The sequence below is a fragment of the Oryzias latipes genome, chromosome 6, assembly GCF_053564925.1.
Source record: "Oryzias latipes strain Hd-rR chromosome 6, Olatipes_Hd-rR_3.1".
NCBI classification, from domain to species: Eukaryota; Metazoa; Chordata; class Actinopteri; order Beloniformes; family Adrianichthyidae; genus Oryzias; species Oryzias latipes.
The window spans coordinates 7,204,141-7,485,828 of NC_136242.1; the positions used below are offsets into that span (position 1 = coordinate 7,204,141).

General features: G+C 44.4%; 16 protein-coding genes and 4 long non-coding RNA genes across 27 annotated transcripts; 8 read left to right on the plus strand and 12 right to left on the minus strand.

Annotated features, from left to right (window-relative positions):
- The first annotated feature begins 16,089 nt into the window (after positions 1-16,089).
- Positions 16,090-42,615, plus strand: zfc3h1 (zinc finger C3H1-type containing). The gene is made up of 36 exons (XM_023955537.2): positions 16,090-16,734; positions 19,991-20,395; positions 20,482-20,589; positions 20,771-20,901; positions 21,605-22,010; positions 24,344-24,555; positions 24,631-24,754; positions 24,830-24,924; positions 25,031-25,204; positions 25,324-25,482; positions 25,562-25,699; positions 25,798-25,913; positions 25,992-26,111; positions 26,193-26,367; positions 26,460-26,588; positions 30,030-30,650; positions 30,725-30,840; positions 30,961-31,092; positions 32,188-32,309; positions 32,600-32,701; positions 32,776-32,901; positions 32,995-33,172; positions 33,247-33,433; positions 33,673-33,861; positions 33,937-34,174; positions 34,245-34,350; positions 34,433-34,631; positions 34,774-34,868; positions 34,949-35,056; positions 35,201-35,305; positions 35,387-35,540; positions 35,626-35,720; positions 35,810-35,911; positions 36,197-36,236; positions 36,760-36,822; positions 41,926-42,615. Exons 1-36 carry the CDS (start codon positions 16,227-16,229, stop codon positions 42,052-42,054), a joined length of 6,207 nt encoding a protein of 2,068 aa, XP_023811305.1. The 5' UTR covers positions 16,090-16,226; the 3' UTR covers positions 42,055-42,615.
- A 6,318-nt stretch (positions 42,616-48,933) lies between these two features.
- tbc1d15 (TBC1 domain family, member 15) lies at positions 48,934-67,957 on the plus strand. 2 transcript variants are annotated; one of them, XM_004069356.4, is made up of 17 exons: positions 48,934-49,045; positions 51,499-51,594; positions 51,916-51,990; positions 55,301-55,439; positions 56,175-56,382; positions 57,387-57,486; positions 57,646-57,840; positions 58,665-58,793; positions 60,058-60,161; positions 60,250-60,344; positions 61,349-61,465; positions 62,951-63,051; positions 63,124-63,223; positions 63,299-63,396; positions 64,265-64,381; positions 64,791-64,877; positions 67,341-67,957. In XM_004069356.4, exons 1-17 carry the CDS (start codon positions 49,022-49,024, stop codon positions 67,488-67,490), a joined length of 1,935 nt encoding a protein of 644 aa, XP_004069404.1. In that variant the 5' UTR covers positions 48,934-49,021; the 3' UTR covers positions 67,491-67,957. The 2 variants fall into 2 exon arrangements, with proteins under 2 accessions (XP_004069404.1, XP_078804459.1); XM_078948333.1 differs by having other exon boundaries at positions 49,008-49,281.
- LOC144992406 (uncharacterized) lies at positions 49,000-49,415 on the minus strand. The gene is made up of 2 exons (XR_013656315.1): positions 49,303-49,415; positions 49,000-49,203 (listed from the first exon to the last, which is right to left on the minus strand). It is a non-coding gene; the product is annotated as an uncharacterized LOC144992406 (long non-coding RNA).
- Positions 67,958-69,597: 1,640 nt separating the features above from the next.
- Positions 69,598-97,633, plus strand: tph2 (tryptophan hydroxylase 2 (tryptophan 5-monooxygenase)). Of its 2 annotated transcripts, none has more exons than XM_020703662.3 (11): positions 69,598-69,864; positions 78,016-78,150; positions 78,235-78,418; positions 78,531-78,694; positions 87,168-87,235; positions 87,308-87,504; positions 87,615-87,750; positions 87,869-87,995; positions 88,830-88,925; positions 90,718-90,851; positions 96,726-97,632. In XM_020703662.3, exons 1-11 carry the CDS (start codon positions 69,685-69,687, stop codon positions 96,898-96,900), a joined length of 1,596 nt encoding a protein of 531 aa, XP_020559321.1. In that variant the 5' UTR covers positions 69,598-69,684; the 3' UTR covers positions 96,901-97,632.
- LOC105354165 (uncharacterized) lies at positions 73,994-80,201 on the minus strand. Its single transcript, XR_013656314.1, has 4 exons — positions 79,780-80,201; positions 77,980-78,692; positions 75,273-75,412; positions 73,994-75,179 (listed from the first exon to the last, which is right to left on the minus strand). It is a non-coding gene; the product is annotated as an uncharacterized LOC105354165 (long non-coding RNA).
- Positions 97,634-98,582: 949 nt separating the features above from the next.
- snx20 (sorting nexin 20) lies at positions 98,583-102,586 on the plus strand. The gene is made up of 3 exons (XM_004069415.5): positions 98,583-98,832; positions 100,967-101,100; positions 101,366-102,586. The coding sequence occupies exons 1-3, from the start codon at positions 98,775-98,777 to the stop codon at positions 102,035-102,037; spliced, it is 864 nt and encodes a 287-aa protein (XP_004069463.1). The 5' UTR covers positions 98,583-98,774; the 3' UTR covers positions 102,038-102,586.
- Positions 102,587-105,299: 2,713 nt separating this feature from the next.
- On the plus strand, positions 105,300-109,384 carry mphosph6 (M-phase phosphoprotein 6). Of its 3 annotated transcripts, none has more exons than XM_004069357.5 (5): positions 105,300-105,730; positions 106,173-106,285; positions 106,373-106,463; positions 106,559-106,656; positions 108,941-109,384. In XM_004069357.5, the coding sequence occupies exons 1-5, from the start codon at positions 105,683-105,685 to the stop codon at positions 109,071-109,073; spliced, it is 483 nt and encodes a 160-aa protein (XP_004069405.1). In that variant the 5' UTR covers positions 105,300-105,682; the 3' UTR covers positions 109,074-109,384. The 3 variants fall into 3 exon arrangements, with proteins under 3 accessions (XP_004069405.1, XP_020559404.1, XP_020559405.1); XM_020703745.3 differs by having other exon boundaries at positions 105,503-105,639; XM_020703746.3 differs by lacking the exon at positions 105,300-105,730 and adding an exon at positions 105,869-106,013 and having other exon boundaries at positions 106,122-106,285.
- A 168-nt stretch (positions 109,385-109,552) lies between these two features.
- Positions 109,553-118,768, minus strand: gpia (glucose-6-phosphate isomerase a). The gene is made up of 18 exons (XM_004069358.5): positions 118,430-118,768; positions 117,682-117,772; positions 117,401-117,469; positions 117,209-117,328; positions 117,051-117,134; positions 116,800-116,946; positions 116,512-116,583; positions 115,715-115,759; positions 113,641-113,694; positions 111,812-111,872; positions 111,690-111,733; positions 111,312-111,464; positions 110,863-110,992; positions 110,514-110,590; positions 110,261-110,389; positions 110,116-110,191; positions 109,889-109,955; positions 109,553-109,820 (listed from the first exon to the last, which is right to left on the minus strand). The coding sequence occupies exons 1-18, from the start codon at positions 118,546-118,548 to the stop codon at positions 109,697-109,699; spliced, it is 1,662 nt and encodes a 553-aa protein (XP_004069406.1). The 5' UTR covers positions 118,549-118,768; the 3' UTR covers positions 109,553-109,696.
- Positions 118,769-122,566: 3,798 nt separating this feature from the next.
- LOC101167450 (transcription initiation factor TFIID subunit 4) lies at positions 122,567-143,099 on the plus strand. 2 transcript variants are annotated; one of them, XM_011475724.4, is made up of 15 exons: positions 122,567-123,586; positions 127,738-127,898; positions 134,143-134,226; positions 134,413-134,583; positions 134,664-134,786; positions 134,860-134,949; positions 135,027-135,221; positions 137,020-137,095; positions 137,329-137,434; positions 140,359-140,528; positions 140,671-140,801; positions 140,880-141,005; positions 141,167-141,223; positions 141,844-141,966; positions 142,134-143,099. In XM_011475724.4, the coding sequence occupies exons 1-15, from the start codon at positions 122,638-122,640 to the stop codon at positions 142,287-142,289; spliced, it is 2,718 nt and encodes a 905-aa protein (XP_011474026.1). In that variant the 5' UTR covers positions 122,567-122,637; the 3' UTR covers positions 142,290-143,099. The 2 variants fall into 2 exon arrangements, with proteins under 2 accessions (XP_011474026.1, XP_011474025.1); XM_011475723.4 differs by having other exon boundaries at positions 122,598-123,586; positions 134,134-134,226.
- Positions 143,100-145,758: 2,659 nt separating this feature from the next.
- LOC105353738 (gamma-crystallin M2-like) lies at positions 145,759-146,869 on the minus strand. The gene is made up of 3 exons (XM_023955538.2): positions 146,681-146,869; positions 146,199-146,441; positions 145,759-146,073 (listed from the first exon to the last, which is right to left on the minus strand). Exons 1-3 carry the CDS (start codon positions 146,852-146,854, stop codon positions 145,795-145,797), a joined length of 696 nt encoding a protein of 231 aa, XP_023811306.2. The 5' UTR covers positions 146,855-146,869; the 3' UTR covers positions 145,759-145,794.
- Positions 146,870-153,093: 6,224 nt separating this feature from the next.
- On the minus strand, positions 153,094-154,655 carry LOC101167703 (gamma-crystallin M2-like). Its single transcript, XM_011475725.3, has 3 exons — positions 154,521-154,655; positions 153,534-153,776; positions 153,094-153,408 (listed from the first exon to the last, which is right to left on the minus strand). The coding sequence occupies exons 1-3, from the start codon at positions 154,551-154,553 to the stop codon at positions 153,130-153,132; spliced, it is 555 nt and encodes a 184-aa protein (XP_011474027.1). The 5' UTR covers positions 154,554-154,655; the 3' UTR covers positions 153,094-153,129.
- Positions 154,656-156,543: 1,888 nt separating this feature from the next.
- Positions 156,544-158,279, plus strand: LOC144992407 (uncharacterized). The gene is made up of 3 exons (XR_013656316.1): positions 156,544-156,677; positions 156,748-156,873; positions 158,141-158,279. It is a non-coding gene; the product is annotated as an uncharacterized LOC144992407 (long non-coding RNA).
- Positions 156,906-203,014, minus strand: lamb1a (laminin, beta 1a). Its single transcript, XM_023955540.2, has 33 exons — positions 202,657-203,014; positions 201,486-201,700; positions 199,270-199,408; positions 197,389-197,462; positions 190,778-190,966; positions 190,627-190,690; positions 189,183-189,385; positions 188,309-188,429; positions 187,823-188,011; positions 186,020-186,196; positions 185,546-185,658; positions 184,686-184,765; positions 184,153-184,288; positions 182,490-182,648; positions 182,022-182,149; positions 181,734-181,854; positions 181,431-181,623; positions 178,831-178,974; positions 178,513-178,744; positions 177,050-177,213; positions 174,085-174,309; positions 173,682-173,899; positions 173,486-173,582; positions 168,608-168,977; positions 168,353-168,537; positions 166,401-166,642; positions 163,107-163,304; positions 162,866-163,010; positions 158,511-158,718; positions 158,213-158,354; positions 157,958-158,134; positions 157,733-157,892; positions 156,906-157,282 (listed from the first exon to the last, which is right to left on the minus strand). Exons 1-33 carry the CDS (start codon positions 202,733-202,735, stop codon positions 157,143-157,145), a joined length of 5,427 nt encoding a protein of 1,808 aa, XP_023811308.1. The 5' UTR covers positions 202,736-203,014; the 3' UTR covers positions 156,906-157,142.
- A 10,344-nt stretch (positions 203,015-213,358) lies between these two features.
- On the plus strand, positions 213,359-215,464 carry LOC144992408 (uncharacterized). The gene is made up of 2 exons (XM_078948335.1): positions 213,359-214,613; positions 215,259-215,464. The coding sequence occupies exons 1-2, from the start codon at positions 213,677-213,679 to the stop codon at positions 215,462-215,464; spliced, it is 1,143 nt and encodes a 380-aa protein (XP_078804461.1). The 5' UTR covers positions 213,359-213,676.
- A 5,149-nt stretch (positions 215,465-220,613) lies between these two features.
- cetp (cholesteryl ester transfer protein, plasma) lies at positions 220,614-243,151 on the minus strand. Its single transcript, XM_023955541.2, has 17 exons — positions 242,819-243,151; positions 237,445-237,559; positions 237,243-237,374; positions 235,559-235,629; positions 235,194-235,281; positions 235,051-235,120; positions 234,919-234,979; positions 233,309-233,400; positions 232,989-233,088; positions 229,117-229,196; positions 228,993-229,043; positions 228,775-228,924; positions 228,298-228,365; positions 221,540-221,582; positions 221,319-221,391; positions 221,002-221,087; positions 220,614-220,927 (listed from the first exon to the last, which is right to left on the minus strand). Exons 1-17 carry the CDS (start codon positions 242,970-242,972, stop codon positions 220,850-220,852), a joined length of 1,512 nt encoding a protein of 503 aa, XP_023811309.1. The 5' UTR covers positions 242,973-243,151; the 3' UTR covers positions 220,614-220,849.
- Positions 243,152-244,976: 1,825 nt separating this feature from the next.
- Positions 244,977-251,331, minus strand: herpud1 (homocysteine-inducible, endoplasmic reticulum stress-inducible, ubiquitin-like domain member 1). Its single transcript, XM_004069359.5, has 8 exons — positions 250,981-251,331; positions 249,461-249,538; positions 248,729-248,788; positions 248,168-248,337; positions 247,733-247,843; positions 247,312-247,662; positions 245,856-245,934; positions 244,977-245,759 (listed from the first exon to the last, which is right to left on the minus strand). Exons 1-8 carry the CDS (start codon positions 251,131-251,133, stop codon positions 245,577-245,579), a joined length of 1,185 nt encoding a protein of 394 aa, XP_004069407.1. The 5' UTR covers positions 251,134-251,331; the 3' UTR covers positions 244,977-245,576.
- Positions 251,332-251,989: 658 nt separating this feature from the next.
- slc12a3 (solute carrier family 12 member 3) lies at positions 251,990-268,096 on the minus strand. 3 transcript variants are annotated; one of them, XM_011475726.4, is made up of 26 exons: positions 267,639-268,096; positions 267,303-267,440; positions 264,937-265,012; positions 264,763-264,858; positions 264,550-264,689; positions 264,359-264,469; positions 264,110-264,221; positions 263,583-263,713; positions 263,394-263,478; positions 262,341-262,501; positions 261,236-261,343; positions 261,029-261,152; positions 259,791-259,892; positions 258,998-259,153; positions 258,827-258,926; positions 258,414-258,525; positions 258,210-258,338; positions 256,758-256,864; positions 256,599-256,681; positions 256,449-256,526; positions 256,276-256,374; positions 256,090-256,201; positions 254,233-254,319; positions 253,255-253,393; positions 253,115-253,182; positions 251,990-253,026 (listed from the first exon to the last, which is right to left on the minus strand). In XM_011475726.4, the coding sequence occupies exons 1-26, from the start codon at positions 267,921-267,923 to the stop codon at positions 252,885-252,887; spliced, it is 3,081 nt and encodes a 1,026-aa protein (XP_011474028.1). In that variant the 5' UTR covers positions 267,924-268,096; the 3' UTR covers positions 251,990-252,884.
- A 4,240-nt stretch (positions 268,097-272,336) lies between these two features.
- On the minus strand, positions 272,337-275,899 carry LOC101168455 (uncharacterized). The gene is made up of 3 exons (XR_013656317.1): positions 275,574-275,899; positions 275,421-275,476; positions 272,337-274,864 (listed from the first exon to the last, which is right to left on the minus strand). It is a non-coding gene; the product is annotated as an uncharacterized LOC101168455 (long non-coding RNA).
- A 1,460-nt stretch (positions 275,900-277,359) lies between these two features.
- Positions 277,360-279,167, minus strand: LOC101174908 (uncharacterized). Its single transcript, XM_004069361.3, has 4 exons — positions 279,062-279,167; positions 278,746-278,989; positions 278,580-278,635; positions 277,360-278,484 (listed from the first exon to the last, which is right to left on the minus strand). The coding sequence occupies exons 2-4, from the start codon at positions 278,769-278,771 to the stop codon at positions 277,454-277,456; spliced, it is 1,113 nt and encodes a 370-aa protein (XP_004069409.1). The 5' UTR covers positions 278,772-278,989; positions 279,062-279,167; the 3' UTR covers positions 277,360-277,453.
- Positions 279,168-280,336: 1,169 nt separating this feature from the next.
- LOC100049343 (uncharacterized) lies at positions 280,337-281,328 on the minus strand. The gene is given in 3 exon segments (NM_001104757.1): positions 280,337-281,036; positions 281,118-281,173; positions 281,248-281,328. Coding segments are annotated over 3 exon segments (645 nt in total). The 5' UTR covers positions 281,274-281,328; the 3' UTR covers positions 280,337-280,473.
- Between the last annotated feature and the right edge of the window lie 360 nt (positions 281,329-281,688).

Below are 281,688 nucleotides of genomic sequence, written 5' to 3' on the forward strand. Positions count from 1 at the left end.
AGGACAGGTGGATCTGCATCCCTACAGATGTTTCCCTTCAGCACTTCCATGCACTTATCTGATAATTCATGCCAGTTCCACTTGTTCAGTTTGCAGCAAGCGAGCACATGCACACAATGTTCCTGTATATAAAGAACCAAGTAGATGCATAATCAAAACGTGTAAAAGTAAAATAAAATATGTAATCATTTCAAAAACTCTCCCTTTCACCTGGCTGTGGATCCTGTCTCCGGCTCGACTCGCGCCCCTGGCCGTCCCCCCAACTCCATCTGGATCAGTGATTCTCAAATAGTGGGGCGCACCGATGCGATGCCAGGGGGGGCGCGCAGTAGTGGCAGTTTTAAGCACAGGTAATACGGGCAATTGTACGAGGCGCAAATTTTACGTGGGGGCGGTGACAGCGGCATAGTGCTTTGAAAAAAATCTGGTCCACTATTAGTTTCCTATTATCTGTTCTATCACAAAGTTTGCAACAGCCTGAAATTGTGAATTCCCGTCTCCTGTCACGAGCGGCGGCATGTGTGAGGAAGAGAGGGGAGGGGAGGTGGGCTAAGGCTGATAGGTGGAACGGGGCATGCGGAGCGCTGCAAGCGCTGCCTGGATTATGCAACACCAGGATCATCACGTGCCTTTAGATTAATCAGCTCATGCTAATAATGTCATTCTTAACTATTGTAGACATTTTGATGACGTGTCTTTATTTTCCATACATGTATCTTTGTCTGCCTGTGGTTTAGTTGGTGTCAGTATTTGACATACAGACAGCAGGTAATGCAGGAAAACTGCTGCACTTTATGAGATCATACATAAACAATCCATAATTTAGAGAAAAAAAATCAGCACAAGGTTTTTTGTATTTCTTCTGACTAAAAACATTGAATATATTGGTGCTGCTGTGTTAATGTTTCAGACCAATTTACATTTAATATTATTTATTGATTGAATTATTTTTCTCAGCATCAAATGGTTCAGTTGGTCAAAATGTTTCTAGTTTGAATAAGGAATGTTTTATTTTTTTTATTTCAGGCACTTTAAGCTTCTTTTCTGTTTTAAACTATAACTGGGTTTCTGTGGTAAAATAAAGTTAATATTTGTTGAAAGTGGATTTATGTTGTTGTGTTCTTTTGTTATTGTCAGAAGATACAGTTTTAGGTATACTTACACAATTTTTATAGATACTAACCTAATATATTGTCACCGTGCGAGTGTGTGTGTGGGGTTATGGGGGGTTGGGGGGGCGCAAATCATTTTCTTTTTCTTAGGGGGGCCTGGCAAAAAATAATTAAGAAGCACTGATCTGGATGAAGCACGTCTGCTGGACTTTAAATATCTAGTTGTAGCGTTAGATAAGTTAATTCTTCTCTAGGAGTTCTGGTAATCGCCTGTCCGTCCTGGGGGAGGATCCCTCCTTCATGTGGGCACCCCTGAGGTTTCTTTGTTTTTTCCGGAATCCGTTTTTTTTAGGAGTTTTTCCTTACCGCAAAAGGGAGGTCTAAGGGCAGGGATGCCAGTTTAGTTTAGTCAGTTTGTTAGTTCAATTTAGTATTTTCCTGTTGAATTCTATGTATTCATGATCCTTTTCATTTTATGTTTAACTTTTTCAATTACCGATACGAACCCCATCAAGACGACTGTTGTTGTGAATTTGGGATATACAAATAAAACTGAATTGAGATTGGATGTTGATGTTGGGAAAACCTAGGCACGCTGCCGATGCTGGCTCTAGGTTCACGCCATGAAATGGGTGGCAACCACAGGAAGCGAAGGCCAGTGCATCTGAGATAGAGTCCTCTTACTTCTGGGTTGGAAAAGAGTTCATGAAAATAATGTGTATTTCATAAATACATTTTTCTTTAGTGTGCTAAAGGTAATACAGATCTTATTTATGGGTATGGTTTACTCTGAAAGGCTTAAGAAAAGCATGATAAAATATCAAGATTTTTTAAAAAGGTCTTATATGCATTTACCGATCCATCCATCCATCCATCTTCCTCCGCTTATTCTGGTCTGGGTCTCGGGGGCAGCAGTCTAAGCAAAGATGCCCAGACTTCCCTCGCCCCAGCCACTTCCTCCAGCTCCTCTGGGGGGACCCCGAGGCATTTCCAGGTCAGCCGACAGACAAAGTCTCTCCAGCATGTCCTGGGTCTTCTCCGGGCCTCCGCCCAGGGGGAAATGCCCAGAACACCTCCCCAGGGAGGCGTCCAGGAGGCATCCGGACTAGATGCCCGAGCCACCTCAACTGGCTCCTTTTGATGTGGAGGAGAAGAGGCTGTACTCCGAGCTCTCCGCAGGTGACCGAGCTCCTCCCCCTACCTATAAGGGAGCGCCCAGCCACCCCACGGAGGAAGCTCATTTCAGCCGCTTGTATTCAGGACCTCGTTCTTTCGGTCATGACCCAGAGCTCATGACCATAGGTAAGGATTTGTTGAGTATTACCGGTAAATTGAGAGCTTTGCTTCCTGGATCAGTTCTCTCTTTACTACAACGGACCGAAACAGCGACTGCATAACTACAGACGCTGCTCCGATCCACCTGTCGATCTCACGCTCTGGTCTTCCCTCACTCATGAACAAGACCCCCAGATATTTAAACTCCTCCACCTGGGGTAGGGACACTCCACCCACCGAGAGATGGCAAACTACCTTTCTCCAGTGGAGAACCATGGCCTCAGATTTAGCGGTGCTGACCCTCATTCCAGCCGCTTCACACTTGGCCGCAAACCACCCCAATGCACGATGGAGGTCCTGGCTCAATGAAGCCAACAGGACAACATCATCTGCAAAGAGCAGAGAGGAAATTCTGTGGTCCCCAAACCAGCCCCTCCTGCGCCTAGAAATTCTGTCCATAAAAACTATGAACAGAACCGATTATAAAGGAAACAGGTTGGACTTACTGCCGGCTATGTGAACCAAGCTCTTACTCCGGTCATACAGAGACCGAACAGCCCTCAGTAAGGCTCCCCGGGCCCCATACTCCCAGAGCACCCTCCAATTCAATTCAATTCAATTCAATTCAATTCAATTCAATTCAATTCAATTTTATTTGTATAGCCCAAAATCACAACAACAGTGGGCTTCGAAGTAAAACATGAAATCAAAAGGATCACGAATACAAAGAGTTAAATAGAAAAATACTAAAATGAACTAACAAACTGACTAAGCTATACTGGCATCCCTGCCCTTAGACCCCCCTTCGCGGTAAGGAAAAACTCCCAAAAAAAACGGATTCCAGAAAAAACGAAGAAACCTCAGGGGTGCCCACATGAAGGAGGGATCCTCCCCCAGGACGGACAGGCGATTTACCAGAACTCTTAGAGAAGAATTAACTTATCTAAATCTACAACTACATATATAAAAGACCAGCAGACGAGCTTCATCCAGCCGTGGTTGTGGGGACAGTCAAAGAGGCGAGTCGAGCCGGAGACAGGAACCACAGCCAGGTGTAGGAGCAGGAGCAGAGACGAGGTACACGGCCAGGTACAGAGCAGAGACGAGCCAGAGATGAGCCAGAGGCAGGATCCACAGCCAGGTGTAGGAGCAGGAGCAGAGACGAGGTACTCGGTCAGGTACAGAGCAGAGACGAGCCAGAGATGAGCCAGAGGCAGGATCCACAGCCAGGTGTAGGAGCAGGAGCAAAGGCGAGGTAAACGGTCAGGTACTGGAGCACGGATGAGCCAACTGGAATCTGGAAGCACTCCCACTCCCCAGGAGGGGAGAGGAAAAGAGGGACAATACATGAATCGCACTGTACCAGACAGAGGCATGGAGAACTAAATGATAAATTATGATCAAGAATAGAGGAGTGGAAGGGTAGAAGTAAAAAAGGAAAGAGGACAGAACCCCAGTGCACCATAGTTACCCCAGCTTCAACTTCTAGCAGCCTTTTAAAAGAAATAGTTATTAAGTTTAATTTAAACAAATTAACATTAAGTTAAATAATCTCTGAATACTAACTAGTCTGACAATAAGCCTGTCCAAAGAGGAATGTTTTAAGTCTAACTTTGAATGTAGAAACTGAGTCGGCCTCTCTTACATGAGCTGGGAGTTTATTCCATAAAACAGGGGCTTGGTGGCTAAACGCTCTACCTCCAACCATACTTTTACTAATTCTAGGAACCTCAAGCAGTCCTGCATTTTGCGAGCGAAGTGTTCTCATTGGATGGTAAGGGACTATGAGGTCCTTAATATAGGACGGGGCCATTCCATGTAAGGCCTTATAGGTTAACAGGAGATTCTTGAACTTGATTCTGGAATCAACTGGGAGCCAATGGAGCGAAACTAACACAGGAGTGATGTGATCTCTTCTGCTGGTTCCAGCTAACAATCTAGCTGCTGCGTTCTGAACAAGCTGGAGACTTCTTAAGGAACTCTTAGGACACGCTGCTAACAAGGAGTTACAGTAATCCAGCCTCGACGTAACAAATGCATGGATGAGTTTTTCAGCATCACTCTTAGAAAGTATATTTCTGATCTTAGCAATATTCCGCAGGTGAAAAAAGGCAGTTCTGCACGCCTGAGATATGTGAGCCTTAAATGATAAATCCTGGTCAAGTAAAACCCCAAGGTCTCTAACTGTGGAATTGGGGGCTATACTTATGCCATCCGGGGAGACTATCTGAGCAGACAGAGCATCTCTGAGGTTTTTAGGACCAAGTATAATGACCTCAGTTTTTTCTGGGTTCAAGAGGAGGTAATTAATTGTCATCCAGGTCTTGATGTCATTGATGCAGGCGTTCAGTTTCTCTATCTGGTCATTCTGGTCAGGCTTCATGGATAAATACAACTGCGTATCGTCGGCATAACAATGAAAATTACTGCTGTGTTTCCTGATTATGTTTCCTAGGGGTAGCATATAAAGCGTAAACAGGATCGGTCCCAAGACTGAGCCCTGTGGGACCCCATAGTTGACTCGAGTGCACTGAGAGGACTGTCCATTTACATTAACAAACTGATACCTATCGGACAGATAGGATTTAAACCACTGGAGAGCAGATCCTCTGATCCCTATGTCCTGCTCTAATCTATGGAGTAAAATACCGCGGTCGATAGTGTCAAAGGCTGCACTGAGGTCCAACAGGACCAGAATAGAAAGTATCCCTTTTCTGAGGCCAATAACAAGTCATTAGAGACTCTAACTAGTGCAGTTTCCGTACTGTGGTGAGGTCTAAACCCCGACTGAAAGTCTTCAAAGTGGCTGTTGTCCTGTAGGTGGCAGTAAAGCTGCTTAACTACAACTCTTTCTAGGATTTTTGAAATAAAGGGCAGGTTTGATATCGGTCTATAGCTGGCCAAGATGCTAGGATCCAAACTGGGCTTTTTCAGAAGAGGTTTAACAACTGCATATTTAAAAGACTGTGGCACGTAACCCGTTTCCAGAGAGGCATTTATCATTGTTAATATGGGATCATTAATTAGGGGAAAAGTTTCTTTAAAAAGTCTGGTGGGAATTGGATCTAACAGACACGTTGAGGATTTGGAGGACGTAATAATTGATGTTATTTCCGCTTGATCCACAGCAGTGAAGCAGTCCAATGTTACAGAGGTGTCATGATTTCACAAGGATGAGGAACCCAGATGCTGCAACCCAGAAGGAAGACCGGTAAGTGGAGGATGAGAATGGATTTATTGTTTGCTCCAGATGTGAAGATGGCTGGTTTGAGGAGTGTCCAGGTTAGACGTGGCTGTGGCGTGGCTGGAGGGTCTTGAAGCGGTTAGCGGCTGCCGAGAGTTTCCGTGCTCCTGAGGCGTAGAATGGAAGGTCCGTGCTGCCGTCACTCGTGAGCGGTAGGATCCTGAGACAGGGAGCAAAGAATTAGTTAGAGCCAGAGACTTGGAACAAAGCTGTAACGAGGCTAGAACCAGAGCAGTCACCATAAGGGGTAACAAACTGGCGTCGAGTAGTGGCGTTGATCTCCTTTTGAATCCACAGAAGATGATGAGGAGAGTGATGGCAGCTGGTGGCAATCAGGAACATTAGGGCAGAGCTGGAGGGGGGAGGAGACCGCCAGGCACCGTGACAGTACCCCCCCCTCAACGACCGCCTCCAGGCGGTCCGGGACGCCGATCCGGGTGGGCACGGAAAAAGTCAGCAAGGTGGGCACGGTCCAGGATCAGGGAACGGGAGACCCAAGAGCGTTCCTCCGGACCGTAACCCTCCCAATCCACGAGGAACTGGTGGCCGCGACCCCGGCGGCGGACATCCAAAATCCGACTGACCGTATAAGCCGGGGCACCATCGATGAGCCGGGCGGGTGGAGGGGAGGCGGATGGCGGGCAAAGCGCGCTGTCAACGACAGGCTTGACCTGAGAGACATGAAAGGTGGGATGGACTTTGAGAGCCGCTGGGAGGCGGAGGCGGACACAGGTGGGATTGATGACCTTTTCCACAGTATAGGGACCGATGAAGCGGGGGGCGAGCTTGCGGGAGGTGGCCTGAAGAGGAATATTACGGGATGACAACCAGACTTTCTGACCAGGGTGATATGTAGGACCCACCACACGATGACGGTTGGCCGTACGGCGATTGGTCTCCTTAGTCTGGAGCAGAGCAGCCTTGGTCTGATGCCAGATGCTCTGGCATCGGCGGAGATGGTCCTGAACAGAGGGGACAGCGAGGTCTAACTCGTGGGAAGGAAACAGCGGAGGCGGGAACCCCAGAGCAGCCTCGAACGGGGACAGGCCTGTGGCAGAAGAGGGGTGAGTGTTGTGCGCATATTCGGCCCAAACCAGATACCTGGACCAGTCAGAGGAGTTCCGGTCGGCGAGACAACGCAGTGATGTTTCGAGCTCCTGGTTAGCTCTTTCAGCTTGGCCGTTAGATTGGGGATGATAGCCTGAGGACAGGCTGACTGTGGCCCCCAAGGCCCCACAGAAAGCCTTCCAAACCTGGGAGACAAACTGGGGGCCCCGATCCGAGACAATGTCCACAGGAATACCATGGTGACGGAATACATGCTGGACCAGGATCTCCGTGGTTTCGGTGGCCGTGGGCAACTGTGGGAGCGGGATGAAAAGGACAAATTTAGAGAAGCGGTCTATGACGGTGAGGACGACCGTGTTTCCCTGAGAAGGAGGGAGACCGGTTACAAAGTCCAGGGCAATGTGGGACCAAGGACGCCCGGGAGTGGACAGCGGATGGAGGAGACCAGACGGTGGTGAGTTGGAGGTCTTGGAGCGGGCGCAGGTGGTACAGGCAGCCACATACTCCTTAACGTCCTTAGTCATGGAGGGCCAGAAAAAACGCCGACGGAGGAGGCAGAGATTCCTGGTGACCCCGCCGTGACAGGCAAGACGTGAGGCGTGGGCCCACGTGATGACGTCGGACCTGAGAGATCGGGGTACATAAAGTGTTCCGTCAGGAGGTTCTGGGTGATTGGGTTCCTCACCTTGAGCTTGCATCACTTTATTCTCAATGTCCCAGGTAACGTTTCCAACGATGCAGGTGGAGGGAATGATGGGGTTCGTGGTGCCGTCCTGGTCATCAGAGGAGCAGTACTTCCGTGAGAGGGCGCCGGGCTTAATATTGCGGCTTCCTGGTCTGTAGGTTATGGTGAAATTGAAACGGTCAAAGAACAGGCACCAGCGGGCTTGATGGGAATTCAGTCTCTTGGCGGAGCGAAGATATGAAAGGTTCCTGTGATCAGTCCAGACAATAAATGGATGAACCGCACCCTCCAGCCAGTGTCGCCATTCTTCCAATGCTAATTTAATAGCGAGAAGTTCACGGTTGCCCACATCATAGTTGCGCTCAGCAGGGGTCAGTTTCTTAGAAAAGAAAGCGCAGGGCTTCAATTTGTTGGAGGACTCTTCCCGCTGAGATAATACTGCCCCGACGCCTGAGTCGGAGGCGTCAACCTCGACCACGAATTGTCTAGCTGGGTCGGGTTGTATTAGTATGGGGGCTGTAACGAAGAGGTTCTTGAGAGTGTCAAAAGCTTCTTGGGCATCCGAGTTCCATTGGTAGGCCCGAACAGTGGAAGTGAGTCGCGTGAGGGGAGCCGCGATGGAGCTGTAATTTCTAATAAACCGCCTATAGAAATTAGCGAACCCTAAAAATTGCTGAAGTTTCTTACGCGTGGTAGGGGGTTCCCACTTGGAGACAGCCTCGATTTTAGCGGGGTCGGGTCGAATGCTACCTGCCTCGAAGATGTACCCTAAGAAGGGGACGACGGTGGAATGAAACAGACATTTTTCGGCTTTGACAAAAAGCTGATTTTCAGACAATCGTTGGAGTACCTGACGAACGTGGTTTCTGTGCTGATCAGGATGTTTAGAGTAGATCAGTATGTCGTCAAGGTAGACAAAAACGAAGCGGTCGATAAAGTCCCGTAGAACGTCGTTTATGAGGCGCTGGAACACGGCAGGAGCGTTTGTTAACCCGAATGGCATGACGAGATACTCATAATGACCGAGAGGAGTTTTGAAAGCGGTTTTCCATTCATCACCCTCCTTGACCCGTACGAGATGATAAGCATTTCGTAGGTCAAGCTTGGAAAAGATACGGGCCTCCTGAATCGAGTCAAAGACAGAGCTGATGAGCGGAAGGGAATACTTGTCTTTTACCGTGATCTGATTTAGTTCTCGATAATCTACGCACGGTCGGAGGGTTTTGTCCTTCTTCTCGACAAAAAAAAACCCTGCACCGACAGGGGAGGAAGAAGGACGAATGTGCCCCGAGGAAAGTGCCTCTTGAATGTAAACCTCCATAGCGGCTTTCTCGGGGCCAGAGAGATTGAACAGCCTACTTTTAGGGAGAGGAGCGCCGTCCAATAAAGTGATTGAACAGTCGTAAGGCCGGTGGGGAGGTAAGGCACCAGCCTTAACTTTGCTGAAAACGGTGTGAAGATCGTGGTAGCAACTAGGCACGTTAGACAGATCGATCTCCTCAGGAGATTTAACGGAGGCAGAATTAGCGGGTGGAACAGCGGATTGCAAACAGTTAGCGAGGCAGAACTCGCTCCAACCAATAATACGACGATGGACCCAATCAAATTGTGGGTTTTGGTGACGAAGCCAAGAGTACCCCAGAATAATGGGGTTCTGGGGGGTTTGAGTTACGAAGAACCGGGCGAGTTCTCTATGATTACCAGAAGTAATTAATAACACCGGTTCCGTACAGTGAGTAATCACCGAAAGGTGTTGACCCCCCAACCCAGCGGCTCTAATAAGGGAAGGAAGGGACTCTGTAGGCAGGGACAGGCGAGTAACTAGGCTGTGATCTATAAGATTCTGTTCAGCGCCGGAGTCAATCAAAGCGTGGAGATCCAGAGTTTCAGAAACATGACTTAACTTGACAGGAATGCGGAGAAAATCTTTAGAAGATGACAAGACTTGACCCGCCCGCGGCCTGTCCTCTAGCGGGGGGTTTTGGAGTTTAAACGCAGGCTACATTGGTGTACCTGGTGTCCTGGTTTTCCGCAGTAAAAGCATGCCCCTTCGATCCGGCGTCGCTGCCTCTCCTCTGCGGAAAGCTTGGAGTGTCCAATCTGCATGGGCTCGTCGGTCTGACTGCGAGAGGTTTCAGACTGGGTTATAGGAGAAATGTGTGCCGCCGTACCTTGTGGTGGATTAGCAGGACTTCTGCGTGGAGGCTGAGGTCTTTCATGCTGTCGTTCACGTAAGCGGGTGTCCGAACGGAGAGCCGCCGTGACGAGCTCCTCAAAAGAGTGGGTTTCTGGTTGCGAACACAGGTGGTCCTTAATGACTTCATTTAAAGACTGATAGAAGACCCCTCTCAATGCTGGATCCGTCCAGCCGGCTTCCACCGCCAGGATTCTGAAGTCTATGACGTGGTCGCTCACTGAGCGACTTCGCTGCTTAAGAGCCAGAAGCTTTCGTGAGGCTTCCTCCCGCTTACGGGGTTGGTCAAAAACCAGCCTGAATTCATTAATGAAGTGCTCGTACGATAGGTGGGTAACAGGATTGGCGGCCAGGAAAGCCTGAGCCCACTGCAGCGCTTTATTGCGGAGTGAGTTTATGATCAGGGTAATCTTGCTGAGGTCGGAGTCATAATACCTCGGGGCTTGCTGGAGCAGGAGACTACATTGCAGCAGGAACCCTCCACAAGCTTCGACGTCGCCGAAGAATGGTTCCGGCTGCAGTCGGTAGTTTTCAGGTGACGGACCGGAAGCGGAAACTGTGGCGATGCTGGAAGCGGGAGGTGATGGTGCGGGGGTAGCCCCCTGGACAGTTAAATTCATCAAAGTTTGCGTTAGACCATCCAGGCGCCGAAAAAGTTCCTGTTGGGCAGAGGATACTTGCGACAGAGCGTCGGCTTGGCGGCCCAGGGCGATGCCTTGCTGGCTGACGGCAAAACGAAGTCCCTCTGGATCAGCTGGGTCCGGAAGTTGGCCAGTTTGTTCTGTCATGATTTCACAAGGATGAGGAACCCAGATGCTGCAACCCAGAAGGAAGACCGGTAAGTGGAGGATGAGAATGGATTTATTGTTTGCTCCAGATGTGAAGATGGCTGGTTTGAGGAGTGTCCAGGTTAGACGTGGCTGTGGCGTGGCTGGAGGGTCTTGAAGCGGTTAGCGGCTGCCGAGAGTTTCCGTGCTCCTGAGGCGTAGAATGGAAGGTCCGTGCTGCCGTCACTCGTGAGCGGTAGGATCCTGAGACAGGGAGCAAAGAATTAGTTAGAGCCAGAGACTTGGAACAAAGCTGTAACGAGGCTAGAACCAGAGCAGTCACCATAAGGGGTAACAAACTGGCGTCGAGTAGTGGCGTTGATCTCCTTTTGAATCCACAGAAGATGATGAGGAGAGTGATGGCAGCTGGTGGCAATCAGGAACATTAGGGCAGAGCTGGAGGGGGGAGGAGACCGCCAGGCACCGTGACAAGAGGTTTCTATGGATGCCTCCATTTCTACCGCTTCAGCCTGTTCTGGGCTGATAGTAGGAATAACTTGATTTAACTTATGTCTCATATTTGAGATTTTACTATCGAAAAATGTAAGAAAATCATCAGAGCTGAGAGAAACAGAAATATGTGGTTCTACTGAGCTCTGACTGCGAGTTAATTTAGCAATAGTGCTAAAAAGAAATCTTGGATTATTTCCATTTTCTGATATTAAGGTTGAATAGTACTGGCTTCTAGCTCTACGCAGAGCTTTTTTATAATTTAATAGGCTATGTTTCCAGATATCCAGAGACTGCTCTTTCCAACTTACGGGTTTCTTGTTTAAGAGAACGAGTTTCAGCGTTAAACCACGGTGCTACTAGGTTTTGTCTGACGAACTTAGGTTTCAAGGGGGCAACAACATCGAGTGTACTCCTGAGGGCTTGTAAGGCATCATTAACAAAGTGGTCATTTATACTAGGACTGATACTATGGGAGCTGGTCTCAGAGTATTTTCTCAGAATATCACTAAGTACTGGCTGAACTGTGTGTTTAAACTCAGACACAGAACGGTCAGTTAAGGTTCTTCTAAGCTGTTTCTTATTCACTGGGGCAGAAGGATGTTCCAGTGTAAACTGGAAGGTAATCATAAAGTGATCGGAAATGATGGGGTTAAGAGGAAGGACACTCAGCTGGCTGATCTCTATCCCATGGGTTAGAACAAGATCCAGGGTGTGCTTATGACAGTGAGTGGGTTCATTCACACTTTGGGTGAAACCAACATCATCTAATAAAGCTGCAAAAGCCTTTCCTAGGCAGTCACTGGGGTCATCAACATGAATATTAAAATCCCCTAATATTATAATTTGATCAGATTCTAAGACAATAGTCGATAGGAAGTCTAACACAAGACTACACTTAACACACCTACCGCTATCTTCACTAAAGGAGGCAGGGTCATCACTAAACATATGGCACATGGGGCAGCAGAGAGGAGGAGAGGCGGAAGGAGTAGTGGCCATGCTAGGTTCTAAGCTAAGGCTAGCGGTGTTTAGGTAAAGAGAAGTGGTCTATTTAGCAAAATGAGAAAGTGAACAGCAAGCGGTTTAACAGTGGTGAATTCGCTAATAAAAGGTACTAGATGTGAATATTAACCCAGATAACCCTTAGAGTAAGCAATAATAGTAAGGCTAATGCCAAACAAGAGGACAGCAGTCACACACGACTAGCACTGGGAATCCTCCACAGGATACCACGGGGGACGCGGTTGCATGCCTTCTCCAAATCTACAAAACACATATGGACTGGATGAGTAAACTCCCACAATCCCTCCAGCATCCTGAAGAGCGTATATAGCTGCTACACTGTTCCACGACCAGGACAAAAAACCGCACTGTTGTTCCTGAATCTGAGGTTCAACTATCGGACGGACTCTCCTCTCCAGTACCCTGACATAGACTTTCCCAGGGAGGCTCAAGAGTGTAATTCCCCGGTAGTTAGAACACACCCTCTGGTCCTCCTTCTTATAGAGGGGAACCACCATCCCTGTCTGCCAGTCCAGTGGTACAGTTCCTGACTGCCACGTAATGCTGTAGAGACGTGTCAGCCAAGACACTCCCACAGCATCTAGAGACTTAAGGTACAGTGTTGACAGAATGTAATGCAGAAATCCCGCAAAGAATTGTCAGTCTTACGTTATATCCTGAGCTGTGCACTTTTGGTTAATGTCTGTCACCTGTGTTGTCTTGTGTTGTACTTCCTGTGTTGTCTTGAAACACTAACTCTCCTCTCTTTTCAGGCCTGTTTACTTCCTACCCTTGTCTGTTTCCCTACAGGTGGGACTGTCTAATCTTCCATGCCTGGGTTTGGCATGGAACCTTTTTAAAGCTTATGGTCGGGTCATGTGGACCCCAAAGACAGGGCGTGGAAATTGTTTTGGGGATTTTTGTATTTTGGTGGGGTCATATGGACCCCGCAAGGACAGGTCATGGAATTTTGTTTTTTAGTTTATGGTGGAGTCATTTAGACCCAAGAAGACACGGCAGTAAACTATTTTCTTTTTTTGTTTTTAGTGAGGTCATACAAGATGGCGACAAACTTATTTACTTCTAGGTATTATGGTTGGGTCATATGGATTTCAAAGAGGGGGCGTGTAACTTTATTTTTTTTTTAAGTTCACGGTGGGGTCAAATGGGCCTCAAGGACAGGGTGTGGAACATTTTTGTTTTCTTTTACAAATAAGAAAATGTACTTTTGAGTGTGTTTTGTGCTCAAAAATCATTTTCTCAGTCAAAAATGTCAAAAGTGTGAAAAAAGCAGTTTTGCTCAAATTCTTACTGACTTTTCAACTTACAATGTCACAATGGAAAACACTGGCAGGGTTATGACCTTCCCTTAACAAAAAAAAGAATCACACAGGAAATGAGAATTTTTGTTAGACTTCTGCAGCAGGAGAATTGGTCTGTCACGGCACAAGGCTGTCACAGAGGAGATCTGCCTTCCCAGTACATGGAGCCTCTTTTTATTGAAAACTGAAGGTTGGAGACATGAACGTGGGTCATTTAATGAGGAAGAACAGGAACATCACATCTTGTATAATCAGGACTTTTCAGGTCATTGTTTTCTTATTGAAAGATAGAACTGAGACAATGATATTATGGTAATTATAACGTGTAAGCAAATGATAATTACGTAACCCAACATCCCTCCTTTTTATCATTTCAAACACGTCATGAGTAAACACAGATACCTGGTAGGTACAAACGTGAAACATGGTTATATAATCATAAGAACAAGGCATCAAAACATCATCATCTCACCACCTGCTTTTGGCGTAGGCTTGCAGCTCCGTGAAATCGTGCAGTGCGGTCAGTGGCGGTTCTGGCACAACTGGCGCCCTGGGCGAGCCACACCAGCACCCCTCGGTACCCCCCCAATTACGACCCAGAAAAGTACAATTGCTTAATATGGTTTACAGTCTTACAAGGATAACATCACACATCTTTGCTTGTGATTTTAAATAACCTCCACTATAAGATTAAAAAAATATATATATATACAACTAGTACAATTTAAAGCTAGAAGCCCATTGAGACGACTTTTGCTGTAATATTGGGCTATATAAATAAAACTGAATTAAATTGAAAATTCTCATAGCTTACACTATGAACTGGGTCTGCTTCTCTTAAACTAAAAATGTGCCCATCTTGCCTTAATACGGGCAAAGTCATCAATCAAATCCTGATATGTTAGTTTCTCAGCAATTGAGTGGTTTATGATATGACTACCAAACCAGATAGCTGATCCTGAGCCATGGATGACCTGAGGAATGTTTTGATAAGCTTAAGCTTTTTTATCCTTACAGTAAATTCTTTCTACATTTTCATGCAGTGGATATGATCTGTTGTGAGTTATTGTTTCGCGTTGTGAGGTATTGTGTTGTGAGTTTTTGTTTTGTGAGCTATTGTGTTGTGATTTATTGTATTGTGTTATTGTGTTGAGTTAATGTGTTGTGAGTTACTGTTTCGTGTTATGAGTTAATGTGCTGTGAGTTTTCGTTTCGTGTTGTGAGTTACAGTTTCATGTTGTGAGTTATTATGTTGTGAGTTACTGTTTCGTGTTGCGAATTAATGTGTTGTGGGTTTTTGTTTTGTGAGATATTGTGTTGTGAGTTATTGTGTTGTGAGTTATTGTATTGTGAGTTATTGTGTTGTGTTATTGTGTTGTGAGTTATTGTTTTGTGAGTTAATTTTTTTCAGTGTTGTGATGAATTGTAGGGTGTTATTTTGTGTTGTGTTGTGAAATCTAAAGTGTTGTGACCCTTCTGGGCCACCGGACAAACCACTTGTTATATAACTGTTTCTAAAGAATTTATGGCAGCTGCATGGCTTAGTTGGCTGCATGCTGGACTGTTGCATGTGACAAGGGGGCCCAAGTCTGGGTCTCGGTGCAGCAGTCTAAGCAAAGATGCCCAGACTTCCCTCAACCCGGCCACTTCCTCCAGCTCCACTGGGGCACCTCGAGGAATTCCCAGGCCAGCCGAGAGACATAGTTTGTCCAGCATGTCCTGGGTCTTCCCTGGAGCTTCCACCCAGGACATGCCTGGAACACCTCCCCAGGAGGCATCCGGACTAGAGACCTGAGCCACCTCAACTGGCTCCTTTTAATGTGGAGGAACAGCGGCTGTACTCGGAGCTCTCTCCGCGAGTGACTGAGCTCCTCCCCTATCTCTAAGGCCACCGTACGGAGGAAGCTCATTTCAGCCGCTTGTATTCAGGACCTCGTTCTTACGGTCATGACCCAGAGCTCATGACCATAGGTGAGTATTGGAAGGAAGATCGACCGGTAAATTGAGAGCTTTGCTTTCTGGCTCAGTTCTTTCTTTACTACAACAGACCGATACAGCGACTGCATAACGACAGACGCTGCTCCGATCCAATCTCACGCTCTAGTCGTACGTCACTCGTGAACAAGACCCCAAGATATTCAAACTCCTCCACCAGGGGCAGCGACACTCCAACCACCGAGAGATGGCAAACTACCTTTCTCCGGTGGAGAACCATGGGCTCGGATTTAGCTGGGCTGACCCTCATCCCACACTCAGCCGCAAACCGCCTCAATGCATGCTACAGGTCCTGGCTTGATGAAGCCAACAGGACAACATCATCTGCAAAGAGCAGAGAGGAAATCCTTTGGTCCCCAAACCAGCCCCTCTCCGGTTGACCCCACTTTGAATAATAATGACTTTCCTTTTTATTACTTGGTGACTTATTTTTCTTTTTCTGCAGTTTTGTGTTCTCTCTGCTTTTTAAATTTACTATCAGAATTTTAGTAGGAACACACTGCAAATAATTCTTAGGTATATTCTAAAAATCAAGTTTACATTTTTCCTGATTTTTTGATAACATGTTTATCCTTTTCTATTATATCTCTTTTTGTTCTTGCTTTTTCAGTTAGAACCTTTTTTCTTAATAATTTCTTAAAGGTACCATCAAAAGTTCATCTTAATGACTTTCCTTATTTTGTGACTTCTTTCACTCACAGGTTTGTGTTCTCCTCTTTGCTTTTTGATATCAAACTTTTAAAAGAAACCTTCTACAAATAGTTTTTCAGGAATAATCTAAATTAAATGTTAGTATTTTTAGACAACGCTTATTTATTTCATGCTACCTAGATCAGGATTATCAGAATTGATCAATTTACGCTCCTTGTACGAGCTGCTTCTGCTCTGCGAAACTCTCGTTGGACTTTGTGTTATCGCGATAGTTGGTCGTTAGCCACAGAACAGCTAGCAAGGAGCTAACCGAAACTGAACCGGAGAAGAGCCTCTCCGAGGTCGCCAGCTGAGACCGAGGCCGGAAGAGTAACAGCGTGACCGGCGGTCAGCACAGCATGAACGCGAACAGACCCAATCAATCCCCAGCGGAGGACGGGGAGCTGGAGGACGGGGAGATCTGCGACGATGAAATCGAGGAGAATGTGCCGATGCGGCGGGGGGAAGGGAGCAGGCTCCGTGGCGGTGCTGGTCAGAGGACTCGGAAGCCGCACCCGCAAAATATAGGGCCGCTCCTGGGTCACCAGCCGCCGGGCTTCCTGCGTGTGTTGCCTTACAACCACGGACCCTTCCCCCCCAACCACAGGCAGCAGTGTGGGCCCAGCGGGCCCGATCGGCCTCCCTTTCCGCCCGCTGCACATGGACTGCCGCTTCCCCCGCCGCCGGGACTCGGTTTGCTTGGCGAACCGAGTCCACGATCCAACTTCTGGGAGCGTAGCCACGACGCGCTGGGCAGGTTTCGCCACCGGGTCGTGCCGAACAGAGGACGGGGAGGCAGGGGGAACTTCCGAGCCCCGCCGAGTCGTTATGGGCCCCCAGACATTCACGGATCCCCGCTGAGAAAACGTATCCTTCGGTGCTGGTGTTCGGTATGGAGTCACATTCCTTTAGTCTGTCGCTGTTGTGAAATGATGTCAACCTGTTTCTGTTCAACGCTGACAGCCTGTGTCCCCTTTAAATAGATCATTTGGACACGTTTAAAACCGAGAAGTAGCTCCTTTGAACTTTTGTAAACATGGATCCTGTTTTTAGAAGAATTTTGGTTTTCGTAACAGCGCGTAAACAAGTAAAGGTGTGTTTTTTTCCTACACAAACTGTAATTAGTACAACCTCAGACTTTTGACACCTTCTGAACTCATTGACCATTTAGAACCTTTCTCCTGTCAGCAGCCAATCAGAGGTGCCTCTCTCTGTCCAATCAGAACACAACATGTACTGCTGAAGGATTCACTCAAAAGGATCCTTCCCAAACACTTTGGTTGTGTCCAAATTCCTTCACTACTCACTACTTAGTGCACTATATAGCACGTTCGCCATGTTCAAGTGCTGTCTGAATCTACAATCCCAAAATCGAGCGCCCTAGAAATTTACCAGAAGTCTCTGGGAAAAACCAGTGTGCATCGATGCTCATTTAGATCAGGGAATATAGACCATAATGCATAGCGCCGGAAGAGAAATTGCAATAAAATGAATTTAAATGTTTATCTTTAGAAGACAGTGGGACTCTTAAATAATCGGAAAATGCTTATATTAATTTGATTTTAACTTAGTGAAATCGATGACGTCATATCCGCCATAAAAAAAAGTGAGCATGGTGTCTGAATTTCTTTTAAAATCCAGGGCACTACATAGTGCTGCACTATATAGCGTGGGAATTCGTTCATAGCCTTTTACTGTCACTACGTCACATCTTCATGACAAACACGCCGTCTTAACTACAGAGAATAGAACTGTAAGAGAAGATATTTAAGGTTCCTCACTGTTATTCTGATATTTTTTAGAGCTTATAATGGTAAAAGCACTAAACCCAGAAGTCCTTCAAATTGTGTTTGTTTGGCTTTTTATTTGACACCACCGTGTCGCCCCAAATCTCCTCATTTGTTCAGAGATGTTCTCAAAAACAGAGACATTCAAGTGGATGGTTTTGGACATTTTCACAATCAGATCCAATGTGACCACACAGAGCCTTAGGCTGTAATTCATTTGAAATCAACCCTCCAGTTTTTTTTATGATAACCAATTTTCCATTTAAACAAGCTGAGATCACTGTGTTTTTTCCTTAAACTGTGTCATTGTTAGCCAAGTATGTGAGAGTTAAAGTATTTTGATCACTTTTTTTTATTTTTCTAACTTGTCCTGTCCAACAGCTGGGCAGGCAGATGAGGACTGAGGGCCTCTTGTGTTGGACATATTTTACTTTAATGAGAGGGGTTGTTAATCTTCACACAAAAAAAATATACCCCACAGCAAAGTACAGCAATCTTCGTGTATATACATATACTCATATATACACATTTATATACATATACACACACACACACACATATATATATATATATATATATATATATATATATACATACATATATATATATATATGTATATATATATGTATGTTTGTGTGTGTTCATGTATATACACATACACACATATATATGTGTGTGTATGGGTATATACATGTGTATATATTTATATATATATATAAATGTGTGTGTGTGTGTGTAAGTATGTACATATATGTATGTATATATGTACATATATAAATATATAAAAGTGTGTGTGTGTGTGTATGTATATATATATATATATATATATATATATATATATACACACACAGTGATCCCTTGCTATAACACGGTTTACTTTTCACGGTTTCGCTACTTCACGGATTTGCATCGTGTATTGTGTTCTGCATTCTGATTGGCTAAAAAGTCACTCCGCTTCTTCTCTATCTGCGCGTCAATAACGCTGCAGTTTAATATGCACACGTACGTAAAAAAGCTCGCCAAATTTACAACACGTACGTGCAAATCATCTTGCAATTTCGAGTTTCTCTAAAACCCATAGAGAAAGAGCGACAACAACTGTCAATCATCATGTTCTTCTCCCGATCAAACACAGCTGCACCGCGGGCTTCAGAAGGAGAAAACACTGCAGAGCGAAGTCAGGATGCAGAGCATCAGTCTGAAGAGCAGTTAAATACACCTGAGTCACTATTTGTTCCACTGTACTTTGTATTTTTTTCATAATCATTTTAAATTTTCTCCCGTTTAATCCAATTACCCGGGTCGCGGTGGGCGGGGCTAATCTCCGCGATTTGAAGCCTTCTGTTCACATCGATGATTAAAATTATTATTTGACAGTACAGTACAGAAGTTATTTTTTTCTAAAGTACTTTTATTTGTTAAACAAATGCTTAAGCTTGTAAAATGGTTTGTTCTTTCTTTTCAATGTATAATAGAGTATTTAATTGTATAATAATTGTAAGAAAAAACAAAGGTTTCTACTTCCCGGATTTTGCCTATCACGGGTTCTTTTTGGAACGTAACCCGCGCGAAAAACAAGGGTTTACTGTATATATATAATTAGGCCTGCACAGTATACCGCAAATGTATCGTTATCGCAATATCCAGCTCTGCAATAGGCACTAAATCAGAAAAATTAGTAACATCTGCAAACCTAATTATCTGTAGAACAAAGTAGTAATAACAACAAATAACTGTAATGAGTAGTTTTTCGTGAAGACGTGATGGTAGAAAGTCATCCTGACTAAAATAAATTTGAAGGAACGAAGATCCACTTTATATAGAAAAGGTGCTGATTGGTTAAGTTCAGAAAAAAAAGTTTGAGGTTGTAACTTCAGCCAGTAGATGTGTTTGTGTCCACTGTAGAAAAACACTTTTGCATGTTTATGTGCTGTTATGAGTACCTGAAATGTTTTTATTATTATTTGTTCTTTAAATGTTCAAAAAATTTTACAGCCGTAAATATTTTTTACAGATGAGCAAATTTGGGTTTTCGAGAGCACAAAATTATACCACACCTGTTATTTTTATAAGAATGCATACATTTTGTGTGCTAATGCGAATGATATTGACTATTTTACACCTGCATGGTACCTTTGTAAACCAATGCCTCCTACTGTGGTGACTGAATTACAGAAACTGCCGGGGGGATTCAGTCAAATCTTCACGTTTATCTCGATGAGGAAAATAGAAACATGTGCTTTCACTCTGAGTTTGTGGGTCTCTGGTTGCTTGCTAGTTTGTGGTTTTCTGCCTGCGTTCCACTGAGCAAAGTTTTCTGTAACTGTGGGGTTCAGAGAAGCCGCCGGTCCGGAATCGGGCCAGGAAAGATGGTTCTGGGATTCCTGGTTCCAGAGTGGATGCTGGCACCAACGAAAGCTTTGAGGACCTTCTGTCCAAGTACAAACAGATCCAGCTGGAGCTGGAATGCATCCGAAAGGAGGAGACCATGGTCCTGGGCCCCGCAGCTTCTCCTCTCAGAGAGGGTGCTGCAGAGAGTGTTGCCGGGCCTCCAGAGGCCGCACCAGCACCAGGACTGGGTCCAGGACCCACAGGAGCCGAGGAGCTGGTAGACCACGAAAGGAAAGAGAAAAAAGTGTTTCATGCATTCAACATCAAGCCTCTCCGTCAGAAACTTCCTGTACCGGCCACCCTGGACCAGAGCCAGACAGAGTGTGTGGATCCAGGTGCAGCAGGTGGAGGTGAGTCTGGATCTTGGATTTGTGCATAAGCCCCACATGTCTGCAGGAGGCCTTCAAGGCTGTGATTTTTATTTTGGCTGTCCCAGCTGCTGCAGGAAGTTTAGAGCAAACCGCAGAAGGAGGGGCTGCTGTGGTGGGGGAGCTGTGTGTTATCTGCAGCAAAGTCTCTCTACTGCCACCAGGGGGGGCAAGTGGTGAGTAACTGTTACCTCAGATACTTCAGTATTTTCTTTGGGTTAAAGCAAATGCCATGTATTCGTTTCAAGTGAATGTGAATTGGAGTTGTAAAGTATGAAGTAAAGGAGCCTTATGGAGAGCACTTTCCACCTTTCGCAGCCCGTCTGTGATGTCACTTCCTGTATTGTGTGTCATCAGGAGAAAGGGGTGCCAGTGAAGCTGGCGTGAAGGGATGGTGCGGGTGCTGCAGTGAGGACGCTCAGCCGGTCAGCTCGTGTCCAAGCCAATCACCGGCCTCGAGCGAGGAGTCCGCCATTTTACCCGACAAGGTGAGCTCCTGCCTCCCGTCCGTCTGCATTGCTTCTGAATCAGAACGAGCATGTGGACGGTGGGGTCACATCCACCTTTATGAATGAAGGGCCTCAATCCGTCGTGCTCTGCCCTGGATATCCACCTGTCCGTCTGAGGTGCGTCTCAGTTGCGTTGGCTCGGGAGTCTCTCTCATGACCGTCAGTAAGTTTCTCTGGTCCGGTCCCCTCCCCCGTCTCTCAGGGCGGTGTTTTGTCCTGCTACCCCGTGTCGAGTATTTCGTCCCGCTCTCTTTGCTCATCCAAAACTTGAGTAATCAGACCCTGACAAGCTATGACAGACGTGTGCTCTGTCACAGACCCCCCCCCCCCCATGTTTTGTGTCGTAAATGATATGTTTTTGTACTTCCACAATTAAACTTTTGTCGTCCGTGGCAAAAATAGACACCAGTGTAAATGTGGGTATGTCGCCTTAAATATAAAATAGCATTCATAAAATTTTATTTTGAAAGTACAACAAAAGATTTTATTTTGAAACCCAGGCCTGTTTCCCATTTTTCCGGGTGTTCTTCCGACATTGACTTGTCCGCAGACAGGGAACTCTTGCATAAAGAGTACAATCCCATTGATTAATAAACGTTTGATTTTTACGTGTCAACGCAACGGAGACGCACTGCAAACGGACCAGGGAACATCAGCCTTTACCCTACATATCCCCCCCCAGGTGGAAAAGGTGGAGGAGGAGGAGCTGTCGGAACTGCAGCTGCGTCTCCTCGCTTTGCAGTCCGCCAGTAAGAAGTGGCAGCAGAAAGAGCAGCAGGTGATGAAAAAGAGCAAGGACCGGATTTCCAAAGCTGCCCAGGACAAGAACTCTGGCTCTGGACTGACTTCACCTACCAAGCAAAGGGTCACCACCAGGTCCGCCTCCGCAGCTGCAGCTGCTGCAGCCGCCACGGACAGGAACAGCAGGAGCCGGTCAAAGCTTGCAGACAAGGAGCGGACAAAGACCAGGCCCAGACCTGCAGACAGAGAGAGACCAAAACAGAGTCCAAAATTGGGATCCAAAGCTGCACCAGCGAGGAGCAGAACTCCAGCTAGACCTCATAGCTCCAAGAAGATAACTGGTCCAGGTGAGAAGCCGCGCCCTGCAATTTCAGCTGGTGTTTGTGGCAGCAAAACCTGCTATAAGTGAACCTGAACCTGATCCAGGGCTGCTAGGGTGACACTGAACCTTCAGCCCCATCTTGACCTTACATTCATTTTAATGATTTGCAACAGAGTTTACAAAGTCCAGATCAGAGCGTTTACAAGGTCCAGAACTGAGTGTTTCTATGGTCCAGATCTGAGTTTGTCCATGGTCTAGATCTGAGTGTTTCCATGGTCCAGATCTGAGTGTTTCCATGGTCCAGATCTGAGTGTTTCCATGGTCCAGATCTGAGTGTTTCCATGGTCCAGATCTGAGTGTTTCCATGGTCCAGATCTGAGTTTGTCCATGGTCCAGATCTGAGTGTTTCCATGGTCCAGATCTGAGTGTTTCCATGGTCCAGATCTGAGTGTTTCCACGGTCCAGATCTGAGTGTTTTCACGGTCCAGATCTTAGTTTGTCCATGGTCCAGATCTTAGTTTGTCAGTGATCCAGATCTTAGTTTGTCCATGGTCCAGATCTTAGTTTGTCCATGGTCCAGGTTAGAGTGTTTCCATGGTCCAGATCTGAGTTTGTCCATGGTCCAGATCTGAGTGTTTCCATGGTCCAGATCTGAGTGTTTCCATGGTCCAGATCTGAGTGTGTCCATAGTCCAGATCTGAGTGTTTCCATGGTCCAGATCTGAGTTTGTCCATGGTCCAGATCTGAGTGTTTCCATGGTCCAGATCTGAGTGTGTCCATAGTCCAGATCTGAGTGTTTCCATGGGCAAGATCAGAGTGTTTCCATGGTCCAGATCAGAGTGTGTCCGTGGTCCAGATCAGAGTGTGTCCGTGGTCCAGATTAGAGTGTGTCCATGGTCCAGATCAAAGTATGTCCATGGTCCAGATCTGAGTGTGTCCATGGTCCAGATCTGAGTGTTTCCATGGTCCAGATCTGAGTGTGTCCATAGTCCAGATCTGAGTGTGTCCATGGTCCAGATCTGAGTGTTTCCATGGTCCAGATCTGAGTGTTTCCATGGTCCAGATCTGAGTGTGTCCATGGTTAGGCCTACACAATATATCGCAAATCTATCGTTATCGCGACATCAACCTGTGCAATATGCATATCGCAAAAGACGACGAAAATTGCACTGAATGGTTACCTTAAATGTGCTAAAAAAGTATTATGGCAGTTTGAAGTATTTAATGAATCAAATAAATCCATTTATGCATTTGACCAATCAGATGGACGTCTTTACGTTGTTGACCAATCAGATGGAGCCCTTTTATCTTAGATGTTCGTCTCCTATGTCGATGAGGGTCAATAAGAGTATAATTTTTAAACTGTTGCAATGAAAGGGGAATGGTGTTATTGGTAGTTTTGCTATTTTTTTCACATGCCGCAAGTTTTATCGTTGTTGCAATAATGATTATTAATATCGCATATCGCAAGTTTTCCTCGTCGTGCAGCTCTATCCATGGTCCAGATCAGAGGGTTTCTATGGTCCAGATCAGAGTGTTTCTATGGTCCAGATCAGAGTGTTTCTATGGTCCAGATTAGAGTGTGTCCAGATCAGAGTATGTCCATGGTCCAGATCTGAGTATGTCCAGGGTCCAGATCTGAGTTTGTCCATGGTCCAGATCAGAGTGTGTCCATGGTCCAGATCAGAGTGTGACCATGGTGCAGATCAGAGTGTGTCCAGATCTGAGTATGTCCATGGTCCAGATCTGAGTTTGTCCATGGTCCAGATCTGAGTTTGTCCATGGTCCAGATCTGAGTTTGTCTATGGTCCAGATCTGAGTGTGTCCATGGTCCAGATCTGAGTTTGTCCATGGTCCAGATCTGAGTTTGTCTATGGTCCAGATCAGAGTGTTTCTATGGTCCAGATCAGAGTGTTTCTATGGTCCAGATCAGAGTGTTTCTATGGTCCAGATCAGAGTGTTTCTATGGTCCAGATCAGAGTGTTTCTATGGTCCAGATCTGAGTGTTTCTATGGTCCAGATCAGAGTGTTTCTATGGTCCAGATCAGAGTGTGTCCAGATCAGAGTATGTCCATGGTCCAGATCTGAGTATGTCCAGGGTCCAGATCAGAGTGTCTTCTTGTTTACGTCAGTCTGATCAGGCTGGATAAAGGTCTGCAAAGGAATACAAAGAAACAGATGATAGATTACAAAACATGATCATCTACAGCTGACAGGGAGGAGGTTTCTAAGGACCAAACTATAGAATATCAGTAGGACCTTCATCATTCATCAAGTTCAGTCAGCAGGTTTGATCCAAGCATCAAAGACTTTGTGTCAGAACTTCCTCTGGTATGACTGCCTCTGTCTGTCCACCAGGCTCAGCAGTGAAGCAGACGTTCAGGAAGCAGCAGCTGGACACCTGGAAGCAGCAGCAGCAGCAGAAGAAGCTGGAGGAGAAACGCCGACAGGAGGAGGAGGATCGACGAAAAAGGGAGGAAGAAATCCGCAGAATCCGGGATCTGTCCAACCAGGATGAGCAGTACAACCGTTTTATGAGGCTGGTGGGAGGCAGGAGGACTCGCAGCGGGGTAGGAGCTGGGGTCACGTGTTCCCAGGTGAGCTTGGTTCTTCTCTGAGGCATCTTCACCGTTGCCTTTTTCCAGTCCAGGGACCAGGACCAAAGGAAATCTGCTGGCAAGCTAGGCCTGGATACCTTGGGTAACCTTTACCAGTATGACAACTATGATGAGGTTGCCATGGACACAGACAGCGAGACGGGTTCCCCAGGTGAGCAGGACGGCCTCAGCTGCACCTGAGTTCCAGTTTCCCCTCGATGTCACTCAAATTTCCTTTTCCTGTCAGCATCATCGCCCCAACACGACCTGCTGTCAGCACACGAGGCCGGACGCTTCCCCCCATCAGGCCTTTACCGGGCCGAATCCATTGATTTTGAAATGGTACGCCCCCCGCCCCACACAGAAACAGTGGAACACACTGTCTACCCTTGAAAACATGAACATACTCTGCTTTCTTATCCTTTATTTTAAATACCCCCCACCCCAGCCCTTTCTCTCCTCTACGTTGCAAAGTGTTCCTCCCCCACCACCACCCCTCCCTCCCCCAGATGAGCTGGAGCCACCCCCCAAGCCGCCGTTTGCTGACGAAGAGGAGGAGGAGGAGATGCTGCTGAGGGAGACTTGTCTGATGTCTATGGCAAACAAGCGTGTGGCAGCTGAGGTGGGTGCCCCCCTTACACACACACACACACACACCACACCCCCTACCAGAACCAGACTGGAAGTGGGCCTGTGTGGACAGAGAATGATGATGATGATGGTGTCTCAAACCTGTTACAGAAAAGCTCCAGTGCCCCTACGTCGCCAAGCTGCCCACTTCTTGCGGACGTTCAGCCCCCCGCCAGAGGAAACCTGAGCGTGGTCAGTCTGAACACTGTGCCCGCAGGAAGAGGTGGACGCTTCACCAGAACACACCACGCCTCCAGAGCTCCACTGGTGGTGAGCACCCCCCCCACACACACACAAAACACGACCGGCCCCACCTGGGATGCGCCCCTCACCTGTCTTGTTGTTGCAGCTGCCCAGACACAAGTCAGTGGTGGTTTCCCTCAATGACTCGGATGACAGTGACTCTGACGTGGACGCCTGCAGCTCCTCGCAGGTGGAGTTTGGAGGTCTGGAGTTCATGATCAAGGAGGCCCGCAGGACGGTGGAGGTGGGTCACAAACCTTATTGAACACCAGGAGAGGCTGGGAGACTTTTTTTTTTCTTTCCCTTGATAAAAAACAACAACTCCATTTTGATGTTTCACAGGCGGCCAAACCCAAAGCTGCCTCAGTATGTGAGAAGGAGAACAACCCTGTGAGAAGTGCAGAGGCTCCTGAAGCCCAGAAGGCCAACTTTCTCCTGCAGAGCGAGCAGCTCTCCCGGTAACATGACTTCCAGAAACACTGCGTCTTCAGGGAAGCCTGAGTCCGATGGTGACATTTGACACTGTGCGGTAACAGGGACAGGCCGAGGAAGGACCCGTCTGGATCACCTGCTCCTGAACCCGGCCTGGATCCATTTCTGTGGCCGGCTGCAGAGCTACGGCTGAGCAAGGTGGAGCACAGACTCAGCAAGCACAGGTGAGCAAAACTTCAACCAGCCGAGCTTTGCTGGAAGCACAGCCGACCAAACATGACAGGGTTTCTGTCCGTCTGCCACAGAGAGCTCCTGCAGAGGGACGAGGTCATCCTCAGACACCTACTGCAGCAGGAGCTGAAGAAAACAGAGTCTCTGAAGACGGCCGAGGCCAAAGTGGCCAAACTCAGAGAGCAGCTGCATGCCTCCGAAAGGGTTGTGGTGGCCAATCGAACACTGCTGAAGAAGCTACAGGAACAGGTGAGCCGCCTGTGCATGTGTGCTGACAGGGATCTGCCACAGGTCTTGTCAGGAGCGCTCTCATGCCTCGTGGATGTCCTCGCCCCTCGCAGGTGCAGCGCGTCGAGCAGCGAGTGTCGGTGAAAAAGACTCAGGCCGTCCACCTGGAGAAGGAGCTGATCCAGGCTCAACTGGCAGCGGGACAGGGGGCCAAACGTCCCGCAGATTCCACCCCATCTGTGGTGAGATGCAGAGCCTTCACTGCTGTGAAGTGGCTTAAAGTCAAAGATGAGCGATCGTCAGCCTTTTTTTTGTCATTTCAGCAATTCTTTCACTTTATTAAGCTAATTAAGAGTTTAGCTTTAAAAAGACCCATTTTTTGCTTTGAACTTTTAAAACAGTTAACTGCCATGCTCTTTGACAGCGTAGAATTTCAGCACACATTTAGCTAACACCACTATGAGATCACGCACCACGCTGAGACGTCCTCAGACAAACAAACTGATGAGCTTAGACTGAGAATGTCATCCGGAGAGCAGTTTCTGGTCACAGATTCTGCAAGTTGTTCCCCTAAAAAAAAGGGGGAGTTTGGTCTGTGATGTTCATCATAGAAACTACGGTCCAGGAAATCACACTATTTGATTTTTAAAAAAAATTTATTTGTACAATAAAGCAGAAAATCAGTATCTCCTCCAAACTAACAAGAATCATTTCCATTTCTGTTTCTTCCTCTTTAACAAAGTCTTTTGTCCACTTCAGAAACGAGTTATGTTCTTTTCATTCAAGAAGCAGACTTGTTGCTGCAACATTTCTTTCTGCCGTTGATTATGGGGATGTTTCATACACACATGCCCCTGTTTAGGCTCCGCCCACACATCGGACTCTTTTTTTTTTTTTCATGCCTCTTTGCGTTTCATAACAAATTGTGGAGCAACTAGTTCAGGGGTCGGGAACCTATGGCTCTTTTGATGGTCACATGTGGCTCGCAGACAAATCTTTAATTATAGTTTTTTTTTTTTTCATTAGACCAGCCCTTCTCGGGCGCGATGCGATGCCAGAGGCGCGCAGTAGTAGCGGTGCTTGGAGAGAAAACTATCAGTTTACTATTATCTATTATTTCACAGAGTTTGTACCAGGAGGAAACCTGTGAATTGCCCTAAAACTGCGCGCTCCCGTCTCTGAGGAAGAGCGCGCAGTTTCGGGGACGGGATGTGTGAGGAAGAAAGCCGAGGGGGGGGCAGGTGAATCGCGCAGAGATGGTAAAAACGTAAACCCGCTGCCCATCACTCACTGCAGCGTGTGAGTGTGTGTTTGGTTCCATGTCTGTCTCACATCTACAGAACATTCAGACCTAAGATCCCATTTAAAGTGTCAACACCTGCATGAAGCAGGAACTCACCACGTATCAACCAGACTAGACAATCAGCAAAACTACCACGAGAAATACTCATCATTTATTAGCAATAGCATAACAATGTTATTAAAAAGAATCCACAGACTTATTGTACTTTAAAAATGTTGAAATTACATCAAATGCACACATTCACTTGTATATTTAGTTTTAAACAAATTGTCGCGGTCTGAGTTGGACTGGGTGGCTGTTGGGCCGCGTTAAAAGTTCTGGAGTTCATTGAACGCATCGATCAGGCAGAGATCTGATTGGCCCTCAGTTCTGTCGCTCAGCCTGTTGTTGGGGAGTTTGGACCAATGGGGTTCAGCTATGGGCCAAATAAGGGAAATGGGAGGGCTGGAGCGGGAGGGGGGGAATATAAAGCTGGGAGAAGCGCTCTCTTCTCGGCGGGAGAGAATAAGGAGTTGCTGAATTAATTGTACGGCGTTTGTTAGGGGTCTGCAGTAACCAGAATAAAGAACCCTAAAAGAGGTTAAGTCTCCGTGCCTCAGTGTGGGAAAGGGACGCTACATTATTGTATGGCTCTTTCGAAATTACATTTAAAAATATGTGGCGTTTAAGGCTCTCTTGGCCAAAAAGGTTCCCGACCCCTGCCCTAGTTGGTTGAGTTGGTTGAGTTGGCGAGTTGGTTGGCCTGCCTTATACATTGGCACAAAGGGACTCATCGGACTGCTCCCTTCATATTTGAACGTGGCTCTGCAGCGCAGATCTGATGCACCTTATGCTCCCCGATCTCAGGGAATCTACTCGCTGTCAGTCCAGAGTGCTCCAACAGAAACAGGAAAGATGGCTTTTCAAGATGAAGGATCTGAAAATGCAAGCACTGACCTGTAACTGCCTTGAATTAGTTGGTTTCATTTTTATTTATTTATACTTTTTTAAATGTATGTTAATTCTATGAAATGTCTTGGGTGTATGTAACTTTTGCTTGTTGACCCGGACTTCCTTGAAAAAGAGATCTGTGGATCTGAATGGGATTTATTTCCTGGTTAAATAAATAAATACAATAATTGTCACCTATCTGAACTGGTTGTCTCTATAAAGACACCCGTCCACACCCTTAAACAGTCAGACTGCAACCTCCACCAAGACCAAAGAGCTGTCAAAGGACACCAGGGATTGTAGACCTGACCAAGACTGGAATGAACCAATCTAGAACCAACAAGCAGCTCAATGAGAAGAGATCAACTGTTGGAAAGAAAATGGAAGAAGATCTCCCTCCACCTCGAGCTCCATGTAGGATCTCACCTGGTGGAATCCAAGGAATCTAGAGAACTGTGAGGAAACAGCCCTGAACTGTACAGATGAATTGGTCAATGACCTGAAGAGAGCTGGGACCACATCAACAAAGGTTAACAGAGCGCTGAGTAACACCACACCCACTATGAAGCATGGTGGGGGAAACATCATGGTTTGGAGCTTCTTTTCTTGACTGATCCACTCTGAGGAAAGGATGAATGGATCCACCAATGTTGAGAGAAACCTCCTTCCATCAGTGAGAGCATTAAAAATGAAACGCGTCTGGATCTACCAGCACGACGATGAACCCAAGCACATCGCCTAGGCAACCAAGAAGTGTCCATGTAAGAAAAAACAATAATAAAAACGTTTTGTGTACTAGCCAGTTTCTGGATCTCAATCCAATAAAGAATGGATTGAGGGAATTGAAAGTTTGTTGTCCAGCAACAGCCCAAAAAACCACAGCTCTGGAGAAGATCTGCATGGAGGAATGGACCAAAACAGCAGCTACAGTGTGTTTGAACCTGCTGAAGACCTACAGGGAACCTTTGACCTCTTCCATTGAAAACCAGGGTTACAGGTGAACTTTGTTATTGACCAAGAAATAAATTCTTTAAAAATCAAACAATGTGAGTTCCTGGATTATTTTCTACTTTCTTTCTCTCCCAGTTGATGAACATTACAGACCAGACTCAGCTTTTCTAGCGGGACAACTTGCAGAATCTGTGGCTGAAAAATCCTTTTGCTGCAACACATTTATTGGCAGTTAAACAGATTCAGATTCCAAAGACTTTAGAATATATATTTAGTCTACTTAATGACATTCAGCACATCACCATCAGTCTGGACCACTTCAGTTTCAGCTGCTCTCCATCGGTCTTTAATGCTGATGATGGTTTGATGATGGTCAGTTAGCCTCTGTCCGTTTGTTTCCCCCTCATTAAATAAAATGTCCCCCATTGTCTGGTTGACACTGATGTGAGCAGAGCTGGAAGGGGAGGGGGTGTGCTCTGACCCTTTCCTGTCTCCACAGCCCAGTAAGATGCAACGTTTGGACACCTCCCGCCACTTCTCCGAACAGCAGTTTGCTGAGCTGATCGCACAGAAGAGGCGGCTGCAGCAGCTGGAGGCGGAGTACGCCCTGAAGATTCAAAAGCTGAAGGAGGCTCAGGCGCTCCGGAATAAAACAGGCCCAGCGGAGCCCCAGGCACCAGCCTCAATCCCCCCACCAGACCCGCCGGTGGAACCGCTGCCCGCGCCCGCCACCTTTCTCCCACCTCAGCCCTCCTTGCATGACCTGTCCCAGGATAAGCTGGCCCTGGACAGTGAGGACGTCCCGGATGCTGATGATCAAGAGCCAGAACCTCCTGCTGCCCCCATCTCTAAAGATGGCCGCCGCTCCTCCCTTAGACAGTCTAACAGTTCCTTCACCAAACCCCATCTGGATGCTGTGAACTCCTCCAACTCAAAGGATGGGAGTTGCACCAAGCTGGCCAAGACAGGAGGTGGAGGCGAGCTCCCAGCAGAAATGTTTTCTGGTCTGAACATGGAGAGTCTGAAGCAGAGGTTCCAGCAGCAGACCCAGCTGGGAGAGCTGCTGCACAGGGAGGTGCACAAGCTTGGGGGGGACGTGAGTGACCCCCCAGCCCAGCAGGTAAACAGCACGTCTTATTGCTTAGCTGCCACACTGTCTGCCCTGAGACCACCCTCATCCGGCCTATTGTTCAGTTTCCTGTGCAGGTGCTGCCACTAGAGGGGGAGACGAGCCAATCAGCAGGCTCGGAGCTGAAGCCTGTTCCCTTTAAGGCATACCACAGCCCACTTTTGACGTTCCGGTCCTACAGGTGAGCTCAAGACACCTAAGGATCAGCTGACCCGATTTTCTGTCAACATCCCAGGATATTGGAACATGCATGACGACACTTGTAACCCCCCCCCCCCCCCCCCCCCCCCCCCCCGCACAGGTTCAGCCCGTACTACAGGACCAAGGAAAAGCTGTCGCTGAGCTCCGTCACCTTCAGTAATGCCATCCAAGCAAACAAATGTTTCTGTCGCTTTGACCTAATGGGTACCTGCAACCACGACGGCTGCAGATGGTGAGTGTGCTTTCAGGATCTACTTCGCTTCAGGATCTGCTTTGGTTCAGTATCTGCTTTGATACAGGGTCTGCTTTGGTTTAGGATCTGATTTAGTTCAGGATCTGCTTTGGTTCAGGATCTGCTTTGGTTCAGGATCTGCTTTGGTTCAGGATCTGCTTTGGTTCAGGATCTGATTTAGTTCAGGATCTGCTTTGGTTTAGGATCTGCTTTAGTTCAGGATCTGCTTTAGTTCAGGATCTGCTTTGGTTCAGGATCTGCTTTGGTTCAGGATCTGCTTTGGTTCAGGATCTGATTTAATTCAGGATCTGCTTTAGTTCAGGATCTGCTTTAGTTCAGGATCTGCTTTGGTTTAGGATCTGATTTAGTTCAGGATCTGCTTTAGTTCAGGATCTGCTTTAGTTCAGGATCTGCTTTGGTTCAGGATCTGCTTTGGTTTAGGGTCTGCTTTAGTTCAGGATCTGCTTTAGTTCAGAAACTGCTTTAGTTCAGGATCTGCTTTAGTTCAGGATCTGCTTTGGTTAAGGATCTACTTTGGTTTAGGATCTGCTTTAGTTCAGGATCTGCTTTGGTTAAGGATCTACTTTGGTTTAGGATCTGCTTTAGTTCAGGACATCTTTTGGTTTAGGATTTGCTTAGGTTCAGGTTCTGATTTAGTACAGGATCTGGTTTAGTTTAGCATCTGATTTAGCACAGGATCTGCTTTGGTTCAGGATCGACTTCAGTTCAGGATCTGCTTTAGTTTAGGATCTGATTTAGTTCAGGATCTGATTTTATTCAGGATCTGCTTTGGTCAGGATCTGCTTTAGTTCAGGGCCTCTTTTGGTTCAGGATCTGCTTTGGTTAGGATCTGCTTCTTCTTCTGTGTTGACCTACAGTGCCCTCTAGTGGATGTTAGCAGGGAACTGCCAAAGGGCATCCAGGTGTTAGTGGAAAAATAAGAAATAAATGAGCCTATTTATGTTCTTTTTTTGTTAATCAGATATAACTCTCTTCTGAAGCTACAAAAAGAAATGCATCTTATAGTACTCTGAAAAACCTGGTAGTCGGGTGACAGATTCAGGATCTGTTTTTGCCGTTGTCCCTCATCTCCAGGCAGCATATGAGGAATTGCACTCTGAGCAGGGACCAACTCTACCAGGATATCTTGTCCTACAACCTGTCTCTGATTGGCTGCTCAGAGACCAGCTCGGACCAGGAGATCAGTGATGCCACAGGTTAGTGTAGCACAGACACGTCCAGTCACCTCATTTCCTGTTCACCAAATAGTTTCATTCATTTCAGCTTTTACCTTCAAAGGTCTGGTACTGTTTCATGAAATCAAAGGATCCATTTTACTTTTTATTTTTGTCTTTTACATAAAGTCGTGTTGCAAATATTTTCAGGTGAAAAGTGTTTTTCTGTTCATTGAATGTGCATGTATAGATACATTGATTGTACTGCAGCTGATCACGGTCAGCGGTCCGCTTGGTTTGTGGGCCTGGTTCTGAAGGTTCTTGTCCTCTAGAGAGCTACCTGAAGAAGCTGTTTGGGCCGAATAAAGATCGCATGTCTGTGGACCAGATGGCCCTTCTTCTTCTCAGCAAAGTCAACGAAAGCAAGAAGCATGGTCAGTATCTTCTTCTGTTGTCAATTGTCCATCAGACTCCGCCTCCTGACCTCTGGCCCCTCTTTGATTTTCAGTCCCCCCGTTTACCACGTGCAAAGATGCCCGCAAATGGAAGCCAAAGCCCTCTGTGCATGTGGGGGCAGACGGTGAGGAGGACAGCGAAGACGAAGCCCCGGAGGCTCTGCCGACCTCTGCAGGAGGTGAGGCACGCAACAGCGCCTCCTCATGGCCGTCATGTTCCACTGGTAGCCAGCTGCTCTTTTACCACTAAATCCTGATGTGTCCTCATCCAGACGGCGTCTGCAGGAGTGGCGCGCCCCCTGTCGACACCTGTGTCACTTCAGAGGACCGCCGCTACTTCATCAGTGAGACTGATGACATTGCCAATCTAGAAGCCAGCGTCCTGGAGAGTCCCCGGGACACGCAGCTCTGGATCAAACTGGCCTTCAAATACCTCAACCAAACCGACACGTAGGTGTCTAGTCCATCTTCTGCTCCGGTTCGGGTTCTGATCCCAGCCTGATCGGTTTCCCTCTTCCCTTCAGCTCCACCGCAGAGAGCCTGGAAGCTGCTCTCAACACATTGTCTCGCGCTCTGGAGAGCAACTGCGAGGACCCGGAGGTTTGGAGCCATTACCTGCTGCTGTTCTCCAGACGTGGCAGTCAAGAGGAGGTGCAGGAGATGTGCGAAATGGCTGTGGAGCACGCCCCCGACTACCGAGTGTGGTGGAATGTAAGTGGCCCCCACAGGCGTGCCTGCAGATGTGTTCCTCACTCAACCTAGAGAGGTGTGACACCATCCTCCTACCTTTGGAGGTGTGGTTCCCACTAACGCATCTGTGTCACCTGTCCGACCTTCTTCCCAGCCCACCTGTCTGCATGATGTCCAGCTGCTGCCAGTGTCCCCACCAGCTGTGCTCTGAGTGGGTGTGTTTCTGGTGTGGGTAGTTATCATTTGCCTTTGCCCCTCAGTACCTGAACCTGGAGAGCTCCTTTGAGGGGCGGGACTACGTGTGCGAGCGTTTGCTACAGTATCTTGTGGTTGAGGCCTCCTGCGACGGAACAGAGCGGCGGTCCTTTCAGCTGATGGAGGCCCTGCTCTACAGGGTGCAGCTCAGCCTGTTCACAGGTCGCATGGAGAGCGCCCTGGCCATTTTGCAGGTGGGGGCCCCGTCCGTCCTGAGTCTCTACGACCCTGCCCACCAGCAGGTGTGGAATGACCTGTGTCTCTTCCAGAATGCTTTGAAGTCATCCCAGGAGCGGAGCGTTGCTGACCACATGACCCCCGCTGACCGCGCCCTCCTCTGGCTGTCCTATATCCACCTGACTGAGTTTGACCAGCTGCCAGCAAGCCTGTTTGACCCGACCGAGTCCGGGCCGGGCCGAATCGTCAGCAAAGAGCCTTTCCTGCTTCCCTGGAGAACGTCGCAAGATGTCAGCACGCCGCCTGACATCCTTATCGCCCTGTTTGAAGGTACGATTTTTTTTTTACCCTGAGAACATCAGCCCATATCTTCCCAACCACCGTCCTCTGGTCCCTTCAGACGCTGTTCAGCGCTGCAGTGAGGAATCGGCGTCAGACGGCGAGCGCACACTGGCGTGCCTGCCCCTGCACTCCAACCTCATTCTTCTCTACAAGCTACTGCAAAAGTGAGTGACACCACAGGGAGAGCGGCGTGGTGAGGGATCGTTCCAGTGACCCCGCCTCCAGCTTCAGCTTTTGTCCCTGCAGGTTCGAGCAGGGTGTGTCCCTGTGTGAAACTCTCCTGGAGGCGTGTCCCGACTCGTGCACGCTGCGAAGCGCCCTCGCCGACCTCCACCTCAGTCAGGGCGATGCAGAGAGTGCAGCTAGTACGTGGCTGCGCGCCCTGGCAGAGTGTCCCCATGACGCACAGGTTTTCTACCACTGCTGCTGCTTCCTTATGAATCAGGTACGCTGACCGTCTCAGGTCATAACATCTAAAGTCAGAACCTGCAACTCCTGTTCTTGAGCTGGACCGGATGAGAACCTGCTCTTTGCAGGACCTGCCTCAGTCCACAGTCCTCCCCCTGATTTCTGTTTCTGCTTTCCAGCAAAAGTCCAGTGGCGTTCCTCCTCTGCTGCGAGCCTTCATGCTGTCGCTCTGTGAGGACAACAGTAGCCGGATGTCCCCTGTGGACATCCTACGGTAGGTGACGCCCTGCCCCCTCCCACTCAGGCGTTTGGATCTTTATTCTGATTCTCTGATGGGGTTCTCTATGCCTTCAGTCACCTTCTGGGTTTCCCCACCAAAGAGCTGCCTACCAGCGCCGTCATTAAGAAGGAGCTTCAGGGTCCGCTCCGTCAGCAGATCCCAATGCTGCACCTTCTGCATTGGTGCGCGCACCCCCACACGCATGATGATGGGTTTTTATACCAACCCTGTTTCTATGCGGTTCCCCTAAGGCTGTGGGTGGGGTCAAATGCTGGTGAGCCAGCCTCTCCTGATTAGTTGCAGGTTCTGTGTTTCCTGTTTTGCAGTCGGTGGCAGTGGCTCCAAGGCGGCTTGGAGGAGGTGGTGGAAGCCTTTGAGCGCGCTCTGGGCTCACCGCTGCAGCTGAACGAGCTGCACCAGCTGTGGATGGAGTGAGTGTGCCAATGCTCGCCTGCCCCAGGTACCAACCACGCTGTCCAACTCTCACGCCGCTGTGTCCGCTTCCCCCTCAGCTACCTGCTCTTCAGCTGCAGTCCGCAGGCCGGTGCTGATGCGGCACAGCTTTTCCCAGATCTTGTTCATCGCTGCCTCAGTACCATCCCGTCCCGGCTGGAGCTGCCCTTCAACCCTGCTATGTTTTGGAGCAGCTACCGCTTTCACAACAAGGTAGGAGCTGTATCTGCCCAAAGTCACATCCCGGTTAATGTTCTGGGCTCTTCCTGTGGTTCTGACCGGTCCCATCTGCCTGCAGGTGGTGACTCTTTACCTGAGACATATTCCACAGCGAGCACTGGTTCTGGAGAGACTGAGGGACGCCATGCCCAACAACATTGAGCTGGGCCTCAGGTGCTCGCGCAGAAACACAGAAGGATTCTGCTGGCTGTGCTCCTGCTGTGTGCTCAGTCCTGCATCTGTTGTCTGTCATCTGTCTGCAGGTTTCTGCTTCAAGAGTGGCAGAATGGGAACCTGGAACAGGTGAAGTTCCAGGCCCGCATGCTGAGCAACTGCGCCCCCCGGTGTTTGTCCAGCTGGAGAATGTAAGTGTGTAACGCTCAGGATCAGAATGGTGAGACTCAAAACATCCCAGAAAAAGTCCAAAACCAGAAACTGGCAAACGCGAAAACCCACCAACATGTTCTTCTGTGCGTCGGACAAGCCCCTCCCACCTGGGGTTCAAAGCATTTAAAGTCATTGGATGTCAGCTTGAGCCAGACGGGGACAGGTGTTTTGGTCAGGATGGTTGTGGTTCTGGTTTGTTTGTGGGTTTTGTTCGCAGGCGGTGAGCAGGAGCCGTCTCACGCTTTCTCTGGTTTTCTGTGCAGAGCCATTGCCGTGGAGAAGGAGCTGAGGGAGCGAGCTGAGGTGAGCTCTGGACTTCTATGGGTCTTTTTCTGTTGACAGCACTGTGACTTTAACACCGCCACCAACCTCCAGCATAGAGGCAGACCACGTCTGTCACTGGGTTCATGGCTGAACAAGCAGCTCTGACAGTCACCACTAGGGGTCACTATGTGACCATATCTCCTCCCAGAAAAAACAAAACCCTTAAAAAGGAAGGTAGTTTGCATAGGGACATACGATCTGTGTCCTAGCATTTCCTGGTGGACTGGCATCCCATCTCCTGTCAGTTGCATCCATCAATCCCATTGACATCCTGTTTTTTGTCAGGGTTTGTGTCTGTTCAGTCCTGAAACTTTTTTAAAGACTTGCTGGCTATACTGCTTCATGGTCATGGATGTGACTAATACTTTAAAATAAAGCCCTGCCTCTTTGTTTAAAAAAAAACGTAGTAAAGCCTCCTGTTGGTGTGGAGGATCTCTGAAGACAAAATGAGCCCTGGTGCCTCTGATACTTCTTCCTTCATGTCGTCTGTGTTGTTTTTCAGGTGAGACTTCTGTTTGACCAAGCTCTGCAGCACCTGCCGCTGTGCGCCGCCCTGTGGAAACATGTAATTCTCCCTACAACACAGCACAACACACAACACTCACAGATGTTTACACTGCAACACAAAGGGTTTGATCTGATTCCAGTTTGTGTACTGCTGGTCAGGTGTGTGCTGACTTATGACTGCAGGTTAGCTATAGGTTGAGTTGTGACTGCAGAGTTGGTGACTATGGAGTTGTTACCTCATCAGTAGTCAGAACTCCACCTTTACCTCATTTAAACTCACAACTCCACCTATACTTGATGAGTTATAGGTGGAGTTGAGACTATAGAGTATTCAAAGGTGGAGTTAAAACTGTAGAGTATTCATAGGTGGAGTTGTGACTGTAGTGTGTTCATAGGTGGAGTTGTGACTATAGAGTATTCACAGGTGGAGTTGTAAATGTAGAGTATTCATAGGTGGAGTTGTGACTATAGAGTATTCATAGGTGGAGTTGTGACTGTAGAGTATTCATAGGTGGAGTTGTGACTATAGAGTATTCATAGGTGGAGTTGTGATTACAGTATTCATAGGTGGAGTTGTGACTGTATAGTATTCATAGATGGAGTTGTGACTTTAGAGTATTCATAGGTGGAGTTGTGACTTTAGAGTATTCATAGATGGAGTTGTGACTGTAGTGTTGTATTCATAGGTGGATTTGTGATTACAGTATTCATAGGTGGAGTTGTGATTACAGTATTCATAGGTGGAGTTGTGATTACAGTATTCATAGGTGGAGTTGTGATTACAGTATTCATAGGTGGAGTTGTGACTGTAGAGTATTCATAGGTGGAGTTGTGATTACAGTATTCATAGGTGGAGTTGTGATTACAGTATTCATAGGTGGAGTTGTGACTATAGAGTATTCATAGGTGGAGTTGTGATTACAGTATTCATAGGTGGAGTTGTGACTGTATAGTATTCATAGATGGAGTTGTGACTGTAGTGTATTTATAGGTGGAGTATTACTATAGAGTATTCATAGGTGGAGTTGTGACTATAGAGTATTCATAGGTGGAGTTGTGACTATAGAGTATTCATAGGTGGAGTTGCGACTATATGGTATTCATAGGTGGAGTTTTGATTACAGTATTCATAGGTGGAGTTGTGACTGTATAGTATTCATAGATGGAGTTGTGACTGTAGTGTATTTATAGGTGGAGTTGTGACTATAGAGTATTCATAGGTGGAGTTGTGACTATAGAGTATTCTTAGGTGGAGTTGTGACTATAGAGTATTCATAGGTGGAGTTGTGACTGTAGAGTATTCATAGATGGAGTTGTGACTGTAGAGTATTCATAGGTTGAGTTGTGACTGTAGAGTATTCATTGTTGGAGTTGTGATTACAGTATTCATAGGTGGAGTTGTGACTGTATAGTATTCATAGATGGAGTTGTGACTGTAGTGTATTTATAGGTGGAGTTGTGACTATAGAGTATTCATAGGTGGAGTTGTGACTGTAGTGTATTTATAGGTGGAGTTGTGACTATAGAGTATTCATAGGTGGAGTTGCGACTATATGGTATTCATAGGTGGAGTTTTGATTACAGTATTCATAGGTGGAGTTGTGACTGTATAGTATTCATAGATGGAGTTGTGACTGTAGTGTATTTATAGGTGGAGTTGTGACTATAGAGTATTCAAAGGTGGAGTTAAAACTGTAGAGTATTCATAGGTGGAGTTGTGACTGTAGTGTGTTCATAGGTGGAGTTGTGACTATAGAGTATTCACAGGTGGAGTTGTAAATGTAGAGTATTCATAGGTGGAGTTGTGACTATAGAGTATTCATAGGTGGAGTTGTGACTGTAGAGTATTCATAGGTGGAGTTGTGACTATAGAGTATTCATAGGTGGAGTTGTGATTACAGTATTCATAGGTGGAGTTGTGACTGTATAGTATTCATAGATGGAGTTGTGACTTTAGAGTATTCATAGGTGGAGTTGTGACTTTAGAGTATTCATAGATGGAGTTGTGACTGTAGTGTTGTATTCATAGGTGGATTTGTGATTACAGTATTCATAGGTGGAGTTGTGATTACAGTATTCATAGGTGGAGTTGTGATTACAGTATTCATAGGTGGAGTTGTGATTACAGTATTCATAGGTGGAGTTGTGACTGTAGAGTATTCATAGGTGGAGTTGTGATTACAGTATTCATAGGTGGAGTTGTGATTACAGTATTCATAGGTGGAGTTGTGACTATAGAGTATTCATAGGTGGAGTTGTGACTATATGGTATTCATAGGTGGAGTTGTGATTACAGTATTCATAGGTGGAGTTGTGACTGTATAGTATTCATAGATGGAGTTGTGACTGTAGTGTATTTATAGGTGGAGTATTACTATAGAGTATTCATAGGTGGAGTTGTGACTATAGAGTATTCATAGGTGGAGTTGTGACTATAGAGTATTCATAGGTGGAGTTGCGACTATATGGTATTCATAGGTGGAGTTTTGATTACAGTATTCATAGGTGGAGTTGTGACTGTATAGTATTCATAGATGGAGTTGTGACTGTAGTGTATTTATAGGTGGAGTTGTGACTATAGAGTATTCATAGGTGGAGTTGTGACTATAGAGTATTCTTAGGTGGAGTTGTGACTATAGAGTATTCATAGGTGGAGTTGTGACTGTAGAGTATTCATAGATGGAGTTGTGACTGTAGAGTATTCATAGGTTGAGTTGTGACTGTAGAGTATTCATTGTTGGAGTTGTGATTACAGTATTCATAGGTGGAGTTGTGACTGTATAGTATTCATAGATGGAGTTGTGACTGTAGTGTATTTATAGGTGGAGTTGTGACTATAGAGTATTCATAGGTGGAGTTGTGACTGTAGTGTATTTATAGGTGGAGTTGTGACTATAGAGTATTCATAGGTGGAGTTGCGACTATATGGTATTCATAGGTGGAGTTTTGATTACAGTATTCATAGGTGGAGTTGTGACTGTATAGTATTCATAGATGGAGTTGTGACTGTAGTGTATTTATAGGTGGAGTTGTGACTATAGAGTATTCATAGGTGGAGTTGTGACTATAGAGTATTCATAGGTGGAGTTGTGACTGTATAGTATTCATAGGTGGAGTTGTGACTGTAGAGTATTCATAGATGGAGTTGTGACTGTAGAATATTCATAGGTGGAGTTGTGATTTCAGTATTCATAGGTGGAGTTGTGACTGTATAGTATTCATAGATGGAGTTGTGACTGTAGTGTATTTATAGGTGGAGTTGTGACTATAGAGTATTCATAGGTGGAGTTGTGACTGTAGTGTATTTATAGGTGGAGTTGTGACTATAGAGTATTCATAGGTGGAGTTGCGACTATATGGTATTCATAGGTGGAGTTTTGATTACAGTATTCATAGGTGGAGTTGTGACTATAGAGTATTCATAGGTGGAGTTGTGACTATAGAGTATTCATAGGTGGAGTTGTGACTGTAGAGTATTCATAGGTGGAGTTGTGATTACAGTTTTCATAGGTGGAGTTGTGACTGTATAGTATTCATAGATGGAGTTCTGACTGTAGTGTATTTATAGGTGGAGTTGTGACTATAGAGTATTCATAGGTGGAGTTGTGACTGTAGTGTATTTATAGTTGGAGGTGTGACTATAGAGTATTCATAGGTGGAGTTGCGACTATATGGTATTCATAGGTGGAGTTGCGACTATATGGTATTCATAGGTGGAGTTTTGATTACAGTATTCATAGGTGGAGTTGTGACTGTATAGTATTCATAGATGGAGTTGTGACTGTAGTGTATTTATAGGTGGAGTTGTGACTATAGAGTATTCATAGGTGGAGTTGTGACTATAGAGTATTCATAGGTGGAGTTGTGACTATAGAGTATTCATAGGTGGAGTTGTGATTACAGTATTCATAGGTGGAGTTGTGACTGTATAGTATTCATAAATGGAGTTGTGACTGTAGAGTATTCATAGGTGGAGTTGTGACTGTAGAGTATTCATAGGTGGAGTTGTGACTGTAGAGTATTCATAGGTGGAGTTGTGACTGTAGAGCAGGGGTGTTAAACTCATTTTTGTTCGGGGGCCACATTTAACCCGTCTGATCTCAAGTGGGCCGGACCAGTAACATAAAAGCAAACTAACAGCTTTGTTTTAGTTTTTTACTCAGTTGGAAAAAATGCCTCAACCAACATAGTAGCCTAATCACTTAGGGCCCATGGATCCCAAATAAAAGTAATTTCAATTAAAGAAAAGTTGGTCTATTCAAATTAATACAGACTGAATATTTTACATCTGTCACTGAAGCAATCCAGAAACATTTCTTTATGGTAAGTCTCTTAGTGGTGCTGAATGTTATATTCTTTGAACACTGCGATGTTGATGACATACAAAGCATTTGGGTTTTGCATTCATCTTCATGAAAGAAAAAAAACTGTCCATTTTTCCTGGAAGGCTCTTCACTCCACTTCACGTTTGAAAACATTTTGGTCATTAGGGTGTTGCTACTGATCATCCTTATAGCAAGATAACAGCGGTAAGGCTCATATGGAACCAAAGTGCATCCTACCCAGACGCAGAGCTGTTATGTTTCGCTTTTGGCACGTGCAGAGATGCTGTTTCAACTGTTTTTCCTTTCCTTTGCTCCCCCTAGTGGCGGAATTGCACATTTCGGTTATTTCTTTAAAAAAGCATAACTCGCCACAGGAATGGACTAGAAACTCGCTTTCTTTTTTAAACATCCTTATGATTTTTACTCTTCATGTGTGGGCCGTAGTAAATCACCTGGCGGGCCGGATAAGGCCACCAGGCCGTATGTTTGACACCCCTGCTGTAGAGTATTCATAGGTGGAGTTGTGACTGAAACGCAGCATTTGGTTTTTGTAAATAAACGATTTTATTTGCTCACATTAATGAGGATGCTTCATAAGTATTGTCCTACATTTTCACCTAAACTTTCTTTTTTCACAAATGTTGGGCCCCCCTTACAATGTAGGAGCAGCCCCCCCCCTTCTGTGTAATTACTGAGTAACCACAGGTGTGAGTGTGAGCACCCCCATATTTTTCACTACGTGCTCCCTTTTCATCAAACCTCCCCTTCTTCACCTACCCCACCTCGTTTTTCCTCTGTATTCCCTTCTGACCACCTCCGTCTCTGTCTCCTCCCAGCGGTTGCTGTACGAGGCAGCAGAGGGTGGAGCTTCGCAGCGCCTGCAGCGGCTGGTGGACCGCTGCCGGCTAACGGGGGTCAGCGTGAGTCTGGGGGGAGTCGGCCCATTGCTGGCTGATGATGTGTGATGGAACTGAACTGATCAGCTGTCAGTGAGGGATGAGGTAAGGCCGACACCCCCGCCTCCTCTTTCCCACCCCCTCCAGCGGTGGGCGGAGCTGCAGAGTCTGTAAGTATCGACTGCTGAGTGACGCCTTTGCTCTTCATCACCTTCTTTTAGTTGCTCTCCCCTTTCAGTTGGATTCATTTCTCCCCTTTTATCTCACTCACCTGAGGGGGGTGGGGCAGGGGAGGGTTAACCTGACATGTCTGATTGAAGGGATGAACCCCACCTTTTGTTTTTTTTGAGTTGGAAAACCTGGACTTTTGTTTAAACTGATCAAAGAGGCAATCAGGTCCCTGATCTGCTGAAAAGGGGGCGTGGCCGCCCACCTGTGCAGTGTTTTCTGATTGGATGAATGAGTGTAAGAGACTAATGATGCTACGGACGCCGCCAAGCGCCGCTGGACTCAGCCAGACTACGGTACCCTTGCTACCTGCTGGGGTTGTCACAGAGCAAAGGACACATCTGTGCGTCTGTTTTGTACTTGTTGTTTTCAGATGTCATTAAATTATTTTCTACAAACTTGGACACGCCTCTGATCGTTTTTAATCTTTTCTAGGTCACATCAGATAGGAAGTAGGGTCAGCCGAATGGACGTTTCTCACTGCAAAGGTCTTGAAGTTGAGTTGTGGCATCTGGACTTGGTCGTCTTTTTTAAAATGTTTCATCGCTCATCCAAGAAGCTTCAAAGAAAGAAAGAAGAGTTGAAGTCCAGATGTCATGACTCAATGTCAAGACACCACTGCCTGGATAAGTAAGATCCTTCAACATCTGGTCTGAAGACTTGAAGGAATAATGGGAGATCCAGAGGAATGTGACCAGAGGACTCTATTGTGACCACAGACTGACCTTTGACCTCTGCGACGCGGACTACAGAAAGCGGGTGATGAGAATTTGCCTGCTGTCACAACACCATACAGTATGATGGTGGTGGATAAAAGTCAGCTTTGCCAAGCTTGGGACCTCATGTGCACCCCCAAGACCTCTTTTGCCCCCCGCAGGGCCTCAATGACTACATGACAATTCTTGCTGGTAAAAGGAAAACAACTCATCACCTCCAACACACAAGTTTCAAATCTGCGAACAATCGGATCACAATTCAAACAGGGAAAAATTTTTTAGAGTATATTAAAAAAAATATAAATAAAATAGGAATGCTTTTATGCAGTATATACATAAATACATACTATAGTTCATTCAAACCGTAGATCACTACAAAAAAATATTTAATAACTTAAACAAGTATTTATTATCGCTTTTTATTTTTTTACACTTTTGTGATTTGCATATCAAAGTCCTCCAATGGATCAGGTGACCTTCTAGTTCTTTATGTCCCCTTAAAGTCCCGTCCTCTGTTGTCCATCTGTCAGCAGAGGACAGGAATACCTCACATCCACTGATGTGAAATCAGGTGATGCAACAGCAAAATCCTGTTTGTGGACACTAAATAGCTGGATGAACATTAACATGATGCTTTGTTATCTTTGCATTTCCCAGTAGTACAGAAAAGCGGTCCTGCCCGTACTTCTATTACTGATATCCATTTAGGTTCATTGCCATCGTTTCTGAAAAAAACTTCCTGTTCCAAAGAGGAGTTGTTTGGTTTGTAGTTTCCTTTTGTATCTTGCCACTCTGTTTTTAAACTAGGGGTAAATGAAATCCAGTGCCCATCTCAACATCTTACCTATAATCTTATTTATCAGACAGCATGTCTAGTTATAACTAAAGGACTCTTTTTAACTTGTTCTTGGAGCATCAACTGTGCTCATTTTTAAAAGTTCTTCAATCTTTGTGTAGTTTTCTCCGCTAAAGCATTAGATGAGAGGTGATATGAAGCTGAGCACACGGATTATAGAATACAGAGTTCTGGCTGACACCACTATCTGGAAATCTACGAGTGCTAAAATTGCATCTCAGTCTCATCTCATCTTAAAGATATACAATGATTGTGATCATTTTCCTCCTTAAATTGCCAGAAATTGCTTCAACTGGTCCCAGACGTGGTCTATGGGGTTCAGGTCTGGGGTCATTGCAGGGGGAACCATTTGAGGCCCTCCCACTTCCTGGAGACCAGTTATGACTAGTTTGGCACAATTCTGTGGTGGAGCATTATAATCAATGAACAGAAAGTTGGGGGTGTTCTGATGGAATTGGGGGAGGACAATGGTTCTATGATGTCTCTGAGGTAAGAATCTGCAGTGACTGAACCATCTACAATAACAAATGGGTTTTGCAATGACTGGTGATGCTTGTCCAGACTGTTGCCCCTCCTCCACCGAAGCCAACCGAGCCGACCATGATGACCTCAGCGTATCGCTCACCTCGTCTTCTCCAGCAACGCTGACGACCATCATTTGTGTGCAAGGTGGCCCAACACTCATCAGTGAACAGGACGGTAGACTGCTGCTGCATTGGCCAGGTCACATGGTCTTGTTCCTTCATTCATCTTCTAATCCATTTTGTCCCTTTCGGGGTGACTGGGCTGCTGGAGCCTATCCCGGCTTCTAGCGGGCGAAGCCTGGGGACATCCTGGACAGGTCGCTAGTCTGTCGCAGGGCCACAATCGCACACTAATGCACCCTCACATTCACACCTAGGGACAACTGAAACCAATGAACTTATGAAGCATGTTTTTGGACAGTGGGGGGAAGCTGGAGAAAACCCACGCATGCCTTCTTGTTGTGAGGCAAGGGCGCTAACCACTGCGCCACCATGCAGCCTAAAGGGTCTGGTGTCCACTGCAAACGTTCATGGTGGTGTCAATGGAGTCACCTGCAACGGTCGCCTCTCATCAAGTCAAATCTGTGGAGTTGGTTGTGAGTGGTTTGTCCCTCACACCTTTGGTTCTGGTCAAGGTTGTGGTTTGTCACTTATGGCACTCCACTGCTGGGTCTGTCCCAAACTCTGCCAGTAGTTCTGGCAATGAGGTGGTCACAGTCTCTGATGTCACAGTGTTGTCTGAATTACAGTTAAATATTGATATAAGCACTGGACAGTTTCGATCTGGTTGAAGATGCAACACTTGGTAGAGTTTTCTCCCAAGTTAATCCAACGACCTGTTTTTTTTATCCCATCCCTACATCACTTTTTATATCCTTTTCCGCGTCTTTTGAGAGTGAGATTTTAAATATCATGAACTCCTCTCTACAGACGGCTATTTTTCCTGCTGCCTTTAAAACGGAAATGGTGAAACTATTACTCATGAAAACTAATTTAGACCCTTTAGTTTTTAATAAATACAGACCTGTGTCCAACTTGCCATTTTTTTTTTTGAACTCTTTATTTTTGTTTTCTCATCACAACACAAAACAAACATAACAACTCCCTGAAACAAGTTTGACCTTAAGTCCACATTCAGTATAGTGTAAAGCAGGTAAAACAAAAATTACAATTAAAAAAAAAAACACTGATGCAAGATGGGACAAGCAGTTCAGTTAAACATATATTCATACAACCACAATCAAAGGTACAAGGAACAGTCACAACCCCAAATAGATTTTAACTGCGTGCCATCGACGTTCAAAGATATCTGATTTTAGTTGTAGCAATGCTGTCATTTTTTCCATCAAATAAACGTGTTTGATTCTTTGTTTCCATTCAGTTACAGAAGGTGATGTTACATTTTTCCAATTACCCGTTATGGTTTTATTTGCGACCAGTAATAAAATGCGCATTAAATATTTTTGATCAGCATCAAAGTCTTTTGGAAATACACCAAGCAGATACGACAGAGTACTTAAAGGAATGTCATGATTTACAATAGTTTCAATCTCCCTCTTAATATCTTTCCAAAATCAACTTGCCATTTTTAAGGAAGATTTTAGAAAAACTTTTTCTTCAGCTGAATGAGTTTCTCTTACAAAAAACATTGTTGAGATAAAGCAGTCTGTCTTTAGAACGAACCACAGTACTGAGACAGCCTTGTTAAAAATAATTAATGATGTCAGGTGTGCCTTGGATTCAGGTCAGATCTCAGTACTAGTTCTGTTAGACCAGTGTTTTTCAACCAGTGTGCCGCGGCACACTAGTGTGCCGTGGGAGATGGTCAAGTGTGCCGTGAGAAATTGCCCTCATTAACTGATCTAAAAGCAATTACCATCTCCAGGAAATCAGCTCTTTGTTCATCCAAACAGGCCCTGATAAAACACTAAGAAGTTAAGAATATGAAATATCATAAAATTATTTTTTCTTTGTGTTTATATGATTCTATTAAAGACATTTTGATAAGAATAACGGGATACCGCGATTTAGCTGAAAAGTCCCGCCCCTTTAACTGTCTCCACCAATCATTCTTGAAGGCTTAATCACATGTCATCAGTCTGACCAATCAGAAGTGCTTAAAGTATTCACTTCCTTGTTTCGATTTAGCGCAAAAAAGTCTCTCTGTTCTAACAAAAATACCAGCTAAAGCTCGTCTTTAGCGGTGTAGCTTTCCACAGAATCTGGTATCAGACTGGAACAAGTGAACAAAACCATGAAGCTCAAAGACGCTGGTCTTTCTGCGGTCGGCGGATTACGGGCACTACTTCTCCCATGATGCAGTAAAGTGACTGTCTTGGCGCACAATGAGTGTCTCCTCTTAACGTCTTAAAACAACGAACACAAATCAAACAGTTTTTGAATCTTTTGAATGAATTTTTCATACATCTTTTAGAAAAAACAGCTGCAGCTTCCAGGGTTTTCTGCAACTATTATCACAAAAATGCATGTGAGATTGCAGAGCGGCTGTAGATCAATACAGACTGAGCTTTTTCTTTTCTTTTTTATTTATCTTTTTTTTTGGATGGTGGTGTGCCGCGGGATTTTTGTCAAGGTTAAAGTGTGCCGTGGCTCAAAAAAGGTTGAAAAACACTGTGTTAGATCTAAGTGCAGCTTTTGATACTGTTGATCACCTGATCCTTGTAAACAGACTTAAAAGTCTTGGCCTTTCAGGGACTGTTCTCAAGTGGTTCGAGTCGTATCTCATGGAGAGAAACTTTATGATTAACATGGACACAAACTTTTCTGGGGTCCATGAAATTAATTGTGGTGTGCCTCAAGGTTCCATCCTTGGCCCCTTGCTTTTTAACATTTACATGCTTCCTCTGGGGAATGTCATCAGAAGCCACAAAATCAGTTTTCATAGCTATGCTGATGATACCCAGCTGTACATAGCTATGTCTCCTGATGACACAAGACCAATAGAAGCACTTTTAACTGTATTTTAGATATGAAATTATGGATGGCAAATAATTTTCTGCGGCTCAACCAGGTAAAAACTGAAATTTTAGTTATCTGTCCTGAAGCCAAGAGAAAGAAACAGTTTCTGAAGTTAAAAGAACAGTCAGAAACCTGGGTGTTATCTTCGACTCTAAGATAACTTTTATCCCACATATAAAACAGGTGGTTGAAACTGTTTTTTATCATCTTAGAAATCTGGCTAGGGTCTGCCCACTGCTCTCTCTTGCTAATATGGAGATGCTAATGCATGTTTTTATCATGAGTAAAATTGATTATTGTATCGCCCTGCTTGCTGATCTTCCAAAAACAAACATTAGGAACCTTCAGCTTCTCCAGAACTCTGCTGCACGAGTTCTCACAAAGACCAGGAGGCGGGCTCACATCACCCCAATTTTAAAATTCCTGCATTGGCTCCCCATATGCTTCAGGATTGATTTTAAGATACTTTTAACCGTTTTTAAATGTCTTTACGGTCCTGCGCCTTCTTATTTATCAGATCTTTTAGTAAAGTATGAACCCTCGCGGACCCTGAGATCCTGTGGCACTGGTCTGGTAACCATTCCGATTAGAAAAACCAAAACCTACGGAGAAGCATCTTTTCAGCAATATGGCCCCCATTTATGGAGAGAGAGGACCTGAGAGCTGCAGAGAGCATTAATGCTTTTAAGAAAAGGCTCAGGACCCATCTTTTTAACCTGGCTTTAAGCTAATTTTTTACTACCATTATTTATTTATTTTATTTATTTATTTATTTATTTTTATTTATCCATTTTATCTTGTTTTATGAACTTACACTAGATTTTAATGTGTTATTTCAATTTACCTCATTTCAGTGTTTTATTGTTTATTGCTTTTATCACTGTTTACTTTTTCATTCTTTTTTATTTATTTTCCGGTGCTTCTTCAGTTGGGACCTCTCCTCTGGGTCAGCTGCTGTTCAGCCACTGTGCCTCTGGATGGGAACCTGCATCACCTCTTTGCTGTGGTGGAGCGGTCCCCGCCTGTGATGCTGCATTTGGCTGGTCATGCAGCTGTTCACATAGGGGGAGGTTCCAATTATCAGCGTTTCTAACATCTTCTTTTTGTGCTCAGGTAATTTCTTATTTCTCTTTTCTCATTGTCTTTCCGCATCAGTAAGGGGGGGGCGGAAGAAGTGGGGGGTTGTTGTGTGTTTTTATTGATTTATTTTTGTGCTTGTTTATTTTAATTTTCATGCTTGTTTTTATATTATTGATTTTGTTTTGTTTTAATGTAAAGCACTTTGTGTTATACTTTTATATGAAAAATGCTTTATAAATAAAATTTGATTGATTGATTGATTCTATAATTGAAAGACATTTTACGTTCCACCCATCATGTTATATATTCCATACACAACATACGTAAACACGTAGGTTCTGACAAAATGTTTTTTGTCTGGAGACCAAATCTACAAAAACTATGACAAAAGAATTCTTGAAAATAGTTTTAAAAATAGACTTGTTAGTTTTTTTATTTTGTGTTTTTCTCTAGAAGTCTTTTTTAAATTAGGCTTAATTTAAAGTAAAATAAAACGTGTTTGAGTTGCGTTATGTCCTTTTTTATTCTGCTTGAATCTTTGTTGTCATATTTAACCGGAAACTGATGTGCTGTTAACCGGAAGCTGATCTGGCGCTGTTGTTTTGGTCCGTATCAGTCACGTGAGCTTCTTCGTCACAGGACAGAGCAGCGACATGGCGGCGGAGTTCGCGCCGAAGGTAACCGTGCTCACAACCGGGCAAGATCGCACCCGAGTCACCGTTTGGCACTACGCGAGTCGGGTTCCGGATCCGCCGTGTGTTGTTAGCTTTCCGCGGCGGAGTCACGTCGTAGGTGGGCGTTCCTGTCAGACCCGATCCAGCTGTCCGCCTCGGTCCTAGACCCGCAAGTGACAGAACCGAGCTTTCAGCGGACACCAGATTCGCCAGACAAAACCCGATCTAAAAAGTTTAAGGTACAAAGAAGTGACTGCTACCAGCTCTGTCGAACCGGAACTCGATGTGAAGTTTTGTTAAAGTTCTACTTTAGTTGTTCTGGTCAGCCGCTCGCTGGGTTTGCGCGTCTAAAACCTGCTTCGTTCCGTTTACGTCACCAGTGACTAACCGTTGTGTCACTGCCATCAGGACCAAAAGTCACGCGGGAGAGCAGAACACGCACGCTCTTCCCTCCACCTGCGCCAAACTGCTCAGATTCTGGTTCTGTTCCAGCCCTGATGAGTCTGCTGTTCCTCAGGTCCAGAACACGTGATCCAGCTGTCAGGATGACAGAACATCTGCAGAACAAACTGTCACACAGCTGTCCACTGTTGTGTAGTTTGAGAGGCGTGTTGTGCACAGGCAGGACATTACAATGAACCGCAAGCACACAAATGTTTAGCATCTGTACAAAAATAGAAGTGCAGAATGCATCAATGGTGACCTTTTGCATAACAATTGCTGTTGTTTTGCAAATGTATCACAAACTTTTGTCTTTCGAAAATTATTTATGGGACCTCACTACAGCCCATCAACACAAAACTCTACACACACAAATGGCAGTCACAAGTATTCTGTCTGATCTCATCAACGACTATAACCTTTCCCCTGTCAGCAGCCAGCAGCTGTTGAACTGAGGAACTGCATTTAATAGCATGTTTTTGTTTAACGTAACTCGTTCACCTTTCGGCATATCCCTTCAGGGGTCGCCACTCGCCACAGCAAATCCGCTTTCACTGATTGGCACATTTGGTGTGGCACGGCACTCAGGGCTAGGGACCTGCACAGGGAAACCCAGAGTAGGCCCCCTTGTGGCAGGGCAAAGGCCCAAGGACCCACACTGGATAAGCTCCTTGACACCCCCCTGATTTCCCTTGTGCCAGTCCTACATGCAGCCGACTGGGTTATTGAGACACCTTATTTAACATCACATGTTGCAAAAATGATTTAAAGTCCTCAAATAAATGTGAAGTATTGCCAGCGATACATGCCCACTTTTAGACCTTCTGTTATTGCAGAAAGAAAGGAAGTTGAGAGCTGACTGTAATTATGCAAAAATGTGAATGTTTTGTTCTTTAGAATTATTCAGCACATTTGGAAGTTTTTCTCTGGAAATGTTTTGATTCCATTGCTGTCGGTTCAGGAGAGAGGAAAGACAGCACGCTCTTTACGTATATTTTTCTTTAAGTATTTTTGAAAAGAGGATTTACACTTCAGTAGTTTCCACAGAGGCGTGTTCCACAGCTTTGTGGTTTTATACACAAGTGTAGGGTTTTCACTCAGATATAATGCTGTGCAGTTTCACGTAGACTGTGCATTATAAAAGGGTAGTTTTCACAAAGAGCTGTTATACTGGTGTGTACTTTTACACAGATGTGGTATACAAGTGTGTAGTTTTTACACAGATGTTACTAGTATGTCGTTTTTAAACAGGTGTGTTGTATTAGTGTGTAGATTTACACTGGTGTGGTATATTGGTATGTATTTTTACACAGGTGCCTTTTAAAGTGTGTATTTTTCACACAGGTGGTTTATACTGGTGTCTAGATTTACACAGGTGTTACTAGTATGTAGTTTTTAAACAGGTGCGTTATTTTAGTGAGTAGATTTACACTGGTGTCTTTTAAAGTGTAGTTTTTACTCAGGTGTGTTATACTGGTGTGTATTTTTACACAGGTGTGGTATACTGGTGTGTAGTTTTACACAGGTGTGGTATACTGGTGTGTAGTTTTACACAGATGTTACTAGTATGTAGTTTTTAAACGGGTTTGTTATATTAGTGTGTAGATTTACACTGGTGTGGTATATTGGTATGTACTTTTACACAGGTGCCTTTTAAAGTGTGTATTTTTCAAACAGGTGTTTTATACTGGTGTCTAGTTTTACACAGGTGTTACTAGTATGTAGTTTTTAAACAGGTGCGTTATTTTAGTGTGTAGATTTACACTGGTGTCTTTTAAAGTGTGTAGTTTTTACACAGGTGTTATACTGGTGTGTAGTTTTACACAGGTGTGGTATACTGGTGTGTGGTTTTCACACAGGTGTGGTATACTGGTGTGTAGTTTTCACACAGGTGTGGTATACTGGTGTGTAGTTTTACACAGGTGTGCTATACTGGTGTGTAGTTTTACACAGGTGTTTTATACTGCTGTGTAGTTTTACACAGGCGTGTACACTTGTTTCTGTACTTTTCACAGGTGATCTTTGAACATGACGGCGTTTTCATCCATCCAAGCGCCGAAGACGGAGAGCAGGATCTTCTGATCTCAGGTTCCCTCAGGATCCTTGACAAGGTCAGTAATGAGATGGTCGGCTGCATCATTGCCATGGAAATGCTGTTTTACTTTGTGTTTTGGAGGGGGGTTCTGGTAACTGTGACGGTATCTCGGTAACAGGAGGCTGACTGCAAAAAGTGTAGAGGCTGGCTCTAAGGGGGACAGACATGATAATGATAAGGATGATAATAAACATGTACAACAACTATCGTTACTTCAGGCTGAAGCTTTTGCGCCTTGTTTGAAAACATTGTCATCATCGTTTTATTTCCTATTTTCGCCCACAGGGGGCGAGGTTCTCTGATAACAGATGACCTCAAAGCCGTGTTCTCTTTCCAGGATGCCGAGATGGTGGTGGAGTTCAGGCCTCTGGAGGACGCCGTTGATCCATCCAACATGCTTTGTGCTGGAAAGGTCTGTTTGATCCATTTGCTGCTCACTGAGCTTAAGTGCTTTGAAGCTTGAATTAGATGTGCAGGCCTTTGTTTTGTTCACAAACAGACAAATATCCAGCAGGTAAGCAGGTAGAATAACACTACGCAGGTCGAAACGCTGGTCCAGTGCTGACCCATGCTGGTTAAAAAAAACCCTCATACCCGACATCATCCATCACGTCCAGCTCCAGCCAAATGAAGTCAATTCATAGGCCATTTTTTCACGATGCTGACACCACCATGTTGGAGCCAGACGACATCAGTGAGCAGTGATTGGTCAGTCTGAGTCAACATTTATAAGGCAACCGCTCTTATTCGTCAGGACTGACGAAGGCCACACCCCTACCACTTGCACTACCACAAAATCTGTCAAACATTTTGGATATTGGACCTGTGGGCCACCAGGCACCACCTCCTTTTTATTGAAGCATCTGATTGGTTAGTTTATAACTTCAATAACTTGCAAAGTTATATAACATAAAAATATATTCAAAAAAAGAGGATTATCAAGATCATGTTAAAAAAGGTATCAGATGAAGAATGTTTATTCTGACCAATAGAATGACTGAGGAACAGCTGTTTATTTTTCTATAGACGTCTATGGGATTTTGGCCTCTTGGAGCCAGCGGGTACTTCCTGTTCAGATCTAGAGAGGGAGGAGCCACTCAGTCCAGTTCTTTAGAACAGTCAATGGTTTGTCGATTTACTCATTTTGCCACCAGTCTCGCAGATATAGTTGTCCTTTGACCACGATGTCCATGAATGCATCAGTGTGACAGAACAATGCTTCAAAACATCACGCCACACTGTGAAGACACACCCCTAAATCACCCCCCACACACACACACACACATACACTGCTCCAACACCCACTCATCCCGGTGCTCAGACGACTTCATGCCCTCAGCGAGGCCGGGGCGTACAAATCTTTTACGGTTTAGGAGTTGGAGAGGTGCTAAAGAATGCAGGCCGGCTATCTAGCTAGACATTTAAATCACCTGACAAAAGATCACTTCTTCAAATAAAAACAAAACTTTAAAAAAACAACATTTAAAATAACTTATAGACCTTATGCTGGAGGCAATGTGGAAAAATTGGTGATCATACACATATTTTCTTTGATTGCCCAGTTATCTGTGAATTTTGGAAAGATATTAATAGGGAGATTGAATCTATTGTAAAACATGACATTCCTTTAAGTACTCTGTTGTATCTGCTTGGTGTATTTCCAAAAGACTTTGATGCTGATCAAACATATATAATGCGCATTTTACCACTGGTCGCAAAAAAAAACACATAACAGGAAATTGGAAAAATGTAACATCACCTTCTGTAACTGAATGGAAACAAAGAATCAAACACGTTTATTTGATGGAAAAAATGACAGCATCCCTTCAACTAAAAACAGAAATCTTTGAACGTTGATGGCACGCGATTACATTTTATTTGTTGTGACTGTTCTTTGTACCTTTGTTTATGGTTGTATTAATATATGGTTAACTGAATTGCTTGTCACGTCTTGCATGAATGCATTTTTTATTTTATTGTTTTGTTTTATCTGCTGTACACTATATTGAATGTGGACTTACGGTCAAACTTGTTTCAGGGAATTGTTATGTTTGTTTTGTGTTGTGATGAGAAAACAAAAACAAAATGTTAAAAAAAAAATATTGATAACCTTTAGAAATAAGTTCAGTTATTACAGATATTTTTAACATTTCTTTTAATAGAGTATCAATCCATAGATTTTTTTCCTGGCATTGCTGTAGACTATGTTAACTAAAAGAACAGCAGTTTTAAAAAAACTTAAAGCTAAGTTTATATTTATTTTAACCCAAACTTTAAGGCAGTAATACCTGAATGTCTGTTAGTGCATTGGAACGCTGGTTGTTTTTCCTCATCGTGGGGGGTATTCCAGGAAGCAGGTAATGCTAGTTACCACAGTAAGTTTCAGGCTAAGGAAGTTGATAACCTCAGCTTTCGGTTCCAGAAATGGAGGTATGTTTTCAGGGTAGGTCAAGTTGCCATAGCAACTCATGCTCTGAACATAACCTGGTCTGGAGCAGGTTTAGTTGAAGCTTAGTTTGTTTTCAGAGAGGTGAAGCAGCATGGCGTGTCCATTTGAAGATGATTTAGTGGATGAAGAAGCTCAGATAATACTTTTTCCACCATGAGAGGGTGATAAGACCACATATGGATGTTGAAAGATAAACTTTTTTACTTTGATCTAAATTAATTATTTGCTTCAGTTAAGATAATTAAATTATTTTGAGTTCAGTCAGCTTAAAAATAACACGTAGTTATCAGAAATTTATTTTACTTTCATTTAAATTAATTCAATTAAGTAGGTGTAACTTTGGTGCTGCTGTTAGAGCGGCACCGCAAGGGATTCTGGGATATCATTCCCTTTGGCTGTTTGGACGGATTTGGGTTTAAGTGTGAGTTTTTGTCCAAATGTGTTTAGTTGTTTAGCTGTTTTACTGTGTTTTATCCAGTTATTTGTCCTGTTATGTTTAATTCTTTCTGCACCATGAGTGAGAGGGAGGGAGAGGAGGATGAGGACATTTAGCGGCCCTGCTGGTGAGTGGTGTAATGATAAAGTCGGAGAAATCTATATTGTTTCTTTTCTTTATCGTTATAAAAATTAGTATATCTGCAGCCTCAAACTTAGAAATATGAGTTCAAGAAGTAAAATAAATCAAGATGGAAAAACATTGACATTTAGATAAATATGTAAATCTGAGGTGTGTGTGGGTGTGTTTGTGGGTGTGTGTGTATTTATATGTGTGTATATATATATATATATATATATATATATATATATATATATATATATATATATACACGTGTCGCAATGAAAATAGAAATAAGATCAGAAACTCTTGCGTTTACTTTGTCCGTTCTTTTTCTCCAAGCAGAAACTCTTTCTTTTACTGATGCAGCCGTATTACTTTTTTGATGGGCATATAATCTTCATACGCCGTCATGAAAATGTCAGACTCCGTCTCACTGAAGTATAGCGCTGTCTTTTTTTCTCCACGTGTTTCCATGGTGACTCTGGAAATCAGCGATCCATTAAGAATGTACTTGCCGTGAACGTGCATTCACCCAGGGTTACCAAGTCGAGCATAATTACGCTAACTCATATCCGGTCTTTTGGAACCGGTAGTTTAAACATGCTTTCTGGAATACCCCCCTGTTTTGACAGTGTTAGATCTTCCATCATAAAACAACACTCATTTCAAGGTGACGGTTGCAGGGCTCTGATGGAGTCTGGTTTTGTTCTCCAGGATTCCAGCTCAGTGGTGGAGTGGGTTCAGAGTCCTCAGGAGCGGAACCAGCACCTGGAGAGCCAGCAGAGTTATGAAACTGAGTGGGACATGGTGAACGCTGTGTCCTTCAAGAAGAAGCCCTGCCCCAACGGAGACGGTGAGACTTGAAACTCTTTCAAAAGATAAAGATAAAGAGAGGCTCATGACCCAGTTCTGCTGAGATGGCTGGGAAAGAGGTATAAATGGAATCATGCAGGTGTCACAAGGTCCACAGCTGCATTACCTTTCCTCTGTCTTAGAATTCAAAATAAAAGTCAATACCCCAAATGGTTTTTATTTTCACAATAAAGCTGCGTTTGCTACACATTTTACGTGGTGCATGTGAAAACGAAAATGCAATCCCCTCTTTGCTTCATCGCTTTAATTACGTCAGAGAACGAGCATTGTTGAAGAAGATGAAAATGAAAAAGCACTTTGGAGGATTAATTTTTAATTTTATTTTTGAGTCATTTGATGCAGTTATTTGTGAAAATGAAAAAGCAATTCTGTTCATCCATTTTAATTGTCAAATTAGACATTTCATATTGAAAATGCTACATATTTACCAGAGAACTTTTTGAAAATGAAATGTCAAATACCATTTTCTTGATCCTTTTAATTAAGTGACAGAATAAGCAGTGTTGAAGAAGAAAAAACGGTTTTGCGGATAGATTTATGTTTTTATTTTTTTGACTCAACCGACGCAGCTTTATTGTGAAAATGAAAAAGCATTTTGGGTATTGACTTTTATTTTGAATTATGAAACGGATATGCTTCCATAGAATCCGGTGTCCGGTTGATGTGACTGTTTTCATTACTATTGAGTTCATAAACCCTGCATCTCGTCTGTCAGGCTCTCTGAACCACAGTCATGAGAGGAGCCGTTGGGCGTTCTCAGTCAGCATCAGTGACCTCAGGTCCATCACCGTGAAGGACGAAGGGTGGACCTTCCTCATCCTCCAGCTGAAGGAGTCCTCCACGCCCCTGCCACCCCTGCACTTCCACCAGGGCGGCAGTAGAGAGTTCCTGGACAACCTCAGGAGGTTTGCCCTGCTCACAGAGTGAGTCCCATCACGGTTCAGCAGCTCTCTAAAGATAAACTCACACATAACTCAAATGGAAGTTCTCCAACTCACGTCTCCAGGACTTACTTTACTTTACTTTACCGTGGTTTACTTTATTTTAGTTTTTAGTTTAGATTAGCTTGGCTTACTTTACTTCCCTCTAGCTACCTTAGTTTACTTTACTTTACTTTGGTGCATTTTCTTTTCTTTATTTTAGTTCACTTTGATTTATTTTACTTTGGTACAGCTTAGTTTACTTTAGTTTTCGTTACTTCACTATAGTGTACTTTATTTTTTTTTTACTCTACTTTATCGTACCTTACTTGATTTTACTTTAGTGTATTATACTAGTTTAGTTTTTTTTTTTTTACTTTGGTTTAATTATTTTACATTAGTTTTTTTAGTTTCTCTCACACTCGTAGTAAAAATACAATTCAATGCTTCAAATATGTATTAAGAAGCAGAATCCAGTCTGAGCAGCGACCAGCAGCTGCTGCTGTTCCCAGACTGCTCAGTCTTTAGTTCTACCTCTTTATAGAAGTACATGTTCATGTCATAGTACATGTGAGAGTATTCAAGTGTCGGATTTTCACGAAATACAGCTCAAGTAGAAGCTCAGTTCTTTGGGAAGCATTATGTCATGGTTGATATTGCTGTGTGTCATAATAGTGTTCAGAGTTGACTAAAGTGCTTCTCACCTTAAAAGTAGAATTCAGAGAATTTCATCAAAATAGAGGAACGCAACAGCTATAGAGATGCAGAAAGCTGCTGCTGCTTGTCCAGCATGCGTTCCAGAGTCTGATGTTAACTCTGGTCCGGATGCAGACCTTCAGGCTGATGCAGATGTCTGCTGCAAAGCAAACCTGAACTCATTAATATGCTCAGGCGCTGAATCTGCAGCACCGACGGATCTTATTAAAGTTCTTATCAGCAGCTGGTGACGCATGCAGGCCTCGCACAGACCCCCCCCACTGATGCTTGAATGGTCTCCCCCCCCCCAGGTCTGCAGATGATGGCTCATGTCTGCTGGTTAGCACCCCAAACAAAGCTTTGTCGCAGTCCTTTGAGAATCTCCTGGAAGACAACCTTGGAGTCATTCATGTAAGAGTCCGGCTGGTTCAGGGGTTGATGGGAATGTTTGGTTTGGGGAACTGGGGGGGTCGTTGTGCATCAGGCTTCCTCCGGTGGTTTAGGTACACCTTTTTCGGCTGAAGCTGCTGCATAACAGAAGCTGAACTCTGCTCTGTCGTCATACTGCAGAAGTTTAGGCAAGATCCATACGTGGCCACGCTTGGCAGCTTCTCCAAAGTTACCAACTACATTTATGATGCTCTGCGAGGTGCGGAAGAGCAGCAACAGCGGCCCCCAGAGGAGGTGGCAGAACTGCTGGGTGAGGTCATCCCTGGCCTGGAGATCAACCAGCAGGAGGAGCCAGGCTTCGAGGTCATCACCAGGGTAAGAGGAGCACACGGCCCCGTCTGCAGAAACACACAAAGGAGGCTCCGAAGAGGGCAACACAACCGCTGATTGAACACCTTTAAATGGAGACTGCAGGTCAGAGGTCGAGACAAATGCAGAAGGGACAGTGACACCCATTTAGATTTTTTCATGACTTTGTGGGCTCAAATACAAATGCACTTAAACTGGTTTCAGTAGTTTAGCTTCAACACGCTCCCTGCTCTGCTCCATTCTGATGCATCCATTCACAGACAGACAGATCCATGGACGTCTTTGTTTTCCTCGTCTGAGCTGGAATCTGGATCAGACCTGTACAGCTGGATAGATCTGATAGTGCGGCCGTTTTTGTTGGACCAGTAATGTTAGGCTGGGATTGTGAGGGGCTGTAAGCTAATGGGAGGGAGTGTAAACAGAGATCTCTCAGCAACAGGAAAGGTAAAGGGGGCGGGGTTGCTCTGAAAGACAACAGGTGTTTTTATTTTGGCTAAAAACAGCATACTCCTAATCAAAAATCCTTTGATCAATTAAAATGGATGAAAAGGTTTTCGGGAAGAGATTAGAACAACGAAAACTGCCATTTTTGACTTTCAGTGCTGTTAAAAAACAGCACTGAAAGTCAAGGAGTCTTAGAAATTCATCTGAGAAAGCACTGATGAACAGAATGACATGACAGCTGAGCAGTCATGAAAGTGTGTGCTTTGTTTTTGTTACCACACTCGGGTGTTAGGCACTCTGGGACGCCGCTGTTTGTTTCCCCTTCATACTGGGGGAGGGACACGTCTCCAAACAGTCAGCAGCAGTGACGTTTGTGTCATTGTCAGACCGATCTAGGACAGCGGCCTCAGGTGAGCCGCTGGGAACCGCTGAGTGCAGAAGACTGGACCAATCAGCTGGACGCAGAGGGGCGGGTCTTGGACGTTGCACATGTCAAACACGCCGTCTTCAAAGGAGTGAGTTTCCCGGCCGATTTCGCTGAAACAAATACAACACAAAGCAAAATACACACCAAACACACAATCCCAGTCCTGCTCGGAGAGCTGAGTCTTAGACTCACAAATGTCTTTGGTTCACAAAGTATGACTGCAATGCAAATGCACAGGTCACTCAGTCTGACCTCTGTGTGACCTGCAGAGTCACTCAGTCTGACCTCTGTGTGACCTGCAGAGTCACTCAGTTTGACCTCTGTGTGACCTGCAGAATCACTCAGTCTGACCTCTGTGTGACCTGCAGAGTCACTCAGTCTGACCTCTGTGTGACCTGCAGAGTCACTCAGTCTGACCTCTGTGTGACCTGCAGAGTCACTCAGTTTGACCTCTGTGTGACCTGCAGAGTCACTCAGTTTGACCTCTGTGTGACCTGCAGAGTCACTCAGTCTGACCTCTGTGTGAACTGCAGGGTCACTCAGTCTGACCTCTGTGTGACCTACAGGGTCACTCAGTCTGACCTCAGGTCACACAGTCTGACCTCTGTGTGACCTGCAGGGTCACTCAGTCTGACCTCTGTGTGACCTGCAGGGTCACTCAGTTTGACCTTTGTGTGACCTGCAGGGTCACTCAGTCTGACCTCTGTGTGACCTACAGGGTCACTCAGTCTGACCTCAGGTCACACAGTCTGACCTCTGTGTGACCTGCAGGGTCACTCAGTCTGACCTCTGTGTGACCTGCAGGGTCACTCAGTTTGACCTTTGTGTGACCTGCAGGGTCACTCAGTCTGACCTCTGTGTGACCTGCAGAGTCACTCAGTCTGACCTCTGTGTGACCTGCAGGGTCACTCAGTTTGACCTTTGTGTGACCTGCAGAGTCACTCAGTCTGACCTCTGTGTGACCTGCAGAGTCACTCAGTCTGACCTCTGTGTGACCTGCAGAGTCACTCAGTCTGACCTCTGTGTGACCTGCAGAGTCACTCAGTCTGACCTCTGTGTGACCTGCAGAGTCACTCAGTTTGACCTCTGTGTGACCTGCAGAGTCACTCAGTCTGACCTCTGTGTGACCTGCAGGGTCACTCAGTCTGACCTCTGTGTGACCTGCAGAGTCACTCAGTTTGACCTCTGTGTGACCTGCAGAGTCACTCAGTCTGACCTCTGTGTGAACTGCAGGGTCACTCAGTCTGACCTCTGTGTGACCTACAGGGTCACTCAGTCTGACCTCAGGTCACACAGTCTGACCTCTGTGTGACCTGCAGGGTCACTCAGTCTGACCTCTGTGTGACCTGCAGGGTCTGTGTCACGCCGTCAGGAAGGAGGTGTGGAAGTGTCTGCTGGGATATTCACCATGGAGCAGCACGCTGGAGGAGAGGAAGCTCCTGCAGAGGAACAAAACGTATACTGGTGACCTTACCACTGTCAGCTGACTGCATCTGCAGCAGATGCTGTTCCCATGGAAACGTGGTTGTTTGTGTCCGCCGCAGAGACGAGTACTTCAGGATGAAGCTGCAGTGGAAGTCCGTGAGTGAGGAGCAGGAGAGGAGAAACTCCAGGTTGAGAGACTACAGGAGTCTGATTGGTGAGGAAGACGCTCTGTGTCTGTGTCCTAATCTTCATCCTCCACCTCTTTTCCAATGTTTCTCCTGCTTTTTGTCGATCTGCTCTATTCACGCTAGCATTCCCCTGGTCTCTTCAGTAATCTTTTCATTGTCGTTCACCTTTTTGTTCTGCTTGCTGTGGAACTCTTCTCCTTATGGAGGAGGAAGCCGGATAAAACCCACGCATGCCTGAGGTGAACATGCAAACGCCACACAGAAAGGTCCTCCATTGGTGTTCTGGTTCAGGTCCCCCAGCCGGGACTTGAACCGGGACTTGAGCCTTCTTGCTGTGTGGCGAGAGCGCTAAACACTGCACATTAAAAAAAAACTGGTAGAAACATAAAAAAGTATTTAGAAAAATTAATTACCTTTTAGAAAGAATGTCATTTTATTTGGTTTTTGTGAGGTTTACGTAAAATTACATAAAATTTCAAACTTGAAGGAAAAACAAAAACCTGGGCACATCTTTAACTAATTTAGTTAAAAATTATTATTGAAAACTATCACAACATCAAGGAAAACAGCTGAATCTTCACATTTTTTGTTTCTCAATCATTACAAGAAATTTTCGTGAGATCGTAGAGAAACTAAACATCAATACCGACGATTGAGTTTCTCTTTTTTTTACATTTTTGGTTTCTGGTGTGCGGCGGGATTTTTGTCGAGGAAAAAGTGTACCTCGGCTTGAAAAAGGTTGAAAAACGCTGTTCTAGAGCACACTGGTCCTGGGGGAGACGCAAAAAAACCAAAACAACCCAAGCTCAGAAATGAACTCCGTTACTTCCTAAAAGGTCTAAAAGTTTGGAGAGGGCAGTCTTTCTGAGACTGAAGCCCCCAACCCAAGCATCAGATGATCTTAAGTCAACATCACAGTACTTTAAGTACTTTTTGATTTAAAGAGGATGGAGAATGTGGAGACTGCTGAGTCTTGTGCCTGTTCTGTTGGCGCTGCAGCTTCTTTATGGTTATCTGTCTCTGTTTCCAGAGAAAGATGTGAATCGGACCGACAGAACCAACCGGTTCTACGAAGGGATCGACAACCCTGGCCTGGCTCTGCTGCACGACATCCTGATGACCTACTGCATGTACGACTTCGACCTGGGTGAGAGCTGGCGGAAGACTGTTGCCCCCACCTCATGTTTTTCAACCTCATTCATTCCCGTTCTGAATGAGGAGACCACTGAGTGACCCCCACGTTATAAACCTTTAGACCAACAGTGGAATTCAGCATGAGGAGGAACTTCTCATGTAAATCTCCACGATCCAATAAAAAGCAGCGTGAACCAGAAGTAAATCTGAATACTGCCGATTGAATCTTCTACCTGTAATCCAGAGGAGCAGCAGTCTAAGCAGAGATCCGAGGACCTCCCTCCCCACAGGAACTTCTTCCAGTTTTTTGGGAGAACCACATGGTCCTCCCAGACCAGCCAATCAACAAAGTCCCTCCAGCGCAAGATCTGGTCTTATTAGTGATGGATCAGCTTCACTGCAGCCGCTACACCTATCGATCCAAAGCTCGATCCTTCACCTGTGAGCAAGATCCCAGATACTAAAACTCTCTGTCTGCCTACCCAAAGAGGGTGCACCCTCATTCTGATCGAGAACCATGGCATCCAACTTTTAAGTGCTAATTCCTGCTTCAGTTGTTTCGAACTTGGCGGTAAACTGTCCCAGAACACACTGAAAGAGCTGGTTTTACAGAAACCACCAGAACAACATCATCACAATATAGATGTCCTGGTCGTGCTCAAACATAGTGTTCATTATGGACTAACTGTGACTGACACAGAAGTCTAATAACAAAGCACCACTCTGGTTCAGATCAGGCAAACCATTCTTCTTGATCACGCCCCTCCAGCTATTGCTGTCATTGCCCATGTGTCTGGTGATGTCTCTCAGTAGAACACTGAAGTCCCCTTCAAAGCACTTTTTGGTACATTTCCTAGAGACTCTGAGAAGCTTGGGTTTGGCCCATAAGCCAACACCACAGTGAGAGACCTGTCTCTGTCCTGGAGACATGGGGACTTCACCCATATGCCCATCAGGGTACATGGCAGCTGAACTGGGGTGCTTCTCAGTACGGACAAGTCCAGACTGGAAAAAGGTCCATCTCCTCTTGAAAGCGTTGTGTCTCCGTTGACGCTTGGGGTCCTTCCCGCTCAATAAGGTGACGTTCCATGTCCCAGTGGTTAGAACCCATTTCTAATGGATTTGGTCTTCAAGGCAGCAGCTTTTGACCACTGCCAGAATCACATGACACCTGGGATGGTGAATGGATGGGGAGGGGAGGTGATCCAACAGGGCTCCAAGTAGGAGCCCTGTTGGAAAGTCTGGGTTGTCACCCGAGACCTGTCAGCCAAAGGAGACCCAGGAGAATTTACCCCAAACATGAAAACCCCGGAGTCACTCAAGCCTCCCCATCATGATATGCTGGCAGTTAATGGAGGAGTCCATTAAAATAATTCAAAGCCTGATCCGCTTTCCAGCCTGAGGACACCCTTCTGGCGTTATACATTTAGCTGGCAGATGGGGTGAGTCACCTGGTGCAGGAGCTTCATTCGTTTCTAACTGTGTGCCCATTCTCCAGGTTATGTCCAGGGCATGAGCGATCTGCTCTCCCCCATCCTCTATGTCATGGAGAATGAGGTGGATGCATTCTGGTGCTTTGTTTCCGTCATGGACCAGATGGTGAGTTCTGTGAGAGTCAGCAGCAGGCCAAGGTAGACTAACCTCGCTGAGGGTTCCTCTTGTGTGTCACAGCACCAGAACTTTGAGGAGCAGATGCAGGGCATGAAGACACAGCTGATCCAGCTCGGCACACTGCTCAGACTACTGGACCCCACCTTCTGGAACTACCTGGGTATTTGGTGTGGATGTTGGAGATTGGAGCTTCTGCTGTTTGGCCGTACTCACTGTTGGTTCTTGTCCCCTCCAGAGGTTCAGGAGTCGGGTTACCTGTACTTCTGCTTTCGCTGGCTGCTTATCCGCTTTAAGAGAGAGTTCAGCTTTCAGGACGTTCTGCGGCTCTGGGAGGTGAGTGTGGTTCTAAAAAGGTTCTAATTGGACGGCTCGTGCAGAATCGTCAAACCATGACCCAAGAGTTCTCCTCAAAGACACGATAAGTCGACCTCAGAGGGCAAAGAACGACCATCCAGACCAACATTTTTACAGACCCACCCCAGTGAAAATTGTGTTTTGAGCATGTTCTTGTAGCATTTTTGTCATGATGGAGGACATAGACACAAAAATCGAGTTTAAAACCTCATTTATGAGTATTACTTTTTTTAAATTGTGAAGTCTTCAGGATTTTCATTATGTCTAAAAACGGCATCATCATAATGACATGACCAGTGGGAATACTTTTACAATAGATACAAATGTAGTTGGAGTGGGTCTTAAACCTATTACAATCAAAGTTACTTAATTATGAGTAAAGTGCCTTTCATTTCTTTACATAGAACATAAATAAATCTTCATAAGTCTTCCCAAATATTCTCTGGATTTCATATTTGAAGTCTCTGTTGAATAAAAAAGAATGTAGCTTAAACAGAGTTTTAGGTTAAGTTATTTTTTACCTTACAGTGAATGCAGTTTTAAATTAAAACCATATGAACAGTATAAATAATACCAAGTATTCATTTATTCAGAGTCATTGTTGTCTATATCTTCAGCTGTGTATCAAACTAAATATCAAACACTCACAGCATCAGTGAGATTGTTGTCCAGGCGAACCTTTGCGGTCTCCAAGCTGTGACTCACTCTGGGTGCTTGTTATTGTTGAGCATGGATTGTTGTGTATAGCTGTGTTTAATGACGGTTTTTAGAAGATACAGAACTTGATGGATCAGGGCTCGGATCCTCCTGAGGTCTGACATGCCGTCTGCTCTCTGCTCTCACTCAGGTGTTGTGGACCGGGCTTCCCTGCCAGAACTTTCACCTGCTGGTGTGCTGTGCCATCCTGGATTCAGAAAAACAGAAGATCATGGAGGAGAACTTTGGCTTCAACGAGATTCTGAAGGTGAGTCCAGCCTGAAGGCCTCCAAGTAGGTCAGAAGGTTAGGAGTCAGGATTAAGAAGCAAGCAAGGAGTGAAAGACACACTCCCATGAAAATGATGTTTTTGTGGCATTTTTCTCATGATGGTGGACACGTATAAAGAAAGCTACGCTTAAAAGTGCACTTCTGAGTATTTCTTTTAAATCATAGTGAATCAGAAGCAGACAAAAAAAGCAGTTAGAAAAAGCTTCTTGCTGTTATGCACAAACTACAACCGGCAGGCCCAAGTCTCCCTGCTCCACTCATTTCTGATGCATCCACCTGCAGACCAAAAGATCCATGAACGTCTGAGCTGAAAAATCTATTGGTCACATCCGGACCACCTGTGACATCCATGCACGAGTCATTAATGTGTGCACGTGTTTGTTTCAGCACATCAATGAGCTCTCCATGAAGCTGGACATTGAGGAGATTCTGCAGAAGGCGGAAGGACTCTTCCTGCAGATGAAGAGCTGCAAGGTGAGCCTGGCACCTGCATGCCTGTGTCTGTGCATGCATACGTGTGCCTGTGCGTGCATGCGTGTGTCTGTGCGTGCATGCGTGTGTCTGTGCGTGCATGCGTGTGTCTGTGTGTACATGCTTGTGTCTGTGCTTACATGCGTGTGTCTGTGCGTGCCTGTGTGTAACTGTGCGTGCATGCATGTGTCTGTGCTTACATGCGTGTGTCTGTGCGTGCATGCGTGTGTCTGTGCGTGCATGCATGTGTCTGTGTGTACATGCTTGTGTCTGTGCGTGCATGCGTGTGTCTGTGCGTGCATGCATGTGTCTGTGTGTACATGCTTGTGTCTGTGCGTGCATGCATGTGTCTGTGTGTACATGCTTGTGTCTGTGCGGGCCTGTGTGTGTGTATGCGTGCCTGTGTGTGTCTGTGCGTGCATGCGTGTGTCTGTGCTTACATGCGTGTGTCTGTGCGTGCATGCATGTGTCTGTGTGTACATGCTTGTGTCTGTGCTTACATGCGTGTGTCTGTGCGTGCATGCGTGTGTCTGTGCGTGCATGCATGTGTCTGTGTGTACATGCTTGTGTCTGTGCTTACATGCGTGTGTCTGTGCTTACATGCGTGTGTCTGTGCGTGCATGCATGTGTCTGTGCGTGCATGCATGTGTCTGTGTGTACATGCTTGTGTCTGTGCTTACATGCGTGTGTCTGTGCGTGCATGCGTGTGTCTGTGCGTGCATGCATGTGTCTGTGCGTGCATGCGTGTGTCTGTGTGTACATGCTTGCGTCTGTGCTTACATGCGTGTGTCTGTGCGTGCATGCGTGTGTCTGTGCGTGCATGCATGTGTCTGTGCGTGCATGCGTGTGTCTGTGTGTACATGCTTGTGTCTGTGCTTACATGCGTGTGTCTGTGCGTGCATGCGTGTGTCTGTGCGTGCATGCGTGTGTCTGTGCGTGCATGCGTGTGTCTGTGCGTGCATGCATGTGTCTGTGCGTGCATGCATGTGTCTGTGCGTGCATGCAAGTGTCTGTGCGTGCATGCATGTGTCTGTGTGTACATGCTTGTGTCTGTGCTTACATGCGTGTGTCTGTGCGTGCATGCATGTGTCTGTGCGTGCATGCATGTGTCTGTGTGTACATGCTTGTGTCTGTGCTTACATGCGTGTGTCTGTGCGTGCATGCGTGTGTCTGTGCGTGCATGCGTGTGTCTGTGCGTGCATGCGTGTGTCTGTGCGTGCCTGTGTGTGTCTGTGCGTGCATGCGTGTGTCTGTGCTTACATGCGTGTGTCTGTGCGTGCATGCGTGTGTCTGTGCGTGCATGCATGTGTCTGTGCGTGCATGCGTGTGTCTGTGTGTACATGCTTGTGTCTGTGCTTACATGCGTGTGTCTGTGCGTGCATGCGTGTGTCTGTGCGTGCATGCGTGTGTCTGTGCGTGCATGCATGTGTCTGTGTGTACATGCTTGTGTCTGTGCTTACATGCGTGTGTCTGTGCGTGCCTGTGTGTGTCTGTGCGTGCATGCGTGTGTCTGTGCTTACATGCGTGTGTCTGTGCGTGCATGCATGTGTCTGTGCGTGCATGCGTGTGTCTGTGTGTACATGCTTGTGTCTGTGCTTACATGCGTGTGTCTGTGCGTGCATGCGTGTGTCTGTGCGTGCCTGTGTGTGTCTGTGCGTGCATGCATGTGTCTGTGCGTGCCTGTGTGTGTCTGTGCGTGCATGCATGCGTCTGTGCTTACATGCGTGTGTCTGTGCGTGCCTGTGTGTGTCTGTGCGTGCATGCATGTGTCTGTGCGTGCCTGTGTGTGTCTGTGCGTGCATGCATGTGTCTGTGTGTACATGCTTGTGTCTGTGCTTACATGCGTGTGTCTGTGCGTGCCTGTGTGTGTCTGTGCGTGCATGCGTGTGTCTGTGCTTACATGCGTGTGTCTGCGCGTGCATGCGTGTGTCTGTGCGTGCATGCATGTGTCTGTGCGTGCATGCGTGTGTCTGTGTGTACATGCTTGTGTCTGTGCTTACATGCGTGTGTCTGTGCGTGCCTGTGTGTGTCTGTGCGTGCATGCATGTGTCTGTGCTTACATGCGTGTGTCTGTGCGTGCATGCGTGTGTCTGTGCGTGCATGCATGTGTCTGTGTGTACATGCTTGTGTCTGTGCTTACATGCGTCTGTCTGTGCGTGCCTGTGTGTGTCTGTGCGTGCATGCATGTGTCTGTGCTTACATGCGTGTGTCTGTGCGTGCATGCGTGTGTCTGTGCGTGCATGCGTGTGTCTGTGCGTGCATGCGTGTGTCTGTGCGTGCATGCGTGTGTCTGTGCGTGCATGCATGTGTCTGTGCGTGCATGCGTGTGTCTGTGTGTACATGCTTGTGTCTGTGCTTACATGCGTGTGTCTGTGCGTGCATGCGCGTGTCTGTGCGTGCATGCGCGTGTCTTTGTGTACCTATGCGTGCATGTGTGTGCGAGTCTGACCTGGTTCTTCTCCTCAGGACCTACCTCGTTCTGTCAACACCATCCTTGGTCTTCAGGAGCAGTGCAGAGAGTCCGACAGCTCAGATTCTGGCTCCGCCGTGGCCCATCGGCCGGCTGACCGGCGGGAAGCCTGTTCCAATGGACACACAGGACACTCGTCACAGTGACGTCCCACGAGCTGGCGTCGTCCTTGGGGGGAGGAGGAGGGGAGCTGAATGAAAATCCTATTTTTGTAAATTGCTGCACATCTGTCCAGCTGCTGGATTTTTTTGGCCATATTTTATAAAAACTCTACAAGTTGGACAGGAACAGGAAGTGCTTTCTGACACGACGTACCTCTGCAGCCAGTCAGAGCCAGAGGGCCCAGTTCAGGAGCTGCCCGACTCACAGGCTGGCAGGCTACCCTGAAGAAAGCCGGCACCGTGTGCAGTCAGCTGGTTCTGGATCAGACCTCCTGCTGGATCGGGTCAACATGTGCTGCCTGATTGGCAGATGAGTTAAACACCAGAAGGAGCCCGGCAGTCTCCACCCTCGGAGTTCTGATTGGAACAGAGTTCTGGTTCTAAACTGATCCAGTGGGTCAGAACAGATCTGTCAAATGTAACTATGTAATAAAAGACCAATGTTTTCTTCAGCTCGAGTTCACTCATTTCAGACGTTTCTCACCTGTCGTGGGGGCGGAGCCTGAGTGGGAACAGGGCAGGATGCACGGGTTTATGGCTGTGTGTTGTCATCAGATGGCAGGAGGTTGTGATCAGAACCTGACCTAGACTCAGTGATTGGCTGCTGCTGTCTGCCCTCTGATGACATCATCAAATCAGCTTGACTGATCTCCTCCTTGGGAAACACTAAACCAGAATCTTCCTCTGGTTCTGAGGGATCCTGGTTGTAGTGGTGCTCACAGACCTTCAGGGTTGATTTGGAGGACGAGGAATGGCCTTGGAGTCTGGTGCTGCAGAACCAGTTCATGCAGCTCTGTATGAGATATATGACCAGAATGATCTCCTTCGTGGGACATCAGATAATAAAGCACCAGAACAGAACAGTGAGTTGTTTGTCCGCTCTGCCTGCAGGACGGTCCAGATCAGTTTGTTCTTCTTTATGCAGAGAAATAAGCCGGCCCCATTCGACCCGGTGATGAAGATGCTGAGGTACGGCAATGGTTCTGACTCCAGGAAGGAGCACCCTCTTTCATTTTTGAAATGTGCCGGCTGCTGCAAATGTCAGCTGCTTTCATGTGAGTGATGGACGTCCCCTCTTCCTCCTCACAGGCGTTAAGCTGAAGACAGAGGAAGAGGAGGGTATCTTCTGCCATCTGCTCATAAAGCTGCATCACATCCACAACAAAGCTCTTGCTTTCATTTCCTGTCTGGCAGGAAATTGGCTGCTGCTTCTTATCAGCTCCTCACCTTCAGAGCAGGCGAGCTGCGCTCCTCATCCTCGCTGAGGAGGAAGAGGCTCAGACAAGGACAAAACTGGAGCTCCAAACATCTGCTGAAAGGTCCTTTTTGGACACGAGAGATCAGAACAGAACTGCTACATGCTCAAGCAGTCCAGCTCGCAGTACTTAGGTTCTGACCCAAACTGTCAGAACTGGAGTCTGGACGGGACCAGAGGCAGAAAGGAGGTGGAAGATGGTCCCATCTATTTCTATGAAACTCAGTCGGGTCAGCACTGACCCGGTTTAGGTCTAAGTACGTAAAACTGCACAAACGTGCAGAACTGATGTAGAGTGGACCTGCTGAGACGCTTCAGTCATGAATGGATCTTCAGGATCTGCTTCTCTCCAATCTCCAGGAAGGTCTTCGGCAGCTTTGGATCACTCAGACGACTCGGGACCAGTCCAGATGGTTCTGTGCTTGGACAGATATTTGGACCTCTTCTGTCCTGGTTTAAGACCGTACCTGAACTTGGGGTTCTGGTTGTTGAATGGTCATCTTAGGCACCAGAAGATCCTACTGATGTTTGGACCTGAGGATTACAGTGAACTTGAACTTTACTGTACCACCGCTCAAGGTCCAGAAGAACCAGAACTCGGTTGGTTTATAGACTGAGACCACAGACAAGTCTGTCTGTCCTGTCCCTTCAGCTCTTCAACCCGGACTCAACCCACATGGACTCCAGATTCTGGTTCCAAGCTGAGTCTGTATCCTGTCTGCCACATCCGACTCTCTACAGAGTGGGCCCCACCCTCCCTAGCTGGCAAAATGAGCACCACAACTCATAGAGAGGAACAAATGGGAGGAGCATCCCCCTCCCTCAGGTATTTATGTGGAGGCGGGTCGGCGCTCACCCGCATCGCAGAAGCAGCAGCAGAACGGCACACTGGAGCCCTGGTACTCCTACACCCACTGGTTCCCCATGGCTTCAGGCCATGTGATGAAGGATGGCGGGCCAGAACCACCGCCCCCCCGAATGCAGCCGGCCATGATGATGTTCTCTAGCAGGTACTGGTCCAGGAGGGGACTTTCACTGGACTCAGCCATGTTTGATCACCGGAACCAGAACCTGCCGCAACAGAAGCACACTGGCGGGCAGATGGTAAGAGAAGGTCGCTCCATCCTCCTCCTCTGGTTCTGTCCTGATCCCACACCTCCTCACGGGGTGTGCTGCTGCCTGTCATCCTTTCATGATGCGGTTCTGTAAAGATGTGGTAGAACCTGCAGCTACGTGTTGAGGATGGGGGCAGATGAAAACGAAGCTTCAGGTTGCTCAGCTTCCTTTCCATCTGTGTCTCCTGTGTTTTTAAGATAAGATAAATCTCTATTGTCATTGCACAGTGTTACTTTGTCCAGAGTACAATGAAATGTGATACAGTCCCACATCAGTGACATTAGAGAAAAACAAATAATTATAATAAATAAAAGGGAGGGGGAGAGAAAAAACTAGTTCAATTTTTTTGAGCTGAGTGATCCACTGAAGTCTATTTAAAGATTTGAACATACAACTTGATTGATTGATTGATTGATTGATTGATTGATTGATTGATTGATTGATTTTTGAGCACTGTAGTCAAAGCAATAATGAAAGTACACAGATTGATCAAACTAATCACAGAAATGATGAAATGCATAGATAAAAAAACAGAAACTAAAACAAAACAAAGACACTTAAATCACATTTGCTTAATTAAATATACTGATCATTAACTAAAGTCAGGTAGAGCTTGATTTATTGCTTGGGAAGAAGCGAGTTTATAGAATTCCACCCCTACTGAGTTAATTCATTTGAAAGTTTTACATAGTTTTTGTAATCCGGTTCTGATCAGAAAAATTGTTTTCAAGTTACTAAATCCAGTTCTTAGTAATGATTGATCATCTTCAGAAAACATTAACTCATGATTTCAGTAAACAGTAACGGTAACCTTTATGTAATGATCATCAATTATCATTAGAACACATGATCACAATAAACCAGTAATTATTGCTACACATTGCAGATCAAGTAAAGAAAATCGATAGCTTATTGATTGTAATTTATGATTGTATTTGTTCATGTATTTGGAATTATTCAAACACCTGTTGATCCTTAACTCCTCTTATCGTCATATCCTGAAATCAGAGTTTATTTCTACATTTTCTTGAATATTTGGATATCTGAACATTGTCTGAGCTCATTACTGAACCCGTTCCAAAGTTTAGTGCCACACACCGACACACAGAATCTTTTCTTTGTGGTTCTTATCAGTTTGATCTTGAAGTTCCTACATCCCCTCAGTCTGTGACCTCCTTCATTTTCTGAAAACTGTTTTTGGATGTTGAATGGTAACGATTTCTCACTGGCTCTGTATAGAAGTTGTTGGTGTAAAAATCAAAAAGTCTGGATTGATAAAATAAATTGCTTGTATGATCAAGATATCCGACTTTATGTAAAATTCTGATGGCTTGTTTTTTAAGTAAAAAGAGAGGATGTAGTGAGCTAAAATTATAGAATTATTCCCCCTAATGTCTATACAGTAGGTAAAATATGGTAATATGAAGGTGCAGTACAATAAATATTTACTGTCGTATTTTAATATATGTTTAGATTTATTTATGATTGAAATACTTTTTGAGACATTAGTTTACTGTATATGTGTCTGATGTGTTGCTTCCAACTTAGTTTGTCATCGATAAAATCCCCTAAGAATTTGATTTTTGCAACACTTTCAATTGAGACATTATTATTTTGTATTGAGAGCTTGGTTTTGGCGTAGTTACAAAAAAACTTCCCTTTGGTTTTATCTAGGTTCAAAGATAATTAGTTTTAATCCATCCCTGATTTTATTTTGTTAACTCTATGTTTACCACATTGATAAGTTCCCCATAATTGTCAGTAGAATATATTTGTGTCATCAGGTAATAATATGAGTTTCATAAGCTTTGAAACATTGAATATATCATTTATGTAAATATTGAATAGCAGCTGGCCCAGAATTGATCCTTGTGGAACACCACAACTTATCTCTTTGGTTTCTGATGTAAATTCATCAATCTTGACTAATTGTTTTCTTCCCGTTAAATAGCTTTTGACCCACATTAGCGCTAGTCCTCTTTTACCAGACCCCTCCACTTTGTCCAGTAGGATGTCGTGATTGAGAGTCAAATGCTTTTTTTTTTAAGTCAATGAAAATTTCAGCTGCATATTTCTTTTTGTTCAGAGCATTTGTGATTTCATCCACAGCATCAATGATGGCTAATGAGGTTGATCTGTTTTCTCTAAAGCCAAACCACTTGAGCAGCAGCTGTTGCTTTTCAGTCCACACTCAGGGCAGGCTGTGCTCACTTTTGCCCCAGATGTGGGCAGCTGTGGGATTGTTAGCCCTCTGCTCTGACTGTTGGGGTTCTGATATCCATGAAGTTGTGTTCTTCATCAAGCTGATGCCCAGGTTTGTCGGTTTCCTTTTCAAAAGCGGTCCTTTTAAAATGAGATGATCCACAAAGGCAGCTGCTGCTTTATCCTGTTTGATCCTGTTCTTCATGGGATGAATGAAGGCAAACTGACTGCTGCTGTCAGGTTCAGCCAGAGCACTGTGCTGCCGTCTGTATGATCCATGCATGTTGCACATGACACAACACTACTACAAACACACAACGTTGCTGTCATGGACACATAAACTCACTGGCCACTTTATTAGGCACACCTGTCCAACTGCTCATTAACGCGAATATCTAATGCATTTCCTAAATGCATTTATTTATGTAGACATGGTCCAGACGATCTGCTGCAGTTCAAACCAGCATCAGAATGGAGAAGAAAGGTGATTGAAGTGACTTTGAAAGTGGCATGGTTGTTGGTGCCAGACAGGCTGGTCTGAGGATTTCAGAAACAGATAATTTACCGGGATTTTAACCCACAACCATCTCTAGGGTTTATAGAGAAGGGTCCAAAAAGAGAAAGTATCCAGTGAGCTGCAGTTCTGAGGGTGGAACTGTCTTGATGATGCCAGAGGTCAGAGGAGAACGGCCAGACTGGTTTCAGCTGGTAGAAAGACACTAGTAACTCTATTGGTTGCACCCATTGTCTGCAGAAGAGCAACTCTGAACGCACAACAAATTTAACCTTGAGGCAGATGGACTACATAACAGGAAACTGAGGGTACAAATCACATAGACTCACCAAAACTGGACAGTAGAAGATTGGAAAAACGTAGTCTGGTCTGATGAGTCTCCATTTCTGCTGCCACACTCGGATGGTAGGGTCAGAATTTAGCATCAACAACATGAAAGCATGGATCCATCCTGCCTTGTATCAACGCTTCAGGCTGGTGGTGGTGGTATAGTGGTGTGGGGGATATTTTCTTGGCACACTTTGGACCCCTTAGTACCAATTGAGCATTGTTCCAGCACCACAGTCTACCTGAGTATTGTTGCTGACCATGTCCATCCCTTTCTGACCACAGTGATGGCTACTTCCAGCAGGATAAGGCGCCATGCCATGAAGCTGGAATCATCTCAGACAGTTTCTAGAACACGACAGTGAGTTTTCTGAACTCGAATGACCTCCACAGTCACCATATCTCAACCCAATAGAGAACCTTTGGGATGTGGTGGAACAGGAGATTGGCATCATGGATGTTCAGCCGACAAATCTACAGCAACTGCATGATGCTGTCATGTCAATCTGGACCAAAGTCTCTGAGGAATGTTTCCAGTTGTTGAATCGATGCCACCAAGGATTAAGGTAGTTCTGAATGTAAAAGGGGGTGTGATATACACACATAGTGGTCAAACATGTTTATTGTAAAGCCTGATAGCAGCAGGAGGGAAAGATCTTTAGAACCTCTCGTTCACACAGTGAGGGTGGATCAGTCTGTCACTAAAGCTGCTGTCCAGAGCAGGCAGGACCTCCAGGAGTGGATGGGTCTTGTGCTCCAGCTCAGATGTCAGTTTAGCCGGGACTCTTCTGCATCTTAGCTCCCTGACTGATTCCAGGGGGTTGGCCCAGGACACAGCCGGACCTCTTGATGACTGTCCAGCTTCTGTCTTTCCCTCTCTTTGATGCTGCTGCTCCACCAGGTGGCGCCATACAGGATGGTGCCATAGAGGGTATTCAGCAACAATTAAATGTTTTCCCCAACTCTTGTACAGATTAACAGCATAAACATCGACGTGGCTCATAAAACTAAAGTTCTAGGAGTAATTATTGACAAAAAAAAATCAGTTGTAAACCTTATATCAAACACATCAGGTCAGAATTTGTCACAGTACTTTAATCATAAACAAAGTCAAATGTGTTCTGGACACATGTACTAATACTACTAGTTGGGGAAACATTTACATCTACTGTCCATCGTCTGTATGTACTACAAAAAAAGAGCTATCAGAACAATTCACAGTGCCAAATGCAGTGCAGTGGTAGGGCGGTCGACCTCTGATCGGGAGATTGCAGGTTCGTTTCCCGCCTTGCCATGTGTCCTTGGGCAAGACACTGAACCCCATCTTGCACTTGGTGGAAAGTTGGCGCCAGTGTTCAGCAACGGAGCTGCCACCACTGTGCGAATGAGTTTGTGAGTGTAAAGCACTTTGGGCCTTCAAGAAAGGTAAAAAGGAGTTTTACAAGTATACGCCATTTACCATCCTCTTTTTGTCCAATCTAAAATACTAAACTTATTTAACTTTAGAGCATTCCAGACAGTTTGATTTTAAAATAAGATAAGGCCTAACTTGCTTCCAATTCATTTATAAATAGGTTCCTTTGAGAGAGAAGTAAAATAAAAGGGGGACAGTAAACCTAGAACAACATTAAAAATATTTAGCATGACAGTAACTGGAGAAAACTGTGGAAATAATTACATTTACAACTAAAAGAATGTCCAAACATTTTTCAATGTACAAATAAATATAAAGAATAGTTTTCACTCCTTACACTAAAACTCAACAGATAATAGTTGTGTGGTGATTGTTCGTTGTTGATGTCTGATGATTGTAATGAATGCCTGGTATTTGTGTGATTGATGGTGATTGATTGATCAATCATCAGCAATTGACTTTTTAGTTTTTGGGTCAAAGCTGAATGGATATTGAGGGGTAAGCTTTTCAAAGATTTTCTTAAGTTCTGTCAAATTAAGACTTTTTTTCCTTAAATAAAAAAGATTGCACGATTGTTATCAATTACAAGTTTTTATTATATGTTTGAAATAAATAAACTAAATTAAACTAACCCTGCGACAGACTGGCGACCTGTCCAGGGTGCCCCCTGCCTTTGCCCACACGTGGCCGGGATAGGCTCCGGCAGCCCCGTGACCCCGAAAGGGAAAAAACGGGAGAAGAAGAAGATAAATGAATGAAATTAAACTAAACCAAGGTCCTCAGGAATGACCCAGATCTCCAAAGAACCCCAGTCTCCTCAGCAGGAACAAGCGGCTTTGGGCCTTCCTGCACAGCAAATCAATCCAGATTATTACTGAGGTGAACACCCAGGTACTTGTAACAGCACATTTCTTCAGTGTACCTATTCTGCGTGATTACCAATGAGGGGGCAGCAGGCGGATGCCTGTGGAAGTCCACCACCATCTCGGTGGTTTCTCGACGTTCATGATGAGGGTCAAACTATGGCAAAGCATTGTCTTCAGGTGGAGAACGGGGTGGAGGGGGGGCCAGCAAAGTGTCTAGAATGAAAAGAGATAAACATCCATAAAATTAAAGACAAAAATGTGAATTGTGATTGGCTGAGAAGAAAAGGCGGGCTATTGGGTCAGAATGGAGGCCTAATTGATGACGGTGTGAATAGTGATATAACGGCCCAGCGTATCTGGAAGTGAGGCAGATCTTTCTTATTGAAATTGCACCAAAGTTTCATGATGATTTCAGTGAGAGAAATGTTACCAGCAATTATTCCTCCTTCCTCTTCCGCCCAAGTCACACTCACATCTGTTCATCTTGTGTCTTTTTACCATCCAGGAATCTCCTTTAAAAAAAAAATTTCTTCCAAAAGTCATCATGACGTTTTTGTAAGAATATTACCGGTATGTAATGAATACAGGGAAAATATTCCATGCTGCTAGCTTCCTCCCCAACCTAGGACTGAGATGAAGGCATGTGCTTGCTCCCAGCAGCAAATGGAGTTTGCAATGGTGCTCTCAGACTCCAACCTAATCATGTATTACTCACCGCTTTTATCTTGTTAAGTGACCCTCAATACAGAATCAGGGGCTCAAACATTAATACAACTTTTTTTTTTTAATTCCTTCAAGAAAATAAGTCATCCTCTCTCTCATCTCATATGCCTTCTATTAAATACCGTTAACGTTCCAAGGACTGCCTAAGTGTTCCTCTGGTAGGAACCAAACTGTCCAGTTTGGTCTTCACAAAGGAAATAAAACAAGTACTTATTTATTTTTGTGTTTGGTGATTTTAAGCGTATACTTATATAGCGCCTTTCTTCCTACAAGGACAAAGCGCTTTACAGTCACAGACCCATTCACCCAGTCACACACACATTCACACACACATTCACACACTGGTGGTCGCTCCGCTGCCAAACACAGGCGCCCGCCTACCACCAGAGGCAAGGTGGGGTTCAGTGTCTTGCCCAAGGACACTTCGACTCATGGGCGTGCAAGGCGGGAATCGAACCTGCAACCTTACGATCATGGGACGACCGCCCTACTGCTGCACCACGGCCGCCACATTTTAACATCGACCTTTTGAATCCTCATAAGATTAAAGCAGTTGAAGAATTTATTACTACCATGTACAGCAGGCGTGGGCAATTCCAGGCCTCGAGGGCCGGTGTGTCTGCATGATTTCCAGATAGCCTTGCCCTACTCATGGCTGATTACCTGGTTCAGGTGTGTCCAGCCAATCAGAACATGCCAGAGCAAGGTATGATGGAATAAATGCAGGAATGCGGCCCCTTAGTGCCCACCTCTGATGTACAGCATTATCTTATTTTTAAGAATTACAAAACCAAGTAGGATAACTGCAAGTGGTGCAACATTAATTGATAATATATAATTTCCAATGACATTGAAAATAAAACAGTTAATGGGTTGCTAATTAAAGACATTAGTGACCATCTTCCTGTTTTCACAGTATATGTCAGTAGTTATGTCAACCACAGGTTGCAGTTTTCAATGGGATACAGATGAATCAAAACAGAAACCTCCATCAATGCATTTAAAGCTAAGCTGCTTGAACAGAATGGGATGTAAGTTATCAAAAATAAAAGGTTGATGAGGCTTATGAGTATTTTTTACTGATATTTGGATTGTTGTATGATAAACATTGTCCAGTAAAAAATTCAAACAAAAAATTAGGGATTTCCATTGTCCATGAATTAGAAAAGGATTGCAAAATCTTCTTTCTCTTTCGGCTTGTCCCATCAGGGGTCGCCACAGCGTACGAGTCACATGGTAAACTTGGCAATGTTTTACGTCAAATCATTCACAAATCATTGAAGAAAAAAGGTTCAGAGCACTGTCTAGTGGGTCTAGATGACCCAGCTCCCAACGTTAAAGCGCCTAGGATAGCACAAGCGTCAAAGTCCCCATCCAATGATCTTTTAATCTATTTTCAAATCAATCTCAGTTTTTTTTTTCATTATGATTGTGTAGTTTTTGGACATAATCAAAAATCCTGAGTGTTTTTTTAGGATATAGTTTCTGTAAGTCCAAAAATGTTAACCAGCATCCAAAATGTCAGGAAGAACTTTTGCTAAAAGACTAATGATTATTGCAACCCCAAACAAAACGGAATCTTTAGCTTTCTTTCAGGCATTATTTCAGAAAATATGAATGTCACAAAATCAGCACTGAGACTCTTTAGTCCCCTTTAGCAATCCACACTCCCTAATACACGAGCACAGACATTCTCCAGATTTCAAACGTCTCTCATGGCTGTAAGTCCAAACCTTTCGGAGTTCCCATCAATCAGCGAAATCAAAAGTACACAAACAGCTTTGTTCCTATTGAAAATATTGTGTCCATCAGTTGTTGCTTTGGGGTTGACCGTAAAACAGACGATAGTAATAATAATGATAATAATAAACTTTTTTTTTAAAAAGCACTTATATTGTCCATGAAGACCCAAAAAAGAAATCAGAATAAAATCAACATGTTTGTAGCTTCCACATCCACCTTGTTAGCTTAGGCAGCAAGTAAACACTGAATTGATCATGTGATTCCTGTTTAATCCCTGGTTGAAGAATGTGATGGTGTCATAACTGGATTCTGACCTCTGCAACAGTCTACTCAGGACTCTCTGTTTTCAGTCAAGGCGAACGTCCTTCTGTCCCATCAACGAGAGGCCAGACCATGAGGCTGCAGAGGATTCTGGGAAAACAGCAGTTGTGTTTTCTCTGAAGAACGAAGTGGGCTTTCTGGTCAAAGCTCTTCAACTATTTCAGGTCAGAACCTCAAACCCACCCACCGCTTAAACTCATGTAAGGCCAGGTCTGCTCCATCACCCTCTGATTGTTCCTCTATTGCAGGAGAAGCGGGTCAACCTGAACCACATCGAGTCCCGGGTTTCAAAGCGGGTTCCTAATGAGGTGGAGATCTTTGCAGACTGCAGCTGCAGTCAGAAAGAGTTTGAGGAGCTGCTGCAGCTTCTCAGAGACAGCGTCAGTGTTGTGTCCACCAACACTCCAGCACACGTGTGGGCAGACGATGCAGGTACACGGCAGCGTTAGAAATTCAGGACTGAATGAGCTGGAAGATGGAGGAACAGTCCAGGACAGTCGATGGAATGTACTGGTCGTGGATGTAGCTCTACAGGACTGGACAGATGAGTCCAGAACACAACTGAACTCTTTTTCTCACATTTTTTACATGCGTTGTGTTTCCTCAGACGATGAAGACGTTCCTTGGTTTCCCATGAAGATCTCAGAGCTGGATCAATGCTCCCACCGAGTGCTGATGTACGGATCTGAGCTGGATGCAGATCACCCTGTGAGTTTATGTACAAAGGCACAACCGAAGAGAAAAAGGCTTTAAAGGTCCACTCCGATCATCTTTTGATCCATTGTCAAAGTTTCCCAGTGGTCTTTTAAAGTATGATGCCGTTTTTAGCTCAATCAAAGAAACTGTGTCTGCAGAGCAGCAGGAATTCATCTCAGAGTTGTGGGAAGAGCTGTTGGCGGGGAGTAAGCCCACCCCTACTTCCCATCATCCATTTGTTTACACTCTCTCCCACTAGCTTACAGCCCCTCACACCCCCATCCCATTAGCAGTACATCAAAAATGGCAAGCAATGTCAGCGCTGTGCAGCCGTCCAGTTTAGATCCAGATTCCAGCTCAGAAGAGAAAAACAAAGACGTTCATGGTCTATTTGGGGATGCATCAGAATGGAGCGGAGCAGGAAGACTGTGGTTTCCTTTTGAAGGTTCAACGTCACAGCTAGGCCTGCACAATATACCGCAAATTTATCGTTATTGCGACATTAAACTGTGCAATATGCATACCGCAGAAGACGGTGAAAATCTCAATAAATGGTTGCCTTAAATTTGCTAAAACAATCTCATGGCAGCTTGAAATATTGAACAAATGAAATAAATCCCTTTATGCATTTAACCAATCGGAAGGACCCGTTTACGTTGTTGATCAATCAGATGAGCCCTTTTATGTTTGATGTTTGCCTCCTACGTCGACGAGGGTCATTTGGAGTCTAATTTTTAAACTGTTGCAGTGAACACGGAAATTATGTTTTTGGTTGTTTTGCTATTTGTTTATATATTGCAAATTATATCGTTATCGCAATATTAATCACCTATATCGCATATCGCGAGTTTTCCTCAGATCGTGCAGCCCTAGTCACAGCTGCAAGATTTGTCATAACATTTTTTTCCTCTGCGACTGAATCGCAACAATTTGAGTAACAAAATACTGAGAAATACAATTTTAATCTTAATTTTCTTTTCATCTGTCCTCCACCATCAAATAAGTGAACGACCCTGGGAGTATTTCAGGCAGGCAACTCTAGCAGTGTGTTTAGCTGGTTACTCCTCCCTGCGGGCGGTTCAGTCTAATTAACTCACCTGTTCAGCATCCTACTTAAGTCCAGGTGTGGTCCAATCCTCTTCTTCCATTTATGCGAGCTCTGCGTTCGTCACCGGTTCTCCATGCTCGCTGTTCTCTTTCCCGCTTCCCCACGTTCTTTTGCGGACTCGATGGTCCCCCCTTTTCTGATGTGGGGGCGTCCGTCTTCCCGGCGTCCGCCCCTCCTTTTGCGGCTGTTCAGCAGGCAGTGTCCCGGCTCCTGGTGCGTCTTTTGGCGCGCTGCAGTCACGTCTCCGGCGTGCATCTGCTGGGGGAACGTCCTGCAGTGTTCGGGTTGTCAGCGGAGCTCGATTGGGAGATATCTGGGCCTTCTTGAATGCCGTGATCACCAGAATCCCTATGGTGAGCGTGCTATTCTGTCCTCTTCCTGTGTGTTTTTTTTCTGTGTTGAGGCTTTTCCGAGGCTCTTCCTGGTTCTCTGCCGACCCGGTCATCGGTGACGTCAGGCCCCTAAGGACCCTGGGAATTGCAGTTCTTTCTCTTGAACGTAAAGATCTGCACCTGGTTTGGTTTCTGCTGTGTGGTTCGGCATCGTCCGGTTATCGTTTTGGGGATTGTGGGGTCTTTTCCATGGTTGTGAGGGCTGGCGGTCCTCGCCTGGACGGGTTATCATACTGGCTAAATTTGTTGTGGCTTTTGGCGTATTTCTCTGTTGCTGTGTGTTATTTAGGAGCCAGATGTGATTCTTGGCCATCATACGAAGCTGGCTTTGTTATGTGGGCTCTCTGTTTTTGTTTCTTTCTGTTAAAGCTGCTGTGTACATTCGATAGTTTAACCAGCGTTTGGATTGGTCTTTCAATGGACCTGTCTCTCATCTGCGGACATTTTACCTATAATTGGTCTTTTTTTTGCAGCATCTGTGGCTCCTTTTCTCATTTTAATTCGCTTGGTCCAGAAATGGCGATCCTTGTGTCTTCACCACCGCATGCTCAGCGTCTGGTTCTGCTCCACCCTTCCTCCCTTTGGGCCGGCTGGTGTGTGGACAGCCGACCCGCTCTGTCGGGGAACTAACATCAGCACCCTTGTATGTGTTAGCTTTGTACGCGGCCTCGTCTTCTCAACCCAACAGATATTTTGTTGTTCTCTCTCTCTTGTTGGTTTAGAGGTTTCTGGCTGGTTAGTGGGGGCTATGTGATGGGCTCTTTCCAGTGCCCCGTTTTCGAGTCAGCCCCTAAGGGTGGCCTCGCTGAAGCATTCAGGTTTGACGCGACTTATATAAGACCTATCTGTGCCTCGCAGTTCATCCATTCTGGGCATCAGCAGCCTTATTCTTCGTGATCCTTCCGGTTTTATTTGTTTTTTGCACCGGACGCAATGCATGGCTGGGGAAGGCGGATATCGCAGATGTTCTCACTGTTCTGCCTTTCCATCCCTCCCAGTGGCATCTTCTTGGTGTTAGGTGACACTCAAAGTGTTCTTTATCAGTTTACCTTTCAGCTGTCGTAACAGTCCTGGTTTTTTCGACTACATTTCTTGGAAGCCCTGTGCAGGACTTTATGTATACCTATAGGCTCCCCTTCGTTTTGCATTTTCTTGATGATTTCTCGGTGGTCGATTTTCCTCCTTTATCCCAGGTCTTTTGCAACTCTGTGGTCGCGACTCCTTTTCGAATCTGGGTTTCCGCTTTATCCAAGTAAGACGTTTGGTCCTCCACCCATCTGGATTTATTTTCTGTCGTGGATCTCTGGTTAATTCAGTGCTTCTCAATTGTTTTTTGCCAGGCCCCCCCTAGGAAAAAGAAAATGTTTCGCACCCCAATAACCCCCCCCAAGCACTGAGCCGCTGTCACCACCGCCCCACACGTAAAATTTGCACATCGGACAATTGCCCCATATTACCTGTGCCTAAAACTGCCACTACCGCGTTCTCCCCCTGGCATTGCATCCCCACTATTTGAGAAGCACTGGGTTAATTGATGCAAGCCTCTCTTCCACTATGAAGTCCCTCGCATCGTTTTTTCAATCTTTGGATGTATGTAGAAGGGGTTTTGTCGCTGTTGGGCCACCTGAATTGTGTTGTGTGTTTTACACGGTTCAGAATGATGGGCCAACTCACTATGGAGAGAAATTAGACTCAGTCGGATTTGTGCGTGCGTAATTCTTGATTTGTGCGTAAATTAGGAATTGTGTATGCATATTCTTGCTTTGTGCGTGCGTAAATTAGGATTACTTACTCGTATTACTCACATAATACGCTTTGTGTATAATTTAAAAAAATATCAAATGAAAAAAATACAAAATGCAATTTACGTATGCACAAATTAAGATTACAACAGCTTGAAACTACTTACACACACACATCTTTAAAAAAAACACGCACAAAGCCAAAGTTACGCATGGATCTAGCGTGAGACTGTTTTCATGTCTCACAAATTCATCCGTAAGTGCTTCGTTTAAATACCAGTGGAATGCTCGCTCATTAGAATTTCCCTATCAGCCTTATGACGTATTATGTGAGTAACAAATCACGCACAAACCCAAATTTATGCACAAATCCTAATTTGCGCACACACAAAGCAAGAATATGCATACACAAATCCTAATTTCTGCACAAATCAAGAATTACGCACGCACAAATCCAACTGAGTCTAATTTCTCTCCATAACTCACTCTCTGTGCAACATATTTAATTTTGGAAAAAAAACTGCAAAGTATACAAAATCACGGTCAAAAAGAGGGCACTTGGTCACATTCTGCTGACTCATTCAACCCGTATTGCCTTGACTTCTTCTGCTGGTCAGCTACTGATCTATTCGCATAACCTTGCACAATTAACACATACAACACAAGTTCTGCACTGTTTTATACAGATTACATAACTTTTAAGAGTAAACAAAAATCACCAAATCCATTTTACTCCAGTAGCGAACACTTAAACTCCTTACATGTGTGAGCTCTAGCTTAGCTTAGCTCTTGACCTAAAAACGTAATATTCTCAACACTTTCATTTTTGTTCAAATGCCTGTTCCATAAACTCAAGCTTCTGCAAAGCTTTTATGCATCTCTCAGCACTTAACTTTTTACATTTTAGCTTACACTGGTTTCAAACATTTCTAATGTGTGTTAAACTGCTCGCCACCGATCCACCTCCGCCATCTTGGAAACAAAACGTGATGTCTGAATCATGTCAACTTCTTTAAACTACACATTTACTTAACTCATGTTCCTCTTTAAAGCACTTAAGACACATCCTTACTGTTTTAAATCATGTGTGTGTTGATTTCAGCCAGCTTACCTGCAAAGTATACAAAATCACGGTCAAAAAGAGCGCACTTGGTCACATTCTGCTGACTCATTCAACCCGGATTGCCTTGACTTCTTCTGCTGGTCAGCTACTGATCTATAGAGCACCGATTAGGTATTGACCCAAACCTTTTTCAACACAAACTGACAGTTTAAGTAGTTCTAACAGTGATGTTACTGATTATTTCCGAGATCAAAATGAAATTAAATGTGGGGCTGTTTTAATGAATTTTTAAATCACACAGTGCCACATGTGCATTATTCCCAGCGGACATCCGTTCATCTTGTTTTCTCGTTTTAGGTAGTTCAGTCCAATGAGTTATATCACTAGAGGAGACACACCCGCTTTATAAGCCTGGCCAACGGTGGCGGAGCGCGACGCCATCTTGGTGAGGTCGACGACGCCCACATGACAAAGATTTCTATTGCTTTTAGTGGTGTCGAAGTAGCTTTTATATACTATATATATTTTTACATTTATATATATTTATACATATATGTAAATATATTATATTTATATATATAGATATATATAGAGATATATATAAGAGAGAGAGAGAGAGAGAGAGAGAGAGAGAGAGAGAGAGAGAGAGAGAGAGAGAGAGAGAGAGAGAGAGAGAGAGAGAGAGAGAGAGAGAGAGAGAGAGAGAGAGAGAGAGAGAGAGAGAGAGAGAGAGAGAGAGAGAGAGAGAGAGAGAGAGAGAGAGAGAGAGAGAGAGAGAGATCATTTGTTGTTGTTAAAGAAGAGAAACAGTCAGCCTTATAAGCTCAAACTTTAATGAAAATGCATTGTTGCAGGACTTCTTAAAAATAAAAATATTATTACAAAGAATTTTTAAAAATAATTTCATAACATTTAGAAGTTTTAGACCTCTTTAACATGTAATTTAAATTATTTAGAAAAACCCAACAACTAGTCAATAATAATAATAAATCAATAGTAAGTCAATACAAACAATAAATAATAACAATAAAAAATAATGTCAATAAATTATAAAAATGAGTCTATTAATAATAAGTCCAAAAGAAGTTCAAAAGAAGTCCAAAAGTGAACAATAGATTTCCCCCTTTAAAAAAAACAACAACAAAGAAAAACAGTCTGGCCTCTTATCTAAATGGGTTTCCATAAATCTTTCGAAAATATCCAGATTGTATTACTAGTTGGTACCACAGTGATCCATCTGGGTTAACTCTTTTTATTGCTAAGGTCCACTTTTTCCTTAAGTCTGAATCCATTGGAAACCTGCAAGAAAAGTTCAGTCACTGAGTCAGAAATGTAATGTATATTACTATAATAGTCTAGTACGCTGTATACAAGTTTAGCTAAATAAAATGTACATTTATGTCGACAGCAAATTATCCGTACATCATGCAGAATGTTGATAACATCCCTGCAGCATCATACATGTCAACATGTGTATCATTAATGAAGCCCCTGCAGCATTAAAAGAAAAAAATTATAGTACTTACCTGTGAAATGATATACCTTCCTCCTTCATGGACTCAGTTCTCTGATTTTGGCAGTTGAAACCCAAACGATGAACTGGTATTATGCAAAAAATGTTCACATGCATGCACTGCAGTAGTAACTTGACCTCACCAAGATGGCGGTGCTCTCCTCCCATGAGTAACCACGTGATGTCTCCTCTAGTGATATAACTCATTGGTTCAGTCCTGGATCTCCGTGTTCCTGTTGCTCTGGATGTTTCTTTGTCTTGCGTTTCTGGTCTCTCCTTCTCGATGCTTGGAGTGGTTTTTGTAACGGCGATGACTGATTCGGGTCTTTGGTCTCCCTCTACTTGTTTTCTGAGGCTGCGTCCTCCGTTTTTTTTGGGGGGAATTTAATGAAGACTGGTTTATGAATGTCCGGCCGCCGGAAATTTAGGATGTTGAACCCAAATCCACAGCTAATGGTCCACTAACAGATCATGGTGTTCTGAGAGAATTCAGCCGTGGAGATTATACAAAGGTTGTTTCAAGAAGTGCGATGACAAATAGTTTAACTTTTCGGTTGACAGGGTTTAATGTTTAAATAACTTTACACCACGAGCAAATTTTATCCTGGCTGTAGAAACAATATCACTGACACTCTCTAGCTTCAGTTCCAAGAGTTAAAATTTGTGTCGCAAGCCAATCCTCAATCTGCCCTGCTTCAAGCAGATGACACTTGACTACAAGCATCTCCATTTAGAGACTTGTTGTACTCCGTCTCTAAAAGCATGAGGTTGAGCCCAGCTAAAATACTATCAAAACCTACGATCCCTCATGAATTTCAAATTGTTGTTCATTTGCCAGTATCCAGACACCCCTTTGCCAATTGATATTTCAGTAGTCTGTGCTTTTGTTGTCCACCTATTTGAGAACCACTGATTTCAAGTACAAAGCATCAAATCAAATCCAGCCGAGCTGCAGTCCATTGCTACGTGAGATGTCGAACTTCCTCATCTACAAATCTCCTTGGTCCCTGGATACCCTTCCATTCGCCTGCTCCTCAATGGCCTTCTAAAGGTGCGTCCCTCCGGAAATGACAAAGATTACTTCTCTCTTACCATTGCAACCCCTACCCCCCGGTCAGCACTTACATCTGGCGGATGACGTAAAACCCTTGACGGGGTTAGCTGGCTTCCAAATTCCACAGTCTCTGCTCGTCCTGCAGTTTCCCTGCAGATCGTTGCCCCTGCACACCTTGAATTGGTGCTGCTACAATGACTGCACTCCACGTACCTATTTCTGCACTGGAAGTGATGGGGTTGTGGACCTCCTCCACATTCCAAAGAGACTTCAGACTTAAATCAACCAATACGTTAGTAGCAGAAAGGAAAATAATTTGTTGGATTATGGTTGTTTGAAATCTATATTTTGCCAGGTGGAAGCCTCAAAATTAGGATGTCTGAAGCTCGTATTATAGAATGCCTATTGAGCTCGAATTTGGATGTTCCTTAAACTCGTACTATTAGTATGCAGATGGAAGCATCGAATTTATTGCTGTTAAGCTCGTATCTTAGTTCTTCAGATGAAAGCGTCGAATTTATGGATGTTATTTGAGCTCGTATCATGGTATGCCAGTGGAAGCGTCGGATTTTTGGATGTTTAGCTTCGTGTCGTCTTACAGGTTAGTTTCATGGCTGTTTCAATTTATAGTTCCCTACAGCGTCTTTGCAGATATTGGCTCCACGTTCAATTTGCCAAGCTCTTTTTCTCTTTTATCTAGATGGTGTGTTCCCTTCGTGGCACTGTTCTCGAACAGGAGCGGCCCAACAGTCAATGGTGCCGGGTCACACATAGCAGTCAGAATTGTAAGTCTGTTGAATATGGAATGCCTCCAAAACACATTTCTTCTGACTTAAACACATATAATACTGATCTTAACATTCACTTTCTCTTCAAACTCTTGCTGATCTCCATTTAGTTTTCTATGGGGATCTTTGTTTTTATGTATCTGAACGGAGGCTTATGCCAACTAAAAGAAATATGGAAATAAATCTTCTTTACTGCATGAGTTGTCTAACTGAAGTGAACGACCCTGGGAGTATTTCAGGAAGGCAACTCTAGCAGTGCGTTTACCTGGTTACTCCTCCCTGCGGGCGGTTCAGTCTAATCAACTCACCTGTTCAGCCTCCTACTTAAGTCAAGGTACGGTCCAATCCTCTTCTTCCATATCTGCGAGCTCTTTGTTCGTCACCCCACCCTCCTCCCCAGCTTCCACCTGTGAGCTCCGTTAGGGGTAGTTTAATACCCAAATTTTTTTATGGAGATCTTTGTTTTATGTATCTGAACGGAGCCTTGTGCCAAACTAAAAGAAATATGGAATAAAACTTCTGCCAAACTAAAATAAATATGGAATAAATCTTCGTTACTGCATGAGTCGTCTGACTGAAATGTCATAAGAACATGTTAAAAACACCAAAAACACCATTTCCATCTGAGTGGGGGTTTAGGACAAGAAGAAGGGAACTAAGGAGGTCTAGAAGGTAAGCAGACAGGTTGCTCATTAACATGATAATCTTGGGTTTCCAAAAGCCAAAGTTTTGCTCTGCAAACACCTTTCCATTTTGAATTCAGTTTCCTTGCAACGGTCTAATAGAGCAAAGTTAACGTGAACTGAGCTTCATCCCCCTCTCCAGGGTTTCAAGGACGAGGTTTATCGCCGGCGCAGGAAGTACTTTGTGGAGGTGGCCATGAATTATAAGTTGTAAGTATCTTCCTTTCGCCCTCCACTGGTCTTCCTGTTGGACAGAGCGGTTCTGACCCATACTCCCCACAGTGGGCAGCCCATCCCTCGTATTGAGTATACCCCAGAGGAGGTGAGAACCTGGGGTGTGGTGTTCAGAGAGCTGACCAAGCTGTACCCCACTCACGCCTGCAAGGAGCACTTAAAGAACCTGCCGCTTCTCACCAAACACTGTGGCTACCGAGAGGACAACATCCCCCAGCTGGAGGATGTGTCCATGTTTCTCAAAGGTACCACCTTTTTTTTCTGGCCTGTGCCTCCTTACTCCTAAAGATGGTGGAGAAAATAGAAACAGACACAGCTTAAGATAGCTAACCTCCACAATGTGACCTCACTTCAGAGCGTTCGGGCTTCACGGTGCGGCCCGTCGCAGGCTACCTGTCTCCTCGAGACTTCCTGGCGGGTTTGGCGTTTAGAGTATTCAACTGCACCCAATACATTCGTCATGGCACTGACCCGCTCTACACCCCAGAACCGTAAGTCCCTCTGCCTTTGATCCACTTTACAATGCTCCAGGACCTGCTGAAACCAGGGGGGAGGCATGAAATTCCTAGCGCATGCTGAGGTGGTTTTTGTGTTATGTTTTGTTCTCAGGGATACGTGTCATGAGCTACTGGGTCATGTTCCTCTGCTGGCTGATCCAAAGTTTGCTCAGTTCTCCCAGGAAATCGGTTTGGCTTCCTTAGGAGCCTCTGATGAGGACGTTCAGAAACTGGCAACGGTGAGTAAACACTTCACAGCAGAATGTCTGTTCCACTGCAGGTGATCCACACTTTAGCATGAAGATCATGCACTCAGCCAGAATGCTTCAGGACGATGGACTGCCACAAAATGCTGCCTGAAGGTGGCCCTGTTGAGCCACCAGAACCTCCAAGAAGGATATTTCCTGCTTGGTTGAGGAGATCTAATCTCTAATCCCACACACCATCATACACCTTTAAATGTAAACTCCACTCCACAGGCAGGTTTGAATGATGTGCTGCACTCAGCGGTGTTGGATGTTTTCTGACACGACCACAACTGAACTTCTTGTTCTGTGTGCACAGATGCATGGTTGGTTGGGGTGGGGGATTTTCACAAAGAGGAACATGGAGGGGAACACAAGAACTGAATCTGTGTTCATATACAAGGGTGTGCGTGCCTGTGTGTTCGTCTTTCCTTCAAAGAAACACTTCATCTTGACAAATCAAAAGTGATGTTTTTCATTTTAGGGAGCACATCCAATAAAGCTCACAGGTACTGCTGCTGCACTAACACCCCCCCCCACCCCCCCCCCCGTGGCTGACTTGTGTTTGGGAAATAAAGGTTTAGCAACATCCTCCGGAAATAAACTAATGACTGTTATTTTGGGTGGGCTGTTATGAAGTCATGTAGAAAATGCAGTGAACTTGGATGACCTTTCAGCGGCGTTTCAGGTGTTTCACACTCTTTCCAGAATTATGAACTTTTAGATCAAAGGAACTAAACCGTGTCCATCAACAGAGCTGAACAGTCATGACGTGATGGTTGCTCATCTGCACAAATAATAATGTTGTTGTCTCCTCGTACTTTTCAGTGTTACTTTTTCACAATCGAATTTGGACTCTGCAAACAAGACGGTCATCTGAGGGCCTACGGAGCCGGACTGCTCTCCTCTATCGGGGAACTCAGGGTGAAACAAACACACAAATTAAAAGACACACACACAAGAAAATAGCACATGCATGACAACACACATAGACACACACACCCAAAGAAAACACACACACACACAAAAAATACAATACACAAAGATAACACTCAAATAAAGATAACACACACACACACACACAAAAAAGACCGGTATAAAGTCAGAAGACGTGGCGGATAATTAAAATAAAATTAATTCATAGGATATTATATTTTCTAAATATAATAATCGAATTGAATCCACTGTGTTTTAGCAGCGTCTGTGGAGCGTTACAGAGCCAGTGTTCCACCAAAAACTGTGACCTAATCCTTCCCCCATGAGAGCTGCAGCTTTGATGTTGATGATATATAATAACTATAATTGAAAACATTAAACTGTTTTCAGGCTGTTTTTTGTTATGATTTAATATAAAATGTAATCACCTGGAAACAGATCTAGGATTCTATTTTAAAGCTGTTCTTGTTTTCTCTGCATTTCTCGGTTTAAATACCATTCCATGACATTTCTAAAATTTATAAATTACTATTATACTATTAAGTTTATTTTCTCTAAAAAAATTCAGAAGGTGGACTGTATTTCTGAGTGAAATAGTGACATAATTTGGCAGATAAAAATGTGTTTGGCTGGTACATTTTTGGCCAGTTAAAGTTTGACCCGTGTGTGGACTTTTTACAGTTATTTAAAATACAGAAGAAGAAAAAAACAGCGTAACATGAACTGCAAATTATCCAGAAGGCATGTTCCTTCTAAAACAGGAAATACCACCAAGCTTTTTTCTCACCTGAAGCAGAGCCACGGAGCATGTTCAGTCTCAGACTGAAACAAACGACGACTCTCCAGCAAAAATAACAAAGGTCAGACCTGCACAGCAGCAACAGTCCAAACCACCAGAAGAAATTCTGAAATGTTGGATGTTGTCACAGGATGTTGACTAAAATCAATGTCAATTTTAGGTTTGTTCTGTAAAACTTGCAAACATGTGAATGTTTTCTTCATTCAGTCATCTTCTAAACCCGTTTTATCCCCCAGCCGGGACTTGAACCAGGGGCCTCTTTGCTGTGAGGCAAGAGCGCTAACCACTGCCAAATATTAGAATTTCTTTGTAGAATTATTTTTTTGTTTTTAAAGGGGGTTGATTAAGCAATTTGTTGGTCTGTTTTGTCTATTTTTTTCTTTTCTTGTCTTCAAGGTGGTGTGTGCTCGTAATGAACTCAATCTCTTGACATTTTGGATTACACACCTTGGATTTGATCTCGGGGTTTTCCTGCATAAGACGCACCTGTCTCCGTTAATAGTTACACATTGATTAGGATGAGTATGGAGGTGACATTTTTAGATGACCTTAAACAGTTGGAACTGGATCCAAGTTAAACATTAACAGGAAGATGTTATTGATGCTACTTCAGAGAACTCTAAAGGACACAGTGACTTATCTAAGTTCTGGTTCACCAAAAGTTGAAGCTGGGGTTACTGAAAAACCATCTTCTACAGCATTTGCAAACATTTGTCCTGATTTTTCTCTCTGATGGAGCATATTTTATTATGTAAAAAAGCAAAACAACTCATGTATCCTTCAGTTCTGAGTTCTAGAGAAACAAGTGGGTCAACAGAACTGAGAGTCAGTCTGGTTACAGAACTAAAAGGAAACCTGGGCTTGTTCTAGTTTGCATCAATTTATGACAAATAGTTTGACGTTCTAGCATCCTCTTTATCCATATTATCAAAAAATGCACTTGATTGTTCACTAAATGATGCAGCCGATGTTTTTCCCCAGCATGCTCTGTCTGACAAAGCCTGTGTGAGGATGTTTGATCCGAAGACAACGTGCAACCAAGAGTGTCTCATCACCACCTTCCAGGAGGTTTACTTTGTCTCTGAGAGTTTTGAGGAGGCCAAAGAGAAAATGAGGTGAACAGCTCACACATCTCAGCTTCAAGAAAAAAGCACCACAAACCTCAGACTCACCATAGATGGACCAACAGAACTAAAACTAAATAGCACAAACCTGCATAAACACAGGAGATGAAGATGAGATTAATAATCCATATTTTCAGCAAACATCTCACTTTAGTTCAATCTTTATTTAAGAGGATGCCTATAGTGTTTGTTTATTAAATTGTACTTTAAAAACTAGAGTATGTCTTTGGGTTAAATTCTTTAATCTGCGTTATATTTCTTTGAAAGATTCCAGATTGTTCATGTAAATTATAAATCTTCCTTCACTCAGCAGTCAGCCTTGCTGTTCCACAAGGCTCTGTGTTTGCTTCAGTCCTGTTTGGTTCAAACTTGCTTTCAGTCAGCAACAGTAAGGGGCAGCACAGCATTTCCGTTGTCATGCTGATGCCACATCAAATAAACCAGAAGATTATTGTTTTATAGATTGAAAGACTTAAACAACTTTTCATTTTCTTTTCCTAAACTTAGTTAAATCAGATTATTGTTGTTCAATCTGTGTTTTAGGCATTCCTGCCTTACAAAATCATTAATCATTACCATTGTGTTACTGCAATTCAGTACACTAGTCAGTAGGATGAACAACATATTACAGGGATGGATTTTCAATGTTATCCTTTTTCTGAGACAGCAAAAGGTGACGATAGAGAGGAAAACCGTTACAGTTCAAAAGTGATGCCAGTATCTGCATCAATGGAACAAAATGAAAACACAAAAAATGATCACAACTGACAAATCTGTCACTACAAAAAGAGTTTCAATGATACAACTTCAACATTAACAGCTTAACACACACACACACACAAAGTCTTTGACACTTTTGAAGTTTTGTCTTGGTGTCTGCCTCTTGAACTGAAAGAGGAAGTCTGTTTCACAAAAGAGATTAGACTCTTGTAATTTTTTCTTTCTTCTTTAAAAAGTCCAAAATGTTGCAGCCCTAGTTTCCCAATTTGTTTTTTGTTTCTGTTTGTCCAACCATCCATTTTTGGGTCGTCAAAGCAGCAGTCTAAGCAAAGATCCCCAAACTTTCCTCTCCGCCTCCTCCAGCTCCTAACTAAGTGATTCCCAGGCCAGTCTTTCCAGCGTGGCCTGGGTCATCCCCAGGGTCTCCACCTTGTGGGACATGCCCGTAGTACCTCCCCAAAGAGGAAACCAGACCAAATGCCTGTGATCCTTGGAGCTAAGCTGTCTGAGGCTGACGCTTTAGGCAGGACGTCCCGTGGCAGACTGGTTCTAAGTCATGGGCCGGACAAGGAATGATTCAGATCCCCTTTATGAGTAGACAAAATCAAGATCAGATTCTGTCACTGCAATGGCGTCAATGGGGACTCATTGTGTAGCCAGGCTTGGTGTTGGTTCTCCAAGGTGAGTGCATGGTAGCTGAGGTTCTTCCCAGGGGCCTCAGACACCATGCACTAAAGTGATGATATGGGATCACTCTCCCATTGGCCCACTACCTACAGGAGATCTCAAAAGGGGCTAGACCAACGTGGTTCTGGTGGCAGTCAAAGGCAGGTTTTTTTTCTCTCTTCTGCATTATTTTTAGTCCTTCCAAGCCCCCTTAAAATGAATCCTTCATTAGCTTCACTCACTGATGACTTGCCGTAACGGTTACGTGGGATGCGGCTTGGCTTTAATGCAAAAAAGCTGAATTATCTAAAAAGTAGATCTAGTTTTATTCAGGGTGACGCACTTATCTAACTCTCCAGATCATCTGCTCCTCTACACAGTTACTCTTCACACACTCAAGCAGTTATGATTAAAACATAGAGGAGTTAATGCTGATATTAATGAAATATTATATTATATGAGGAAGAGGGTAAATGGGGGACAACTGGTAGGCTGTCCCTGGGTGATGAGACCACCGTCCCCCATTGGGCCCAGGTCTCCTCAGCCCAGGGGCCGCATCCCCCGAAGCGCCAGGCCCCACATCCCTCACCCCACACAAGGAGAGGGGAGCCAAGAAAGCGCCGCCCCCACGGAGCAAGCAGCAGCTTACCTTATGATAAGCTACTCCTATAAGGATCCATCCTTCTTTGGTCTTGAGTTTTTCTGCTTGAGTAACTTCCACATTGGTGACACCAGACCATTGTGTTCTCTGGAAGCTCAATGTTGTCTTCCTCTTCCTAAAACATTTGATCCATTTTGCTTTTTTGCTGTGTACTTTCTTCCTCATTTTATCTAAAAATAGTATCCAGAACTTTGCTCACTGAAAGTCTTTTCCTCATTTTGCATGTTCCTAATTGTGAGATTTACAGACTGCAAGTCACCAATTACACACTAAAGTCACAGGTCTCGACTTGCCGAAATGATTATTATTTTTTTAACTTTTTTTCTTTTAATTTATAATCCTATTTTAAGAAATGGGTCGAAACCAACCCTAATAAAACAAACGCTACAATTTCAGTAGGAGTTAAAATTTAGTAAAAGATTTTTTTACATTCTGCTGCGATAAAGGCTGCCGACACAGTCAAAAAGCCTTGAAGCAACACGCACATGTTGGGAGGTACTTTTATGGTTCTAAAGCTGAAAATGATTTTTTGCTGACCATTGCCGATCTTTATGCAGATAATGTTTTACGTTTCTTTTAGGACTGACAGTCTTCTGTCAATGACAACTGTGGACAAATCCTCATCCATTTCAGAATCTCCATCAACTGGAACAAGTTAGTTTTTTTTCAACTGTAAAATTCAGCAAACATTCCCAATACTAGTTTAACCAGGCAATGTTAAATATTTCAGGCAATCTTAGTGACTTTGAGCTGACTGATCTATCACAACTATTGACAATATATTATAGTATGTCTTTTAAAGGTTTAAGAAAATAATCCAGAAACTCCTTAATGGACAGAGTTTAAAACACCTGTTATGTGAACTGTTCAGTATGTCAGATCTACTTTTTTTAAGCAACAAAATCTAACAATACCCCTTGTACTATCTTAGATGACCCCACCCTTACATTGACGTGTTCTCCCTGCCATGACAAAGGTGGATAAAGGTGGAAAGATTTCATGTAATCCATGGACACCAGTGAAGATCACAAATCATTGAAGAAAAAAGATTCAGCGCACTGTCGAGTGGGTCTAGATGACCCAACTCCCAATGTTAAAGTGCCTAGGATAGCACAAGGGTTACAAGAATCAAAGATGAGCTCCACATCAACTGCATGGGAAAGAAATTCCCAAACTGTCAAAAACGTTGCTGATTCGAAGCAGACTGACACCCATCTGGAACAATTCTGACATAAAGAATAAAAAGCTAAACTTCTGAGTTTGACACGCTGAGGACACAACACACCTGGAGCACTGAGTTATCACTAAACCTTTATGGCATTTCAGGAATTAAATGAGAAGCATAAATAAAATATAAAATTCTATTCACTTTTAGGAATACCAGCGAGTCTGTCATTAGAAAAAAGCTTATGAAGTCAAGTGTATCAAAAGCTTTAGTCCCTACTGCCCTTATGAGTGGATACAGGCTGTCTGCGGAGGCAAATGGGTAAACATGTACCTGCACACGGGTGGGCCACGCTAAAAAAAGGTTATAGAGCAATCCTTTTCTTGAAATTTTTTCAACGGGCATGCTGCAAGCGACAGGTTTTTGTAAACACTTATACAACACGTAAGGTTAGGTAAAGGTTAAGTAGGTGAGACACAGATATTACATCTTTTAAATCCCCCTAAATCTTACGTGCTGCTCAAAGGAGCTAGTACGTACTGTTCACGTGAAAGGTGCACACTCTTCGCAGGCAGCCAAATTGTTAGAAATGAGAAAATTAGATGATTAGATTGTAGTTTGTCCACACAAACATCCTATAGGCCTTCTACAGGCACTGACATATCACCTGCACACCCTATGTGTGTACATTCGTGCATCGTCAGTAAGCAGCCAGTACTTACATTCTATTACTGACTAGTGTGGCGTGAGGGCATCGTGTAACAGCATCCCTCGTACTTCATAGATGCATGCAACTTACATTATCCTTGCAGATATTTCATGATACACTTACCACACCCATGACAATGGTACATTCCATTTTCTTGATGTGCCTTGAGGTGTCCCTATCACTTTATGGCACTCCCTTTAGAATACAACTGCTCCTGTCTATCACCCTCCATGGGCTTGGACATCCCAAAAACCGGAAGCACCCTTACTGTACCGTTCCCTTAATTAGAAAACGACTTCATTCTTTTACAATATAAAGTGAGCCAAAGAAGGATTTAGCCAGATAAGAAAGGCCTGTAATTTTAATCATAAGTATACCTCAACAATGAGAGACAAAATGAGAGAAAAAATCCAGAAAATAACATTGATTTTTAAATAATTTTTTGTAAATTATGGTGGAAAATAGGTATTTGGTCATCTACAAACAAGCAACTGTCTCTCACAGACCTGTAACTTCTTCTACAAGAGGATCCTCTGTCCTCCACTGGTTACCTGTAATGGCTCCTGTTTGAACTGGTTATCTATAGAAAGACACCTGTCCACAACCTCACACCAGTCACACTCCGAACTCCACTATGGAGACCAAAGAGCTGTCTAAGGACACCAGAAACCAAATTGTTGACCTGCACCAAGCTGGAAGACTGAATCTGCAACAGGTAAGCAGCTTGGTGTGAAGAAATCACCTGTGGGAGCAACTATTAGGAAATGGAAGACATATAAGACCACTGAGAATCTCCCTCCATCTGGGGCTCCCCCCAAGATCTCACCCCGTGGGGTCAAAATTATCACAAGAACAGTGAACAAAAACCCCAGAACCACATGGAGGACCTAGTGAATGACCTGCAGAGAGCTGGGACCAAAGTAACAAAGACTACCGTCAGTAACACACTACACCACCAGGGACTCAAACCCTGCATGGCCAGACGTGTCCCCCTGCTAAAGGCCCGTCTACAGTCTGCTAGAGAGGATTTAGATGATCCAAAAGGGGATTGGGAGAATGTCCTATGGTCAGATGAAACCAGAATAGAACTTTTTGGTTAGAACTCTACTTGTTGTGTTTGGAGATGACAGAATGCTGAGCTGCATCCAAAGAACACCATAGCTACTGTAAAGCATGGGGGTGGAAGCATCATGATTTGGGGCTATTTTTCATGTATCGTCAGATTTTGAGGGGAAACCTCCTTCCATCAGTAAGTGCATTGAAGATGAAACCTGGCTGGGTCTTTCAGCATGACAACGATCCCAAACACACTGTTGCCCGGGTAACGAAGTGAGTGGCTTCATAAGAACCATTTCAAGGACCTGGAGTGGCCTAGCCAGTCTCTCCAGATCTCAACCCCATAGAAAAATGGTTTATACAAACATATGGGCGGCAGTTTAGCTTGGGCGGTAGAGCAGGTCGTCCAACAACCAAAAGGTTGGTGGATCAATCCCCGCTCTCCCCAGCCAGCTGTCGCCCCCCAAGCGGCTAGTCTGCAGCTCACTGCTCCCCCCAGAGGGATGGGTCGAATTGCAGAGAAATAAATAAAGTACAACTAACCTGGTTTGCCCATTGACTACTTTAGCATCTCTTCATTGCTGCCAGTTAAAAGCAGAACAGATGTTCAATTACATTCCTAATCTTTAAACGGAAAGCTCCATCTTCTCATCATCTTCTATCCCTCATTGTTTCTGAACAGAACTATTTTAATCTTCTGTGGACTCAAATCCATTTCAGTTCAGGGAGCAGACACAAGTTCTTTCTTTGAGAGTTCATTTTGTTTTGTCTGATAAAGTGTGGAGTTAAAGTTAACCTTGAAGTCCCTCTACAGACTGCTCTGGAGGCAGGATCTCCAGACCCGACCTCCTTCCTCTTGCATTTGAACTGATTTTGTTTTTCCAACAGGGAGTTTGCAAAGACAATTAAGCGTCCATTCTCTGTGTACTACAACCCGTACACTCAGAGCGTGGACCTGCTCAAAGACACGCGGAGCATCGAAAACGTGGTGCAGGACCTGCGCAGCGACCTCACCACTGTCTGCGACGCTCTGGGGAAGATGAACACCTACCTGGGCATCTGAAGCCCCACCCCCTCACTCTTCAGGCTTCCTTCATGTCTGTGTCGCTTCTGCTAAGCATTTCTCTTCATCATTTATTCATGTGTAACCTGATGTTCTGTGAGTCGAAAACAGAACCAAAAGGTCCAGTCAAAACCACCCCCTGCATACTCTTAGAACCGGACTTGGTGTGGATGAAGTCCTCGGTTAAGAGTTCCAAAGTATGCAGGTGGATCCTGAACCTGGTTCCACCTGTGGTTCAGGACCATAGACTTTTAAAACAATGGAACAATGGAATCGAGGTGTGACGTCACCCATAGAGAATGCCTTACCCCAGCTCTCGCGAAATCAGGCAAAATCCTTCACCATTGTTTCCTGATATGGGCACCGCCATGTTGAAAACAGTCAACAGTGATTGGTCGGAGTCGCTCTGAGTCATCATATTAATGGCAATGCCGACAGTAGTTGCCATAGATACATTGACTTAGATCGACTGGTTTCAACATGGCGGAGCCAGTATCAGGAAGCAATGGTACTTCCTATTTGGAAACATGAGAAGGGAAGGGTTGAGCTGTCCATTGTTTTCACAGTCAATGATCACGACACATAGTGGTTTCATCTTATGTGTTTTATTTAGTTCTGAGTGTGTGCTGGGTCGCCTTGCTCTGTTGTGTCACGTTGTGTTCCTGTGACGTGACCCATGAATACTTTCTGCTGTCAATCAGACCTGAGATGTACCAATAAAATGATTCTCTGGAGCTGCTGTCTTTGTTTCTGTCTCTGAAACTTCATAGATTAACCCTTGTGCTATCCTATGACCCCACCCTTACATTGACGTGTTCTCCCTACCATGACAAAGTTGGATAAAGGTGGAAAGATTTCATGTAATCCATGGACACTAGTGAAGATCACAAATCATTGAAGAAAAAAGGTTGAGCGCACTGTCTAGTGGGTCTAGATGACCCAACTCCCAACGTCAAAGTGTCTAGGATAGCACAAGGGTTAACCTGTTTCTGTAATAGTGGCCTATAGAACATCAGGCTGTTGTAGGTTCTGCTCCCTTTGAACTTGAACCTTCTCTGTTGGTCCATCTAGCATCCAGAGCAGGTTGAATTCTTGTCTGACTGAGAAGCATGAACTCACAGGAAAACAGGGTTGTATCAGGAAGGGCATCTGGCCTAAAAAATCTGTTGCTGATTCGCTGTAGTGAGCCCTTAAGGAAATGCCCAAAGTAAACAACTTGATCAGTTTGACTTCAAGAAAGAAGGAAGACTTAAAGTCCAGATGACAAGGCTCATCTTCAAGACACACTTTTTAATGTTCTCAGTGTTCTTTGAAAACTGAAAAAAAGGGACACTAACCCCAGAATCAGGAGTAGTTCAGCACCTTGTCTGAAACAACCAAACCAACATTAGCTAACTCTGTCTTATATAAATACCAAGACCAGGCAGAGCTGGACACAGACAGTCTGAAATCACAGAGGACCTCCCAACCTCTAATCTGAGGCCAGCACATGAAGAACAGAAACTTAAAAAGGTGAAGGGGGGTCAGAGAAGAATCAGCAGTTCAGTTCTGCCTTGAGGTGTCCGATCCTGCCCACAAACACACTTCCAGGGTCAGTCCCTGCCTGGCCCATCCCTCTCAGCCTTGCAGCAATCTCCACCCACCTGCTGCAGCTATAAACACGTTTGTCAGTTTACTGGCATGCTGCTTTCACTTCCCCCTCTGCCTTCTGTCTCAGTGAGTACAATAACTTCCTCCTCCACTCTTCTGTCACATTCTTACTGCTCTGTGGGAACGCTCAATTCATAAACTAGATATAGTCTTGAAACTGGGAGCCCTTCAGTCAGGATGCAGCAGAACGCTTGACTTGTGCGTCCTCTCTGGGTTTGGTCCTGATGGCAGAACCTCCAGGGGGCGTTGGAGACCCGGCCAAGGTCAACTGGCTCGGTCCAGGTACGTCCTTTCATTTCCCTCTGTTCAAGGGAGAGTTTCTGTTTCTTCCTTCTCAGAGATGTAAGCATCTTAGAAACTCCCCGTGAACACGCTGAAGCCTCCAGCTGACATCGCAGACACACAACAGATGCACAAGCCTCCATCTTTGTAGTTCCTAGACCTTAATTTTTGCAGAAGAAGATTTTCAAATTTCAGGATTAGTTTTTACAAGTAAGGTATTATAGCTCAATCATCACACACACACGTGGATGTATGTATGTGCACACACACAAATACATATACACACAAATATGCACACACACATAAACACTTTCACTTTGTCTGTGAGTTGCTCACCTCTTCCATCTAACCGACTCCTCTGTATCCTCCTCCTTCACACCAACCTCCCTCATCTCCTCCTTCTCTGCCTCCATGATCCTCCTCTTTGGTCTTCCTCTCTCCTCCAACCTCAGCATCCTTTTCCCAGCATCATCACTGCTCCTCCTCTCAACGTGTCCAAACCATCTCCATCTGCTTCCCTGCATTTATCTCCAGAACATCTACCATGATCTGTTCCTCTGATGGATTGTCCAAAACTGACTGTCCCAAAGAGAACCTCAACATCTTCATCTCTGCTTCCTCCAGCTCTGCTTCCTGTCTCTGCATCAGAGTGTCTGCCTCTAAATACAGTCCCACCTGCACCTTCAACTACTCTGCTTCACCTCCAGAACATCTCACCTCTGTCTTACAGCCCTCACACATGTCCTGATTGAACCACTCCAACCTTCTTCTCTGTCACTCCAAACTTTCTTCAGCTGAACCACAGCTCCTCTCTCTCTGGATTCTCTAGTAGACTTCCTATATTGGAAGAATATCCAGTTCATCAATATCAGAGGCTCTCTTTTCTCTCGTCCAACCGTGCTTGAAGCATAGCTTGAGCAAAAGTTATAGATGTGAAAATTGACAACTTTCCTCACTGTTACGCATTAATGGACGGGGAGTGGGCAGCTGGTGGACAGACATCATTACTCCCTCCCAAGAGCAGCCTTAACCCTTGTGCTATCCTAGGCACTTTAACATTGGGAGTGGGGTCATCTAGACCCACTAGACAGTGTTCTCCCTACCATGACAAAGGTGGATAAAGGTGGAAAGATTTCATTTAATCCATGGACACCAGTGAAGATCACAAATCATTGAAGAAAAAAGGTTCAGAGCACTGTCTAGTGGGTCTAGATGACCCAACTCCCAATGTTAAAGTGCCTAGGATAGCACAAGGGTTAGAAAAGCCACGAGGTGCATTCTTTTTGCTGCTACTGTTGCATTCACTGACTTAGGAAGTTCTCTTTCGTACAGAGAGATATCAAGAACCGTGTTGTTAAGAGGTGTTGAGGTGGGTTTTTTTTTTTGCTCAGTTTCTTCTGTTCAGTTTCTTCTGTTCAGTTTCTTCTTCTGGTCACGTGACCAGTTAAGGGTAGTGTGATGACAATACCACTTCACTGTTCTTGTGCTGCCCTCTTGTGGCAATCCCTGGTTTTATATGAGAAATTCATTTTTTTCTTTAAGCTTGTCCCCGTCACCCCTACAGAACACCTCACCACTGTCTTACATCCCTCATTCATGTCATGAACAACTCCTAACTTCTTCTCTGTTACTCCAGACTTCCTCATAACATACCGCAGTTCCTCTCTGGGCATCCTGTCATATGCTTTCTCCAGATCTACAAAGACACAGTCAGGCCTTCTCTGTACTTCTCTATCAACATCCTCTAAGCAAACATTGCATCTGTAATGCTCTTTCTTGTCATGAAACCACACTGCTGCTCACAAATATTCACTTCTCCTCTTAGTCTAGCTTCAACCACTCTTTACATGACGTGTTCTTGAATCCCTGCAGTAGTTTCTCCATGTAATATTGTTTCTTTCTAGGATCTTTAGTGCTGTCTGCACGCAGTGTGTGGTACTGCAGTTTTCAGAGCTCTCTGATGATAAAGTAGGCCTAACTTTTTTTTTTGCTCTTAGGGTTTCTAAGATTTAAGAGTTGTTGTGGGCATTAAAACAGCAGAAAACAACAGTTTGTGTTTATATTTATGCGGTAAATATGAAGCGGTCCATCATCCATATCTTCGTGTGTGTGTGTGTTTGTGTGTGTTTGTCAGGTGAATTATCTAGTTTAACCACAAGGGAACTGCAGCAGAACCTGCGACTGGAAAAGCGCCGCGAGCGACCCGCCCAGCTGCTGTTTGAGATCCCGTCTTCTCGTATTGTCCATCAGTCTCTAGGCAAACATGTGGTGAGTCTCCTCGGAACTTCCAGAACTTTTGTCTTTACACTGTGGAACCAAACACGAAAACATGCTAACGGAGGCCTGCAGAATTTGATGTGCAGCTGTTGGGTTCTATCACTTTCTCTCTTGGAGATGATTTTAACTTGCATAGATTGATAATTAGCAGCAGTTCCTCCCCTGAGATCTTTGCTATGTTCCTCCTCTCGTTCCCACACAGCTGAGTTGTTCCCCAGAGGTCTGCTTACCTTTACCTGCCTCGGATTGTCTGCAGGTGCATGACGTCGTGGTGATGCGCTCAGGCAGCTTTGACTCCCGCCGGGTTTCTGTGGAGAGGCGCTACAGTGACTTCCGACAGCTCCACCACAAACTGCAGGAAGAGTTTCAGGAGGAACTGGAGGAGGTCCAGCTCCCCCCTAAGCTTTTGACCGGGAACTTCCGCCCTGACAGCATGTCCGAGAGGCGCCTGGCTCTGCAGGACTACCTGTCGCAGCTCTATGCCATGTGCTGCATCCGACACTCTCCCCTGTTTGCTGAGTTTTTCACCACACAGGAGCAGATGAAAGCACATGTGCTGCTGAGAGCAGGCCAGTTCAAGGCAGCTTTGGAGCTGCTGCAGGCTGTTCTGGAGGTCCAGGAGAAGCTGCTACCGTGGCAGAAGCCCACCCTGCTGGTACCGACCCTGTCTGCACTCGTGGTGTGTTACCGGGACCTGGACCAGCCAGAGGAGGCCATCTGCATTGCCAACAGAGCCCTTCCAATTGTCAGACGCTATGGGCTGCGTGCCTACAGAGCTGCGCTGCTGGAACTGATGGTGGACCTGGGGTACCAACTGGGTCGACCTGTGGCCCAGCTACAGGAAGAGCTGACTGTCTTGAGAGACTCTGAGAGGGGAGAGGTCATGCAGCGCTCTCTGAAGGAAGTGGTGATCAGAAACTTCATCTAAAGGGATTTTTAACCTGGGAGATTTATGTTATCGAGGAACCAGTTAATTCCCAACTAAGATTAGTTTGTGAGGAACAATCACTCTAGTAAAAGTTGGTAGTTTCATCTCTAAAATTTCCTGACTGGTCAACAATGATTTTGTTTTTTTAATCTTCTTACTTTTCCCAGGTTTATTATAATGGATTGGATTTATCTGCACTTTTCCAGAGGCTCAAAGCACTTCTACAGTGTGTCCACTGAGCCTAAGTGTTTTTCTTTAAAATGCTTGTTTGTGGTCATTCATTTCATTTGATTAAAACTTTAATCTTATTATCATCTGGGATGTGTTCCCATGAAAGGGTAGCATTAAGAAGTTTTAGGAGCTTTTATTTTATTTCTATTTTTCCAATTCAGGTAAAACTTCTTTCTTCTTGTGTTTCTTACGTGTTAAATAGGAAATGAATGTCCCCGTGAACACACAGTGAAATGTCTAGGGGGGTAGCTGATGTTTTTTAAGGATTTAATTTAATCTTGGTGTTTAACCCAATAAACCTATATCGTATTTCTGAGAGCTTTATCTCATTAGCACAGTGGCGGTTTTTGATATGGGCGATATGGGCTGTCGCCCAGGGCGGCACTTCATAGGGGGCGGCATTTGCCGTGCCCGATGCTGTGCTACTATATTCAAAGAGGAAGCTTTGCGCTTTAAATTTGAAATTGCTTCAGCTGCCGACACTTAACACTTTTAATTTGACACATCAGACTCTTAAGAATGTCTTCCTCCTGTTTCCTCTTCACACTTATGGTGCAAAAAAAAAAAAAAAAAGATGAAATAACTCAGAGTGAAACAACATAAAACAGGCACATGAAAAGGATTTAGGCAGAACAAACATCCGTGCTCAACCCAATTTCAACAAAAGCAGGCAATGGGGATTATTTCCCATAATTCTTTGCTCCGACACAGCAGACCCGACGCACGCGTGACCACCGCCCTCTGCTGCAAGATGCTTGCGGCCACACCTCTTTGCGGTAGTCTTTGGAACATAAGTCAAAAAACTCGAGAGGGGGGCGCAACTCGCCGGTGGCTGAATCACACTAACAGGTGATTGGGAGAATTTTCTATCTGACAATCAACTCTGGGCCGCAGGTGTGCCTTCCGTCATAGAGACGGAGCCGCGTGTGTGAGAGGGAAGGGGGAGGGATTGTTACAGGGGGAGAAGGGAGGAAGCACCCAGGCGCAGAGAGCGAGAGGAGGCAGGAGGTTGCAGGGGAACGGGGGCTTTAATAAACAAAACTAAGGACACAAAACCACTGCAGACGGGAGGCTAGAAACACTAAACACTCGAAACGGGGAGAGCAGACTAACATACTAACTAACATACTATGGACCAGCCCAGGAGGAAGGGAATGACAAGACTTAAATACATACAGACAACCGAGACACAGGTGAACACAATCAGGAAGGATGGGGAACCAAAGTTAAACTCACAACAAAAACGAAACAGGAAACCCTACAAAATAAAACAGGAAGTTAAACTCAAATCATGCCAGAACAAAAAGGAAACAAACCACAAAGGGCAAAGAAACAGAAACCGTAACAGGGGTGCTGGGTGCAGACCATTTTTTATGGATTGAGTTTTTTTGGAGGATTTCTACTGTTGGTGTTGCACAAATTTAGGGGAAATGCCAAATATTTTTGGAGTAATCCCACTGATGAGTTCTAAGATTTAGTCTTTTATGTTTTATAAGACATAAACATATTAATCACAATACTTTTTTTTTTAGATCTAATCCCTCTGATATGTTTCACAAAGACTCACTCAGGACGTCACACATTAAGAAATTATTGCTAAAAATGAAGCAGGAGTCCAGCTTAAAAAAATGCTCTAAAAAATGATGAAAGAGCAAAAAAAAAACCGGAAATATTTGAATTGTAATTTCTTATTAATATTTCCAGGCTTTCTTTGTTTTATTCTGCAGCATGTTCATATTTGTATAATTTTGACAGAATATATTTCTATGGAGAGCTAAATATTACAAGTTATTTAGGGTTTAAGTTAACTTGTGTTCCTGTTTTTATGCATATTTATGTTAAAAAAGTTCAGTTTAAAAGGTTTAAAAGTTTAGCTTTAGTGTGTTCAGTAAATGTTTATCTTCTTCGGCCAAAAACCTTAAGCGTGTTTGACTGAGTTTGACCCCCCTGTAATACGAGTCTAGAAAATGCATGCATTTTTTATGTAAAATTGCTAAAAAGAAGATAGGTAACACAACAGGATGTTGTCAAATTTTGTATGTGTGCGGGGGGGGGGGGGGGGCGCCTGTGGGGTTACTCGCCCAGGGAGTAAGTTAGTGTAGAACCGCCACTGCATTAGCATGATACAAACTTTCCATGTCTTTTACCCTGCAGTTCATCATCATTCCACTAGGGGCAGCAGAATGGCTTTTACTGTATTGCTTATTGCAAAATGGCCGCCTCTGTGACATATCCATAACACGTTTGGCAGGGAAGTTTAGCAAATGTTTATGGTGAAAATAACCCATCTATTGTTATTCATTTTCAAACGCTGGCGAGGCTCGCCTCCCTGGAAGCTTTTTCTCCGCCCTTACAGTCATCGCTCTGACCGTACTCTCTGTTACAACTGAGTCCTGCAGTCAGACATGACGCGAAGCGCTCCAGAGCCTCACCCGGAGTTTCTGCTCCCTATGTGAGCGCACAACAGTCAAATTCTGCAAATTTAACCTCAGAAACTGTGGGAAATGTGTCGAGTCAACTGAAAATGTGTCTTTAATACGGATCAGAGGAAAATCATATTTACTTAGTGTACGTTTTTCTATTTTATCACATTGACCAGTGAGGCCGAGCTTCACTTGCCTCATCTGATCACATGTCACTGTTGAAGTTGACATTTTTTGTACCACCTCTATGCTTTATTGTAAACTTAAGATGTTCCAAATAAGTCTGACGAAGGATACAGTTAGCATACTTCCTACACTACTAGGCCTATAGTAGATTTGCTCAATGCATATACAAGTATCTTACTAAAATAAACTTCAAGTGTACTATGGTACTTTTAACTAAAGGTTTTCTAGAGTTCCACGTCTCTCTTTTTAAGTCAAAACAGAAAAAAATAAAAATAAATTATTGACCTGTGTTTTATCTTTCGTCTTATGATATGACATGCTTATCTTTTAAATTAATTTTCAATTATGTTTTTACAAAATGTAGGCTACTTCGGTACAATCAGCGATTGTTGTAAAGCGACTTACAAATAAAGTTTTTGGAATGTTTGCCACGTGACCCGTTGGGTTTTGTTGACTGTCGTGTTTATTACTGTTTATCTATAATGTGTTGTGTTTATTTTGTTGTAAACTACACATCAAACGCATTTCCGTTGATTCACCTGTTCTTTAGCTTGCACTTCACTGTTCTGTGATCAAAAATTACCTGTAGGATAAATACATAACTTAAGGAAAAGCCTCGATTCCTCGGTGCTTGATTAATCAGGCCTGCCTGAATTGCGCATGCTCGACTTTTGACAACATGTCTTTTCCGGCGCGTGGGGCGTTTGTTCTGCTGCAGTAACCAAACCAACGACGTCCTACGGTTAGGTTGAATCAGTTAAGGTTAGTTTAGCGCGGATAGTCTGTTTGTGTTAACCGGAGAAAGATGGCTGCCGACGGAGTGAAACTCTCCAAGAATCTGCTGCGCATGAAGGTACATGCTAGCACCATTAGCTAGCTGCGGCGCGAGCCGCTAGCGTCGATTCATTTTGTTGGCTCCAGAGTGAGAGAAATGGACCAGAACTGATGTTCGTGTCCATAATTCTGCCTCTTGTTCTTCATCCTTCGGCAGGGGCCTGTCTTATCTCCATTCAAGGATCTTTCTGGTTGAATTTGTCAGAGCTGGGCATAGTTTGGGGCTTGACTGTTTTGGTTGGTCTGCTTTCGACTGAAAGGTGGTCATAACTAGTTAATAGGTTAAGAATGACGAACCACAGGTGGGTTAGATTTAGTTTGGTGCTCGGTTTCACATAGTTGCATTGTAAACCTTTAAGACACGTGATCACCTGGGTGGACTGACTCTCGTGAGGTATACTGTACTGCAGATGAGAGCGTGCACGTAGGCGTATGCATGAAAGTGTCATCTGTGGCTGCAGTTCATGCAGAGAGGGCTGGATGCAGAGACGAAGAAGCAGCTGGAGGAAGACGAGAGGAGGATCATCAGCGACGAGCATTGGTATCTGGACCTGCCCGAGCTCTGCACCAAAGAGTACGTGTCTGTGCTCGTGCACGCCTCGCCTGCAGTGGTGTGAACACCTGTAGGTGTGGATGATGGTGACCTCTGCTCCTTCATCAGGACTGTGCTGGTGGAGGAGGAGAGCTTCACTCCCTGTGAGGACTTGCAGTTTGGCCGGATCTCCTTCAGAGGCTTTAACCCAGAGGTTGAGGTGAGGTTCAACCTACAACCGTGTGCGTGCGCACGTGCGTGTGCATGCGCACGTGCGTGTGCATGTGTGCTCTGACCTGTCAGTTGTCCTCACAGAAACTGATGACCTTGTTGAATCCAAAAGATGAAGATGAAGAGGAGAAGGATGTGAGCTGCATGCAGACAGACATCACAGATGAGGAGATGGCTCTGAGGTACACTTCCTCTTCCTCCTGTCCTCCTCAGATGTTATTTGATAGGGTTGCTCTTTGCTCAACAGATCGGTTCCAGTTCTGGATCCAGAGCCTGACTGGTGCCAGGACTGGAACCGGGTCTAAAACGTCGACCCGCTTCATGTCGATCATATAAGCTTTGGGGGCGTGGCTACACAGCCGCAGGAAGAGAATGGAATCTGCTCTGTAGTGGTCTAAACTCTACTCCATCCTCGGGTAGTTAAGCTGATGATAAAGAACTCATTTGGCTCAATCCATCAAACACTTCATTTGTGGAGCGTCTTTCTTCAACGTGCTTAGAACACAAGGTGTTTGACATAAAAAACAAACAGGTTGAAATTATAAAAAGTCATAAAACCAGCAACAATCAAGAGGTGAACATAAGATGGTAGAAAACTGTGGCTACTAGTTATTGTTGAGAAGGCGCTCTATAAAGAGAGTAATAAAAGTACAAACGATTAACAATATAAGCCATGAAATACTTTAGACCCAAATAAATAATTGAATTAAATGAAGACGTTTTTGAGAATTTACATGAACATTTACAGTGAAACTCTCCACAGATGCAGAAACTCTCAGATCTTCAGGTTCCACAGATGAGGACCACGGTACTGAAATGAGGCCTCAATGTGGGTCCTGGTCCTCAGTTTTTCGTTTAGATAAGAGAGCAGAACCTGAGGATCTGAGAGTTGTGGAGGTTTTGGAAGGACCTAGATCTGATAAATAGGAAGGTCCCAATCCAAAAAGACATTTATAAACTAGAAGGAGAATCTTCAAATCATCCAGAGGCTGACAGGAAGCCAGGAGGGATGTGAGCTCTGAATTCTGGACGAGCTGGAATCTATTCATAGATTAAAAGAGCATCACAAAAGTCCCGTCTAGATATGATAAAAGGCAACATTGTTAAAGGAATACAAGCAGTCTTAGTTGTGTTTGATATGTGGATTTTAAAGTTAAGATCTTCCTACATTTATACCAGAGTTTTGAAGTGAGTGTGGCTTCAGGCCCAAGGATCAGTTTCTGTTTGGTCCTTGTTGAGTTTGAGAAAATTAGCTGTCGTCCATTCTATGACATCACTAATATATTTAAGAGGTTTGTCAATGGGATGTAGGCCACACTGGGAGAAGCTGTGGAAGTCTACATCCTAACGTCATGAAGTGTAGCTTAGTGACGTTACCCAGTGGGAGCCTCTACAAGTGAACCCTTTAACACTGGAGATGTTGCCAGTCACATCTAAATAACAGATTCTTTCAACTACCGTTACTCTTCAACCGTTTACGGCTTTTCACTGATATGCCAAACATTTTGCAAAGTGTTGAATATTCTGTTGATTTCTAAAATAGTTATTTTTACATTACAATTAAGTAATTCATCTTTGTCATGTGCTTTACTGATATTTCAAGATTCTTAATTCTGTCTGATAAAAGCTAGAAACCGGATATTGATAAATCATGTAATAAAATGGTTATGGTATAACGGGGTGGGATTATGTAAGTTCGCTTTCTTTCTCTCCCTTTCTAGCAATATTTATTAATATGCCTCATTATCCTAAGTTTGATTAGTTGTTGTATGAATGTATAACTGATTCAATGATTGTATTGCTTTTGTGTGTTATTTCGAATTAATTGCTTGAAATAAACCATTAAAAAAAAAAAAAAATCTAATAGTCAGCTGATTTAACCCTTGTGCTATCTTAGATGACCCCACCCTTACATTGACGTGTTCTCCCTACCATGACAAAGGTGGATAAAGGTGGAAAGATTTCATGTAATCCATGGACACCAGTGAAGATCACAAATCATTGAAGAAAAAAGGTTCAGAGCACTGTCTAGTGGGTCTAGATGACCCAACTCCCAATGCTAAAGTGCCTAGGATAGCACAAGGGTTAAAGTGTTACGAGGCTGCTTTTGTCCTCTCCAGAAAGTGTTGAATAGTCACAGTAGTCAAAAGTCAGCACTGGAGCTAAAGCTCTGACGTGAAAGGGTTAAAAAGAGTGGGACCTAAAATGGATCCTTGTGGTATTCCACAAGTCAATCTGTGGGTTTCTGTGGAAACAAACGGGATCTTTGGAAGAACCCGAACGAAGAACCAAATCAACAGAAAACCCGCTTAGTCTCTGTGAGGGGTTATGATGCAATGAAAATCCACTCTATCATGCAAACGTGCACGGATGGCTGTTTGGGTCACGCCGGGTCATCAGTCAGTGCGAAACAGGAAGCTCTGGTGTGCCCAGGTGAGAACAAGCTTCCTGTCATCTGTCTTTCAGATACGAGACTTTGGTGGGAAGCATGAAGAAGAAATATGCAAAGAAGCGGGAGAGAGCAGCCATGGACCAGAACGACAACCACCATGAGATGGACTCTGAGAAAAAGAGGACTTTTCTGAGGCCTCAGGACTGAACAGGTCCTGCTTTTAGTTCATCTCCAGGAAAAGGTTTGAGGGATTCCCGTCTACAGCTGGATGGTTCTGTGTGCACACAAACGTGCACCTGAAGATGTTCTTTTGTCATGCTCCTGGGTCAGTCCGGAGGTTCTGAGCATGCTCAGTGTAGCTCTGGGGTGTCAGGTGATCTACACTTTGGAATGAACTACCTCGGGTTGTCCTGCTCTCCTCAGGAAGCCCATTTTCATTGGTTCAGCAGCATGTTCTAATGCTGCAGCGCCTCCTGTTGGCTGGACTTTTTTTTTTAAATAAAACTTGTCAGAACAGATCTCTGCTGTTTTTGTTTTGTTTGACATTTGATCTCGGTCCGTATCCTCTAAATTGGTTACAGACTTCTTCTCTGAACCATTTTCCGGTCCAGCATAAAGAACTTCTACAGAATCCACATCAAGCTGGAACTTCCAAAGCTTTAACCCTCAGTCACTGAACAGACAGCTTTGGTGGTCCTCAGCTTTTATTTTGAAAAGTATACGAGGGATGGAGGGAATGGTCACCTACAGTAACGTGCACCAACACTGAAACGACAGAATACAGGCGAGACGACACAATCTCAAAGCAGCGAGACAGGATGGGCCGGGGCTCAGGCAAAGTTCTTCTTCAGGAAGTTGATGAGACCGTTGGTGGACGAGTCGTGAGACGTCACCTCAGCGGCGTCCTGCAGCTCCGGCTCAATCTGTTTAGCCAGCTGCTTTCCGAGTTCCACCCTGGAGGGGAGGATCACATGATCACCCTGAACCCAAACAGCTTTAGGGAGGAAGCAACGGAGACTCACCCCCACTGGTCATAACTGTTGATGTTCCAGATGACGCCCTGCACGAAGATCTTGTGCTCGTACATGGCTGAAGGAGAGACAACAGGAAGTCAGTCTGTCACAATCGCCTGATGACTCCACAGGACGTTCATGGCAGAGCACCATGAGCACGCTGCCTTCATCTCCAAAAACCCTGAATGCCACATTTCAGCATGGAGCTGCAGGTTCCTGACAGAACATCCACTCACCAACCAGAGCTCCCAGCATGAACGGGGTCAGCTTCTTGAAGACGATAGAGTTGCTGGGCTTGTTCCCTTGGAAAACCTATGGGGAGGGTTGTAGGTTGAGTTTCAACCATGGCGTCACACGACAATCACCTGACAATGGTCGTACCTTGTGTGGCAGCAGCTTCTCCAGAGCTTCCCCCTTCAGGCCGGCTGCTTCCAGCTCCCTGCGGGCCTCATCTGCCGTCTTTCCCTTCATCAGAGCCTCAGTCTGAGCCAGGAAGTTCGCCATCAGAATCTACAACAGAGGATCTGTTAGTGAGAGCTTCTCAGTCTCACAAACAAAACTGTGTGAGAACAACTGACAGGAATCTTTCAACAATAAGGTGCAAGAAACAAAAAGCCGAGCTGACGGGTGGTACCTTGTGATGCAGGTTGTTTCTGATAGGATGCTGAGACTGAGCAGGAATGAGGAAGTCTGCAGGAATCATCCGGGTGCCTGCAGATGAAAAGTGTCAGGAGAGCAGAGGAACCAGAGGAACTACACTGTCCAACCCTGGTCCTCCAGATCTCCCACCTGCCAGGTTTCCAGATCTCCCTGCACTTTTTGCTGCAGATTACCTGGATCAGGTGGGCTCCATCAATCGGGATGAGGGGACACCTGAGCCAGCAAATCAGCACAAAGCAAAGAGAACTGGAAAACGGGCTGTGGTAGATCTCCAGGACCAGGGTTGGGCGGTCCTGAACTACAAGAACTACAGCTCAAGCAACCTTGGTGGATGAGCTGGTAGAAGGCATGCTGCCCGTTGGTGCCCGGCTCTCCCCACACGATTGGTCCTGTTTGGTATTTGACACGACTGCCGTCTTTGGAGATGTACTTCCCATTAGACTCCATGTCCCCCTGAAAACCGTGCAGGTGAATAAATCCAGGTTCAAGACCTAAGTTTCCGTGAGAAGAACCTTCTGCTCTGCTGCTTCCTTAGAAACAACATCTTCTAACATAACTAGTTGGTCCCTAAACACCATCTTTCAGAACTTGACAAGAACCTCAACTTCCACATCAGAATGTCCAAACTATCACTTGGGGCCTCTCAAGAACAGAATGACAAATCCAGAACTGGTACCGTGCACAAACTCTCCCGAAAACAGTAAATGACCCAAGAACAGGTTCACACAAAGAGCCGGACCTGAAGCTCCGACACAGTGGGCCTCCCACTGACCTGCTGGAAGTAAGCGGCGAAGCGGTGCATATACTGGTCATAGGGCAGCATGGCGTGGGTCTCCGCCTGGAAGAAGTTAATGTACCAGACCCCGAGAAGAGCCAGAAGAACCGGGACATTCTGGTCCAGAGGGGCATTGCAGAAGTGGTTATCCTAGAGAGAAGAGGAGCAGACATGTTTACACCCCTCCTTCTATGCAGACGTCACAAAGCAACCAGAAATTTGGAAACACAGCTTAACAATCTATGGTTACTATTGCTGTTACCAAATTACAGAAAGTTCCCTCTCCTGAGCTGAAGCGGTTTGATGTGTGTGTGTTTGTGTGTGTCTGAACCCAGCCTCAGAGTCAGAGGCTGGTTGGTTTCAGAGAAGTCCTACCATCCAGTGAGCTCCCGCCAGCAGCTGCTCAAAGTTATTGAAGCCTGAAACAAAAACACAAATGAGTTCTTCTGAGCACCAATTAGTTGGAGTTTGCTACTAAACGTGGATCAGGGACGCACCTATGTGCAGAGCGATGGACAAACCAATGGCTGACCACAGCGAGTACCGACCTCCGACCCACTGAGGATGAGCAAACAACCTATCAGAGCACGGCTGAGTCATCAGAACATCTGCAACTCACAACTAGGGTGGAGCAGAAGAGTATTCAATCACCAGCTCTGTACGGCGTCCCTCTTAAAAAGATCAGAGAGGTCTGTAATGTTCATCATAGGTACACTTTAGCTGTGAGTGGCCTGAGCAGTGGCGTAGTGGTTATCACCATCTCCTCGAGGAGGTCCGGGTTCAAATCCCAGCTGAGTCGTTTCTGTGCATGTTCTCCTAATCATGGGATGCTGGTTTCCTCTCACAGTCCAAAAACATGCTGCATTGGGTAATTGGTGACTCCAAATTGTCCCTTAGGTTTGACTGATGCCAAAAATAAGGATTTATCTCCTAAAAACAATCCAGAACTCGTGTTTGTTCTTTAAAAAGCTCTTTTATCCTCCACTGGTTACCTGTACCAATGTCTCCTGTTTGAAGTGGTTCTCAGTGTGAAGACACCTGTCCACACCCTTAACCCTTGTGCTATCCTATGACCCCACCCTTACATTGACGTGTTCTCCCTACCATGACAAAGGTGGATAAAGGTGGAAAGATTTCATGTAATCCATGGACACCAGTGAAGATCACAAATCATTGAAGAAAAAAGGTTCAGAGCACTGTCTAGTGGGTCTAGATGACCCAACTCCCAGTGTTAAAGTGCCTAGGATAGCACAAGGGTTACACAGTCAACCTCTCTATTATGACCAAGTCCAAAGAGCTGTCAAAGGACACCAGGGACCAGACTGAGATAAACCAATCTACGATCAACAAGCAGTTCAATCAGAGGAGATCAACTGTTGGGGAAATTATTAAATAATTGAAGAGCTACATGACCACTGATGATCTCCCTCCACCTGGAGATCCATGACAGATCTCACCTGCTGGTGAACAAATGATCAAGAACTAGTGAGGAGACGGCCCAGATCCACATGAGGGACCTGCTCAGAGACCTGAATAGAGCTGGGACTACAAAAACAAAAGGTTACTATAGTAACACAATGTTGTTATGGATTTATCTGGGTGATCCAGAGGATTGGGAGAAGGTCATGTGGTCAGTGGAAAGCAAAATGGATCTCTTTGGTATAAACACTCCTCACTGTGTTTGGAGGAAGAAGAATGTTGAAGAACATTGAAGAATGGGGGTGGAAACATGGTTTGTGGCTGTTTTTCTGCAAAGGGGACAAGACGACCGATGGGTATTAAGCAACGGACGAATGGAATCGTGTATGGTGAGAGTGAGGCTTTTCAAGTGTTCTAGCCAGTTTCTGGACCTCAATCCCACAGAGAATCTGTGGAGGACGTTGGATCTGGGAGAGAGCCTCATGGATGAATGGACCAAAATAGCAAATACAGCAAAGCTGCTGAAGAGCTACAGGAAACCTTTGACCTCTGTCATTAACAACCAGTATTGCGTTACAAAGTTTTCAGCTGAACTTTGTTATTGATCAAAAACCTGTGTTGATCTCTGTTGTACAAATAAATGCTTTAAAAAAAACAATGTGATTTCCTGCATTATTTTTTAAACATTCCGTCTCTCACAGTTGAAGTGTTTCTATGATAAACATCACAGACCAAACTCTGCTTTTCCAGTGGGACAAATAGCAGAATCTGTGGCTGAAAAATCCTGTTTAGTTCCACAGTGGAACCAGCAGGATGTCAGCCTGGGATCCTGCCAGAGAAGCACTGATGGGATTCTGCTTCATGTGCCTGCAGGCTCATCACAAACATTCACAGCTGACTCACTTACATCCCAGAACTCGAACATGTTCGCTGTGTCGATGCCAAAGTCTTTCACTTTGACCTGTGGAAAAGAAGGCCATGGTGAGGACCAATGCTGCAGAGAGGACATCTGAACTTTGCTGTCACATCATCTACGCTAGTGGTCCCCAATCCCCGGACCGGCATGCGGGTCAACTGGTGCCCGGCCTTATAGAGAGAATGTATAGTTTTGATGTATTTATTACAGTTGTATAAAATAAATAAATATCCATAGTTATGTAAAAAGTGTGCTTATAACCAAATAGTAGGCCTGGGCGTAAAATCGATTGAATGAATTAAATTTGGGGGGGCGGGGGGTTGACCGACTCCTGCTGCTTCATCACCGCGGTGATCAAAAATCCCACACCGTCACAGCTGTACTTTATATCTTGTGGGACTCACAAAAAATGCGACTTCTCCAGTACCGATAGCAGAACCGTTGAGGTCAGATCTTAACGATACTGCGGTCTTGGAGAATGTTGCCCCGGGACTCGTTCAATACCGGGGCTCGGTGCCCATCCCTTGGAAAGGGGCACGGTGGAGAACAATCACTGAAGCGGTCACTTTGCATATCGCCAAACACATGGTACCCATATATACCATGGAGAAGACGGGGTTTATTGATTGAATTAAAACCTTAGAGCCCAGATATGAGCTGTATTGTTAAACTTTTAAAACAGGGGTGTCAAACTCCAGGCCTCGAGGGCCGGACTCTTGCTGCTTTTCCAGAAATCCTGCCACATCTGCTGCTGAATACCTGGATCAGGTGTCTTTAGCCAACAAGGAGCTAATGGCAGGTTGGTTGGAAAACATCTAGGCCCTTGAGGCCTAGAGTTTGACACCTGTGCTTTAGAAAATGGTGCTACTCTCAAGGTGAATGTTTGTCTCCTTTTAGTCTAGACCAGTGTTTTTCAACCTTTTCTGAGCCACGGCACACTTTAACCTTAAAAAAAATTCCGCGGCACAACAGCATCCAAAAAAAAAAAAAAAAAAGGAGAAACTCATAGTCTGTATTGATCTACAGCCCCTCCACAATCTCACATGCATTTTTGAGATAATTGTTGTAGAAAAGCTGTAAACAGCAGCTGTTTCTTTCTAAAAGATGCAATAAAAGTTAAGTTAGAAGATTTAAAAACAGTTTGAAGTGTGTTCGTTGGTTTCAAGACGTTTAACAACAGATCTCCTTGTGCGCCGTCACTCTCACAACCCAATGCATCATGGGAGATGTAGTGCATAAAACGGCCGGAGATCGGTTTTCAGAGCTTCCTTGTTTTGTTCACTTGTTACACGGTCTGATACCGGATTCTGTGGAAAGCTACACCGCTAAAGACGAGCTTTAGCTGGTATTTTTGTCGGAACTGAGAGACTTTATGAGCAAAATCGGGACAAGGAAGTGAAGACTTTAAGCACTTCTGATTGGTCAGACTGATGACATGTGATTAAGCCCCCCAAGAATGATTGGTGGAGACAGTTAAAGGGGCGGGACGTTTCCAAAATACAGCCGAAGGTGCAGCTGAATCGCGGTACGTCATTCTTATTAAAATGTCTTTAATAAAATAAAATAAACGCAAAGAAAAAGTATTTTACGATCTTTTATATTCCTAACTCCTCAGTGTTTTATCAGGGCCTGTTTGGATGAACACAGAGCTGAAATCCTGGAGATGGAAAATGTTTTTAGATCAGTGAATGAGGGCAATTTCCCACGGCACACTGGTTGAAAAACACTGGTCTAGACTACAAAGTGTGACTCAAAACAAAGCTGGGACTTTGATTCCAAGAGTGTTCATTTATTTATTATTCATCCCAGAAATGGGGGTTTCATTTGTCTTGCGTTTGATTAAATTAAAGCAAAATTTGCTTTAAGTTGTCTGCCGTTTGCACTTATTGCTTTCCTTAAGTGGGGGGGTGGGAATCGGAAATCGAAATAAATAAAATAAAATCAGAGATTTTATTTTTTAGCCCATATCGCCCAGTCCTACCAAATAGGTTTTAGTAACACATCTTAAACCAGTCCAGGCCGCTCTGGATGCTGACTGGAGCAGCAGAACACAAATGGTACTTACTGAATTGGTGGAAAGCGCCACAAAGTGCTTGGCAACAGCAGATTTCTGTGGAAAGTAAAAAAGATTGTCACATTTTAGAACCCTTTGTGGCCCGCGAGTCAAGAAGTTTGCCTGCTATCAATTGCTGACATCTTTTCTTAATGACCCATTCCGATCATCTTGGGCTCTATTGCAAGTGTTATCAATAGTCTTAATTGCAATGATGCCGTTTTAACCAAAAATAAAAAAAGTGCTTTTGTAGAGCATAGTTTCTGCAGAGCACAGGAGTTCATCAGAAATTCACCATCAAGTTGTGTCTGTTGGCACGGAGCAACCCTGCACCCCTTTCCCGTCACCCATAACTGAGAGCTAGCTGTTTGCACTCTCTCCCGCTAGCTTACAGCCTCTCATATTCCCCAACATAACACTAGTGGTGCGACAACAATGGCAGCAATGTCAGATCTATCCAGCCGTCCAGTTTAGATCCAGATTCCAGCTCAGACGAGGAAAACAAAGACGTTCATGATCTATTTGTGGATGCATCAGAATGGAGCGGAGCAGGAAGCCTGTTGTAGTTTCTGCATCACAACTATTACACTGTTTTTGTCTGTTCCTAATTAACAACGATTTGAATAAAGAAATACTCAAATGTCATTTTAATCTTAATATTCCTCTATGGATTTCCTTCATTGTGAGAAAAGTGCCACAAGAACATATTAAAAACTATAAATTTTCATTGGAGCAAGTTTATAAAACACGCCACCAATACCCTTTCAGATCAACACATTAACAAGTGTCCTAATCTGAGGTCTACTCACGTCACCAGCCGTCTGCAGGAACCAGTCTCTGGCTGACTCAGCGTTAGTGATGGTCTCCTGGGTGGTGAAGGTCTGAAACGGGGCCAAAAACAGTCATGTGACACACCTGGTCAGATAAGTAAGACTACAGACACCAGAGCTTTGAAATTTAGGTCCAGAAGAGTTTGCACAGTCTGCAGAGACTCTGTATTATGGAGAAAGCGGGATAGGATAACGCAGAGAAGTTGTTCCTATCAGAACCAGCTGAGATCCAGACCGCACCATCTCTGCAAGTGTTGGAGCACACACCTTTGAGGCAATGATAAAGAGCGTGGTCTCTGGGTTGAGCCGGGCCAGTGTTTTGGCCAGGTGAGTCCCATCGATGTTGGAGACAAACCAGACGTTTGGACCTTCTGCTGAGTATGGCTTCAGAGCTTCGGTCACCATCAGAGGTCCCTGAGTGCGTCACAATGACATCATCATCATCATCACCACCACCACCATTTCCATCAGGTTCAACCTCGTCTTTTAAACGAGTCGCGGTCTGCTTCAAGACTCACCAAGTCTGAGCCTCCGATCCCGATGTTGACCACGTCAGTGATGCTTTTACCGCTGAAACCCTTCCACTCCCCACTGCGCACTTTCTGCGAACCATGCCAGCATCAGGACACGCCCCCATCCCTCTCATTGGTCAGCTTTCCAACACCCCCTCCCTTACCTGGCAAAAGACCTTCATCTTGCCCAACACTTGGTTCACGTCAGGCATCACATCCTTGCCGTCTACCAGAATTGGTGTGTTGGAGCGGTTCCTCAGAGCGACATGAAGCACGGCCCGACCCTGCAGACACAGACACTGGTGTGAGCCATGTCCAGCTCACCCAATGAAGCGTGGCGATGTTTAGCGCTCTACCTCCGTGAAATTGATCTTCTCTCCGCTGAACATCTTGTCCCTGGCCTCCTCCACCCCCCTGGACTTGGCCTAAGCACAGAAACAGCGATCTTCATTCCCCCACAGAGGAACCACGTATGTCGACATGCTTTTTGAAGCAACATGCTTCCTGTGTCAACATCAGCTGTTGTAACCGTGCTGAAGCAACCCTCCTGTCCCGGCTTATCGGCGTCCCCCCTGATAGGGCACGTCTGCCTGTGGGCCAGCAGCGCCGTCATGGACCGTGTGTGTGATGTTCTCACCAGGGCGAGCAGCATCGCCATCACGTCCTGGTTGACGAGGTTCTTTGAGAAGTCCAGCAGGAGGTCTCCATCATCCGTGTCCAAGGTGACGCTGCAGGAAAAGGAAGCGGCTTCAGTTTCTGTCAGCCTGACTGTGAGGTGACTCTCATGAAACAGGAGTCCTCTGCTGGGACCTGAAACCGAGACCAGAACCGATCCTTGGATCTGGTTTTGGAAGATGGATCCAGCAAGTAGGATTCCACGTCTTTATTGCATCGTACCGCGCACGCGCGACCCATTGCGTGGAGCGGTACCCCCATTCGACCCCCCGTCCCCTGCAACAGGTCTCCGCACCTGTCAAAACGACAAACTGTGCGCGTGAGAGAGCTGTGGCAGTCGGACCTTTTTGCGTAGAAATGTTGACAAAATCAGACTAAGCCTCAAGGCGGAAATGTCCGATAATAGACACCGTGACATTAGCACGCAGGCTAACGTTAGCACCGAACCGTGTACGTGATGAGACCGCACGCGCGCGGCTTGTTGAGCCGGGCGCGTCGTGGGGACGTGATGGTGGACAGGTGGGCGTATGCGGCGACGCCACAGCTGTCACGTGTCCTCAGCGAACAGCGCCGGAGAAAACGTGACCTTGTGGCTGACAGGAGAGGACAACAACCGGAACTCACGGAGCGAGCGGGCGAAGCTGGGGCAGAACGCCAACGCTGAGCGTGATGGTGAGGACCCCAGCTGTCCGCCCCCCCGGGACACCCACCTGAACTTGGAGAAACGCTGCTTGTCCTTGTCGAACATCTCCCTCATGTTTAGACTGCCGCTGTTGGCACGGAACCAGTCCTGCAGCTTCTGGAAGTTCGGGTCATCCGTGAGGGCCATGGTGTCTGCGGGAGCGGAGCTGCGGGACGACCTTCTCTGTTCAGCTGATGAAGAGCTGCTGAGAAGACGGCGTCACCCGAGGGCTGTGAGTCCGACCGGAGCGAACCAATCAGAAAACAGGAGATGTGCTGACCCCGCCCACTGCTGCACGGTGAGCGTGCGCTCCCGGCTCTGCTGTGATTTCAACCAATCACAGCCGTTCCAGAACGGAACTCCGATGCTGGGTCCTAAGAAGAGACGGACGTGCGGCCGCTCACGAACCCGGTTCTCCGGCTCCACGCGTTCAATCTGCTCCAGTTTCATTTGTGCTCGGAGTTTCAGAACCGAGTTTGAATTCCCTGACTAACATGTAAACTTTACCCCTCCAGCTCTATCTGACCTTTCATGAGCCCATATCAGGGGTCTTTTAGCAAAAAGGATCAGATTGGTGAGGTGAAAATGTTTGCATGTCAGTCTTTGAACTAATTTAATTCGATCAAATGCAAACGAGCTATTTAATAAACATTTTATGACAGGGGCATACTATTTTTTTCTTCATATAGACAGCAAATGCATCTAAACACGTTCTTACCAATAATTACTGTCATTTCCTTGCCAGTTAGAAAACAGAAACAGCATCTTGGCAAATTAAGGAGACACTCATGTTTCATATTTCACTAAAAAAATAGGCCAATTTCCACTTGTCCTGGAAGGGGTGGCCTTTGTTGTCAACTTTTCGTTTTTTTATTTACAGTTGACAGTTCAGAAATGATCTAGACAGCTTCACAGAAGGGTCGCAAGACTGTGTTGCCACAAGTTTTCGTCTCACAACGTAATTCAGCCAAACGCAATTACAAACTCATACACAGTTATTAGAAAATGCACACTTCTGATTTTATGAAAGGAGTGGCAGGCCGGTCAAAATCTGATCGCCAGCCACATTTGGCCCATAGGCCGTACTTTGGACCTGCCTGGCCTATATCATCCAAAATGAACTCTTCAGTTTGCAGGAATCCGGGTTCTTCCAGCTATGTATCCAGAAGAACATGATCAGTAGTTGGGTCAGTGGAGGCTGAACTGAAGGTTAAACCGCTGAGCCACTGCTGCCCCTGAGCCTCTGCTGCCCCAGAGCCACTGCTGCCCCTGAGCCACGGCTCCCCCAGAGCCACGGGCCATCCCTGAGCCTCTGCTGCCCTTGAGCCACTGCCGCCCCTGAGCCACTGCCGCCCCTGAGCCACTGCCGCCCCTGAGCCACTGCTGCCCCAGAGCCAATGCCGCCCCTGAGCCACTGCTCCCCCAGAGCCAATGCCGCCCCTGAGCCACTGCTCCCCCAGAGCCAATGCCGCCCCTGAGCCACTGCTCCCCCAGAGCCACTGCTGCCCTTGAGCCACTGCCGCCCCTGAGCCACTGCCGCCCTCTGAGCCACTGCTGCCCAAGGAAGGCAAAGGAGACGGGAGTGGACTTCCATAAGCAGCAATCATAGTGCTTCCTCATCAAGGAGAATCCAGAGTAGAGACATTAATTGTGAACTCTTACAAGCATCTGTTCCTTGCAATGAACTGGACCGTCAACAATGACATACTGTACAGGAAGTCCTGGAGCAGGCTTTTTAATCAAATCTAAGTTTTTGTTGAATAAATAAATATGAGCATATTTTTTCAAATAAAGAAAATAATCACGCTAATCAGCCAGAAAGAGCAGATGTTCCTGATCCTTTTTTTTATGCTCTAAAACCAAGCCTTTTCCTGATAAAGTCTAGATGTTGAAGCTTCTCAAATGACATTTGGGATGTAGAAATATCCTGTTCCATCTTATGTTTAAAAATCAATGTTTACACCCCAAATAAATGTATTTACAGTCTGTGGGGGAAAAAACAAAGCTGTTTGATGTTTATCCCTTCATCTTCTCTTAATGACAACTGTTTGTGTTGGTAGCAGGTGGGGGAGACAAACTTTGGTCATTAGTCTCCTCCTTTGTTCAGGCTTCATTTCTGCCGTTCAGAATCCTCTGGATGATACCAGAGATGATCTAACCAGTGTTTCTCCCGATGCTTTTTGCCAATGTAGAAACAGTATAATAGATGACTGTAAGAATGTATGTAAATAAAAGACATTAAAGCATAAGGAGTAATGAAAGAAACTGTTCAGAAACCATGAAGTTGAGAGAGACTAAAATATTTAACAAAAAAACTACTGAGAGCTTCCAGCATCTGATAATCTCTTGTAATGTAAATAGATAAAATACATGTGTTCTGATAAAAAGATGGACTGGAAAAGTGTCTGGGATTATCGAGTATAGTCAGTGACTGTAAAAGAGAACTGGACTGAGTGAATGTGACATCACTCATAGCAAATGGTTTGCTTCCAATTCCAACAAAATGAAGTGAACTCAGTTGCTGTTTTATTTTTATTCTTTTGTGATACTGGCACCTACAATCCTCAGTAAGCACTGACTCAGCCCAGTTTTCTTATACAGTCAATGGGTACAGTCCACAGATGGGTAACATCTTATTTTGAAGGGAAAGGTAATGTTGAAGGAGGATACCTCAGGGATCTCTGCTGTTTAACCTGTTCATGCCTTCTCTGGTTCTTTGGGCTCCAAGTGTTCCTGTCACAGTTATGCATTATAGCTTCTACGTCACTGCTACAAGCCAGATTTTTTTCATCTGCCCCTGATTCACAATGATTTCTATACTTTAAGCCTGATTTTATTTATGAATGTCCTACATCATGAGAAAAATGACGCAGAATGAAATGAGAAATTACAGGATACTTTTCTTTTTTTATGTTCCCTTCTCTGCAAACCACAGTTCACCTTTCCAAATGGCCTTAAACCCTTGTGCTATCTTAGATGACCCCACCCTTACATTGACGTGCTCTCCCTACCGTTCAGCGCACTGTCTAGTGGGTCTAGATGACCCAACTCCCAATGTTAAAGTGCCTAGGATAGCACAAGGGTTACGCAAACTACATACGTGTCACTTTCAAGAACAGATGTCAGAAAAGCAGCCTGAATAATCTGTCATGCTGCAAGGGTCACAGTTCCCTCAGCATACCTGTCAGTTTGACGAAGGTGATGTGGAAAAAATATATTGCCATTGCAATGTTTGTCCTTAAAGTCAAAATATTCTGGATTATGTTAGGGGACGGACAAACTGGTACAAAAACTGCAGAGATCCGGCTACGTCCTAAGAAATCCCCCACAGTCTATGACTGCGATGGTTGAAAGGAGGATGTTGTGGATCCTGGAATCCATCATGGACAATTCTCATCATCCTCAGCATGAGTCCGTGGTGCACAGAAACTCTTTCAGTCAGAGACTGAAACATCCTCGCTACATGAAGAAGTACTTCCACAGATCTGTCCTGCAGTCAGTTATTAGACTCTGCAATGTCTCACAGACACTTTAATGGCCCTTAACTTTTGCATATTGACTGTTTAAATTAAACATGTCAAAAGAAGCTTGGTTGTAAATATGTATGTTTTGTTTGATACTATAATCTAGAAACATATTACGTTTGAAATCTGTGAAATTGGAACCAAAAATCTGTTGGACTAGTTCACCTGCGTTCATATAGACTACAATACAGTCTCTCTTTAGCTCAGCGCGCGGGTCTAACGGCACTTCATTGTCTCGCGAGATCTGACAATACATAGATCCGTTAAGGATAGATCGAAGCTGACGTTCCTCCTGTTTGACTCATTTGTCTATGATATGAGTGTATGTGATTGGGATGGTTTCAAATGGATTCTGTAGCTGCTGCAAAAATGTTTAAAGAGACATTTTACTTCTTTACGTTTTTACCTTGAAGATTATATTTTTCCAGGTTCAAACTCTCAAGACCTATTTAAGCAGTTATCAGCCACATTTTCTTTGGAATTAATAGTAAAATATTCGCTCTGTTTTGATTGTTTCGGAAAAGATACATTTGTCTCTTTTAGTTAGGTTATGATGTTTCTTTTTTTTGAGGTGTATGTGTGTGTGTGTGGGGGGTGGGGGGGTGGGGGGGGGTGCTCTGACGAGAAATCTACTCTTTCTAAGTCTATCTTCGAGAAGGTCCGCGCATGCGTATAGCCTAGACAGCGATTTGCACCCGGAGCAGGATCAAAGATGGCGGGAGCCCGCGACCCGCTGGAGGACATGCTCCTGACGGAGGTGGACGAGGCGGCCGTCAGCGACCTGCTGGGGGACTTGGAGTCCCGGCTGGGTGACGGCTCCGCAGTCTCCTTCTCTGCCAGGAAGCGGGACGCGGCCGCCGCACAACTCTCAGGAAAAGGGCGGGATCAAGCGGGATCCACGGAGCCGCTACAAGGGCGTCCGAACGCGGGCTCGAGCCGGGCGGCGGGCACCGGTGAGCCGCCGCCTTCCCCCTTTTCCGCTCCTATCGCGGGAGGGGGCCTGCGGGCGGAACGAACGACTTCTCCCGATGCTCCGTCCGGACCGGGACCTGTAACGGGGAGCTCGCAGCCCGCCGATAGCTTCCACCGAGCCGCAGCTCCCGGCGCAGTCCCAGCGGATGAGGCGGCACAGACACCCCCCTCCGGGTTGCAGACTTTAAAGGGTTCCGTGAAGTTACCGAACTCAGCCGCAGTGACGGAACCCGCGAGTTCCGGTATCGTCACCCAGACCTCACCGGTACCTCAGACCACGGCGTGCCCCCCCTTAACAACCCCACAGCGTAACCACATCCCGGCGACCAGCTTGGGCCACAACGGAGTGGACCCGAAAGGCGCTCCCGGTCCCGCCGCCTCCAGCTCTGCTTCTCAGGTTGTGAACCACAGCATTCCTCTGATGCAGCCTAAGGTCCCCCCTCCCGCAGCTGCAGTCCAGCCCGAAGTTAGCCAGCCCCCCGGAGTCAAGCCTGCTGTGAATGGACTGGTGCAGCCAGCAGCGGCGACCCCCGCGAGGACCCCTCTTCCCGGGGGCCCCACCTCCATCCAGCAGCAGAAACCTGCACTGATGGCTGGTGTGACCCGGCCCGTTGCCCCCCAGCTGGCTGTTCGGCCCCAGCAGCAGCAGGCCACCATCCAGCTGCCTTCTGGCTTCACCATCCCTCCAGGTGATTATGCAGCTGTCTGGTTCAGGTGGAGTGGATCTCACTGGTTTGTGGATCCTGATTGATCTGCTTTGATGGAAAGTCCCTGATTCTCTGTGAGGACCATCAGACGGTTTGTGGTCTCTAGTTGTCTTCATTAGCTGGTGATGATTATGAGCTGGTCTTTATCAGTGTTTGTCCATCTAAAGATCATCATCAGGCTCAGTCAACCTCAACACCCTGACAAAAAGTTGACCCAAAGTTGCTTTTATTCAATCGACACGTTTTTTCTTGTTTGGAAACGGTGTTGGCGTCTGCCAGTGTTACAGAAGACGCGCCATTGTGCAAAGAAACATTTTCCTGCTTTTTACATTCAAACAAAAATGTCCAGAATTATTCACAACATACTGTCCCAGTTTATGACGGGGTTCTTCAATCACTAATTCCGTTAGACCAGAGCGGTAAAGTATTTCTTATGGAGCCAATCATCCTTTTTGATGGTAAAAATGAGAAACTGAAATCCCTTTGGGCAGAACAGGTAGAGACCATCAACTGTGTCTGAGAACTGGAGCGAGTGACACCACTCATAGAAAAGGGTTTACTATTGCCTGGAACCAAATTATGTCAATTCAGTCGCCATTTTTTTTCGCGAACTGGACACCGTGTTGGAGCCAGACGAGACGTGATTGGTCTGACTTAACATTTCTATGGCAACCACTCTTGCCAATAGGGAGTGAGCTTGTTGGAAGTCCACACCCCTACCTCTGAAAGCGGGCTACACAAAGGCTGTGTCTGAATTCCTTCCCTATTTGCTATATAGTGCGTTTGCCATCTTCTAGTGCTGTCCGAATCTACAATTCCAAAATCCAGTGCCCTAGAAATGTCCCAGAAGTCTCTGCGAAAAACCCTGTGTACATCGATGCTCACTAGATCTGTGAATATAGGCCATAATGCATTGCGTTGGAACATTTTTTGCAAAAAAAAAAATGTTTAAATGTATTTTTTTTTAGTAAACCATCAATGTTTTTATCTTCAGAAGACGGTGGACTCATAAATAATTGTTGGGAAAAAGCTCATATTAATTAGATTTGAACTTTATTTAAATCTGTCAATAAAACGTTGGGGCATCGCCTACTTTTATTGAGGCATCTGATTGGCCAGTTTGTAACAGGAACAACTTGCAGGAAGTCTATGGGACTTTGGCTTCATAGAACAAGTGGAAACTTCCTGCTTGGAACGCCAGGGGGGAGGGGTCACTCAGTCCAGTTCACATATACAGCCAGTGGTAGAGATGAAAGGGTCTTTTGGAGCTGTGGAGTCTGCACTAATGGCTCCAAAATCAGTAATGACCGTTTAGCAAAGTAAGGGGATTATGCCCCTTTCCATAGAAACTGCACTTCTGTGATCACATAATGTTTTCAACAAAGTTTGAATGGTAACCATAAAAGGAAGCATTGAACAGCTGGTCCCTCTGAAATAAGTACGGTGGCCCTGAAGTGCAAATCACATCAACAAATCACTCCACGCAAAAACATTAAAGATGACAAAACGGTTAAAAAGCAAAAGAAAAAAACCATTCCGTTTTAGAAATCAAAACATAATTCCAGAAACCAACACTTAGAAAAATAAATACTTCAGAAAACAAACGTAATTCTCAGGAATCAAAATGAAATATTATAAAATGAAACTAAATAATAAACCGGTAAAGGTAGGTATTATGGGTCATCACTGATTGGATGATGAGGTTTGAGTTCTGAAGAGTGAAAGCAGGAGGATGTTTAGTCTGAACTGTGGGAAAGAGTTGATCGATCAATCACTGAACCTTTGCAGTGGGCGTGGCCACAAGCTTAAAGAAAACTCTCCCGTTGGAAGATGGCCATTAGAGATTGGCGGATATACCGGTAATTTTTTTCGGCCGATAGCCAATATTTGCAGATGCGATACTTAAGTGTCTAGAATATCATAAAGTTTAGATTTCCTTTTTGTCTCTTTATTAGAAATAAACAACTTTTCTTTTACTGGACAATCACACTGTACTTCACCTTCTTATCATACAACAAAGGATCTCATAGGAACAAGTATCATTTTAAAACTTTCATATAAATATATCTGTAAGCATTCAGAACATTTATTGATTATTGGACACAACTGTAAACCATAAATGTCCCATTGCCAGAGATCTGTTATCTGTTAGGATTTAAAAAATACATTTTTTTTTTTTACTATGGCCTTGGTAACCCTCTTTTTTGCATGATATTTAAAAAATCTATATCAGGAAACCCAGCCATCTGATAGGTCAGATTATAACTGAATAAATTGACCTATCAGATGCTTCAATAAAAGTATGTGGTCTCATGTCGAACATTTAAAGCTTTTGATTGACAGATTCTCCCCATCCCGTTTTCGCTGGAAGGGGTGTGGTCTTCTAACATGCTCACTCCTGATTGGAGAGAGTGGTTGCCATAGAAATGTATACTCAGACCAGCTTGGACAAATCATGGGTTACTGACAATGTCTGGTTCCACCGTGCCGACGACCGTATTGTGGAAAAATGGCAACTCAATTGACTTAATTTGCTGGAACTGGAAACAAGTAATTTCCTATGGGTTCTCTTGTACAGTCAATGAGGCTCAATGAACAGACTGTTGGTTCTTGTTAATAAGTACCCCCCACCCCCCGTTTGTAAATCCAACCTCTGGCTATGTTTCCTGATATGTTGAATTCACAGAACTCAACCCATGTTGGAAATTCTCAGCTGAAGTTTAGTTTAAAAAGTACATCTATTAGCTTTTTTTGGAGTGACTGTGCTGAAGGGGACACAGAAGATGTCATTTGCAAAGTCCTGGTCTATGGGACAATCCAAAGTTTTGGTATTCAGAAGCTTTCCAATTTTAGTCGACGCAAAATCCGAAGAAACCGCCAGCACACATCCCATATTGTATCCTAAACAATTCAACGCTGCAGGAACTTTGACGAAACATTGTGCAGTGATGTGTTGTTCCTTTTGTCGTGAATTAGTTTAAGGGAAAAGTTTGTGAAAATGTTTCAATGGAAAAGGAAATACTGGGATGGAATAATGGTAAATTTGTTTCCTAAAATCAGTCTTGGAAAAAGTTATTGCTTAAGAACCAGCATGAAATTTGGGGTGTTGGCATCAAACCTTTTGGAGGGATACCTAGCCGTGCTCACATGTCAGGACTGTCCTGGTTCCAGAGCAGAACTGCATCAGCTGGAAACTCTTATAGTGACTGATGGAAGCCTGCTGTAGACATCAGAGGCTTTTCTATTGTCGAGAAGGACATACATATTTCTGAACAAGTTACTTTTTGTTCAAATGTTAATAGAAGCTGAGAAGTACTTTACATTGATGCTTGTTGGTCATTGTGACCTTCTGAGGAAAATCTGTGTTGTTTCAAATTATAGGTGACTGCTAACTAACGTTTTCCAGAAAGATGAATCATTTATGCCTTGACTGTTAATAATAATAATAATAATAAATGTTATTTCAAGCGCCTTTCAGGTCTCACAAGGTCACTGTTGTCTGAACCGGTCTCTGTTCAGTAACCTGTTGGTTAACACAATAGACCTAGAATCACAAAAAAACAACCTTAGTATGAAATTAAGAGAGACCTTGAATTGGACCGTGTTGAGAACCAGTTTGGTTCAGTTGGCATCACACAGGGTTTTCCAATCGCCTACCATTGGTTGTGTTCTGTTGTTCGTTTAAGTGCTGGTTCATCTCTACAGCCTCTAAAGAACCCAAGTTGTATTTGCACATGTTCATGACCGTGTCAGCGTAATGGGGTCTTGTAATCTAACACGTCGTTAGGTAACTGAACACACGGTACACCAGGGGATTGGAGAGAGTCGGATTTTAAATATGGAGGTTTGGATTCTGGTGGAGTCGGTCATGAAAGTCTTAAGTTTTTTTCCCCCAGTTTGTTTTATAGCTGGTCTACAGTCCATCAGCAGTTGTAACAGAAACAGCCTTTTCTGAGGGCCGCACACCAGCCTTGAGGGGATGCAAAACAGTTCAGTTCTGAAGAACTAAACTGGAGCCAAACTTATGGGTGAAGGGTTTTTGTGGATGCTGACTCTAGAATCTGGATCTGGCTTCATCTGTTCTACAACAATCAGGACAGAATTTCATCATTGCTCATGTCTCTTCTCCCCAGGTATGGTTTTGGTCCGAACGGAAACTGGTCAGCTGGTCTTGGTCCCACAGCAGGTTCTGGCTCAGGCTCAAGTCAAGGCGCAGCAGGGTCAGACGGCGGTTGCTCAGAGACAGATGACTCCCACAGCAACTTCCCCCCTTCGGGTCAACGCCGCCACCACAGTGAGTCTTAATGTGGAGCTACCGTCACTCCCAAGTGCTCTGACCAGATTAGTCTACATCTTGAGCTCTAAACTTATGTCCACACCGCTCTCCACAACACGCGTTCAAACAACCACTTCCAATGAAAAGTCAATGTAAACACGCGTAAGTGCGCTTTTTGGGGTTCTGGGTTCAAAACTTTCACGTTCACGGTTAGTTACGCGCATTTTTTTTTTTTTTTTTTTTTTAAACATATGTTTATTAAAGATTTTGTCATAAAACAACATACATTTGAACAACCACTGAGATGAAAAAACAAACAGGAAGAAAGCAATCAAAAAAAAAAAAAAACCAGACACACAAAAACCAGGGCAAGAAATGAGAGTCTATAAAGGAAACTTAACATTACACTGCAATTTGAAAAAATCCTTTCCAAGCAATAAAGAAAAAAAAATAAATAAATAAAAAGTGGCACAATTAACTCTGTTGTGGGCAGGTTGTATCTTTTTTATACTTGGTTAAATGATCCAAAAAAGGCTGCCACACATCAAAAAATACATTTAGCTTATTTTCCAGAACATATCGGATCCTTTCCATGTGCAGAACACTGGTGAGTTCAGAAAGCCACATCTTAAATAGAGGCACAGTGTCAGATTTCCATAATGTCAATATAATTTTTTTTGCAATCAACATTCCATAAACAACTGCTTTTTGTTCAGAGGAGTTAAAGCACAGAAGAGATGAACTATTTCCCAACAGAGCTAATTTGGGATCAGGTACCAAGGTGCGTTTGTATAAATCTGAGAACCAGTGAAAAATCTCCTGCCAAAAGTGGTGCAGTTTAGGACAGGTCCAGAACATGTGGGTCAAAGAGCCCTCCGCAGATTTGCAGCGGTCGCATATGGGGGAAATGGTAGGAAAGCATTTGTGTAATTTAACCTTTGAGTAATGGAGCCTGTGCAACACTTTAAATTGAATTAATTGAAGTCTTGTATTTATGGAACAAGAGTGGATACTTTGCAGGCTCTTCTCCCAATGGCTATCCCCAATCTGTAGTCCCAGTTCTTCCTCCCAAGCATTTTTCAAGAACAATGCATTACACCCCAGTTTTTCAGAAAAATTGTTTACATTCCTAGAAATTAGGTTTTTAGAGTCAGGTGGGCTCAAAAGAAGTTTATAAATATCCTCATCTTCTGGGAGTGATTCAAAATTACGAATATTTTGTTGAACATAATTTCTAATCTGTAAATATCGAAAAAAATGTGTTGTAGGGAGAGAAAATTTATCTTTTAGTTGAGTAAATGATGCAAATTTTCGATTGATATACAGATGCTCCAGAGTAACAATTCCCTTCTGCCGCCATATTTCAAACGAGGAATCTAGAAAAGAGGGAGGGAAAGCATGATTCCGGCATATAGGAGAATGAATAGAAGTAATTGGTAAAGCACAGCTCTTTTTAATTTGATTAAAGATTTTAATACTACTTGAAACTATAAAATTCCCACTAGCTTTGGGAGTCGGAGCAGAAAAGAGAAGTGCAGGAAGCGAACTATTGTTAAGACTGCTGCTTTCTATGGCTACCCAGGGTGGAGTTTCAACAGTTAAATTGTTCTTATACCCGTCCAGCCAGTAAGTAAGAGCCCTGACATTCGCAGCCCAATAGTAGTGCTGAAAATTAGGGAGGCTGAGGCCCCCTTTCAACTTGGGCTTGCATAAATGGGTTTTGGAAATTCTGTGGGCTTTAAAACCCCAGATAAAAGTTTGAATTTTGAGAGAGGTATAAAAATTGTGGAAGAGAAACCATTTTAACAGCATTAATGCGACCCATCATGGATATAGGCAGACCTCTCCATTTTTCAATGTCCATTTTTATTTTCTCTGCTAATTGTAAAAAATTCAATTTGAGTATAAGATTGGGTTTTCTTGGCAAAAAAACACCAAGATATTTTAATGTGTCTGTAATTTTAAAAGGTAAATTGTACAAGAAGTCAGGGTTGAGGTCAGCACCCAAAGTTATAAATTCACTTTTCTGAAAATTAATTGTATAGCCAGAGATTTCCCCAAAAGACTTGACTAAATCTAGAAGTGCAGGGACTGATTGCTCAGGGTTGGACAGAAAAAGGACTACATCGTCTGCATATAAGGAGATGTGATGATTCGTGTTTCCCAGTCTGACGGGTTCAATGAGGGGATTTTCTCTAATTGCTATAACAAGGGGTTCCATAGCCAATGCAAAAAGCAATGGGCTTAAGGGACAGCCTTGACGTGTTCCTCTATGTAAACTGAAGGGTGCTGACTTTTCTTGGTTTGTGAGAACTGAAGAGGAGGGGTCTGCATATAATAAAATCACCCAGGATATAAACTGATCGCCCAGCCCAAACCTCTCCAGAACAGCAGCCATGTAAGCCCACTCCACCTGATCAAAAGCTTTTTCCGCATCTAAACAAAGGGCAGCCACCTTAGCACTCCCCCAATGCTTATGGTACATAATGTTCATCAGTCTTCTGACATTAAAAAAGGAAAATCTTTTAGGAATAAACCCAGTTTGGTCTGGGTGAACAATTGAACCAACATGTTTTTTTAATCTGTTTGCCAGTATTTTTGTGAAGATCTTCATATCCACATTAAGCAGAGCTATAGGACGGTAGGAGGAAGTTTCTGTCTCGTCTTTGCCGTCTTTTAATATCAGTGAAATATTGGCTTCATATAATGTTTGTGGTAATTTCCTGTAATCAGTGGAATGTTTAATCATTCTTAGTAGCAGAGGAGCTATCTTAGCTGAATATTTCTTATAAAATTCAATGCCAAAACCATCAGGGCCTGCTGCTTTACCATTAGGGAGTGATTTAATAGCATCCAGAATTTCCTGAATGGTAATTTCGGAATTTAAGAAATTTTGAGCTGAATCATCCAACCTGGGAAGATTCAACTTATTTAGCCACGAAGAGATGTCACCCTTGGATTTTGATAAATAAAGCTCTTCATAGTATTCTTTAAATCTATCATTAATAGCTTTAGGATTAATTAGAATCTCGCCAGATTTTGAACGTATTTTATGTATAGCCCTACTGGCCTGTAAACCACGTAGCTGCCTAGAAAGAAGTTTATGTGGTTTATCGCCAAATTCAAAATGTTTTTGTTTGACCCTAATAAGTTTCTCACTTACTTTATTTGATAGGATAGAACTGTGCTCATATTTTAATTTAAGGATTTCTTGAAATAGGGAGGGACAGGAGCTGGCCTTGTGAGCTTCTTCTAAGCGCGCTAAATCACTTTCAATTTCTGTAAGGCGCTTTCTACGTTCTTTTCTCAAAGACTATTCAAAAGATATAATGTGCCCACGTAATACAGCTTTAAAAGTTTCCCATAGTACTGAATCTGTCACATCCTGTTTGTCGTTAGTTTCTACAAAATCTGAGATTTTAGAAGTCATAAAATGGGAAAAAGAGGAGTCAGATAAAAGGAGTGGAGAAAAACGCCAGAAATATGTTTGTCTAGTGTGGGACAGATCCAAAATGAGAGAGGTTGGAGCGTGGTCTGAGATTAACATGTTATGATAATTTGAGGAGACCACATTGGAAATAAGTTTAGAGTCCAGCAGAAAATAGTCTATTCTGGAATAAGATTTGTGCACCTGTGAAAAGTAGGAATAGTCCCTTCCTGACGGGTTGCATAATCTCCAGATGTCAACAAGATCGGTTGAGCACATCATAGTGTTTATAACATTAGAAGAAGTAGAAACTTGGGATGTATGGGTTGATCTGTCCAAGTGTGCATCAAGTACACAGTTAAAGTCACCACCTGCTATCACATGAGTTTCAGAGAAATTGGGTATTAAATTAAATATTTGTCGAAAAAAGGAGGGGCTGTCAAAATTGGGACCATAAACATTCAGAAGTGAGACATGATATGAGTAAATGTAGCCAGTCACCAGAAGAAAACGACCACCAGGGTCCCTTATGGTGGAAAGATGTTTGAAGGGAATAGTCCTTCTGATCAAAATAGCCACTCCTCTGGCATTACTAGAAAATGTAGATTGGTAAATCTGGTTAGCCCAGCTGCATCTGAGCATTTTTTCTTTTTCTGGTTTGATGTGTGTTTCCTGCAGAAAAACATCAGCAGCTAGAGATTTTAAGTGGGAAAACACTTTGGCTCGTTTGAGCACATGTCCTAATCCACGCACGTTCCAGCTTATGAATTTAATGCCACTTTTATGCGAGGATGAATTAGGGTACATTCCAAGAAAGAAAAATAGCAGTGCGTAGATAGATTGCCCTTGTGTAACATCTAGTAACTGAACAGGTAACACAAAACAGAAAAAATAACAATATTACCCCCCACCCACCATCCCACTTTCCCAAACAAAGTGAGAATATACACCCCACATACTCACGTAGTGCTTGCAGGAACATGCAGAGCGACTAATAACTTTTGAGAGCCCCCCATCCCCTCTAGAATGAGTCTCCAAGTTACATTACAGAGAGAGAAAAAAGAATTTGAACGAAAGATGGAGTTATGCAGAGTCAGCCTTCTTGCAATGAGTCAGCAAACACCTCTGCTTCACGCAGTGAAGCGAACACCTTGATTGCAGACCCATGCCAGACCCGTAGTCTCGCAGGGTAGACAAATCCGCTCCGCGCTCCGTTGTCATGGAGACGTTTACGCACGTCAGCGAAAGCCCGGCGCTGTTTCACCACCTCAGCCGGGTAATCCGGAAAAATGTGGATGGATTTATCCTTATAGCGAAGAGGGAATTGCTGACGGGCAAGTTGTAGAATCTTTTCCTTTATGTGAAGATGGCGAATTTGCACCAGAATCGCGCGCGGGCGGCCATCCGCCGCAGGGGCGCCCACACGGAAAGCATGATCCACTTCCACTGGCCCGCTGAGGTTATCCGCGCCCAGGAGTTCAGGTAGAAATTTGGAAACAAATTCCGCTGCGCGCCCGTTTTCGATCTTCTCCACCAGACCAACGATTCTGATATTATGTCGTCTGGAGCGAGCTTCCAGCTCTTGTATTTTCTGATGGAGAGTCTCATTCTCTGCGCGAAGCACGGCGAGTCCCTTCTCAGCCAGTGAAAGGCGATGGTCATGATCAGAGCTAGCCTCTTCAACCTCTTGTATCCGAGCCCCGAGATTCGCAAGAGATGCTTGGGTTGCAGCAAATGACGCCTCGAGCTTGTTAAATCTTTCATTCATTGTCTTATTCATGCTCCGGACTGCTGAGAGGACGTCTGTAGGCTCTGGGTCCGGGCAGTCCGGTCCGCTAGCTGAGTCAGAGGCTAGCTTGGCGTGGTCGGCTAGCTCAGGTGGATTAGCCTCCACTCCTGGAGGTTTTAATGGCTTCTTCCATTTTTCGTTTTTAGGTTTTGTCATTTTAATAAAAAAAAAGTAAAAAGTTCACTGCTGCAGCTGTAAAAATTTAGTCAAAAAGATCTGTAAATTGCAAGAATGTTCGGAGAGAGTGGAGAGCTCGGTGAAAACACGTCTACTCCATAGGCGTTCCCATTCGCACTCAGTTACGCGCATTTTTAAGACCGTTTTTGGGCTCTGCGTATAAACTGTGTGACCAAGAGGGGCGTTGAAAGTTGAACCAGTTTGAACTATGACCACTTAGGGACCCAGATTTGGTTAGTGACGAATGAATGATGTCCCTTTTCAATTCACGGAAGTGCCAACCGCTTGAAAATTAATCATGGAGGATAAATTAATACTTGTAATTTGTGGCTGGTACTATAGAACATCAAGTCTTTCATATATCTGAATAGAGCTGTGGAAGAAGACGTCTGGCGCAAGATTCCCCAGATTTAAACCACTTTGACATTTTGCACCAAGTTTCTTCCAACTGCAGGTGGCAGACAAGCGCTGGTAAATCGTAGAAAAAGAACAAGTACTCCCTGCTCGTCCAGTGTGAAAACTATAGGCTAAATGTGCTTTCAAGAATGTGCGCTCTTGAGCGAGCGCCACATGCCTGGTGTATCCGTAGCTTTACACAGATTTCTTGGATGGTTGAGTCTCAGTTTCTCCTTTCTGACCCTCAGGTGGTCCCAGAGCAGGAGAGCTGTCCCCGTTTTTAGCTCAAGTCGTTCAGACAACACCTGGTTTCAGACTCTGAAGCACCGTCCTGAAATATCAGACCCTCCTGCAGAGGACACCCTTGTTTTTGCTCTGACAGAAGATTTCTTTGTTCTGACCAGCAAGCACAAGTGTGGGTCAGCAGATCTATCCACAGTCCTTTTTTGGGTTTTCTTTCTTTGGTCCTGCAGGTGCCAGCCCCCCATCAGACCATCCGCCTGGCCTCCCCAGTTCAGACTAGGATGGCTCAGTCTCCGTCTACCACCACTGTTCAGGTGTGTATGTTGTCTGAAGCTCTTCTGAATAACAGGAGGAGGAGCAAACCTCAGCGATCCGAGTTTTTCCTGAAATGAAACCCTCTTTGTTAAAACAAAAACCTCATCAATCCACAAATTGCTAGAGTCATCTTCCTCCTGGTGAGGAAGATCGTGGAAAAACTGCGATCCTCTTTCTCCCTGCAGGGCCTCACGGTGGCGCCGGGCAGTTCTGTGGTGTCTGTGAAGATGCCCACGGCTCAGAAGACCCAGACCGGAATGGTGGCAGGAGGTGTCACTCCAGTCGAGCCCCCTGTGACTGCAGGTGCCCCCCCTGCCTCTGCACCCACCGCCAGCAGAGTCACAGTTCTATCGCAGGTGGGGGCGTGTGGAGTTTGGGTTGTCGTACCTTGTGACGCAAAGCCGGGAATGTCTCACTAGTGTTTTTGTCCCAGCAGGAAATGCAGGAGAATGTAAAGAAGTGCAAGAACTTCCTTGCAACTCTCATCAAGCTGGCATCCCATAATTCCCCCTCCCCTGAGACTGCTAAGAATGTGAAGGCCTTGGTTCAGGATCTGCTTGTAAGACAGCAGCCGGCTGCTCTGCCAGACCGTCACGCCTTCATGTGATCTCACAATGTTTTCACGTCTTCAGGATGCAAAGATTGAGCCAGAAGAGTTTACATCGCGGCTGCAGGCAGATCTGAAGTCCTCCCCGCAGCCCTACCTCATCCCATTCCTCAAGGTAGCGCCGGTATTCCTCTGCAGCACCTTCTATACCTCAGTGAATCATTGCTAATACAAAGTGATGTGTCTGCACAGAAAAGCCTTCCCGCCCTGAGGCAGACGTTGTTCAGCAGTCAACAGTTTCTGACCACGGCTCCACCTGTTACCCCCGCCCCCGCCCCTGCTGCTCCAGGATCTATAGCTGCAACTGCCATCAGACCACGGCTGCCCACTGCTGCTACAGGCGGCGCTGTCCGGCTGAACCCGCCCATGACAAACACCACAGCTCTGGTAAACAGGCAGAAACAATTGCAGAGCTGTCACTCACGTGTTGATTTTGAAGCATTTAAGAGTCAGTGTTTCTAATGTTTCACTTCAGCGCCCTCATTTAAAGTGGGGCAAAAAAGGATTTAGTCAGCCACCAATTATCCAAGTTTTCCCACTTAAAAAGTGAGAGAGGCCTGTAATTTTCATCATAGGAAAACCTCAACTATTGGAGAAAAATGAGAAGAAATCCAGAAAATCACATTGTCTGATTTTTAAAGAATTTATTTGGTATTTGGTCATCTACAAACAAACAAGATTTCTGGCTCTCACAGACCTGTAACTTCTTCTGTAGAGGATCCTCTGTCCTCCACTGGTTACCTGTATTAATGGTTAATGTTTAAACTGGTTATCTATAGAAAGACACCTGTCCACAACCTCAAACAGTCACACTCCAAACTCCACTATGGAGACCAAAGAGCTGTCTAAGGACACCAGAAACCAAATTGTTGACCTGCACCAGGCTGGAAGACTGAATCTGCAACAGGTAAGCAGCTTGGTGTTAAGAAATCAACTGTGGGGGCAACTATTAGGAAATGGAAGACATACAAGACCACTGAGAATCTCCCTCCATCTGGGGCTCCCCCCAAGATCTCACCCCGTGGGTTCAAAATGATCACAAGAACAGTGAGCAAAAATCCCAGAACCCCACGGAGGACCTAGTGAATGACCTGCAGAGAGCTGGGACCAAAGTAACAAACTACCACCAGTAACACACTACACCACCAGGGACTCAAACCCTGCAGGGCCAGACGTGTCCCCCTGCTAAAGCCAGTACATGTGCAGAACCGTCTAAAGTCTGCTAGAAAACATTTGGATGATCCAGAAGAGGATTGGGAGAATGTCCTATGATCAGATGAAACCAAAATAGAAATTTTTGGTTAGAACTCTACTCATTGTGTTTGGAGGAGAAAAAAAGAATGCTGAGCTGCATCCAAAGAACACGATACCTACTGTAAAGCATGGGGGTGGAAGCATCATGATTTGGGGCTGTTTTTCATGGATCTTCAGATTTTGAGTGAAAACCCTTTTGCATCATTGAAGATGAAACATGTATGGGTCTTTCCACATGACAACAATCCCAAACACACTGTTGCCCGGGTAACGAAGGAGTGGCTTCCTAAGAAGCATTTCCAGGTCCTGGAGTGGCCTAATCAGTCTCCAGATCTCAACCCCATAGAACATCTATGGAGGGAGTTGAAACTGTGTTGCCCAGTGGAGGCCCCAAACCATCACTGCTCTAGAGGAGATCTGCATGGATCAGTGGGATCCCTGTAATGAGCAACCAGAACTCTTGAAATGAATCGGATCAGCACAAAGTCCCAGAACATCTGTTCCGATTCAAAACAAAATACGGAACAATCTTTATCAGTGTGACAGAAGACGTGCAGTGAAGACCAGCTGTCCATGCTTAAATGCTGTATAATGAACAGCAATCCTGTTTTTTTTATACATTTCTGAGGTTAAATGAACGGCGGCGTCTGTGTCGCCCTCTGCTGCTGAAAACAAGGCGCTTCACCCATCTGCAGTACTAAAACTCACATTTAGCTGTCCATCAGTTATAATCCAATAAGCTGGACTTTTTCTGCTTCTATTTTTACCGTCTTTCCTAAAGGACCCCCCCCCCCACACACACACACACACACACTCACATGTGACGTTCATAGATCATTTGCGTTTATCTCTTAGTTTTGTTGGTTTCAAACCTTTCAGCTGTGCTTTTCCTTAAAGGTGATTGTTAATGTTTTATGCCGTCTGTCTTCAGGCAGCAGCTCGCCCCGGAGCTCAGGTGCTGCAGACCCGCTCACCTGTGGTCATCGGTCATCAGCTCAGACATCCAGGTGAGCACATTTTAGCAGAGAAGACACGGTTGACTGAAACATGGGTTTCCCGGCACCCTCCTCCTCATCATCGATGCTGAAGGTGTGGTGTCTGAAGGAGCTCGGGAAGGTTCCTTACGGCAGACGCGGCCGTCCTCATCCGTGCCTGCCGCCAGAATGAAAGCTGGTTTCATTTAGATAGGAGTGTGTTCTTGCAGACCAGAACCAACAGCCTCTCGCCGCTGTTTTTGCAGTGACCCTCCTGCGAGGACCTCTGTGCACGGCCGGCAAAAGTCCTGTCAGCCTGGCAGCTTCAGCCAATCAGAAAAAGCAGTGTGATCCTGGGGGTGGGACCTTCAGGTGAGTCTTCTGTTCAGTCTCTTTGACGTCCCGTAAGTCTTCAACCGTTCATCCAGGGGTCTGCCACTGACACTCAAACATCCACTTGAGCCAGTTTCTCACTAACCAACATAGAATAGGTCTTTAATAATCCCTGAGGAAATTTAATTACACTTTAGAAAAAAAAAGTCATGTTTTTGTTGCACATCAGCCATTCATTTATAAAACGCGGCTTAAATATTTACAATAAATTAATACAGGGTTCTATTTTTCAGTATAAACAAATTTAATTTCTTTTACTTTTGACAGCAGCACATCTAAGTCCCTTTGAAAATAAGATACACATGCACTAGATTTACCATTATTTCTGGACTATAAGCCGCTACTTTTGTCCTGCGCTTACAGCCCCGCGGCTTATTAACGGATTTATGTGACGGCCGCCATAAACGTATTTTCAGTTTCAGAGCATGGATTGAATGGTTACTCAACTACCAACAACAAGCCATTTATGTTTGAACATACCTTGAAGCAGCCAAACAGCATGGAGTTGACTCTAGGTCTTAGACACTTCAGTCATGGTTCAACAAAAAGAAACACGCATGCCCAGCCGCATCCCAGAATCCTTTGGTGCCATTAGACCCAACGTGCACGTGATCGCCACTACAATATGACGCAGCTTTCAAGTTAAAAGCAATCGTTAAAAGCAGCGTGAAAAAATCCACCATCACCAACGGGTTTGGAAAAGCCGGTCAGCTGCGTGACGAAAAAGCTGCAATCTGCAGCTTGGTTGCACGTAAATATGTGGGAATAACATCAGCCTTTATTTTGTTGGGACACGACTGGAAACACAAATTGACGTGATCGTTTTTACGGTTTCTAAGGACTGAGCGGAATTTTACTTTGAAAAGCTCACACCGACCCACAGCCGCCGTGTGAGCTGGAGACATGTTCTCCTGCTGCTCGTTCACATAAAGCAGTCTGATGGCTCCCACACGTAACAACGCATCCTCCCCTCATCCACAAAACGTACAGTATTAAGTCCGATTGCTCTGCACAGACACGATTTGCTCCGTCCACCGGCGCAAAGGGGACGCTGAGGCGCGCGCTTTTCAGTCGCCGCTGCTGTATTTTACCGGTGTGTTTTTTTAACCAGCCCTGTTACTCCCATAACGCTGCCGCGACACAAGCGGAAGGAGAGCTGTTTGTGTTCACCCCTCCATGCACTGCTCCTCCTTGCTCATTCTTAAACACGTACAACAGTATGGCGACCCGGGCGTTGGCCCCGCCTTTAGCCCCTAAGACTCATGGGAAATGGGGGATCGCGGATATAAATTTCCTCATCATAACTGAGGGATGTAATGTTGATTATATGGTTACTGTTTGTAATTTTATGTATTGTCAATTAGAAAAAGAAAAAAAAACCCATAACTGAGGAACTTGTGAACAGAAGTGACATCCATGCTGTTTGGCAGATGTGGGTGTATTCAAGATCATGAGCTGACGCAAGGCAGTCACCTCCCACATTTGCACCCAATTTGGAAGTCAGGACTTGCTTTGTCGGGCTGACGGCGTTGCGTAATGGATGGGGCTTGTACACTGGCGCGGCTTATGTATGTAAGAAGCAAGCTTAATACGTGGAAATGAGGGGGTGCGGCTTGTAATCGGGTGCGCTTTATTACCCGATTAAAATGCATGAAAGGCAAATATGACATTTACTGTCAGCTATGACTTTGCTTTCATCTTTTCCTCCCTTTTACTGTGGAATAGAAGAATGACAACATTGGCGTTGAATCCAATTTAAAAAACAAAACAACTATGCATGTAAATGCATTTCTAGAGCTTAGGATCTAACATTTGCTTTATTTTTAATATTGAACAGCTCTGGCAGTAGATGAACAGTTTTACTACCATGTTGGTCAGTTTTCTGAAATTATGAGGAGTGGGAGGAGTGTGTAATGTCAGCAGTGGCACGAAAAAACGTTATTCCACTAATATTACTAAACAATCTGTTATTTATTAAAAACATTCCCATTTTTCTTTAAAGCCAAAGAGCAACGATAGAAGGATAATAGAGCTACATCCAGAGCCTCAAGATGCAGACTCTTGGTTTACACGACAAACGTAAATCACCTGATTCGGACATGAAGAAAAAAAAACACTCTTCATGGAAAAAAGTTACAGTAGTTCACAGACCGGAAACACCAGAGCTTCAACGTTAAAGTCCCACTCCGACCATCTTTGGATCCGTTTTCACATCATTCCCAGCGGCTTTTTAGTCATGATTATGCGTTTTTAGGCAGAAAAAAACAACAAAACGTTTGTGCAGCGCGGCAGTAGCTCATCAGAAATTCGCCTTGTTGCAGGTAGAACTGTAAGCTTCCACTGATATCCTTTTGTTTCCCCGCTCTCCCCCTAGCTTACAGCCCCTCAGAACCCCACACTAACGTTAGCGGTGAGCAAAATCTGAGCTATCCAGCCGTTCAGTTCTGATCCAGATTCCAGCTCAGACAATGAAAACAAAGACGTTCATGGATCTGATAGTCTGACAGTGGATGATCAGAATGGAGCAGAGAGACTTTGGTTCATCCATGTCAGTTGCTGCGTTAAGAGCTTTTTCTGACGGCATTTTTCTCAATTGATGTTTTCATCTGCTCCTGATTCCCAACGATTTGAGTAAGAATTTGAGTAAAGCTTAACTTTCTTGATATATGTCCTCCATCATGAGGAAAATGCTACAAGAGCATGTCAGAAATGCCTAAGAGAGCATTTTCATTGGAGTGGGTCTTCAACCGAGTACAACAGCTGCTTTCAGGTGATGGGGGCTCAAAGTGTGAAGTGACACAAGGGTGGGGTAGACGTGGCAAAACCAGTGGCTGCAGTTGGAAAGTTTCTCCACAGACACACAGCTTTTGAACTCTGGTTTTGCCATTTGCCTCTCTGTCCAGAGATGATGACGACATCAATGACGTGGCATCGATGGCTGGGGTCAACCTGAATGAGGAGAACGCTCGTATCTTAGCAACCAGCTCAGAGATCGTGGGCACAAAGATCCGTTCCTGTAAAGACGAGTTCTTCCTGCCCGCTGACGTGCTGCACCGCCGTATCCTGGACACAGGTGGGTGTCGTAGGGGTTCGGATCGATGGTGGCGGTCGGTGCAATCAGCTGTAGCCCCCTTCAGGCCAGCCGGTGCAGAGATCGCGCTCATGCCAGCAGCAGAGGTCCTCCTGTTCTGACCCGTGGAGTGTTTTGTCCTCAGCGAGGAAGCTGGGCGTCACCGAGGTGCCGGCGGACGTGGTGAACGTGGTCTCCCACGCCACCCAGTTCCGGCTGCGCTCGCTGCTGGAGAAGGTTTCTGTGGTGGCCCAGCACCGCGCCGACGCCGTGAAGGTGAGCCCGCCAGGTGGCTCTGAGAGGTGACCAGAGCTGCTTGAATATGTCGGTGACGTGGTGGGCTTCCTCTCTCAGGATGAGGATCTGTACGAGCAGACGTCCGACGTGCGCGCTCAGCTGCGTTTCTTCGAGCAGCTGGAGCGGATAGAGAAGCAGCGCAAAGACGAGCAGGAGCGCGAGATGCTGCTGAAGGCGGCCAAGGTACCGACACCCCACGTTAAGTCATTATTGTTGGCACACCGCAGCCATCTAAAGCATGCACCTGATCATGTCCGGGTCAGTTTGACCCCAGTGCTTTACTTCAACATACCTGCTGCATCTCTATCAGAACTGATCAGATCTGAACCGGGTTTGACTTCCAGAGCCGTGCCCGTCAGGAGGATCCAGAGCAGGCCCGGCTCAAGCAGAAGGCCAAGGAGGTACTGTTGTTTCACAAGTGTGCTCATATGTCATGTCAAAGAACATTCTGTTACTGGCATGTTGGGTTTTTGTTGACCTGTTGCCATGGTTACCCTTAAATCTGAGCGGATGGATTTATGGACGGATGAATGTTCTAAGAATGTTCCCTTTGGATTATTTGATGTGGAAAAACAACAGTGGTGAACTTTAGGAAACTAACATGTGAATGGATTTGACATTCATTCTAGTTGACTTGTTTGTTTGGACACAGATTTCATTTATACTTGATGATCTGGAAGAAATCCAAGAATCTGGAAAACTTCACTGTTCGGTAGCAGGAATTTCTGTCTGAGTCTCACTGCTGGAAGTTTGGAGAAAGTTAAAGTTTGGATGTTGAACATTGAAAACATTTGACAAATCATTGTGTAGCTGGCTTTCAAAGTGGAAGGGGTGTTGCTTTCCAACATCCTCACTCCTGATTGTTGAAAGTGGTTGCCATAGAAACTCAGATCAATCACTGTCTGCTGAAGTGGTCTGTCTCCGATATTGTGAAGCTAATGGGTGACTTGTCACTCACTCAGTCCAGCTCTCTTCTACAGTCCCTCACGGAGGCATCTTCACGTCTTTGTGCTTCTTGCAGATGCAGCAGCAGGAGCTGGCTCAGATGAGACAGAGAGACGCGAACCTCACAGCTCTCGCCGCCATTGGACCTCGTAAGAAACGCAAGCTGGACAGTGTGGGTGGAGCTAACACTGGTAGTGAGGTAAGCGACAGGGCGGTCCCTGCTGAAGTGCCGCTTACCTTTCACAGTGACTCAGCATTACTACTCGTATTTCCTCGGCTCCCTCTAGTTTTGGTAGAAGCATCCGAGCGTTTTTGGAGCTAAATGGATATAAACGGCCCTCTAACTCTTATCCCCGCCCTCCCCAGGTGTCCTCAGGTTTGGGCTCGTTAGGCAGCCCCTCCCCCCGCCAGCAGCTTCGTCAGCGGATCACTCGGGTAAACCTCAGGGACTTCATCCTGTGTCTGGAGCAGGACCGCAGCACAGCTCGCTCCATGGCGCTCTACAAGGCTCTGTTGAAGTGAAGAGCTCCGCCCCCGTCGCACCACAGTCCTCCTGAAAAACCTCCTCTTGGATCACATAAGGGTGTCGGAAGAGATCTCTGCCTGGTTCTGCTCTCTAAGTCGCTCTGGAGCTCGTGATGCATGTAGACAGGAAGTGAACATGATGTCCCTTCCTGCCTGGGACTCTGACGGGAGCATCTTCATTCAGGTCTGCAACTTCAAACCAGAACGTTGCTTGAAGTGGTTTTCCTGGTGGTCACGGCGTGGAGGGAGGGAACCATCCTTCAAACTCAAACCTCAGACACGTCGTCCGCTCTCCCCGCACGCCGGGGGACGTGGATGGCTCTGGCATTAAGCTGCAACTGCGTCTCACAGGTCAATGGCTCCTCCCCCTTTTCTGGGCACCACGTCAACCCACCCAGGAGGTGCAGACCCTCCCCCCGGGGGGGGTTTGCTTGTTCTTGTGCTCTCCGAAGACCTTCAGCAGGTGAATCTGGTCCATGGGCAACAGTGGATCATCTGAGTAAACAGGAGACAGTCGGGTCATGTGACATTCTCTCCCAGACCCCCCCCCCCAGCAGGAGGTTCCGACATTCCTCTTCGCTGTGGATGCAATGAGCCCATCCTGCTGCTTCACTCTGGTTGGATCAGATCAGATGAGATTTTTAAGGTTTATACCCCTTTAATGTCATGGACTGTAAAGGTCTCCTGGCACGGCTCGGCTCAGACCGGCCTAAAGACTTTATTTATAATTGCTGTCTGGTGGATTTAATGCTCCCCCGGGCGCTTTTTCAGCAGTTTCTATCTTTACAATAAAAGACAGTAAGTGTCTGTGTGGGTTTACTGGTTTTCATCCCTGAGGTTCTTCCATAGTCCAGTCCAGCAGGACTCTGAGGTTCTTCCATAGTCCAGTCCAGCAGAACTCTGAGGTTCTTCCATAGTCCAGTCCAGCAGAACTCTGAGGTTCTTCCAGGCTCCGACCCACATCTGATGGTGGAATCACCTTCATGATCTTCAGGACAGACTAGTTGTCTCATTGCTTCTTCAGGAACTTCCTGATCTGGACTTTAGGAGGCGTTTAAGCAGGTTTCAGATGTCCAGGAAAACTAAAAGATTCTACCTGGATCTTCTTAGTCCAGTTCCTCCTGGACTTCTTCTCAGCTACACCTTTGCCACAGCAAGATAGGAAGGTGGAGCTAAATGAAGTGAATTTCTGGGAAATGTGCCTGTTCCCAAATAAATGCAGTTTATTTACCAGCTTTAAACCTGGGTTGTCTCAGAGTTACAAAACACATCTTAGCTTTATAAATCATGAGGGTTAAAACCCCAATCAGTCCAGATGATTGCAGTTAAGATTGTTTAGGTGTAACCGGTCGCTTTCTGTGTTGTGCTGGTTAATATATGGTGTGACACAGTGTTACCTCTTGGAGAGAAGCCTCCCTTTATTCTGGTAATAAAACAAACAGAAAACAATACACTGTGTGATCCTGCCCACTCCAGTTCCTCTCTGACAGGAGGTCATACAAAAGGGGTATGCCGCACGCGGCATGCTAGCTTAAAACCTTATACAGGCTCTGTAACACATTTTACACTCACATTTTTCTCATACATACCTGGTAATAAAACAAACAGAAAACAATACAGTGTGATCCTGCCCACTCCAGTTCCTATACAAACAAAACAAATCGACATTTAAGCTTTAACAGTGAATCCCCAAAATATCTCTCCTGAACCATCAATCCCTTTTAATCATCACATCACAAGTTAGAAACAAACATTGCTGTAGTTATACAAATAAAAATTAAACCCAAAAGGGCAATAAACAATAGGATGTATTGGGATTATAAAATGATTTTAGGATGATGGCACCCACCTCTCTGACAGGAGGTCATACAAAAGGGGGTGGGGAACAGTAGCCTTTGGAATATATAGGGGAGTCAAAAGAAGTAGAAGAAGAAGAAAGGAAGGAGGGGCTATGACTAGTAGTGTAATGCAGTAGTTTGTTGGAGATCCCTCAGGTATGGTAACCCTTGAACAGATTTTGTGCTATTATAAAATAAGATAAAGGCTGTCCCGGTTACATAGGCATTTAACAGTCTGGGAAGGTGATGAACAGATCACATTCATTATTTTTTTGGAGTAATTCCTGTATTGAGGAAAGCAAAAGGCAGCTGTGGAGGAGAAAAGCACCTCTGAATGGAGGATTTTAGAAGACTGGGTAAGAGCAAACCTCTGCTGAGGTCAGGAAAGAGACGGATGAACACGAAAAAATACTGGAGCTTCTGGTAAGATGAGCATGAAGGTTTGTAGCTGCAGCAGGGATAAACGGAATTCCTGGAGCATCCATCCCAGCTTTGGACATACAGTGGTTGATCTCTTGCTGATTTGGTAGGTTTGCCCACTTAACCCTTGTGCTATCCTAGGTACTTTAGGTTTGGTGGGTCATCTAGACCCACTAGACAGTGCTATGAACCTTTTTTCTTCAATGATTTGTGATCTTCACTGGTGTCCATGGATTACATGAAATCTTTCCACCTTTATCCACCTTTGTCATGGTAGGGAGAACATGTCAATGAAGGGGGGGGGGGTCATCTAAGATAGCACAAGGTTTTTCCTTCCTGCAAATACATTGTTAGAAATTCTTTAAAACTGATTATTTTCTATCTCTCACTGTTCAAATGAAGCTATCTTTAAGATAACAGACTGTCAGCTTCTCTTTATCCCTTGTGCTATCCTATGGGGTCCAGGTGACCCCACCCTTGCATTGACGTGTTCTCCCTACCATGACAAAGGTGGACAAAGGTGGAAAGATTTCATGTAATCCATGGACACCAGTGAAGATCACAAATCACTGAAGAAAAAAGGTTCAGAGCACTGTGTAGTGGGTCTAGATGACCCAACTCCCAATGCTAAAGTGCCTAGGATAGCACAAGGGTTACGAGTTCTGGTTCACACAGACCAGTTACACTCTCCCCACCAACCCGTCACCTGAACTGAAGACGCCTGTTTACAAAAAAAGTACAGGGCGACCGCCCAGGGGCCAAATGCGCAAGGCTTTGACTTGGGGGGGGTCTGGGGCTTCTATGAAAAACAGAGCCTTCACGGAGCCTTCATTTTCCAGAGATGGGGGACAAAATTTCAGCTGATTTGAAGGCAGTAGAATATGGGGGATTGAACTTTGACTCTTTGTTAAAAACTAGGATTACCTCCAACCTGTTTTCCTGTGACTGCTGAGCTACAGCACAGCCGCCAAAACTTTGGAGGAGGAGCCTCTGAAGGACCACTGCTGGTAAACGTGCAACACTGTCGTTGAAGAGTTTCGTTTTTTCTCTTGAAAAAGTTATTTGTGATGTATATATATTTTAAGCACAGCAGTGCTCTACTTTTGAGGCTCCTTAGAACTTAGAACCCTTTTTACTCTGCATAAACCTTTTATAGTGTAAAAACGAGTCTTTGTTCTCATTCAGAGGTTAAAGAAACACAGGAGGAGTTTTTAAAGAGATTTGACTTTATTGGTTGTCAGCGTTCAGTAGTAGGAGTCCATGATGCGCCTCATGCTCATGAACCTCATGCCGCTCCAGCCCATGTTGGTGAAGTTCCTGTACTCTCCGGGCCTCATGTACATCATCCTGCCTCTGTAGTGGGGCTGCTCGTACATCAGCCAGTGTCCGTCCATCACGTGACAGGACATGCAGTTGTTCATGCGGTAGCGGTCCATGATGTTGTCGCAGTCGTCCATCAGCTCGTACATCTGGCCGCCAAAGTTCTCCCTCTCGTAGATCCTCATCCTGTAGGAGCCGCGGTGCTGCAACAAGTGGAGAATCCGTTATCTATCTGCAGTCTGCTGCGGTGGCGGGAAGCCACTTCTGACAGCCTGCACTGTCCCCCTGCCGTTTCTATGGAGACTGTGTGTGACTGGCTGATATTTACCATGGGGATCATGCGGCAGGACCTGATGCAGTCGCTCATTCCAAACATGCTCATGTAGTCGGCGTACTCTCCCCTCCTCATGAAGTACTGGTTCCCCATGTAGTTGGTGCGGTCGTAGACCATGAAGCAGCCTCTCTCCACCCTGCAGGAGTGACACCTGCTCAGGTAGGAGGACATGTCGGCACAGTCGCTGCTGCACTCATAGGAACGTCCCATGAAGTTCCTGTCCTCGTAGAAGACGATCTGTTGGGCCACACGTAGAAAATCCATCAGAAACAACAAACTTTATGTTTTTTTTTGCTGGCTTTGAGCGCCTGTTGAGGATGTTAGTGAAAGTATTTCATCATCTAACATCAGTCATGGTGAAGAATTCTGAACATTGACTCCAGTGAACGTGTTGGACCAGAAAGCCAAGGCTAACAATGACAGCAGAGCTGCAGAGCTCAGAAGTGTGAGTGTTAGAGTGTGATGCTGGTTCTCACCCTGCCCATCATGTTCATGCTGCTGGAGGTCATGGTTGCTCTGTGGTCTTCCTGACTGAGTGTGGTACCTGCAGAGCAGCCGCTGCCCTTTATAGCACCTGAGCAGCTGAGGCCTTTTGTCCAAACAGCCTGAGCCAGCAGCACGTCATAAAAGAGACGCTTCGCATTCGGCATTTCTCTTAGAAAGTCCACACAAAGAGCAACAGACAGCAGCGGCCTGTCTCCTTCAGCCCTGTGTTTGCTGTGGAGCCCACTCTTTCGGGAACAAAACCTGAAGACAATGAGCCCCTCACTGAACGCCCGCCGCCCCTCGCGCTTCAGCCCAACAGGAATGGCTTTCATCTCAGGTGACTCTACTCCACACATGAACCGTTCCCTCCTGAAGCGGCAGAAATGAACCTCAGGTTTCTGTGCAGAGTCTTCCTTTACAGTGTTATATCAAAAACTTTTGCCTTGAAACCAAAAACCATCATAAGCCATTAAAACTGCAGTGGGTAGTATAATACAATACCATTAATGAGTAACTGTATTCCATTACAGTTACATTGTTTAACCCTTGTGCTATCCTAGGCACTTTACCATTGGGAGTTGGGTCATCTAGACCCACTAGACAGTGCTCTGAACCTTTTTTCTTCAATGATTTGTGATCTTCACTGGTGTCCATGGATTACATGAAATCTTTCCACCTTTATCCACCTTTGTCATGGTAGGGAGAACACGTCAATGGAAGGGTGGGGTCATCTAAGATAGCACAAGGGTTAAACACTCAAAGTGCAAGCCTCGATTTTGTTTATTTTATTTCCTTCTAAACATTTCTGAAAGCCCTTTTTTGTGATATTATCAATGTTCTATGGTCTCTCTAGCAGACTTTAGACGGGCCTGCACATGTACTGGCTTTAGCAGGGGGACACGTCTGGCCCTGCAGGGTTTGAGTCCCTGGTGGTGTAGTGTGTTACTGACGGTAGTCTTTGTTACTTTGGTCCCAGCTCTCTGCAGGTCATTCACTAGGTCCTCCGTGGGGTTCTGGGATTTTTGCTCACTGTTCTTGTGATCATTCTGACCCCACGGGGTGAGATCTTGGGGGGAGCCCCAGATGGAGGGAGATTCTCAGTGGTCTTGTATGTCTTCCATTTCCTAATAATTGCCCCCACAGTTGATTTCTTAACACCAAGCTGCTTACCTGTTGCAGATTCAGTCTTCCAGCTTGGTGCAGGTCAACAATTTGGTTTCTGGTGTCCTTAGACAGCTCTTTGGTCTCCATAGTGGAGTTTGGAGTGTGGCTGTTTGAGGTTGTGGACAGGTGTCTTTCTATAGATAACCAGTTCAAACATTAACCATTAATACAGGTAACCAGTGGAGGACAGAGCATCCTCTACAGAAGAAGTTACAGGTCTGTGAGAGCCAGACATCTTGTTTTTGGTGACCAAATGCTTATTTTACCACCATAATTTAAAAATAAATTCTTTAAAAATCGTTAAAGAATTTTTAAAGAATTTGATAACATCTTGTTCAGATGTGGTCATCTGAAAGTTCAATGGTGGTGTGAGGATGACTCTAGCGGTGAGGAAGATGAAGAGAACAAGGGCAGAATGGAGGACCAAGTGGGGGAGTAGGAAAAATGAAGAGTGATGTGTGGCTTTTGAGGAGGAGGTGAAACAGACTTTAGGAGATCTGAGGTTCTTCCAGATGACTGGACGGCTACAGCCAAAGAGTTTAGTTTTAGTCTTTAGTTTAGTATAGTTTATTTCAGACACAAAACAAATGAAAAAAGTCAACACACAGTGGTTTAAAAGACATAAAATAATACAGTGTGCTTGAAAAGGAGTGGGTTGAAGAGAAATCTTGTCTGCTCCCACCCCTTTTTAAAAAACCTGATGATGTACGTATTCAACACGCGTATTGCTATTTACAGACAGGTACAAAACATTCAACTGTGCTAAAGTGACATTTTTTTTTTAATTAATCGTTTCTGGCCTTATAGAGTACTATTAGTGACTTCTTGTCGCTAATAGTACTAATAGTAAGAGATCAGAGAGACGGAGATGAAGGAATTTAGTTTAACGTCTGGAACAAGGAAAGCAGATTGATGGAGAGATGAAGAAGTTCAGAAGGTCTTTCAGAGGAAAAGGTTAGCTACAAAAAACTGGAACACTGAGAAGACAGAAGTACAGAGAGATGCAGCACAAGGTGACGGTGGAGGTGGCAAAGACCAAACAAAGAGCAGATGAAGACTTCTATGACAGGTTGGACACAAAGGAGGAAGAGGGGAATCTGTGCAGGTGAGACAGAGATGGATGGATGTGAACCAGGTTAGAGTGATAAAGAACAGAGATGGAAATGGGGTGGCAGGTTCTACAAGGGTTCTACAAGATGAAGGGAGAACTTTGAAGAGCTGATGAATGAGGAACGTGTTAGCGATCACAGAGGAGAGGCGTCTGTCAAAAAGCAAAGAGGAGGATCAATTTACATTATGATACAAAGAAATGCAAAAAATGTTCCCATTCAAATAGACCTCACTAAGCTTGGCAAGAGTTTGGTGTCTCAGAATTCTTTTCCAGTTCTTGTGATCTACCCACACAAGAAATAGATGCTCCTCCCCCTTTAACCCTTGTGCTATCCTAGGCACTTTAACATTGGGAGTTGGGTCATCTAGACCCCACTAGACAGTGCTCTGAACCTTTTTTCTTCAATGATTTGTGATCTTCACTGGTGTCCATGGATTACATGAAATCTTTCCACCTTTATCCACCTTTGTCATGGTAGGGAGAACACGTCAATGTAAGGGGGGGGAGTCTAAGACAGCACAAGGGATAACCAGTGGTGCCATTCCCCGAGAGCTAATATAACCAACTTCCCTTGTATCATTCTTTTCTCTGCAGGAGTGTCTTGAGTCATGCCATCTGGTTTCTTAAAAATGATCATGTTTCACCACCCATCCAAGTGGCTGATGAAGCCATTTCAAGTCCAGATGCCATGACTCAACCACAAGAGAACATCACCTCCAGGACAAGGACATACTGAAAAAAAACATAGATTTTGAATAAAAATCTGTGAATTATCTAACCAAACAAGCAAATTCTCGATATTTATAGGTATTCAGTTTTGAATTAACACTAAGATGTATGTCACTGTTGCTCAAGGACCCCATTTTTCTTCCTCTCTTGTCTTTTTTCATAGACATAAAGTTCTAATAGATTACCAAATGTTGTCTTGTTGGCCACTTATTTGTTCTAAAAGCAATCGAACACCAGTTTTATCAGTTTCATATTTTATTGAAGATTTTGTCAAAGAGAAGGCAAGAACAGCGTGATCACTAAGGATAGTTTCCCTCGTCTCACATCCGCAGTCAGCCAATGGTGCTGCTTGACCGCTGGGTCAAAGTGACTCGATGTTTCACGAAGCTTCGTTTTTACCATCCCTAAAAGAAAACACACTCTGGACCAATGTCTGAGGTAGCAGGGACAACAGATGATGGAAACCTTTTCTCGTCGGTCCATTCGCCAGGACTTGCTGACAATCAGGACCTGAGCTGCACCTGTTCACAAACCACCACTAGGAATGTTCCAAGTGAAACCACCACTTGGAACATTCCTACAATCAACAAAACGATTCAGGAGCAGACAATGGTACAGACCAGCCAGCAACACGACAGGTTAAAACATGGAAACTAGAGAAGGCTTTTGGTTGCTTTAAACCAGGTTCAACAACACACACTGGCTAGTAAATGGAAAGAAAAACAACACATGCCTCCATGACATCACAATAGGAGGGACAAGCTGCCGTTTTGACCCCAACATGCTGACACTCACTGTAGATGTGTTGGTTCACTTCCTGGTTTTGGCTGACTCACTAGTCTCTTTGACGTTGAGCTAAATAGTTCAAATCAGATTATTTTGTTAAACCTTCCTGTTATGTTGCGGGTCAAATTGACTCGTTTTAAAGTTTGAACATCTATCAAAAATAGTTAAAAGTATTTTTTCAGCATGAAACTTCTTCTGCTTGCCTTAATTAGTGTAATCAACATATGATATGAAAATGGTTCATCTCACATATATGCAACCCCCTCCTGCATGTTCACACATCACATAGATACTGTTCGGGTCAATTTGACCCAGCAGTCAAACTGGAGGTACAAGGATGTCTTATTATTATTGGTATTCCTTTCTTTGCAGCTATGTGACATATTTTACCCCAATCACACACATAGACACACACGCACACACACACATACACAAACAGGTGCATAGGTGTTATGACTTTTGATAGGAACCATTTATGTTCTCACGGGAAAACTGAACCCACATTCAGTGGACACTCAACAGGGGAGGGGCAAAACATATAAAAGATTCTCTGCATGGGAATCCTTCCAACATTATACTCTGTCAGGCAGACCTTTACAAAATGAGCAGCAGAAGCAGAAAGATGACAGTCCAGGAGGCTCTGCAAGTCATCACTAATCATGATCAGAAGAAGACTATCTTAAGCTAAACCAGATGAGGGAATTGCTATTCCTGTTCCTCTAAACAAGACATTCACATATAAGAATGGTGAAGTACATTGGTCTTCATCCCCAAATATGCGTTAGACAAAACTGTCTTCAGAAAACATAATAAAGGGTGCCAGGGCCCACTAGGATGGCAGTGACTCATGTGACCATGTCAAGACGAGCATGACCTGTGCGAAATGTGCAAAATTAATTTCATATAAGCCTTGTGCTATCTTAGGCACTTTAGCATTGGGAGTTGGGTCATCTAGACCCACTAGACAGTGCTATGAACCTTTTTTCTTCGAGGATTTGTGATCTTCACTGGTGTCCATGGATTACATGAAATCTTTCCACCTTTATCCACCTTTGTCATGGTAGGGAGAACACGTCAATGTAAGGGTGGGGTCATCTAAGATAGCACAAGGGGTACATTATGTTTTGTCACCTTAGAGTTGTGGTAAATGGTAAATATTCATCTTTAAAACTACCTACAGATTTATGAAAAATTCCATTGACTAATAATATAACCCAAAATTTGTAAATAAATAAAAATTAAACTTCATACATGCAGGCTCAAAATTAACCCCTAAATCCCCAGTTAACTGCTGCAGCAGCAGCAGCAGCAGCAGCAGCAGCAGCAGCAGCAGCAGCAGCAGCAGCAGCAGCAGCAGCATGCTTCCCCAGCACAGCTCATTTAACATTATGAACTAAGTATTACAACAGCAAAACACAACAAAACCTTTGTGTTACAGCAGAGCAGACAGACACACGAATCGTAGCTAATGTTACAAGTTATGGCAGAGCAAACGTTTAAGAAGAAAATCTTAAAAATGACGTCATTTGCAATATTTAGGCCTAGTTTTCATCGACAACATTGTGGTTACAGGGCCAGGTGGCATTAGAAAACGTGCATCTAGCTATGAGGACACACCATGTTCTTTATCTCTTTTCTCCTCTTTCTTTGTTCTTTTCTTTCTTTAGGCACCAGACGGCTTTGACCTTCTTTTTGTCCATATTTCAGATGTTTTTGGCATTTAGCATAAATGTCCTCACGAAGGCATCAAGTCCGTCGACTAAACCAACTGTCACCTTAGTGACAACATTGTTTTGTGTTCCCATTTTTTATTTGGGCATTTTACACAAAAATAACCCCAAAAAAGCAAGATTTTTTTTACCTTTATTAAAATTTAGGTTATAGAATGTCACCGTATGACTGACTGAAGTTTTATAAAGTAGATTCCAGCCCCCGCCCTTGTCCCCCACCTGGCCACTTCATTTTGAAGCGACCCACAGTTGAACTGATTCCCTGCAGATGAACAACAACATTCCTATCCTTAAAGTTTCATTTACTGAGTGAGTTTTCCTGTCCACAATTGTCTTTTGGTAACTCTGTGCAGGGATTATTCTGAAAACTCCTTTTTGTCATCTGTTGGTTATTTTAATACGTTTAAGACTATCTGTCTTGTCGAAATAACATCTTTACTGAATTTAGCTCAAATTGATGTTGACAGGTTTTCATGTGGGGCCTTGAAACATCAACATCATCATTTTGTTTGAACACACTTTTTTATATTTGCTGTGTAATGTGCTAACGGTTTAGAAATGTTGCCTGTAGAGTTCAAAACATAAATGTTCACTTCAATCAGAGGTTCAGTCGGTCAGAGGGAAGTTGACCTGCAGGTGGCACTGGACTCGCTCAAGATTGCCCCAAAAGCTGCTTTTAAAGCAGAATTCAATCGATCAACAAATCCTGAGATTCTTCGGGTTTTTGAAAACATGATTTTAGACTTTAGAAATAATTCCTGCTTCAGAGGAACTACAACGGCTGACTTGATACCTAACAGGAGCATTTTACTCTGCATAAACCTTTTATAGTGTAAAAACGAGTCTTTGTTCTCATTCAGAGGTTAAAGAAACACAGGAGGAGTTTTTAAAGAGATTTGACTTTATTGGTTCTCAGCGTTCAGTAGTAGGAGTCCATGATGCGCCTCATGCTCATGAACCTCATGCCGCTCCAGCCCATGTTGGTGAAGTTCCTGTACTCTCCGGGCCTCATGTACATCATCCTGCCTCTGTAGTGGGGCTGCTCGTACATCAGCCAGTGTCCGTCCATCACGTGACAGGACATGCAGTTGTTCATGCGGTAGCGGTCCATGATGTTGTCGCAGTCGTCCATCAGCTCGTACATCTGGCCGCCAAAGTTCTCCCTCTCGTAGATCCTCATCCTGTAGGAGCCGCGGTGCTGCAACAAGTGGAGAATCCGTTATCTATCTGCAGTCTGCTGCGGTGGCGGGAAGCCACTTCTGACAGCCTGCACTGTCCCCCTGCCGTTTCTATGGAGACTGTGTGTGACTGGCTGATATTTACCATGGGGATCATGCGGCAGGACCTGATGCAGTCGCTCATTCCAAACATGCTCATGTAGTCGGCGTACTCTCCCCTCCTCATGAAGTACTGGTTCCCCATGTAGTTGGTGCGGTCGTAGACCATGAAGCAGCCTCTCTCCACCCTGCAGGAGTGACACCTGCTCAGGTAGGAGGACATGTCGGCACAGTCGCTGCTGCACTCATAGGAACGTCCCATGAAGTTCCTGTCCTCGTAGAAGACGATCTGGCAAGAAAATGTGGATTAAATGGAGGGTTTAGTGCGATCAAACCTTTTCTCTGTGGCAGAACAACCTGACATTTGTCTGTTACAGATTCATGTCTTCACATGTCTAAACTATGAGATCCTACAAGGCACCAAATTTTCCCCTGGTTCAGTTATTGTCCCACTCTGTGTTTTAGATGTCTTCAGACCCTTTAGTGTTTTTTAAACGCTCACTTTCCTTAGAAAGACATTTGAATGATAAATCTTTCGTAACTGGCTAGCTTGGCTGGTCGAGTGTCCGCCCAAAGGCGGCGAGATTATTGGTTTGACTGAAAATATTCTGCTTGACTTTCAGCGTTAAGGGTTGGATTAGGGGGACAAATGGTTCCTGAACACTGCAGTTCACTGATCATTCAGACCAGGGATCAAATGTGGAGGAGAAACTTGTCACACACCTGAGTGTGACAGGTAATGGGACTGTCACTACTTTATAGAGTCGGAAGAGCTGCAAACTAAACTGGACGTGCTGTAATGTCCGTCCAGAGTCTGAGTCCGCTGAAACCTTTTCGGGGTCGCTGGAGTCTGTCCTAGCTACTGTTGGGCAAAGAGCGCCCTGAACAGGGTGCATAGCACCACACATCGGACACTGCGAGATGCTAACCAGAGGTTCCAGCACAGATCTGTGGAGGCCCAGGTCTGAACACACCTCAGCGAGTGGGAATCCCAGGCAGTCAGTATGAAGCAGCGTTGCATGCTGGGACTTACCCTGCTCATCATGTTCATGTCGGTGGCGGACATGTTGCTGGAGTTGTGACTGCCGTGTTCCTCTGAGGCTGGTGGAGGAGGACTGTACCTGCACCTGGGCGAGTTGCTGCTTTTATACACCTGAGTGTGGCGCTCCGCTTTGTGTGTGAGAGTGTGGAGTCAGCATGTGCTTCTGTTGCACACAAAGCCTCTTTGAAAGGGTTAACAAAGAGTGCGTGAGGCCTTCTAGCTGCTGGTTCATCAACAGCAGCTTTCTGTTCACCTGCTCACCAGCAAAATGATTTACACGTCTGTTTTCTCAGCGCTCTCAGCCTGTCTTCCAGGTGGAACGCCGCACGTCTTGTCCAGCTCCACAGAGAGCTTTCATGACCGTCATTGGAAGGTCTCTACAAAGGTTGAGGACCAGCGAATTCTCTACTGATCACACAAGCCACAGAACTGGGTTCATAGAAGGTATTTGACATGAAGATACTGGAGTGGGCGCTGACTTGGACATTTCTGTCAGTAAACTAATGCTAACATTAGCTTGTTGGGTCATTTTGGAAAAGATTTTAGTTTTCCCCACACTAAAGACTCTCATGGTTAATATTCCTTACACTTAAAAGTTTCCATGTTGCATTGTTCTTTCACAAACTACAGAAATCCTCAGGATCACAAATAAGTACTGAATCCAGTTAAGGAGATCTTCAGGATAGACTACAAAGATCTTCCAAATGAATCTCATAAATATGAGACAAATTACTTCATTTAATCTCCAGGTTCAAATTACATAATTCAACAAAGTTCAATAAAGTTCCTAGTTTCTGTATATTAACTGACTTCTTCGGATCTTCTGTTATCAGACATGATTGTGTGAAGACGTCCTGAACCGTGTCAGGTATGTAAAAAAGAATCCAACCATGTCTGGTAACAGAAGAACCTAAGAAGTCACATAGTTCAACATGTGATCATTCTTGGCGGGGGCCGCCCTTTGGATGAAGTGTCCAGCGAAATGATGGAAGGGATTGATGAATCCCTGGTCACTAAAAATGTTGTGTCCCCATGGCTAGAATTGATCAAAGTCATCCTGATTCAAACATTGAAGCTTAGGAAAGAACTTGCAACCCTTGTACTATCTTAGGCACTTTAACTTTGGGAGTTGGGTCATCTAGACCCACTAGACAGTGCTCTGTACCTTTTTTCTTCAATGATTTGTGATCTTCACTGGTGTCCATGGATTACATGAAATCTTTCCACCTTTATCCACCTTTGTCATGGTAGGGAGAACACGTCAATGTAAGGGGGGGGGGGGGGGTCATATAAGATAGCACAAGGGTTAATCTTGATTTTAGATTCATGTCAACATAGAGACCCTTACCATAACCTTAGTTGCACAACCTCAAGACTAACGCTAACCTTTTTTTATTTTATTTTATAATACTTTATTTATCCCACAATGGGGAAATTCATCTCCGCATTAGACCCATCCCCTGGGGAAGTGGTGAGCTGCAGCCGAACCGCGTTCAGGAGGCAGCGTTAAGGGTCTGTTTTACAGTAAGCGCCATCTAATGTCAGGGAATGAAATTGCATGTTCACTCGGCTCATCGTCAGTGAAAATTGCCTGGGTGTGAACACAAAAAACGTGTCGAAAAACGCTGGCGAAAAACGTGCGCAGATTTTCGTCCCGGTGTGTACGGCCCTTAACACTAACCCTAACCTCAATACTAACCCTAACCTCAATGCTAATCCTAACCTCAAGACTAATCCTAACCTCAATACTAACCCTAACCAGTCTTAGACTGTTTTAGACAGTTTCAGTCAGTGTGAATCATATTTTATTTGGTCTGGTGAGGATTGTCCTCCTGAATTTGGCTTTTTCCGTAATGTGTTTTTGTTTTGAGTTGTCTTCCTGTCAGTCACACCAGGTTCATACCGAAGATCATCCACATCTTCATCGTCAGCTCATCTGCTCTGTCACTCTTTTGTTGCTTCCTCAATTTAGTCATGCTTAAGTTTATTCATTAAATCTTTAAGTTTCTGCCAGCCAGCTCGGTCTCCTGCATGTTGGGTGTTTACACCACCAGTTCCTGACAGGTCTAAAGACAACAGAACATGAGTGACTGCTTTAGCACACTGTAGGACACGGTCACAATAGGTCAGCAGAACTGCTAACCAAAGGTGGGAAATACAACTTTTACCTGTCCACTGTACTGAACCCATGGTAGGATTCAATCTGTCATTCCTTTAGGAAGCAAGTATTGCCTTGGATCTACAGATCAGGTTAGACACTTGAGGTTCATCGGCCGGTCAAAGACAACCCCCATCAAGCTGAACTATCCTCATAACTCTCCATCCAGACTCCGCTGGATCTAAGGTTATATTCGCAAACACTTCACTAGAAAAGGATTTTTCTATAGAACGTTTAATTAGAAATGAAAATGCAGGTTAACTTCAAATCATACGCGAATGGTTACATAGGAGTAAAAGTACTGCAGTCACATGGTTACAGCACTCAACGTTTCAGACTTTAAAAACCTAAAGTGAACCTTCTTTGGTTGAAACTCGACACAATGCCACATTTAAGCAAATAGAAGTCTTTTTTGTGAATGATTTGCCATAAGAGTGTCAGCTGGTCTGTGGCTCCTAGAACAGGCAGCTGCTGTACACGCTGACTTTGTGGCTGATGTCCTGCAGCAGCTCTTTGACTGCAGCTTCCAACTCCACCAGCTGCTCAGCTTTCACCTCCAAAATGTGCTGGTTATCTTCATAAGACTTTTCAAGATCTGAAACAGAAAGGCAGTTTGATTTCAGCTTTGGAAGTCTGCACAGTCTGAAAGAGGTCCTACACACAGCACACTATAGGTCCAGCTCATGTGGGTGTGTGCTGGCTCTGGTTCAGCTCTCAGAGTGTGGACCTGCTCGCTCAGGTGTGGTGCTGCTTCCTGGACAGCAGAAGGCCATTGTGTTGTTAAGTGCAACATTGTGTTATGAGCTATGAGCTGCAACCCAAAACCCAAGCAATTAAACCTGATTGGGACAATCTCTTACAAACATGGCAACAAATGTGGTCTGAAGCTTCTGACACAGGTTCAAGTGAAACCTGGGATGATGAGCACAGCTCAGTCCAGATGATGGGATGGAAGTAGGTCCTTAACTTCATTGATTGTTGGCTTTCTGTTAAACTTGAACTACTAAATTCAAACAGGGTAAGCTTTATTGGGGGGGGTGGTTACCTTTTAAAAGCTGAAGCTTGTCAGCCGCCTGCAGCAGCAGTTCTTTCGCCTCCTTCTGCAGTGACTCCGCCCTGTCCTTTGCCTGAGCCACTCCCACTGCCTTCTGATCAATCAGCTGCTCCACGGTGCTGACCTTCTGCTTCAGCCCTGACTGCAGCTCCTGCGCAAAGACACGGTGAGCAGACGGGCTCAGGCAGAAGGCCATCGTTGATCACGTTTGCTCACCTGTTTGACCTCGTCTGCCATGCTCTGTATGATCGCAGCGTCCTGACTGGTCATGTTGGCGCTCCTGCTGACATTCCAGTTCTTGCTCTTCAGCAGCATCACGTCTTCATCCAGTCTCTGTAGTCTTACGGTTGCATTGTTGACCTTCAGCTCTGCACTGGCTGTTTCTATTTCCACCTACAGACACCACATGACACAGGTGAGGCTCTGGCGTCATCCCTACGGATCAATCAAGTGCTGCCACTGGCCACTGACGGAAGACAGCAGCTCTTTGGTGTTCTGGATTTCGGCAGCAGCCTGCTGGATGGCGCTGCCAACCGATGTCTGAGCTTTCTGAACCTCTTCCAGAACGTGCTTCACTTTCTCTGCAGAGTCCTTCACACCAGCCGCCTCTTCCCTGATGAACAGAGTCTGATTATGTCATCATATTTTGAAGGAATCCTTAGGACTTTGTATTACTATGGGATGTGATCTATCTTTAGAAAAGTCACAATGCTGATGTCACAGTTAACCAGGCTTTCAGGAGATTCTGAGAGGCGGTTGGAGAACGAACCTGGCATGGCGGGCCTGCTCCAGCAGGGCCTCAGCTCTCTGGATGTTCTCAGCGCTCTGCTCCAGGATGGACTCCACATTTCCCAGCTCCCCCACTTTCAGTCGGATCTCTTCGGTGAGGTTCTGGAGCTGAGCCGGTGTGGTTGGCATCTGCAGAGCTAGAACCTCATTGGCCACATGTTCAATGCTGTCTGGGTCTGCAGCGTCCTCTGAAACAGCACAGAACCAGTGGTAAACGGAAGAGGCCCCTTCAGGCCAGGGCTAGGACATTACAAACCTGGTATCATTTATAATTTGTGTTCAAACCATCTTTAGCTCCTTGCAAGCTGCTTTATTCTGGAAACATTGTATTTTCTATTTAATGCAAATTCACGAGCTTCACACGTTCCAGCATCTGGCACATTAACCCTTGTGCTATCCTAGGCACTTTAACATTGGGAGTGGGGTCATCTAGACCCACTAAACAGTGCTCTGAACCTTTTTTCTTCAATGATTTGTGATCTTCACTGGTGTCCATGGATTACATGAAATCTTTCCACCTTTATCCACCTTTGTTATGGTAGGGAGAACACGTCAATGTAATGTATCTAAGATAGCACAAGGGTTAATCACATTGATTTTAAAGAATGTATTTGTACAGATAATACGGTTTTATCTTCTCTAAACAAACAGACCTGTTTTTTCTTTAAGAAGCTCTTCTATCCTCCACCTGTACTAATGTCTCCTGTTTTAACTGGTTAAGACACCTGTCCTCAACCTTAAACAGTCAGACTGCAACCTCTACATCATGACCAAGACCAAAGAGCTGTCAAAGGACACCAGGGACAATACTGCAGACCTGAACCAGACTGGAATGAACCAATCTACAATCAACAAGCAGCTTGGAGAGAAGAGATAAACTGTTTGTTTTTAGTAGGGGTGGCTATGTAAAAAACATTTCAAGGTTCTTGAGTGTTTTAGTCTGTTATTGGATCTTAATCTAATGGAGAATCTGTGGAGGGAATGAAGAGTTTGTTGTCCAGCAACAGCCCCAAAACATCACAGCTCTGGAGAAGATCTGCATGGTGGACTGGGCCAAAATAGTAGCTACAGTTTGTGAGAACCTGAAGATCTACAAGAAACCTGCGACCTCCGTCACTGACAACCAGGGTTACATTATAGAGTATTGACGTGAACTTCTGTTGACCAAATACCTATTTTCTTCTCTTTTTATTTATTTATTTTTTAATAATTCTTCTTTTTTTCATCTTGTTCTGTCCAACAGCTGAGCAAACAGATTAGTGCTGAAGGGCTTTTTGTGTTGGACAGGTTTTACTATCACAAAAAGAGGTTATATAGCTTCAAGAAACCAGGGTGTAGATTTGTATAAACCCCTTTTTTTTGTATTATTTTTTATTTTTTGTTACATTTAGTGTGTGTGGGGAGGGAGAGGGGAAGAATGTGAGGGGTGGGGGTGGAAGAGAGTAAAAGGAAGAGAGGTGAGAAAGTGGGGGATACAAGCACTGATTTGAATAAGTTATTATTTTAAGCTGTAACAATTATACCAGATCTGCTGGAAAGACAAATATTACATCAAAGGTGAAATTCTGACACGAGGATGAGTGGAAAATATCTGTCCATCAATACACTGTGGGTTAGGAGGACGGATGAAGCAGACAGGGAGCAGTGTGGCAGTGTGCACGTGGGGGTGGAGATACATGCACGCTGCTGAAGGGAACCGTGTTTCTTCTCTAATACACAAATAAATTCTTTAAAAATCTTAATACTACGGCTGGTTTCAACAAGGCGGCGCCCGTATCAGGAAGCAATGATGAGGGATTTTGAGAGAGCTGGAGCTAAGGCATTCTCTATGGGGGACGTCCCACCTCCATTCCTCCATTGTTTTTACAGTCTATGGTATTCAGGCATGTGGGGCCTAGCACTGAATCCTGAGCATGGGTGGGAGTCCTTTACTCTCTATAATCTCTTTCTCTACTCTTTTTTTCATGGCTTTTGTTTTTCTACACTCTGCACCCTTTCCTCTACCCTACCCGTGTTTACGTTTCTGTCCAGTACAGGAAGATCATAAAATAAATCTGTCCAAAACAACTCAGCATCTATGTTTGCCTAACTGTAAGAGGGGACCAACAGAAAAAAAGACTGTGTGAGTGGAGTTTGTACCTGGGTTTGTTGTAGTTTTAACACTACATTGTATAAAACGCTACTATCGACCTACAGAGGCTGCATCTTTCTGCTGAAACCTTCTGAAATGTTGCAATGTTCAAGATGACATTCCTATAATTGCATGACTTAGAAAAGTGTCAGGATTTTTTTCAGAACGGCACATGGGGGGGGGGGGGGGGAGTTCCACAAAGGGGCCTCGTCCCACATTTGGTGATCCGTTTTTTTTCCTTACCGCGAAGGGATGCCGGTTTAGTTTAGTCAGTTTGTTAGTTCAATTTAGTATTTTCTATTGAATTCTTTGTATTCATGATACTTTTGATTTTATGTTTTACTTTTTCAATTACTGATACGAAGCCCATCGAGACGACTGTTGTTGTGAATTTGGGCAACACGAATAACATTGAATTGAAGTATTCAGCGGAGAAATTTTGACAGATATAAACAGGTATGCTAAATGGTAAAATAGAACACACAGACCCTTTCTAAAAAATTACAATATCATGGAAAATTGTTTTCATTTCTGTAATTCTATTTAAAAAATTCAACATTCGTAGAATATAGATTTAAGACCCACTGTGTGATTGACCTGAAGTATTTGTTTATCTTTACATAAATTGGGGTTCCAGCTCATAAAACATATGCAGTCAGTGTGTAAAGTTACGTTCACACCATCCAGTTTCATGTTAAGTCTATGCCATCAGAGGTCCTGTGGTGTGATTCGAGTCTTGGGCATGGTGTGTCGGCCTGGCAGCAGAGCGTTTCGGGCGGTGCAATGGGCACGGCGAGTCCAGAGTTCAAAAATCTAAACTTTGGCAAAAAAGACGTGCGTCAGAAGTCGGAGCTCTGTCTCCCCCTCTGGTCACCAGCGGGGACCGTCTCCAGAGTTCTGAATGCACTTCATCTCCCAGCAACCTCAGCGCACACTTCCTGGATGCACACACCCGACTCTCATTTGCAATCACTCACAGTGCTCTTTAGCTCTGCACTGAGCCTCTCTCAGTGTGAAGTATTATTTGTGCCACTCTGCCTTCTTAAACGAGCGTTATATCCAGACCTGATCCTCTGACTCTGTTTGCCTGCCTGCCGCCTGTCCTGATTCCCACCTGGATCCTGACTATTCTAGTTTCCTCTCTGATGCTCCCATGCCTGTTTACTGACCCCTTCCTGCCCGACCCGGATTTAGCTCTGTGGACTTTTAGCTGTGCTAATAAACCTTCTGTATTTGGATCCAGCCATCTGCCCGTTCTGGTGACAACATGTCTTTGTGATCAGGGATACAGCTTTGACCTGTTGAGATCAGGTGGTGGAGTCCAAAAACCACATGGAGAAGCTGATCAGTTTCTTCCTGAACTTTATATTTTCCATTTTCCCATGAAGATAATGATAAAAAAGTTCCTGTAGTTGTATTCTTTTTTATTCCCTCCTTGGACAGATGCGGTCATCAAACTGGGTCACAGAGAGACAGACGTCCAGCTGAAAGCGTCCATCATTCAGACGCCTGCAGCAGATGGTGAAGCTCACTGTACTGAGGGAGTCTCTGAATGATCCCATGAACTCAGACGTGGAGACGTGTATACAGATGCTTTTATAGAGCTCTTCAAAATAAAGAAACCTGATCCCTGAAATGTCATCCATGTCTTCCATACATTGTAAATCAGAAATGCAGTCAATGCCTCTGTGTAGCGATCAGCCTAAATACTTTAGGCTGTGGCTCCTCCCACACATGTCTGGACCGTCTTTTTGGACAGGCGTTAAACAACCAATTTGACGCGCAGAGAAAGAAAAAGGCGTCAGATGCTGATTTGACCCGTGAATCACGTTGGGTGTGAACGCAGCTTAAGAAACAGCAGAGTCCACCTGATTCTGATCTTCTGTAGGATCAGAATCAGCGGTCCTTCAAATAGTCCAACAGGATCAAGGAGAAGAGTTTGAGATGTTTCTGCATGTTTGTTCTTGGTTTGGGTAGCAAACATAGATGAGAAGTCGACAGCATCACAGTCTGCACGCCCAGTGGGAAGCAAAAGCAAGAAGGACTGCATGTTTTACTGGAAATAAACAGACTTCTAACAAAATGCAGACGTTCTTTAAAAGATGGTGTCAGACTCCTGGAACGTTCTGTTTCCCTCTCCAGCAGCAGCAGCACAGCTGATGAATGATGTCTCTGCGTCTAGAACCTTTGATGTGAATACGTACGTGTGAGGAAGTCTCGAATGTGTCGGATGAGACTGCGAAGCTCTTCGTTGCTCCGGTCTACTTTGAGTTTGGTTCTGTTGGCGTTGTTCAGGACGTTCTGAGCGCTCAGTTTGGCCTCATCTGCCTGGAGCTTGGCTTCCAGCACCTGAGAGGAGGAACTTCTGCGGCTCAGTCCTACTAAAGTTCTCGTGTTCATGAAGAAAAAGGACTTTCATGCAAAACGAGATGGAATGTTTGTCACCATCTTGGAGAGCTGGTCCACTTCCTCCAGGGCGCTGGCGATTTCCCGCTCAGACTCTTCAACCCTCATCAGAACGTTGTTAGCGGTGGTCACGGCGCCGTCGCAGCCTTCTCCTCCACATCCACCCTTCCCCTCACAGCCCAGACCACCACAAGAGGAGCGGCACGAGTCCTGAGCGTTCGAAGGACCCCCACACATCTGCATCAACAAGGACACAGTTAGACGCTGATGATGGGACCTCCTTTCTGACAGCCTCACTCACAGCACACATGTTTGGGTTTCAGCACTAATATGATGCTGTAGACCATAAGCTTGAGACAAGGATCCAAGGCTTCTCAGAACTTGGAAAAAACCAACACGAACCGTCCAAAAACATGCTTCGTAGGTTAATAGGTCACTCTAAATTGTCCCTAGGTGTTAAAGAAATGTATGTTTTTATATCTTATTCTTTATTATGTTGCAGTTTTATCTTTAGTGTGAAGTGAACTCATTTTGAACTCTCAGGACTTATTCTCCTGTGACATTTCTTTAGTTTACAGCTGCAGCGGCAAACCATCCTCCCCTGCAAACCCCTGTGAAAGAAATAGGATGTTCTTTGTGCAGATATGGCAGTTTGGCAGAGAAGCAATAAATAGGCCATGGACTACATTTCTACCAGATGGGTTGAAGATCTAATCCCTGCGAAAACTGTCTAGAGTCATCTTCTCATGTGGAGGTTGGAGCTCTGCCCTGATGTCTGTGATGGAGTTTTCAGTTATCTAGGAGTGATTTATTTTGGACCAAATGGGGAATCTTTTAATGGGTGCACTGAGTGCGCCTTCGTATCTGGTCCGACATCAAGGAGGAGCGAACCCAGGGGCTGCAACTCCAGCTATTGGACTGAAGGAAAAGGCGGGCTCCTCTGTCAGCCAATCCGAGCGTCCAGGGGAGGAGATTCATCCACTATTGATAAGACTTTGCACGGAGGAGTTTCTTTGTTCTCAAGACTACCTACGAGTCATTCGCATGTAACTTATGCGTCTGTAGGTCTTTTAATTAGAGAATCCAGATATCTGCATTAATATGTTTTAATCTGTGTTAGAACTATTGTCAGGGAAATAAACTTTGAATACTTTAATCCGGTTGAATCCGTGGTTTGCTTTACCTCTCCCGACTCCTGAACATGCATGGATGGAAAGATCTGAAAAGCGAAAAGATTCTTTCCTGCAGTGTTCATGTGAGTGTGCATGGGTGTGTGATATGCGACCCTGCGACAGACTGAGGACCTGTCCAGGATGTCCCCCACCTTCGCCCACGAGTGGCGGGATAGGCTCCAGCAGCCTCGTGACAAAACGGCAGAAGATGGATGGATGGACAAACTGAGTCCTGTGTTGACTTTCAGGATCAAAAACTACTCAAATATTCCTGAGATGAAACGGTGAAACTGCTGAATTCATGAGACTTTTGAGGCTTCAGTCACATCTTCCCTCACGGGTGGATACGGGCTGCCCGCTGTTTCAATCCAACCTCTCAGCCTTCCTCTGTCTCTTCTGGTGTCCCCCAAGGTTCTGTCCTTGGTCCTCTTCTTTTCATTACTTATCTTCTATCCCTTGGCAAAATCTTCCGTAAATTTTATGTTAACTTTCATTGTTTTGCGGATGACACCCAGCTCTATGTATCAAGCAAATGTGACTCCTCTCTTCCACCCTCCTGTCTATCTGAAATCAAAAACTGCTTCACCTTAAACCTTCTCAAACTCAACAGTGATAAAACCGAGCTACTTCTCGTCGGTTCCATATCCACCCTCTCCAAAGCCTCAAGTCATACTCTTTCCATCGATTCATCTTCTGTCTCCCCCTCCCCTCAGGTGAAGAGTCTGGGTGTTATCCTAGATAGCTCCTTGTTTTTTCAGTCTGACATCAATAACATTACTCTGTAGCACATTTCCATCTACGTAACATTAATCGTCTATGCCCCTCCCTCACTGTCCCCTCTGCTTCTATCCTGGTCCACAGTCTGGTCACTTCCTGTCTAGACTACTGTCATTCCCTCCTCTTTGGTCTCCCCCCAAAAAACCCTCAATAAGCTTCAACTGGTCCAGAACTCAGCTGTCCGAATCATCTCCAGAACCCCCCCTCAGTCATATCACCCCGGTTCTCCCCATAACCTCCAGATTCAAACGCCCCTCCTTATCTCTCCAACCTCCTTCATATCAAAACCCCTTCTCGTTCTCTTCGGTCCTCCTCCTCTGTCCAGCTCTCTGTCCCTCCAGCCCGACTCGTCACCATGGGAACCCGAGCCTTTAGCCGCTCGGCTCCCAAACTCTGGAATTCCCTTCCTCCTGATCTCCGTAACATTGACTCTCTTCCAACTTTCAGATCTAAACTCAAAACCCATCTGTTTATTTCTGTCTTCCCATCCTGATTTATTTTTGATTTTTTTTTATATTTATTTTGCTTTTAATGTTTATTTTTAACCTTTTTTTGTAAAGTGTCTTTGGGTTTCATGAAAGGCGCTTTAAATAAAATGGATTATTATTATTATTATTATTATTAAAAAACTGGCAAACCTGTATGGCGCCCGAAGGAAATGTTAGGATTGTTGAGCGCTCGGAGAGAGTTAGAGAATAAAAGGTCATGCACAACCCGGCGCCAGCAGCCCATTAGTGCGGTTCACGTGATGAGTGTGACCGTTGGAAAAGAGGAAGAATGTCAAAATCAGAGAGAAGTTTGTGTGGACTTCCTATGGACACTCACCCATCACCTGCGTGTGCAGCATTTGTGCGCTCAGTGAGGTGCCAGAACTCACACCTTACTAACGACTAGTGCGTGGCGTCAGGACGCCGTCTGACAACATCAGTCGTCCATCATAAGGATGTGCGACTCACTACATTCTCACAAAAACTTCACGATATCTTTACCACACACATGACGACCCTTAAGATGAGCCTGAAAAGACCTGGAAGACACGCCTGTGCTCCCCCGAGGACGCAGCCCCCCCTCTCTGTGACCCTCCACTGTGCATGTGACTAAGACTTGAACAAAACACATCTTTGATCGGGTGGCTGTGGTGGAGAGGGAGAGCGGTCAGGTTCGATTCCCACCCAAGTGTCTGAATTCCTGACACTGAACCCCACGTTGCTCCTCTGGTTACAGGCTGGCTTCAGTGTTTGGCGGCCGAGCTGCCATCAATGTGAGTGTGAGTGGGTGAACGGGACTGTGGCTGTAAAGCGCTTCAGGCCTTAAAGCAAGGTGCTAAATGCACTGTTTACCGTCTATTTGCTTAATGCTGACCAAAGGACGGCTATTCTCTCACCTTTTGGTTAATCCACGACAGGTCCAAAGTCTGCAGCTCTCCTGCCAGCTGGTCCAGGTTCTGGGCATGCTCAGTGTGTCGGCTCATGAACTCCTCCTGGGTCTGATTCAGAGTGTCCAGAGTGAGCCGGTGCAGCTCTGCAGAAAGTTCTGTGGGGCTGCCAGAGTCCACAGTGGAGGCGTTAGCTCGAGCTTCTGCTGCCTGAGACTTCAGGAAGTACTTAGTGATGCTGTCAGATGCTCCTGAAAAAACATACCAAACAACCAAAACTTCAATTTAACACGGTGGGGCAACTATTTTGGCTAGTGGGCCACATAGTTCTAAAGATAGAAGGGCCGGACCGAGAGCAAATGTGTGGAGTGAGAAAGAAATAACGTGGAATCTGGATGAAAACATTTGGATTCAAAATTATGTTTTAAAACAGATTTTTAAAACTTTTGTTCTCATTTTAGAGCCAATTGCACCAACGGCTTGATGTACTTCATGTAAAACTTAGAGAAATGCTGTGTTCATGTGGTGTTTGAATGATCGGAAGAGTGAAAAACAACAAATCTTCCAACACCACTATGCCAGAGCAGGTCCCCAAACGTTTCCTTGTGAGGCCACAATAAGTCTTTTTCTTTAAACTTCTTTGATCTTTATTTTATTTTAAAGCCCTATAATAAAGTTTTATTGATTAATGATCCTTTTAATGAAATAAATAACACTGCCATGTGGGTTCTTCAACAGGCATTTACCCCATGGCGTTTACACTGGACTGCTGCTACCCGATACTACCCCCACCTGCAGGTGGGGGTAGTATCCCTGGTGAAGCGGAGTAAATCTGGTGAATCTTCCTCCAGGCTTTTTTCTTTCACAGTTCTATTCTGATACATGATGTTATAGAGTTTTTATCAAGGACGCCATCCATACTACCAAATCCAAGTCTCTGACTGGTCAAAATTTGGCCTGGTTTAACTGTCAATACGTGTTCAATTTTGTACGTAGAGTCTGAAACAGTCGTAGAAACTTCTGCCTCCTGAGAGTTTGGAACGGAGAGGCCGGAAAAGTCATTTATGTGCGTCTACACAGACTTTTCATTGGAAGTGGTGGCTTGAACGCATGCAGAGGCCAGTGTGAATGTGAGAAACCGATGTAGTTTCAAAAATCAGCCTAGCTGAGATCAGGTCAGTTCACCCAGTAACCACCAGGGGGCTCATGGTAAACTGGACACATCCCCTCACTGACCTTTTCCAGAAAGACTTTTCAGCTTAGTTCTCAGCTGAATGAAAACCTAACTGATGGTCTTTTGTGTATTTTTATGTCTACAGCAACACAAAGTTTAGATTTCCTTTTGGTTTCATTCTTAGAAATGCCCGACAGTACATGTTGAGTGAGGTTGAATGAGAAGCACAAATGTGAAATGATGCCGTTCACTGGAAACAGCAGGTTTTCCAAAGGCTGTTGCAGCTCTCTGTGTTTTCATCTCTGTGGGAAACTGATCCAAATGGGTCTTTGAGTGGTACAGGTCGCAGACCCCTGCTGTAAACCAAAAGCTCCCCTTTGCCGTGGATCTATTAGGAAAAACATGTATCCCTATGAATGAATAAATGAATGAATGAATGCATCCCTATGAAAAAAACATTTCTACCTGATAAGAGTCAATTACTAATCTGACTTTGAATAGAAGCTCCCCAATTACAATCACACATTTCAAAAATTAAGTCTTTCTGAAGATTTTTAATAAAGTGACCAATACTTATAAACTCAAACTATGCAATTTATCACTTGATAATGATAATGGCACAGATATATCGCGCATATTTAGGAGCCTCATCCTTAGACTTGAATTACCTGTGTAAGTCTTTTTCCAAGTGTTCAGGCTAAATTTACATTTCTATTTGGAAAGCAGCTGTGAAGTTTCAAAGGTTCTGGAAACCTGAAAAGACGATTATCTGTCCTTTTTCTTTTACCTCGGATGTTGGAGTTCTTGATGAACTGGACCTGCAGCTGCAGCTCCTGAACCGTTTCATCCAGTTTCTGAGTGTCTGACATCAGAGAGTCCACCTCAGTCTTGGTCACAGAGTTCTGGTCCTCCAGCTCCACAAACGTCTGCTCAGTGCGGTTCAGAGTCTGACTCAGCGAGCCCATCAGGTCACTGAAACACAAACCCAGGTCATGGCGTTCATTCTGGAGCTGCTACAACATCAGCAAGAGCGTGACCTCACCTGGCCTGCTGCAGCAGCTGCTGGAGCTCCGTCAGCGGCTGTGAGGCTAGGTTCTGGTCCAGGACCACCTGGATCTCTGCAGCACTTTTCTGCATGCTGTCAAAGAACTTCTTATGTGGTCCACTCACGCCACTGGTTCTAAGAGCGTTGACTTTGTTGACCAGTCGGTGCGTCTGGTTGGTCAGCTGGCCGATGACATCATCCCACTCTGCGAAACACTGGTGGCAACGCTGACAGTCGGGGAAAACTCCAGAGAAGCCGCGGGCACAGGTGTCGCAGCGCGGCCCGGACACGCCCTCCACGCACACGCAGCGACCGTTGGCTTTGTTGCACTGCTGCTCCGAGATGCCGCGGGGGTCGCAGTCGCAGGCTGGGGAGACAAGAGTCAGTCTGTCTGCTGCTCGAGAAGCGTCAGCAGCTGCTCAAAAGCTGACGGATGACACTCTTCAAAGCAGCTCTACAGCTCGTTACCATGACTACAGCCTCATCAAGAGCCCGTCACAGAACCTTTACTCTGTCTGGGACACAGGAACCAGAACATTTTTATGGACCAATAAAAACACACCAAAGAAAATTGTACCTGAACCACAAATAATTTTCATCACAACTACAAACAAATGAATCAAAAAAGAAAAGAAAGTTTCTTTTTCTAAGATAAACCTTCTTACATTGAAAAAGCAGTGTTGCTGTTAGAACAGTGTTCTCCTCCTGATGTCAGTTAAAGTTTTCCATTTCAAACTTTAGACCCAAACAAAGAGAAGATCCCAGCAAAAGGAGATGGAGAAGAAAATCAGGCTTTGTGCCTCAGTGTGAAGTGTCCATCCAGAGATTTAGAGATCCTGGGTTCAAATCCACACATCTTACCTGTTTGGGAGGTGCTTCTGTTATAGTGGGGACCCTCTAGTTCTGCAATGCTCAGCTCTTCCCCTTTTTTTTTTTTACCAGTGTTCTGGTTTTACTGATGTACTTATTTTTTAATGTACATTTATGTTTTAACTTGTGGTTAAATTGTTAATATGATGTTTTTACTGTAATGTTACCGTATGGTGCCTTGTTTGACTGTGGTCCTGTGTCACATCATCTGTCGCTGAAGAAAACTGGTCTCCAATACGCCTGTCTAAAGGCTCCAATCAGACCAGGGCATTGCTGGCACAAAATGTTCTGATTCTTCCTGAGGGCAAAACTGTAGTACAGTACCAGACTGAGAATATAAATGCAAAGTACTTTTAAAACGACAAGCTGCTAAAGATCTCTACATACACACATGTATAGACTTGTGATGAAAGGTAGATTTTACGGTGATTGAATTGGTAAACGTAGATGAACATGTGAGATTACAACATGATAAAAAGTTCCACTTTCATTTTTCCTTCAACAGCTTGTTGAATTAGACCAGTGTGTTCGCAGATGTCAAGTCGATGGCGCCACAGCGCACGGCGTGCTGACAACAGAACGTTCCATGTGGGTTCTGTTCGAGGCTCGTTCTGAGTGACTGACCTCGGGCCAGTTGAGAAAAAAGGCTTAGGAGGAAGAAAAACTTCACATCTGTCACACAGTTTTTTTTTTTTGGCTTAATCTTTGAAACTAGCATATGCTACTGGCAAATCAACCAGGTATCCCCGGGAGCTGGAGGGCACCTGCCTGCCTGAGGGGCTGGCTGGTGGGAGTGGCAGTGGCAAGGACCCCCTGTGACATTCTTTCCAGTGGTGATGATTGGCTGACAGCATTTAAATATATATATTTAAATATATATATATATATATATATATATATATATATATATATATATATATATATATATATATATATATATATATATATATATATATATATATATATATATATATATATATATATATATATATATATATATATACACACACACACACACACACACACACAGTACAGACCAAAGGTTGGACACACCTTCTCATTTAAAGAGTTTTCTTTATTTTCATGACTATGAAAATTGTAGATTCACACTGAAGGCATCACAACTGTGAATTAACACATGTGGAATTATATACATAACAAAAAAGTGTGAAACAACTGAAAATATGTCATATTGTAGGTTCTTCATAGTAGCCACCTTTTGATTACTGCTTTGCACACTCTTGGCATTCTCTTGATGAGCTTCCAGAGGTAGTCACCTGAAATGTTTTTCACTTCACAGGTGTGCCCTGTCAGCTTTAATAAGTGTGATTTCTTGCCTTATAAATAGGGTTGGGACCATCAGTTGTGCAGAAGTCAGGTGGATACACAGCTAGTAGTCCTACTGAATAGACTGTTAGAATTTGTATTATGGCAAGAAAAAAGCAGCTAAGTACAGAAAAACGAGTGGCCATCATTACTTTAAAAAATGAAGGTCAGTCAGTCCGAAAAATTTGGAAAACTGTGAAAGTGTCCCCAAGTGCAGTCACAAAAACCATCAAGCGCTACAAAGAAACTGACTCACATGCGGACCGCCCCAGGAAAGGAAGACCAAGAGTCAGGATAAGTTGGAGGATAAGTTCACCAGCCTCAGAAATGGCAGGATAACAGCAGCTCAGATTAGAGAGCAGGTCAATGGCACACAGAGGTCTAGCAGCAGACACATCTCTACAACAACTGTTCAAAGGAGACTGTGTGAATCGGGCCTTCATGGTAGAATATCTGCTAGGAAACCACTGCTAAAGAAATGCAACAAGCAGAAGAGACTTGTTTGGGAACAAGAACACAAAGAATGGACATCAGACCAGTAGAAATCTGTGCTTTGGTCTGATGAGTCCAAATTGGAGATTTTTGGTTCCAACCACCGTGTCTTTGTGCGACGCAGAAAAGGTGAAAGGATGGACTCTACATGCCTGGTTCCCACCGTGAAGCATGGAGGAGGAGGTGTAATGGTGTGGGGGTGCTTTGCTGGTGACACTGTTGGGGATTTATTCCAAATTGAAGACATACTGAACCAGCATGGCTACCACACCATCTTACAGCGGCATGCTATTCCATCCGGTTTGCTGAAGCCAATCCAGATGGTTTGGGGTGAGCTGGACCGCAGAATGAAGGCAAAAGGACCAACAAGTGCTAAGCATCTCTGGGAACTCCTTCATGACTGTTGGAAGACCATTTCAGGTGACTACCTCTGGAAGCTCATCAAGAGAATGCCAAGAGTGTGCAAAGCAGTAATCAAAGCTAAAGGTGGCTACTATAAAGAACCTAGAATATGACATATTTTCTGTTGTTTCACACTTTCTTGTTATGTATATAATTCCACATGTGTTAATTCACAGTTTTGATCCCTTTAGTGTGAATCTACAATTTTCATAGTCATGAAAATAAAGAAAACTCTTTGAATGAGAAGGTGTGTCCAAACGTTTGGTCTGTACTGTACATAGATATATACACTGTATTTATTTTTTTGATGGCTCGTGAGCTGCCCGCTCATCCTTTGCGATCGGCCGGCCAATCACGATGGACATGTTGGACAACCCCTGCTGTAGAGCGTCCTGCCCAGCCATGACAAAATAGTCTGGTTTTAAGTCTGGATTTAAGACACGTCAATTCTTAACTTTGAATTTAGTTCTGTGATCCCCTGTGTCTTTGAGTCTTTTGCTCTCTAACTTTTAATCTTTGCGTTTTTCTTTTGCTTTTACAGACTTTACATTGTTGGGATTATTAGGTCTCTTATTGTCTGAAGTGTAGCACTTTCAAAGCTGTGTTCATTTTCTTGCCGTTTTAGGGGATCAGACGTTACCACATCCTTAACCTTTCTGTGTTTGTTTGGTATCGTGGACCGTTTAATCTGTGGCACACATTCATGACTGGAATGACTTTCCACAGAAAGCTCACTGATCTTACATCAGTAAGGTGGATTCTGGAACATCTGGACTTTACATTTGATCACTTTTCTCTTTCAGTAAATCAAACGGACCTGGGCTTTGGTCCAGGATAGTGTGAGTTAGCATCACCAGAATACATTTGTGCCAAATCTGTGTGAAGGGCGGCAGTTTAGCTCAGGCGGTACAGCAGGTCGTCCAACAACCGAAGGGTTGGCAGATCAATCCCCGCTCTCCCCAACCAGCTGTCACCCACAGCTGGAGTTTAGGAGCAGATGGGATGGCTGAATGCAGATGGTGTTTGTCGGGACATTTTCATGTCTTTTTGTTAGGTTGGGTTTTTTTGTGTTTGTGACCAAAGCCTGAAGTCTGTTCTGGCTTGGAGCCTGCAGGATTTTGAGCCACTTCCAATACCTTGAATGGACTCAAAAGGCCAGAAAGGTTGATCAGTTTTTCAACCTGCCACTACAGTTTAGTGAGTCTTTAGGGACCTTCTGACCAGAGCTGCTCCCTCAGAGGTCTACAAGAGCAGCGCTGTGTTTAGGGCCGGCAGACGGGTTTACAGGATCTGCCGGGTCAGCTCTCCCCCATCATCAGACTCTGGATTCCTGCAACAGTCCCAGATTTGTGCTCCAACATCTGGTTCCCATTAGCTTTGATTTCAACACCCCTGTAGGATGTACCAGCTGTGAAAGCAGATAGAGCTCTGACCCACCAGAACAGCGCAGGGAACTTTGATCTTCTGTCTCTTCAGAGTTCTTTGAAGTCTCTGGATTCTTTCCATGCTGTGACTGAGGTTTTCCTCTTTTTACATCACACTTTCATTCCTGCCGTCCTGCAGCAGAACTCTGAGTCTTCTGGTCAAAAAATGCCAGCAGTCTCTGCTTGGCTTCACACCGACAGTAACACATACATATAGCTTTGTTGCTATAGCAACAGAGCAGCCATCTGGGTCATTAGGTTCCATACAAAGTGAAACAAGTAGCATATCAGACATCTGCAGGCCATCTACCTGCATTCTGAATCTGAATACATATCAGTTGGAGAACACGGTGGACCATACCGTAACATTTGACTTCAGGGTCTCCCCAGAACAGCTCTTTACACTCGTTGCAGGTTCTTCCTCCAAAGCCAGGATGGCAGGAACACTGACCACTGATCTGTGGAAAAGTCCAGCTAGTGTCAGCTTCTTGAACTGGAGGACACAGAGCTCACTCTGTGTGACACAACAGAATGAAAACATGGACATGGACACTGACCTGGTTGCAGGACGTCCCGTACGAGTGCTTGGGGTCGCAGTCGCAGCTCTGACACCCGAGGCCGCTTGCCATATTCCAGGTGTCGGGTGCACAGCGGTCGCAATACTGACCGGTCACGTTGGGCAGGCAGGGACACTGACCGCTGCTGCGGTTGCAGTGACAATCTCCAGACGAGGAGCAGCTGGACGGGCTGGTGCCCAGCTTGTTACACACACATTCTGTGAGGCCAAACAACAGCTGCTGTGAGGTTCATGTTCTGAGGAGATGTTCCGAGATGTTCATTCAACTTTCTGATCTTATGGGTTCTGCTCGACCCTAAATCACATCTCTAAAAAAACACTTCATCTGGGTCATTTGTTCAAGAATATTCTGCTGAGGTGTGAGAGAAGGTTTCCGTACTCACTCCGACAGTCTTGCAGCAATGCGTTGCCATAGTAACCCAGCTTACAGTCCTGGCATGCTGTGCCCTCGCTGTAGTAGAGACATCGCAGACACTCCCCACTCTGACGGTCGCAGGACTCAGGGTCTAGCATGTCGATGTTGTTGTTGCACCGACAGGGAACACACTGCCCTCCGACCTCACTTGGGCTTCCATAGAAACCCGGCGAACACTCATCACAGCGAGGTCCTGGACAGGAGGACAAACCCAAGGCAAAAGGTCATCAGAGACAGCAAAGTGGGCAGGACAAAGACATGTCAGGCATCACACATGGTGACGGTCGCTTCATCCTGATGCCGCAGCCCAACCTGCAGCTGCTTGTGGGATCTGCTGACCTCTGCGGCATGCAAGGGAAGCTTTTGTCACCAGTGTTGGGAGGAACGCCGTAAAACGCCATTACTAACGGCGTTATAAGTTAAGCAACGGAGTAATCTATTTTCATCCTCACTGCAACGCCATTTCAGTTAAAGGTACGCTACTTCACAGTTATGGAGCCCTGGACATTGCATAGAAAAATAAATGAATTTATTGTTCCTTCAACTTACCGGTACTAAAAGTTAGTACGCATTTTTTGTGTGCACAAGTTAGGATTATGTGCGCACAAAATGCTCATTTGTGGCTACAAAATGTGCACATTTTGTGTCTATAATATACTAATTTGTGCACACATAGCCCGTATCCAGCCGTAAGGGCAGTTGTGACTGAGGCTTGAAATGCAGCTCATATAAAAAGAACGTTACGCTCTAAATGCACGTTCATCTTCCAAAAAAGAGTTACCACTGGTGCTGAGCCATAGTGGCGTGTTTTTCTAATTTAGGATTTTTTTCTGACTCCCAGTTTGCCCCGATCAGTTAGTTGGATGCCACTTCCTGTTTCTTTGTATCAACTGAGGAGCTACGTTCAGTTTTTACGCATTAACTGGAGTCTCATGCTTGACGCGCCCCAAAACCTTCAATCATCTTCTTGTAGGACTTTTCAGGTTTTAAGGGGGGGGGCTGGTGATTCATGCGTCTGTCATAGACAGATTACAGCCCCCACATCCTTCTTCCTGCTGTAATGACAGAGCTGATGTGTCAACACATTCCTGCTGTCTGCGCAGGTTTAATCACACACCTCCTCTTCCCCAAATTAAACCTGGCATCACAGACCACAACATTCATCCCAGAAAATTTCCATCACAATATTTGAGGCGCAGCCACGTTTAGAACCTTGCACCATCATTTTGTGCCGCCTCTGCGTTTTGTTCACCCCACAGGATGTGTCTGAACAGGCCGCCATCAAACAAGCCAGACGTCTTAGCATGCATGTTCTTGTGCAGCTTTCTGCATTTCGCTCTTTGAAAATGGATTTGATCAGCTGGTCTTTGAATTTCCTTGACAACATTTCTTTAATGAATGGAAAGCAGAACATTTCTGCCCCGATGGAACTCATGCGGCTGGATACACCAACCATTCATGGGGCAAGTGGAGGCTGCTGTGTCTGTCCAAAGTGTCGGTGGAAGACGTTGAAGATGTGAATCTATTCCAATTTCTGGTAGTCAGATTTTTCACAATTGGGAATGTGTGACAGTCTGGAAGAGAGGGGAGATGTAGCTCTGTCGGGGGGGTACACCGGACTGCAAGGACTCACATGACAAACTTTCACAAAGCCTCACTTGCCCAGATAGGCAGAGAGCGCTGGTGACCTTTGAACTTGTGTGGAAAATGGATGCCAACTTGGAGCGCCTTTCTGCAAGTATTTATAGGGGACTGGTCCAAATTGCTCACAACCCGGACCATTAAAATAAATAAATAAAGAAAAATAAAATGAAAAAAAGAAAAAAATCGCTTCTAGACCCTGCTAGACCAGCCAAGGACACAATCCGGCAGACATAAATGTTGGATCTGCTGGTGCCAGAAAGAATTTGATCTAATCTGCCTCCCTTGAGCCGAGCGCTCTGCCCTCGTTTCTCCGCTTCCTCAGTGAATGAACTGTAGTTAGGATGTAAAGGTGTGCAGCTCGCCTGCTTAGGCCAATCTTGACTTTGGTATACCTCCTCATTTCCTTCTTGTGAACAGTCTGAAGCAGACCCCCCTTTCCGTCACCCATAACTGAGAGCTCTCCGTTTACACTCACTCCCACTAGCTTACAGCCGCTTACAACCCATACCTAACATTAGCGGTGCAACAAGAGGGCGGCCGTGGTGCAGCGGTAGGGCGGTCGACCCATGATCATAATATTGCAGGTTTGATTCCCGCCTTGCACGCCCATGAGTCGAAGTGTCCTTGGGCAAGACACTGAACCCCACCTTGCCTCTGGTGGTAGGCAGGCGCCTGTGTTTGGCAGCGGAGCCGCCATCAGTGTATGAATGTGTGTGTGAATGTGTGTGTGACTGGGTGAATGGGTCTGTGACTGTAAAGCGCTTTGTCCTTGTAGGAAGAAAGGCGCTATACAAGTATACGCCATTTACCATTTTACCAAGAGCGCCGCGCCATATCAGAGCTATCCAGTCATCCAGTTCTGATCCAGATTCCAGGAAAACAAAGACGTTCATGGATCTGTCGGTCTGACAGTGGATGATCAGAATGGAGCAGAGCTGGTGGCCCACTGACTGTAGTTTGTACATAACAACTACAAGGTTTTTCAAACAGCATTTTTGTCAGCTCCTAAATCACCATGATTTGAATAAAGACATTCTTTAATCTTAATATTCTTTATATTTGTCCTCCAAAATCAGAAAGATGCCACATGAACATGTTAAAAACACAGTTTTCATTGGAGTGGGGCTTTAAACAGGAGAGCAGTGAGTCTGTGTTAAATGTTGTTTGATTTTATCACAGTAGAGCATTTCATACTATTCTTACATCATTCTCCTCAGTCATAACATGGTGAATATGAAATGTATTTTTTTAGCTTGTTACTTTTACTACGTTTGCGTGGGAGTTCTTACCTCTGTATCCAGTGCTGCAAACGCATACGGCCTGCTGGGAGTCATCGCTACGGAAACAGCTTCCTGCAAACTGACGCAAACTCTCTGGACCATCAGGACACATGCAGGGACGACAGTGGTCACCTGACCCCAGTACTGGGTCACCATAGTAACCATCTAGACACCTGAGGGTGGGAGGAGACAGAATACACAAATATCACGAGTGAGTCACGTGTCATAGCTCCCTGTGGGATTTAGGTGAAGACTTTTACTTTGAAAATCTGCTTCCTGCCTCTGCTCTGAAATTGTGTTTGATGAGCTTCATCATATAATCACACGCCTCACAGTAGGCCGGCACAATAAATCCCAAATTTATCATTGTCGCGCTATCAAGCTGTGCAATATGCACATCTCAAAAGACTGAACATCACAATAAATGGTTACTTTAAATGTGCTAAAACAATCTCATGGCAGCTTGAAGTATTAGCGAATCAAATAAATCCATTTCTGCCTTTAACCAATAGGATGGAGCCCTTTTATGTTAGATGCTCACCTCCCATGCAGACTAGTTTCATCTGGACTATAATTTAAGTTATGTTGACTTATTTAAATGAAGCTGTTGCAGTGAAATTGAAATGAGCATTTCGGTTGTTTTTGCTGTTTGTTCATTTATCGCTAGTTATGTCGTCATGGCAACATAGATCACTAATATCGCATATCGTGAGTCTTCCTCACATCGTCCAGCCCTACCTCACAATGATTATATGCATGGCATCCTCATAGTGTTTTCTAGTTCATCTTCCAATGTCTGTCTGTGTCATGAGCTTCCTTCCTGCTCCATCCCACAACTGCCATGTTGTGTCCGGGAGCAGTAACCTGCTACGCACCTGGGGCTTCTGATGACAGAACCCCCTCCCCGAGATAGTGAAAGCTTCAGAATTGAATCTTTTTCCCTGCATTCACCCTTTTTCACTCTTTGGTGCTGAGAGGTCTCTGTGCAGCTTCTAAGAACATTACAGCTAACGTCTGTGAACACCTTAAGCTCCATCAAAACTCTTCACCTCATTTCTGGGACATTGCGTTTTTAGGATTTTCCAAATCTGAAGTCTAAAGCTACGTTCACACCACCTTCAGCAACCTATGTCTTAAAAGTCTATGTGAATGACTGTATGCATGTGGGCTTCTGTGTTTCAAAACTCCTGCATTCACCGGTAGCTACGCACATTTTTAAGACTGTTTAGAAATAGAAGAAGAAGCCCCTCCCTGCTTTTCCAGTGTGAAATCAGTTGGCTGTAGTCACATTCAAGAATTGAACGCACGTCACATGTCCCATGTGTCTGTAGCTTTACAGTCTTCCTGGTTAAAGCTTACCTGGCTATTTTCTTCATGTAGCACATTTAAAACACCACAAGATTGCTGAAAGTGCTGCACAATAAGGCAAAAGGGTGACCTGACGTGATGGGGGGTACCAAACAAGAGGTCACCTCTCACAGCTGTGTCCCGCAGTGTGGTCTCTGCAGTGGAGGCAGCTGCCAGTGTCGGGGTCACAGGTCTCGGCGTGTCCGTTGCAGGAACAGGGTCGGCAAGCCGGGAAGCCCCAGTGACCTGGCAGGCAGCGATCGCACTGCCGACCGTACGCACCGACCACACAGCCGCACTGGCCGGTCAGCTGATCACAGAACGGACTCTGAGAGCCCAGTGGGTTGCACTCACATGCTGGAAGAAATGAGCCACAAACATTTATGAGGCACGGCTCTGAGGACGACAGAGCAATGGCCTCTGTGTTCACAGCGTAAGCTGACCTATGCAGCCACTGGGTCCGAACTGGAAGGTAGCAGGAGCACACCGGTCACAGCTCCGGCCAACCACGTTGGGCCGACACCGGCACTGACCGCCGTTGGGATCGCACACTGTGCTCAGCGAGCCCTGAGGGTCACATTGGCATTCTGGGAAATGCAGAACACAGGAAACATCTCAGAAGAACAAGCCTGAACCAGCCTGAGAAGACGACAGATTTACAAGCACAGACAGATGTCAAGACAACGACGGAGAAAGTTCAGCTGCAGACAGAACAATAAAAACTAACAGAACAAAAAAAAAAAAAACAACCCAAGATGAAAGTAGAGGAAGACATCGGCTCCTGAGCACGGAGAGTCATGATTCCAGATGATCGTTGCTCAGAGGAAGACTCCAGCAGTGAAGAGCACAAAAGTGAGAGCATGATGAAGAAGTAGCACCTGATGCAGATACATCAGTTTCACCGGCTTCCATTAATGTAAGAACCCTTTTATTCAAATCAATCGCTGGGCTGCTGTAGCCCTCCATCTTCCTGGTTTCACCTCTGGATAACGATGCCTCTCCAGAGGTGAAACCCAGGACAGGTGATGGAACACGGAGGACGATGACTCTGCTGTTAGAGGATCCATATCTCTACCTAAACACCGGTCGGACAGAAACTGAAGAAGCCGCTCGGATGAGAGGCGAACATCTTCACACCAGAAGTTTGGTCCAGTTGAATTTCTTTAGAACTTTTTATATTCTTATGACCTGGATGACTGAGAATCTAAACCCACAACTTGACAAATGAAACGATCAAAGAAAATGTGTCTTTTTGTGTATTTTTACCAGTGTGATTAACCACATAGGCAGGAGCTGCTTTGAACTGCACTGTGAAGTTTGCTTCAGTGGTTCTTTTTAGCTGCTCCCTCAGATGACCTTGGCTGTAAACTGATGGTTTTTCTAAGGTTTGATCCATTGGGGGTTTTGATGCTGAACTCTGATCCTAACCCTTCATGCTGCGATGTTTTAATGGGATTTTCTGATGTTTCTTAGCAGTTCCTCAACAAAACTGAACACAGGTTGCTTCGTTTAAAGTTCGCTCTGGCTCCATGAAGAACATCATCTCCATCTCCATGGACTTAAAAAAAAAAAGTTCTCCTCATTCTAGACCTTCTTCACTCAGGTGCAGGACCGTCCTTCTGCTACTTCAACAGTATCAGCTGCCAAACTGTGTGTGTGTGTGTGTGGGGGGGGGGGGGTCCTCTCGTAACGGGATGAGATCAGTCTTTTTGTTGTAATTACACAAAGTCACAAAGTACTGATTGTCCCCAAGTGTCTAAGTGTTTGAAATCTGTTATGAAAAATTTAAAAACGTTATCGATGTTCACAGCATTACCTTATAATAATATAATTGCTTAATCAATTATCAAAGATGGTTAAAATGATTGATTTCTTTTTTTTTTTTTTTTTTTTTTTTTTTTTTTTTTAACTTGTTCTGTCCAACAGCTGAGCAAACAGATTAGAGCTGAAGGCTTTTTGTGTTGGACAGGTTTTACTATCACAAAAAGAGGTTATATAGCTTCAAGAAACTAGAGTGTAGATTTCTATAAACCCCTTTTTGTCGTATTATTTTTTATTTATTTGTTACATTTAGTGTGTGTGGGGAGGGAGAGGGGAAGAATGTGAGGGGAGGGTGGAAGAGAGTAAAAGGAAGAAAGGTGAAAAGGTGGGGGATACAAGCACTGATTTGACTAAGTTATTAATTTAAGCTGTAACAATTATACCAGATCTGCTGGAAAGACGAATGTTAGATAAAAGGTGAAAATCTGACACTAAGATGAGCGAGAAAGAAAAAAAAAAAACTGTCCATCAATACACTGTAGGTAAGGAGGAGGGATGAAGCAGACAGGGAGCGGTGTGGAGTGTGCACGTGCACGTGGGGGTGGAGATACATGCATGCTGCCGACGTGAACCGTGTGTTCATAAAGGGAGCCAGATCCTACCCAGCCAGACCAGCCAGACCAGGAGAGGGGAGGAGAGCCCCCCAGGCCAGAAGCCCCCCCAGCATCCGGACCCAGGCAGCCCGGGAGGGGAGGAGGAGGGGACCGCCCACCCCACCAGCCAAGCACAGAGAGGGCCCCCCTACAGGGGCCCCCCCAATGCCCAGAGGCACAAGCGAACCCAATGATTGATTTCTAATGATATCACTTTACTTGTGCCAAAAATTGATTCATGATTTTTCCAGATGAAAACCAAATTGACCATATTTTCAACTTTTGATACTTGATCAATTTATGCTCTGAAGATTTTTAAAACAGTGTTGTGTCTGTTTTTTCTGATATTGTTATTTTTAATCATAGTCATGATTTTTATAATAAAAAAATCTGCACACAGATAACAGATCTGCATTTACTATGTTGATTTCTAAAATTGAGTTATTAAGATCACAAATCACCGAAGAAAAAAGGTTCAGCGCACCGTCCCGTCTATTTTTTCATAATAATTAAGTAAGTCATCTTTGTCAGGTGATTTTTTGATACTTAAGGATTCTTAAATCTGCCTGATAGAAGTGATGAACCGGATATTGATAAATCATCTAATAAAACGGTTACGTTATTGTCACCTTTGGCTCCCTGATGCAGCAAAGCCGAAATCCTAAAGATAAAGTTTCTGCAGATGTCGGTCATTGGAGTCTTCACCACACTCTGGCTGTTCTCCAGACATCGGTAACGCTGAAAGATTTCCCAGCTGCTGGACTCTCCTCCCTCTGAGGCCGTGAACATGTCCAGGTTCTGACAGTACGGCATCAGCACAATCTGAGGAGGAGTCAGAGGACAACTTCACTCCAACCTAGTGCTTCTTCTGGACCTCCAACCACAACCCAGAATCCAACCCAGTAATACACAAAAACAATACTTCTGCTCACCGAGTCGATGAGTGTGTATGGAGACTGGACATCCCCGAGGGCCGAGTACCGAGGCAGACTGAGCCGGATTGTGTAGTTCAAGCCTGACTCGAAGCACACTGGTCTGGGGAGAACCACGTTCCTGCAGAGACAGCCACCTCCTGTCACACACTACAGCACAGCCAGGACACCGGTGTTTGATCCCTGCCTTCTTGTAAGCATGCAGGACTTTTTCTGAGACTTTTAGCAGGACGTGGTCCTGGAGTCACATTTAGAATCTCACTGCAGAAGGTTTAGGGGAACGCTGACCGTGAGCCGGACTGCAGGGAGGTCATCTGGTTGTCTTCGTCTGGCACAGTGTTGATACAGCGGCTGTCTGCTCTGATTGGTCCAGGCCTCATTACTGTCATCAGAACCTCCTCCCATTGGTCCGGGAGCTGTTACATGAACAAACGTCTTACAGGTTGGGAGTCTCATGCTGAGGAGTTTGAGGCTTTCATGCTGGATAGACATGAATTATTTCTGTTCTCCAGAAATGTTTCCAAAACCTTCAAATCATAAAAACAAGCAGGAGCAGAACCCCTAACCCTAAAACCAATAACCTTTAAATAACCTTTAAATTTAAAGTGACTTCCACCGAGGGGGAGGGGCCAAAACATTTCGTCCTAACCCTAACACTCTGTTAAGACAAACAAGTGTACTCAAGCAATCACAAAATCCCTTTTGGTTCTCATCAAACCTGACAGCTCTGCAGAGACCCAGCGGTGGACGTCTTACCTGAGGCTCGTACCGGATGAGGATGCTGTACTCCATGGAGTATGGGATGTTGTCTACAGAGAACTCTAGAAAGGCACCTTCTGGAACATTGACGAGGCCGATACCCGTCCATGTGGGACTGCGATCCTGAGGATGGGGCCTCGGGACCAGCATGACCCCCTTAGAACGAAAGCGTGAAGAGAGGATGAGACCTGGGAGGTGAAGAAGCTGAGCAGGTGTTCTGATTCAGTTTAGAAAGATGTGACTGAGTAAAATCAAAATGACAAAAAAGTGTCTGTTGATTTCGTACAAAAAAGTGTGTTACAAAGTAGAGGAATACTTCCAGTAAACATACTTGTTGGTAAATATGCTAACTTTACAGTCATATTCATTTAAGTTAGATTAGCTAGATGACTGAAGCAGTCAACAAGTGATCTGTTTCTGTGAGGAAGGATCAAGCGAAGCTTTCAAACAATAACCACGTTTGAAGGATCAGACGAGGCGGAACGTTGTTATTCTTCATCAGTGAAAGCTGGGTGGCTGTGGCGAGCCCCAACGGGATGTGCTGAAAGGTGAACACCAGCTTTAAGTAATCTATACGTTAAGGTTTTATTAGGGTTAGTACGGTGGGGTTTAGCTAGGACCAGGTCTGTGTTAGCAGGACTGCAAGCAGCAAGAACTGAAAGACGCAGAAGCCGATCCGATTTCAGTCTGTGACAGCAGCAAGAAGACGTTCCTTCATACATCTGTGCTTCCCCATCCGGTGATTGGATGGGACGTCGTGAAGGAACAGCCCCAACTTGGTCTGTTTTCTTTAGATCTGAGCATGTCACAGCTTAGTGCATCTGCCCCTACGTCTGTGGCGGTCTCTGTGTCCACCGCTGCTGTTCAGCTTGCAATAAAACGAAAAAAACAACAACAACAACAATATGGTCCCACACTATTAGCACGATGAGCAAAGAAATTGGCAGCTAATCTTAATGATTCTGCCGATACCTCGCATGGCTTGCAGTTGTATTTGGCACCATAGCCTAAAGGGTCAGCATGGAAGCTCCTGCCTCACAGCAAGAGACTCTTAGTTCAAATCCTGGTCTTTCTGTGTGGAGATTGCATGCTCTCCCTTTGCATGCATGGGTTCTCCCTGTTTACTCCAGCTTCCTCCCACAGGGAAGCTTCACAGATTGACTCGATTACTCGAAATTCTCCGTAGGTGTGAGTGTGTGGCATCCTGTCCAAACTGTACCCCGGCTTCATCCAACAGTGGCCCGGACAGGCTCCAGCAACCCGGTGACCCCCAAAAGGATATAGTGAGTTAAAACCCTTGTGCTATCTTAGATGACCCCCCCCTTACTTTGACGTGTTCTCCCTACCCTGACAAAGGTGGATAAAGGTGGAAAGATTTCATGTAATCCATGGACACCAGTGAAGGTCACAAATCATTGAATAAAAAAGGATCAGAGCACTGTCTAATGGGTCTAGATGACCCAACTCCCAATGTTAAAGTGCCTAGGATAGCACAAGGGTTACGAAAACGGATGGATGGCTGGATAAATCATTTAGAATAATTCGTACTATTCTAAACAGTTAACAGACTTCAGAGTCCAGTCCTTCTTTTCAGTTTTCCATTTGTCTTTTTTTATCTGCACACAGTAGCGATTTCAGAGGTAAGTAAAGCCTTACTCACAGGTCCAAACTTGGCATCTTCGGCTTCATAGGTGTAGTGGTCCAAAGTGCTGAAGTAGAATCCAGACTCAATCTGATCACAACGCCGACCAAACATGTGATCTCTGCAAACACACTGCCCGCTCATCTGGTCACACCTACACACAGACAGGAAGTAGAAAGTCTTGAATGAAATAAAAATCCATCACAGCCCTGATTTTTTACCTTTTTGTCTTTATGAACATTAAGAGGAAAACATTTGAATGGCATTCGCTCATTAGAAATGGACTGAGTGACCCCTACCAAAATCCCATAGACCTTTAATAAACAGCTGTTAGTCAGTCATTCTAGTGGTCAGAAGAACCATTCTGGATCTGACAACTTTTAACATCAACATGGTGGAAAAACATGTTGACTGAACTGATTTATTTGGTTGGGGCAGGAAGTAAACCTTTGTTTTTTGAATGGATGATGTCACACTCACTCAGTCCAGTTCTCAGATCCAGTCAATGGTTCATGCACACCTGCACAACATGCTGATAGTTATGAACTCACTGATTGTGTATCGCTCCTCCAAGATCACAGTCACAGGGTCTGCAGCCGTCCACGTCATTACTCAGACCCCAGTGTTCAGGCTGCAACACACACAAACACACACAGCGACACAAATCAACACACACACACATTGATTTTGTTGCTCTTAAAGAGCCTCTATCACGCTTTTCTTAAGCCTTTCAGAGTAAACTATATCCATATATATGATAATAAATTACCTTAAACACACAAAAAAACACATTTTTAATAAATCTGAGTTATTCTCCTGATTTCATTTCCAACCCGGATGTAAGACGACTCGATCTCTGAGGCTCCGCCTTTCTCTCCTTGTGGGTGTCGCCCATTTCATGACATGAATATGGAGTCGGCCTCTGCAGCGTTTCAGTGTTTCACCCAGGAAAACAAACAACATCCAAACTTTTGCAAAAATGGATGTGCATGTGGGGGCGGTGCTGGCACAGCTGACCCTTCCTGGAAGGGGCCGTCCTTTACGTTCATATGTATGAATGTGGGAACGTGGAATGGGAGGGGCTGGTGCTCAGCAGGTTTTTAGAGGAATACTCATGGAGCTAAATACCACTTTGGGATTGTTTTTTGTGAGGAATTAATTCACTTAAAAGGTAAAAAGTTGGTTTTGCATACAGGCAATTTGAAGTAACTAATTTAACCTTCTTATGACCCACAAATAATAAAAAAAAAAAAAAAGCAAGGCAAAATTGAGCCTGACTCTTGCTGAAGCATCACTGGATTCTCCAGAAACCAAGTTTGTAGAATAGGATCAACCCAATACCTAAAACACCTAAAAATAAGTTCCGCCTTTTGTGAGGGCTGTGAGCTGATTGGTTAGTGGATTTTCTCACCACACACTGGTCACAGTCTTGTCCAGTCGTCAAACGTTTGCAGAAGCAGTTTCCTGATTGGCTGTCACATGGGTTTCCTCCAGGAGCAGTTCCCAGAGGACTGCAGGTACACGCTGTCATTGCAAAACAAACATCACTTCCTGTTCCATGACAGGTCTGTTTCAAACCGTGCTCGTCTTGCTATCGACACAAATTAAAGTTGGTGGGTTGCAGGACATAGATGACCAAAAACAGTCACAGAAATAGGAATCACCTGCATAAAAACCCCAGATGCGGAGCATCACATGTGTAGTGATTTATTCAGGTGTTTCCTGCAGCTTTGTCTTCATTGTTTCATCATGCAGGGCTTCATAAACTTTTAATGTTACTTTTATAAACCCTGGGGTCAAGCTGGACACACAATCTGGAACCCTTGAACCTTCATTAATGAGCATTTCCTTGGTTTTTATGTTCCTCTTTTCTCATCTTTCCTACCTTTACAACCTTCAGGCTCGTCGCTTAGCCCGTAATGTGCCGGCCTGCAGCGGTCGCAGCGCTCGCCCTCCACGTTCACTTTACAGCGACACTGTCCAGCGATGAGACCAGCCCGGATGTCCGTCATTCCATCACAAAGTCCTCCATTCACCGAGCCCAGGGGATCACAGTTACAGGCTGCACAGATAACACCACCGCCATCTTAGATACCACCCTATATGCATTTCCGTACACATGAATGCAAAGCTTCTTTAAAACTCTCAGTCTCTTTCCTGCCATGACTCCCTCACCCTCAGCTGAAGACCTCTTCATACCCGGGCTAATGTTTGAACTAACCCTCCACCCTCTGTAGGGGCTACAGCTAAGCAGAATTAACTACTGTGCTAATATAACCCACAATGTGATGCCCACACATGAGGATGCCAGGTCTGAAGAGGTTAAACAATAAATAAACATTTCATAAAATCCAATCAAATCAAATAAAAAAAACACTTAAAAGGTGCAGAACCAAAAACCCAAGCTGAATAAAAAGTCAAGGAATGAAAGTAATTCTTTAAATGTGTGAAAGAACTTCAAGGTTGATCAAAGTTTTTGCTTTTGTTTTCATGCCCCTCCCACAGAAGGCCCCCAATTCGCTGCAGACAGAATGTGGCTCAATAATGGAAACTGTTTCTGAATGGGAATTCATCCAGGTACAAATGATGTGCAGATGGCAGTGAACATCCTTAGAGCCTATACTGTCAACCTCATAGTCTATCATCCATCCATCACCATGATCTTCATCACTATCCCAACTATCGTCGTCTTCATCAATAACAAAACCAACAATATAATAATAATAGATTAGATTTATCTGCGCTTTTGCTCAAACGCTTACATGTGTCCATTATTCATTCATACTGGGTGATGGGAACAACCATTGTAGCCTCAGCTGCCATGGGGGGGGGAGACAGAGAGGCCAGTTTACTGACCATCACCGGGACATTCCTGCACATTCAAGTGCACACAAGGACAGCCGGCTGTGGGGAGCGGGGATTGAACCACCGACCCTTCGGTCATTGGACAACCTGTTCTACCACCTGAGCCACTGCCGATGAACCATCATCATAATCACTATCCCGACCACCACTACTGTGATTAACATTAAATTACGGTTATTCATAAAAGTTCAAAACCAATGTTGTCCCAGAGTAGACAATCAGAATCTGCAAGTGTCTGCTTTGTTTGGTCTCTGAAAATGACTTCAAATAGAAACTTATTCTATTGAGTAGAAGGGATCCTATAAGCCCTCATCTGATGAAGGTGGAAAAAGCCTAACGTTTAAAGCTGTGGGGGTTGATCTGAGGCAGGTCTGAGCTTGGCTGAGGCTACCTCAAAGGTTTGACAAATAAAACTCCTCCGTGTTTAGCCTTCATCCAGCCTTTCATCTAGTCTCAAACCCATGTCATAATGCTCCGGCCCTCATCCACCTGCTAATTAAACAGAACGGGAGTTTAGCCCTTCAGTTAGACAGTTACATCTTCATTTTGAAGCAGTTCTTTACATGAACCTGTCAGGGTAACATATAGGATTAAAGACAACATGACAGTAAACAGCACCTTTATAAAGGAACCATAAAATGTCATGGATCTCATCCTTTCCATTGTATTCGTTCTTACATTTTCGCTGTCAGATTTGTGTCCACAAAGTTACAGACAAAGTTTAAACTCCAATATATATCAAAAAGAAAAAGGAAATTCTTCCAAACATCACAAGACTCGTTACTGTTGCTCTTCAGGTGCGTGACCAGAGCTCAGGACTCACGCTGGCAGATGTTGGGGTCTCTGGCGTCTCTCTCGGGATGCTGGTAGAAGAATGGTTTACACTGCTCACATTTGTGTCCTGCTGTATTGTGTTGGCAGTTGTCACAAACTCCTCCACTGACACCCCCAGAAGCCACAAACACCGCCATGTCAAAGTGACACGCGTCAGAGTGCTGGTTGCAGTTACACCCTAAAGACACAGCAGGAGAGGGGATTAGAAGTTCTGGTCGATGCAAGTCAAACACCTTCATTCTCCAAAAAGGTATTCAGGAGTTGCTTTAAAGGGACTAAACGGATGTATGTGACTGGAACAACATGGCATTTGGAGCATTTAGCAGATGCTTTCATTACAACAGACACTCGGTTGCTTTTACAACTGGAGGTGATGGGGCGTGTCTTGCCCAAGGTCCCAATGATTGCGATTGAACCCCTGACCGATCTGACAGCAGCCGGCGCCAAAAGCCAGCCCCTGACGGCGTGGACTCACTTTTGCAGGCGTTGGTGTTGCGTCCTTCGGCTGGTCTCCAGGGAAGGTCGTGGTAGAAGTCCTGGCACTGTTCACAGTTGAGGCCTTTAGTGTTGTGGTTACACATGCAGTGACCATGAACCTGAACAAAAACCATCAGTCAATATTTACCAGGACCGATCATTTTTGGGTATGAATCTCATGATAAAAGCTGAGAAGATCCACTCTTGCAGAGACTCTGAACCGTTGGTGGGTTCAGAACAATTTACAGAGGCACAGAGCCAGAAGTCTGACCTCCAACTGCTCTGCCCCATTCAAAGGAGAAATATTTATGAAAAACATTTTCTTGTAAAAAGTGGTCTGTTTTCAGGTGCTGTTGTCAGCGGTGGATGTCCCTTGTTCTGTTTTGCGTTAAGGGGGGGTCTGAAAGTCCCTGGCAGCCATTGTTGCAGCCCTGTCTGCTGTGGCCTACAAGTATGTGTGTGTGCTGGGTGGGGGTCTGTGTTCCCACCTTCCTTTCCCCATCCCCGGACATCTTTTACATTTGACTAAACACACTCACATGTGCCAGCTCACCCTTTGCTCCATCATAGACCTTTGAATGTTTGCAGCTATGATACAACTTTGATGCATGTTTACGTGCATGAGAGTGACTGAACCTGACGTGCACAATCCTCTGTTTTTGTCCTGCAGTTGAGTCATAGCAACTGGATTTAAAACCTTCCTTGAAATGTTTCGCAGCTCATCCAAGTGGCTTCATGCGTCCTGATGAGCGCCAAAATGTTTTCATGGAACAAGACTTTAAGAACCTTCATCGCTGAAGTCCGATTGTTTTTGCCTGAGATCTTTTTAAAGGTTAGCCCACAGACTGACCCCAACACATCCCAGGACTCACCATCCCCTCCATGGTCTGGCCAGCTCCCAGGACGGGGGCACACTCAGAGGCGTGTCCATAACAGAAGCAGTTTCCTCTAACCACCATGTCGTAGACAGCGTAGTAGTACTTTTCTTTGATCTCTATGCGTGAGTCCAGCAGGTTGTCGCCCAGTGTATGAAGCTTGGTGAACTTGACTCGCAGATTGGTTATTTTCAGCAGATCTGAACAGAGTTAATAACAGGACAGAGACCACCATCCACATGAGGTCACTTGATTTGTTTGTAACCACTGTCACCTGGCTCAGCCCCAACAAGATCCCCATCAGCTTCATCAATAACCAGATATAGACTGATTTCTAATGATGTCACAGAACTTCCTGTCTCTGAAGCAAACTTTCACAACTGCTACCAACACATCAACACACTATACAATGGATGAAGATTGGTTTAAAGATGACATGAAGATGCAACTTATACTAACATTGATGAAACTGAGACTAGGTTTAAGAGCCCATGACCTTGGTTATAGATTATACTCATCTGAGTGAAATGTACACTATCTGCTAGGAGTGGAACGATTTGTTTTAACAGCAATTGGATTCCTATCATAGTTTGTAGTTGACGGTATGATTTCTAGTCGATGTTGGTGCATTTTGAACGATCCAATTTGATCCAATTCACTGACTTATATTGGATCCAGGACATTTTTATCCAAAACTTCCAGCAGTGAGACTCAGACAGAAATTCCTGCTACTGAACAGTGAAGTTTTCCAGATTCTTGGATTTCTTCCAGATCATCAAGTATAGATTAAATATGTGTCCAAACAAACAAGTAAACTAGAATGAATGTCAAATCCATTCACATGTTAGTTTCCTAAAGTTCACCACTGTTGTTTTTCCACATCCAAAGAATCCAAAGGGAACATTCTTAGAACATTCTAGACACTGGATGGTCACATGACTTTATTAAAAGTCTGTCCACACATTGGACTGGAATGATGGACTGACTGCGGTTATCACATGTGTGTTGTCCGCTGTGATGGACTTATTTTTTTAATGTTATAGTAAACTAAACCTATCAAGGCTCAATCTAAGTGGCATTTTATCAACATTCCCTGGATCAAACATGACCAGAACTCAGCTCTAGAAAAAAATAATTACCGGTAGTTAAATTTAAGAAAATTAGAATCATAATAATTAGTTCATCCTGGCAACTAAAGTAACCTCTTTTACATGTGGCTACTGTAAAAACTGATTGATTGCTAATGTCTAACGTTGTTGTCTTTGTATTACGCTACATGAAATGTTCCATTATCGCCGTTTCAATTACTTTCGTTAGTGTTGGTGATTGTCTATAGAACCAAAGTCCCTAATAACCTACTCTTTTAAACCTCAATCTAATAACACTTCCTGCTCCAAACCAAGACAAATTCCTTACACAAGTTAAGGAATGCTATACATACTTTGGATTCGTGGACTGTACGGGTCATCTATTCGAAATGCCGGGTCCAAAACTCTGTAAATCACCTGGAACAAGAAGAAACGTCAAAGCTGTAGAGCAGGGAGAAGTTACACCAATGACATGAAGATGACCTGGATGACAGACTCCCTCACCTCTCCTTCAGTGGACGGCTCAATGTCAGAATAGCGCGAGTCACAGATGACATCGTCAACCTTCTGCATCGGACCCTGAGGAACTGAAGGGAAGGCCGATTCGCAGTCGTAGGCAAAGTAGCGGTAAACCTGCCAAGTCTTTCCGAAGTCTGCTGAGCGCTCGATCACCATGGCAGCAGGTCGGAACGTCTGAGGAAGAGAACATCAGAAAAATGTTGTTTCACATTAACTCTAAGCAACGATGCACAGGAAACAGGAGAACGATAAGAGAACTAAAGTCCAAGGTAACGCCAGCACAATAATACAATAAAACAAATTTCAGCCTCTAGCTTCCATGTGTTCAACAGAAAAGGAAAACATGGAAAGGCTTCTGTTTCCATCTCTACTTATTTGTCAGAAGAAACAGTTTTCAACTGTTCTGACAATTTTCACAGAGTCACTGGAACTTACCATCACTGGAACAATAGGAGAGCTGACATTCTCAGAGACCAGGCTGCATTCAAATGCCTCTGACCCACAGCTAGGAGGTAATCAAGGAGGCTTTAACTCCTCCTGCAAAACAGCTGCAGTTCTGCAGCAATGCCGCTTCACGGATTTGAATCTGTGTAAGGTGCTAGTCACTAAAGCCCATGCTCACCGGAGCTGAAGAATCTAATCTAACCAACTCTAACACGTCTTCTTAATTCATCTTCTTAACCGTTTATTCCCTTTCGGGGTCACGGGGTTGCCGGAGCCTATCCCGGCTAATTGGGCGTAGGCAAGGGATACCCTGGACTGGTCGCCAGTCTGTCGCAGGGTGGAATATCCTCAATCACACATCCATTCACTCTCACACTCACACCTATGGACTATTTAGAGTTGCCAATCAACCTATGTAGCATGTTTTTGGACGGTGGGAGGAAGCCGGAGATCCCGGAGAAAACCCACGCATGCACGGGGAGAACATGCAAACTCCACACAGAAAGGTCCCCCATTGATGTTGTGTTTTTCATGTCCCCCAGCCAGGACTTGAACCGGGGGCCTTCTTGCTGTGAGGCAAGAGCGCTAACCACTGTGCCACCGTGCAGCCCGCACCTCTAACACGTACTTACCCAAAACCTGGAGATTTAAACGACGTCTACTTCTGCAACACCTCTGGCTTCTCACCACCATGTCTCCATCTATTTACTCCTGCATTCACTGTCCTAAAACGTTTCATTTGTCCTTTAATTCTTTAAAAAAAAATTCATGTGATACAAAGACCGTAGAAAGACCGTTTGCTTGAGGCTCCTCCTGGATTAAAAAAATATAGCGCTCTGAGACCAAACACATATTTGAAAACATTAAGCATTATCTGCATTTTGCCTCAACAAAAGTCAACGATCCTCCAAAAAGAATGACAAAAACTAAAGAAATGGAGAATATACTCCCTGTCCCTGATGATGATGAAGAGGTTGCAGCTGGTCAGCTGACTGTAGCGTCACTTGAAGCTACGCAGCAAACGTTTTTTGCTGAGGCTGATTAAAAAAAAGCCAATGAACGCTTAGAAATCAACTTGGCTCAATTGACGGGTCTTTTGCTCGCCATACTCAGGAGTTAGAAGTGCAGCATAAAAAAAACCAAGACTCTGCAAGTACAACTGAAAGCAGCTGAGGCCACAACAGCAAGGCATGATGACATTCTGAAGCAACTTCTGGAGAAAATGACATCAATGGAAGATCGGATGAGAAGAGATAATCTTCCTGTATTCATGTTTCTGAGAGAAACCACTACTATGTATAACTTCAAGAGTGACCATTCATCCTCATTAGAAGATTCTTCTGATGAGGATCTAGATTTTCCCCAGTTGTTTGGTTATAATTACAAAACACGATGAATGACATAGATCCAGATAGTGACATTTAGAAAAAAAGCAATAAGTGTGCGTATATTACAGACACTGCATTTAAAGAAACAATATCATTGGACAACAAGTTATGCACTTCAATAGTAGGAGTTTATATTGTAATTTTGAAAATATTAAGGATTACTTGTCTCAATTTGAGTCATCGTTCAGCATAGTTGCTGTGTCAGAAATATGGATAAATTAAGACAAAGGTACAGATTTTCAAATGTGTGGCTATTAGGCCTGCACAATATACCGCAAATTTATCGTTATCGCGAAATCAAGCTGTGCAATATGCATACCGCAAAAGACGGCAAAAATCGCAATAAATGGTTACCTTAAATGTGCTAAAACAAACTCATGGCAGCTTGAAATATTGAACAAATGAAATAAATCCCTTTATGGATTTAACCAATCGGAAGGACCCGTTTACGTTGTTGATCAATCAGATGAGCCCTTTTATGTTTGACGTTTGCCTCCTATGTCAACAAGGGTCATTTGGAGTATAATTTTTAAACTGTTGCATTGAAATGGAAATGATGTTTTTTTTTTTTTTTGCTATTTGTTTATATACCGCAATTTATATCGTTATCGCAATATTAATTACCAATATCGCATATCGCGAGTTTTCCTCAGATCAGCCCTAGTGGCTATGAAATGTTTTTTAAGATTAGACAATGTAAGAAAGGAGGTGGGCTGGCCTTATATGTTGATAAAAGCATGGATTGTCAACTTAAAGAAAATATGTCTTTAGCAGTGGATGAAATATTTGAATGCATTACTGTTGAAATTGTGTTCCAGAAAAGCATAAATATTCTTGTAAGCTGTGTTTACAGAGCACCGGATCAGACATTAAAGTATTCAACGAATGGGTGGAAAAGTTATTTACTATTGAAAAGATACAACATACCGTAATATGTGGTGATTACAATTTAGACTTATTAAATCCAAATAAACATAAAAAATACAGAATATTATATGGATACTATGTACAGCATCAATTTGCATCCTCTCATTACGATACCGACCAGAATAACAACCCACCTACCACTTTATTTGTTAATATATTTTCTAGGGCTGCACGATATGAGGAAAACTCGCGATATGCGATATTTAAGATTAATATTGCGATAACGGTATAATTTGCGGTATATAAACAAATAACAAAATAAACAAAAACATCATTCCCATTTCATTGCAACAGTTTAAAAATTGTACTCCAAATGTCCCTCGTTGACATAGGAGACAAACATCTAACATAATAGGCCTCCATCCAATTGGTCAACAAGGTGAAGGCGTCCATCCGATTGGTGAAATGCATAAAGAGATTTATTTGATTCGTTAAATGCTTCAAGCTGCCTTAACATTGTATTAACACATTTAAGGTTTACGATTTATTGCGATTTTCACTGTCTTTTGCGATATGCATATTGCAGAGCTGGATATTGCGATAACGATAAATTTGCGGTATATTGTGCAGGCCTAATATTTTCTAATATTTTTGATTATAAAGTGGTTAGTGGTGTATTACTAAATTACATTAGTGGTCATCCTTCCATTTTTATGATATGAGATGTATGACATAAGATAAGCAATCCAAATGATTTCACATATTGTAGGACTAAATCAGAACAGTCACTAAAAAGTTTAAAGAGTGACCAATCCTTTTATGACTGGGATTCTATTTACAATGAGTCAGATGTAAACACAGCTAACAACTCCTTTATGGAAATGTTCACGTCATGTTGTGACAAAAACTGTTCAATTAGAAAATGTAAAAAGAACAAACATTGAAAAACTCCATGGTTAACAAATGGATGCAAAATGAACAATTTTCTATATGAACAATTTTTGAACTTCAGGACCACCGAGGCTGAACTGAAGTATAAAAAATACAAAAATCATTTAATACATATTTTGAGAGAAAGGAAAAAAGACTATTACTCTAAATTACTAGACAGTAGGGCTGCACGATATGAGGAAAACTCGCCATATGCGATATTGGTGATTAATATTGCGATAACGATATAATTCGCGGTATATAAACAAATAGCAAAACAACCAAAAACATAATTTCCATTTCACTGCAACAGTTTAAAAATTATACTCCAAATGACCCTTGTCGACATAGGAGGCAAACATCAAACATAAAAGGGCTCATCTGATTGATCAACAACATAAACGGGTCCTTCCGATTGGTTAAATGCATAAAGGGATTTATTTCATTTGTTCAATATTTCAAGCTGCCATGAGTTTGTTTTAGCACATTTAACCCTTGTGCTATCTTAGATGACCCCACCCTTACTTTGACGTGTTCTCCCTACCATGACAAAGGTGGATAAAGGTGGAAAGATTTCATGTAATCCATGGACACCAGTGAAGATCACAAATCATTGAAGAAAAAAGGTTCAGTGCACTGTCTAGTGGGTCTAGATGACCCAACTCCCAATGTTAAAGTGCCTAGGATAACACAAGGGTCAAGGTAACCATTTATTGCGATTTTCACCGTCTTTTGCGGTATGCATATTGCACAGCTTGATGTCGCGATAACGATAAATTTGCGGTATATTGTGCAGGCCTACTAGACAGTAACAAAGTCAACATCCAGGGTATCTGGAAGACATTGAATAATATAATTGGGCGTAGTAAAAACACTTCATCTTATCCTGAGTATTTTGTGGAAGATGGCATTGTTATTAGTGACAAAGAAGAAATTACAGATAGATTTAATAGATCTTTTGTGAATATCAGACCTGAACTGGCCAGAAAAAGTAAAACTGGTGATGAATCACCATGTGATTTGATTGAGACAAATTCAAATTCAATGTCTCTCACGTTTACTAATCAGAAGGAGGTATTGGAGACCATCAGGACATGTAGCAATAAAAAATCCCAGGATGCGGATGGTGTTGATATGAGAACAATTCAAAATGTTGCTGAAGCTATTATCAAACCACTCACACATATTTTCAATTTATCATTTAACAGTAAATGTGAACAGTTCCCCACCAAAATAAAAAACTGACTAATTTATTTAAAACAGGAGATAAACGATGTTTTCCAAATCATCCTATTTCCCTTTTGCCTCAGCTTTCAGAAATATTGGAGAAACTATTGAATTCAAGATTACTTAACTTTATAGAGAAAAACAATTTGCTATTCAACAGTCCATATGGCTTTTGACAAGGAAGACCTACATCACTTGCCATAATTAAACTTAAGAAAGAGATTACTAATTGTATTGAAAAAAATAAATTCATTATTGGAATTTTGATGGATCTACAGAAAGCCTTTGATACGACTGACCTTCATATTTTAGTGATAAATTGGTAAATATGGAATCAGAGGGTTAACAGAAAAATGGTTGAAGAGCTACCAGGAAGATAGACAGCAGTTTGTACAAATTGGTAAAAATAAATAAAAAGAATTGGAATATCATATGCGGTGTACCTCAAGGTTCAATTCTTGGGCCAACTTTGTTTTTACTCTACATTAATGATATTTGTACATCATCAAAAATTATGAAATTCGTACTTTTTGCAGATGATACCAACATTTTATATTCAGGGGAGAACTTAGAGAAACTTCTAAGTGAAATAAATCAAGAATTTTACAAGTTCAAATATTGGTGGAATAGGAAAAAATTATCATTGAATCTATAAAAAGACTAACTTTATGCTGTTTAGGAGAGAGAGTAAGGAAGTGCCAGTGCAAATTATTATTAATGATGCAGCTATTGAGAAAGTGTTTGTTGTATATTAACGTTATGATGTCAAATATGGAACTCACTCCCCCCTGACCTCCACAACACTGACACACTCCCTCATTTCAAATCAAAACTAAAAACTCATCTCTTCCAAATGGCCTCTTCACTTTAACAGTAACCTTTTCATGTTTTTATATCAATTTTATTTAATTGTGAATGTATTTAAATTGTTGTGGTTTTAACGGTTTATTGTATTTTATATACTGTCTATTTGTTGTACGGTGACCTTGAATGCTAAGAAAGGCACCTTATAAATAAAATGTATTATTATTATTATTAAATTGTTTAATCTTATTTTGCTGTTAGATTCTTATAAGCATAAGCGTCTTCCATTCCCCTTTCAGATCTTATTTTCAAAGTCTTGTGTAGACTTATTTTTCATTTCATGTAAATGTTGATTTAAAATAAATCTTGTACTTCTACTAAATTAGACATTAGCAATCAATCTGTGTTTACAGTCCATGATCTATTCATTCAGTCATTGAGCTTTGACAGCAGAGCCTTCATCTGACCTCCGTGACTCTGCAGGGGGCAGAACTGTCAGAATGAAGTCTGAGAGGATTCCACTAATTGAATATGTGGATCCTCTGGGGCCAGCTGTGCCTGCTGTGTCCCAGAAAAAGACCCTCTGGAACGTCTCCAGTTCGTCTGTTAGCCGGCCTACACAGTCGTGTCCCTGACTGATACGTTCAGACCGTCTCCCACCTGCTGCCCCTCATCTTTTTTGGCCAGGTAGCGCCCCCCCCACACACACACACACACACAGTGTCTATAAGCTACATGCAGAGACTTGGTGTTTGTTCAAGCACCAGGGTTGAGGGCCAGAAGGCCAGACTTGAGACAATGCCAAATGTCTTAAAGGTCTTAAAGAAGCCCCCCACCAACAATCACACACCAATCTGAGGATCTGTCCCACCAACACAGGATCCAGGCCAGACCAAGATTCAAACCATTCAACAAGCGTCTTTGTGAAGAACTCACCTTGAAGGTCATGATGAGATGAGTGAAGTGAAACTCTGCCTCAAGGTTCAGCTGAATGGTGACATTCTCCAGACCTGCAAACAGGAGCTGATGAGGATCCGATCTCATTCAGGACTGTCATGACCCGTGAATCTCCACAGGAGTGGAGGTCAGGCGGTGCTTTCACACCACAGACAGCTCAGACCAGGAGAATCCCCCCCGACTCTGTCCCCTGTCTGCTTTCTCTCTGCACTGACTGAAGCATCTGCATTTGAACACTAACCAGGAAGAAGATGGGTCTAACTGCCACACTGACCCAATCACTCAACATTTACTAAAGAAACATTCTCCAGCAAACATTCTCCATGCTTCTTCCTGGTGTGGATGGTTTCTACCCCGCAGACTTGATCACAGAGCGGGTGAGGCCACAAAACCCATGAAAGATAAAAGGAGAGAAATAGAAAACCCAGGCGCCATTTATTCCCATACCAGACTATGAAGGACCGAGAACACAACCAGGCTGCTCTGAGCGGCTGAAGACAGCAGAAAAATGGAAAACATGCATTTGTGAAAAGTGCGATTTAGACTGTGGCACCACAGAGGTGAACGTCATCTCTTTGTCTGTGGTTTTAAAGTCCCACTCTGATCATCTTTTCATCTATTTTCAAAGCGTCAGTGGTCCTGAGACATCGTTTCTGCAGAGCGACAGCGGTTTATCAGAAATATGTAGACAGTACTGTTGGTGCGGAGTGAGCCTGCTTTCTTTTCCCATCACGCCTTTGTTTAACCTCTCTCTTGCTAGCTTACAGCCCCTCACTCCCCAAACCTAATATCAGTGGTGCAGAAAAAAATGGTGAGCAATATTGGAGTCATCCATCCGTACAGTTTTGATCCAGATTCCAGCTCAGACGAGTCTAAAAGCGGATCCTTGAAGTGGAGCAGGGAGCTTGTGGCCTGCCCATCGTATTTCCTTTCATTCATTCATTCATTCATTCATTCATTCATTCATTCATTCATTCATCTTCTTAATCCGTTTATTCCCCTTCTGGGTCACAGGGCTGCTGGAGCCTATCCCGGCCACTTGTGGGCAAAGGAAGTGGACATCCTGGAGAGGTCGCCAGTCTGTCACAGCACCACCATCACACACCCATACACACCTATGGACAATCTAGATCAAGGGTCGGCAACCAGCGGCTCCGGAGCCGCATGCGGCTCCTTCGACCTTGTGCTGCGGCTCTCTGTGGTTTAGTAAAATAACTATCATGTTCTTAAATTGTCGTGGTGCCTTTACCACCGTCGGGTAGTGCGAGTGGGCAGGAGGAAGAGAGCAGCGTGAACGTGGAGGGGGCGTGTCTGCAGCTGAGAACGCCCACCAAAATCTGTTATGGGATGGAAAGCTCTTCTAAAAAGACAGTCAGTGGTAATCTGGTAGGGCAGCGGTCCCAAACCCCCGGGCCGCGGACCACTTTTCTAACACCTACTGTTGCAGCTCCCTGTGCTTTCATCTCAGTGGGAAACTGATCCAATTGGAGGTACAGGTTGCCGACCCCTGGTCTGGACTAACCAATGAACCTGTGAAGCATGTTTTTGGACAGGGGGAGGAAGCCGGAGAAAACCCACACATGCACGGGGAGAACATGCAAACTCCACACAGTCAGGTCCCCGATTGATGTTCTGGTTCAGGTCCTCCAGCTGGGACTTTGACCTTCTTGTTGTGAGGCAAGAGCTCTAACCGCTCACAAATAAGCTCTATTTCAAATGACATTTTTTCATCTGACCAAAAACCCCATTTTCTTCAGAGTGGGTCTTTAACATGTAATGGAGGACCAGCATTGTAGAGCTGAGAAGTACTGGTGTGTGTGCGTGTGTGTGTGTGTCTGTGTGTCTGTGTGTCTACCTCACCGTTCTCAGACTGCCACCAGGTCTTCAGCCTGTTTGGGCCGAACGTCGTCACCACGTTTTCAACGCGATGGCTGTTGGTGTGGTTGGCCCGCTCCTCGAACGGCACCGTGGAGTCGCACAGAAAACACTTTTTCTCCTCCTAAGTATCAACAAGCAGGGGGGGGTGGGGGTGAAAGGTTAACACTCAGGTGAATTCTTCAGATTCCTGCAAACAAAAGGAGAGTCTGACCACAGGCTTTTAAATCCATCAGTCCTCTGAGAGGGTCTAGTCCTGGCTAATCCAGCCGCTCTGTGAGCATTAGACTCCTTCTAACGGACAGATGCAGCATTTCATCACAGCACCCTCCTTCCAACCTGACAAGGTTTTTCACCAAATGAAAGAGTTGGGTTCAATTTACGGCGGCACGATATGAGGAAATCTTGCGATATCAGTGAGCCAGAAAAACTGAGGTCATTACAGCAGGTCCTAAAAACCTCAGAGATGCTCTGTCTGATCAGATAGTCTCCCTGGATGGCATAAGTATAGCCCCCAATTCCACAGTTAGAAACCTGGGGGGTTTATTTTACCAGGATTTATCATTTAAGGCTCACATATCTCAGCCTGTCTGCTGGACTTTAAATATGTAGTTGTAGATTTAGATAAGTTAATTCTTCTCTAAGAGTTCTGGTAAATCGCCTGTCCGTCCTGGGGGAGGATCCCTCCTTCATGTGGACACCCCTGAGGTTTCTTCGCCTTTTCTTTTTTTTAGGAGTTTTTCTTTACCGTGAAGGGGGGTCTAAGGGCATGGATGCCAGTTTAGTTTAGTCTGTTTGTTAGTTCAATTTAGTATTTTCCTGTTGAATTCTATGTATTCATGATCCTTTAGATTTTATGTTTAACTTTTTCAATTACCGATACGAAAGCCCATCGAGACGACTGTTGTGTGATTTATTCGATTGGTCAAATACAGAAATGGATTTATTTGATTTGTTAAATTCTGCCATAAGATTGTTTTAGTACATTTAAAGTAACCATTTATTAATTTTGGCCGTCTTTTGCGATGTGCGTATTGTACAGCTTGATATCACGATAACGATAAATTTGTGATTTACTGTTCAGGCCTAGTTCGATTACAGCAAAGTCTAGTTCAATTACAGCTGCTGTATATTTGTGTGAGTTTGACTCCAGAAACGCAGTTAGAACAGCCTAACATGGGTCTAAACGTTTAATCCAGAGGGGATGAAACCTGACATTAGTCTACGGAGCGTTTGTTCGTGCGCATCGGTGGGGTTTCACTTCAACGGAAACAGCTCAGCGTGTTTTTAAAGGATTTGATTTCAAACTTCCATGAGGGTTTTGTTTGAGACTTCCACAGATTTGAGCATGCTCAGTTTGTGAAGTCTGACTCAATGTAAACTGCTGGGTTGTCCCCAAAACATCTGGAGAAACATCTGCGGGCATTTTCCTTTAGAAGCTCATTTTACACAGGAAATGCTGCAGACTTGAGTCTAAGCAAACAAAGAGGAGGAGGAGGAGGAGGAGGAGGAGGAAGGCTGCAGGAGTTCCACTCTGAGCTGCTTTCCATCAGGCAAAAAAAGCTGCTTGTGTTTAGGTTACCAGGTCCAAGCAGCTACTTTAACGGTCAACTCAAAGGGAACCTGCTTTGTGAACCCACCTGGGGTTAGAGAAGTCTGGATGGTCAGAGGCAGATGAATTTTTGGGGGAGCTGGGATTGGAACAGCTCACGTTTAGCCCCTCTTCAGCCAATCACAGCTGGAGACAGCCAAGCACCCTCCCACCCCCACTTCAAAAGAGTTCCTATTCAACGGTCTGTGTGACTTAACAAGAAGTCAACAGTTTCTCCACAAAGCCTCTTTGTCGTACTTTTAAAGATTCGGACAAAATATCTGCCACTAATTGGATAATCGGGGGTCTACGCCCCCAACCCCACGCTGACACCAGCCACGGAGCTGAGAAGAGCGAGGCTGCCGTCAGAACTGTGGTCCTCTTTGACGTGAGGACTTTAGAACAGGAGGGATGTGGTCCGTTCTTCTGGTTCTGATGAGCTGCAGCTAAATCCGGACATGAGACCTCTGAGTTTGACTCTGATGGAAAAAGGCGGATTTAATGCGACGACAAAACTCACCGCTGAATCCGTTTTGACCCCAAGTTTCTTAGATTGACTTTGGAAATCAACTTTTCAGGTACACAAACACACAATCTCACAACTGCTCACCTGCAGGTGGCTGACGATGCAGAAAGGCTCGGGCCGCGTCACACCGCAGGTGGAAGTGGCAAACAGCTGATGGGCTCGGCCAATCAGAAGGTCACCCGTTGCTGGGTAACAGCTGCCTTCAGTGCACACGTCGCTGAACTCCGGAAGACCCACATTCTCCAAAACCCCGTCCACTGAGGCCACGCCCTCTTGGGCCCAGGTGGACGAATGCAGCGCTAGAAAAAAAAGACATTTTTAAAGAAAGTTGTGTGTGTGATTTTGATACAAATGTGATGGTATTACATGTGTGTTTGTGTTGTCAGTGTGTTACGTGCATTTGAATTTATCTGTGTGTAATGACTGTGCGTGGTTGGTATCTGTTAAAATTCATGTGCATGATTTGTGTACTTGTACTGCATTGTGTTATTATAATTGTGTAGTGTGTATTTGTGTCATCTGTGTTGTGTGTCACTTAGGTTTGGGATCTATGAATGTTCTAGCTTGTGTTGTGCGTTTGATGCCTGTGTGTGTTATGTGCATGTGTGTTTCAATGCTTTGTGTTCTGCGTATGCGTGTTCTTCATGTTTGGGTTCTATGTGTGTTTCTCTAATGTGTGTGTTTTGTATATTTTTATGTTATTACTGTGAGTTTTTGCTCTGTGTCTGGTTGTGGTGCGTGCATTTTTTGTGTTGTGTGTTCAGTATGAGATCCCCCCCCCCCCCCCCCCCCCCCCCCCCGAAACTCTACAGTTTAACATGCCTTAAACGCAGTGGACTGCGGTGCGTTCAGGGACACTGTGGTGTGTTCAGGGAAACAGAGATCAATGAAACGGAACATTTAGAGAACTACAACTGCTCCTGGTCAAAGTTCAAAGGTCAGGTCTCACAGGGTTTTAATATTAAACAAAACATCATTGTTGATTCTGATTTATCAGAACTTTTTTGAGCCCAAATAGAACAGATCCTTGGCCTGATCAGGGTTGCCGGCACATAGCGGATCGATAGTTATGGATCTGGATCCTCGTGCTTTCTTTTTAAGCCTTACATTCTGGTCCAATCTGTTCCGACCCGCTCAACTCTTTCTGGTATCAAAACCGAACTGCAGAGAAAAGAACAGAGCTCCACGGCGGAACCCGGTTCTGAATCCGCCTTGCAGACCCCCCCCCCCCCCCCCCCCTCCCCCCTGAGCTTACCAAGCAGCAGAAAGGTGTGCAGAAGCGCCATGATGTTCATCCCGGACCGACGACCGGGAACCAAGACCAGAGCAAGCATGGAACCGGGGACCCGAGCCGCTGTCCTCTCGGAGCCTCACAGAGTTAAAGATGTGACTCTGTGCCCCCACCCACGGGCCCCGCCTCTTCAGACGCACCGGCATCTGCACCCCCCGCCCCCACATCCGGGGCCCCCTCCAAAAAGACGGTCCGCTTCGGTCCGATAAAAACGAACGAAGACTCCACACGCTTCACAGCGCATGCGCGACACCCAGAACACAATCTCGAACTGGACCGGGAACTTCATGGGCACGCGCGCAGTAACATCTGACCTATGCAATGGTGAGCTGGTTTCCAGCTTCTCCTCTTTATCCAGCAGCACTTTTCCCTCAGCCTGCAGATGCCGGTATGATGCTGGAGGAGTTAACGTGACATTTAACCCCTGCCTTGGCCCAACAATGGCCGGGTTAGGCCCCGGCAGCGCGGGAAGGATAAAACGGGTCCGGACTCGGAGAATGGATGGATGGATGACATTTAGCCTGTTTAATCTGTTGTCACCTGGTTACTAAAGTCATGTAAAATAAAAGGAAAAAAAGAGCCACTGCACCCCCCCCCCCCCTTTCCCTTTACAATCTCATAGACCTTTACACTTAATTTGTTCTTGATGAAACAATAATCGGGAACATCTATAAAGGTATGCATATACATATATTGAAGACATGCTAGACTTTAAACCTCTGTTGTCTGTGAACAAAGGCATTCTGGAATGAAGACAACCCCCACCCCTATTAAAAGATTTAAACACACCTCCCCCTTAGCTCACCTGCAACAACAAAGACTTTGTGAGTTCCCACTGGTGTGTGTGTGTGTGTTGGATTGTGGAGTATGGGGGTCTTGACTGGATCACAGCTGTCACTGATTGACTGATGACTCATTTCCACAAGTTGCCACAGGCTCAGTGATCAGCCACAAGCATTATGGTCAGGAACATTTGGAAAAAGCTAGAAGTAAAGATGAGGGGCGGACGTGGTTTCTCCCCAATCTACCAAACACACACACACTGGTTCTTCACTTTCAGAGGGCTTCTTCACATCACACTGTTTGTTGTGAACTCAACTCCAAACCTGACAGACCTTTTGTCATTATGCTAGAGTGTTTTTTTTTTTGTTTTTTTTTAACTTGTCCTGTCCAACAGCTGGGCAGACAGATGAGAGCTGAGGGCCTCTTGTGTTGGACATATTTTACTTTAACAAATCAGGGGTTATTAATCTTCAGACAAACCAAAGGTATGTCTGAATAAACCCCTTTTGTAATTGAGGCCAAACTTTATTAATTTCAATCATGTCTGAAAATCTTTGGTGTTGGACCGGACGGAAAAGGAAAGAGGGGAAGAAGAGAGAGGGACGCTAGAGAGAGGGGGGGTAGGGGGTGATAATAGGAGGGGAAGGGGGATAAGACCATGAAGCAGCATAAAGCAACAAGTTTACTGGTTGTTAATCATTATGGTAAGGTTTAAATGTAAAAAAAAAAAAAAAAAAGGGCGGAGCCTGTCCACACACACACTCAAATGTTATAAACACACCTGTTAGTTGCAAAAATGTCCATCTGTCGACATGTACACAAAACAGATAGTGTTCACACGCATATTTATGCCTTAAAACCAACTAGTGTGAAATATTTCAGTCATTCAGTCATGCAAACTGTTAGTGCAAAGGTGAGCTAACACCTGTGCTCAGGTGAGTGTTTATGTTCTTCTAAAATGGATGGTGGAACGTGAAAAGAAGGAGGGAGAGTGCCCAGCCATCCCCACCCCAAGACCCCCACCGCAGCAGCAGCGGCAGCCGGAATCCCCCCAACGCCACACTAGCTAGAGTGTTTTATTTCGCAATCATCCCAAGTTAAGCCACGGTTTGTCAGGATTTGTATATTTTCCGTTATATTGGGACATGCCTCTTAGTATGAAGTTGACATATTCACGTAAAGTTTAGATTGGCGGTGCTGTGAGAAATAACAAAAGCCCCAACCTTGATGTGTAGTTTGGCTTTATCTAATATTTTGGTCAAGATGAACACCCACTCTTTTCTAAATCACTGTATGTGTAGTTACCATAGCTTTACTTGTGTATATTATGTATATTTTCATCTGTGCTGTTTTTCTTAATTATTTGCATTATTTGCACTGTCCACGGAGCGGACCTGCCGTACATTTCACTACTGGTTGTATTTGCTAAATATAACTTTGTATGTGACAAATAAAAATTCTTGATTCTTGATTCTTACCATGATAATGAGGGCAGTGCCATCCTAGTCTGCTCATTTATAAAGCTTCTATGAAGACAAGCAGCCCAGGAAATCAATTGACTTTAAAAAACATATTTTTTAGCTCTGACATCTTTTCTTGTGGTCCCTTGCACCTAGATCACTTAAAAATAATCTTCATGCTCCAAAAGAGAAACAATAAAACAGTAAGGGAAGGTGAGCCAGCCAAAACAAAATGATGGAAAGGTGACAAAGCTAGTCATCACACTACTTCCTCTACATTGACAAAAACAAACCAAAAGCTAAATCCTTAAGAAAACAAATTAGATAAAATGGCAGAGGCACATCAAACAACCTAAAACTAGAGTCTGAGACATCACCTGATCGGCTGTCATATTGTGCTGATTGCAACCTAAAGACTGTTGGTGTTCTGTTGTTGGATGTTTGTGGTAGCACAATTTGTCCATAAAATAACCACGATTAAACATTGGTCCGAGTTGCTCTGAGTGATCGTATCTATGGCCACTACAGTCACCATTGCCATATAGATGCGGTGACTTAGAGTGACTCGGACCAATCACTGTCAACTGGTTTCAACGTGGCAGCGCCTGTATCAGGAAGCAAGGGTGAGGGATTTTACCTCATTTCGTGAGAGTTAGAGGTAAGGCATTTTCTATGGGTGACGTCACACCTCAACACGGTCAATGGTCTTACCAAGCCAGTGTAGCTACTCCTGAGGTAGTTGACAGGTATAACAGTCCAAGTGAGCTGTGGCCCTGTCAGTTGTATAGGTCAAAAGTTGCTCTTGGGAGGTCATGAAGAAGGACCATCAGTCAGCCTAGAAGAAATTCTGCCAAACTGATTGGTATCTCAGGAGAGGGACACAGTGTTTTGCCGGCACTGTTTTAAGTGGAGGAGGGGGATTGTAAACTTCAACTGGGGATGTTGTCGGGTAGTGGTGGGAATACTTCAAGGATCTCTATAACCCTGTTGACACTATTTATGTGGGGTTGTTTATTACCTAAATTGAAGTCACAGAGGTGGTCAAGGGGCTCTTTGGTAGAAAACACTAGAGACACTGTTTAGAGGGGGTCACGTTTCATTTCACTGTTTGGGTGGGTTATGAAAATTTGGCTTGTTTGTAGGTAGCAAATCATCTGAACCCATGTCAGTCCCAGTGGTCTGAGTGAGAATCGCCAGAAGCCTGAAAATGGGACATTGATGGATCTTCCTACATAATGACCCAAAACATGCAGCCAAGACAACCACAGAATGTCTACAGAAGAGCCATACCAAGGTCATGGAGTGGCCCAGCCAGTCTCTGGGCCTCAATCCTATGGAAAATGTATGGAGAGAGCTAAAGCTCAGATTGGCTGAGCAACAGCCACCAAATCTGAAAGATTTAGAAGTCGTTTGTGAATAAGAGTGGACCAGAATACCTCCTAGTAGTTTGTGCAGAAACCTGCACATCAACTACAAGAACCTTCTGACCTCTCTGCAGCTGAACAAGAGCTTTACCACAAAGTACTAAATCTTTATGGCAAAAGAGTTCCAATACTTTTTTCCCTCAATGAAATTTAAATACATTTATTCTCAACTCTTTAAAGTCAAATTCTTTTTTTGTGGTCAAACCCACAAAATACAAAGGATCAAATATTTATTATTAAGGCATGTGATCATCTGTAAATAAAACACAAAGTCCTGGAAACCACTGCAGCACAAACAACAATTTTAATGACACAAAACATGAAGTACTGAAAAAAGTAGTGTTCATCTCCAAAAACTGTGACTGTCCCTCCAGGACTAATAGCCCTCTAAAATCTACAAACACCTAAAGAAAAAGATTATAAAAAAAAAAAACGTGTATAGATATATATGCAGCCTCAACAAGACAGACCAGTGTCCCACTTATGCCGGTTCCAAGCTCTGTTTTTGCTTTTGCAAAGGGTAGTGTCAGGAAGAGCATTCAACATAAAACTTTTAGCACTTAAGCATTATAGGGCTTTGGATGAATACGACACCTCAAACAAAATACAATTTGTTGAATTTTAGTTTTATTTCAAATAGCTGTCTAGTTACTACTGTAATCCCTTCTTGTTCCTTTTTTTAATTTTAGCATTTACCGGCCACTCACCATCTTTAACCAGATTTTTTCAACCTGGACACCAACTTGGACTGTATGAGACCAAGGCCCAAAGGAAAGTCTTTTGAGGGAGATGAAACGAGGAAAAAGCAGAAACTTTTTGAGCGTGTTCATTTGTTTTATATAGATTATATCTAGTGTTCTTTATCTTACCATTTCATCTTCCCAGCAGGTCATAATCTGCTTTCTGGTTTTGCCTTTCAACTGGTAATCTTAAACCTATAAAGAAACACATTTTAAGTGAAAGATGAGAAGGAATTTTAAGTCTGCAGTCAAATAAAAACAAATTCTTCACATAAGGCAAACAGCCAGAACACAAAGGGTCACAAACGTCTCAGCTCCCATCTTGCCAGACACCCAATGAGGAACCAACAAACAAGAGGAGCTTAAAGAAATTCCTCCCGCAGGAAACACAGCTGATGCTCATTACATCTTATTCTTTCTCCTCAGACCAGCTCGACTCACACTTTGATTTGCACACAGATGATAAAGCCTTATAGAATGTATTGGTTGTCCAGCCAGTTCACAAAATGGATTTGGATTTATGTGAAGATAAACACCTAAATGATGCTGCTCTTGGTCAAACTGCAGCAGCTAACCTCAAATTTATTCTTATGCAAAGAAGACAGAAAATCAACTTTAAAACTCACTTTTGGACATAGCCTCACTTTGTTAGCTCAGTGATCAAACATGTCTCCTCTGAAGAAAATGAAGTGATTTGACACCAACAAGGACACTGACTTGAATCTCCAGTCAAATGGAGGACTTCAAAGTCCACCACAACGTATTTGTGTTAAAGAAAACAGGAAGTTCCTTCAGTTGGATGGAAATGATCAGATTCAAACAGCCGTGTCTTGTTACAGACCTTTTAGTTATGGAAGGATCAGAGGAAGAGCAGAACTGTTGAGAAAACGGAGCAGTGGACCAAAGACAAAACTTCCTGTCATTCCAAACACTTTTGTCCTCAGACACCAAAGATCAAACTTTTAAAGCGTTGGTTTGTAAGATGTTTAGACAGCATCCTGTCATAAAAAAGCCTTTATCTTTGAGCGCACTCTAGTGGAAAATCATAGTAATTACATTACTGACAGATCTGACAGAATTTTGACATTTCATCATGACATGAAAAACATTAAAACAAAAGCCTAAAAAATGTCTAATCTATTCACATAATGTTTTTTGTACATTTCCAATTTAAAAAAGTAGTCCAAATTTCAAGGAAGGGAAATCAATTTCGAAGGAACAGTTTAGAGGACACTGTCAAAACATCTGTCAAAGTATCTCTTCTGTGTTTTCAAGTCCTGTCTGTCAAAGGAAGGATGTTTACTGAGAGAAAGACACATGAAGTCAGTTGAAGACATCAAGGATACAGAGAGCATGAAGAAATGTAAGACGCAGTCGAGGAAAAGCTTCTACTTCAGATTGAAAGACTTTACAATGTTTAGGAATATCATTGAATTTGTTTTTGACTCGTTCACCATGAACCCTGCACAATCTTTCACCAACGTTAATCAGGTGGTTCTGCTGGACAAGGCGACTGAAGGCTGTTGTCCACGGTGCTGAAAGGGCGGCTTCCCAATGGTCCGAGTGTCTAAAGACTGGCTGTATAAGTCTATGCTAAATGTGTGTAGAACAAAATGAACCTCCGATGCCGCCGCATTCAATAAACTCCTTACTTTAGTTTATTTTGATGTTGTTTGGATCACAAACTGCCACCTGTCAGTGGAATAGTCCAGGCCTGCTTTTGATGACAAATGAAAGTTGCATTTAGTGACAAATTAGTCATGTTCATTAGCTCTCCTTTTGGTGAGTTTAGTTTCCTTCTGTGAGGTACACAAGCGTATGCGACACAAGAACAATGCTCTGATGTTGCGATATTATGATGCCACGATGTATGAAAGACTGACTAGAAATCATTAAAGGAGTTACTTAAAAAAGGTTTCTTTAAAAAACAAACAAAATTAGTTCTTTATCTTATGTTTTAAATCATGTTGTGACTTCCTCTCTGTTTACATTCAACATAAAATCATTTTATATATAAAAAAAACACCAAAGCTTTTTCTGTGTAAAATAGTGTAATAATGTGGCTGGTAAAAACATGTTTAGTGAGTCAGACATTACATTTCAGTCACCTGGGCGGAGCCATTTTGGTTCCGATGTACAACGAAAGGCCTCCGTATGTACGTCTTAGATTGGTCAAAAAAACAGCTGATCAGAATTTTTAGTGCCGTTTTGATAAGCAGTCACAGGAAACAGGTTGGAGGAAATCACATTGTCCACAGTGATGTAGCTGAAGTTCAGTACAAAATCCCCCTTCTCTACTGCTTCCAAATCAGCTGAAAATGCCCCAGAGACCTGAAAAAAGTCAATAAAGGGCCCTCATTTACAAAACCCCTAGACCCCCTCCCTCAGTCAATACCTTATTCGGCTTCCGGGCTGTGCCTCCTACTTTCTCCTGTCTGATGCTTTTGTGGTCATGTACTGCTGTGACATGTTTGTATTCATCATCTTTTTATTTATCATTTATCATTCATCACAATGCAGCCTCAGCACCAGAGAAAAGCCAAAGAAAAATGACCCACTACTGCTCCAATATCAATTTGTCTTTCTCCTGACTGCCTGAGATGTTCCTCTTCCACAGAGTTTCAACTATTCATTTAAAATACCAGGAGCAGAAACTACTGGCTCCTCTGATGTACAACCTGGTTCCTGAAAGCTTCCACCCATCCATCCCTCCCTCCCTCCCTCCATCCATCCATCCCTCCATCCATCCATCCCTCCATCCACCTATCCATCCTCCCATCCCTCCATCCACCTATCCATCCACCATCCGTCCATCCCTCCATCCATCCACCCCTCTATCCATCCATCCCTCCCTCCCTCCATCCATCCGTCCATCCCTCCATCCATCCATCCCTCCATCCATCCATCCATCCCTCCATCCATCCATCCCTCCCTCCATCCATCCACCCATCCCTCCATCCACCTATCCATCCACCCCTCTATCCATCCACCATCCCTCCATCCACCCACCCATCCACCCCTCTATCCCTCCATCCCTCCCTCCCTCCCTCCCTCTATCCATCCACCATCCCTCCATCCATCCCTCCATCCCTCCATCCTTCCCTCCCTCCCTCCCTCCCTCCTTCCTTCCCTCCCTCCCTCCATCCATCCCTCCTTCCCTCCCTCCCTCCCTCCCTTCCTCCATCCCTCCTTCCCTCCCTCCCTCCCTCCCTCCCTCCTTCCATCCATACATCCATCCATCCATCCATCCATCCCTCCCTCCATCCATCCACCCATCCATCCACCCCTCTATCCATCCATCCCTCCCTCCCTCCCTCCCTCCATCCATCTATCCATCCATCCCTCCATCCCTCCATCCATACCTCCATCTATCCATCCATCCATCTATCCCTCCATCCCTCCATCCATCCCTCCATCCATCCATCCATCCATCCATCCATCCCTCCATCCCTCCATCCATACCTCCATCTATCCATCCATCCCTCCATCCCTCCATCCATACCTCCATCTATCCATCCATCCATCTATCCCTCCATCCCTCCATCCATCCCTCCATCCCTCCATCCCTCCATCCCTCCATCCATCCCTCCATCCATCCTTCCATCCATCCCTCCATCCATCCCTCCATCCCTCCATCCCTCCATCCCTCCATCCATCCCTCCATCCATCCTTCCATCCATCCCTCCATCCATCCTTCCATCCACATGCAAGTAAAAAATATCTTCCTTTTGACTAGTTTATGAGTTAGATTTTAAATTAGAATTGAATATTGATTTGGATTTGAATTTTAATCTGGATTTTCAGTATGAATTTAAACTTTGCATTTAATTTTAATTTGTAATTTAACTGATTTTGTCATTTGTATTTGATAATGAAGTAAAATTGAACTATATTCTAATTGAAAATTTAGATTTAACATTAATTTTGTTTATTGTGTTTTTTGACTCATTTCTAATACTTTACTGACTCATACTGTACCTCCTGACTGTACCTAAATACTGCTTTGCAATGACAAAATTGTTCACCGTTCTGTTAGCCATCCGGGGTGAGTCCCATCTCTGAGCAGCTGGTTCAGTTGTGCGGCAAGGCGCTCGTGGAGTGCAGAGAGTTTCTTCTTCCAGTAGCCCAGTGGTATCTAATTTTTTAAACCTGAGCTTTTTTCTTGAATGTCTGCCACCTTGATGGTCACTTGTTTCTGTTTAAGGAGGTTTCAATGGTCTTTTCTCAGAGAGACCAGCCATTAGTTTGCTGCCTTAGTTTGGCAGTTTCCAGTGCTTTGGTGTGGGCATCTGGCTGTATCTCTTGTGCACTTACTTTTTTATTGCAGCTCTCCAGGCCTCTACAAGTTCACACACTTCTCTCTGAGCTGCCTTGATTTTGGCCTCCATGGTGGGTATTGTTTTCTCCCTTTAGGGATTGCCCTCAATGCTTCACTCACAGTTTCCAGTAGACTTTCCGGTGTTACATCATTTAACCGTTGTAGCTGGTGTCGGAGTTGCCTGGTGTTCATTCTAGCCATGCTCTTATTTTGAATGTCAGTTACTGCTTAGCAGGGTGGTATTTACTGGGGCTATATTCATTATTTCTGGCTGGGAGTTTAACAGCCAGAAATTATTATTCTGGTGTTGCACCTTTTCAGTCTCGACTTGTGATTGCTGTTGTCATTTGTGGAATACTGAGAATTGAACATTAGGACATTTTGAAGCATCCAACATTCTGCAAATAACCCTTCTCAGTAGGAGAACTAGGGTTTGAGCATTCCAAAATAAACCTTGTTTGTGCATCTAGTACATGTCCATGCTGTTCCAGTAGTCCACTTTCCATCATGGTACTCTGGTTCTTCAGCACCTGATGCAGACTTTGTTTTGCCGCACTATGTGCGACACACCATGACATGGGTTTGGTTATCTCAGATCAGTCAAGAAGGTCGTGAGTCAGTCCAGTTGTGGTCGGTTTATACTTCACAGCGATCAGCCATGTAATCAATTGCATCCATTAATCCAGCAGTCTAGTTCATACTAATGTAGGCTTGTTTTGCTTATGACTGTCAGCGCGAAATACGCTGAACTTTGGCGTGGTTTTTATACTTTTCAAGCAACATGATCATCTCCAGGGTTTGCTTCTAATACAAAAGACATCTTGAGGGGTGAATTGTATTCTCTAGAACTGCAAGATATGAAATACAGTTGTTATGGGAAGCGGTAGGACCCCAAAGCAGAATCTGACTCCGAGGGCAGTTAAGCAGTTTATTCCTCACAGGACAAGGAATAGAAATTAGACAGGCAGTTGAATCAGGGAGCTAGACTTGAAAACCACAGATATGTAGAGCAATGGAAAAGTGATAATCCGGCATGGAGAAGCAACAGGGTCAGGCATTTAAAGACCTTGATGAGATGAGGATCAGGTGTGCCATGTAGGGAGGCACCAGGGAAAAAGTCAGCCACGCCCACCTGGTCACACTGATCACAACAGTGGGGCAAAAAAGTATTCAGTCAGCCACCAATTGTGCAACTTTTACCACTTCAAAAGAGGAGAGAGGTCTGTAATTTTCATCATAGGTATACCTCAACTATGAGAGACAAGATGAGAAAAAAAAGTCAGAAAATCACATTGTCTGATTTTAAAAGAACTTTATTATAAATTATGGTGAAAAATAAGTATTTGGTCAGTGACAAAGGTTAAACTCAATACTTTGATAATTTCCCAATGTTGGCTATGACAGCAAACGTTTTCTGTAAGTCTTCACAAGGTTTTCACAAACTGTTGCTGGTATTTTGGTCCATTCCTCCATGCAGATCTCCTCTAGAGCAGTGATGTTTTGGGGCTGTTGCTGGGCAACACAGACTTTCAACTCCCTCCATAGATTTTCTATGGGGTTGAGATCTGGAGACTGGTTAGGCCACTCCAGGAGCTTGAAATGCGTCTTATGAAGCCACTCCTTCGTTACCTAAACGTAGTGTTTGACCCATGCATGTTTCATCTTCAATGCTGATGGAAGGAGGTTTTCACTCAAAATCTGAGGATACATGGCTCCATTCATTCTTTCCTTTACACGTATGAGTCGTCCTGGTCTCTTTGCTGTAAAATGGCCCCAAATCATGATGTTTACACTCCCATGCTCTACAGTAGGTATGGTGATCTTTGGATGCAACTCGGCATTCGTTCTCCTCCAAACATGAGTAGAGTTCTTTCCAAAAAGTTCTATTTAGGTTTCATCTGACCACAGGACATTCTCCCAATCCTCTTCTGGATCTGTCAGGAGCCGGAGCCAGGGCGGGTTTGGTGGGTGTTTTCTCACTTCCGGTTTTGGGCTTTTATTTTGTTACTTCCTTTCAGGGCTCACTGTTTCACTAGGTAACTTCACCAGTCATCACCGGCACCTGTCTGCTCACCTGTTTGTCATTCCCATTTGTGTATTTAAACCCTGGTCTGTTTGTTTCTTGTCACTGGGTCGTTTTGTAAGTTCGCTTCAGTCATTTCAAGTACTATTGTGATTAAACCTTGTTTGCTTTTGAAGCTCTTTTCGCTGTCCTGCATTTGTGTCCCGACTCAACCTTGACATTACGACCCAGTCACCATGGACACAGCAGACGCGGAGAGCGCACGAGCCCAGAGCAGTGACCGGGATTGGATCATCAGTCAGCAGGAGGAGCAGCTGAACTGCCTTCGACGAGGGATGTTGGAGATGTCGGGGCGCCAGGAGCAGCAGCTGAGCTTAATCGGCAACCGCCTTGATGCCTTGGCTAGACAGATCCAGCAGCCGCTTCCATCTCATCCATCCCCTCCTGTGCCCGCCCCGGTGGTTCCGGTCCAGACGTCTTCCAGTTCGGGGATTCGACTGGCACGTCCTGAGAGATTTTCTGGCGACTCCGGGGACTGTCGAGCGTTCGTCACCCAGTGTGAACTTCACTTCGAGTTACAGGCTGCTAACTTTCCCACGGACCGCTCCAAAGTGGCGTTCATCATCTCTCACCTCTCCGACAGAGCCGGAGCGTGGGCCACTGCGGAGTGGCAACGTGGGGGGGAGACCTGCTCATCACTCCCTGCCTTTCTAGAGGCATTTTCCCTGGTTTTTCAACATACGAAACCCGGCAGGGAGGCGGCGCGGGCGCTGATGCGGCTGACTCAGGGGGACCGCCGGGTGGCAGAGTATGCCATCGAGTTCCGGACTCTCGCTGCTGAGAGCGGGTGGAACCCCGCAGCGCTCACAGACGCGTTTTTGGAGGGATTATCGGAGGAGTTAAAGGACCATTTGGCTCCTTTGGAGTTGCCCTCTTCTCTGGAGCCGCTCATTGCTTTGACCATTCGTATTGACAATCGGCTGCAGGACCGTCGGCGAGGTCGCCGCGAGGCGGGTACCTCGTACAGGGTGTCCCCAGTTGACCATGGTCGTATTACCACTCACTCATCTTCTGTCACCTCCACAGCCGTTCCGGCAGCACCATCGGAGGAGCCCATGCAGCTAGGGCGTGGTCGGTTATCTCCCACTGAACGCAGACGGCGGATGGCGGCGGGTGAGTGTCTTTACTGTGGTCGGCGGGGTCATTTCTGTAAGGATTGCCCAAAAGCCTCTGCTCGTCCTTAAGAGTGGGCACATTGACGAGCGGGGGTCAAGCGCCCACTAGTGTTACATCCACTTCCTGTATTTTGAAGGGGCAAATTTTTTCTGAGGGTAAGGGGTTTTCCATTCAGGCGTTATTAGATTCTGGGTCCGAACGGAACCTTATGGATGCAGAGCTGGCCAGACAGATCGGTCTCAGGACCAGGTCCCTTTCCCATCCATTGAAGGTCATTTCCCTTAATGGTGAGTCAGTTGCTACTGTTAACCAAATTACTGAGCCCGTTCACCTCATTTTGTCTGGAAATCATCACGAGCACACAGAATTCTATCTTTTCGAGTCCTCCCATAATCCTGTAGTGTTAGGTTTTTCTTGGCTCCTTCTCCATAATCCCCATATAGATTGGCCTACTAACCGTATTGTGAGTTGGAGTGATGACTGTCATGGAGTCTGTCTGCGTTCAGCTCTGTATCCAGGGGCTGACTCCGCCGACCCGGTAGGGCAGCCGCCCTCACCTGACCTCTCCAGTGTTCCGCCTGAATACCGCGATCTGAGAGAGGTATTTTCTAAGTCGCGAGCTCTTTCCTTACCCCCACACAGGCCTTACGACTGCGCTATTGAACTGTTGCCTGGAGCCGCCCTTCCCAGGAGTCATCTCTACAGTCTATCTAAACCTGAGAGAGGGGCCATGGACCGGTACATCACTGACTCTCTCCAGCGGGCCTCATAAGACCCTCCTCATCGCCTGTTGGAGCAGGTTTCTTTTTCGTGGGCAAGAAGGACGGGACGCTGCGTCCTTGTATTGATTTTCGGGGGCTCAACGCCATAACGATTAAAGACAGGTATCCCCTGCCTCTTATGAACTCCGCGTTCGAGTCTCTGCAGATGGCGCGGGTGTTCACCAAGTTGGACCTGCGAAATGCATACCATTTGGTGCGCATAAGGAAAGGCGATGAGTGGAAGACCGCTTTCACCACTCCCCTGGGACATTATGAATACCTAGTAATGCCTTTTGGACTTTCTAATGCTCCGGCGGTATTCCAGAGACTCATAAATGACGTGCTCCGAGATTACATACATCATTTTGTGTTTGTTTACCTTGACGACATTCTTGTTTTCTCCAGGAACCTCAACGAACATAGGCGGCATGTTCGCCTGGTCCTCCAGCGGCTCCTGGAGAACAAGTTGTTTGTCAAGGCTGAAAAATGTGAGTTCCACTCCCCCAGCGTGTCATTTTTGGGCTTTGTGATTGCTGAGGGGGAGGTTCGTCCGGAACCCGCCAAGATTAGTGCTGTGGTCAACTGGCCTACTCCAGAGTCCCGTAAGCAGTTACAGAGGTTCCTGGGGTTCGCCAATTACTTGCGTCGCTTCATCCGTCATTATAGTTCGGTTGCGGCTCCACTTACTGGCTCGACCTCTACCTCATCCCCGTTTCGCTGGACTGAAGCCGCTAAGGCCGCTTTTTGTAAACTTAAACACCTGTTCACTACGGCGCCGGTGCTCGTTCAGCCGGATCCCTCCGTCCAATTTATTGTGGAGGTCGACGCCTCAGACGTGGGGGTTGGTGCGGTATTGTCCCAGCTACATAAGGAGGACAACAAACTGCACCCCTGTGCTTTTTTTTCCCGCAGGCTTACTCCTGCGGAGATGGGGTATGACGTCGGGGATAAAGAACTTTTGGCCATTAAACTGGCGCTGGAGGAGTGGAGGCATTGGTTAGAGGGGGCGGGTCAGCCTTTTGTGGTCTGGACGGATCATAAAAACTTGTCTTATATCCGGACCGCAAAACGGCTGAACCCAAGACAGGCACGGTGGTCACTTTTCTTTGCTCGTTTTGATTTTGTGGTGTCCTATCGCCCTGGCTCCAAGAACGTGAAACCTGATGCCCTTTCCCGACAGTCGGAGCCCTTAGTTGAGGTTCAGACCCCTCAGACGATAATACCCACCGCTTGTGTTCTGGGTGCTCTCTCCTGGCGGTTAGAGAAGGACATTAAGGACGCCCAGAACCACGAGCCAGACCCTGGGGGGGGTCCTCCTAACAGACTTTATGTCCCAAGGGCCATGAGGAGCCAGGCCCTCCAGTGGGCCCATGCTACACGGTTCACCTGTCATCCCGGAGTGCACAGGACTATCACCTTCTTGCGTCGCAGTTTCTGGTGGCCCGGTTTGGCTAGGGATGCCAAGGAATTTGTTTCGGCCTGTATGATCTGCGCCCAAAATAAGGTCAGCACTCAACCACCACCTGGGTTGTTACATCCCTTACCTGTCCCGAGTCGTCCTTGGTCACATGTAGCGTTGGATTTCGTCACGGGACTGCCTCCGTCCGCTGGCAAGACGGTGGTTATGACTGTGGTGGATCGTTTCTCTAAGGCAGCCCACTTCGTGCCTCTGAGGAAACTGCCGTCTGCCTCTGACACAGCCAGGCTCATTGTCGTACATGTGTTCAGACTACATGGAATACCAGTGGACATTGTTTCTGACCGTGGGCCACAGTTTGTGTCACAGGTTTGGAAGGCTTTCTGTGCGGCTTTTGGTCCCTCGGCCAGTCTCTCCTCAGGCTTCCATCCCCAGACTAACGGGCAGGCGGAGAGGACTAACCAGGACCTTGAGGTGGCCCTCCGGTGCGTCTGCTCCCGTCACCAGTCGTCATGGAGCACCCTCCTGCCCTGGGTGGAGTATGCCCATAATGCCTTGACGTCATCAGCTTCGGGTATGTCCCCGTTTGAGGGTTCCCTGGGCTACCAACCACCATTATTCCCTGAGCAGGAGAGGGAGGTGGCCGTGCCTTCGGTGCAACACCTTTACCGACGCTGTCGACGCATCTGGAGGGAGGCTCGTGCAGCACTCCTACGCTCGTCTGCAGCAAACAAGAGACTGGCTGATCGGCACCGGCTACCGGCACCCACCTACACGCCGGGTCAGTCGGTTCTCCTGTCCACCTCCAACATCAAGCTGCGGATGGAGTCAAGGAAACTCGCGCCCAAGTTCATCGGGCCATTTGTGGTGGAGAAGGTCATCAACCCTGTGGCAGTCCGCTTGCGTCTGCCACGAACCATGCGAGTGCATCCTGTGTTTCATGTTTCCCAGGTCAAGCCTTACATCACGAGTCCTCTCCAGCCCGCGCCCGCCCAACCACCACCACCCCGCATCATCGACGGTTTGCCCGCTTGGACGATCAAGCGCATTATGGACGTCAGACGTCGAGGTCGGGGCCTTCAATACCTGGTGGATTGGAAGGGTTATGGACCTGAGGAGAGGTCCTGGGAGCCTACGTCAAGGATCTTGGATAAGGGCATGCTTAAGGACTTCCACAAGCGGCACCCTGACAAGCCTGGTGGTGCGCCCAGAGGCGCCCCTTGAGGGAAGGGTATTGTCAGGAGCCGGAGCCAGGGCGGGTTTGGTGGGTGTTTTCTCACTTCCGGTTTTGGGCTTTTATTTTGTTACTTCCTTTCAGGGCTCACTGTTTCACTAGGTAACTTCACCAGTCATCACCGGCACCTGTCTGCTCACCTGTTTGTCATTCCCATTTGTGTATTTAAACCCTGGTCTGTTTGTTTCTTGTCACTGGGTCGTTTTGTAAGTTCGCTTCAGTCATTTCAAGTACTATTGTGATTAAACCTTGTTTGCTTTTGAAGCTCTTTTCGCTGTCCTGCATTTGTGTCCCGACTCAACCTTGACAGGATCATCCAGATGCAGTGTCAGTTTTATCGCCAGCAGCTCTCGATCCCCCACATGAAAGTTCGCTCAGCAGGTGTAAAGCATCAGGAAAAATAGGCACAGGGATGTATTTTCTGTGTCTCTTCAGCTCGTTGGGAAAGTACAGCTCGGACCCCTGTGTCGAAAGCATCCAGCTTAACAATGCACTGGCGGCTTGGGTCCGGGTGCTGGAGGACTGGGGCTGTGGTGAAGAGGTTTTTCAGGGATGAGAATTCCCTGGCAGCTTCCTCTGACCAGAGAAAGGGAACAAAGGATGAAGTTAACCGGATCCAGGGTGCAGGATTGCGGCTATAGTTCCGTACAAAGTGGCGTTAAAAGTTGGAAAATCCCAAAAGGCACTGGAGCTGTTTTACAGAGGTGGGGGTTGGCCACGGTAACTGCTCTGATCTTCTCTGGGTCTGCCCTAACTTGTTTGCTCTCAATGGTGTAGCCAAGGAAAGCAATAGATGTTTTGTGGATCTCACATTTCTCCGCATTAATGAACAACCGGTTCTCTAGTAGATATTGTCGTACCTGCAGCACATGTTTAACATGCTCATCGATGGAGGGGGAGTAAATGAGGATGTCATTCAGGTACACAAAAAACTAAACGGTTGAGGAATTCTCTCAAGACATCATTCACCAATGCCAAACGGCATCACCAAATATTCAAAACGGCCGAGTGGGGTGTTAAATACAGTCTTCCTCTCATCTACCTTCATTATTCGGACCAAGTCGTAGGCATTTTGGAGATCCAGTTTTGAAAAGATGGCTGCGTGCTGAAGTGAATTTAAGGCGGAGTCAGAGAAAGGCAAAGGATACTTGTTCTTAATGCTGATGTTGTTCAACCCACGGAAGTCAATACAGGGACGAAGAGAGCCATTATTCTTGGTGACAAAGAAGAATCCTGCCTCCAAGGGACAAGATGAAGGTCGAACGAGACCAGCAGCAAGGGAGTCTGTGATGTACGCCTCGGGTCTGGACAGGTTATATAAGCAACTGGTGGATAGGGGTGCTACAGGCAGCGGGTCTATGGCACAGTCATAGGGACAATGTGGTGGAAGAGACAGCGCCGGATCCCCAATGAAAACCTCCCAGAGATCATGATGAACCTGACGAACAGCTGACAGGTCAGGTGGGTTATGTGAGGGAGCCTGACTGGGCTTAGCAGGAACTGCAGAAAGGAGACAAGAAGAGTGACAAGCTTGGCTCCAGTTCTTGATGGTTCCTGTCCTCCAGTCTAAGGCGGGTCGTGAGAGGACAGCAATGGGTGCCCAAGAACAATGGGACTTTCAGAGGAGGTGACGCTCGTCAGCAGAGAGATGGGCACACAAGCTGCATGGGCTCCTTAGTAGAAATAGTGGTGCGAGAACTAGATGGTGTGTGAAGGATGGAAGTACCTGGACTGGGTGGAGGTAGGCTGGATCTTCGTTCTTTTGCACGGTCTCTTCACCAGTTGTCCAATCGGATGGTTGGGTGATCAGATCATTCAGGCTAGGAGGTTTTCATCAGGAGTTGTCACTCTGCTCCAATTGCCCTGCAACCAATGCCACGCGAGTGACTATAAGTTGATTCTAAGTATAAACTGGCCCTTAGCAGGGATTTACTGTTATACAAGGGATAATTAACTAGTTTCTTAGTTTCGATCTAAGAAACTACTGGTTGACTTTGTTTTTTAAACAAACTTTTGCTTCATTGTCTAGACAAAAACAAGTTTTAAGAGGTGAACTTTCCCTCTGAAATCAAGCCACTCAAAGGATTGTATCACTTAACATGACATTTAGCATACCACTGTCCTCCACATGTTACTCATAACACATCAGCTGCAGCAAAGCGAGGTGCAGGCTCAGTAGCTTTTGCCATGACAATGCATCACACTGCATATCAAGGATTCTTAGCATAAAAAAGATTATCAGCATAAAAAATATTCTCAAAGGAAAAAACACCAGGATCAAAGTATCTGGACTTAATATTTCTTTTGTAAGCAGGATGATAGTGTCGGATTGTTCACACCTCCTTATCGTCACCTCATTGGGCATTATTCCTTATCCAACCGTTAATGTCCTTTTAACATTTATGCATACAATTCCCTCAATTTGTGTTGTTGTTTTATATCAACATATTTCTTGTTTTCGTTCACAGCTACTGCCCAAAAGTAGAGCAGTGTGCATCAGGGATGTTGTTTATTCTGGGTCCATGCTGCTGGTACTGTCTGCTTCTCTCCTGTGATGCACAAAAAAGCACATTTTCTGCCAAAAATGAGTCTGAAGTGGCTTTATTGCTGAAACACAGTTTCCTTTGCTCTTTCACTATAAAAGTAGCCTGATCCACATTAACAGCACTCACAGTCTACAACTAAACATTGTTGTTCACAGTATGAAAACATTTCATCCCCCTCTATAAGCTAAACCAGACATGTAAGTATTCATTTCATCTGTCCAAACTCAGATATCACTTAAAACGTTTAAAGCCCAAAATGCTTTGAAGCTGTTGCATCACTGCAGAGTCTTCTGGAGAAAATCCACCAGGAGGTGATGAGGGAAACCAAAGTCCATCTTCGTCACAGTGAAGCCCTGCAGTCCAGAGAGAAGCACCAAAGAGTCACAAGACTGCTGAGAGCCCAAACTGAAACAGGAGCAGAACTTACGTCCCGAGGAAGCACTTCAGGGTCAATGATGTCAAACAGGTTTGCCCCCTGTTTGTCCAGCAGCCTAGTTATCTCCACCTGAAGAACTGAAACACACCATGCTCTTAGACGGAAACCCCCGGAGCGCTAAAACGTCTGGGGAACGTTTTCTATCCATCGTTTCTGCACAAATAAACCTCAATAAAGCGCAAAGCAGGGCGTGATGCATCACCGATGAGAGGGAATGCCTCCTTCTCTTAGAGGTCACTCTGACTGTACAGGAGCTCATGCAGAAATAGCAGAGAGGTGTAAGGTTTGGTTCTGACACAGCTTCTCACCAGACAAAACTTTGGGAATTCCAACTTTCTCCACAGCTTCTTTGATGAACGAAACCTGTGCTTCATCCTGTAGCTGCAAACAGAAGAGTGCATAAACCTCAGGGACAGACCACACACAGGCTGTTTTTTACATCTGTGCAGTAAACAGTCAGGGCAGAAGTTCACATTTGTTTAAACTGAGAATCTCTGCTTTTGAATGGAAACAAATAAATGAATCTTACCACTTTATTTTGGGAGGGAATTTCAGCTTGAAGAACAGAGATCCTGTAAACATGACAGAATTAGGAGCAACATTGAATCTGCAGAAAAACTGACTAAAAATACTGTTTAAAAAAGGTAAACATGTTTTACAAAACCTTTAAAAATGTTTCCTTAAGAGCCTTCTCGTGATAATGATCAAACTAAAACTCTAAAAATAAATCTGAGCATTGCAACAGTCATCGACCTCCCCCCCTTCCACACATACTACTGGCGACAGGCTGTAGTGAACATTTAAACAACACATCAAGGTAAGTCAAGGTCACTTTATTAGGACCACCTCTCCATCTGGTCTTTAACACAACGTATTAGTCAATATTACAGAATATAACATAACAGAAATGAACAGACTAAGTGGAAACACTTAGTCGTCATCAACCCTTGCTTATATAATTTTTTGCCAAAATAAAAAAAACGGGTAATTTCCTAGGACAGTTTCTGCAGAGCAGTAGGACTTCATGGAATCATTGGGATCCTGCAGCTCTGCAGCCCCTCAAATGCAGAATTCCCATCTGAGTCGTGGGGGGAATTCTTGGCGTGGAGCAATCCCGCCCCCTGTCCCTCCCTGTTGCTGAGAACTTGGAGTAGGGAGCTTATGACCCACCTAGCGTATTTTCTACATAATAATTAAGCTCAAAATAGGCCAGGAAAAAGAAAGAAGTTCATCTAAGCTCTGAAACCCTGTGGATGTCCTAGAAGGGTCTCCAACGAGGCAACATCTCACAGCAGAAAAAGGCTTGCAGGGAAAAAACTAATCAGCCAATCACACGGCAGCGACTCAATGCATTTATTCATGTAGACATGGTCCAGACTATCTGCTGCATTTCAAACCGAGCATCCGAATGAGGAAGAAAGGGGATTGAAGTGACTTTGACAGTGGCATGGTTGTTGGTGCCAGAGGGGCTGGTCTGAGGATTTCAGAAACACCTGATCATCTGGGATTTTCACCAACAACCATCACTAGGGTTTACAGAGAATGGTCAGAAAAAGAGGAAATATCCTTGTTGATGCCAGAGATCAGAGGAGAATGACCAGACTGGTTCCAGCTGATAGAAAGACAACAGGCACTCAAAAAAACACTGGTTCCAACCGAGGTCTGCAGGTGAGCATCTCTGAACACACAACACGTCTAACCTTGAAACGGATGGACTACAGCAGCAGAAGACCTCACCAGGTGCCCCTTTGTCAGCTAAGAACAGCAAACTGAGGCTACAAGTCACACAGACTCACCAAAACTGGACGATGGAAGATTGGAAAAACGTTGTCTGGTCTGATGAGTCTCCATTTCTGCTGCCACACTCGGATGGTAGGGTCAGAATTTAGCATCACCAACATGAAAGCATGGCTCCATCCTGCCTTGTAACAGTTCAGCCTGGTAGTGGTGGTGTCACGGTGGGGGATATTTTCTTGGCACACTTCAGACCCCCTGGTACCAGTTAAGCATGGTTGTCATGTCAGCTGCTGCTTACATCTCTGATTTCCTCCCCCCGTGCCTGCTCCTATAAATCTCTGCCTCTGTCCTTCACTCTCTGCAGGATCGTTGCACTGCAAGCATTCAGTCAACTCACCTGCTCTGTTTATCCCTTGTCCTAACTTAGATGACCCCACCCTTACATTGACGTGTTCTCCCTACCATGACAAAGGTGGATAAAGGTGGAAAGATTCAAGGTTCAGTGCACTGTCTAGTGGGTCTAGATGACCCAACTCCCAATGTTAAAGTGCCTAGGATAGCACAAGGGTTACACTGCCAGCTCATCTACCTGTTCTACTCGCCACTCCGCTTGACTTTCAGCTGACCTGCTCAGCCTGTGTTCCGGCCTCCGCTCTCTGCTTTATGTTGCTGCACCCATTTTGCTGCCACACCATGTTGTCCAAAGTCTTATAAGTCCCCGCACCTCTTAAACTGTGGGACTGTTCTCAGAGACCCCTCTGGAAAGTATCATTTGGAATGTGAAATCAAAAATCCTTGTGACTGAGCCCCAGGCTGCTGGGTTTTTCCACGCTCCAACGAGTGTCCTTCTCCTTTCTGACCCCCGTGTCTGGAGCCACACCTCCTTCCATTTGCTGAACCTTGTTGACTCTATGCCACCAAGGATTAAGGCAAAACCTGATACTAGCAAGGTGGACCTAATTAAATGGCCCGTGAGTGTAGGTGAGATGCTTTTCAACCCCCCTGAAACCTGCGGACTGCACATGTTAGTGTTGTTTAAGTTCAAAATCTTTTTATTTGACTTTTCTTGAACATAAAGACATACATAGTGTAAAGTCACAATTGCAAACAGCAGGACTTGGCGGAAAAGAAAATAATAAAAAATAGGAATAAAAAAAAATTAAAATACAGCAAACAGCACAGCACCAAAAGAAAAGAACAAAACAAAAACCAAAAACAAAAAACACATGAAACGACCCTTACCCCCCCCCCCCCCATTCTGTCACTCCCTGCCCACTGTCTTTGCTGGCGGCGCAAGATGAGTTTGAAGCCGGTCTCTGTTTGACACGGTAATGCACCCTGGTTGGCTCCTTCCCATATCTGTCTCCAGAAAAGGGCCCCACGTCTCCTGAAAGTTCCTGTTCTTATGCTTGAGTGAGAACCTAATCTTTTCGAGTTGCAGACTAGACATGGTATCTGCCAACCATGGCTAGTGAGTTGGGGGGGCAGCATTCTCCCACCTAACCAGGACTGCACGTCTGGCCAAGAGGGAGGCAAAAGACAGAGTTTGTCATTTTTCTCAGGTTAGAGTCACCCCCTGTCCGGTGATCCCAAACAGAGCAGTCAGAGGGTTTGGCTGCAGTGAGACTTGGAGTATCCCGGATAGAGTTTGAAACACCTTCATCCAGAACCCGCTGAGGGATGGACAAGACCAGTACATGTGAATAAGTGTGGCTACCCCAGTTTTATATTTATCACAGTAGGGACTGATATTTGGGTAGATGTGAGACAGTTTAGACTTAGAGATGTGTGACCTGTGTAAAACTTTAAATTGGATTAGACAGTGGCGAGCACAAAGAGATGCAGAGTTCACTTTTGTAGATATTAAATTCCAGGTTTCTGGAGATTTGGACATGTTCAGATCCCCCTCCCATGCTGTTCTAAGCTGGGCCACACAGTGAGTTTTTAGGTTTGTCAGCCGGTTGTATAGAACTGAAATAAGTCTCTTGTGGGACGGGTTCAACCAAAGGATGGTTTCAACAATTGTTTCATCTGGAACAGTGGCGATGCCTGGCCTGAGAGAGAGAAGATGCAATCTAATTTGCAGGTCTCTGAAAAAGTCTGATTTTACAAGACCAAATGTTCTGCTTAGCTGCTCAAGTGAGGCCAGGGTGTTATCCAAAAACAGATCTTTAAATCTTCTAATGCCCTTCTTGCGCCACTCCCAAAAACCCATATCATGAAAAGGTGATTCGAAGCAATAGGGCTTGTGAGTGAGAAATCACAGAGACCAAAAATGATTCCTAAACTGAACCAATATCCTTAGAGTGTTTAACAACTGGGTTGCAAATATCTGTAATGGAGGGGAGAGGGAGAGGAGAATTATAGGGAGGATATGCTCCAACCTACGAGCCAGCACTTTAGCCAAGATCTTTGTGTCTGTGTTCAAGAGTGAGATTGGTCTGTATGAGGCACAGATTTGGGGAGAGACCCTGACCTGAAAGAGTCAAACAGCACAAGACACAACATGGGGAAAGTAAGGATGAGAACTTGGCAAAAAATTCTGTTGGAAACCCATCAGGGCATGGAGATTTGCCAGTCTGCATAGAGGATAGAGCTGATGTGATTTCAGAATTAAATATGGGCTCGTCTAGTGCCTTTCTAAGATCTGGTGGCAGCGTTAGAAGCAGATGTGACATGATCAACCTGGGCCTCAGAGGTGTGAAGTTGAGAGTAAAAGTCCCTGAATGCGGTGTTTATTTGTAGATGGTCTAATGTTAGGCGACCGCAAGGCAGGCGGATCTCAGCGATGCTCTGTTTTGCTCTGGCTCCGTGAAGTTGGTTGGCTAGCAGCTTGTTTGGTTTGTCACCATGGATATAGAATTGAGCCTTGTCTTTTAAAAGTATGCTTTCAACTGAATGAGTTAGAAGTAAGTTCAGTTTAGTTTGAAGTTCTATTTGTTCGCAAAACAGATTGGGATCTTTGGTTTGGGCATACTTTTTATCTATCTCTTTGATTCTAAAGCTCAGATCCATGCGTTCTTTTAAAGATTTCCGTTTCAGATTAGCGGTTTAGGAGATGATCTGGCCCCAAAGGTAAGCCTTAAGGGCATCCCAAACGATGAGGTTGGACATCTCAGGGGAGGTATTGGTGGCAAGAAAAAACTTGATTTCTGCTTTCTGGAATGTCAGGGATGGACAAACTCAGAACAATGGGAGCGTGGTCTGAGATGATTATGCTCTGGTAAGAGCAGGATTGCACCAGTGGTATTAGCTGGTGATCAATGTAAAATAATCAATCCTAGTGTATGTATGATGGAGTTGCGAGAAGAATGAGTAGTCGCGATCTTTTGGATGGAGAGTACGCCATACATCACACACTCCGTAGTCTGACAGAAAAGCTTTGATGAGGGCAGCTGGTCTACATACTCTGATGGTTTTTTTAGAGGAGCGGTCCAGGATGGGTCCAAACAGCAGTTAAAGTCTCCTCCAATAATAGGAGCAAATATGTTTATGTCAGGCAATAGTGAGAACAGTCGTTTAAAAAAGTCTGTCATCTGAGTTGGGAGCACAGACATTCACAAATGCAACCAGTTTGTTAAACAGTTTTCCTGTGACTATAACATATCTGCCAAATTTGTCAGAGATCACGGTATGAGATTCAAAAGAGATATTAGGGCCGATGGGAATTGAAACTTCCCTTGCCTTTGCTTGGAAGTAGGAGTGGAAACCTTGTCCCTTCCAGCCTGTTAGGAGACGCTCAGTGTCTGAACTACGTATATGCGTTTCTTGAAGGAAAGCTATGTCTGTTTTAAGTTGTTTAAGATGAAAGAAAACCTTTTTTCTCTTAATGCAAACCGTCACAAACTGCCGTGCGTGATGTTTGTAGAGGGCTGACAGAAGATAGGACAAGAAATTTGGAGTTCCTCGCAGCCCACTCCTTCGGAAGTCCCTGTTAGTGTTGTTTAAGTAATAAGTGGATGTTCCTAGGGTGCAGCTTGTAGGAAATTAGGAAATTAGTCAATGTGTGGACACCATATGGGCATTTACGCATCACTTGCTCATCCTGGTCATTAAAGACCCAGTACTGGCACCTTACAATTTTTTTTTTAACTTGTCCTGTCCGACAGCTGGGCAAACAGATGAATAGCTGAAGGCCTCTTGTGTTGGACATGTTTTACTTTAACAACAGGGGTTATAAACCAGAGGTATGTCTGAATAAACCCCTTTTGTAATCGAGGCCAAACTTTATTCATTTTAATTGTATTTGAAAATCTTTTGTGTTGGACTGGACGGAAAAGGAAAGGAGGGAGGAAGAAAGAGGTATATTAGAGAGGGGGGGATAGGAGGGTGATTATAGATCGGGGGGGGGGGGGGACCATGAAGCAGCATAAAGCAACAGTTTCTGGATGGTTATACTCATTACAGTGAGGTTCAGATGTAATGCAAGTCTATACACACACTCAGGTGTTATAAACATACCTGTTAGCTCCAAAAAATGTCCATGTGTCAACATGTACACAATACAAATAATGTTCACACACGAATTTTTGTGCCTTTAAACCAACTAGTGTGAAATTGAAATTCATTCAATCACGTAAACTATTACTGCAAAAGTGAGCTAACACCTGTGCTCAAGTGAGTGTTTATAATCTTCTAAAATGGATGATGGAATGTGAAAAGAAGGAGGGAGAATGCCCAGCCATCCCCACACCCAGACCCCCGCCGCAGCAGTAGCGGCAGCCAGAACCCCCCCAACGCCCGCACGACAGCAGATAGAGAACAACCGCCCCCCGGGCGACCACATCCCCACAACCCAGGCCAGGGCCAGCAGGACCGCTGCGAGGCCCCCAGAGCCAGAGAGCAATGAGGCATGGGGGGAAAGAGAGCGCAGCTCCAGCCCAACCAGGAGAGCAGCCCCCCCGCCGCACCGGGAGGGCCCAACGCAAGGCCCCGCCCCAGAGGAGCATCCACAACCCCAGACGAGCATCTCATCACCACCCAGGAGTTCTGGGCAACCCCCCGACCCAACCCCAGGTACGAGCCAGGACCCCCCAAGGGAGACCCGCTCCGCACTCCAGGCAGCCACCCACCCAGCCCACGGTTGGTCCAGGAAGGAGCAAGCTAGGAGGGAAGCACATCGGGGAAAAGGGGGGCCCACGAGGGGTGTTGTAAATATGGCCTGACCAGGCTCACCCACAGTTGGAAATTTGGCGACCATTACTATTAACTAGAGTATGGCATAAGGTCACTGTTAGACAGCATCACCTGTACATCATTATCATTACCAAATACTTCACTAGACTCTTTATGATACGTTCCATTTTCATGATGTCCACTGAGGTGGCCATACGAGCCTCAAGGAAACTGCAAAACCCATCACTGCTCCCCTTAAGATGCAGCCCCTCCTCTGTAGGACCCTCCCAGGACCCAGACAACCCAAAAACCTGCAGCATCCGTACAGGTCGACCCCACTGTGTGTGTGCATGAAATCGTGTTTGCATTTGACATCAGGGTCCACGCTTGGAAGGAGGCCCCAGACTCATAATGATGGACGAGAAAAAGTCTTACTTTTTGGGACTGCCGTGCAGGAAGAGTTTCTTGTCAGAGTAGGAAGCTGTGACATCTACAAGCACACTCTGAGCAAGAAGAAACAGAAAAAAATCTCCTGTTAGAAACTCACCTAAACCTCTAGTATGTCTCAGTGTAAAAGAATCTGCTAATGCAGTGCAATGCAATTAGGAAAACTTAATTTGGAGTTATTAGAACTACTAAACTGCAGGGTTTTTTTTTTTTGCAACAGCTAGTCACAAGGTTATGGGACATAAATATTCTTTTTTGCTTTAAGAGTTTTTAACGTGCAACAATAATTAATCTTTCTAACAAACTAGTGAGAAAGTGTCCAGAAACTAATAAAATCTGTGGAATCCGTGTCTGATCTTTGTGTTGTTTCTCATATGTATGCGAAATCATAAGCATGTCGTGCATCTGCTACATGCACCAGACTGACGGCATGGCTCCTGCACTGCACTTCCTGTCAGGAAATACCGTTTCAAAGAAGAGTGCTGGGGGCCCCTGACCCCCACAGTGCAGCTCTCCACAGGCCTGTGCTGTGACTCTGGATCCTGTGTTGGAGGTGTGCAGGCGAGGAACTGAAGAACTCCACACTCTGAGCTCTGCAGAAGCCCCTGCCAGACACTACACACAAAGAGACAATAAGCAGCCGTCTGTTCTCAGGAGAGGGTCAGTCAGATGAACCTTCTTACTGTTTGGATGGAATCCACGGTAACATTGGACAGACTGGTCTTTAAGAGTTCCTAGGAAAAAGCAGCTGAAGTTACAACATCGACCTGTCAATGTGCACGCTCAGAGGGAAGGCAGAGCACTCACGCTGAGCTCTCCGGCGGAGACGTTGAGGTGAAAGCGACCGTCATGGTGAGCAGCAGCAATCAAAGGGTTAAAGAGTTCATCTGCAGTTAGAGAGCAAAACCACCATCACAGTGGATCAACCCAGAGTCAGCTTAACTTTTTCTTTTCATCTCCTTTTCAGGTCTGCTCATCTGCCGCTCCACTGAACTGATGTGATTTCTGTGGAAAGTCTGTTTTCTACCTGAAGTGCAAATCACTCTACACCAAAACATACTACAGATCACAGTGACAATTAAGAAAGCAAAACAAATCATTAAAAAACAACATGACAGTTTAGGAATAAAAAGTAAAATGCAAAACCAAAAATATAAAAAATACATTTAAAAAAAAACAGAAGTAATTTCCAGAAATCGAAATGAAATGTTAAAAAATGAATAACAATAAAAAACTGGAAAAGGTAGGAATCATGGGACTTCATTGACTGGATGATGACATTTGTCCATCTTTTTATCCGAAAGCTTTTTGTCATGAAGCGATGCTCCGTGCTTATCGTCATCACTAACTAATTATTATAATGTGAACACTAAAGACCCATTTAAAAGAACTCAAACGTCAAAAATGAAACGTCATCATCCAATCAGGGATGTCCCAAAGTACCTGCCTTTTCGGGTTTCTTGTTGTACTTAGTTTCTCAACATTTCTTTTCTTTTTTTTCTTTCATTTTTTCAGGGCTGTATGCTGGCGCAGTGGTTAGCGCTCTCGCCTCACAGCAAGAAAGTTCAAGTCCCGGCTGGGGGACCTGAACCAGAACATCAATGGGGGACCTGAACCAGAACATCAATGGGGGACCTGACTGTGTGGAGTTTGCATGTTCTCCCCGTGCATGTGTGGGTTTTCTCCGGCTTCCTCCCACCGTCCCAAAACATGCTTCATAGGTTCATTGGTTACTCTAAATTGTCCCTATTGTGAGTGTGGGTGTGAGTGTGCGGGGTGTCCAGGGTGCCCCCTGCCTTCGTCCACAAGTGGCTGGGATAGGCTCACGCAGCCCTGTGACCCCAAAAGGGAATAAATGGTTTAGAAGATGAATGACCATCTTTTTTCTAAAAGGTTTCATTTTAATTTCTAATAATATTTTTAGAATTGTGTTTTGGTTTCTAAATTGTAATTATGGCCCGCAGCAGCAGTCACTGACTGCAAGGACCATATTGTTTTCGCAGTTGGAACGACGACTTCGCCGCCTTTCAGCGAGAATTTGACCCCCGCCGCATGCTCGAAAAGTCACCAAAACGTGCACACACCTGGGATAAATTGCAAATGAATTTTCCACAAAGTCAACGTCACCCCCCCGAAGACGATGACATCACGGCCAGCGATCCCGTCAAAAAAATGAATGGGCCGAAAATCGCGTATGGGGCCGAACAAAATGTACTTCAAAATACAGCCGCGAAACCAAGACACACGTGTCGGGGATATCCCAAAGATGTTTTAAAATCATTATGGGACGGCCACACGACCTACGGCTTGGCGGCCATTTTGTGGCGAACTCTGAGAATTGGCGATTTTCGTGTTTTCCCACAATATGGGGAAAAGACACTTTTGTTTGAACGATTTTCACGCAATTGCACACACTTGCTGCCAGCTCCAGTCTACAAACACCCCAGAAGTGTCGTTGACCTTTGACCTTGGGAAAAGGCCGCCATCTGGAATTTTCTCAAAAAAGCACCTTGAGCACCAGATACAAACGAAAACTCGTCGTTGGAATTTTCATCAATCGTCTCGTAACTTTTCGGGCACCAACGGCCAGCTACTCTGGACAAAATGTTGGAATTAGAAGTTGTAGATTTTGAACGGCGTGCGCGTGGCGAGCTAGCAACCGTTGCCATCTTGGCTAGCTCGCACATTTTTCATCGGAATGTCGTGAAGAGGAAATATGCGATTCCTTGGCCCGCGCTGAACAAAACGATGCTACGCATGACAAGATCGATAAAGGAATGTGGGCGTGGTAAGCAAAAAACCGTCGCAAAAAAATGTGCCGACTCGGCAAAAACGAAGACATTCGGAACTTTTTTTTTGAGAATCGACTAACGAAAACAATATACCCTTGTCCGCGATATCCAAAGGACGTTTTGAAATCATTACGGGATGGTGACACGACCTACGGTTTGGCGGCCATTTTTTGCCAAAATCTGCCATTTTGCGTTTTTCGCGTTTTTACACAATATGGAACAATGAACCTTTTTTCGAGCGATTTTCACGAAATTTGACTCACATGTTGCTAGAGCCAGTCCACAACTACCTCTGGAGTTTCGTCCACCTTTGACCTCGGGAAAAAGCCGCCATCTTGAATTTTCTATAAAAAACACCTTTACCGCCAGATTCAAAAGTAAACTTGTCGTTGGAATTTTCATCGATTGTCTCGAAACTTTTTGGGCATCAATGGCAAGCTACTGTGAAAAAAATGTTGGAATTAGAAGATGTAGATTTTGAACGGCGTGCGCGTGGCAAGCTAGCAAAGTGGCGCACTGTTATAACTCCCATGCATTTCAATACAATACAGTGAAAATTGAATGCATGCATTAATGCCTGAAACTGAATACATTGAAAACCACTGGATATGGACATATAAGGAATGTGAGCGTGGTTAGCATAAAACCACTGTTGCTAAGGACAACAAAAAGTTTACTTTTACCGATTTGTCTGAAACTGACGTCAATCTGTTCGTCCTCCCGAGGGGACCAAAACATAAAATGGTTGCTATGGAGATAAAATCAACAGAAAAGCCGCCATTTTGGAAAAAGTGGGTTTTTTATCAACTTATGACATATAGCTCTCACCAATGGAGGAATGTGTTTTTCTGAGTCAGTTGATGACGCTGATCGCTATGCTAGCACTTTTAGCTATGTTAGCATAACTAGCATAGTTAGCATAATTAGCATTTTAGGTAATGTGTTTTTCTGAGTCAGTTGATGATGCTGATCGCTATGCTAGCACTTTTAGCCACATTAGCATAGCTAGCATAGTTAGCATAATTAGCATTGTAGGTAATGTATTTTTCTGAGTCAGTTGATGATGCTGATCGCTATGCTAGCACTTTTAGCCACATTAGCATAGCTAGCATAGTTAGCATAATTAGCATTGTAGGTAATGTATTTTTCTGAGTCCATTGATGATGCTGATCGCAATGCTAGCACTTTTAGCTACATTAGCATAGTTAGCATAATTAGCAAATCCAGCCTTGACTAGCTTTTAATTTGCGGGCTGTGAGGGCGGTGAGGTCAGCGGTGGTGCGTAGAGTTGGGCGTGGAAGGCGGGTTGCGTCTGCGGGCCATACAACGCCGCTTGCGGCTTTAATGTTATTTTTTGTTATTAGTCTCTAAAATGTTTTTGCGTTGAGGGATTAGTTGGTGTGATTTGAACTTTGGTACCTTTTAGCAAAAAGTCAGATTACAACATTCTGACATGATCTCACTTATGAAGATGATGTTAGTCTGTGCACTTTGATGATTGCTCTGTTCAGCATACATTCCCCGGATGCAATGAAGCGGCTGATTCTGGACTAAAGTGGCGTTTGCATTATTTTCTTCATTTTCTAGCTGCTTTTGATCCAGGCTACCTTCAAGCCTTCCTGAACTGAACGCAGCTGCTTTACTAAAACAAAATGAAGCACAGTTAAGTCTCTACAAAGCTTTTTTTTCAACAGACAGAACTTTCTTGATGGGTCAGAAACGGTCAGAGATGGGATGGATCTGCTTGGATGTTCAGGTATTTTGTAAAAAAAAATCTAAAGACTTTATTTTATCTGCAGAAGAATTCCTCTGCTTTAGACACGTGTTTAAAGTTAAAACCCTGCACCAGTTTAGTTATAAATATGGAAATATGGAAACACTGCTGACCTGAGAACCAAAAGAAAAGCATTCTGTCTTCAGTCAGCTGACTTGGATGGAACGCAGATTCATTGAGGGCAGAGGTTGTGTTGTTGTAATTGGTCAGCCCCTAAAATTGAGGAAAAAAGAGAAAGATCACATGATTTAAATACCCGATCATTCCAGAAGCAAATGAAAGAATTTTGTCACATAACATCATCTACCAATAAAATACATTTTCAGTTTTTCTTTTAAACAAACAGAAGTGTCTGTCACTGAGTTACTTGAAGCGAACTTTTGAAATGATCAAAAATAAAGTGCTTTTACCAGTAAATACAGTTAGTGCTTACCTTGTGGTAGGATTCAATGTAATTAGCAGTGATGGCTGGGGCCGTGGTCACACCGATGTCCACGCTGATGTCTCCGTCGCTGAGGAAGTGTGCTGCAAACACACAGGTTCACGTCACAGACGGAAGTGAGACCCTGCAGGACGACTCAGGAACATACAACCTACAAGCTTAGATACCTGCTGAAGCCTCACGAGGGGTGAAACGATTGATCGAGCTAATCGATTGTGACGGCAGAAGCCACTGCCCCACAGTTAGGTTCATTTGTTATATTTCTTTGTTGTTGCATAAACCATTTATGTTATTTCACACATCCCATAACAACATTGACTTAATGACTTGTGCAGACATTTAATTTGTTTTGTTTGGAGTAATTCTACTCTTTTGAGTTCTCTCTGAGGCCTGATGCTGGGGCAGAGGCAGGAGCTGGACAACTTCCTGAACACTTCCATGTGGAGATAGATGATGGAGGAGGAAGAAAAAGTTTATTCTTATGTTGGACTATTGTTTGTATCATTTGAAATGTGTTAAACTTGCTTAAAAGTCTAAGTTCAGTTTAAATTACTAGTAATTTACTTCTTAGTTAATATTTCGGTTCTGAATGTTTTGAATTTGTGGTTCCCTCCCTGTTGTGTCATTGGTCTGATCAGCCAGCATAAAATCTCCCAAATGCTTCCTGTTGGGGGGTCAGTTTTGGTTTGAGCTTTTGTTATTGATTCTCTCAGGCACATTTTTGTTAAGTTGACCCCATTTTAATTTAGGCCTGTGCCATTTTTGTGTTGGGGCAAAATAAAGCCTCTTCTTTTTGGTCCTGTGGCTCAGTCTCTGCCAAGCGGACCCTGACATCGATGAAACGATTCATATTCCTACGATCCAACCAGGTCGATCTGTCTGTGGCGGGCTGTTCATCAAATCCAATCGACCATTATAAAACTGATCAAAATGAAATAAATCAATTACATTGCTAATAGAAAATAGCATTTAGTTTGAGACAAGTTTATTTTACTATTATGTAAAAATGGCCGCCTACTTCACCTGCACTGTTCAGGACTCTCTATCAGTCACACTGGTTGTATTTTCTGATGTCCTGAATTGATCTTAGGTTAGTGAATCGGATCGTTTAAATTATCCACTATCAACTATGAATCGTTTCAACAACAAACGAACGAACACAGGGTCGTTCAAAGCTGGAGGTTTGTTTCATTCATTCGCAATTAACAACATGAAACAAATTTATGCAGCACAGAAGAAGCATGCATGTTTAAGTGCTGATCCAACTGTTTGAAAAAAGGTTGTTTGTGCACTCAGATTGGGACATATAGCCCTGTTCCCATGTTGAAACACGGAAGAGGTCTGTGTATGGTGTAGTATAACATGGTTAAGGCTTCATGAACAAACATCCTACAGGATGTCAGAAAAATGTCAATGTGTCTGAAACGATGTGATGTTTGGAAATCAGACGACAGGGAAGACATCCCGATGTTCACAAGGAGTTTACAAAAAGTCCAGATGTTTTCTTGCAGCAGTTTGATGTTTGAGATAGGATGTTCGATGTTCTGTCTGGCTCCGCTTTGGCCCTAATGTTACCTTTAAAAGGTACAGCACACACAAACCTGCTGTGTCTTGAATGAAGTCGGATAAAATGTCTGCAAGCTTGTTGATCTCCTTGCAAATCTGCAATAAAACACGTTTGTCATTATTTTCTTCTTAACCACATCAAGTCAGGAGCCGGGCCTGCGCCTCACCTGCCCCTTCACAACTAGCTTCACAGTGAAGGTGATGAAGTCGGTGAAAAGTTTCTTCAGCCAGTTAGGTCTGCAGCACAAGCAGAGGCAGACAGGGTTGGATGCTGCAGCTGTGTGTGGTGTCACATCAGAGCTTCACTTACTCTTTGTCTCCCTGCAGGTGCAGACGCAGCTTGTGAAACCTCAGATAACAGTCGGATGTGTCTGCAGCCACTTTTCCTTTGCCGCAATCTGACATGCATGGGAAAGAGCGGCACACACAAGGACAGACAAGACACGGATCACAGGCATGAACCCTTCAGCAGAAGAACAGTCCCAGGTCAAACGTCGTGGAAGCTGCTGCTTTAAAGAAATGATTGCACTAAAGCATCTGTCACGCTGCCTAATTCATGCCTCCTGAAACTGTGGTGAGCTTTCATGGAAAAAAGCTGGAAGCCAGTTTAGATTGAAGCAAAAGGTCTTGACTAGCTAATGTGTAATGAGAGCATGAATCATCCAGTATGCTTACAGAGTCTGGGATTGATCCCCAGGTCAATCTGAGACTCAATCTCCAGGTCAAGAGACTGTGCAAGGTTGACTCTGCACAAAGAAGAAAGACGGCATGTCAGTAAAGTTCTGCTGCTTCATGAGAACGTCTGCTTCAGCACAAATACAGGAAATAAAAGAAGTTAGATTTCAAACAATGAACAAAAAAAGAGTGAACAATGACTCAACTTTGTTTGAGTGTTAAACCCTCCAACAGATGCTACTACCAGCAAACTGACCTCTGCAGATCAGACTCTTTGCTGTTTGACCTGATGTTTAATTTTCATGCTTGATGCTTTTGCACACCTTCTTCCTCATACATTAATAACATCATCACTGAATGTCTCTGACAGGAGACTGATGAGACCAGAGCTGAGGGCCCATCAGGACGCCCAAAGGATGTCCACCCAAACTATGCTGTTATTGTCAATTTTGTCATTTCTAACAGTCGGGCTGCAAGCACAGAGCCCATATGCATCCCTTTGTCAGCATTTTTCACCTGCAGTTGTGGCTGAGGCATTAGGTGAACTCAACCAATAGGAAGTAGGAATGGCAGGGGTGGATGAAAAAGAAGCAGGAGCTTCCAGCCCTTCAGGACTCTCCTGCTGTGACCTCTGGTGGCATAACAGTAATGAACCCTGCATGATTGGTTTTCTGAGCGAGTACCGACTTATCCAGAGTAAAGGTATAGCCAGGACATTACCTTCTTAACCCTTGTGCTATCCTAGGCACTTTAACATTGGGAGTTGGGTCATCTAGACCCACTAGACAGTGCTCTGAACCTTTTTTCTTCAATGATTTGTGATCTTCACTGGTGTCCATGGATTACATGAAATCTTTCCACCTTTATCCACCTTTGTCATGGTAGGAATAACACGTCAATGTAAGGGGGGGGGGGGTCATCTAAGATAGCACAAGGGTTAATTCCCATTATCTTACGGATCTTACCACTCGTCTTTGGGATGGAATTCATGAGGGCTTGGTAGCCATTGGATTCTGGGAATGATTAAAAGCACTCCAATAACTTCCAGTTTTTCTCCTTTGCTCATGTCTGCGTGTCACTTAGTAAAAATCATCCTGGTTCCTTTGTAGTTGGCCATCGTCTGGATCAACATGAATCACATTTGCTTTTCTCTCTTTATTCATGACAGGCGGAGGTTTGGCTGCAGGTCCTTTGTGCCTCCTCCTGGCTCGCCTTGGAGCATGTACCCTTTGGGAATGTTAACACTCTCTTCCACCTATCAGTGTCAATGATTTTACATGTTTTCTTTTGATTGTGTGAAGCGCCAATGCGTTATAGAGGACCACCTGTTCACTTGCAGATGAACTCTGGTGTGGTTCACTTTAGCGTGAATTCAGGCAGACTTTCCACTGACCAAAGAGAGGAGATGACATAAACTGGTCAATAGTAGGAGGAATAACCAAGCTACCAACCAACAAACAAACAAACAAAAACAGTCACAGTGTGACTTTGAAGAAGCAGGAATCATGAAGAGGCTTGAAGATGTCTGTCAGGTAAACCTGGTGCAGTGAGGAGCTGCAGGAGCTCATTCATAAATGATCTCCGTGAGGAAGACACCGGAACTGGTGAACACCGTCACATTCTTGTTTGTGAAGAAACATTTGACATGTGAATGCATGTTGCAAACATTTACAGTCAAACTTACAACCAGCTGCCGTATCCATACTGGATTGTCCCTTTAAACACTGCAGACACGTTGCTTATCTTCAGCGCGATTCCTTTTCCTGGAACGAGCTCAAACTCACTCCGACCAATCGATAAGTTGTGAATTTCCAGACTGGGGAGTAAAAAGGAAAAGTGTTGCACGATAGTGTCCCATCTTCAGTGGAAAGTGTGCATTGACTCACTTTTCTAGGCCAAAAGAGACTTTGCCTATGAGGAGCAGGGACTTCTCTCCTTGCATACTTGGATATCGGGCATGTTGAAAAGCTGCCTCAATCACTTTTGTGGTTTTCTCATTCACTGCCAAAATAGACAGACGTAATGGTTCGATTAAACGGCTTTTTCTTTATAAATATGGTGAAAATTTTCTGGTGAAGCCTGCATTCAAGCTGTCTTCTATCCATGATTGATGGCTTTAATTTATTTTCAGAAGTGTTTAAAGATGTAACAGGAATGTAACAGGAATTGTTTATGTATTTTTGACACAAACATACTGTAATGGTTTGATTTTGTTTTGTCTTGGTTTTTGCTTTAGTTCTTGTTCTGTCTTGTTTGGTTCTGTTTCCTGTTTTATTTTGAAAGGGTTCCTGTCTTGTCATGTCTAGAGTTTTACTTCCTTGGTCCCCATCTGCCCTGATCATGTTCACCTGTGTCTTGTCTGCCCTGTCTGTATATAAGTCTTGTCTCTGCCTTCCTCTTGTGCTGGTCCATTGGCGTCTGTAACGTCTTCATGTGTCTTCGTCCCTTCATGGCATGTGCCATGTTTCTAGCCACGCTCATGTTTCCATGTTTCTAGCCACACCACAGTAATTCTTGTTTTATTTTGTCATCCAGTGCTTTTTGTTTGTTATTAAACCCTCTAGTCCCGAAACCGTTTTGCCTCCCGTCTCTGCGTCTGGGTCCTACCGGCTCTCGAGCCCCCCCCTACCGTGACACATACTTCCATATTTTTGTTTATTTAATAAAGGTCAAAAAAGGTGTTATGATGAATTCATATGTTAAAGACCCACTCCAATGAAAATGGTGTTTTTGGTGTTTTTCACATGTTCTTGTAGCATTTTTCTAACAATGGATTTATAATGCATTTATAAAGAAAATTAAGATTGAAACTGCATTTCTGAGTAATTTTTTAATCATTGAGAATCAGGAGGAGACAAAATTTCCATCCATCTGTTTTCTTTACCCACTTTGGGCCACGGGGCTGCCAGAGCCTAACCTGGCACCTGTTTGGCAAAGGTCACACCTGTGGACAATTTAGAGCAGGAGGGAGCATCAAACTCCAGGCCTAGAGGGCTGGCCTCCTCCTAGTTTTCCAAAAATCCTGCCTTATCTGGTGCTAATCACCTGGATCAGGTGTGATTAGCCAATAAGGAGCTTCAACAGTCTGTTGGTTGAAAAACTGCCCTTCGAGGCTTGGGTTCTGACACCCCTGATTTAGAGTCATCAATCAACCTGTGTTTTTGCACCCTGAATGGCAAGAGAAAAAGAATGCATGCTCAGGGAGAACTTGCAAAGTCTACACAGAAAGGTCCCATTTGGTATTTCAACCAGGGCCTTCTCAACAGTATAGAAGCGATTCTGTAGCATAAATAAAAAGCAAAGTCAAAACCAGAAATGCTTTTTAATTTTCAAAATGAAGCTGCATTTTTTGACTCAAAATTAAAATGAAAAAGCAATCCACCAAAATTCTTTTCATTTCCTTCCTCAACACAGCTTATTCTGTCACTTAATTAAAATTAAAATGAAAATGGTATTTGACATTTCATTTTCAAAAAGGTCCATGGTAAATGTGTAGCATAATTCATGTCTAATTTGACATTTAAAATGGATTAATTGAAATGCTTTTTAATTTTCAAAATGTAGCTGCATTTTTTGACTCAATTAAAAAGAAAAAGCAATATTTCAAAATGCTTTTTCATTTTATACTTAAAACCGCTTATTCTGTGTCATAATTAAAACGAAAATGCAAAGAGGGGATTGCATTTGCATTTTAACATCCACCCCTCGCACCTTGTCACAATATTCATTTCGAAAAAGCATTAGCAGAGGGGAGGCGGGGCGATGACGTCACTGCTTTCTCTGTGTGTCCGGCTGCTGACTGACGCACACACACAAAAAATGCAGCTACATTTTGAAAATTAATAAGCATTTCTGTTAATCCATTTTAATTGTCAAATTAGACATTTCTAAATGAATTATGCTACACATTTACCAGGGACCTTTTTGAAAATGAAATGTCAAATACCATTTTCATTATCTTTTTAATTAAGTGACAGAATAAGCTGGGTTGAGGAAGGAAATGAAAAAGCATTTTGAAGTATTGCTTTTTCTTTTTAATTTTGAGTCAAAAAATGCAGCTTCATTTTGAAAATTAAAAAGCATTTCAATTAATCCATTTTAAATGTCAAATTAGACATTTCTAAATGAATTATGCTACACATTTACCAGAGAACGTCTTGAAAATGAAATTTCAAATACCATTTTCATTTTAATTTTAATTAAGTGACAGAATAAGCTGTGTTGAGGAAGGAAATGAAAAAGCATTTTAGTGGATTGCTTTTTCATTTTAATTTTGAGTCAAAAAATGCAGCTTCATTTTGAAAATGAAAAAGCATTTCTGGTTTTGACTTTGCTTTTTATTTATGCTACAGAATCGCTTCCATACAACAGGAGACTAAAGCGCTTACTACTGCACCACCGTGCAGCCTTTAAAAACAGAGATGCTGTTGGAAAAACATTGTCGTTGTGAGACAAGCTTCCTGCTCTGCTTCATTCTGATGGATCCACTGTCAGACCAGTAGATCCATGAACGTGTCAGTTTTCCTGGTCTGAGCTGGAATATGGATCCAAACTGTACGCTGGATAGCTCTGATACTGATAACCATTTTTGTTGCACTGGTAATGTCAGGCTGGGGGTGTGATGGGCTGTAAGCTGGCGGGACAGCATGCAAACAGAGAGCTCTCAGCCACAGGGAGGGAAAGGGGGGAGGTTACTCTGAGCCAACAGTCCCGCCCACAATTCAGAGGTGAATTTCTAATGAACTCTTGCCGCTCTACTGAAACTATGTCCTAGAAAATGACACAGGTTATTTGATTTTGTCCAAAATCAGCACAATCCTAAATAAAAGAACACTGGGAACACTTTTATAACGGATCAAAAGATGATCAGAGTGGGACTTTGAAGTTAGGAATAAAGATATCTTGTGAGAATTGCAGTTTGTTTTTACACTCAACACACTCAGATGAAGGAAATTCAGTGGATAAAGGAGTGGGGGCTGTTGCAAAGCTGATTTGATCAATCCTGGGGGCTTTCAAAGTGGAGCAGGGTGCGGATATGTTGATGGCCCATTGTTGCCTGTGAGCCTCGGAGCCGAGTCCCTGCAGCAGACGTCTTCAGGGCTCCAACTCCATCATTTTGTGATCCTTCATGGCTTCTGCCGTGGTCTTCATGTTTGCTTGGCATTCAGTAAGGTCACTGGCACATTTGGGCTTAAAAATCAAAATAATCAGCAAGAAAGTGCATGGATTAAAATCAAGTTTTACCATAAATACATAGTAATACAGAATCGATAAGAGATGGAATCAATAAAACATTGATATTTGGCAGCTCTTCCGGTTCCGGGTTACAGCACGGATGCGTGTGGCTGACAGCGGCTATACAACTATCTTCAAACGACTTAAAAAGTTGATTTTCTTTTAAAAAAGAGAGCTGACCATGGCCCCTAAGAAAAACCAGGAATATGAAGACCTTAAGAGGACTCTTGATGATATCCAAGCTACGTTGTATCCCTTTATGGAACAAGTTAACGCGAAGCTAACTCCACTCTTAGTGCTAATGGAAGAATTCCTGAGGCTCCGAGCTCAAAACGAGCTACAAACCGGGTTGACATTCTGGAGAAAGGACTGAACGATGTGGAACAACAAGTAAGGACGAATAATGTCATTCTCACTGGAATACCGATCAAACCTCGGGCAAAGCTAAATGCAGCTGGAGTTAGCATTGCTAATGCTAATAGCGCTAGGAGCTCTGAAATGGAGAGCGGTGGAGAGTCTCTGGTACACCAAATGGAATCATTTCTCACGTCTAAAGGGATTTCCCTGGATCTAAACACCATTGAGACCTGCCACCTGCTCCCCAGGAGAAAGGAGACGGATAAACCAGCAATCTTCATCAGGTTTGTGAATCAAAAACACAAGCTAGCTCTGATGAAGCAAAGGAATAATCTGAAAGGATCTGCTGCTCATCTGAACGACCATCTGACCAGAAGGAATGCTGAAATCGCTAAACATGCCAGGCTTCTCAGGAAGCAGAAGCAGATTGAGAACACTTGGGTTAAAGGCTGCAGGATTTACGTCAAACCACTCTGTCCAACGGACCGGTCCAAGGTTCTGGTTGTGAACACCATGAAGGACTTTGAGAAGTGTTTGATCACGGACGTCTGAAACAACATGCAGTAATAAATCAAAGAGCCAAATAATTTCAAGAAATATGACGCCTTGATTTATCACTTTCTCCATAAGTCTGAAGTGACCTGATTATCAACAAAGATCTGACATGCAGACAACTTGACCTCAACTCTTAGGCGCCGCTGATATCAGCTGAAGAAGGATATGGAACTGAATCTAATGTCTGCAGACATAACAGCGAAGAGAACTATAAGCTTTGTTTTAAACCCAGAAGAACGGCTGTTAATCAGCAGAAGAAGAAAAACCAACCTTGGTATTTCGACAAATACGAACCCTTTTTATTTTAGTTCATAGCATTACCTTATCATAAAAAAAATTATAAATAAAAAAACACAAAAAATTGTAAAATAAATGATTAATCAAGTATTGGAAATTGTCAAATCAACTTTTAATGATATTACTTCACTTGTTCCAAACAAATTGATAAGCTCATTCACGATTTTTTCCTAATATAACATAATTTTGCACATATTTTTAACTTTTGATACTTTATCAAATTTTGCTATGAAAATTCCTGAAACAGTGTTATGTCTATTTTACTGATACAGTATTATTTTTAATCATATCAATGACTGTTATAAGTAACATAATATGCATATATTTTTATTATACTTCATTGCCATGTTGATTTCTAGAAGTTTTTTTTTACAAAATAATTTAAGTAATTTTCTTTGTCATGTGCTTTATTGATACTTCAAGATTCTTAATCCTGTTTTATAAAAGCTTGGATCATGTAATAAAATGGTTACAGTAGAACAGGGGTGGGATTATATAAATTCGCTTCCTTCCACTCCCTTTAGAGCAAAATTTAATTGTATGTCTTATTCTAAGTTTGATTAGTTATTGTATGAATGTATAATTGATGATTGTATTGTTTTTGTGTATTATTACTATTTGATTGCTTGAAATAAACCATTTCAAATCAAAATCAAATATTTGCTTTTGTCATTGAACATAGCTGAGAGGAGAGCAGAGGCTCAAAAAGAACAAACTTCAGACTAAGACCAAAGAAGCCAAACCATGACAGAGATCTGACAGCTATGTTACAGGAACCTCTCTCTGCTTCATGTAAAATCAGGGTTTCAAACTCACACACTGCAGCGGCAGGGTAGGTGAGCCTGCACACAGCTCCGCTCAGTCTGTAGGCCTCAGCCGGGTCCTCCAGGCAGCTGTACGCTCGCCCAAAAGACAGGAACAGCGGCAGGAGCAGCAGGGGGATCACAGGAGCAGACTCCTTCCTTGACATCTCCCGTCTTCAGTTGGGGTCTTCAGTGTTGCTGGCGTCTGCAGATTCCGACGTTTGAGTCCCAGCAGCTCTCTGACCTTCAGCAGGGGAAAGAAAAGCTCCTCACTCTACCCACACAACATGTTTGGTTTGCACTTGAATTGGAGCAGTTTGCTGCTCACTCAGTGTTTGCACTGAGTGAGTTTTTGTAGCAGAACGGCCAAAGTACAAGACCCCCACCCCCCCGAGGGAAACAGAGGAGCCTGAACACACACAGATGCGCACAACGCATCCTCTGTTCTCATCTCACACAGATATCAAATGCAAACTCACAGTTCTGCTTTTAATCCCCGTACTTTAACCCCACCCACCCCCCACCCCCGCACTCAGCACCAAAAAAAATCCAACAAAGGGGAACCTGAACCCACAGGTTCACTCTGAAACTGGAGACAGGACCTTTGCTTTGCTTTTTATTCAACCATTGCTCAATGACCCGCAGGAGGGGCAGCAGGATTTGTTCTGAGTAAAGAGGTGCTGCAGATGGAGACCAACTGAAGGGAGATAAGGAGCTTCCAGTTGGAGGGTGAGATTCTATGTTGAGTGTTAAAGGGCGAATAAGAAATCCAGAATTTACTAACCGTTGTTCTGTTGAAAGGACCGTGTGAACCTGGAGCTCCTGAAAGACTCAGAGATTTGACAAACCCTGATCTCCCTCACACGATCCAACATGCAGGGACGTCTGCTCTTCTGTCCACTGATGAGAAGAGTTTGCTGTCATGCAAAGCTGTGGTGGAACGTCTGTCCCACCCACAGTGAGATCCATCATCTGCACATGGAGGAAACTGTGACTGACTCAGTTCAGGTCAAAGTTCACGATCAAATAATCAGAAAGGGACTTCTGGACAATCATGGAACCATGAAAGATATCCACAGGGTTTCAGAGCTGAGAGGAACTTCTTTCTTTTTCCTGGCTCACGTTGAGCATATTTCTCAGCCACAAATTCCCTCCACGACTCAGAGGTGAATTCTGCATTTGAGGGGCTGCAGGATTCCAATGATTCCAAATTTCAGAGGTGAATTTCTGACACGACGGCACAGGCTTTTGTTTAGGGATGGGAATAGAAGCCCCATGAAGCTTCCCTTGGGGTTCATGTAATTATGCTGGAATAAAGAACCAACCATTCAGGGCTTTGAAACCACACAGAACAGCGGCATCTGGTGGTGGACTGGATGTATTTTATGCTTCAACTAAGCTCCTTGTAACACTTTAATGTGGAAATGATGATGAAAAAACGTAAAACAAAACAATGTTGTTAATGATTTACAAAAATAACAACGTAAAACAAAACATGTGACGTTTTCTGTGAGAAGTGCTCGACACAGCAAAACACACATCACATGAAGAAAAAGAAACGCAAAGCAAAAAAAAAAACCATTGTAAAATGCTAGTCTTGAACCCAGGACGTCAGGATGCAGACGGCTTTGGCTTTACCACTGTGCTCTCTATTGATACCAAGTCACTAAGCCATTTTAAATTTATGGAAGTTGTTCTTTTTTTACACAACCTTTATAGTGTATTGTTTTATCAGGAGAAATCGAGTTGAAACGATCCCGAGCCACAGATATGAACATTGTGCCGAACCGCTCTGCTTCATGAAGGTGAAACGTGCGCCGAAGCGTCGTGTCAAACGGGCCATCCCTACTTTTGGCTAAAACTATATACAGTATATAAACTATATACTGTGCAGGTCATTTTATGATGATGCACACTTTGTCAGCCATTAACCCTTACTCGACCACGGGGAACGCTTTGACAGTAGACCAAAGGATGATGGGACTTTAACTGGAGAACATCCAGAAGTCATCAGAACTCCATGACCAGCCTGTGCTGCAGACTGATGTCTGCGTCTGCTGGACGGCGTTTGACCATGAACGCCTCCATCCTGCCCGTGTGCGTCAGCTCCACCCCCCAGAACTCAGAGCTCCTCCCTCACTTTTTAGTCAATTGAAAACACAGTTGGAATCTTTCATCTGGAAAACGTTTATTGCAGCTCCTCCTTGCTGTACATCAATGGAAAATCTCTCAGACATTAACATTTTTACTTAAAATCCTACAATTTTGAAAAACTTATTTTTTATTAAATGTGATAAAAATTAAAACTCTGCGGAAACTTTAAAAACAAGTCATTCTAATGCAGATCAAAGCCTGTTGTAAAGTGCTTAGTGTAGAAAAGATTTTACAGCTTCATTTGGCAGATCAAACTCCTTCAACGGGCTGAAGAGGCGTCACGTGTTCATGACCTTCTGTGAGGCCATCAACCAGCCTCCCTTTGGTCTGACCGTTTTATGAGATCTTCCTATAGCAGCTCGTGTGGAAGGTGGGCCTGATCTGAGGCTTCCTCAGCGTCTCGCTCTGTGCTCACAGCTGCAGTCCGTGCACGCTCCACCAGTGTGAGGGCAGAACCAGATCCACAGTGGCTTGGGCCCCACAGAGCTTCATGTCCCGGTCATCTGCAGCTTAATGGCCTGCTGATAAATCAAATACAGGAGGGACCACCGTCTCCCAGCAGCCTTCCGATCTTAGCTCACACCTCCAGCAGAAGATTCCGAGGAATAACGTGCACATCAGTTGGCCATTTCCTGAGGAACCTCAGGTATCAGGGAGGAGAAGAACCCTTTGAAGAAGACCCAGGCCGTCCACATGATGGACACTCTGTGAGGAGGCACCAACACCGCCGCCATGGAGCTGGCCCCCTCTGGTAACTCAGCTGCAGGCTCCTCCACCTGACCGCCAGCTGCTTCGCCCACCTGAAGTGAGGACGCAGATCGATAGTTTGGTCATCGGTTCCCTCTGATGAAGTCTAGAGCAGCTGCTGTGGTGCAGACACGGTGTGCTGTTCTCACCAGATCTGGATGAGGGTTCCTGTCCTGGTTCTGCTGGACCTGCACCCGCCTCCGGAAGGGAAACCAGCCCACTGTGTGTCTGTGGGAGTGACAAACAAAATCGTTTAAAATAAATAAATGAAACCTTTCAACACTTAATTCCTATTGTGTGAACAGTCGGAGTGAAGAGCAGCTGTTATCTGCTGTTGCCAGTGACAGCGCTGGTATTAAAGGGTCAAACTCTGTCCTGATTAGGACTGGGCCATATGGCCTAAAAAATAAAATCAATTTCCAATCCCCCCCCCCCCCTAAGGAAAGCAATAAGTACAAACGGCAGACAACTTTTGCTTTGATTTAATCAAACGCAAGACAAATGTAACCCCCATTTCTGGGATGAATAATAAATAAATGAACACTCTGGAATCAAAGTCCCAGCTGTGTTTTGAGTCACACTTTGTAGTCTAGACTGAAAGGAGACAAACATTCACCTTGAGAGTAGCACCATTTTCTAAAGGATTAACAATACAGCTCATACCTGGGCTCTAAGGCTTTAATTAAATGAATAAACCCCGTCTTCTCCATGGTATATATGGGTACCATGTGTTTGGCGATATGCAAAGCGACCGCTTCAGTGATTGTTCTCCACCGTGGCCCTTTCCTAGGGATGGGTACCGAGCCCCGGTATTGAATGAGCCCCGGTATTGAATGAGTCCCGGGGCAACATTCTCCAAGACCGCAGTATCGTTAAGATCTGACCTCAACGGTTCTGCTATCGGTACTGGAGAAGTCGCATTTTTTGTGAGTCCTACAAGATATAAAGTACAGCTGTGACGGTGTGGGATTTTTGATCACCGCGGTGATGAAGCAGCAGGAGTCGGTCAACAGAACTAATAAGAACGTAACTAATTCTTACTTGTTAACTCTTTCTGCTAGTTTATAGCTGCACTATTTTTCACGAGATTGTTCAAAATACTAGACAGAATTTTACGGTTTAAGTGTTAAATGATAAAAAAACGTTACTGAACTAAAAACAGGGGACAAATGATGTGTTTGTTAAATGAGTTTATTCTTAAAACGTGTTACAAAAGTATCGGATTGGGAGTCGATATCGGCAGATGTTGAAAATCAAATGATTGAATGGGATGAAAAAACCCTGACCTGACCTCTGACATAAAGGTGAACCAGACTGATGCTGCTCTCTTAAAAAAATAATCTGTCATTTTTAATAAGTATTTCCTGAGTGGCACCAGTTTGTTTTTACGTTAATAACTGTATGAAAACAAGCAGCAGAACGCGTCTCCAGCTGTTAAATATATTCGCTTTACTATTCCTTCAAAAAGACAAAAATTCTTTTAAGAGCTAAAATGTTGATAAGTGTAAGGGGTTTGATCGGATTTGAGTTGAGCAGATGTTGAGAAAAGGTGCAGATGTTTGTGCTGCTCGTTGGGGGTGTTCTCTCGGAGGCGGGGGCACTTACAGGTACATGAGCAGCAGCGTGCTGGTCACCAGCAGGAAGCGGCTCAGGCTGGAGTTGAAGTAGACGATCACCAGCAGGACCCCCAGCCTCGCTGCAGAGTAGAGGTGGTCCAGCCAGTCGCGCTCCACCCCCTCCTCGTCCTCCACCACTGCTCCACCCTGTGCGTTCATCCGCATGTTCTGGTTGGCCTCCGCGGGATTGATGAAGGCAGCGTCCTGCACTGGGTTCTGATTGGCTGGCAGGTTGTCAATGGGGTTCTGAGGCGGCGGGACAGGGACTTGGTGGGCGGGGACAGCAGGGCCAAAGGTGGTTAGAGGTGACGGGGAGCCGGCTGCCGCCAAAGCTGCATGGCTGAAGGGAGACATTTAAGTTAGAAGGTCAGGCAGCCACAGAGCGGGAGGGCTTCAGAGTAGACACTCACTACTGCATGTAGTACTGGCGCGCGTAGACGTGCTGCAGCCACAGCAGCTGCTGGGGGCTGTAGAGGGAGTGGGTGGGGAAGGTGGGCGGGGTCACCTGGGGGGCTTCGGACCTGCAGGAGAACATCAGAGATTCGTGTTGAGTCTCAAGGGGTGAGACTGCTGCTGGATCATCTCATTCCTGTGTTGTTACTAAAGTCGCAGGAAATCAAATCCACACAGGCTCAATTACAGAATTACAAACTACATTTTAAAGAGCCTGAGCTCTTCCTGGCGATTGGAGCAGCGTGAAGCTCTGCACGCTTGTCCTCAGCAGGTCTGTAGGGGCAGGGCCTCTGCTGGCTGCCAGGTGCAGCATCACCTCCACATAGAGATTGGTGAAAGCTGCATAGTCGTGGCTTTCACAGTAAACAGTCGATTCTTTCTGGCTGGCTCACCATGCAGCAGCAGCAGGAGCTCCTGGGGAAGACGGCGGGCTCTGCGGGTGCACAGCAGCTGGAGGGGGAGACGCCTGCCTCCTCTGCCTCAGCTCGGGCGCACTGGGAGTCTGGACAGGGGACGGGACCGGCGTGGGAGAGGCAGCAGGTGGCTGATGGGAGTCTGGTGTCTGCAGAGGAAAGCAGCTCGTCAGGGGAAATGCTCTGCAATGCTCTGCATTATCATCTACAGCATCTGGTTTCACACACATGTAGTTGGTGAGGCTTATGTAAATGACTTTCAGGATGCGGAAAGTTTTGGTTCTCAGAAGGCAAGTGAAGAGGAGCAGGAGAAAACCTGCACCTGCTGCTCTTTGCGTCACAGAAACCGCCGTAGTGGTGAAGGTGAAACTCCTGCAGCTCAGCTGAATTTCAGCAGAAAGTTCAGTAAATGTGTAAAAGAACAGGCATGAGACTGTAAGCAGCTCACACGCTCTCCTGCAGCTGCTTCCATGAGATCAGGGAACAGAAAATGAACCTCGGCAGGGACGCTCACATGAGCTCAGGTCTGCAGTGACTCACCTTAGGTGGAGATGAATTCCTCACTGTGCAGACCAGGTGCAGCATGGGAACAGCGTCAGCCTGTGGACAGGAAAGGCCACGTCAGATCATGTATTCATCCAGTCGTGTCATGTAAATAACCCATTTTGGCTAATCTGGTTTAACCATGTTTTCCTTTTAGGAATTATTTCAGTTTTCTCCCTAATTTACAACATTTTTTTTCCTATCTAATCAAACTTCTGGGCTTGGATCATTGTAAACGTGTTCTGTGAGCGGCGAGCTGTGAACGTGTGCATTCACGCGCGTCAAGAAAATGAAGCCAGCTGAATAAAGAGGAAGGAGAACCGCAGCAGCATGACGATGCAGAACATTTTAGGTTTCGCTGCTGCTTTTCCTTCAAACTCCTTCAAAGTGAAATCCAGAGAAACTTGTTTAAAACAGACGACATGTGGATCTGTGAGACTGAAACGCCAGAACACAGTCTGAATGCCAAAGAACCCAACAGAACCGAGCAGCTCAATGTTCCTCAAAGTTCAATCAAAACGCTTCAGCAAAGCAGAACTCTGATCCTTTTCCATCCAGGATGGTATCAGCTCAGGGTGGATGAAGAACTTTCTTTTTTGGGGTCAAACGCTGAAGCGGCTTCCCACCTGCCTACAGCCTGCTGTCAGTTTGCACCGGCAGCTCTTCAATCACCGGAGTGAAGCTGAAGCAGAGCAGACGGCAGCTTGTGAAGAAAGGCTTCTTAATCACCTGTCTAAAGAGATCCTTCAGGTGCAGATGATCCGGCAGCAGCTTCCCAGCAAAGATCAGCCTCTGCTCACTCACAGCCTGAAGAACACAAAGCCACAGACGGGAATTCAAACATGGCTTCCAGAGAAACTTCAGGCAGATGACACTCAGAATAAATCCTCCGGTAAATGATTAGCTTTTCTTTTGCAGAAACACATGTAGATAGAAAACGTCACATCTATGGCAGAGTATTAGGGGCCACCATAAAACTAAAGAAATTATAATAAAACGCAAAGAAAGCTGCAAACTTATGAAAAAACTTGAAAACATTGTGTTCCAATGAGAAAGATGTTAAGCGTATATAGTTCCTTCAGCACTTTTTTCACAAATAAGGAGATATTAAGTCTCTGAGTGAGCCAATATAGCTTTTTTGTAAGTATAAAGACATTGAATAGGATTTGCAGGAAACTGGGCCCCTGCTGAAGAAAAGTCACCCAGATTTAGGAGAAATGGTTTCTCTGTCGGAGGAAGAAATGGTTTGAGGCTGCAGGCATATCGCTGTTTACATCCAGCAGCAGTAAACAAGAGACATTAGGAATAGTGATATAGATGGTTGCAGAGGTCCGAAAACATCCTGACACTCATACCTGAGATCAACTAAAGCCGTATGGCATCACCAAAAATGGCTGCATTGATGGAGGCTTAGACCTCAAACTTTATCTTTAAAAAGCATGGCTTGTCCTTGTAAAAGTAGGACTTTTCTGCATACTTTTAAGACTTTATTCTCTCTTTTTATTTCTAATGGTGGGCCTAAGACTCCATTAACAACGTCAGTCACTTAAACAAGTTAAAACGTTAATAAATATTTAGTAGGAAAAAAAAACTGTGAAGAATTTGAATTGTTGTTTAAGAGCCGTAATAAAGTTTTTTTCCCTAAATATTGTTAGTAGAAAACTAATAAAAACGAAGGTAAAAAAAAGGTTTATTGAAAACTTATACAAAAAGTTTTTTTAAATAATCTTTATTGAAAACTAACAAAACCGGAAGTGCTGACACAGAACTGGACTAGACTGACGGTTCCTTTAACAGGAGCAGAAGGCTTTGGGACATTCCAGAACACTCAACCACTGTGGGCTTCTCCCTCAAACAAGGGGGGCACCATTTTTGACCAGGGAGGGGTACACAGAAACACCTACTCAATAAAATAACAACAAAGGTGACTTACAAAAGGACGTTTTGTCTTTTTAATGGTTTCCGGCTTCGTAGAGTTCGAACAACAGATCATCGACTTCAGACACCCGAGCCCGCCGGTAAACGGTGTGTGTCACGTAAACAAATGTCAGGCACAGCCCCTCGTTCACAGCTCTGATCTTGTCGTTTTAACAAACCGGTTTCGGCTTTTTTTTTTTTTTTTTTAGCTCGGTTACCGTTACAGCTAGCGAGGAAGCAGAGGACACTTGTCCGGGTTACGTAACCCTCAGGGTCCCTCCCGGGCCCGGGACGGCGGCGGTGTTGTTTGTCAGTCCAAACTCAGAACTCACCGGTCTCGTTGGGTAGACGGTCGACAAGTGGGTCTTCAGCTCCCCGACGGTCCAGCTCAGACAGACACCGTCGATGGTTCGGTCCTCCTGATCCTGGCTTGGGGTTTTTATGAGCAGACTGGTGGTCTTTTGTGGAGATCCCCTCACATCCATGTTGGCTTGGTTTGCCGGACACCAGCAAAAGCGAGAGATTTGTACAGGTCCAACGACTTTCCAGCTGCGAAGAAGAGCGTGAGAAGAATGTCCCTGAACGGAACATCCGGGTCTTTACAGTGTTTGCAAACACACGGTGGCCGCTCCTGATAGGCTACAGCTTGCTCGTGCATAGACGTGGAGGCTCGCGGAATCTTTACCTCTTGAGCATGCGCCAAGAAAGTTGACACTTACAAAGATCGTGTATTTTAAAAACACGAAAAACACTTTCTTAAAATTGTTTTTTCTAAACAGTCGATCAGAGAGACACATTTAGTTCTTTTGTTTTTTAGTATAAAATTATCACAATTTTTTTAAATCACCATCTAATCCCAAACAATTTTAGCGGGGATCTCAATTTCCTGTATAAGATTTAGTTGATAGATTTGATGGAACAGGAAACGGAGTGAGAGCTCTGTTTTCTCATGCGATCTCTGGTCCGAGTCGCAAACTTTCAATGTTTTTTTTTTTTTTTTTTGTTACCAATGAAATTACATCAGTGCTATTGCATCAGTTGTTAACGAAAAGATCTTGCAGGAGTTTTCCAGCAACTTTGTACTCAAACCACTAGCAAAAGTTAAGATGATGTAAAAATACGGGTTATCGTTGTAAAAACATGAATTAAATAGCACTTAAACGTATACTACTCAATAAAACGGATATATGAATGTGTGGTTTTAGTGAGATGATTAAAAAACCCGAATACAACCTTTATTCCTAAATGTAAAAGATATTCAGGTTACAGACCCAGCACATGGACATGTAATTACTACAAAGTATCTCTAAAAACGAGCAAAAACCAGAAAAAAAGATGAAGTTTTAAATAAAAATAAGAAGTTTATTGTTTGAAATTTTGCAGAACAAAAACAACCAGCCCATCTGCATCAAGCAGGTCAAGCCACAGTGAGAAAATCAGCACAGCCTTCAGAGGTCAGCAGTTAATCATTTATTGGATTATGTAAAATATTTGCACAACATCAGTTTAGGGCCTAATGTTATGTAACAATTTCTATGACAGTATTTGGGTATATATGTTGAGTGATTTAGAAACTTCTTGTATTCTGGGATACCTTATGTGTAAGATTGATAATGTGTCACTACAATCAGTGTGTTAGGCATAAAAAATATACGGCAGCAAATAAAATGAAAGTATTGAATCTTTACAAATTTGATTTGATACATTTTTTTAAAATTACTCCTACTTCTTTTCAAGCATTAGTACATATATATTACATTCATTTTTCTTCACTTTGTTCTTCTATAATTAGCTGTTTATTCTTTATCTCATATCTCAGATAAATATTATGAACAAAGATTTAAAACAAGGAAAAAAAGGGGAATTCTTGCAGCTTTATTTACAACATTTTTTTCCCAGTGTCTAACCAAAAATGATCCCATTTGTAAAACTGTTCTCAGTCATGCATTGATAACCTATAAATAGGTAACTCTTCCTATAGAAGATGTTTTGAAAAGCTTTTACAGAGCAGCATCGCTCAGAAACAATATTGGAGTTATTGTTTGGAGTTAAAGCTGTTATGATTGTCTGTTTGCCTTTTGGCCAGGTTTCTCTTGAACAAGAGATTTTATCTCACTGGACTTTCTGCTAAAATAGAGGCTAAATTAAAAAAGTAAATGTTAGATGCTCAAAAACAAATCAGGTAGCATTGATTGGCAGATGGTGTCGGGTTAGCTTTGACTCTTGAAGACTTGATTCACTGGCAGTAGAAGGTGAGAACACTCTCTTGGTTTCCTCTGACTAGGAGCACTGGAGGTCTGAGGTCCCGGGACAAGATGTCAAGCCACGCCATGTACAGTGTGCTGGGACACACACCCCTCCTCCCCACAGGCATAGTGCTAACAGGAAACACAGCAAAGGTTCAATAAGGCTTGTTGTTAAAAACCTCAACATCTTAACTTGGATCAAGGGCTTGATTGGTCTCACAGAATAATGAGGGCGGCGTCTCTGGAGTAGTCCAGCAGCACTTCATTCAGTCGGATCTGGCGGAGAGACTGCAGACAGAGACGTTTCACACCTGAGAAGCGGGAAGACTTTTTCCTGATTGTTGTCAGACTGTGTCAAACCTTGGCCATGTTCTTCTCTAAGTCCTGGTCAGAGATCATCCAGGGCGCGTCCTGCTTCCTCAGAAGCCCAGAGTCGCACTCTTGTTTGGGGTTTGAATCCAGCCGGAAGCTGCGGATCATGTCCTCAAACTGATGGACACTGGACAGCAAAACACATGAAAGTTATTCCTCTGCTCTCGTCTCTCTGTTGGATCGGTATGTTTCAGCTCTGGAATCCCCTCATCCTGTCAGGGAGGATCCAGAGCTGTTTGCAAAGAGGATCACAGAAGAGCCGTTTGAGGTTTTCTCCCTTCCCACTACTGCTGCGAGTCCAAGCGGCCTTGAGCTTGAGCAGATTTCTGCAGTCTCTCGGCTTTAACTTCACCACACAAACAACCACACCAGGGGCTTGTTTGGCAGGCAGCAGTAAAGTCGACATTTATTTAACTCTAAAAATACAATGTGACCTCCAAAATATCAGCTGTTCAAACACGTGTTTGAAAATATCAGCATGTTTGACCTCGGCTCAAATACCACATAGAATTATTCAATGAAGTTGACTTGTTTTAAACTCTTGAAAAATTATCTTTTCCCTGAGAAAGATGTTGAGAGATTTACATTTGTTTTTCTGCACGTTTAAAAAATCATCATCTTTTAAAAATGTCTGAACTGATGTAAAAGCTGATCACGGGAGAGGAGCGACATCGCCATCATGCAGATAGTTTTTTGTGTCAATATTTTTACTGTAAAAAGGAGATTTTATGAAGGTGAGTCCTAAAACAAAGAAACTCTTGATTAGTTTACATCTAACTAAACCCAAAAACCTTTTCTATGAAACAAAACAAAAGAGAAAGTCCATGTAAATAAATCATTAACAATATCGTATTGGTCTTCTCATTTCAAAAACCTCCACCGTCCCTTCAGAGAATGATCACATGATTCTAGGTCATCTGGGACAGCATCAGCACCGATCTTCAAGCCCCGCGGTGACGCTCTTACTTCATAGGCTTAGGACTCTGGTAGACATCTGGGAGTACTTCCACATGTTGGAAACCGAGTCGGAACTTCTTGATCAGGGAAAGAACCCTAAAAGACATTGAAGAGCTGTGCTTCAAAACAACGTTGTTGACATTTGCAAACAAACTGCTGGATCATAGTTTCCTTTAAAGACGAAAAAATATGAAAATAAACTTTTTGCAAAGAGGTGTTTCAACAAAATTTCCCTTGGGAGTGTCTCAGAGGAGGATAACAGGTTCACACAGATGTGCATGTGGGTGGGGGGGATGCAAAGGGAGGAATAGACAGAAACTCTCCACTTCCTGTTTAAACTGGTTTATGGGTGGAGTCTGTCTAACTTCTGCTAGCTGCAGGTAAGGGGGCTCAAAAAGTCTTTCAAGTGATCTTTATTGTTTATCATAATTTTTATGCTTTTGTAATCATCAAAGGGGAACTAAAAGACAGAGTAATGTTGGACTCTGCATTCCATCAAAAACCAAACCGTGGAGCAGATAGAGGAGGCCTATCCACAGCCATCAGTCTCCTTCATTGTAACACTCAGCTGGAGCTGAAGCTGAACCGGTCATTGACTGGACTGAGTCAGTGTGACGTCACACATAGAAAAAGGTTTACTTCTGGCTCCAACCAAATAAAGTCAATTCAGTCACAAGTTCAGTTTTTTGGGGATATATGGACGCCGCCGTGTTGGAGCCAGAGGTTTTCAGGAAGCATTGATTGGTCATAGTTGGTTTGAGTCAATGTTTCTATGGCAACCACCCTTGCCAATCAGGAGTGAGCTTGTTGGAAGTCCTCACCCCGACCACTTGAAAGCGGGCTTGGGAGAATCTATCAATCAAACATTTAGAATGTTTGAAGTGGGGGCCAGCAGGCTCCACCTACTTTATCACGGACTCTGATTGGTCAGTTTATAACTTGAATAACTTGCACTACAGAAAAAAAGGGGATTATCAAGAAGGTGTTAAAGAAAAGGTATCAGATCAAGAATGTTTATTCTGACCAATAGAACGACTGAGTAACAGCTTTTTATTTCTCTACAGAAGTCTATGAGATGTTGGCTTCTTGGAACCACTACTTCCTGTTTGGAACGCCAGTGGGAGGAGTCACTCAGTCCCCGTTCTCTATGCAGTCAATGGATCATGCACCTTAAAGTGCCCTGTGCTGATCATCTAATATACAGTTGTGTTTTTAAAGGGCTGTTTTCAAAGTGTACATTTTTGACAAAACAACAAAACTGTCTTTTTAAAATTTGATAGAAACACATCTCTATGTAAATCTGTGCATGAAAGATGTTTAAATATTTTGTTTACTTTTTTACAGTTTGTTTTCCGCACAGCGACACTAATACAGCAGAAAGTCTGACCGGATTTCTGCTTCTGTCCTTTTTTAAAAACAGAAAATCATTTGTCTTGGTTCTACCTTAAGAACATAAACCCAGGCATGACTTTTATAACCCGGGACAGTCCTGGATCATCAAACAATAAACACATTTTTCCATGAGCTTTGGTTTAGTTTCTCATCTTTCTCCACATTCATGTGATAAAGTCAACATGTCCTGTGTATTTAGGCAATATCAGTTAGAGTTGGTCTCCCCAAATGAATTAAAATAGTAAAAAATGCAAAATGCTTTGAGTAATGTTTGCTTTGTTTTCTCCTCCGTTCTTCATAAACAAAGGGATTTTTAACATTTTTTTATCTGATAACAAGCAAATTAATATAGATACTATTAATTAATATTAAATTTACTTAAACCATTCTGGCAATAAAAGATCAATAAAGTCTGAAAGAACTAAACAAATACCTCAATCATTTTTGGGAATAGTGAACGTTTGTGGCGCTTACTCGTTTTTCTGCTCCTCCTTTTTATCAGAGTCTCCGCCCACAAACACTCTGACCTTACACCTGGCCCAGCGCTTCCTGCGGGTCAGCAGGTACGGCAGCAGCAGCGTCAGACCTGCAGGGGAAACACAGAGGTGAGGAAATTGGCTGAGATGCTGCTGACGACAGAGAGTGAAGGAGAGGTCAGACCTCCATCGTCAGAAAGCCAGTACACATCGATGGTCTTCTTTCCCTGGCTCTTCTGAAACACTGTACTGGGCTGTGGCGCAAGCTCTGCAATGTCTGGAGCTGCAAAATTCAACGAGGGGTTCATTTTCATGGAGGTCTTAACGTTTTTGTGAGCGGCTTCAGGGTGAACGTACTTGAGGAGCCTGTTTTGACACTGGGTTGCGCTGAGGTGGGGTTATGACTTTCTGATCCTCCATCGAAACCCTGATTAACTGAAAGAACAAGAAGCTTTCAGAGGGATTTCCCAGGATCCCTGATCTGATGTCAGAAGATAAGGTGCTTGCCATGTGACTGTGGAGCAGAAGAGATGTCCAGGCCGTCTCTCATCCTCAGCAGACACACGCCGAACTGCAGGTCAAAAGCATCACTGGAACAGAGATGAGGAAGCCTGTGCTGTGACTGGGGCTCGGACAGCCGCTCATAAACACTGGCACTGTACTCACTGCAGGATGCTGATGTACTTGTGAGCAGCCTGGGGGGACTCGGTGCGCCAGTCCTGCTTGAAGCCCATTACCAGGACGTTGGGCTTGATGCGGCCTAAACCAGCCCCCTGGTGGACCATCAGGAGAGAAACTGTTAAATCACAGGCAGTTGCTTTCCTGGACACCCAGCAGCTGCAACTTTAAAGGTCCACTCCGATGAAAAATGTGTTTTTAACATGTTCTTTTGGAATTTTTCTTATGATGGAGGACATATATAACGACATTTAAGCTAAGTTCTGGATTTCTGAGTATGTCTTTATTGGAACCGTTGAAAATCAGGAGCTGATAAATTAACATTCTTTGAAAAAGAGCTTATTTAAGATGTAGGAAATGCACTGGGTGGGCCTCAAGCTTCCTGCTCCGTTTCATTCTGATGCATCCACTTACAGACAAATGGATCCATGAACGTCTTTGTTTTCCTCGTCTGAGCTGGAATCTGGATCTAACATGTATGGATGGACAGATCTGATATTGATCACCATTTTTGTTGCATCGCTAACTTTAGGTTGGAGGTGTGAGGGGCTGTTAGCTAGCGGGAGAGCGTGTAAACAGGGATCTCAGCAAAGGGGTATAGAGGCGGAGTTGCTCTGCACCAAATTGAATTTCGAATGAACAGTGCTGCTCTGCAGAAACTATGTCCTAGTGAAGGATTTTTGCTAAAAACGACAAAATCATAATTAAATGACCCCTGGAAACAATTTGAAAATAGATCAAAAGATGATCAGAGTGGGAGTTTAAAGTAAAATTGAGATCAGATAAAGCTTCTGTGACAGGCTATGATTCCTGTGAGAGGATCTCATGTCTGTTCCATGAGGTCAACTGGTTTCAGAAAATAATAACATCTGTATCTCAAAACAAAGGGAAACGAAAGAAGAAACTAAATGTCACGAGTTCTGTTTTCTGACGGAGAGGAATGAGTTATAACCAATCTTACTTTCACTTTTAGATCCAGTTTTAAAGCAAAACTTTCCAAAAGTGAGAATTTATTTTGCAGTTGAATCTTTATTCTTACTTTCAGGGTTACTGATTTGTTTAAAAGGTTTTGAGAATCATTTAAAATGTTTTTTTTATGTGATTTTATTACAGAACATTTTTATCTTTTCGTTTTTGGACTTTCCTGATACTGACAGCAGGAGTCTTTTTAATGAAGGAACTTGGGAGTTTGATGTCTCAGAATTAAAAGGAGCTTTCCCTGGTGCTGCTCCTCAGCCACAAACCTTTAAGACGATCAAGTAATTGTTCCCTGCAGACGTTTTGAGTGTTTCCTCAGACTTTCAGCACAGACCTCATGTTTTCAAGTTATCTTTGAATATCTCTGAGGTTGTTCTGAGACACAATCCAAGCCTAAGCTGTTCTCCTCAGATGGACGACTAACTCGGTGCATCAGTCACCATGCAAGGCAGAGGTTCTGACCTGCAGCAGCATGTTCACCCCCCCTTGCAGCTCTGCTGCCACCACCCCTCTGTAGAAGGCCTTGACCTTCCTGCGGTTCAGCCAGGAGATCTGAGTGCTGCCGTTGGGGTCCGACGGAGAGGAACCCCCCTGGCAAACAGGTGACAAAGAATGCGGATGAGACGGGACAGAGCGCAAAGAGAAAGCAGTGAGAGCTGCACTCACATCCAGCACGTTTCCACAGATCATCAGACTCAGATCTTTGGTGAAACAGTGAAACAAATCCACCAGAGCCGGGCGGCTGCTGGGCGGGCCTGTGAGCACCAAACACTGCGGCCTGCAAGAGTCACAGACACTCAGCTTCTCCAAGACTGATGACAATCTGATTATTTTATTTAAACAACCAGTTTTAGAAAGAAAATGTTCTTTTACAACAAACCAATTCCTCTCTCATCTCCTGTAAGGCTGTGTGAAATTATGAAGCTTTACGTTATTCTAACTGCAATAAAACTACACACGCACGCACATACATGCGCACAGGCGTGTCAGGTACTGGATCATGAAATGTTGATTGATAAACATTGAATTTTCAGTTGGAGCTGCTGAGACTGGATGCGCCTCTGTAGCTGCTGTCTGACCTGTAGTTCTTGATGTGGTCTTCCACCAGGTTCAGGCCCACACAGTGGTTCAGAGCCATGTTGTAGGAGCTGGCCTGCACCGAGGAGCCCCAGTTTACATCTGAACACAGAGCCAGAATGAGCTGCAGCTCTGCACCACCTGTGGAGCATGGGACTGTGCGGAAAGCTCACCTGGCTTCTTGTACAGGGTGTACCCCAAAAAGAAAAAGACCACACCAATGGCAATGATGGCCGCCCACCAGGTCAGGAGGAACATGATCACCACACAGACCACGGAGATCAGCAGAGACAGCCACTTACTGTAGAACCTGAAGGACGGACGCCAGCCTGCAAGCAGAAAACCAACACCGTGGTCACGACGCTGCAGCTCAGTTCACAGACCTCAAACTGACCACCTGGAGGCTGACGCCTTTCTGACTGACCCCGCCCTCGCAGCCTCTCATTGCCTGACTCTAAACCAAGAAACAACCAGCAAGCGGGGCAGGAGTCTCAAAAAACCAGCAGGACACCTGCAGGCTGCAGTGGCCCTTACAAAACCCAAATCCAAAATGTCTGCATTCGGAGGCTGCAAAAAGAACAATGTTTGGAAAACAACAGCACTAGACTGAAGGTAATACATTAAAAAGGCTACATATGACACTTTATCAGTGAAACGAAAGTGTGAATTACTGCTAAACTGTTCAAAGTTTGAATGCTGCCTACAGTGGAATCTTTTCATCCCTCAAAGAGCACGAAGCTTAGAAACATTAACGTTTTTTAAGCTTCATGCTTTGACAAGACTGTTTGGAGTTTTCTCTGTTTTTAATTGATTCATAGAATTTCAAGCTACCTCTTCTTTTTGCTCAAGCATGGAAACTTTTGGAGTCAAATATTTGCCGCCAGAAGCCACACCCACATCCGAAGCCACGCCCAATACATCAGCCCTACCCCTAACTGAAGCCACACCCACAGCCGGATGGCGTACCTGGGGAGTTTGTGATGGAGGCATGAAAGCAGCTGAAGTTGATCAAGGCGTAGGAACAGAGGTAGAAGTTGGAGATGATGGGAGCGATGGTGTTTAACTCAGCTGGCGGGAAACAGAGAGAAAGCAGGGTTAGATGGAGGCATGAGTCCCAGCCTTCTGTGACACATCAGCAGCAGCAGCACTGAGCAGCGCTTTCATCAGCCACAGGATTCCTGATACGCCATTAAAAAAAACAGGTTTTAACCCTTTGAAGACACTAAAGGGCACTTTAATCAACCTATGTGAGAGGAAATAATGAAAACAAGAATGACGTTAAAACATCAATGAGAGATATGAAGGATACTTTTAGAGCAACTTTCTCACCTTAGCTAGAAATAGCTTAACCCTTGTGCTATCCTATGGGGTCCAAATGACCCCCCCCTTACATTGACGTGTTCTCCCTACCATGACAAAGGTGGATAAAGGTGGAAAGATTTCATGTAATCCATGGACACCAGTGAAGAAAAAGGTTCAGAGCACTGTCTAGTGGGTCTAGATGACCCAACTCCCAATGTTAAAGTGCCTAGGATAACGCAAGGGTTGAGCTGAAAATGGTTGGTAAAACTTTTCCTTGAAGGGTTATGGTAAGAGAGAAAATCCTGATAAGGTTCAGCTCCACTCAAAGGACTGAACTGTGACTGAGCACAGTGGTAAGCAGTACAAAATGTATTTCTGTCTTGAAAAAACCTTTGTGGTCACACAAAATGGTACATTTTGTATCTTTAAAAAAGAGTTTCTTAAAGATACATGCAAATATTTTCTTTTTTCTTTAATTTCTCTGGCTCGGTTGGCTGCGTGGATGACTGGCACATTTTAAATCAGGGTTCAATTCCCACGGGGTGCAATGACCCGTGTCCAGTTCGGGTCCTTGGCACTCATGGCCAACCATGTAGCTTCCCTGTGCCGGTCCCCAGCCCAGATGAAGTACAGGGTTGTTTCAAGAAGGACATTCGACTTAAAGCCGTCTGAAAACCACCTGATTGGATCTGAAGGGTGACCAAAAACAATAATTTATTTAAAAAAAAGGGAAGACAAATACATAATTAAATCAGACTTAACTGCAGCTGTTTTTATGCGCCTCTAAAACATGTTGGTGTAGTTTGTTCATCACCTATAGTCTACAGTGACTCTTTAAAAATAAGCACAAACACACCATGCAAAAGCTTCTATGAATGTATTTTCTCCTATCAGGGCCTCACCAATCAGGATGAAGCAGGCCGCGATCAGGTAGGTCAGCAGGTAAGCTCGGAGAGGTTCCTGGTTTTTGCCGTAACCTTTTCCGAAGAAGCCGATGAGCGGATACAGCTGATCCATACAGAGACACTGCAGGGATGAAGACAGCAGAGAAACACAATGTCCTCTGCATCTTAATCACTGTCTTTGCTTCAGAGACTCTGAGAGTTTACCTGGAAGACTTTGGGGGCCGACACCAGACAAGCCAGAGCAGACGACAGAGTGGCTCCGAATATTCCAGCCGTGATGAGCGGGGCAAAGGCCGCCACCATGCTGAGGGACTGCTCACACACAGAGACACACACATCATTGCTTCCATGGGGATGATGCATGGGAGTTGAACTGAGGCACATTTGAGATATTTCTTCTGAGAAGACTGTTTACGCAGGTCATTGCATCTTTGATAGAGTGTAATGGGGTATTTTAACTAAACGCGTTCTTTATTATTTGCGGTTGGCTCCACAGAAATCCATCAATAAGAAATTACCAAAACTTGGAAAAATACAATCTTTTAAAAATTCTGTTTATGTCCCTTTTCTAAATGTACTCAATAAAAAACATCATCTTTGATTGGATAAAAACTGCTGGTGTCTAACTACTGGCTAAGACTCATGCACATTTATGTCATGTTGTGAAATCAATGATGACTTCCATGTTGGACCTTTTTTGTTGTTGTGTACTGTCCGCTTTTCTTGTTTGACAAAATCCACAGAAAACCTCCTTTCTTCTGAAACTTAGACCAGGACTCTGTCTCAATGGGATGTTCAGGATCACCTGCTGCTTTCCGCATGAACTCTGCCCTTCTCTATCCTGCAAAGCTTTTCCATTCTGTGCCGTGCTGTTCTTTTTAACCCTGTAGTTCCAACTCTGCTGACTTGGGCTGGACCTGTTTACAGTCTGGAGAATATAGGAACTGTGGGTCTTTTCTCTCCAAAGCAACAAGAGAGTAGAGCTGCCCTGAGCCTTCTTCAACTCTCTTTATATTAAATAGATCTGAAATAAATCCAGAGATCGAGCAGCAGTATCTGTCTAAGTTTTAACCCTTTGATTTCACTGGTTCCTTCAAAGCTGTCAAACCCAGCAGCTCTACCATCATTGTACCTTTTCATTCACCGTTTGATAACACCACTTCCTCTGTGAGGTTGAACTATAAATAAAAAACAGGGATCAAACCACCAGTAGTAGAGAGTCTAAAGTTATTTCCTCTTTAACTAATTTAACTAGCAAACAACAGCAGGCACAGAGAGCATCCTGGAAACATGTTCTCTCTGTCTTCACCTGGTAGTAGTTGCTGATGCCGAACGGGCAGGTGTTGTTGGTGGTGCACTCGGTGAAGTCCCATCCATAACCGCAGGCCACACCGACGCAAGCGTCAGCCGGCGTAGAGGCAGACAGGGTGTCGTTTAATGACCCCGAGGCGTCACGCACCACACAAGATCCTGCAGGGAGGATGTTGCAAGTGCAACAAAAGTCCTGTCAAATGCTGCACCAGATACCACTTTGAAAGTCCAATGACATTTATTTATTCATGTATTTATATTTTGTTTTATTTATTTACTTTAGTCCTTCTTTCAGCCTTAACGTTACTTTCTGCTTCACCTAAATTGAGCTGGTTTTAGTGCACAAGGAGCCCGTCTCATTGTCAGTCCAGGCTTTCATTCAGAACGCTAAACATTCATAAAAGGTTTTTAATTTTTTTAATGTGCTGAACTTATTTCACTTTAGATATGATAAAAAAAGGCATTTCACAATAAAGATTTTGAGTTTCAAACTCACTTCTCAGTGCCTTTAACTGAATAAATTCAGTTCATTATGAATTAACCATCTTAACATGTAAACAAACATCATTTAATATATCATTCCATTAAACACATTTTTTCTGGCCCTTAGATATATAAAATAAGTTGCAAATCAGCACAGATAGGCTTCTGACTTTTCACAGTGTTGTGTTTTTTTGGTCTCTGTGATGGACTGGCAAACCATCCTGTGTGAACCTCGACTTTGGGATAGGCTCCAGCAACCACATGTCCCCAAAAGAGATACAGTGTGTTTGGAAAATGGATGGATGAGGTTCTGAAGCTCCATTAGTATGAATGCAATAAAGTAACAAAGTTCAAATTTAAGCATTCATATTAGAAACCGAAAATTGGATTTCTGCTCATTTGTGATCAAATCAATTTTTAAAATAGAATAATTTAACTTATTTAGGTTGTCAGAAGCCACAATTTTTTTCGTCATCCTCCACTGGCTGAGACATGCTTGGTGGCAGGAATCCTTCGGAAGCTGCATTTTTGCCTTCTGCTGCAGCTAGTTTCTGCAGAATGAACATACCGATGGTTGCTGATATGACCAGGTAGGAAAATGTGGTCCAGAATATGGCCATCAGCGTCCCCCGAGGGATGGCCACTGCAGGGTTCTGCAAGCAAGATGGCACCACAAGTTAGGGTTTCAAAGGACACTGATGGAAGGTTTTACCCTCCAGCAAGTTTTAGCCACACACAGGTTTGCAGGCAGACGCACCTTCAGGTCTCCAGAGATGTTGGCTCCTGCCAGGATGCCCGTGGCAGACGGGAAGAAAATGGAAAACATGCCGAAAAAGGAGCCCCCCGGCCCCCGCCAGCTGGGCACAAAATTTTCAGCAAAAATGTCTCCTGCCAAAGATGAGGTCATTTTAGTGAGGGACTCACAGAAGCAGCTGCAGTGGGTTTGTGGAGCTGCGTTTGTGAGGATGGTTCATTCTGGGAGGAACTGCAAAGGTCATTGTTTTGCACATCTGCCTGCAGCTGTTCTGGACAGCATCCAGCATTTGAACGGCTTAGCCTGTCTTGAAGGAACATGTCTGGATCAATCAGCCGAAAAACTGCTGCATATTGATAAAGAGGCTTTCGGTTTATATTAAGATCAAAAAAGATTTTCATCAAACACAAAATGTTCTTTTCAAAACGGTTTTACACTAGGAATATTTAAACTGTAAACCTCCAGGTGCTGGAGAACAAATGTGTGGCAGAATTTAGGGATTCAGAAACAGATGTGGAAGAGGAGGTCACCTCTGTAGCTGAAGAAACCTTTGGCTTGTTTCTCCTCTGAAGCAGGCATGATGGTTCCAACAATGTAACTGGCAAATGAAATCATGATGAGCAGGAAGAACAGAATCTGAGCCTGCGGAAGACAAAGGTTCAGGCAGAGGAACCGGTGAGTCAGAACTTCTTCCAGATGTGACAACAGAAGTGTGACTGGAGAGGTCACTTTGACTTGACTGAGCTGGCATCGTTGCGAAACCATCTCATCCATCTAACCTTTGACTCCCACGCCATGCCGGCCATGGAGATCCCCAGCAGACATGTGACTGTTATGATGCCGATGATGCGGATGTCGTTGATTCGGTCCACCATCACAGCCCCGTTGTCCTTTAACACCACATTTTTCCGTCAGCACAAACAGTTACTAGGAAGTTTTAGGCACAAATGAACGTGAGGCCTCTTCTCACTCTCATCAGGTCTGTGACCGTCTCAGCGAAGCCTACAGTGTGCATGGCCACGGCTACGGCGTTGGCAAAGGCGAAAATCAGACCGATGGAGCCTCCCAGCTCTGGACCCAGACTCCTGCTGATCAGGAAATAGGTGCCACCTGAGCATCCAAGGAGACTAATTAAAACTGCCCATCAGTACATTCACAGAGAAGGCTCTTGCTGTTGACAAACCTCCTTTGACTTTTCCGTTGGTGGCTATGGCTGAGGTGGAGAGGCCGGTGATCCCGGTAATGCAGGTGGACAGCATAATGATCACCCACGTCAGACCTGTCAAAGGCAGCAGCAACAGTCTGAATGAAGCTCTGCGACAACATGGACACAAGGACCACACACGGGAGCACATACCGATTCCAGCCTGAGCTGTGATCCAGGGGAGCCGAAGGTACAGGATCACCCCCCAAATGTTCAGCATGCAGCGGATCTACCAACAGCAGATACTCAAAGTCAGCACATGTGATCGATTGATCGACCAACCAAGCAACAGTTGTGAACTTTTGTGAACAACAAGAAAAGCAACAAAGGACAAAAATGAAACCAGTTAAACAAAAGTGAAGAAAACATTGTGAAACCCAACACCATCACCAGCACTGAATCGATTTCAACTTGCAATAAATCGTTTATGAACTCTGGTCACTTATTATTCCTGTTTTCAATAACGGAACCCGTTTTCTTTTGGAAACTGCTTTTTTGATTTTAAAATATTTTAAATGATACCAAATAGATGGGAAGCCAGCTGCAAAAAACAAAACAGGCTTTAAAATAAGAACTGCCATCCATCCATCCATCCATCCATCAATCCATTTCCTGAACTTGCTGGTTCCCTTTCAGGGTCACAGGGAAGCCAAACCTGGCTATTGTTGGGCAAAGGCAGATTTACACCCTGAACAAGTCGCCGGCCTGTGGCATGGCCTACAAAATTGCCAAAATTCTCCTTGCATTAACTATTGTAGAGATTTAGTCAAATTGAAATGTTTTCTTCTTGTAGAGCAAAGGGAAATAAAAGAGGATGAATGGAAACGGATACGCTTATGAGGGAACCATCCATCCTGATTGATGTCAAAGATTTCCTGATAAAACATTCCACTAGAACCTTTTCTTCAGGTCACAGACCACCATCGTGTGACCTCATATAGAATGTTTACACTTCTTCTCCTTCGACCCCCTTATTCTCCAAAACGACCAAAGTCGCTACTCACACTTCTCTTTTTAAACGCAAAAGTAAAACCCAGAAAAAAATACCTTTACTTGGGAACGCAGAAAGATTTCATCTCAGAAACTAGAACACGGTCAGGTTTCTTCTTTTGTTTGTTTGGTAAAACTGAATTTGAACTTGCAGACCTCCGCTTTTCTTCACATTTTATGGAAACTGGCTTGTAGCTTTTAAATGTCATATTATACTTAAAGTTGTATAAAGATAATAAAGATTTTTTATTATCTGCTTTTGAAGAAACTGTTCTTTCAATTCAATTTCACTTCAATTCATTTTCTTTATGTCAAACACAAATGAAAATAAAGACAAGAGTTTAAAATAGACGGATAAAACAAAGGAGTGGGTTGTAGAGAAACCTTTTTCACAACACCTGATGATGCGTGTATTTCTATTTACAGATTTGTTCTAAACATTTACATTACATTATGAATCTCACCTATGCAAAAGTGACAGTTTTGCTTTTATTGATCATTTCTAGCCTTGTACAGTTCCATCAGTGACATCTTGTAGGTATTTTTTAATACATCTAAACTTTTGGTTTGTTTTAAACCTTCGTCCAATCTGTTCCATAAATCCACAAACAAAATTAATAAGCACATTTTCTTTTTTGTAGTACAAATGCACTGCTTTTTTGAAGTTCAGCTGATTTTTGAAGTTGTAACTCCCATCTCTGACCTTGAACATTTGTTGTTGGTTTACTGGAAGTAAGTTATTTCTGGCTTTATGCATGATGAGAGCTGTTTAAGGTTTCAGTAATTCTCGACAGGGCTGCACGGTGGCACAGTGGTTAGCGCTCTTGCCTCACAGCAAGAAGGCCCCCGGTTCAAGTCCCGGCTGGGGGACATGAAAAACACAACATCAATGGGGGACCTTTCTGTGTGGAGTTTGCATGTTCTCCCCATGAATGTGTGGGTTTTCTCCGGGATCTCCGGCTTCCTCCCACCGTCCAAAAACATGCTTCATAGGTTGATTGGCAACTCTAAATTGTCCATAGGTGTGAGAGTGAATGGATGTGTGATTGAGGATATTCCACCCTGCGACAGACTGGCGACCTGTCCAGGGTATCCCATGCCTATGCCCAAGTGACCGGGATAGGCTCCGGCAACCCCGTGACCCCGAAAGGGAATAAACGGTTAAGAAGATGAATAGTTCTTGACAGATATCACAAAAGAAAAGAACTCTTTTCAGAAAGATTGTTCTTTTTGCTCATGTTTTCTATAGTTTTGATGGTTCTTAAAATGTAAAATTCAACCCCTACAGAGAAAAGTTACCGTTTTCAGGCAGTTTTTCTCTGCTTTGCTTCTTGCAGATTTCCCATCACAATCAGGCTTTCACTTCCTAAAGTAAACTTACATTCTTTAGTCCCATTTCTTTTCAAAATTGTATATTTTCTAAAGTTTTAAATGGGATACGGTATGGTATATGGTAAATAGCTACAAACTTAATGTCAGGCATAACGTTACACTACAGTCAAAACACAGAGAGGGCAAACTGTACCCACCATGACGCCCTGGACCCACCCAAAGCGGGTTGGTTCAGGCGGCGGCTCCTTCTGATCGTCCTCATCCTCCTCTGAGCTGTCTCCCTCTTCCATCCGCCTGGCTGTGGTCTCCTCATACAGTGGAGGTCTGGAGTCATCCTGCTCACATCAAGTCAGGTTAGGACAACCTTCAAGCAGACGTGATGCTTGCAGCAGTCTGCTTGAAGTTTGTCCTAGTGCATCAGGTAAACAGACAGAAGATGATACATTTTTTAACACCATGTATTAAATGTGAGAGATCAGAGTCACCGCAGGAACAGACTTTCAGGATCTGTGGCGATTCCCACGATTCCTCACCTCGGGGCTGCCATGCAGCTGGAACAAAGATGGCCTCAGGGGTCTCCGTCGGCCCCACACCTCAGTGTTGGCGTAGAAGTCATAGCGTGGCGGGGCATCCAGGGTCTCATAGCCGGTCAGAACCTCAGAGACCCGGGATGTTAAGCTGGTGCCATCACCGTAGAACTGGCAGAAACTGGCAGACTCCTCGAACCTGCCAGGGTTAGCTTTGCCATTCGCTGCTGGCAGTGATGGGTTGGATCTGAATGCAGGCAAGTTAACGTCGCTGAGCACCGGCAGCTCCATTCACAGCACAGGGAGCTCAGGTGTATCTCGGCAATAATCTGACTGTCTCCGTCGAGGTAAGCCAATCTGAAGTGGTCAGGGGCTTGAAGAAGGCAAAAGAGTCATGCTGCAGTTTAAGGGAGGCTAAATGAGGGAGGCTTTATTACAGGGCTGGGCTTTAAATTCACCCTCATAGTGCAGGAAGGGCCTGGGGCCATATAAGATGTTCACTAGTTCAATGAACAATCAAACAAGACTCATTACAGGAATTATTAAGGCAGATACAAACAAGTTCACAATGCAAGGTCACCAGAAGGAAAATGTATCATCCACCCAGCCATGGGTCCGCAAGCTGAGGGGGATTACAGGTGACTTTTTTTTCCCTTTGTGGTTAAATCATCAAAGCAGTTGATGATTAAACTTCTGGGTATGTTTGTTCAAAATAAAAGCTGTTAATAGCTTCATTAAACATGGGGACTTGCCTGTGCCATAACCTTGACAAGAGAACACAGTCAAAACAAAGAAAAGACAGTCAAGTCATGATTCATTCCCACCATAAGCTTAAAGGTCATTTTGGTGTTGTGAAGATAGCAACTCATTATATACAAACCATTTGTATCCATTTCTTTAGGTATGAAACAGAAGAAAATCACAATTGATAAATCTTTTTTTTTTTAAACAAAGAAAATGTGACCACTTTATGATTTTTCCTGTGAAAATGCATCCAAATGCTCAACAAAACATCAACAACAGAGTTTAGACAGCAAATTAATGGGTCTGAGAAGAATGACAGAATGTACGGAAAAAACAAAAAAAATGGCTTTAGTTGCTGAGCCACTTCCTGTCTGTGAATCTGATGACAATGAAACTGTGGGTTCATTTGATACTTGACGCCTGTTCATAAATGTAATGCCCCAAACGCTTGTGGGAGGAGCTACAGCCAGATGTATTTAGCCTGATCGCTACATGGAGCGGTGTCTGTGTATTCCTCATTTGCAATGTTTGGAAGACGCAGGTGACGTTGAGAGACAAAAATAATTTATTTTTGAAGAGTTTTACAAACACATCGGTAATCACGCAGTACCCTCCCAGTTCGGTGAGGTTCACCATCTACTGCAGGACGACCGCTTTCTGCGCTACTTCCTTCTCTCTGGCACCCAGCTTGATTACTCGCTGTCCTGTATTAGCCCAAGGAAGGAAAAAAAAAAACAACAAAATTAGGAGATTTTTGTGTTACTGTCTCGATAGAAATAAGATCGGATTATCCACCATGTTGGTTTTGAAATCCACCCGCTGACGCGTCATTGAACATGTCATGGGGCAAAGCTGAGTCTCTGATTGGTTGATGCGACTAATCATCAAAGTTGAGAGTCAAATTCCGCTGCAAGACCTGAGATCCTGTCTGTCCATTGACTTAACGTTGAAACTGGACACCTCTGCGCATGATTCATGTTTGGAGTGAACGCAGCCATCAGTAGCCGCGTTTACATGGGCAAAAGTAATCGGAAAGAACGCCTGATCGGAAAGAAAATGCGTCATGTAAACACGCCGTTCGGAATACTCTGCCCCGGTCAGACTCGTTCGGATCAGAATTTCTTTCCGATCAAGATAGGTGGGTTATACCGATCGTTTATCCGATCGTGGAGCATGTAAACGGTCATTCCGATCGTGTGTCACTACTGCTCTGGTTTACGTCATGCATAGACGGTGTTTCGCTGAGATAAAGCCTTGGAGCGCATATGGGACCGACCAGCTGCTCTGCGGACGCCCCGTGAAAAGCGCCGCTCCGCTCTCGCCCCGCTGGGTCTCTGCCTCTCTTTCACCCCTCACGAGGGAGATGCGGGCAAGAACGCTTCGTGTCCCCCGACGCTCACTCGGTCCACTGGCACCCGAGTGAGCAGAGCAGCCGGATTAATAATTTTGTGTCTGAGGGGGGAGGATTGTTTTTTACGTGTGCGTTTTGTTGTTTTGTAATGTGTGGGAGAATTCAGACTGCGAGCCGTCCCGCCGCTCTGGGTTAGCGGCTGCAGGACTCAGCAGGAACCGTGTTCGAACAGAGCTCGGGCCGCTAGCTCACAGAGTGGCTTTGGGGCGGTCTGTGTGAACTTTTCAGAGCAGAAATAAATGTCGCTCAGTCCTTAAAACTGTTCAAACAATCACGATTTGTGTTTCCAGTTGTGTCCCGACAAAATAAAGGCTGATGTTATTCCCACACATTTACGTGCAGCCAAGATGCAGATTGCTGTGTTTCTCACACAGTCCTGGATTTTGTGTCCATCAAGGCTAATGATGTTAGCCCGTGTTAGCCTGCCCCAACCCTTCTTCCAGCTTAATTCTTCCACAAAAAAGCACTGACCACACGGATTAAATAAAACGATGAGCGAACAGGCGCTTCATAATATTCATAACATTAATAAAAGCACGTTTGGAAGATTGTCTCGTATGACGGAGCTGCTGCACATGCTGTCTGTCTGTGGCAGCAGTTTGTTTACAACGGGACCTATTTCCTCATCCGGGCTTTTTTACACTACTGCGCATGCCCAAATTATTCATTCCAACCGAAAGTGTGTGCCATGGGAACGTGTGTTCTAATCAGAAAAAGGTTTTCTGTGCCCGTGTGCACGGGTGAATTTTAACCCGACCATTGATCCGATCAAGATATTCTGCCCAAGTAACCGCGGCTAGTCAGATCTCTGTGGGTGAAGCCAAGTTACACCATCAGAATTTCATAAAGAAGATTAAAGACTCAACACTGTAGATTCCATACTTCAACATCTCCATGAAGTTTTTTTGCATCGTTTGCCATCTCTTTTCATTAAACAAACGGCCATGTTTAGTTGTTTTTTTGAAAACAGATTCAAAGATCAGTTGGAAACACTTTGGAGCTGCAGAGAACGTGAGAACGCCGTGACTACATACTTTTAGGCTCAAGTTTCCCACCATCACACCCCCACCGCCATGCCTGACCACTGATCTGAACTGAGATGGGATGTCAGCAGCCTTTGGCTTTACTGCAGACGTTTTTGTCAAATGTGAGGTGGGACTTTGGTTCAGATTAGATGCCGTCTTTGTCCAGCTTCTATTTTATGGTCAAATCTCTGACCTTAACTGAGGCAAGTGAAGCGTGCAGCTCTTTCCATGCTCTTCTGACTTTTACTTGGAATCTTTTCATTTATTAATTTCAAATTCAATTTATATAGCCCAATATTACAACCATAGTGGAACTATGGTAGTTTCTGTACTTAGACCTGTTTGAACTAAAAAGTTAAGTTGAGATAAAAAATCTTGTATAAGTTGACAGCATTTTAAACTATAATAAATAATAAAACTCATCTGGTCATAATTTTTATTCATAATTACTGCATATTTTAGAAATAGATTTCAATTTAAAGATTCTCTTGTGTAAAGGCTGTAAAGTTTCATTAAAATCTTGTTTGGTTTTGTAATTTGCGTCCTTTTATGGCCTCCTGTGGAAAATTAAGAAAATTACCCAGAAAGAGGTTTCACAGCTATTCTTAGGCAGTGAATTCTTTATTAGGAACAGAGGTTTCCTTAATGTTCAGAAATTTTTAACAGCTTCCAGCAATCACACAGTAAAATTGTCCTCAGTTAAAGTGAAAGGATCTATTTCCAGATAAAAACACTGCTTCATTGGCTTTGAACTGTTGGAGTTTTCCGGTTTTGTTAATGATTAAACTCTTTCTGCAGCTGCATTAGTGTTTGAGACTAAATTTGAAAGACTTGACATCTTGTCTTCTCTGTACAGACACTTTGTTTTAAAAACAGTTTAACTTTTTTTTTTTAAACATAGAAATGATATTGTGTCAAGTTCCACACGACTTGAATCAATAAGCCACTTCATTACAAACTCCATTTATTCATTCACAGAAATGCTTCACTAATGTACACAGACCAACACAGCTTCCAGGTAAAGCCCTGCTCTCACACACCCTTAGCAAAGAGAGATTTTATAAGCTCCCATTCAAGGTCATTTCTATGAAAGCAAATGTTAAAGACAGTACAGTAAATAAACTGACGACTCGTCTTCAAAAAAAAAAAAAAAAAAAAAAAAAAAAAAGGGGGGGGGGGTGCAAGAATGTTAAGACTCAATGGCGTAGCTCCTGCACACCCCAAAAACCCAGGCCAGGAACCCCTGAGCAGGAAGTTCCCATCCTGAGGCAGAGAGACCACCACAGCCTTATCACTAACCCAGATGGGGTCCCACCCCAGACAAGGAGCTCCACATCCCACAAACTCATCTTTGCACCAGACTAAAAGGACAGCTTCTTCTACCCTCCAGGGTTGTTAACGAAAAGGTGCAAGAAGGTACAGAATCACCCGGGAAAACTAAATATATACAAACGTTTAATAAAAATAAATAAAATAAACACAAAGTCCATGCATGGAGGTACAGAAGTCCCTTGAACACTTGAGTCATTTTGAAAATTATATTTATTTATTTTTTTAAGATCAAGCATTTAGAAGCAACACATGATACATGGGTAGGGGTTGACCTGAACGTAAACAGGAAAGCTTGTCAAAAGAACTAGAAGGCAACAGTGCAAGAGTTAAAATTTACTGGCATAGCTTTGAACTCGTCAGCCGAGGTTCCTCGATGACCTCTTATATATGGTAAGACCTCGACTCAAAGAAGTGCTGCTGAGCATTTGAAGGAACGGTGACAGAAGTTGCTTCAGCATATGGAGTGTATGAGTCCTGTTTTGGGAAGTAACGGGCCTGCTGAGAACAGTCACCTGCTTGACCAATGCAACCACTCTGAACGTATGAAGGCCTTCTGCTCTGATGGTGAGACTTTAGCAGATCTGTAAGCGCACCTTTGTCCAGAGTCATCAGAGCCTGCAGATTGATCGTACTTGGGTTGGTAGTTTGACTTTGTGGTCCCTCAGTTTCTCCCTCCCATTTGCCATGATAGCCGTTAGTTTTAGTATCAGATTGACCATCAATGGCAACAACTCCACGGTCAAAATTTATAAAAATCTTTGCAGATTTGTCCTGCCCATCGCGAACATGGTGACCAGCTTCCAATTTTGGGAATGTCTTTTGAGTTTCGTGGCCTGAGGGAAACCTGTGTCTGTGCTGAGACGATTCCTCAGAAAAGACGTGTTTCTGTTGGTGGTGTGGCCTTGTTTCATAAGCAGAGGTCGCAGCAGCAGCATACCAGTTGGGAGGCATCAGTGTTGTATGGTCATACATAGAACCATGATGCATCCTCTCTGCAGTCCTTGAACGCTCTGTGGATGGTTTAAAGCTACCATAGTGATCACTCTCAGGAGCAGAGGCATGTTGAATGCCATGGGACTGTTCAGAGAACACGCCTGAAGTGTGGTATGAGCTGGGAGCCTTGTGAGGCAGAGATGGAGTAAGCCCAACGGCTTTGTCAAGATGGTTTCTTGAGCCTTGATAGTTGCTGTAGGAGTCATGTCTGCTATTGGTTGGACTGTAGGAAACTGCAGATGGTCTAGTTGTTGCTGGTTTATGAACTGCTGGGCTCTGCCCAGTGGGGGTTTCATCCTGGTTGGGTCGTGGCATCCATTGGTTTGAGTACTGTGTTGAAAATGGTGGTTTGACTGCAGGTTTTATTTGAATGTAGTCATGTGGTTGCTGTTGATAGCTTTGATGGCCAGCATTAAAACTTAAATGGGGGTGTTTCATCTCAGTTTGAGGAGCTGATTTTGTAAACTCAGGACTTGAAGATGGCCAGTTGGAGCCAGTCTGGGTGATTTGTTTTACAGTCTTAACATTTTGGTTGTCATTACCTTGGACGTCAACATTTTGGGTTTTGGCTTGAATGGGGAGGGACAAGCTGAGCTGCAGTCTTGGAGGGGAAGGCTCATGACCAGCTTTTGCCGTCATGAGACCTTTGCCAAAAGCAGGATCACCAAGCTTGACACTGCCTTGGATTTCAATGTTGCCTGGGTCATAATTGTTGCCATATTGTCTGTCCCCGGGTAATTGATAAAATTGGTGAGTAATGTCATGTTGTAAAACAGAAGAAGGATTAAGATTGGGCTTAGACAGAATAGTGGGATCTCTATCACGGTCTTGCGCAATACCAGTGTGGGCATTGGGGTACAAGTCAACTTGTTCAGGATGTTTTCTTGTAGGGTGTGGTGGGGATTTGCCAACATTTGGCTTCTGATAAGCCCAACTCTGTCCAGCAGGAGACAAGGCTGGACTGCCATGCTGGGCAGGGTGCCAGCCCTCAATCTCCTTGGCAGCAGGTATCTCACTCTCAACCTCCTGGTTCTGCCCTTTTCCAGCATCACTACTCAGAATTGGCCATCTTGACCCCATCTGTGATACTTGTTTGCGAACAGCATCTGCGTAGTTCAGAGGTGGTCTTGATTCAGCTTGCATTAAGTCCAGTAGCTGTTGTGCTGGCTCAATGTATCTGCTCTGAACATTTCTGTTTTCCTTTATGAGGTGGGCAAGTCTGACATAGTCACTCATAGACAGCGATGGCGTTCTCGCTGTTGTGGAGGAAGAAAGGCCAAGCTGGAGTTTGGGCACGTGGTCACGCGTCCATCCATGTGGATCTGGTCTGGACTTCTCTGGAACCGAAGGAGAGGAACTTTGAGGCCTTGACAGAAGATTTACTTCTGCAGCAGGACTTTCATGAGAGACTTTTGTGACTGTGTGCGGCATCTGGTTTGGTCCCAGTTCTAAAAGGGGAATGTCAAGGTTCAACTGAAAGCCTCTGGGTCTTGCAGGTGGGGGGTTTCTTTGCTGTGCAGGCTGAGATGAGAACACTTGTGGCAGGCTCAGGGTTTGTTTTGAGGGCTTTTTCTGGTTTCGTATGAGGTTTCCTTGCTGCGTTTTGCCCTGATCATCTGAAGCTTGAGAGCTTCCGATGATGGGCTGCCTCAGAGTGCGAACGTAGTGAAGAGGCCGACGGTTTCCGTAGTCATGCCTGTGCAAGTCCCATGCTCCACCCTGCAATTCTGAAACGGACCCAAAACTGATTAGGTTTTATCTGCAGGCCCAAAATCAAATTATCAGCATTCCTCAAAAAACAAGCTACATTCCCTTCAAAAGATCTTTCAAATGGGCCAGTTTCTGCAGGCCTCCTGGGACTGACGGAGTCAGATGTAACAACAGAAACTGAGTGCATTACATTCTTGTAGCTTTGAATTAGAGACTAAAAGTTAAGGGTTCTTTAAATAAACTAAACCAATTTTATAAAGTTACAGGAAACATTTATAAACCATCTCTGTAGGCAAACAAATCCAGGTTTTTCCCACCAGACCTCTCTCTGGCCATAAGTAATGAGTGGATTAAGAGTTCCAATTGATATGCCGTTAAAGATCCCCCAACAGTCAACTTTACTTAGTTAAGTGGGTAAACAAAGTCAGAAATTGATTTTAGGGAAGTAGAGTTCAGACTGAGTAAAGCCTATAGAGCCACTTGGTAAAGAAACTCATATTAAAGTCATGCAGCATGAAGTTAAAGGCATTTTGGGAGTTGCTGTTTTTTGTAAGGTTTGAAATTAGGACTCACCTGCTGAAGTTGTTGAAGAGGACAGCCAATCACTCAACCAACAGACCAGCAATATTCTGTGAGGTAATTAAAAAGGCTTAGCAAAAGACCAATATTCAAAAACAAAAACAACAGGAAAAAAAAAAATACAAATTTCTGGCTCAAATTCTTTACCTCATAATCAGGGACACAGCACCCATGAGAGCTGCAGGAGCTCTCTGGATCATTTCCAACCTGTCAGCAACAAGCACAAAATGGCTCCGTCAGGCGTGGAGCCAGAAAACTAACCCCCACAAGTCCTTCCACCAACCAGCTGAAGCAAAAATGCAAAGGCAACAGAACCTGAAGTCTTATAAATCCTGGACTGAGCTGGGCCAACAGAAAAACCAAAACCCTCATGGAAAGTTTGGTTCCCCAGGTGTTACCACTTTCTGTGATTGCTGTCTTAGAATGATGGATCACATGTGGCACTGAGGAGATCCCAGCAAAAAGCTGCATCCTCTGCCCCAAAGTTGTTTGGCTGTTTATTCAAATGCAGATTATGCTTTGAAAATGTAATCTTGCAATTATTTTTCAAACCTTGCATTTCTAAAAGACCAAGTTAATTTCCATTTGGAATGTACAGTGTGCCAGTATAAGATCCACCATAAAAATTGTGGCGACATCTTTCTGATGATGGAGGACATATGTAAAGATGATTAAGCTTAAATTGTGTGTCTGAGTATTCCTTTATTCAAATCCTAATGAATCAGGAGCTAAAGAAAAAACACCATTTGAAAAAGCTTGAAGTTATGTGGAAACTACAATCAGCAGCCCACAAGCTCCCTACTCTCTTCCATCCACGTGCAAATAGATCCATCGACGTCATTGTTTTCCTCGTCTGAGCTGGAATCTGGATCTAAACTGTAAAACTGGATAATTCCAATGTTTTTGTTGCTCCGGTAATGTTACATTGACTTTGTGAGGGGCTGTAAGCCAGCAGGACAGCATGTAAAAAGAGTGGAAGGAGGGGTGGGTTTGCTCGCCGCCAACAGTCCCGCCCACAGCTCATAGGTGAAATTCGAATAAACCCCTGCGGCTCAGCAGAAACTATGTTCTAGAAAACCACACAGATATGCTGATTTTGGCTAAAAAAAAATCATATTTAAAAAACCACTGGTAACACTTTGAAAATAGATAAAAAGACAGTCAGAGTGGGACTTTTAAGGGCAAAATGAGAACAATTATTTGTCCCAGGGATCAAAACCACTGTGGTTTATACATCTGAATGAGATGAGTTATTTTTCTGATGACATCACATAAATTCATGTTTCAGTGAGCATTCGATAGTCAATATGTAATTCTAGATGTAACGTTCACAAAAGTTTTTTTAACCTGAATTTCATTTTGTTTATGGTCTTCAAATCAAAAATTCACAGTAATCTTGGTAAAAAATGTAAATAAATTTCTGTTTTATGTAAAAAAAAAAGAACAATTTTCTTTAAAGAAAATTCAAATTAATTTGCATTTACAGTTCTTAAAAGGGTTAAAAAAACTGTCAAATTGTTCACCCCACCAAAACTGTCCCTCTTTGCTAGAAGTTTATCCACCCCTGAGTTAAGTTGTTTGATGCTGAGACAGTTCATCTCAGAACCGCCCAGCCAACTGTGGCAAGGTGAAGAAAGTCCCATGATTTCGATCATGCCAGTCCAAACCCCATGGGTGCTCCATCTGTCCAATAACAGAACTGACTGCCATTCTGTCTAACACCCTGTGCTTTGTATATAAAAACATGAGACTTTGAAGTGAAGCAAATATTTTAAAACTGCTTTGATGGCAAATTTGAGTTTTTGTTTCTTTGGATTTTTCTTTTGTCAATTAGCTGACAGCGGCACATTACGGCGGTCAAAGTATGTCTGGGTTGACGCCTTTGACTTACATTTGTCTCACTAGAACAATCCAGCTCATTGAAAGCAGTAGATTCATTAATAAGATTCTTTATTGATAACATTTACCCATGCCAAAGATTGTTCTGCAGGAAAGTCCTCACCACAGTCCCACAGACATCACCACAATCATTTCATGAACATCCTCCTGTTGTGCTGCTGGGGGGAGTGGTATTGAGGCCCATAATGAGGGAGACGAGGAACAAAATGGTGCCTGGGCTGCAGTTGTTGTGGAAAGTGGTATTGGGAGCCATAATGGGGGTGCTGGTACTGTCTGGGACCATGCTGTAACGTGGGCCAAAAAGGTGGAACCTGCTGTGGGAAGTGGGCAGGATGGTACATGGAGACATGGGGCTGTGGGCAGGGGTATTGTTGCCGAAAGGGATAGGCTGGATTGGAATTGAAGCGAAGAGGTCCTGCAGGGTTAAACAGAAGTGACTGGCCCACCCCTGTCTGCAGTAAACCCTGTTTAAAAGGATTGATCATTCCAATAAGTCTTTGCAGATTCCAAGCCTCATTCGGAAAGGATGGAGCAAAGGGAAGAGACACATCCAGGTGGACATTTGGATAGATTCTATCATATGTGGGCATTTCTTCATACGGGTAACTGTAATCATCCACATGCTCAGACCAAGGCGCAGAACTAAAGTCATTTTGGTCCTGAAATGTGGGAGGTTCTGCAGTGCCTGTGGTATCCCTGATCCCAATGAGGCTTTTAATGATGGAACCAATCCCAGTGTTGCTCTGTGGGGCTTTGGACTCAACTAGAAAATCCTCTTCCGGTTTCATCACGTCGACCAGCCTTCTATCTCCATGCTCAGTCTGCTGCTGATAGGTTTGTGGGTAAATACTGGGTTGACTGTACACTTGTGGACTGGTCTCGGTGTTCCTCAAAAGGTTTCTGGAATTGTCTAAGGAATTATCTTTTGGTTTAAACACATCAGCAAGCCATTTGATTGCTCGCTCGCTGTGCTGGTTTTGGGGCTCCTGATGATGTTGGATCAAACTGGGTTGATTGTACACTTCTGTGTTGCTCGGGCGCTTCAAGACACCCTTCATAAGTTTCAACAGAGGACTGGTCTGAGCTTCATTTGGCTGATCAGAGTCAATACTGGTCAATTCAGGAATGGTCTGTCTTTCAGGGGACCCCAAAACTCCATCTGTGGGAGCCAAAAAAATAGTTTGTTCAACCTTAATTTATATTTGAAAGCCTTATCAGAAAACATAAAAACAGCAGAAACAGGACTGGGCTTACTTGTGGGAAAAACAGAAGAGTATTTTACTTCACTCATCAAAAAAACCAAGAGCAGCCTGTGAAGCAAACACAGTAACCAAAATGCACAACAGCACCAAATCTGTCCTGGAGTTTAATTGAGTGAAATTCAGTTCATAGAACATCAGAAACATGAAGGTTCTATTACCTGATGATTAGTAACCCAGCAGCCATGTGTGCTGAAGAGCTGAGCCAGTCTGTGAAGTTACATGAATGCTCCCAAATGATTGAACCAAACCTTCAAAGTGCCTTTTGCAGCAGGAAGTTAAAGTTATCTGTTGTACTGCTGCACTGACCACGAAAGCAAAGAACACAGCCTCACACACCTGGGACCACTTGATGTGATTGTGAGGCAGAGCTGGAGCACCTGCCCCCCTCATGCTGTTCAGCCTCTGCAGAGAACAGCTTGTTATTTGAGGGCCTTGGTCAGGATGTAAAATCACTAATAACATTCACAACCATACCTTCAATGTCCAGCTTCAGACTCATCATCCTATCTGCCCCAGCACATTCTTATCAATCTCTTTCAGGATCTCCTCCTCTGTTGCTCCTTCCATTCACACCTTCTTGAATCTGCTTCCAATCTGTAAGTCTTGCTCTTTTTCCACCTGCTTTCTAGAACACAAGAGATCCCTCTGTCTTCTTTGCATCATGTCGACCAGCTCTCTAGTTTTCTGTCAAAATTCCTACATTCAGAGTTCCTCCTCTAAGTCCTTCACTCCTGTCTTTAGTTTTTTCTGCCTACAACACATCTTCCTCCTTTTTAGTTTTAAATAAGTCTTGCCCCCCAGGTAAGATGTGAGATGGAGAAAGAAACATTCTGGAGGGGGATGATGAGATCGAAGCAGACTTTAACAGACATGTGGGGAAAGGAAACAGAAGATGAGGTGGTGATGGAGGTTGGTGTTCATGACAGAATCCAGGACAGATGTTGCTAAAAGGATAGAAATGTCAGTGAAGGCATTTTTTCCAGAACAGAAGATTCTCACCCTTCTACCCCCCCCCCTCTTTATAACATCCCTCTCTCTTCTTCCCTCCTTTCCTTTTCCGTCCGGTCCAACACAATTGAAACTAATAAAGTTTGGCCTCAATTACAAAAGGGGTTTATTCAGACATACCTCTGGTTTGTGTGAATTAATGACCATTGTTAAAGTAAAATATGTCCTACACAAGAGGCCTTCAGCTCTCATCTGGACAGGACAAGTTAAACAAATGTTTTAATTGGTACCATGTCAATGTGCACATAAAGATCTAACTTCAGTTCTAAAGTAATGGTATTGACAAATGTGAAATTCTCAAAAAAAGAGTCACATTTGGTTTGGGCAAGTGCTGCATTAATACCTTGAGAACCGTCCTCTGGTTGTCTCAATGCTTTGAACTTTTTCTTGCAATTGTTCCAAGTTGCATTCATGACCCATTTCTAAACGTGCACCCTTTGACAGTTGAAAATATCCATTAGGCATTTTTTTTTTTTTTTTAAAATGCATGAATTTAGCCTTTTCCCCTTTGTGTAGATATGTTGCTCTGATAGTGTCATTAAGCATTTTTGCCCAATGCAGCAGTTTAAAGATGCATTAACAGTTTAGAGTTAAATCTGTTGGTACAGTGTCAGGATGCTAAAAAGTTGACACTCAAAAGGCCCAAGTTGATTTTCAGTAACCGAACTAAGGACATGTCTTAATCAAATTCTGATGATTTAAGAGACGGGGATTAGGTATAAAACTGCACCAAACAAGAGTCTCTATCAGAAATCTTTATTGATGCAGACACCTGCACAGCTCAGTATTCCTGGCCCAACCTGGAAGTAGAGTCCTCCGTGGAGGTCAGGCTGCTTTGACTCAGAGGAGCCAACAAAGCTTGAATCACTTCTTGGACATCATGAACATAATTTACTGTGAGGTTCACAGCCATGCGGGGGGACCTTGACCTGCTGCTGGTGGTTGTGGTGATGATGATGATGTCCAGGCCCATGGTGAGGGTGGTAGAATACAGGCCCATGGTGGTGTTTGTGTTTTCCACAGTGGCGAGGATGCTGATGTGCAGAACAGCGGTCATCATCGTAGGCGTGGCTGTGGGCATGAGGACAAGGGTGCTGGTGACAGAGAAGTCCATGCAGGACACGAAAGAAAGGCCAGTGCAAGTGGTGATGGGATGGACCATGACTGACGATGGGCCACTTTGGTTCAGGATGGGTTGGGCCGTGTTTCACAGGACAGTCTGGTCCCTGGTTTGTTGGTTCACAGATTGGGACTGGAGGCTTGACAGGATGGCGAGGCACCTTTGAGTCACCATCACAACACAGCGGTTTGTTCCGTGTGTGGTGCCAAAGATTTGGCAACTCCTTAAGTTTTAACCAGTAATTCATCAATGGATTAGTGGGTTTGTGGTGATGGTGAAAGCCAGGGTCGAACGTTACCTGAAAACTCCCCCAACTCCCAACTAAAAGAGATGAGTCAGCATAGAGAATTAAAAAATATAAAATTAAAAAGCTTATTTAAGCATAAACATCACAAAGCTCACCTGATGGAAAAACCGATGAGTACTTTAGTTCACTCAACACAAAAATCAGCAGAAACCTGAAACAGATAAAGAAGAAAACACATTAACCAGTATACAAGACAGGTAAAGACTAAAATGTACAACTGACCACCTGCTAATCAGGAACCCAGCAGCCATGGCTCCTGCCTGCAGCTCCAACACAAGCTTTGGGAATTCACTGCCCTCCTTAAACTCCAACAGCTTCTGTGATGAAAAAAAAGCTGCTCTCCTCTACTTAAGACCCGTGGCCTTCTCAGGCTCCCAGCTGGCATTAATTATCCACTCTGATGAGAATGTCAGGAACCACAAACTGCAGCTTTTGCACAGGTGTGAGCATTCAATTAGCAGCAAAATCAGCAGCCCAAATGTCCAATATTGACGTGTGTGCAGCAAAAAAGAGGTCAAAAGTATTGTGAAAAGGAAAACAATGGTGAGACCTCATGAGACATCGAGTCAAGTTGACACAGCGGTGTATTGACACAATGTGTTGAGCCTTCTGACGAGGTCGAACAGCACCATCGGCTGCCAGCGGACCATGTGACGAGGGAGAAGT

Coding starts and splice junctions, on each gene's coding strand:
- LOC101167450 (XM_011475723.4), top strand. CDS start 122,638: ATGGCGGGAGCCCGCGACCCGCTGGAGGACATGCTCCTGACGGAGGTG. Junction 134,227..134,412: donor CGTCTACCACCACTGTTCAG/GTGTGTATGTTG, acceptor TTCTCCCTGCAG/GGCCTCACGGTGGCGCCGGG. Junction 141,224..141,843: donor TCAAGCAGAAGGCCAAGGAG/GTACTGTTGTTT, acceptor TGCTTCTTGCAG/ATGCAGCAGCAGGAGCTGGC.
- LOC101174908 (XM_004069361.3), bottom strand. CDS start 278,771: ATGGCTGCTGGGTTACTAATCATCAG. Junction 278,636..278,745: donor GCTGGGTTACTAATCATCAG/GTAATAGAACCT, acceptor TTTGCTTCACAG/GCTGCTCTTGGTTTTTTTGA. Junction 278,485..278,579: donor CTCTTCTGTTTTTCCCACAA/GTAAGCCCAGTC, acceptor TGGCTCCCACAG/ATGGAGTTTTGGGGTCCCCT.
- tbc1d15 (XM_004069356.4), top strand. CDS start 49,022: ATGGCGGCGGAGTTCGCGCCGAAG. Junction 51,991..55,300: donor ACATGCTTTGTGCTGGAAAG/GTCTGTTTGATC, acceptor TTTGTTCTCCAG/GATTCCAGCTCAGTGGTGGA. Junction 63,224..63,298: donor CACCTTCTGGAACTACCTGG/GTATTTGGTGTG, acceptor TGTCCCCTCCAG/AGGTTCAGGAGTCGGGTTAC.
- tph2 (XM_020703662.3), top strand. CDS start 69,685: ATGGCTTCAGGCCATGTGATGAAGGATGGCGGGCCAGAACCACCGCCC. Junction 87,996..88,829: donor ACGTTCAGAAACTGGCAACG/GTGAGTAAACAC, acceptor CGTACTTTTCAG/TGTTACTTTTTCACAATCGA. Junction 88,926..90,717: donor CCTCTATCGGGGAACTCAGG/GTGAAACAAACA, acceptor GTTTTTCCCCAG/CATGCTCTGTCTGACAAAGC.
- LOC101167703 (XM_011475725.3), bottom strand. CDS start 154,553: ATGTCCGCCACCGACATGAACATGATGAGCAGG. Junction 153,777..154,520: donor ACATGAACATGATGAGCAGG/GTAAGTCCCAGC, acceptor TTTTCTTGCCAG/ATCGTCTTCTACGAGGACAG. Junction 153,409..153,533: donor CCTGCCGCATGATCCCCATG/GTAAATATCAGC, acceptor CACTTGTTGCAG/CACCGCGGCTCCTACAGGAT.
- lamb1a (XM_023955540.2), bottom strand. CDS start 202,735: ATGCTTGCTCTGGTCTTGGTTCCCGGTCGTCGGTCCGGGATGAACATC. Junction 190,967..197,388: donor ATCTCATCATGACCTTCAAG/GTGAGTTCTTCA, acceptor TCTCTTCCTCAG/ACGTTCCGACCTGCTGCCAT. Junction 166,643..168,352: donor CAAGAACTCCAACATCCGAG/GTAAAAGAAAAA, acceptor ATGTTTTTTCAG/GAGCATCTGACAGCATCACT.
- zfc3h1 (XM_023955537.2), top strand. CDS start 16,227: ATGAACGCGAACAGACCCAATCAATCCCCAGCGGAGGACGGGGAGCTG. Junction 24,925..25,030: donor AATCCATTGATTTTGAAATG/GTACGCCCCCCG, acceptor CCCCCACCCCAG/CCCTTTCTCTCCTCTACGTT. Junction 35,057..35,200: donor ATGCTGCACCTTCTGCATTG/GTGCGCGCACCC, acceptor CCTGTTTTGCAG/TCGGTGGCAGTGGCTCCAAG.
- gpia (XM_004069358.5), bottom strand. CDS start 118,548: ATGGCCCTCACGGATGACCCGAACTTCCAGAAGCTGCAGGACTGGTTC. Junction 111,873..113,640: donor ACATGTTCGAGTTCTGGGAT/GTAAGTGAGTCA, acceptor GCTCATCCTCAG/TGGGTCGGAGGTCGGTACTC. Junction 111,734..111,811: donor GTCCATCGCTCTGCACATAG/GTGCGTCCCTGA, acceptor TTTTTGTTTCAG/GCTTCAATAACTTTGAGCAG.
- herpud1 (XM_004069359.5), bottom strand. CDS start 251,133: ATGGATGTGAGGGGATCTCCACAAAAGACCACCAGTCTGCTCATAAAA. Junction 248,789..249,460: donor TGAAGGATCTCTTTAGACAG/GTGATTAAGAAG, acceptor TCCTGTCCACAG/GCTGACGCTGTTCCCATGCT. Junction 245,760..245,855: donor GGAACCCTCATCCAGATCTG/GTGAGAACAGCA, acceptor TCCTCACTTCAG/GTGGGCGAAGCAGCTGGCGG.
- slc12a3 (XM_011475726.4), bottom strand. CDS start 267,923: ATGGAGCTGCCGGTGCTCAGCGACGTTAACTTGCCTGCATTCAGATCC. Junction 264,222..264,358: donor GCATGGCGTGGGAGTCAAAG/GTTAGATGGATG, acceptor TGTCTTCCGCAG/GCTCAGATTCTGTTCTTCCT. Junction 253,183..253,254: donor TAGAGAAGAACATGGCCAAG/GTTTGACACAGT, acceptor CTCTGTCTGCAG/TCTCTCCGCCAGATCCGACT.
- snx20 (XM_004069415.5), top strand. CDS start 98,775: ATGGCAGAACCTCCAGGGGGCGTTGGAGACCCGGCCAAGGTCAACTGG. Junction 98,833..100,966: donor GGTCAACTGGCTCGGTCCAG/GTACGTCCTTTC, acceptor TGTGTTTGTCAG/GTGAATTATCTAGTTTAACC. Junction 101,101..101,365: donor AGTCTCTAGGCAAACATGTG/GTGAGTCTCCTC, acceptor GATTGTCTGCAG/GTGCATGACGTCGTGGTGAT.
- cetp (XM_023955541.2), bottom strand. CDS start 242,972: ATGTCAAGGAAGGAGTCTGCTCCTGTGATCCCCCTGCTGCTCCTGCCG. Junction 235,282..235,558: donor GGGGATCAATCCCAGACTCT/GTAAGCATACTG, acceptor CATGCATGTCAG/ATTGCGGCAAAGGAAAAGTG. Junction 221,088..221,318: donor AATTCCCAAAGTTTTGTCTG/GTGAGAAGCTGT, acceptor GGTGTGTTTCAG/TTCTTCAGGTGGAGATAACT.
- LOC144992408 (XM_078948335.1), top strand. CDS start 213,677: ATGGACACAGCAGACGCGGAGAGCGCACGAGCCCAGAGCAGTGACCGG. Junction 214,614..215,258: donor CAGACGGCGGATGGCGGCGG/GTGAGTGTCTTT, acceptor ACCCCCACACAG/GCCTTACGACTGCGCTATTG.
- LOC105353738 (XM_023955538.2), bottom strand. CDS start 146,854: ATGCCGAATGCGAAGCGTCTCTTTTATGACGTGCTGCTGGCTCAGGCT. Junction 146,442..146,680: donor GCATGAACATGATGGGCAGG/GTGAGAACCAGC, acceptor GTGGCCCAACAG/ATCGTCTTCTACGAGGACAG. Junction 146,074..146,198: donor CCTGCCGCATGATCCCCATG/GTAAATATCAGC, acceptor CACTTGTTGCAG/CACCGCGGCTCCTACAGGAT.
- mphosph6 (XM_004069357.5), top strand. CDS start 105,683: ATGGCTGCCGACGGAGTGAAACTCTCCAAGAATCTGCTGCGCATGAAG. Junction 105,731..106,172: donor AGAATCTGCTGCGCATGAAG/GTACATGCTAGC, acceptor CTGTGGCTGCAG/TTCATGCAGAGAGGGCTGGA. Junction 106,464..106,558: donor GCTTTAACCCAGAGGTTGAG/GTGAGGTTCAAC, acceptor TTGTCCTCACAG/AAACTGATGACCTTGTTGAA.